Source organism: Pseudorca crassidens, chromosome 4 (assembly GCF_039906515.1).
Source record: "Pseudorca crassidens isolate mPseCra1 chromosome 4, mPseCra1.hap1, whole genome shotgun sequence".
NCBI classification, from domain to species: Eukaryota; Metazoa; Chordata; class Mammalia; order Artiodactyla; family Delphinidae; genus Pseudorca; species Pseudorca crassidens.
This window is the reverse complement of record NC_090299.1, coordinates 27,644,441-27,932,798: the sequence shown is the minus strand read 5'-3', so window position 1 is coordinate 27,932,798 and position 288,358 is coordinate 27,644,441. Positions and strand designations below refer to the sequence as shown.

The following is a 288,358-nucleotide window of genomic DNA, read 5'->3' as shown; positions in this document are numbered from 1 at the left end:
CAACAGGTTCAGAGTCAGAAATTTAAAGTGAGAACAGGTGGCACAGTTATGTTTTCTTCCCATCATTGCTCAGCTGTGTAAAAGTTGGATTTAACTAAAGTTGTTATTTTGACATGCAAATATTAAAAACAAGGGAGTCAAAGGTGTATGTGGATGGTGATTATCATGATTGACCATGGAAATTAAGCTGGTTAAAAAGAAGAGACAGGACCTCAAAGGGGGTGAGGGTCTATGGAAAGGTGATAGGACCAGTGGATTAGAAGTCCCAGTGGAATGTTAGGATTGTTGGATTTGGGAGACTCAAAAGGGACAAGATGTGTGGTAGTGGACAAAGAGTGGAATACATGAATTTGAAAGTATGGAAGAATAAATTTGGTCATAACAAAATGTAGGCTGTATGACCTTGGGAACGAATACCTAAAGTTGGGTTAAGGACAAGATCTTTGAAGAAACAATTTCAAGGAACTGAGAACCCCTCATCACTATATAGTTGAATTCTCCAAGAGTAGTGGTGGTTTGGAGAGAATAGTAAGGATCCAGGAATTAAATGCCCTGGGAGTTGGCAGTTGACAAGAACAATGAGGGACAGTGGGTGATGACATGAAATTCAAAGCTGTGGGGAGGAGGGCTGTGCAGCTTAAACAAGGAAGGAAAAAGCAAGGTCCAAAGTGGCAATAAAACACAGGAGGCTGCTTATCCAGAATTGGTGGTTCAGGGGCGCTAGTTACCTAAGCTGCCCCTTGAGAGATTTTTCAAGGTGACTGAAAAATGTAAAGCGTTATGAAATGTAATATATTGCCTTTTTTTTTTTTTCCGGCCGCGCTGCTCAGCAGGCATGTGGGATCTTAGTTCCCCAACCAGGGATCGAACCCTTGCCCCCTTCAGTGGAAGTGCAGAGTCTTAACCACTAGACCACCAGGGAAGTCCTGTATTGCCATTGTTAACATATGAAAAAGTAGTGATTATTACTGCAAACTCTTTTAACAAAATTTTTGTATAAATAACCAGGGGAATTCCCTCTCTCTGGCAAGCCCCAAAAGTAATAAATAGATTTTTTTTAAAGTCGGTGAATGGGAGTTAAGAACTTCAAGAGACAAGATATCCAGTAGAGTTTTTTCTGCAAAGGCTCGCTATTTCCTGCATAACAAAATTATCAGATAGTACCACCCCTGATAGTTTAGACCTGCAATAGTGAGGTTTCTCTCCTTTATGGTTGAACTGCTTCAAAAGTCTAAGGAGAGATTTGAGACCTCCTCCTCTATTTAAGGGGCTCGGGTAAGGGGGAGACCAAAAGAGATTTGTCCCCCATCAAGCACTCTGGACAGGATCTGGTCTTCCTTGATGTGATATTCCTCCTCCTTGTGTATCTAAAGTGAGGAACAGCGATGACCAGATGTAACTTCTCCACTCTCGCTGGGGACACAGGAACATGAGTTTCCTTTGTTCTCTTACCCGGATGTTTCAGATAGCAAGCATGCAACAATGCCTATGACATAATGCAGGAAATAAAGAGTAGAGATTATTTCCTACTGTGTTTATACTTTTATTATAAGAGAGGCCTCTGAGTTTAACTTTCTTTTTCTTAACTAGGAAGTTCTCCTAAATCAGAAGTGGATTGAAATCTAATAAATGCAGATTTTGGGTAAGTTTTCATATAAAACTTCTGAATTAAATTCTTTTTTCCTAATGATATAGCTATATGTAGTCATTGTAGAAAATATGAAAAGAAGAGGAAAATAATCAAAAAATATTACTTAGAGTCAAAAACTCAATATTTTGATGTATTTCCTTCTGATTATTTTTAAATTATTTTCTTAAATTGTGGTAAAATGCACATAAAGTTTACTTTTGTAACTATTTTTACATGTACACATTTAGTGGTATTAACTTACATTCACGTTGTTGTGCTACCATCACTCCCATCCATCCACAGAATTCTTTGCATCTTGCCAAACTGAAACGCTGTAACATTAAACAAACACTTTTCATTCTCCCCTCTACCCGCCCCCTGGCAACCGCCATTCTACTTTCTTTCTCTGAATTTGACAACTCTAGGGACCTCATGTGAGTAGAATCATGCAATATTTGTCCTTTTGTTACTGGCTTTTTTCACTTAGTACAATGTCCTCAAAGTTCATCCATGTTTTAGCAGTTGTCAGAATTTCCCTTTTAAGGCTGAATAACATTCCATTGTACGTATATACCACATTTTGCTTATCCATTTATCTGTTAATGGACACGTAGGTTGCTTCCATCTTTTTTTGGCTATTGTGAATAGTGCAGATACCTCTTCAAGCCCCTGCTTTCAATTATTTTGAGTATGTACTCGGAAGTGGAATTGCTGGATCATATGATTATTCTATTTTTAATTGTTTGAGGAACCACCATACTGTTTTCCGTAGCAGCTACACCATTTTATATTCCCACCAACAGCGTGCTAGGGTTCCAACTTCTCCACATCATGGCCAAAACTTTTTCTGTTCCTTTTTTTTTTTCATAGTAGCCATCCTCGTGGGTGTAAGGTGGTATCTCATTGTGATTTTAATTGTCATTTCCTTAATGGTTAGTAATGTTGAGCTCCTTTTCATATGCTTATTGGCCATTTGTATATCTTCTTTGGAGAACCGTTCAAGTCCTTTGACTGTTTTTTAGTTGGGATTTTTGTGTTTTTGTTGTTTGGTGGTAGGAGTTCTTTATATATTCTGGATATTAACTCCTTATCAGCTATATGATTTGCAAATATTTTCCCCATTCCATGGGTTTCCTTTTTACTCTCTTCATTATGTCCTTTGATGCACACAAGTTTTTTAATTTTGATGTAGTCCAATTTATCTAAAAGTGGGATACCTCCAACTTTTTTCTTCTTTTTAAAGATTGTTTTGATTATTTAGGGTCCCTTGAGATTTTATATGAATTTTAGGGTGGATTTTTGCTGTCTCTGGAAAAAACATCATTGGTCCTCAGTGACTTTTTAAAATATAATTGCTATCATACTGTATGAACTATTTTGTATTCTGCTTTTTCTTAACATTATATAATATAGTTATCCCATTAAAAAATAAACATTAGTTCTTTTTATTGAAACACTTCATGAACATACTGTACAGTGACTACATAAAGGAGAATATAAAATGGAAGTATAACTGAAAGATTAGAAAACATTTATGCCTCAAATTATGTGACATCTGTATACTTTTCAATACTATAATCATAAAAGTGAGAAAAATTTGATTTGAGACATATCAGAGTATTAGGATGCAATATTTATACTGTGAGTAGGAAGGAATGACAACCAATTGTATTAGTTTAAAAGACTTAAAATATATACTTATATTACTTTTGACCAAATACAACTCGAATTCATTTATTTACTCAGCAAACATTACTGAGTCTCTGTAGTTTTTGAAGCCCTGGAAACCTAGATATACATTAGATATGGTCTTCACTCTCAGGGAAAGGCAATAAATACTAAAATTTCATGAAAGTCTAGTATGTGTCATGAGCCATGTGAGATCTTAGTTCCCCGCCCAGGGATGGAACCCGCGCCCCCTGCAGTGGAAGCGTGGAGCCTTAACCACTGGACTGCCAGGGAATTCCCTCACTTTCTTTTTTAATCTTTGCATTAAACCTATGGGGAAGCAGTGTTAGCCCCATTTAGAGATGAGGAAAATAATGTTCATTTCATAAAAGCTGACCAAAACAATAAATTAATTTGGAAATTGCCTGACGGTCCAGTGGTTAGGACTCCACGCTTTCACTGCTGAGGGCCTGGGTTCAATCCCTGGTCAAGGGATAAGATCCCCCACAAGCTGCATGGTGCGGCCAAAAAAAATAAAATAATTTAACAACAAGATCCTACTATATAGCACAGGGAACTAACTATATTCAATATCCTGTGATAAACCATAATGAAAAGAATATTAAAAAAAGAATGTCCATATGTGTATAACTGAGTCACTTTGCTGTACAGCAGAGATTGGTACAACATTGTAAATCAACTGTACTACTTCAATAAAAAAAATTAAACATTAAAAAAAAAAAGCTGAGCTACCTGTTGAAGGTGACACAGAGAATGAGTGGCAGAACTAGAATACAAGCTCAGGGCTGTCTGTGTCCACAGCTCATGCCCTTTTCACTCTCCCAGGTTGCTTTTCAGCGATTATGACCTAGCACAGGAGACAGGAGTATATACAGCTAACTGTAACATGAACAAAAAACTGTGATAGCAATTAATTCTGCTAGATAAGAGTCAAGAAAGGCTTTAGGGGGATGGCATTATAATCTAAGACTCGAAAATGGAGGATTTCATTAAAGGTGGGGAGAGTAGCATTCATTCATTCATTCATTCATTCACTTATCTGTTCATAAACCTGCACTGAGCTTCTCCTGTGTGTTAGTTACACAGCTAGCTCCAGTTGTGTGCTGGAGATTCAAAAGAGAACCAGTGAGACACTGGCCACTCTCAGGAGTCACAGTCTCTGGGAAGACAGTTAAGTAACTGATGTATGACAGAGCCTCGGACCAAGCTCTGCCACAGAGTCAAAAACAAAGTGCTGGGGGATGCTATTCCAGGATACTAAGGGCAGGTGCTCAGTGGCAGAAACTATGCTGCACTGTATATAGTGCTGAGCATGGCAGGTTGGACTCTCCATGCCAAGATCAGAGGCTTGGACTTCATCCTATAGGCAACAACAAGCCAACAGACATTTTTAAGTAGAAAAGTGACACAGTTCTGTTGTTAAGAAGCTATCTGGCAGTCCGTGAAGAGTAGAATGTGGAAATGGGGGAAGAGACGGGTAGCAGGAAAACCAGTATAGAGGCTAACAGTCTGAACTGGAGAGGACCCAGTACAGGCAGCAACAGGAGAGACAGAGAGTGTGGAGACCACATTTATGAGAAGTTGGCAGACCTCCTTGACTGTAGGATGTGTAGTGAGAATAAGGTAGGAGTCAAGAGAATAGTGTGAACAGAGGATTCAGGTGATATGTATGTTCAGAACTACTGCATTATTTGAAAGTGAAAGACCTATGGAGCATTTCATAAATAGATAATACTCTTTTGAATTATCAGTATTTCTTTCATATATTTAGTCATTCTAAAATACTCTAATAGTTTAATAGATTTTTTTCTCTCAAGCAATTTAAACATGCCCTGCAGTGCTATTTACACTGTTAATTTGGTTAGCAAACTCTTTCTCCGTAGTACAAGTGTAATTTTTATTGTTGTTATATTAAAACATCATAGAGATAAAACAATGGATTTTTTTTCTATAATGAAATTCAAAAAGATTAATGGATTTTTACTGAAATGGAGTTAAAAGAAGATTATTGGTGAGGTAAATATGTCACATTTTAATGTTTCAAAATGTTTTCCATTTTCTCACATCATTACTCAGTCTTGTAATTTATTAGTATCTTTTTTGTTCTGTGGAGTGCAATATTTGTTTTCATTAAGTAAAAATATACATCTAGTTATCTCATGTGCCTGTGCTGTTATGTGCCACCAGAAGAGGGCGGCAGTGAGGCGTTAGAAAGAATAAATTTACAGGCTCTTCAATTGCTGAAAGACAGTTAAGATCATGATGTGAATGACGAAAACATTTGTTTGGACAGACAACCTAATTAACTGACTCATTTTCTGAGCCAGAGACTATGACATAAACATTGTCACAGAATTTTCAGAAAATCTGATGATGATCTTATAAAGCAATACGGTAATAAATTTGTGGAAATTTCTGTTAAGATTGGTGAGGATCGACACTAAGAGATACTCTGAAAATTTTACATCAGTTTGCAAGGAGGAGATTGGAGGGTGAATTAAAAGTAAGCATGTTGTTTCTTGTCATTTCAACAGTGTAGGCAGAGAATGTAATAGTTTATAGAGACAATAAAAGGCATTATCTTCTTTGAACATTATAGATATTCCTGAAATAAAAAGAAACATTTCGAACTTATCAAACATGCAGTAAGCAATGCATACGACAAATTGACTAAGAGAGGTTACCCAGACATATCCGGTATCTTCTTTTATAAATATTTAACAACCACAAATTTTTTTTATTGAAGTATAGTTGATTTACAATGTGTAAATGTTGTGTTCTGATGTACAGCAAAGTGATTCAGTTATACATATATATACCTTCTTTTTTTAATATATTATTTTCCATTATGGTTTATCACAGGATACTGAGTATAGTTCCCTGTGCTATACAGTAGGACCTTGTTTTCTTTTTTTTTGATTGTTCATCTTTTATTATTATATAGCTTAGTAGTGGAAGAAATGATTGTGGTCAGTACATGTATGAAAATTATGAAGGTCATGGTTTAGATAGTAGGACCTTGTTTTCTATCCATTCTATACATAATAGGTTGCATCTACTAACCCCCAAAATCCCACTCCATCCCTCCCCCTTGGCAACCACATGTCAACAACAAATATTTCTGAATACCTCTTATGTGCTAGGAATTATTCCAGGTGCTGAATATTCCAGGATATAGAACAGAACAAAACAGGCACATTCCCTGCCCAGTTGGAATGTATATTATAGTGGGGAGGATAGACTTTACACAAAGCCTCACAATTAATTCATTAGTTACAGTTGAGAGAAAAAATGGAAACCAGTCTACCACAGGGCCCTAAATAAATTAGTTTGGGCTCAACCCCCAAATTGGAAATTCAGTGAAGTTTTAAAAAGGATTCAAGAACAACTTGTCTGAAGTTCTTAATACCCATTTATATTATTTATGTCTTTCACAATACATAAAATGGATCAGGTAAAATTTACAGAGTTGTGAAAATAACATTGTAAAAGAGTATTTGGGTAGTTGATATGCAGCAATAAAACACTTTGCCCATTTGAAGTGTTGTAAAATGCCCCTTGCCTCCTTAGACTTCTGTTTTGTTTCTTTGACCTCCATTGTATGCACTTCCCTCGGTTGGCTCAGCTCTCTAAGCCAGAGCTGAGATGGTTCCCCAGCTGACTCTGATGACATCCATTAAGGTGAACCATAGCTGGGTTCTCAAAGATGCTTATGGATTCTTTTATTCATCCTTAATTGATTATCTTTCCAATTCTCCACAGCACCTGTTTCAATCCAGGATCTCTCTTTTCAAGCTGAACTCACTGCTGCCAGATTTCCATCTATTTGACTTAGGTTACCGGGTTATCCATGGTGAACTCTCAGATTTTCTCTATATCATTAGCCATTCATTTCTCCTTCCATTCTGCCTCAGAAAAACAATGTTCTACCTTGTGTCCAAGCCTACTCCTTCTATCTTCTTAAACCAACATCTTTTTACCTATTTTGTGATTTTTCTCATTATTCATAGTCCCTTTCTTTCATCTCTCTTTTTAAAAAATTTTGCCTTCTGACATCTTCTCCTTAGCCTATGCACATGTTCAAATCTAATGATTCTTATGAAATATTCATTTCCCTTGAGACTATATTCTTTTTCCTTCCCTTAACAGCAGTGCTTCTCAGAATAGTTCTGTTAAACTTCCTTGTTTAACACTCATGCATCAACTCTTCTGGTCTGTCCTCTTCTGAAACATCTATTTACAAGATCAATGAAAACATTCCAGGCACCCAATCTAGTTGCCTCTTCCTAGTTGTTATCCTGGGGCTTCCTGTAGAACTTGTTGCACAGTATCATGTCTCTACACTCTCCTGGTTCTCACATTTCCAGCTGCTGCTTCTGCAGGCCACTGTTTCACTCTTTGACTCCTGGATAGAGGCATTCTCTAGAAGTCCATGTCTTCTTCATATCCAACCTTTGCTTCCTTTAATCTCATGTAATGGCTTCAATTATTGCCCCTGTGTGGATGATTCCCAGATTCATCTCCTGTTCTAATCTCTCTCCTCAGTTTAACTAACATTTCCCACCTCTTGTAGAGAGCGCCATTTCTCTACAAGGTTTCATGGGCACTTCAAGCAGAAATGGCCTGAACTCATCATCTCTCAGTGGTGTCTGGGCACCCTGGACTACCTGCTGGTTCTTGTTATGATCTGCAAGATCCTTCTGCATCTTTGCTCTTGCTGTGTCCCCATCTCATGCCATCTGTCTGCAATGCATCTCTTCACACCGTTTCCCTCGTTTCCTATACCCTGCCTCTCGCCCATTTTTCCCACTTGTTGGTGTCTCCGTCCTTCAGTGTTTGGCTCGTGTTTGGACTTCTGAATAAACAATAACTGAACTAAATCTCCTCTCCCCCATCCTTTACCCATTCTTTGCTTAGAATTCAACTATATCTGATCACACTCAGTCTTGTATTTGAGATACACATTTGTGTTTGCTGTCTCTGTTAAACCCTGAGTCCTAAAAGTACTGGGACTATGTCTCATTCATCCTTACATCCCCTGCAGACCCTGGCACATAGCAGAAACCATGGAAATTTTGCTTAGTTTGCATTGTTGGAAGAAAAGTACCACAGATCTTAATTTTTAAGAATTGTTACTTTTGAAGAGCATGGAATTTGTAATATGCAGGCTACAAATTTGGGAGAATGTAGAAAGTATAAAAACAAATTTATAATGAATAAAGTTGACATTTTTACCTTTGTCCTATTTTAGACAGACTTTTAGGGAATTTTACTCTGCAAGAGGCTTGTTTAAGGGTGATGAAATTCTTGGAAATTAAGATTGTTTCAGGGTCTGGGATTTTATTTTACTCTCCTTAGAGTTAATAAGTTAGCCTGCTACTGTTCCATGGATGCTGGCAGAAGACATGAGACTCTTGGGTCAAAGGCAAAGGACTTTACTACTCAGAGCACAGCAAGCAGCATGAGCATCATGTTGCCATCAGTTCTTCATGTCCTCCTAGTCCAAAGGAGTGATACTGAGCGATCCAGGTAGATGTTAGTGGGTTTCTGCTGCAGCCAAGGAACATTGAGCTTGGGGAATCCACTGCTTTTATAGCAAGGCTACTCTTTGGCCCAGAGTAAGACATTACCTCATCCCTCAAGGCTGAGGCAAATACAAACCTGATAGATAGCCCAGGCAAGGAGAGATTGGTCTGGCATTCTTAACAGCCAGCAAGAACTTGCAGACATGCCCACAGCCCAGGGTGGACTGCCCCTCCCCAAATCGTGTGGTGAGAATAAGGATTGTGGTGATCCTGGCACATCAGAGGGGCTTAATACATACTTGTTGAATCAAATTAACTAATTAATGAGAAGAAGGGGAACCACTAAGGAACTGAAAAAAGGCAAAGAGTCCCCTGGTTAGGATGACCATCCCCTGAGAAAACAGTTCTAGATTTCAGATCTGATTAGGAGAGGGCTAATGAGAATAAGCTATTGTAGGCCGCCTGGTTTCATAAATAAAATTTCTAGACACCTTACCTCATGGCAAGTGAGTCTATGACTCATATACAAAATAACTGCTAAGTCCAAACAACCTAAGGCAATGTCTGTAGCTTGCTAAGTTAGTATTACAGTAACTATAGTTCTTTACATCTGCAGCCTTTTGCCATATACTGAATTTCATTGCAAGTTTTAAAGAACTTTAGACACTATACTCATTTGGGAACTTTTACCAGACATGATTTTTACTTTCTCAAAATGGTAAGTTGAACTACAAATCAAAGTAGAGTCTGCTAGTAAATCTGATCAGAATTAAACACTTCCTTAGAAATTTGCAGTTGAACAAATGACATATCTTACCCTCTCAAGATTCTCTTGAAAGAAGGGAGCTAACCTGAAATATCTCGTCAGTGTATACAAGTGAGGTACCTGAGACATTCAAGTTGGCAGTCCAGACTTCGGAGAGGAGTTTATTTTTACATTGATAATTATAATTCCTATTTCCAGAGACCACATTAGCCCTAATGCCTGAAAAACTTAGGCAACCATCACAAAAATTTTATCATTGCATATTTCACCTTTTAGCCACTCCACTCCCCATTTTTTGGGAGGCTTTCCAGTCTTCGTAAGCTATTGCTGCAGTGTCACTGTTCCCCATCTGCTGCTCTTAAAACTGGAGATTGACTGCCTCCAGGGTTTACAAATGTTTCTTCTTACCTTAGATAATTTGAACTTCTAAGCAGCCACAAGATTTTTTCAGACTTTTCAAGGAAGGCCTTGTTTTTAAGATCTGTAATTCCCCTGCACTCTCCTCTCTGCTCGCAAGGAAAGTCACCAAGGTTCCCCTTATGCAGGGTTAGAGGGCTTTTGAGTAACCCGTTCTTCATTCAGAGCCTTCCACTCAGACTCAAACTTGTGTCCCCACATAGGCCATATGTCTGGGAACCCTTCCATACCTCATGGTGAGTTTTCAGCCCTTCTGAGGTGCTTTCCTTTTCTTTTATCAAGTTATGGAAACTTTCATCATTCTTTTATCTTTTTTTTTTTTTTTTTTTGCGGTACGCGGGCCTCTCACTGTCGTGGCCTCTCCCGTTGCAGAGCACAGGCTCCGCACGCGCAGGCTCAGTGGCCATGGCTCAAGGGCCCAGCCACTCCGCGGCATGTGGGATCCTCCCGGACCAGGGCACGAACCCATGTCCCCTGCATCGGCAGGCGGACTCTCAACCACTACGCCACCGGGGAAGCCCCATTCTTTTACCTTTGAAAATCTTTGCAGTAGAGATGAGATGATCATCATTTCCTTCACCGGTCATATCCTCCTTACCAACAACCCGTTTCCACACAATTTACTTTCTTCTTCCCTGACTGCTGAGACTGTCCCATGCAACTCCCCCTCCCTCCCTACCAGAGTCATTGTTGCTGTACCTGATTGGACCAGGGGTGGATACCTGATTGGACCAGAGGTAACAAGCTGTGTGTTGTGCTAAGATTTTGTCTTTGAACTGAGGATGCTGAGACTGAGTCAGTTTCTGTTGAGGGCTTGAATCAGGAGGGCATGTAAAACCAGGGTAAGTGGATCAGATACGGATGGTCTACAGAGAGGAATAAAGCCGACCTTATCTGTTCTGTTCACCTCTGCACTCTTACCACCTAGCATGGTGCCTGACATAGTAGGCTTTCATTAAGTCTTGGTGGAATGAATGAAGCAGACTGTGGAGTGAGAGAGAGAGATTATTTTTGCCTCCAACAAATTTCCATGTCCTGATTGTAATCCCTCATGAAGACTATCTTCATTTTCTGTCCTTACGTCCATGAGATATCCTTGTGTCCACCCAATAATTCCCCCTTTATGTTAAAGCTAGTTTGGGTATGTTCTGTTCCTTGCAGCTAAATTAAACTGAAGAATCTCCAAATTCAGTCTTTAAAGTATTCTTGTCCCCAGGGAACTATGGTTTCTCACGCAAACTAGTTATTTCGGTAGCCTATCCAAAAATTACTGGATTCCAGAAGTGGGCATGCCTCCACTTTGCCCAAGTGAACCTCACCTTTGGGGACAGAAAAGAATAGAAACTCAAGTTCAACTAAAAATAAAGAAAATACCTCCCCAAATAAATCTTTTTGATCTTCTAAAAAGGCAAACTCTGAAGAAAAATATGACAGAAACTGCAAATTGAGGATCCTTTAGGAGAGAGGGTTGGACCTTAGGCATTGTTGATTGAACACAACTTTAAATTTAAAGTCAGTGGAGAGGGTCAGATATGATCAGGACACACTTGCCAACCTAAGCTCCAGGAAGAGGGAGAAGAAGAGTGGGTCACAGCTTTACCCCGGACTTCTGGAATGCTTCTGGAATACTACTGGACTAGCTTGGTGATGCAAGAGACTGCTTCGCAGTTTCTGGTTGTACTCTTGGCTGTTGTACAGCACGTTGAGGAAAAAGGTTATTCTTTCCTGCTCCCTGCCTGGGAGGACACATATTTATATGTTTACCTCAAAGGCAGGGGAGTAGTTGAAAAATACATAGGCAGTCATCGTAGGCTTGAAACACAGAAAAATGGAATCCTTGGGGGCAGTATGGTGGGTTTTTCAAGAGCATAGATTTGAAGTGAGACAGATCTCCAACTCACTAACTAGCTCTATGTCCTTGGCTAAGCTGCTTAATCTCTTAGAACCTCAGATTTCTCATCTACAAAATGAGAATAAAAGTACTTCATAAATGTGCTGTAAGTATTAAATTAGTTAATGTTTATAAGTTCTTAGGCCAATGGTACCAAGCTAAGGGCTCAGTAAATGGTAGGGATGATTAGGATTATTAGTGCTTTGTAATACGAGCATTAATGAATGTGTGTTATTTTTATGTTAACCAGAAGGGAGGTTGTATTTTTTTAAGTTAAGAAACATGACACTAAAACATGTATTTCATAGCTCCTCTTCACTGTTAACTTTTTAACGTAAATCCCTGCGTGTAGACAGATGTAAAAGAAGAGTCCAGGAAATATCTAACAAGACAGTAGTTATGCAGTAAATAGCCATCAGTTGTGCTTATCAATCAACAGCAGTATAAACTCCCCCAAAAGGAGGCACATGTGAATCCTCCCATGCAATCTTCTCAAAAGCAATTGTAAATTGTATGACCTGCAGATGGCGAACTTGGATCGGATGAGTATTAAGCAATGACTACCTAGAAAAGAAAGCAGTGGTTTTTGTTTTGTTGAATGGAGGGCTAAGTAAAGTGGATACATTAATAAAGCCTGTACAAGCCAAAAGCATCCTTTGCCGACACACTGGGTTCCTTCTTCCAAGGGGACCATTAATCTGTCTGTCAAAGTGAGTCCACCCTCAATCATATGTGCTTTGAGAGACAAGTCTGCATTTGCTTCTGGTAGAAATGTTTTGTTGAGTATTCATGCTGGTTGCTAGTCACTGATATAAAGAAAAAGAGTATCAAGTAGGGAACATCAATAGATTTCTTGTAAGTCTCTTGAGGGGTACAGAAATGTTACCTTCTCAGAATATCCATATGTAACACTATTTAATTATCTGAACCCATTGTACATGTCCAAAGAGTCCACATGTTTTGATGTGTATAAGTAATTATATCCTCCCTTGCTTGATTACGCCACTGTTGAGTATTTGTTCTGTACCCTCCCCAAGGCAATCCTTTAGGGACCAATTACCATCCTTTAGTGACATCATTTCACTGGCTGAAGGAAATTTCTAGAGTACCACACTGGGCATTCAGGACTCCTAAGGGAGCTCTGTAGTACTTTGTATAATCTATGTGCCCTACCTTCGGGAGAAACATATTTTTTTTCCTCAAAATTCTACTTTGGAGTACAGGTTTTACTATCCCAGATCACAACTACATGAGTTTGTGGGAAAATTAGTGTGACTTTCCAAAACTGCCTGTTCCTGCAGTGACCTGAGATGTTTTGTTGGTTCTTTCAGTTGTGAAAAAGCTCAGCAACTCACCCAACAGGATGGATTGATGACTTTTAGCTGCATTATAAAGCAGGGTCACTGTCCCCAAAGAGCCTCTCAGCTTGTGGGTCAGGTGAAGGGACATCTCTAGGCCTCTATAGTGCCTTTGCCTTGTCACTTATCATGAGGCTGTAATTATTGTCTACATATCAGCCTCCCCACAACTGTGTACTTCTAGAGCCCAGAAACAGTACCACGTTCATCTCTTTATCCTTAAACATTTTGTGTCTGGCACATAGTAGGTACTTACAAGAATGTTGAATGAATTAAAGAATAAATATATGTGCTTGGGTAGAACAAGCAGCCAGGAAGGAGGAAAGGTCAATTTAGGGGAAAAAAAGAGGAAGATAGTCCACCTACCGATGAGGGATTGTACCTATATCAGACAAGTATTATTCCTAAAGAATAGAAAAAGAGGAAAGAGCAGTGGATTGTGTGCAGCCTAATCCTTTTATTTTTACTAACCAAACTCTCAAGAGACTGACGTATACACCAACATCCTGGTTGACTATTGCCAGTGGAGAGCACATCTCTCCAGAGATTGCATTGTGTCCCAATTCCATGTATTTCACATCTTCATTCATTTCACAATACAGACTACTAACCACTATACGGTCACGGCATCTTCATTCATTTCAAAAGGAAGAAAGTCCCTAGCTCTCAGGATGAGGCAATTCTGGTTTTCAGGTAACTTCTAAAAGCTTCTAAAACGTTGTAGTTAGTCTAAGCCATGGTAAATAGGGAAGTTATCAGAAAATTCAGAAATTATAAGATCTTATTTAAGAGTGGATTTGGGTCTAAAGGCTCCCACTGGTGTAAGACAGAACCTAGAGGATGGGTCTGAGGAACAGTCAGAAACAGACTCTGAAAGACAGTCCAAATAAGAGGAGCCACACATCACATAAGTGTTGCCCATGGAATTGACAATGGGCATCTGACATGAAATAATAGGGATGCTCGAGGATATGAGGACCGTGCGCAGTGAAGAGGAGTGGCCCTGTTGCACCTGCACATGGTAAGCAGCCAACAAATCCTGGCTGAGTGAACAGGTCATTCTGTGGCTCAGCTGCTGCTAAGGGAAGTCATGAACTGCTTTGCTAAAGGCAGGGTTTATCTATAAATAGGAGCCAAAGTGACATGCACCGTTAAAAGTGGGTATAAACTAGTGCAGGAAAAGTTAAAGTGAAAAGCACTGATCAGAAACCATTTAGAAGAAAGGAAGGAAGCAGTGTCTGGAAACCTGAAGTGAATGAATCATTACAATGGAGTTTATAGGAATCTCTGAGCTTCTAGACAACCAGTTTAAAAGAGAAACATGCTAGATTGTACTGTTCTCATGAGTCAGTAAAGTGTGTAAATTCATCTGGAAATGCAGACTCATTCTTAGAACTTAATTCTAGAAAGAATTTATTGTGTAGACAGTTAAATAAGAAAAAGAAGAGGACATTTGATAAGTTTTGTGAAAGCTACATATATATTATTCACGGACTAAACTATAAAGATCATCACCACCGACACAGCCTAGGTAAAATGATAGGTGAAAAGAGATGGGGAAAAAACAAATAGATTACTGTATGAACATATACACTACCATGAAAGCAAGAAAATATAAATGTTGACCACAGCTCCCCTTTTTGCAACTATTATGAGGCTAGATTTATAGCTTCCTTAATGCACTCTCAGTAAGGGGAGGAAGCGTAGTATGAGAGGTTCTACTCCCACTTCTTCCCTATGATCCCTGGATCCATGTGATCTGTCCTTGGGTGAAACACACCATGTATTGGTTATTGATTTGGAGCATACACCATTTTCTCTATGCCAGTACCCCAACTTCATAAGATGTCCTCCAGCTGGCTCTGTGAGTCTTTGTAACAGACTATTGCACTTCTCTACAAGGCCAGCTCCTCCTGAGTTATGGTAAAACCAATGAATCCTGTGGGAATCCTATAGCACTCTTGGCCAGAAGTAATAGTATATGGATTACTGTGGGCTGAATAAGCTTTCAGTAAGTTCACAGAAAGTTTTGCTCATAGAAGCATAACAGGGAAGTAAAATCTATATGCATAACATATTCGAGTGAGAAAAATTGCTACCAAGTCCACAGTGAAAGAGGTTCAGTATAATCAGTCAGCAGGAGGCTAGCCACGCCACCCTGTTCCCCACACTTGGAGCTGTATGGAGGTCTCAGCATGGGTTTCTGCTGCTGGCATTTTAAGCGTTCAATTGAGGTGGTTGCTGGATCTGCCTTGGTAACAAGTTCTCGTGGTTGAGCCCATGGATAACCTCCATCTCTGTCACCACGGCCACTTTGCTTTTGAACCTACTGAGGAATAGTCATGTTTCTGGGGAGAAAGGATAGCTGACATTTGCAGTACTGAGCTTCCTGCCCATCTGATTATTGAGTCTCCTCTGTAGTGAGAGCCCTTTGCTGAGCATTCACATGAGGCACAATATTCTCACAGCGTGAACCTATTTTGAGATGTGTATACATGTACCTCTACCCTAAACCTCCTTGTCATCCAATCTTGTTCCTTCCAACTTGCTCATCATTGAAACAAACCTTTAGGCTCTATGTATAAATCTTCACTATGATGATCTTTCTTTCTAGGTAAAATATACAATTAGATGTACTTCTCAAAGTTCTGCTTATTGTGAAGATTTATCTTCCTACTTGTCCTTCATGGCCAACAGTGTGGAAAACTCTAACGCTGCATCAATTTATTTATGGCCATTGCCAGTATATTATGCATAATCATTAGTAAATCAGTCTTGAACTGTCTCGTCCCTGTCCATAAGGTAGTCCCTTATATGTGTGGGTCCAGGAAGAGGTGGCATTACAGCAAGAGTAGGGGCCACGAGAGTTGGAGCCATTTGCTCATGAAAGTTTCTTGTGCTTCTAGAACGTGGTTGAGGGTGACCTTGTATGTGCCATTTCATCTTGATGATGGAGAGTTGCTCTGCGCATCCAAATTTAACAATAGGTCCGTCAAACAGCATCTAATTTGGGAGAGACAGCACAGGTATCATTATCAGTTCATTTCCCATGACCAGATATTCAGTCTTTACAAGAACCCAACAGAAAAAAACAGAAGTTTCTTGAGGACATTAGTTATTTGTCAAAGAGGTATGGCTTTGCTGTCAGTTCTAGGGGCTGTACTATTATTGTGTTATTTGGAAATTCCATGGGCTCAATGATCTGCTACAGAATGTTGTACACATTAGATTTCCTGGGTCACAAGAGCTAAGTGGCAAGAGTGGCTTTTTCTTTAAACTGAACTGGCTGAAGAATATTCATTTGCTGTGAGCCTTCCTTAAATATAGAAGCCTCATGGCTTATTCAATAAGTAGGAAGGAGCAACACCAATGTAATATTATTTTGCCTCTCTTATACTAGAATCCCACCAAATGTGTGTGCCTCTTTCTTTGTGGAACTGGATACAAGGTGCAGCAAATTGTCTTTTAGTTTGGAGGGGATACCTCAGTGTACCCCAGATCTCTAGACTCCCAGAAACATCAGTGAATTAATAGATCTCTGAACTCTCGTGGAATTTGTCTCTTATCCTCAGTTACATGTGTGTCTTACCAAGGCGTCTTATGTATTTTCTACTTTCTAACCAAATTGTGATAACCAATCCCACCTAATGAAACAGCACAGTGAATCTAGAATCTCTGGTAAATGTACCCATGTTAATCATTTTGACCCAAGGGAGCTATGTTCTTTTCTCCTTCCTTAGTCTAGCATTTTAGAATTTATTTTCACACACATTCCCCTAGTTTCTGTTGATATCAATATAAGTCAGAAAAAAATCATGCAATTTTTTTTTGGTGTGTAAGCCCACTCCTCCAGGTGTAACTTGGTCAGACTCTTTTTCTGCTATTTAGATACCTCAGTTTTAAAAGGTAAGACATTACAGCTTCATGATTTTTTTCCTTTCCCTTTCTTCCTCTCTCGCTCTCTCTTTCTTTCTTTTTCTGGAAACCAGAATAAATTGGCTTTATTTTTATTTATTTTATTGTTTAACTTAACATACAGTAAAATTGACCTTTAGTTTGGTCTTTATTTTATAATTTTAACACATATATAGATCTGCGTAACCAACATACAGTGGGGATAGATAGGGAAGTACCCTGCATAATGGAAAGTAGGTTCACTAATAGAGTGGGTAAAATGAGATTCAGATAGATGTCTTTAAGCATTCAATAGGGGAGGACAGCAGACAGAAATTACAGTTTGAGGTATGAATTCTGATGTGTAAAACAAAAAGCTTTAACAGCAAGTTACTTAATTTCCTTGAGCCTCATTTGCCTCTTTTGTAAATAGGGATAACCAAAAATTAATGAATGAAACTTACTAGCTAAATACAATTTTTAACGTCTTTATTGAGATATAATTTACATACCATAAAAGTTACTCATTTAACAGTACAATTAAATTCTTCTTAGTAAATTTACCAAGTTATGCAAATATCACCAAAATCCAGTTTTAGAACATTTTAATCACCCAGTGTTCCCTCATGCTCATTTACATTTAATCCTTGTTCCTATCCCCAGCCCTCGTTCTACTCCATTAATCCTCTTTCTTTATCTCTTGACTTGCCTTTTCTTAAAATTTCTTATAAATGGAATCACAAAATATGTGGTCTTTTGTGTCTGGCTTCTTTTACTTAGCATGATTCTGAGGTTCGTTTATGTTGTAGCAAGTTCCTTTTTACTGCTGAATAATATTCTGTTGTATGGGTATGCTACACTTTCGTTTCATCAGCTGATGGACATTGGGGTTGTTTATTAAAAGTATAGATGATTTAAGAGAGGATGACATCTTTAAAATATGAAGGCTTTGAATCCATAAATATTATTTGGTTGGTTGTTCTTTTGTTCACCTCAGTAAAGGTTTCTTTCCTCTTATGGCTCAGATTCACCTCTTATTAAATTTACACTTGGCAGTTTATATTTTGGAGATGTGAGTGGGCAACAACTGTGTCTACTATAGTTATCTTTAGTTATCTTTTTTTTCATTTTCTTGGTCAGATATTAATAGTAGTGTTATGTCAGCCTCATAAAATGAACTGGAAATGTCTTTTACACTTTCCTGTCTTCTGTAATAATTTAAATATCCTGGAAATCACATAAATCTGAAAGATTTGGTGGAAATTGACTCTGATATCATCTGAACCTGACACCTTTCTTTTGAAAGTAAGAGAATTTTTTCACTTGTCTTAATTATAGTCTAGATTTTTTTTCAGTTTTGATAGTAAATCAGAATTATCCTAGAGGGCTTCCCTGGTGGCGCTGTGGTTGAGAGTCCGCCTGCCGGTGCAGGGGACATGGGTTCGTGCCCTGGTCCGGGAAGATCCCACATGCCACGGAGCGGATGGTCCTGTGAGCCATGGCCGCTGAGCCTGCGCGTCCGGAGCCTGTGCTCCGCAACGGGAGAGGCCACAGCAGTGAGAGGCCTGCGTACCGCAAAAAAAAAAAAAATTAGAAGTGTGGGGGAAAAGTGACGCTAAACAGACACTCAGGAAGAAATGTAAGAGAGAATAGGAAAATCACCCAGAAAGAGGTGCCTTAGCAGCTTTAAAGTGGTACAGACACAGAAGGAGGCACGCCACCTAGGAAAGGTATTTGCTAATGTCTGGATGACTGTAATAAAATCTTTCAGAGTATGTTTTACCTTGGAAATTACTGGACTATAAGAATAAGCAGAGAATTATACTAATTATAAATGAGGCTTTAGTCTGAATTTAGGTATTGCCAGGATTAAAGCAAGGGGTACAGCAAGAAAACGTACAGCAAAGTTTTCTTTGGTGTCTGGAAGTGCCAAAGTTGCCTACAGCAACGGAAATAATTGGTTGCCTGCCTCACGGCTCAGTCACCTCAGAAGAGCAGGCAAATAATTCCTGCCACTTAGTAGGTGTACGGCAAATCCAGGCCTATTTTACTCCAAGCGCTGAGTTCTTTCCATTGTTCCAAAAAGACTTTCTGGCACATGCTTGTGAAGAAAATGGCGAAATGAAATAAGGAACACTGTTGTGAATTGTATTTTAACTTGCACACACGTTCAAAAATATTTGAAATTACCTATAAAGAGACACATTCATATGTCTAGAACTACTAAGCCAATGGTAAAGAATGTGGACCAAGTAACAAAGGGTCTGGGTTAGATGGTTTGTACAAGATTATCTAAGTGAAGGACAGCATGGAACTGATCACAAAATCTGAGTTTCCTGGGAGTAAAGGCAAAAAGGGACAATATGATGAGGTTTAGATTCTCATAGTCTAATAAAAAGAAATATTTCCATTTGGTATGAAAATCAAAGTGTCTCCTGTTTTAATCATAGGAGAATTTACCATGTGGCACTTTAAGTAAAATAACATTAAGCAGTATAATGGACATCTTCAATAGCAATTTTTACCAAATAATTCTTTTCAAAATTACAATTTATAAACCATTTTTTACAATTTAATTATAATCAAATAAGAAAAACAAGATCAATTTTATTTATAGTACAATCTAAGCATTAGTAAGGGAATATCATCAGTAGAAGGATGTACTCACTTTAGTTTTTAACTAAAAAATTACATTTTCTGCAATGTTGTACAACTTTTAGTTTGTTATCTTTTGTTGAAATTGGATACTGGATTATCTATCTGCTGCATAGATAATGCTAGCTAAGTCATCTTTGTCTGCGGAGAAGTGAGCTACTACAAATTACTTCATCTAAATGTTTAATGTTATCCTATAAAAATAGGGTAAAGAAAAGAAGACCTGTGACATCACTGAGTCTCTTTCCTCTGATTATCCATGATCAGATTCCCTAGATGAAAGATGTGGTTAGCACTTGATGCTAATCAAAGGACCCAAAATACTTGGATATAGTTCATTTTAATCTTAGTTGAAAACATTGTGGATAGACACTTAGGAAAAAGTGAAATCAGCATAACATCTCCTCTTCAAGTACAATCCAGCTTTCAGAGTGGTAACGTGGATTTCGGCCTTCTCATAATTCTCCTTGATGAAAACAGAAGGATTTCACAGCACAGAAAGCAGTGGTTTATGAGTCTGGGTACAGGGGACGCACAAGAGAACTCTGTTCATCGTCTTCAAAGTGATGCAACGATGGCACGGCTGCTGCTGTGGCTACATGTAATATAGCCTGTAGCTCTTTAAAGAGGATTAGCTTTAGTGTGCTGGGAGCATTCAATGCTGGATTTCACGTAGAGTAGAATATGCTAATGAAATGTAAATATCTATGGCAAACATGGCATAATATCGAAAACCCTCAAAACTGAGCTTTGTCTCTTGCACAGTGGGAAACCAAACTTTATCATATCAGAAGAAAAACTAAAAGAGAAACAACCTTTTACTCTTCTGCCTATGCATCTGCTGCTATGAAAAGTGAATTTAAATATATACTCATATTTGAACTAAATTAAGTTGCCATGTCAGTAGAAAAACCAAAGTTCAGTCATTCAAAAACATCCTACTAGATCTGTGTCCAGAGATGAACGTGAAATAATTCATCTTTGTAGAAAAGGATATACATATAATATGAATTTTAAAAAATATTTTAACACTTTTTTAAACACTATTTTAGGATTACAGAGGGCTTGCAGAGTGGGTCTTTTCCCCATTTCACCTTAAAATTTCTTGCTTGTAGTTTTTACTTTTTGCCTGTACAATGTCTTTCTGCTCAATATTGGACAAATGCATCTTTTTCATAGTTTTCCATATAGTGTTTTTACTACTTTCATAGGAAGCCAATGTGAGATTTGATCGGTTTCTTAAAACTGCACGTATACTTAGTTAATATGAAAATTATTTTCACATATTTAGAATTTCAGACCATATCTGGCATTGGGAAGGTGAATTCATTATAAGGTGTATGCTTTGCAAACCATGTAACTCTGTGTAGCCTCCTGGAATCTATAGACGTGGTTCCCAAAGATTGAAAAGCCCCCTAAAGATTTCATCTCAATTGCTGGGAAATAAAGATCCTGCAAACACATGGAACCGGGTGCCTGTGGCTCAATTTCCAATGCGTGATCTTTCATTAGTTACTAGCATTTCCCTACACTCAACCGAGTAGCTTAGGTTCTCTTGGTTTTTGTTGATCGGTGGTGTGTGTGTGTGTGTTTTATATCTCCGTTTTGAAGGGTTTGTCTCTGTAGGCTTCGAGGGATGGTAATACATATTCATGAAAGAGCACTCTTTCCAGTCCTTGCCACCGCTGACAAAGCCTTAGCTGTTTCACACAGCAAGCTGGCTGGGATTGTGTGTGGGGCTGCATGGCCAGATTAGTGCAAACAGCAAGCCCACTCCTCTGCTTGTTAGGCCTTGCCTTCCTGACAGTTTCCCCAATTGTCGTTTGTGACAAGGCTGTCATTAGGTGATGGCTTCTTTTGGCCATTTTCAGATAAAGATAATTTCATTAACTTCCATTTTATTTGACAACAAGCTGTTTGGGAGAGAAAGGAAGTGCTTCAGTAGTTTATGGATTAGGGTTTTGTCACTTCAAAGGCATCTTTGATCTAAAAATATGTGCTGTACCAAATTCATTATGTCTTTCCTTAAAGAGCTTTTAAATTTATTGATCTTCTCCTCAATTATTCTCCTTTTACGTCCAGTAATGATGTGTGAGATGGTAGTGTTGGGAAAAGCCCAAGGAGGAGGGTGGGGAAAATGCAGCCAACTGGTCACTTCTGAGGCCATTACGAGAACGAAACAACAGGTGCTTTTGTTTAGTGTCAATTCTCTTCTGAATCTCTATGCAGACAAAGGCCCCTCTGCTGTCTGAAGATCAACATGAAGATATCATACCAATAGAATAAGAGAAAATTATGTTTGGCACTACAGCCTAATGAAGATTTTGAAAACTTCACAATTTATATAAAAATTGTGCCCACAATTGTCTTCGTCCTCACTATTGAGTCCATGAGTTTTGAAAGCCAGCAAATAAGTAATGGAGAAAGAGCAAGCACTTCTTTGTGGACCAATAATTTGGCTTCCCCTAGAAGCAATCCTACATTTTTCTGAGGCTCACCTTGCTCCAGTTTTTATAACTGGATCAGTACTAGAAGTCATACAGAGCAGAAAATAAGAGACTAAGAATACATAAGTGAAAATTTACTTTAAAAACACAGCAAGAGGAGCATGTACAGCTAGTGGCTCTCTTGTTTAGAAGGTCCACTTACCCTTTTTGCCCTCCTTTTGTTGTTGTTGTTGTTGTTGTTCTAAACAATTGCTATATGGAATTAGTGTTTTAAACAATGCCATGGACAAAGAGGTAAATAGTTTATATCCAAACTGTCACAGTTAACTGTTGTCTTCTAAAACGTCACATATAATAACCTCAATTTACAACAGCACAAGCTACTCACTTCCATTTCTACAACTAGGAAAAGGGGGTTAAAACAAATGCCTTAAATTTGGGGGGGGTCTAAGTATTTTATTAGCCTCTTGACAGACTATTTTATATTTTAGAGATATTCAGATGCTATTGATAAGTTTATTTTAGCAAATCATAATTTCAGAATCTTACACATTAAAGGAAATATGTGAAGTATGACCTTAAGTTCCTAAAAGCAATACAAATTGTTTCTTTTGAAAATCAGTTTTGTGAATTTCTAAAAACTAATAGAACATAATGCCTTTCATTTTGAAAAATTAGTTTAGAGGTTTGGGCCTCTAAACCAAGCCTAAGGAGGAGGCTGGGGAAAATGGGCCCTCAATACTCCTCTTCATAAAGTCAGGATAGAAATAGCCCTCAAATAATGTCAGAAACATTTTCCATGTGTTAGGTTATTTTATCCTTATTAAGAGGTAGATACGATTATTAGCTTGATTTTACAGATAAGGAAAGTGAGGCACGAAGAAGTTCAGTAACTTGCCCACTGTGTCATATCCAGGAAGTGGTGGAGCCAAATTTGGGTACTTTGGGTCCAAAGCCTCTGTTCTTAATGCTTGGGCCTGGGAGACACGGGACCTAAAATATCTAAATAGTCATCTCCTAATTCCTTCTGGTGCTGAACAAGTAAATGTTAGTTCTCATCTCCCCTGCCATGTCTTTAGCTCCCCAGTCCTGGTCGTTTGCTCCATGCAATCCAGGGAAATGAGACGAGAGAGTGCATGGGGAATCTTATTCTCTGCTTATGTTCATCCAGTTTTCCTTCTGCCTGCACGTTAAACACAGGGGGATTGGCATGCCAAAATCTGATAAATTCAGACAGTAGGGTTCATGGTTCATTTTGCTGTCTTTTCAAGGAATCCTGCATCACTTCATTGAAGTTCTGTGATGTAATCTCTCTTGACTGTTTTAACCAGAAACCCTTGATTTTGGCTTCCTTGTGAAATCAGTAAAAGCTGCTTTGAAGGAGGAAAGAAATAGATTTTGAGGAAGGTTTTGGGGAGAGATCTCTGTTTTGTCTTAGAGTTCACCTGCTTTGTGACACGTGAACGCACCACATAAACTGGCAGACAGCAGCACCATCAGCCTGCCTCAGAAGAGACAAAAGTAAACACCCATCTCAAAGAGATTGCGCTGAAATATGATATCAGCTGCAAGAGAAGGCCATCTCCTACGGTCAAATGAGAAAAATCATATTATCCTCACTGTGGTATACAAATAGCTTGTAAGCCACATTCTCCGTTTGAAAGATAACAATAAAGTGCTAACCTCGCTGCTTCGGGCCAGCCTGATCCCATCTCCAAACACAAACACTCTGCCTCAGTTTTGGCTGCGGGCTGTGCAGTGGCCTCCCAACCCCACCCTTTCTTTCCCCCTGTTAATTGGCTGAGACCACCAGAATTTGGAGGACACAGATGTCACTGATAGTTTTCCTAGGGAGCACATTCATGCCCATCTGTTGCAGCCTAGAAGGCTGTTCGTATATCCACAAGGCCTTCATTTAATTCTTGTCAGAAAGTAATGTAAATCCAGTTTACCTCAGAGGTCGCAGCCAAGATTTATGCCAATGAGCCCCCTGCAATTTACACACACTGTAGTTGTATAGGATGAAAAGAAAGCCTTTCATGTTGGTGCATATTAACAAGAAAGCCTGCCTTCTGAGAGGGGCTTTTTGATTGAGGTTTTTCCTGATTTTAATACAGCCGATGCCAGTTGGTATACTCAGCTTTAGAAAGAGAAAAAAATCTAATCTTTAAACTGAAGTTTCTTTTATAAGAGGTAAAAGAGAAAGAGAGAAATCCTAGCAAGTGGCACTGCCATGTCTTTAATTATCTTTATGAGACAAAACTCCCCCGAACTTGAAGATAGAGTGTGACAGGAGACCGTGTTCTGGCCTGAGTTATTGCTGCTTGAAGTTTAGAGAGAATTCAGTTGTAAGCAATTGTCTTTCCAATGTGAAAATAGTAGGAGTGACCAGCTGAATTAGTCTCTGACTTTTCAGCTGTCTCTCTCTAGTGTATTTAGAGGAAATTGTGGAATTTGATTAACTTTCTTTGGACCCGGCTGGGTAGAAATTGATTCATTAGTAAAATGGAAGCATACATACGTGATACACACATATATATTTATAGAATTATTTTATTGGAAGTCTAATAAGAGTACCTAGAAGGGCTTCTGTTAATCCTACCTTTCTGTATATTACTGCATTCTGAAATGTTCAGGACTATGTCAGTAAGCTGGAAGGCAAATGATTTGAAAAACACCCGTGGGGTCAAAATCTTCTGGAAAGTTTGAATATGCCCCTTATTCAGTATGTGACCTTAAGGCAAATTACTTAACCTCCATGACCCTCAACTTGCTTATCTCTAAAGTGGGAATAATAAAGCCTACATCATAAGGGATTATGTCTGAGGTACACAGTACCTAAAGTATAGAAAGTATTCAACCAATGAAAAATTCCCTCTCCACGCTGCCTTTTGGTGACAGCAAACTATGGATTAAAAATATTAGTTAACTTAGCTCAAATACCCTAAACATTCAGATCATCAGACTACTTCTTCATATTTAAAAAATGTTTAAAGACAGATGAAGTTGGAGATTTTCCTTCCATAGTTTGGAATTTTCATTTTGTTTAACTTTTTAATTCTGTGAAAAGTAGAAAAATAGGAGCATGTCACATAGTTTTGGTAAAAGCAGCCATGGCCTCTCTACTCATTCACAGTCATAGCCTCTGATTTCCCAAGACAGTGTTAATAGCGGGTGTGCTTCTTGTGTTTTTATAGACAGAACTCATTTACCCATGCTAATGGCTTTGAAGTATTTGATATGATTATTTTTGCACCACATTTAACTTTTTGTTTATGTTTTGCTTAAGATAATATTGAAATTCGGGTGTGATTTCGAAGCACAAACTAACAGAAAAATGCAACAGAGTACGCTAGAAATGTTATATGATGGGTGTGTAGGTAGAATGGGGCCATGATAAAAAACACAACGTGTTGTTGGTAACTCATTAGGCAGACACTCCAAATGTACATCATCACAGTCTGGGCTTAATTACAGAGTTGGATGAAGCCATAGCCTCACTTTATAGAGCCTTACTTCACATTAGGGAACTAAAGCCCAATTTTGTTGACTATCGAAAGCAGGGACTAGGCAGAATTAAAATAATTTCAGAAATGTCTTTTGCTGCTTCTCAGAGTTCATCAAAGCCATTCCTTTTTGCTTACAGTCCTCAAAACAGAGTCTTTTAAAATTTTTTATTATGAAAGGTTTCAAATATGTGCAAAAGTGGTGGGGGCAATATAAGAAATCTGATGTAGTTTGATTCAGCCTCAACATTTAACGACCTATAGCCAATCTCGCCTTATTTACATTCTCACTTTCTCCCCGCTTCCATGCCCTACATCTCAGACTTCATATAATTTCATCTGTAAATATTTCAGAGTGTTTCCTTAAAAGATATGAACTCCTATTTAACGTAACCACAGTACTATTATCTCACCTTGAAAATTAACACTGATTCCTTAATATTATTTATTGTGACTTAATATTATCAGTCAGAAAATGTCATTCTCCCCACACCGCCCCGCTTTTTAAAGGAACTTGATTACTTGGCTCTCACGTTCCAAATTAGTTGTTTTGCTTCCATGACACAATCGTTTCATGAATACTCTTTCATAATGACTTTCATTGTGGATGTATGTAGTTGGTATGTTTTGTGATATGTTGTAGTATCTTCCTAGAATGAAAATTTATCACCTAATTGAAAAATAAAAATTGAATCATTATTCTAGTCCTACCCCACCTTCACTGATTCGTTTGGATAACTGTTCTCCAAACTTATTATCTTCAAATGAAATTACATGAGAAAGGCCACTGTAGAACATGGATAAAAATGAAACTGCTCTGGGGCTAAGCTGCTGACCACTAATTCAGCTCATTCTTTCCCTGTGTGGGTTCTTGCAGGTTTTGGTATGTGAGTGCTTTTTTAATAAATGTGTACCATTTTCCCATTTTGATTTCAGGGCAGACGAATTGCTGTGCAAAGCAATGTAAAGAATAAGAAAGGATTGCATGCATAGCCAGTATGACAAAAAAAGACAGTACAGTGCTTAATTTTTAAGTTTACTACCACTGAAAAGAATGTTTCACTTAAAGTAATTAAAAAGTTTATTGTAATCAGAAAAATCCACTGTGCTCATAATGACCCCACTTCTCAGTTGGCTATATTGGGGCCTCCTGGGAGGAGATGTTATTTGTTCCCTGTCAAGATTAATCTGTAAATGCAGTCACCAGTTAGACCTCATCAGTTCTTTCCTTCCTCTTCATTGGTCCCCCTGGAAATATATTGCTGCTTGAATAAGGTCAAATTAGGATACTTTTTCCCAAGAAAAAACATAGCAGTTGTTATTTCAGTGCTTTAAAATTTGAGAATCAAGCCTGTTTTTTTAAACAGACCGTGTTATACATTTCTGTCACAGAATCAACAAACTACCAAAATAATACATACTTTTTTTCAGTGTGTGTATTGGTTTCTTCCCCCACAAAAGCCAGGACACAGAGTGGTCTCATGTAAAACCACAGTGGATTGGATATTTAATAGCTTGTGTCTAACTCCTGCAGATAATCCCAGTGAATTCCCACTGAACTTGGACAGATCACTAAACTTCTGACTCTACTTTCAAATTGGCACCATATTACTTGCTACCTTCGTCACTGTAATGTTATAAAAGTAAAATTATCAATCCAGTTCTTCTATTTCCTTTTGTCAAGGTGTAATATGAAATGCCTTTTCTTCTATAATAGTTGGAAGTATAGAATAAGTTCTCCAACTTGTCTAAATTTAAATAAACTCATCCTGTGAGTCAGAATGTTGCTTTGGAATTTTTTGTAAGTTGAATTATATACTCATTTTACTTCCCCAATAAGGTGGTCTTTGAGGGTTGGAAATGTTTATTCTGTTTCTTGGTAACCTTTAAAAGTTTGAAGTACAGTATATAATGGATACTCAATACAGGCTTAACTACCATTCAGCAGTTTGCAAATACAGTCAGTATGTATTATTTTATATTTTAAACCTCTAAGTTAGCTATTAAAGCCAAGCATTAAGGAAACAGTAGGAAACAAAACTTTTTTGCCAGTAATAGATGGTGTAGAAAGCTAGTGTGTTTCACTTGCCTTTTTTGATTTTCTCATTTTTTTAAAATTTTCTGTATCACTGTTAATTCTGTACTGGCAAATATTCCTTCATTAGCTAAAAGTAAAGAATAGAATTAACACCAAGTCTCAGATCTCTATCCTCTTTATTAAAGAAAAGAGAAAATGAGAGTTCTTCCACTTGAGGAGCTACCAAAGAAAGTGAGTGGAGTGGCTCAAAACAATCAAGTTATCCCCCAAATCAGGTGATTTAACACACTGAGAGCATTTGCTCCGTGACTGAGCGGCATTTTACTGAGTAGCACAACTTTTACAGAAAGCATAGAATCCTGAAATTCTAAAACTGTACTCATTTTCCAAGTCAGCCTGATGAAGTGAGGGCCTTGGGGTTCTCCGCAGGTACAGAGAGAACAGAGTAGGTCTGATGTTCTACTTGAGCCTTTTTGGCTAAGATGAGCCATGTTGAGGACTCTGTGTGTTTGCATGTGCGTTGGGATGCCTACCTCAAGAGGTAAATACCCTCCAAATTAAATGTGCTATCTTTCCTTTTTAGACACTTCTTCTTCCTTTACCATCTTACAGAAGTAGTAAAATTCTGCTGTAAACTCTTTGTCCTACAGAGCCCCTTGCCTCCAGGCTCTACTTGGTTGTCACCATGTTGAAGTAGTTTGGTGTGTGGATGTTTGCCCCACTGAACGATATTTTTGCCTGTGGGCCCTCAAAGTGTGTGGATATCTGAGTGGTTCTCCATCACAGTCACTTGCCACTGGAGGAAACACAAGTCCGTACTTGTTCCCAGGCCAGAAGGAGGCTCCCTGCCAAGACCCATCGGTTGCTGCTGACATGCACACGCTGTGTGAATCACACGGCCCCATGGTGGACTTTTATTATGTCTGCCCAGGAGTGTGGTCTGCCAATCCCTGGTCCAGAGGCCCACCCCCAGGCGCCTTTGACATTTCAAGTATAAAGTAAATAAAGAGCTTTGCATGTGTCTCAGAGCAAAGAAGAAGATGAGGGGCTGGGGGTGTTTCTGTCTGATCTGTAATCCAGTGGACACACTTTCCCTTAGCCACTTCAGGACTCACTTTTCTGACACTTCAGACAGCTGATTAAACCAAGTTGGCTGGGTTTAAGGGGTTTTTTTCCAAGCAAATAAAACTCACATCTTTCCTTCTGAAGATGTCTGACTGGTCATAATATTTCAATTCTCTAACAGCATGTCTATTCATTAATTGAATGTGGACCTGGAGAATTATTTAGGTGATAATCCCATTTATTACATGGCTTTATACTGGGAAAAATATCAAGAACCTGAAGACTTTGCATAGCCAAGCAATTTTCTTTCTCAAAACCATAAATGCTAATGAAGCCAACAAGGAAACCAAATCCAAAAATAAAAGGTAAACTAAGGAGAAACTGGGTGACCCTTTAAAAATAAAACTTTATTTCTTGAAAACTTTATTTATAACAGTAACTGATACCTACAAAGCACTTATTACATGCTAGGTAATGTTCTTCATATTTTACAAATTTAACTCAATTGATCCTTTTAACACTCTGGGAGATTGGTCCTATTACTACCTCTTTTTTAGAGATGAGGAAACTGAGACATGATTTGCCTAAGGCTGCTCAGCTAGCAAGTAGCAGAACTGAAATTGAAACCCAAGAACCCTGACTGCAAAGAGCAAGTGCTTCATCTGGCTGCCTATTGAAGACCATCACAGTGAAACTGCAGTTCTTCATTTCAATACCTTCATTTTTCTGCTGCAACAGTTTCAGAGCCCCCTCATCCCTTTTCTCCAATACAGACTGCTCCTTTGTGGGCTATCTCTAACTTCAAAATCTACATGGTTATTTGTAAAATAACTCTCTTGGCTGTGGGAATTATAGATAACAGATTTGAACATATTTTGTTGCAGAGTTAACCTTAATCCTCGCATTTGCTGGCCTCATCAGAAGTATATAATGCTTCATAGCCCTGGCAATTTTATATCACAGTACGCTTCATGCCATTTGCGTATACATACCACACCATCACCTGGACTTTCCTCCTATTCCGTCCCTGGAGACTTCCAGCAGCTTTGCCATTCTGACTCTGTAGGAATAAACAGAGCATTTCAGTTGCTTCATCCACCACAGCACAGACTACTCCATTTCTTCTTTTAAAGAAATTTCTCTTTTAAAAGAAACCTGTTTCGCTTCTAGCAAATTACACTTGCTGAGTTTATCTCCAGAACTCTAATGTCTATTTAAAAGGGAGCAGGTGTGTTTTGAGGACAAGTCAGAACCCTGAATTCTTACCTGATCTCTCCTTGGGGCTTGGGGCAAGTTACTTGACCTCCTTCTGCCTCTTCACCCCCTCTTCATGGCTCAAATTCTTTACCTAGAGTTTGGGTAGACAATATCTGCTTCCCAGAGGATATGCCTCAGATTGAAGGCCCTCCAAAGTTTATAAAAATCACTTTTCCAGGACATCCCTGGTGGTGCAGTGGTTAAGAATCCGCCTGCCAGTGCAGGGGACACAGCTTTAAGGCCTGGTCCAGGAAGATCCCACATGCCGGGAAGCAGCTAAGCCCGTGCACCACAACTACTGAGACTGCGCTCTAGAGCCCGCAAACAACTACATAGCCCGCGTGCCACAGCTACTGAAGCCCGCACACCTAGAGCCCGTGCTCCGCAACAAGAGAAGCCACCGCGACGAGAGGCCCACGCACCACAACGAAGAGTAGCCCCTGCTCGCAACAACTAGAGAAAGCCCGCGTGCAGCAATGAAGACCCAATGCAGTCAAAGATAAAAATAAATGAATGTATTAATTAAAAAAAAATTTTTTTCCTACTCTGCAAATGGCTCCCAGTATCATGGCAGCTCTGGATTTGGGGACATAATGGAGTCGGTATATGGGAGTGCTCTTCTCTTCTTTGAGGTGCAGAAATACAAAGAAAACTCTCCTAGCAGGACCATTTGGTAGTCATAAGCACAGGAGCCCTGAGCAGGACCAGATGGCAGGCCTGACTCACCTTGACCTGAGATGTCGCTCTTCTAGCCATGGGGGCTAGGCTAATAGTTCATCAGATGTCACCATGGCTGATGAAGTAGGTAATTGTAGCCGGGGAGTATGAGCAACAGACCCTGCAACTGTGGCCTTTTCTTTTTCCTCTTCTTTCTTCCTGAGGCCGGCAGGTAACCCGTTTGTGACCCGGAACACTCTCATTGCACTTTCCTGTGCAGTCAAGTTTGATAAACACATTCAGCTGCAGGGAACTGGAGAGGGTGAGGCACATTAGCAAGAGAGAAAGAGGGAAGAGGCAGCTTTGGCCTCCAGTCTCCCATTTTAACAAGGTGTGGCTCTCAGGCTGGAAATCTTGATATAAAAAAGCCATAGCAAAGAACTTCATTTTCACTTACAGAATTTTCTAAAATCTATTTCACTTTTGTTTTTTTTAATCACAGCACACTCCATTTTCTTTATAAATGGAGTGAAAGATAAATTGAATTTCTGGGCAATCTAGTGTTTGTTAAACTAATGGTTCAAGCTGCCTGTCTCATCAGTTACTTCAGTAGCCTATGCATACTCATGACTTCCCAACACAAGAGGAGGATCTCTTCCTTGAAGTCTCTGCTCACTTCATTCCCCAACTAGATTTCTTTCCTTATCTTCTCTTCAACTATTACAAATCCTACCCTTGAAAAGTCCCTGTGCAAGTGCCCTTACCTGCTCTGAAATCCTGTCTTTTGCTGTCTTTCAGTGGAATCACTGGCTCCATCCCTGTGGGTGGGAACTGACTTCAGACCTGTGCAATACTCCTAGACTTGAGTTTCCATTATATTATTTTTAATTTTTTCATTAAATGTCAAATAGATATCAAAAAATTGTAAAATAGGCGTAATATACACAGAACACGGTGAATACCCATAGATCAAACAACCAATTTAAGTAAAAGAACCTATCACTTTCTTTGAAATCTCATGTGTCCGTATACCTACCTCCCATCTTCTTCACTCTTCCCTCAGTAAATCCACTATTATTTTTATTTTTTAAGTCCTTGTTGAATTTGTTACAATATTGCTTCTGTTTTATGTTTTGGTTTTTTGGCTGTGAGGCATGTGGGATCTTAGCTCCCCGACCAGGGATCGAACTTGCACCCCCACCGGTATTGGAAGGCGAAGTCTCAACCACTGGACCGCCAGGGAAGTCCCCACTATTCTTAATTTTTAGTTTATCATTCCCTTTTGTTTGTAATTTTACCTTATATATTTGTATCCTATGTATGTTGTTTAGCTGTGAATGTTTATAAATTTTATGCATGTATTCATCTGTGACTTCCTTTTTTATTTCGAAGATTCATCCATGTTGTATGTAACTGTAATTCGTTCATTTGCTTATTCTATTCCAGTGTATAACTGTACTTCAGTTTTCTAATTCATTCTCCTATATTGATGGACATTCAGATTGTTTCCTTTTGTTTGTTTGCTATTACAAGCTGTCACTGTGGACAGTCTTACACATGTCCTGTTGACACAGGTCCAGGAGCTTCCCTAGAGTATATGCCTAAGAGTGACACTGGGTCATAGTGTGTGTGCATCTTTGATTTTACTGGATAATACCAAACAGTGGTGGATGGGAGTAACTAATATTGACTGTTCTTGACAACTGTTATCCAACTTACATTTTTTTTTCCAATCAAGAAGTTGTGAATGTTTTTTCATTGTGGTTTGAATATATATTTCCAAATTACTAATGAGGTTGGACACTTTTCATAAGTTGATTGGCCATTCATGTTTACTTGTGTGAAGTTTCGTTCAATTATTTTGCTCATTCTTTTTCTACTATGTGGTTAGTCCTTTTCTCATTGGTTTATAGGAATTCTTTACACATTCTGGATAGAAATTTTTTGTCAGTTACATATTTTACAAATACTTTCTCCCAGTTTGTGACTTCTCTTTTCACTTTCTTTTTTGATGACTTTTTACTAATCAGAAACTCATCTTTCCAGTTAATTAAATATATGTCTTTTCCTTTATAATTAGCATTTTTTTGCAAGTGTTTAAGAAATTCTTTCCTAACCAAAACTCATAAAGATATTCTCTTGTAGGTATTCTCTTTTAGAAAGTTGCATGGTTTTGTCTTTTTTTTTTTCTTTCATGGTTTTGTCTTTCACTTTTTGGTCTGTGACTTGTATTGATTTTATTTTATTTTTTCAAAATATTTATTTATTGGGCTTCCCTGGTGGCGCAGTGGTTGAGAGTCCGCCTGCCAATGCAGGGGACATGGGTTCGTGCCCCTGGGAGGATCCCACATGCCGCAGAGCGGCTGGGCCCGTGAGCCGTGGCTGCTGGGCCTGCGCGTCCGGAGCCTGTGCTCTGCAACGGGAGAGGCCGCAGCGGTGAGAGGCCTGCATACCGCAAAAAAAAAAAATACATATTTAGTTATTTATTTGTTTATTTTTGGCTGTGTTGGGTCTTTGTTGCTGCGTGCAGGCTTTCTCTAGTTGCGGCGAGCGGGAGCTACTCTTCATTGCGGTGCGTGGGCCTCTCAGTGCAGTGGCTTCTCTTGCTGCGGAGCACGGGCTCTAAAAATGCGGGCTTCAGTAGTTGTAGCATGGGGGCTCTAGAGCACAGGCTCAGTAGTTGTGATGCACGGGCTTAGTTGCTCCGCGGCATGTGAGATCTTCTTGGACCAGAGCTTGAACCCGTGTCCCCTGCATTGGCAGGTGGATTCTTAACCACTGCACCACCAGGGAAGTCCCTATATTGATTTTTAAAAAAACAATTAGCTCAGTGTCATATATTGAGCTCTGTAATAAATCAAGTTTTCATATGTACGTGGGTCCTTTGCTAAGCTCCTGATTTAATTTAGAAGATCCATTTGGTCTATCCTAGTGCCAGTAATTTTTGTATCATTTAATGTCATTTTGTATTAATTATTGACATCTGGTGTGACACCCCCTCTCCTCCCTTGTTATTTTTCACTAGGAGTATCTTGATTATTCTTGAACTTTGTTCTCCCACATAAATTTTAGAATCATTTTGTAAGGATGCACACAAAGACAAGCACACACAGAGCTGTTTGTTTTGCTTGGAATTGCATTAATAATTTAGATTAACTTGGTGAAATTGATGTCTTGATAATATTGAGTTTTCCATGCCACTAACATGGAGTATCTCCTCATGTATTTAGATTTTCATTAATATCTTTCAACGAAGTAAGTTTTATAATTTCTCTCTAAATGTCTTGCATATTTATTGTTAGAATTATTCTTAGGTACTTTATATATACACATATATTGTTTTTATTATAACTTACATATTTTATACCATTGTAAATGGTATATTTTTATTAAATTATATTTTCTAGCCATTTGTTGCTGATTTTAAAAATAATTTGCATAAGGTTGGATTTATTTGCCCAATCAAGTTTACCGGTAATTTGTCAATTTCATTGGTCTTTTGAATTTTATTTTCTTGATCTTCCTATTATTTGTTTTTTTATTTCATTAATTTCTGCTCTTTATTTTCTTTCCTCTACTTTCTTTTAGTTTACTTTTTCTATTCATTTCCTTAGTTTTGGTTATATAAGCTTAACTCATTAATTTTCCATAATTCTTTCTTTCTCTGTTATAAGTATTTGGGCTATAAATGTCCTTCTACATTGCACTTTGACCAAATTCCACACTTTTTGATATGTAGTGCTTATCATTCCATTTTAATATTTTCTAATTTTCATAATGAAAACTTCTTTGAACTGTGAGTTATTTAGAAGCATATTTCTTAATTTTCATTTATATAAGGGTTTTAATCTAGTCAACTTTTCATTATTGATTACCAACTTAATTGAATTTTGGCCGTACAGTGTCATCTGTATATTTTTTTTCTTAATTTTTAATTTTTTAATTTTTTTTTTTTTTTGCGGTACGCGCCTCTCACTGTTGTGGTCTCTCCCGTTGCGGAGCACAGGCTCCGGATGCGCAGGCTCAGCGGCCATGGCTCACGGGCCCAGCCGCTCCGCGGCATGTGGGATCCTCCTGAACCGGGGCACGAAGCCGTGTCCCCTGCATCGGCAGGCGGACTCTCAACCACTGCGCCACCAGGGAAGCCCTGCCTCATGCTTTTTAAACAGTTTTTTTAAGAAAAACTTGAGGAAATAAAATCTAATCTGAGACCTGAGGGGAGAGCGGATTTGTTTAAAGAAGGGGAAGGAAAGGGTGCATTATAAGTCAAGGCAGCCTGGCAAGAAGAAGCGGGTAGCTTAATGTGGAGGAAGAACTTCCAGACTTGCAGGCTCAGCGGCCATGGCAAAGGGGCCCGGCTGCTCCGCGGCATGTGGGATCTTCCCGGACCGGGGCACGAACGCAGTCCCCTGCGTTGGCAGGCGGACTCTCAACCACTGTGCCACCAGGGAAGCCCTTTTCTTAATTTTTAAATTTTATTTTATTTATTTTTTTATACAGCAGGTTCTTATTAGTCATCAGTTTTATACACATCAGTGTATACATGTCAATCCCAATCGCCCAATTCATCACACCACCACCACCACCCCCCTGCGGCTTTCCCCTCTTGGTGTCCATACGTTTGTTCTGTACATCTGTGTCTCAATTCCTGCCCTGCAAACCAGTTCATCTGTACCATTTATCTAGGTTCCACATATATGCATCAATAAACGATATTTGTTTTTCTCTTGCTGACTGACTTCACTCTGTATGACAGTCTCTAGATCCATCCACATCTCAACAAATGACCCAATTTCGTTCCTTTTTATGGCTGAGTAATATTCCATTGTATATATGTACTACATCTTCTTTATCCATTCATCTGTCGATGGGCATTTAGGTTGCTTCCATGACTGGGCTATTGTAAATAGTGCTGCAGTGAACATTGAGGTGCATGTGTCTTTCTGAATTATGGTTTTCTCTGGGTATATGCCCAGTAGTGGGATTGCTGGATCATATGGTAATTCTATTTTTAGTTTTTTAAGGAACCTCCATACTGTTGTCCATAATGGCTGTATCAATTTACATTCTCACCAGCAGTGTAAGAGGGTTCCCTTTTCTCCACACCCTCTCCAGCATTTGTTGTTTGTAGATTTTCCGATGATGCCCATTCTAACTGGTGTGAGGTGATACCTCATTGTAGTTTTGATTTGCATTTCTCTAATAATTAGTGATGTTGAGCAGCTCTTCATGTGCTTCTTGGCCATCTGTATGTCTTCTTTGGAGAAATGTCTATTTAGGTCTTCTGCCCATTTTTGGACTGGGTTCGTTTTTCTTTTGATATTGAGCTACATGAGCTGTTTATATATTTTGGAGATTAATCCTTTGTCCATTGATTCCTTTGCAAATATTTTCTCCCATTCTGAGGGTTGTCTTTTCGTCTTGTTTATGGTTTCCTTTGCTGTTCAAAAGCTTTGAAGTTTCATTAGGTCCCATTTGTTTATTTTTGTTTTTATTTCCATTACTCTAGGAGGTGGATCAAAAAAGACCTTGCTGTGATTTATATCAAACAGTGTTCTTCCTATGTTTTCCTCTAAAAGTTTTATAGTGTCTGGTCTTACATTTAGGTCTTGAATCCATTTTCAGTTTATTTTTGTGTGTGGTGTTAGGGTGTGTTCTAATTTCATTCTTTTACGTGTAGCTGTCCAGTTTTCCCAGCACCACTTATTGAAGAGACTGTCTTTTCTCCATTGTCTATCCTTGCCTCCTTTGTCATAGATTAGTTGACCATAGATGCGTGGGTTTATCTCTGGGCTTTCTATCTTGTTCCGTTGATCTGTGCTTCTGTTTTTCTGCCAGGACCATATTGTCTTGATTACTGTAGCTTTGTAGTATAGTCTGAAGTCAGGGAGTCTGATTCCTCCAGCTCGTTTTTTTCCCTGAAGACTGCTTTGGCTATTCAGGGTCTTTTGTGTCTCCATACAAATTTTAAGATTTTTTGTTCTAGTTCCGTAAAAACTGCCATTGGTAATTTGATAAGGATTGCATTGAATCTGTAGATTGCTTTGAGTAGTATAGTCATTTTGAAAATATTGATTCTTCCAATCCAGGAACATGGTATATCTCTCCATCTGTTGGTGTCATCTTTAATTTCTTTCATCAGTGTCTTATAATTTTCTGCATACTGGTCTTTAGTCTCCCTAGGTAGGTTTATTCCTAGATATTTAATTCTTTTTGTTGCAGTGGTAAATGGGAGTGTTTCCTTAATTTCTGTTTCAGATTTTTCATCATTAGTGTATAGGAATGCAGGAGATTTCTGTGCATTCATTTTGTATCCTGCAACTTTACCAAATTCATTGATTAGCTCTAGTCGTTTTCTGGTGGCATCTTTAGGATTCTCTATGTAAAGTATCATGTCGTCTACAAACAGTGACAGTTTTACTTGTTCTTTTCCAATTTGTATTCCTTTTATTTCTTTTTCTTCTCTGTTTGCCATGGCTAGGACTTCCAAAACTATGTTGAATACTGGTGGTGAGAGTGGACATCCTTGTCTTGTTCCTGATCTTAGTGGAAATGCTTTCAGTTTTTCACCATTGAGAATGTTTGCTGTGAGTTTGTCGTATATGGCCTTTATTATGTTGAGGTAGGTTCCCTCTATGCCCGCTTTCTGGAGAGTTTTTATCATAAATGGGTGTTGAATTTTGTCAAAAGCTTTTTCTGCATCTACTGAGATGGTCATATGGTTTTTATTCTTCAGTTTGTTAATATGGTGCATCACATTGATTGGTTTGTGTATATTGAAGAATCCTTTCATCCCTGGGATAAATCCCACTTGATCATGGTGTATGATCCTTTTAACGTGTTGTTGGATTCTGTTTGCTAGTATTTTGTTGAGGATTTTTGCGTCTATATTCATCAGTAATATTGGTCTGTCTTTTTTTTTTTTTTTAGTATCTTTGTCTGGTTTTGGTATCAGGGTGATGGTGGCCTCGTAGAATGAGTTTGGGAGTGTTCCTTCCTCCACAATTTTTTGGAAGAGTTTGAGAAGGATGGGTGTTAGCTCTTCTCTAAATGTTTTATAGAATTCCCCTGTGAAGCCTTCTGTTCTTGGACTTCTGTTTGTTGGAAAATTTTTAATCACAGTTTCAATTTCATTCCTTCTGATTGGTCTGTTCATATTTTCTATTTCTTCCTGGTTCAGTCTTGGCAGGTTGTGCATTTCTAAGAATTTGTCCATTTCTTCCAGGTTGTCCATTTTATTGGCATAGAGTTACTTGTAGTCTCTTAGGATGCTTTGTATTTCTGTGGTGTCTGTTGTAACTTCTTTTTCATTTTTAATTTTATTGATTTGAGTCCTTTCCCTTTTCTTCTTGATGAGTCTGGCTAATGGTTTATCAATTTTGTTTATCTTCTCAAAGAGCCAGCTTTTAGTTTTATTGATCTTTGCTATTGTTTTCTTCGTTTCTATTTCATTTATTTCTGCTCTCATCTTTATGATTTCTTTCCTTCTGCTAACTTTCAGTTTTGTTTGTTCTTCTTTCTCTAGTTCCTTTAGGTGTAAGGTTAGATTGTTTATTTGAGAATTTTCTTGTTTATTGAGGTGGGCTTGTATAGCTATAAACTTCCCTCTTAGAACGGCTTTTGCTGCATCCCATAGGTTTTGGATAGTCGTGTTTTCATTGTCATTTGTCTCTAGGTATTTTTTGATTTCCTCTTTGGTTCCTTCAGTGATCTCTTGGTTATTTAGTAATGTATTGTTTAGCCTCCATGTGTTTGTGTTTTTTACAGTTTTTTCTCTGTAATTCATTTCTAATCTCATGGTGTTGTGGTCAGAAAAGATGCTTGATATGATTTCAGTTTTCTTAAATTTACTGAGGCTTGATTTGTGACCCAAGATGTGAACTATCCTGCAGAATGTTCCATGCACACTTGAGAAGAATGTGTAATCTGCTGGTTTTGGATGGAATGTCCTATAAATATCAATTCAATCTATCTGGACTATTGTGTCATTTAAAGCTTGTGTTTCCTTATTAATTTTCTGTTTGGATGATCTGTCCACTGGTGTAAGTGAGGTGTTAAAGTCCCCCACTATTACTGTGTTACTGTCGATTTCCTCTTTTATAGCTGTTAACAGTTGCCTTATGCATTGAGGTGCTCCTATGTTGGGTGCATATATACTTATAATTGTTATATCTTCTTCTTGGATTGATCCCTTGATCATTATGTAGTGTCCTTCGTTGTCTCTTGTAACATTCTTTATTTTAAAGTCCATTTTTTCTGATATGAGTATTGCTACTTTAGCTTTCTTTTGATTTCCATTTTCATGGAATATCATTTTCTATCCCCTCATCCTCTCTGTATGTGTCCCTAGGTCTGAAGTGGGTCTCTTGTAGACAGCATATAGATGGGTCTTGTTTTTGTATCCATTCAGCAAGCCTGTGTCTTTTGGTTGGAGCATTTAATCCATTCACGTTTAAGGTAATTATCGATATGTATGTTCCTATGACCATTTTCTTAATTGTTTTGGGTTTGTTTTTTGTAGGTCCTTTTCTTCTCTTGTATTTCCCACTTAGAGAAGTTCCTTAAGCATTTGTTGTAGAGCTGGTTTGGTGGTGCTGAATTCCGTTAGCTTTTGCTTGTCTGTAAAGCTTTTGATTTCTCCATCTAATCTGAATGAAATCCTTGCTGGGTAGAGTAATCTTGGTTGTAGGTTCTTCCCTTTCATCACTTGAAGTATATCATGCCACTCCCTTCTGGCTTGTAGAGTTTCTGCTGAGAAATCAGCTGTTAACCTTCTGGGAGTTCCCTTGTATGTTATTTGTTGTTTTTCCCTTGCTGCTTTCAAGAATTTTTCTTTGTCTTTAATTTTTGCCAGTTTGATTTCTATGTTTCTCCTTGGGTTTATCCTGTATGGGACTCGCTGCGCTTCCTGCACTTGGGTGGCTGTTTCCTTTCCAACGTTAGGGAAGCTTTCGACTATAATCTCTTCAAATATTTTCTCAGGTCCTTTCTCTCTCTCTTCTCCTTCTGGGACCCCTATAATGGGAATATTATTGCGTTTAATGTTGTCCCAGAGGTCACTTAGGCTGTCTTCATTTCTTTTCATTCTTTTTTCTTTATTCTCTTCCACAGCAGTGAATTCCACCATTCTGTCTTCCAGGTCACTTATCCGTTCTTCTGCCTCAGTTATTCTGCTTTTGATTCCTTCTAGTGTAGTTTTCATTTCAGTTATTGTATTGTGCATCTCTGTTTGTTTGTTCTTTTTTTTTTTTTTTCCAGTATGTGAGCCTCTCAGTGTTGTGGCCTCTCCCATTGCAGAGCACAGGCTCCAGACGCGCAGGCTCAGGGGCCATAGCTCACGGGCCCAGCCACTCCGCGGCATGTGGGATCCTCCCGGACCGGGGCACAAACCCGTGTCCCCTGCATCGGCAGGCGGACTCTCAACCACTGCACCACCAAGGAAGCCCTGTTTGTTTGTTCTTTAATTCTTCTAGATCTTTGTTAAACATTTCTGGCATCTTCTTGATCTTTGCCTCCATTCTTTTTCCAAGGTCCTGGACATCTTCACTATCATTATTCTGAGTTCTTTTTCTGGGAGGTTGCCTATCTCCACTTCATTTAGTTGTTTTTCTGTGGTTTTATCTTGTTCCTTCATCTGGAACATAGCCCTCTGCCTTTTCATCTTGTCCATTTTTCTGTGAATGTGGGTTTTGTTCCACAGGCTGCAGGATTGTAGTTCTTCTTGCTGCTTCTGTCTGCCCTCTGGTGGATGAGGGTAATTAAGAGGCTTGTGCAAGTTTCCTGATGGGAGGGACTGGTGGTGGGTAGAGCTGACTGTTGCTCTGGTGGGCAGAGCTCAGTAAAACTTTAATCTGCTTGACTGCTGATGGGTGGGGCTGGGTTCCCTCCCTGTTGGTTGTTTGGCCTGAGGCAACCCAACCCTGGAGCCTACCCGGGCTCTTTGGTGGGGCTAATGGCGGACTCTGGGAGGGCTCACGCCAAGGAGTACTTCCCAGAACTTCTGCTGCCAGTGTCCTTGTCCCCACGGTGAGCCACAGCCACCACCCGCCTCTGCAGGAGACCCTCCAACACTAGCAGGTAGGTCTGGTTCAGTCTCCCCTGGGGTCACTGCTCCTTCCTCTGGGTCCCGATGTGCACACTACTTTGTGTGTGGACTCCAAGAGTGGAGTCTCTGTTTCCCCCAGTCCTGTCGAAGTCCTGCAATCAAATCCCACTAGCCTTCAAAGTCTGATTCTCTAGGAATTCCTCCTCCTTTTGCCGGACCCCCAGATTGGGAAGCCTGACATGGGGCTCAGAACCTTCACTGCAGTGGGTGGACTTCTGTGGTATAAGTGTTCTCCAGTCTGTGAGTCACCCACGCAGCATTTATGGGATTTGATTTTGCTGTTATTGCCCCTCTCCTACCATCTCACTGTGGCTTCTCCTTTGTCTTTGGACGTGGGGTATATTTTTTGGTGAGTTCCAGTGTCATCTTGTTGATGATTGTCCAGCAGCTAGTTGTGATCCTGGTGTTCTCACAGGAGGGATCCAGAGCTCGTCCTTCTACTCCACCATCTTGGTTCAGGGCCCTCCTCTCTTTTGTTATTTATTTCATGTAATCTGTTTGATATTAATCCTTTGAAATTTGCTGAGATTTCTTTTATGGCACAGCAGGTGTTAAATTCTTGTAAATGTTCCAGGTATGCTTCAAAATAATGTGTATTCTGCTACTGTTGAGTATGCTGTTTCATAAATATCTATTAGATCCGTTGGTCAATTCTGTTGATCAAATCAATGATATCATTTCTGACTTTCATTTGCTTAATATGTTAGCTTCTAAGAGAAGTGTGTTAAATTTTCCCACTATTATTATGTATTTGCATATTTTTCTGTATGATTCTTTCAATTTTTGTTTCATATATATTAAAGTTATGCTACTAGATATATGCAAAGTTAGCATTGCCATACCTTTCTGGTGAGCTGAACTATATCATTGTGAAGTGACCTTTTCATCGGTTCTAATGCCTTTTGCCTTAAAGTCTGTTTTATCTGATATTAATATAGCTACATCAGCTTTCTTTTAGTTAGTATTTTTCTATATCTTTTTTCATCTTACTACTTTTAACATTTCCATATTCTTATGCTTACCTAAATCCATGTAGCTATTTTTTTTGTTGTTTGTTTGTTTTTGCTTTTTTTTTTGATTTTTTGCGGTACACGGGCCTCTCACCGTTGTGGCCTCTCCCATTGCGGAGCATAGGCTCCAGATGCGCAGGCTCAGTGGCCATGGCTCACGGGCCCAGCCGCTCCGTGGCATGTGGGATCTTCCCGGACCAGGCACGAACCTGTGTCCCCTGCATCGGCAGGCGGGACTCTCAACTGCTGCGCCACCAGGGAAGCCCCATGTAGCTATTTTTTAATCTAGTCTATCATTATCATTTTACTGTAGTATTTAACCCATGTGTATTTATTGGAAGCATTAATATGTTTATGTTCCACTTTGACTGAATTCCATTTTGATATGTAGTATTTGTCATTCCATTATAATATTTTCTAATTTCCATAATAGTGACTTCTTTGACCTGTGAGTCATTTAGAAGTATATTTCTTGATTTTCTTTTTTTCTTGCCTTCTTTTAGATTGGTTTTTTCATTTTTTTTCCTTTCACTAGTTTCTAAGTTATATGTTTTATTTTAATTTTTTATGGATTATCTTAGACATTTTATCATAGTCTAAAATTAATGTCTCCACTCCTCCTGACCAACTCAAGAATCTTAGAAAACTTTAATGTCGCTCACTTTCCTCCTGACATATATGCTGTTGGTGTTTGTATGTGTATTGTTCTATTTTTTTCATCCACAAGACAGACATTGTTTCTGTAGCGTTATACAATCAATGTTTGTTTATACTTAGCCAGTAACTTACCACTTTTATTATTATTACTTCTCCTTGAATCTCAAGCCTTTCATCTGTGACCACTTTCCTTTTATCTAAAGTACATACTATAGAGGTATGTTTGGAACTGTTGATGTTTATTTTTAAATACCTTTATTTTGTATGGTTTCCCCTCCTAGCATATTAAAGCTATCTTTTCACTGTCTTCTAGTTTCCACTCTTGCTTTTAGGTAGCTATCTATAAATTCATTGTTATTTCTTTGAAGATAATCTGTCTTTTCTCTCTGGCCATTTTAAAGATCTTCTCTATGTCTTTTGTGTTACCTACTTTCACTCTGATATTTCTAGGTATGAATTTTTATTAATTTATCCTGCTTGAGTATTATGGGAATTTTGATTATTGTCTTTCTCCTGGTCTAAAAGTTGTTAGTCATTATCTCTCCAAATTTCTTCTGCTTCCTCAGCTTCTTTCCATCTAAGACTCTGAATATATGTTAGAGCTTTTCCATCAGTCCTCTGTGTTTCTTAATCTGTCTTGTATTTTCCATCCCTTTATCTTTTTCTGTTGCATTCTAGGTGATGTGTTCTGATGTATTTTTCAGTTCAAAAATTCTGTCTTTAGCCAGAGCTAATATTTTATCAAATATATCCAATGCCCTGAATTTAAAATTTTTATTATGTTTTTTGTTTGTAGAAATTGTATTTGATTCTTTTTCAATATGCTTGTCCCTTTTTATAGTTTCTTGCTCTTTACTCATACACTCAACATTACTCTTTCAGTTCTTTAAACATGTATATTTTGTAGTATATATCTGATAATTCCATTATCTATAGTCTTTTGTAGGTCTAATTTTACTATCTGTTGTTTCTGCTTTCATTCATTGTTTCTTTTTATCTTATGCATTTTGTGAGCTTTGACCAGGAGCTCATGTTTCTTGGTATTTTATAGGTGACAGTCTTTGAAACTTGGATTGAAATCAGATTCCTTTAGAGAAGATTATGTTTCATTCCACCAGTTGCCTGAGAAAACCACCAACCTGGGCTCATTTGTAAATAGTTTACTTAAAAATAATTATCAGCTAGATGGGGCTTCCCTGGTGGCACAGTGGTTAAGAATCCGGCTGCCAATGCAGGGGACACAGGTTCAAGCCCTGGTCCAGGATGATCCCACATGCTGCAGAACAACTAAGCCTGTGCACCAAAACTAATGAGCCTGCGCTGTAGAGCCCACAAGCCACAACTACTGAGCCCACGTGCCACAACTACTGAAGCCCATGTGCCTAGAACCCGTGCTCCACAACAAGAGTGGAGAAGACACCACAATGAGAAACCCGTGCACCACAACAAAGCATAGCCCCCCCTTGCTGCAACTAGAGAAAGCTCACGTGTGGCAACGAACACCGAACGCAGCCATAAATAAATAAATAAGCAAATAAAATCTATTAAAAAAATAATAATGATTATCAGACAGAGGTTTTGCAGACCTGTGCCTTCCAATTTGCAAGGGAAAAATTTTTGTTCTCCTCCTTGAAGCAGCATGTTTTGCCACAGAAAATTTTCCTGGCAGGTAGGGGAAGAAGATGAGAATATATTTTTAGCTCACCCCTACACTAAAAGTGCAACGTTTTAGGATCACAGTTTTATGCAGGGGGGAGTCTCCTCTTTTACTCCCTCCTGGGTAGGCCTTTGGTTTTATTTCCTATCCTCCCATGTTCCAAAACAGTGAAAACCAGTTTCAACTCACAGTGTTTGGCAAATACACTCAAGGCAAACGCTAGCCTCTGTGTTAACTTTCTGGGTTCCAGCTTTTACTTGATTTTTGTCTTCTGAGTAGTCCTTCCTTTTTTGCCATTTCATTGATATATTTTAGATATTTTAACACGTTTTTCCAGCATTTTTAGTTGTTTTCAGCAGGAATGTTGGTCAGAGCATATCGTCTTCTATACTGCTAGAAAGAGAAGTCTACCCTTTAGGTTTTTTGTGGCTTAGAAGTTGCCTTCTCCTTCTCCCTTTTCATGCAGTTTTAAAATGCTAACAAATGGCTGTCACCCAAACGTATCTAATCAAGCTGCACAGTTGTATTACTCTCCAGTCAGATTTCTTTTTCTCCTTTTATTTACCCATTTCGACCACCAACCAGTGCAAGAGGTAATATGGTCAGAGTTGATGTGTGGTGTTGCTCAGAAGAGGGTGAAAAGGTGGGAAAGGCTGGATTGTCATTGCTGGGGCCTGATTAGAGAAACTTATTCTTGTTGTTCTATGTGGGAGACCAGAATATATTTTCTCCTAAAAACAATGTGATACATAATTTTGAATGTAGATGAAAAAGTACTTTTAGTATAATTATTCATGTGCATATGAATTAAATGAGCTCTTTAAACTTGCTTATAAATTTAACCAACCATTAATTAAATTCCAACAAAGATAATTTAAATAGAGCATTTAGAATACAATCATGTGTGATATGCTTTGAATAGTTCATTTTTTATATATTTATGTCTTATTCCTCTAATTACATTGTAAACTTCTTGACAGTAGGAGTCATCTCTTTTACCTCTTTATGCTTCCCCACATCTTCAAGCCTAAGGATTCTCACTAGTTGGCTGGTCATTTATTACAAAGGTGGCAGCCAGTAGACCATGGAATACCTTTGGAGTTCTTTTACTTTCCCTAATTTACCCCCTAATAAGTATACTGATTGTCCAGTGAAAAAAACTTAAACACAAATGCCAAAAGAAATGGGGCTTTGAATAATCCACTGATGTGCTTCTTTCTAATGATGGCTGACTTGCCAGTTATTCTATAAATCAGCTACTCAGCTAAATTCTTAGTCATTAATAAAACTATTCATATGCCAAAATCAAACACAGAGTGTATGAACAAATAACCATTTGGCTGTGTGTGTGCATGTGTGCCTTAGAGTATATGAGTCTAACTTATTCTAGAGTTATCTGTTTGCATGTTTGTTTGCTTTTTCTGGTCTCTTTCTATTTGATTTTTAAAGAAAAAATATATGGGGGGATGTTAAAATAGAAAAAAATAATTCATAGATTATAAAAAATATTGGGAAACATCCATTTTCCAATTTAGAAATAATGTATAGCTCACAGAGCATCACAGTTCAGGGGGGCAAAAATCAATATGTGTTAAAATTGAAAATGATTCTTTTATAAATGAAGCTGACCAAAATTTTCAGCGGGACTGTTGCCTGAAGGAAAATTTCCTGGGCTCCAGCCTCTGTTATGCCTAACAATGAACCATACAAGTCTAGACAGATGGTTGGATTCCACAGTGTTTCTCATGTTACAATATTTCTTCCTATTGTCTCTCCTGAATTCTACAGGGAAAGGGGGAAATGCTATAACTTTCAAAAAGTATAAAGAATATCTTTGGTATAGTTTGGGAAGTCACAAGTAATAAACATTCATTATCTTGGAAATCTCTTCTTCCGTTTTAGACATGCTTTCTTGGTTAAAATTTGATTGCTTATGTTGAACTGTATGATTTAGCTTCCTTACTATCTTTATTGCTAGAAGTAGAAGGTGTATTTATGTCTTTTCTCGTCTATGTTCCCTGTCTCAAAGTATGCTAACATCATCTATTCAGTTCTGAGCTATGGTGAGGTAGAAATTTGGGACTCATCCTTAAGACCATACATAGCCATCCAACACCAACAGTGCATATACTCCCTAAACAGTTCTCAAATCTGTCCAATTTTCCATATCTCTGATATCATCACTCTGGTCCAAAGTCCTTGTATCTCTCACCTGGATTATTGCAATAAGTACCTAACTGATCTTCCTGCAGTCACCCTCTTCCTCCCTGCCCCCTTATATACAAACTACGTCCAAAACAGAATGATCATTCCCAAATGTAAATCTGGTTGTGTTCCTACTGCTACCAGTAGTTTTCTGTGACTCTTAGGGTAAACACAAAATTCCTTACCTGGCACACAAGGCCCTCCACAGTCCCTGCTTACCTCTCCAGCATCACTTCATGTCAGCTTTCTCCTTTTATGTCTAGTTCAGCCAACCTGACCTTCTTTCATTCCCTCTATATTTCCTTCTACGTTAGGACTGTTCCCTACCATTTTAACTTCATTAAGCCCTGTTCCTCTTTCAGAGGTTAATTCAGGCATCACATCCTCAGAGAAGCCCCCCTTGACCTGCCCTATCCTTACCCAAATGCTTAGGTCAAGTCCTGTTGTTTGCCCTCACAAAACCATGTATCTTATCTCTCTTTCACAGCACTTAGACAAAAGGAAGAGATTTATGATCCTGTGCATCAGGAATCAGGGTTTCAAGTGAGGAAACAAAAGCAAAGAAGAATATTTAGTAATCAGCCTCTAAGATTCAAGCCCATACTTCTAACCCACAGAGAAGAGTATGCATAAAAATATTACACTTAAGGGTTCTGAAAAGAGCCAGGAATTTTTCAGTAAATAAATATCAGATATTCTTTAGTCTATCTATTCTTTAGATAGACAACCTGGTCTATCTAAACTGCTGCTGAGTATGTAATTTAAGACCTGGAAACATTTTAACAATTGTTCCCAACCAATCCCCTCAAAATATAGATGAGAAAAGTGAATCTCAAAAGTGAAACTCAGAGGTCTCACAAATAGTTAATAGTAGAGAATGAAGTGGAATTAGTTGTTGAGCACTATTATGTATATTAGTTTTCCTATTTCTAGGTCTTTTCTTTACTACATACTCTCTCTGCTTAAAATATTAACAGAAACAAAGCAGTTAAAATTTATAATGGAAGACTACTGTCTACCCTAAGAGGATGATACAGCACTAATAAAACATTAAGCCTTTAGACAAAGGGGTGATGTGCTATTAAAATTATATTATAGTGCAGTTTTATTTCTTTGTGCATGAGCTCTTCATATTTTCTTTTTATACCTCTATTTCTATATGAAGTCCTATAAAAAGGATCCTGGGAAAGTGAACTCCCTTCTTGATTTAATTTAGGACTTGAAGAAAAGTGAGAGTCCTACTCACCCGTTACTCATTCCAAACAAAGTTTGTTCTTAACTTTCTCATCCACCAACTGCATTTCCCAATTTCCATACTAACCTTCCATTATAGTCACCATCTCCCTTTTTCAGGGAATGGTGGGAATGGGCTATCATTGCTACATGGCCTCTTGCTCACTCTAGTCTACTGATTAACTCTCTGACCAGCCCTTACTGTTTAGTTCTTTTCATAGAAAGGCAAGCTAATGGTCAGCTTGTACCACAAAACATTGACATAAACACTTGAGCTAAAAGGGACACTGAAAACCATTTAGTCCAACAACCCAATCCATGCAGGAATACTCTATGAAACATCTTAAGCAGAAAAGAGATTAAATTTATATTTATGTTTAAATGCTTCCAGTAACTAATTTCATGACTTCACTTAATGTAAATGCTCTTTCAAGTAACAAGACTGTTGTATGAAAACTCTGCTTGTGTTCTTCATCAATGAGTACATGATTGTCTTCATGAAACAAGTCTGTTGCATCCTAAAACTTTGCTTTGGCACTTCTACGTGTGTGTGTGTGTGTGTGTGTGTGTGTGAATGAAAACCTAAAGTACAGCGAGGATAAAATTCAGGTTAGAATGAAAATTACAGAGTTTAGATTTCACAGTTCATCCTTCGTTTTCTGTTCCTGTTAAGTCATAGAATAGATAAAAGATAGAAAAACACTTTCTTGCTATTTCAGATTCAAAACCAGCTTCTTAAAGTGAGGCCATTGTGTAGCAGAGCACATTTTCCCCAACACCAACACAATAATTCACTGGTTTAATAGTTTTAATGATTACTAAAACAGTACAATATTGTGTTTCATGGATCTGCTAGATAACAGAGGGAATAGATCATATATCTGTTGTACTTTCTTCCTTTTCAGATTCTCTTTCTTTGGTAATAAGATTCTACATGCCATACAAGAGTGTCACAACCAGACAGCAGCTCCACTGTCTATTCTGGCAAATTCAGAAAGAGAATAACTTCCTTTGTTTTGTTTACAATGTACATTCTTTAATAAAAGGAAAACAAGCAAAATGATTTGTTAAACTACTATATAGAAAATAAACAACAAGGACCTACTGTATAACACAGAGAACTTATACCCAATATTTTGTAATAACCTATAAGGGAAAAGAATTTGAACAAGAACATATATATATATGTGTGTGTGTGTGTGTATGTGTGTGTGTGTGTGTGTATGTATATGAAATTGAATCACTTTGCTGTACACCAGAAACTAACACAACATTGTAAGTCAACTATACTTCAATTAAAAAAAATTTGTTAATCAAGAGACTTTTCAGTATTTGTCAGGCATTTTTTGTACAGTCAGTGGGTTATTTTGTTCCTGAAATTACTTTGACTGCAATAGCTCATTACAGTATACTCATATTTATATAAGAAGTCCCTCAGCTGTATATGTGTTAAATGGGATATAAGTAGATCTATCCATATGATAGATCTAGGAAATTGGGTTTTCTGGGATTACATTTCTTTATTTTATTTGGCAATGTGCCTGGCAGTGAAGAGCTTTAAATTTGGCATCTGTCATTGCCTATTTTGGTCCAAATTATATGATGCTAAATACCGTAAAGAATACTGCACAGGGGAAATCAGCAGTGGGTTATGAGAGTGGTAAACTTCATATTACCATGTGCTTGTGTCTGAATATTAGAACTGTTAGCCAGATGCTTCCTGTAGACTCCCAGAGAGGCAAGAAAGTGTGGTGCCCCTGGGATCCAGAGGCACTGATATGAGGTATTCAGAAGATACATGAATCATAGGGTATATTCATTTCATTTGGCTCCATGTGATTCCACTGACTTCACTGTGGGTAACCAGATCTGCACCAGGACCCTTTCCCTTCTGCTCTCTGATGACTTCGAGGTGCTGCCCATCTAGACCAGGCCCTGCAGTAATTTCACACACTCCCCTAAGAAAGTCCTCAGGGGCTGTGATGTATTTTCATGTGCTTGCTCTATTATCCCTCCCTGCTTGAGTCTTACAGATAATTGATGACGCTTCAGTTAATCATCTTTCCCCCTCTTTTGTTCACCAGGTACCTCAGGCTTGAAGGGGCTCTTTTATTGAGAATAGATGTCTTCTCCTAGGTAATTGATCACTGTAGACCCAGGGACACTCGACTCATCATCGAGGGAGGGTAATCATCATGAATAATCAAAAAGCTGTAGCTGTGCTACTGCAAGAGTGCAAGCAAGTGCTGGACCAGCTCTTGTTGGAGGCGTCAGATGTGTTAGAGGAGGACAAGAGGGAGGACCAGCGGTGCAGAGGTGAGGTCCTGATGGGAGGTGCTGGGGGGAATGGGGAGCAGCAGGTTTGCTCTCCTTTCCCCTGTCTGAACAACACATTCTCATCTCTGCCCTATTTTTCTTCTCTTGGCAGATGACCACAGAGAGATGAGTGGATTTCTAGGGCATGAATGGGACATGGGCTGTGGGTGGACGGGCAGGGGAGGAAGCCCACTTTGTTGCAGTGAATTGCTGTCAGTTCTAATTTTAAGCTTCAGTAAACATGAGGCCACAAGAAACAGTTTAGTTCAAGAAGAACAAAGGGTCCAAGTGGGCTGGTGCACGTAAATTTCAATTATTAAAAAATTGAAGCAACTTCTGAATGGTGGCACATACTTTTTTTTCAAACTAGGCTTTTGTGCCTCATCAGTTTCCATAGACTTCTACAGTTTCCACAAATATGTCATCTCATCAGTCCCATCTCTCTTTTTTGATCATCAGTACATTTTCTCATCTTGTATTTACATGCCATTTGTAAAATAAATCCACTCATACTGATAAATGCTTATTGCATCATTATCAGAGTTTAAGAATTTGGCTTTTTTGCTCATTCATAGTTTGTGCCGTTCATAGTTTTAGATGAGTCATTGTTTGGGAAGTTTCAATCACAAAGTCTAGAAAGTTAAAGCATTTCTGATTTCTTCTTTAGCCAGTTTTGAAGAGGCAGCCTTCTTAGATTTCTTTTTAGCATTCAGATAAATTTCCCTTCATTTCTATCAGTGTGTCCCTTTTATGTGCTTTTAATATTTTTCTTTGTATTTTTAGTCATTTGCTATTCCTTACAGAAATAAGATCCCCATATAAAATGCACACTCCCCATCTCTTTTGTTGTTGTTGATTATGTAATGGGAAAAGGTTCTAGGAGAGTCTTTTTCCCACATTCTTGTATATAGGCACATATATTTTTATAAGAGAACTTTTAGGTGCCTTTAGAAGTCTAACTTTTTGTAACCTGTCATCCAGGCTCTTTTCCAGATAACATGCCCCATGTCCAGTTGTTGCACAGCCTTAGTGTTTTCTTTCTTTACTAGCCAGATACATCAGAGTCTAACTTCACTTGCTCCAGTGCTGGTCCTGGTTCTCCCCAGGGGCAGTGCGTTGTGTTCTGTTATTACTCCTGAAGTTTTTCTCTTCTCCTTTTACTACATCATGTCCTTTGTCTCTTCAGCCCAAATTCCTTTAAGCTTTGTGTTCTCCTTAGTGAAGACTCTGAGCCCTCATTCAGGAAGGATTTTCATTTTCTTTTTCTTCCCAAGTGCCACAGAATAGGAGAAATAATCAGTTTAGTTCCAGATAAGGCAAATCACGACTGCAAAATCACTCAATTAGCCATGGCCCTTCAGGTAAGCTGCTTGGGGAAGTAAGTGACCAGAGAGGCAGAGGAGGCTACTGCTCGGTCAGGGGAGGACTGCTGGGGTTGGCTGAATCCAGTAAGCCAATGGCGGAGGAACCCTGTGCTGAGCCATTGACAAACTCAGCATTCGCCCATCGCCACTGCATGTTGCGTGGTCCACCCGAGCGCCATCAGTATGGTTGGACACAGTATGAACACGGAGCCTGTCCCTCGGCAGGTGGTTTCTGAGCAGCTCTAGCTCACGGGTCGGGCTGCCACCGCCACTGATGTCATCACCCGCACGTGCTCCCAGAGAAAGGCATTAGTACAGGGTCACTTAAGGCGACAGGGCCAGCCGGTAGACTCGAACACGAACACTGTGGGTTTTATTCTTTTCCCTCTTCCTCTCAACCCCATCCTTTTTCTTCAGAAATTGTCATAGTCAGCATGGGTGACTAGTCCTAGCAACTCTAACCCACTGGGATAGAGAAGGAACTGAAATCCAAAAAGAGATATATTTTTAAAACGTACTTCAGAGGCATCTTTTATTTCAGTATTCCCCAGTGGACTATCCACGTTCTGGCACGATCTGTAAGGAAAGGGTGGTACAAGGAGGAAAAAAGGATTTGTGACAAATATATCATCATGAAGAAATTTTGAAAATACTTAAAGCTATTCATTGCCAAAATACAGTGAAATTCTGTGGATCCAGAAATCACATTTCTGTTGTCATTTAACTAATCCTTTGACTCCTGAGCTTGACACTCATGGACAGAGTATCCAAATAATTTATCAGAATTGAAGTACTTTTTAGAGTGAAAGAGCACTATTAATAAGTACACTATGATTACATAGGACTGTCCTAAGCAAACGGAACTGAATAGTCATCCTATTCATGACTATTTAGAAATATCATTTAAGAAATTTTCTCTATATGTATATTGGAAACATTTTCAGAGATTAAAATTATGTCAGTGGTGGTAAGAGGAGATTGTGACCACATAGGCTTCCAACCTTGTGGTTTTGCTTTCACTGGGGGAGTGCCATTGCACAGAGGGTGCTCAGTAGTTCTGGGTTACTGAATGGGGCAGGGGGTGGGGGGACAATGGTTTCAGTGTGATACTTGTAAGTTATCCTTAGTAGTCAGTCCAGATCGATCCTTCATTGACATAGCCCATGCATTATCCCCTCAATGCCAAGCAGTCCTTCCCCTCAGGAGACTTCCTTACATTTGCCCAGCTGGTGGCAAGGACTCAAGAAGACATCATGAACCAAGTCAGAGTTAGCTTTTCTTCCTTCTCTTCTTTTTTTTCACTCTCTTTGTCATATCTCTTTTGTCTTATTTAGCATGTCTCACGTAAACATGAGACTAATCTTTCTTTTAACCATCATGGTGTGATTTACAAAAGTGATAAGATGTGATGCCAGTTTTCAGGGAGCTGACAGTCCACAGTTCAATGAAAGGATAGATGTGGCTAGAGAACAGTGGGATGAACGCTGAAAGGAGCATGCACCTGTGGGTTTGGGAGCACTCATGAGGGACATCTCAATTCCACTGGGAGATCATGGCAGGGCTAATGAGAAGTGGCAGTGTTTGCACTGAATGCTGAATGAAGTCAGTGGGCCTGAGCTTGGTCATGAGGCAGTTGAGGGAGGGCAATGCAAACAGTGAGGACAGGATGTGCAAAAGTATTGGAGAATTTTGTGCAGAGCAATGGCCTGGTCCATCTTGTTTTTAGCAAAATGGGAATCAACAGTTTGGAAGATGAAATGGATGGGGGGAGATAGAAAACAATGATTCAGGAAAGAATTACTGATAATTAAAAGGAAGAAATCGATTTTAGGATCCACAGAATTTGATAACCAATTAGATTCAGGGAGGAAGAGAGAACAAAAAGTCTAGACCAACTTCTGGGTTTCAGACTTGGGTGAGTCAGTGAATGATAGTAGCATTCATCAAAATAGAAAACAGAGAGGGAAATACAATATTTAGAAAAAAGGTGATGAGTTCAGTTTTAGATATGTTGAGTCTGAGATGTCTGCAAGACAAGCACCTGGAGATTTATAGCTGGCAGTCATATATACAAGTCCATGATACCTTATTCACAGCCCTGGAGGGGGTCACATGTGCTGCAGAATTCAGAATTTTTTCAAATGTTAGAAAGGGAAGTATGGTGTATATACACTCCAGTAGAAGCTGGGGCAGCATCTACAGTCAAAAATTAAAATTTTCAGAACAAAATGTTGACTAATCTCACTATAACAAGATTATAAATAGCCTCTAGTCAATTCAAGTCTGGTTCAGGTGCCAAACTTAAAAAAAACCTTCTAGTTTTCAGAGCTTTTTGCATTTCCCAAGTTTGGATAGGAGATTGTTGACTTATATAATTAACTAGGTTTGATGTCTATTAAGAGATTAACTATATCTCCTCATGTAAAATAAGGCCATTTCATAATAAATTGATATGGGTTTTTTGCATTCATTGTCTATATTCAAATGTAGTCCACAGGGAAAGTCTGAGGTGAGGTGAGGTCTTAGAGGAGAAAAAAGAGGTTGTACAGATTGATTCTCTGCATTACCCAGCTGCCACAAGCCCCAAATGCCATTCCATCTCAGTCCCGTTCTCATTTTACAGGAAAAATAATATTTCCTTCGTTCCTTTCTCTGATTCTTCATGCAGAGATAGTCACTGAAGTGCTTTACTTCCTGCTAAAACCTTTTTTAATGCCTGACTACCCCAATTTACCCGTAGGGCGAAGTAGACCAGGGCCACCCCTGACAGATAGCTTTTTGCTATTATTCTTTGAGTCAGAACCACCAGGTTAGGCCAGCCAGCAAGAGGTAGGAAAAATTTTTTTGCCACTGAGGTGCTTCATCATAACATTGGTAACTCAACAGCCTTTTCTTTGACTGCAATTTCCTTACCTGAACTCTGACCTTTGCAGCTTCACTCCCCAGCGAGTTAAGAACCCTGATCCAGGAGGCAAAGGAAATGAAGTGGCCCTTCGTGCCTGAAAAGTGGCAGTACAAACAAGCTGTGGGCCCAGAGGACAAAACAAACCTGCAGGATGTGATTGGCGCCGGGTTGGAGCAGTTACTGGTAGGAAGAGCCACACCACCTGTTCCTCTGACACCCCCAAGTGAGGCATTTAGCCTCTAAGTGGTCTAATAGATTAAATTTCTTTGAAGCATAAAACAGCCCCTACCCTTATGGTCGGCTCTGCCAGATTGACTAATGTGTGTGGCGGGAAGCTTTTTAAGAGGGTTTGCTTGCCCATAAGACCTTCTGTTGGAAAGGCAAATCAAGTACAAGTGAAGAAGGGTGGTCATGTCATGCTGAAATATTTGCATGACTTAAAAATATATATATATTCTTTTCTTTTAAGTCTTTATTGAATTTGTTGCAATATTGCTTCTGTTTTTTATGTTTTGGTTTTTTGGCTGCAAGGTATGTGGGATCTTAGCTCCCCGACCAGGGATTGAATCCTCACCCCCTGCATTGGAATGCGAAGTCTTAACCACTGGACTGCCAGGGAAGTCCCTATTTGCATATTCTTGGTGGGCCAGAAGCAGTAGTTTTGATTCCACCATGCCTCATAGCATTTTTATTTTGAAATACTACTTTCTAAAAGTTGGGTAGGTTAAAAAAATAAACTCACCACTATTGCATCCATGTGACTTGCTGTCTAAGCTACTGAGGTCTGGCATGTCCCTTCCCTGAGCCCTGCCTGGAATCCTGTTCACTCCCTTATCTCCTCATGAGTCACACTGTTCAGGAAGTATCATGTCAAAGTCATTGGCATGCTTATTCCTCAACTCATTTATTGGAAACTAATCAAATGGGTACCTCTACCTCAGATAGGAGAGAGCCTCAAGAATAACACATGAACTCAGATTTGAGCTCAGATTTCAGGCTTAGGTTCTGGGGATGCTACTAGGAGTGCCATTTTCCTTTCTGATAGTGTTTTTTTTTTTCCCCCTACATTCTCTTAGATGATTATCGAAGAAGAGACTCTATTAGCTTGTATTTTTTTTCTCACATAAAATATAGACGTTTGTCTGGAGACCAGGCATTACAAGCAATGATAATATTCCCCAAATTTTATTTTATTGGTTTACATGGGAATGTGTTTTGGGGTCATCCCAAAGTAAATATATAGATATAGACATTGTTTCTACCTATTAAAACAAAAATCCAGGGAAGATCCCCTAATCTGTGTACACATAACAGCATTGTTGGAGACAATGACTCCAACAGTCATTACTGTGGTCCAGTCATTACTGTTACTGGAGGAACAGTAACTTCCCCCCAAAAAACTTTCCAGCCCTCCAAAACACAAACACCCGAGGTTAAGCAGACTCAGGACCGCAAAGGAAAGTGAATACTTGGAACGAATTCAGTGGTGAACCAGGGGTTTTAAATAAGTGTGCTTGTTGTTAGTGGAGAAGTGGAATGGAACAAAAACTGTAGTGTGTATATCACTGTAGGGTTTACAAAATGCTTGCACATGCATCATGTCATTTAATTCTCAAAGTAGCCCTCCAGTGATTATTACCATTATCAAGCCCATTTTGCAGATGAGGAAATTAAGGTGCAGGGAGATTAACTTGCCTAGGGGAACAGACCAGTGAGTGGTGGAGCTGTGACTTAGCCCCTTCCTCCGTCCTGCTCCAGTTCTCCCTCTGGAAGCCTCAAGGAATGAACTTGAGAGCACAGGTGGAAGTCCTGAAACTTGTTTACTCTAATGCAAGCTGTAGAGTAGAACTTTCTGCAATGTTGGAAATGTTCTGTATCTCTGTTGCCCAATACATTTAGCCCCTGGCCACATGTGGCTCTTGAGCACCTGAAATGTGGCTCGAATGACTGAAGAACTGAATTTTTAGTTTTATTTAATTTTTAAAATGAACTCCTGTGTAAATAGCCACATGTGGCTAGGGCTACTGTTTAACTGGATAGTGCAGCTCTAAAGCAATGGTGCTTTAAGTTAGACCTCCCAACAACAGCACTAGCATCACGCAGAAACTGAGTCAGATTCCTGGGCCCTGCGCTAGTCTTACCAAATCAAAAACTCTGGGTGTGAGAGCCTAGCAGTCAACATTAGACAAGCCCTTCAGATGATTCTGTTGCATGTTAGAGTTTAAGAATGACTGCTGCAAAAAACAGGGTGGCGATTAATTGGGCAGCTCTAAGAATCAGTCCATTAGGCTGCTTTAGCCCGTAATGTGTTTAACCTGGGAGCTCTTTGAACTCTGAGCATCATTTTCTTTAGATTACCCAGCAAGCTATAAATTAAAGGCAGACAGCCCGAACAGGAATGTGAGTGGAGAAGGGCTTGGAAAGCTCTATGTGATTCGGCCGGTGGCATATAAGAACTTTCTACGGCTTCCCCGGAAGGTAAGAGCAGGATAGCTTCACAGAGGGAGTGACCCCTGCTTTGGGGCTTAGAAAGTTCCTCTGAATTTCCAGCATAGGCTGAGAAACTGAGATGCAGCACATCACCATAACCAGGGTTTTATTCCCTTCATTCCATGCACGCTTACCAGATCCCCCTCGCCGTATTCAAAGCTGGTGGTGACGTTGGCTGAAAAACTGAAAATGGTGTTTTAAAAACTTCCAGGTCTCGCTGCATTTGGGGTTAATGTGAGTTGAGAGACAAACAGCTCATAGTAGTTAGACTATTTCAGGAATCCATTCATTATTCCTTCTACTTTCCCTCTATATATTGCACGGATGTCACAATTGGGGGGAAGTAAAGGCATAGAGAATTTAAGAAGTTTGTGCCCTGCTCACAAGATCACTCAGGCGCAGCTCTAAGAATCAGTCCATTAGGCTGCTTTAGCCCATAATGTGTTTAACCTGGGAGCTTTTTGAACTCTGAGCATCATTTTCTTTCGCTTACCCAGCAAGCTATAAATTAAGCAACCACACCTCCTAAAGACTCTCAGGATGCTTTCTCATTGTGTCAGATCCCAAGTGCACAACTGCTAAACCACTCTGTTTTGTAAATACGGAGAACTATAGCACCCTGTGAACTCGGGCTACTATTAATATCTTAGTTTGTCAAAAGTATCTCGAGGAAATTCCATGATCCATGATTTGTTTTTGTCCCGTTATCCACTGGTTTCAATATTACACTTTACTGAAGCTGGACGACCATGTTATAATATAATTGTGAGATTCTGTTCTTACATAAAAAATAGTTAAAGGCTGCTGAGTTTGTCTTTTCAGTTATCTCTTCTTACCATTTATTTTATAAATCTAAATTTCCGTGATTTTTTTTTACCTTGAAATGAATCCTTCCCATAAAAAGTTTCCCTTCCATTTTAAAAATTAGCATTACACTTGGAGTGTAAACGCTGTCTTTAAGTTAATTCCACAAATAACAGGGCAAAGTTAAGCATAGAATTGTGCTGAGCGCCTGAGTTAGTAAAATTAAGGGTCATTTCTAATGTTCCTCTCTTAGGCTTAACTTAATCAAGAAAAATCGTATGTGTTTTGTGCTCTCCTTTCTGTTCTCCACAGCCTCCCCTGTTTCCTCCCTCTCCTAAGTCCCCATCCCCCCAATCTTTTCTCCTTTGGTGTGTGGCCACAGACAGAAATTTATGGCAGGGGCCAACCTCCTTTACACTCCACACAAAGCTTGCTGACTTGAGAGAGTTTGTCTGCTCTCTCTCAGAAAAAACACCTGCAGCATGCTCCCCAAGAAACCTGGAGAGATGGGAGATTAATGTGGCTGTAATAGCTGGGCAGTGTTTTTGGTATTATGCCCTCTCCCCAGGTAGATGGGTCTTTTCTGAGATGATACCAATTATTTATTGCTGAAACATCTGTTGATAACTGCAGCTGCCCTTGCGAAACAAAGCATATCACGAGGTCACAGGCTATAGGGACCTAAAATCCTACCTCATGCTAGTTTTAGACTATTCAGCAACACCCTCAAGTCCATGGGTTACCGTCATCTTCAGTGTCTTATCGTGCCATAGAAAATACTTTGTAAACACTGCCCTGCCCTGCCCTACAAGCTTTGAAGTATTATTTCATCTTCATCGGTAATTTATATTCCAGTGCCATTGTACTGTGGGAAAAAGAGGGGGAACCTTTTTTGTTTTCCATTTAATTGTATATCGCCTGACACTTTGACCTGTATTATTAGTATTAGTCAGAAAAAGGATTTTCTCCCTCTCTTATTTAAAAATAAAATTTCAAGGGAAAGTAAGCGCTCCTTCAGCTCCTTTCACTCAAAACAATGTTTACACTCTGAGAGGGAAAGATGAAAAGCACAAGCAATTTTTTTCAACTGTCAGAGAAGGGCATTTCAGTTTTTGAAAGAGAACAGTAAGGCCCTTATAAATATCATTCAGCAAAACCTTTGATGGATTTTTCAAAAGTATTGAAGGCTTTTAGCATTAGCTTCAGTTTAGCTTGGTTTTGGGAGGACAGAGCAGAGTTCTAACTAGTAAAACTGTCCTTGCTTGTGAGATGCCAGGACGCGAAGGCACTGGCCTCAATGTGATTGCCAACTTTCGTGATTTCTTCAGTGACTTTCACACTCCTGAAAAGGACAATTTCTACACGATTAAGAGAAAATATGAAAAGAAAACTTTTGAAAGGGAGGTAAAGGGCCTGTTTAGATTTGCGTGTCAGTGGCAGTTGGGAGCAGACAGGGCTGCAGGGCCAAGAATTGTTTCATAGACCAGGGTTTTGAGCATTCCCTGCAAATTTGGGGGTCCTGATGCAGGGACTGGCCTCTTCCCAACCCTGCTTCTGTGTGGGGAGGGAACCTGGATTTAGTGTGGTACCTCTGTAAAGAGACACACCGTTTATAGGTTGGCTAACTACATACAGTACAAGGAGATGAAGCAAGCTCACAATGAGGGTATTTTTTCCATTTCCTTTTCAACTTCACAACCATGAGGATGGACAATATGATAACCGTTACTCAACAGACTTTTAGGGAAATATCTGTGCTACCTTGCAGGGATTTGAAGAGAGACCAAAAAAATAACTGTTTTCTTATGCTCATATGGTTGAAAAACATTTGTGAATGAATCCAGTTTGATAAATTTAGCTTTCAGAATATTGTTTCTAATATGTCTCTTTAGATAATCTAGGTGCCTTTAAGTTGTTGATATTTGTAATTTTGAACTACTTAAAATATTAAAGCGTCAAGAGTTAAAACATAAATAAATATGAATAAATGTAAGAATCGCTCATTACAAGACTGCAGGGAAATATTTTTAAATGTCTAGTATGGGGCTTCTCTCGTGGCGCAGTGGTTGAGAGTCCGCCTGCCGATGCAGGGGACGTGGGTTCGTGCCCCGGTCCGGGAGGATCCCACATGCCGCGGAGCGGCTGGGCCCGTGGGCCATGGCCGCTGGGCCTGCGCGTCTGGAGCCTGTGCTCCGCAACGGGAGACACCACAGCAGTGAGAGGCCCGCGTACAGCCAAAAAAAAAAAAAAAAAGTCTAGTATGAGTAACCTGGAAGCAGAGAGGTAATAAAGAAGGGCCTTTAGCAAAAGATAACTAAAGTATGAATTTATTAGAAAATGAAATATGAGGTCAAAGAAAGATACGGGTATGAGGACAAAGTAAGGGGGTGAGATGCTATCCATGGGAACAATAAAATTTCCTCCATGAATAAGCTCTGGGTTAAAAGATGTTCTTAAAACTAATTTTAAGACCATTTATTTCAGGCACCAGTTTTCATATTAATAATAGAGAACTCAGAACAGTAATAGGTGCTTTTGGGGTTATGATTTGTTCAGCAACTTATTTTCTCAAATGAGGTTTTCATCTTTAACTATGTCCTTTGGGGCTTTAATAACTGAAATCTTTTTCATCAGGATGCTAAAAGCAAAGTGAATATGAACTGTATATTTATTCATTCATTCAGGAAAACTTTATTGAGTATTAACATGTGGCAGGCATTTGATATAGAGCACTGAGAGTAATGCAAGAGAAATAGAAGACCTAATTCATGTTCCAGAAAAACTACCGGAGGGAAGAGATAGGGCAACCCTTTGTCAAAGGCCTGCTTGTTGGAATGGTTCCTCCCATTTTTTAACCACCAAATGTGTGGCGGGTAGTCAATACATATTCTTCTAATTCCTACAGACTTAGCCATATGACCTGTCCTACCAGTGAAGAGTGATTAGAAGTGACAGAAGCTTTATAAGCCATTGCATAGTTCAGCAATTGGGTGCTTTCCTTTGCCTCATGAGAAAAAGAAGGGCTGCTCCCTCAGCCTGGATCCTGGAAAGGGCAAGATACATGGAGTAGAGTCTCCGAGTTGGAGACAGACTGCACCCAATGTGAAATATGAACAAACACCAAAAACTTTGTTGTTAAAGGCACTGAAATTTGGGGGGTATCACAGTTTTACCAAGTGTTATGGGTTGATTTGTTCCCCATCAAAATACCCTGATGTCCTAACTCTCAGTGCCTCAGAATGTGACTTTATTTGAAAATACTGCCATTGCAGATGGAATCAGTTAAGATGAGGTCATAGTGGCGTAGGGTGAGCCCTTAATCCAATCTGACTGGTGTCCTTATAGGAAGACAGCCTTGTGAAAACAGAGACACAGAGAGAATGCCATGTGACGATGGAGGCAGAGGTGGAGTTATGCAGCTACAGGTCAAGGAATGCCACGGATTTCTGGCAACACTAGAAGCTAAGAGAAAGGCAAGGAACCTTAGAGAGAGCATGACCCTACTGACACTTTGATTTCAGACTTGTGGCCTCCAGAACTTTGAAACAACACATCTTTATGTTTTAAGCCACCTCGTTTGTGGTAATTTGTTATGTCACCCACAGGAAACTAGCTTATGCACATGTAGAATATAATGAAACAAGAAAGCTTTCAAATGACTTCAAGATTCTTAGCATGTGGTCCTCTGCCCCCATAGGGAGGAAGGCAAAATAAACCACAGTCCAGTCAAGAACAGAATTTGTTCCAGAGAACATTTCAACAAAAGTAGTGTCTACAAGGGAAAAAATGTAGGTTCTGGTATCTAGTATCTGTATTATTTCATCCCTAAACATGACTGGAGAAAGTAGACTGGAGAAAACATATCACTCTTCCTACTTCATGCCGTTTTGAGCTGTAATACAGCAGCCCACTAAACATCTCCATTTGGATGTCCCAGATGGCTCAAGTCCAAGAGGTCGAAACCTGAACTCCTCATCTCCCAGCTCCTTCTCCCTCTGCCAACTACGTTTTATCCTCCTCCAGTGGTCACGTACCATTAAATCGTACAATGAACCACCCAGTCACCCCGGTCAAGCCCTAGGAATCTCCTGTAACTCTTATCTCCCCCTCAACCCTCATTTCTTATTGGTTATCAAATCCTAATTTTCCTCTTAAATATCTCCCAAATGCATCTTCTTCAACCCTAGTGCAGCTGTAATAGTTCAGCCCCTATTATCTCTTTAGACCATATCCAACCCTCTCCCTATTTCTAATCATGTCCCATGTGTCATAAGGATAGTAAGGTTATACTGCAGGAAAAAACCCAAACAACTCCAAAATCTTAGGGGTTTAAAGCAATAAAGATTTGTTCCTTCCTCTTGCTACATGTCCATCTGAGGGAATGTTGGTGGGAGTTCAGCCTTATGTCACTCCCCTTCAGAGACAGCTTGATGGGATACCTATCATTTAGAATATTGCTGGTTGCCATGGCCGGGGGAAGGGGAAATTGTGACTTGCACAGTGGCTCTTAAATACTTCCATACAGAAGTGACCATTGGTCAAGATAAGCCACATAGTCACACCTCATTTCAAGGAGCCAGGGAAGCACAATTCTACCATGTGCTCAGAAGGAGGAGACCCAGAAATACATGGGCAGATAGTACCCATTATTGCCATGGCTCCCCAGCTTTTCTCCACACTGTAACCAAAGCCATCTTTCTAAAAGAGCAATCTGACATTTCTTCTTGCTTAAAATTTTTAGGGTGAGGGTGGAGGAATCTCAGTTAATTTAGAAATAATAAATAAATAACATGTATATTTTACAAAAGCATCTAATACTAATCCTGAACAATAAAATCTAAATAAATTTGAATGAACATTTTTATTAAAGTGGTGAGATTACAAGTTACTTTTATTCTTTATATTTCTTTGATTCCATAATAGACATCTCTTACCGTTATAAACAAAAATATGGAAGGGGATTGAGAAAGAGAAGAGCATCTGTTGTTCAGTTGCCCTTAAATCTAAATAGGATCAAATGTTCAAAAACCTAAGTGAGGATAGTAAAGTTATGCTGCATTGCTTCTCTAAGAGCATATAAAGTCAAACACTGAACCGCTCAGATTCTAATGGAGAAGCTAACATCATTAATTAAATGACATCGACCATGCATCTTTTCACTGATAAAGTGAAGATTCAAAATGCCGTGCTCTTGTTTCTGATTCTTTTCTGTTCCCATTTGATGGCCTGCTGTAAGCTAAGTATCATTATTCTCCTGTTAAGTTTTTGGAGATCATTTTAGCACACATGTGTGAAGACACATACACACACTTATGTAATATACACATTATTTTATATATCTACATAATTGATATTCATGAATACAAGTTATTTCTTTATCAAATGATAGAATACCAAACCTGGAGGGCAATTTAGAGGTCATCTATTTCAAGCCCATCATTGGATACATGAGCAAACTGAAACCCAGAGAGAGTAAGAAGTGGCTTGCTGTAAGTTGCACAGCCCATCAGTGGGAGCAGCAGGACCACAGCACCCAGGTTTCCTAGCCTGAGCCTGGCGTGTCCTCCGTCAGTCTACACAATTCCATCCTTCACACAGGGCTGTTGCAGTGCTGGGGCAGCCTTTCCCTGCTGTATTCCTATCATCTCTGCTGCCCTGTAACCTGCCCTCTGCCTTCTCTGTTAATGCGATTTGACTTTTTTACTCAGAGCAGAATTAATTGAGACAAATTTTATAATTTCCAGTTACCAACATTTAAAACTTTAGTTTCCTCTGCTGAACATTATAGTTCTTCTTTTGAAAAGAAGCCAGCCAAAAGGTTCAGATCCATCAAAAATGAATTTCATTTAATAAGTAAAAATCAGGCACCAAGAGAATGGAGCCTTCGGAGGATAAATACTAGCCCCAAGGCCTCTGTGTGTTCAGACTTCGGGATAGAGTATGATTAAAATCACCAAGTATTTAAAGCCTGCTCTACAACTGTGCCAAAAAACTGCCCCTTTTTATACGGTACTTTCAAGCTTCAATGGAAGATAAATGAAAATGGTGACTTGTCCTTAAAATTCAACCAGTGAAACTTTGGTTGCCACAGAATCAGGCATGCGAGTTATCCCTTTGATGAGGACTAACCCTATGGCATGGATTTCATGTCTCCTCATAATGAGGCCCAAAAGCTGAGCCAAGTCTTGGAGGAGTTCATCAAACTAAGACAAGTGGGCAGAGCAGCCCAGCTCAAAATGCAGAAAATGAACAGATTGAAGTGTTGGGCAGAAAAAAGAAAGTGATAACCTCCAGAAAATGATCAGTCCTAGGGATGTGCTTATTCAGTCCTGTCGGCAAGTAAGAATAACATCACCTCCATAACATATCTGATACTGTTTATATTAGTTGAACCACAGTGTTGTACTGTATGTCAACAAACACCAAATACAGGCAATTTCATGTGATTCGATACGATATTCTCTTCACAACATATAATATTGATAAAACCCTGCAAAATATTTAGAATTGATTATGTCCATTTTGCAGATGAGATGATTAGCTCAGAGAGCTTGAGAGATGTTCCCCATCCATACTACTAAGTGTGGTGAAGCTGGGATATGACTCCAGACCTCCCCTCTGTGCCACCCCCATCTGCCTGCCACCATCCTTTGATGATATAGAATCACCTGCCCTGCTTATTAAACCAACTTGCCTCAGAGGGCAGAAGCCAAAAATGTTTAAGCTCAACAAATTCATAGATGAGTGGAATTACTTCTTTCTTTTTTCGGATGTGTTTGTATAGAACAAAAGAAGATTTTCACTATCCCGTTGATTAATTCGTTCTGAATCTGTTGTCTTTAATTTTTTTTTTTTTTTGCTCATCAGTAAAAACTTTTGAGCAGGCACTCTGATGCACATTTATTTATTTGTTTAATAAATTATATGCATGTGCTACGCATACTATGTTATACATATTTCTTTAGGATAGAAATTTAAGAAGAACAAAACAAAGATTAAATGAATATTTTAAAATATTTTTTTAAACTGCATTACTGGCACAAGAACCTTTTTGTTTGTGTTAAAATTGTAATTGAGTATGTTTAATTACTTTTTAAATTTCGCTTAGCACTTTCTTTTGAAGATATGGCTAGTACAGTTTATTTCAGTACTTAGTTCTGACTGTAATAGCTGAAAAATTGTCTCAAAGATATGTAGATCCGAATAAGAGATAGGCTGTGATTGCTAATCCATGCTGCTCGTATTTCAATCCATCTACCAATTACGAAAAATCATTTGATAAAATTCAGCTGGCAAATTTCCACTTTCTTCAGTGTCAGTTGTGTGTTTCTGCAAGGTAATCAGAAGACATGTTTTAACAAACGATGTCAAAACTCATTCAGATTCTTCATTTGGGAGATTTTTAAACAGGTGGAAAGTTTCCCATTTGTGTGAGTGTTTTTTATATGTGATACTTTCTTTTTAGTATGAAAATCACAATGATGAAAACACTTCCAGCCTCATTATCTGAAAAATATTTTCAGAATACCTGTTGGATAACATACTATTGTCAGCTACTTGTCATCACAGAAAAGGTTGGCAAATTTGGAGCACTTGTCTGTTTCAATTAGCAATAATCGCACCTCGGATAAAATTTATTGGCTATGATACTGCCAAAGCACAAAGCTAGCACTTGTCTTTCTTTTATAGAAAGTCTTCCAAACTCTTTACATTTGACTATTCTTTAAAGCACTTTGCCTTGAGATTTTTTGCAGTCTTTCTCCCTCTCATTATGAATTAACATATCTATGATTTGTGATAATATAGCCTGTAAATCTACTTAACCAGGTATAAATAAACTGCAATACAATAAGCTGAAAACAGTCCAGTGGGTGAGTCCTCATCATCAGCCCCTCCAAGATGAGGAATTCCTTGTGTACCATCTGTGATGAATCACCATCTGACATACAGGCAAAGTAAGGAGCTGGGGTCTACCCAGTTTTTAAAATGTTAGTAAAGCTTCCTTACTTTCTCATTGGTAAACTTTGGAGGAAACTTTTGGAATTTTCTTTATATTTTGAGATCTCAGGTACTGATTCCACAGGTCTACCCTCAACCCACTCAAAATAGTTGTTATTATTTATGGAGCATCTACTAATGCAAGGCACTTTACATATATTTTTCTTTAATTTTCTCAGTAATCTCTGTGGTATTATTATCTTTATTTTATGAAGTATCTCTCTCTAGTAACTGATTTGATTTGCTTCCTCCTGAGAATAGTCTCAAACAAATTGATTTCTTTTCCATACATATGTATAATCTGTCACATTTTGAAAGTATTACCAACTCAATTCTGGAACTTTTTATATTTCTTCACCATGTAAAGACTGGAAGCAAAATATGTTTCTTTCATGGTTACTGAAAACCTTCTATCATGTTAGGCATGAATTATTCCCACTGGTATTGTATAGGAAGTTAAAAATCTCTGGGCCTCTGGAGTCATCCTCAGGTAGAGTGTTAAAGGGGCATAGGGGTTGGGCTCCTAACATTCTCTCTCAGTAACTCTCACATTTTATTACTTTGAACACAAGACTATGGCAGCTTCTCTTCACTCTTTGTGTAAGGCCAAATCTTTGCCTAATATGCTTAAAATGCACATGATTTAGACTTACTTATGACTTTAATGATTTATGGTTGAGTTCTAAATGCTGCTCAAGGGGGTGACTGAATCAAGATTACCTGGTGTCTGTGTGCTTGTGTGTCTATGTGCGTGTCTGTGTGTGCACGTGCATTAGTTGGGGAGGGAGAGGAAGAATGGGGAAAAGTATGGCTTTTTAAAAAATATATATTCCCAAGTCCTACTACCCAGAGATTCTGATTTAGTGAATAATCATTCCTTAAGTTGACACTTCCTAGTTTAGTAGTCTGAGATTTTTTAAATGAGGTTTTATTAAAGCAAAGCTAACCCTTACTGTTAAAACATTTATTTCTGCTTTGCTTATGTAAATGTGATTCTCTTGGATAATAAGATTCTAAAGTGACAGATCAGTCTGTTTCTCTAATCATGCATTGCTCCTAAAACTGCAAAAGGCACAATAAACTCTCAGTCCTTTCAGTGATAATTATTACTTTAAGAACAAGTAAAAAGCCCTAGGGACAATGAAGTTCAAACAGTTCTCTTTGTACTATATATCTGCCACTATTCTAGTATATGGTTTTGGTAACAGTGACAATGACAATCTTGATAAAATTAAGGTCATATAGGTAGAGATTAAGGAAGCTAACTTGGGAGCTAGACTGCCTGAGTTTGAATCCAAGTGCTGCCCCTTATTAGCTTTGTCATCTTGGGTACCTTACCTAAACAGTTGGTTTCCATTTTTCTACCTCTACAGTGGTAGTAATAACAGTGCCTACTTCATAGATTGTTTGGAGTATTAAGTGAGTGGATAACATAGAATGCTTAGAACAGTGCCTGGCATTCAATGAATGATAGCCCTTATTATTGTATAAGCTAACTGACAAAAGGACATGGCTTAGGACCAGGTGGGATTATTATAGTTATGAGGCAAGACAGATAGAAGCTAAGATCAAATAGCGTAGTCAAGCCTCTAACTCAATTTTGCTATCAGGACATCAAAAAATGACTGTGATATATTTTCAGAATAATCCATTAACATGTATAGGCAACCTTTCAAACAATGCAAACAACTTAACATTCCAAATAGTATGTTAGTGAATCTGACAGTTTGAACTTCTCCATAAGAGTCCCTCCCCAAATACCACCAGATACGCACTGCCACTGTTTAAAAAAAAAAAAAAAAAAAAAGGAGGGAAGTGGTGATCAATAATGAAGTTGTGGGAGGACCTAGACAGCAAGACTTAGGTTGTCATGCTAGCCACTTCCTCTGCAACTTCATTATTGATCACCTCTTCACTGAGTTAAGATAGAAGCTTCTTCTATCTCAGTGACAGCCACTGAGATAGAAGAAGCTTCAGGTCTCGGTGACTCAGTATTATGGATTGCTCCCTGCAGAGCCTTTGGGACAAAGCCTGAGACTTGTTAGCCTTAACCCTCGATGGAACACACTGGTCGTTAAAAGGGGTAATATCCACATGGGGTAGACTTAGTTCCCAGGAAACAAAGGAACACCCCACCATAAGTTACAAGGGTCTTCCAATTCCATATCAGTTAAAAAAGACTTTTACCTTTGACCTGACTTTGTACTCTTCGGGGAGGAGGGGCATGTTCCCATAAGCCCGAATGGTTGGGATATGGGAGAAGAATGCATCCTCTTCTTCATCAGATAACTCTTCCTCTCAGGACCCTTTTTTGGGGGACTTGCAGTTAATGCATTGACTCAAATTAGAATCCTAATTTGCAGTCTAAATATTAAGTTTTAATCTCCAACTCTGATACTCATCTGTGCTATAGTTTCTATAAGCCTCCCCACCCAACCCATTTAGCTGGGAATTTTCATCTTCAGAATGTTTACAGATCAGATAACACCGGGTCTGTCTTTCACTGTTGTCTTTTCAGTGAATATCAGATGCATCTAGGAGATGCTTAATAAATATTTTGTTGAATAAATGCATAAATTCCCACTAAACCATGTGCCAAGAATTATTTGCTACATTATAAAGCTTCAGGTGCAAAATTTTCCCCTATTAATGTAGTATATTGCAATGATGAGTTCCCTCTCATTTTTTTGAGATTAAGCTCATGGGCCCCAAATCTGTTAGTTCTGTCCACAGCAAAGTGTTATTTTGATTTTCATTTTTATTTTATGGTTATTTCTAGTGGAAAGGTCCTTTAAGAGAATATGGCTTTACTATGGTTTTATAGGCATTTTCATAGTTAGAAAAGAAAAAGGATCCCAATTTCTCAGGCTTCTCTAACATTTCTTTGTCACTGCACATAATCATGACATCGGTTTCACTAATAAATGTTTTCATAAAAATATGGACTTTATACCCAATGATAAAAGTCTATATTTTTAAAGCATGCTAGCTTGGAAACTAAAATCCCTCTGTATTCCTTTTGTCTGTTTTGATCTTCTTTAATTATTTGGTGTTTTACTCCCTGAAAAAAACTTTGATCTATCAATATTTTCACTTATGCCTCATATAACAAATAATCATGATCTAAAATCTGAAGTAGCACTAAGGCAGCCATGCATGCATATGTGAAAACAAATGAATCGAGGAAACAACTAGAGAGCCATGAACTAATTCATTTATTCAACAACTACTTATTGAGCCACTTTTCAAGGCACTGAGTCTACAGCAGTAAACAAAACAAAGTGCCTGGGCACTGACATTCAGTGTAAACAAAAAGCTTATATTTTGGTGGGAAAAAAGGAAATAAACAGGTAAACATTAAAGAATATACAATTTAATGTTGTAGGTTAAGTGCTATGAAGACAAATAAAGCAGAGTCAAGGAAAGGATAGCAAGTGGATATAGATACTATAATTTTAGAGAAATGCTCAGAGAAGGCTTCTTTGAAAGGGTAACTGGGGCCCAGATCTGAATGGGGGAGCCTTGCAGATAGCTGAGGGAAGAGCATTCCAGACAGAGGGAACAGTAAGTGTAAAGGCCCGAAGCACAAACTTGACTTGGAGGGTGAGCAGGGAGGCTGCAGAACAGAGAGAAATAATGAGAATGAGAGGAAATAGTGAAGTAGTCAGAGGCACAATCATATAGGGCCTTGTTGGCCAAGACAACAGATTTAAATTTTATTTTAATTGTGATGGGAAGTCGTGTTGAAGTTGAGAGCAGAGAATCAACATTATTATTTGATTTACATTTTAAAGGGATCACTTCGGTTGCTGTGTGAGAAATGTGGGGAGAAGGGGGAGAGGACTTAGGTGGCAAAGGGAGGGATTCAAGTTAGAAAGCTGTTGCTTGTATCCAAGCAAGTTTATAATAATGGCTTGAACTAAAGTGGTTGCTCTAGAGGAGGTGAAAAGGGGTCAGATCTTGTGCATGTTTTTTTTTTTTCATCTTTATTAGAGTATAATTGCTTAACAATGGTGTGTTAGTTTCTGCTTTATAACAAAGTAAATCAGTTATACATATACATATGTCTCCATATCTCTTCCCTCTTGCATCTCCCTCCCTCCCACCCTCCCTATCCCACCCCTCTACGTGGTCACAAAACACCAAGCTGATCTCCCTGTGCTATGCAGCTGCTTCCCGCTAGCTATCTGTTTTACGTTTGGTAGTGTATATATGTCCATGCCACTCTCTCACTTTGTCCCAGCTTACCCTTCCCTCTCCCCGTATCCTCAAGTCTATTCTCTAGTAAGTCTGCATCTTTATTCCCATCTTGTCCCTAGGTTCTTCTTGACCATTTTTTTTTTTTTTAGATTCCATATATATGTGTTATCATACGGTATTTGTTTTTCTCTTTCTGACTTACTTCACGCTGAATGACAGTCTCTAGGTCCATCCACCTCATTACAAATAACTCAGTTTTGTTCCTTTTTATGGCTGAGTGATATTCCATTGTATATATGTGCCACATCTTCTTTATCCATTTATCTGTTGATGGACACTTAGGTTGCTTCCATGTCCTGGCTATTGTAAATAGAGCTGCAATGAACATTTTGGTACATGAATTTTTTGAATTATGGTTTTCTCAGGGTATATACCCAGTAGTGGGATTGCTGGGTCATATGGTAGTTCTATTTTTAGTGTTTTAAGGAACCTCCATACTGTTCTCCATAGTGGCTGTATCAACTTACATTCCCACTAACAGTGCAAGAGGGATCCCTTTTCTCCACACCCTCTCCAACATTTATTGTTTGTAGATTTTTTGATCATGGCCATTCTGACTGGTGTGAGATGATAACTCATTGTAGTTTTGACTTGCATTTCTCTAATGATTAGTGATGTTGAGCATTTTCATGTTTGAGCATGTGTTTGTTGGCAATCTGTATATCTTCTTTGGAGAAATGTCTGTTTAGGTCTTCTGCCCATTTTTGGACTGGATTGTTTGTTTTTTTGATATTGAGCTACATGAGCTGCTTGTAAATTTTGGAGATTAATCCTTTGTCAGTTGCTTCATTTGCAAATATTTTCTCCCATTCTGAGGGTTGTCTTTTCATTTTCTTTATGGTTTCCTTTGCTGCACAAAAGCTTTTAAGTTTCGTTAGGTCCCATTTTTTATTTTTGTTTTTATTTCCATTTCTCTAGGAGGTGGGTCAAAAAGGATCTTGCTGTGATTTAGGTCATAGAGTGTTCTGCCTATGTTTTTCTCTAAGAGTTTGATGGTGTCTGGCCTCACATTTAGGTCTTTAATCCATTTTGAGTTTATTTTTGTGTATGGTGTTGGGGACTGTTCTAACTTCATTCTTTTACATGTACCTGTCCAGTTTTCCAAGCACCACTTACTGAAGAGGCTGTCTTTTCTCCACTGTGTATTCTTGCCTCCTTTATCGAAGATAAGGTGACTGTATGTGCATGGGTTTATCTCCGGGCTTTCTATCTTGTTCCATTGATCTATATTTCTGTTTCTGAACCAGTACCATACTGTCTTGATTACTGTACCTTTGTAGTATAGTGTGAAGTCTGGGAGCCTGATTCCTCCAGCTCCGGTTTTCTTTCTCAAGATTGCTTTAGGGCCTCCCTGGTGGCGCAGTGGTTGGGAGTCCGCCTGCTGATGCAGGGGACACGGGTTCGTGCCCCGGTCCGGGAAGATCCCACATGCCACAAAGTGGCTGGGCCCATGAGCCATGGCTGCTGAGCCTGCGCATCTGGAGCCTGTGCTCCGCAACGGGAGAGGCCACAACAGTGAGAGGCCCGCATACTGCAAAAAAAAAAAAAAAAAAAAAGATTGCTTTGGCTATTCGGGGTCTTTTGTGTTTCCATATAAATTGTGAAATTTTTTGTTCTAGTTTGTGAAAAATGCCAGTGGTAGTTTGATAGGGATTGCATTGAACCTGTAGATTGCTTTGGGTAGTAGAGTCATTTTCACAATGTTGATTCTTCCAATCTAAGAACATGGTATATCTCTCCATCTATTTATATCATCTTTAATTTCTTTCATCAGTGTCTTATAATTTTCTGCATACAGGTCTTTTGTCTGCTTAGGTAGGTTTATTCCTAGATATTTTATTCTTTTTGTTGCAATGGTAAATGGGAGTGTTTTCTTAAATTCACTTTCAGATTTTTCATCATTAGTGTATAGGAATGCAAGAGATTTCTGTGCATTAATTTTGTATCCTGCTACTTTACCAAATTCATTGATTAGCTCTAGTATTTTTCTGGTAGCATCTTTAGGATTCTCTACGTATAGTATCATGTCATCTGCAAACAGTGACAGTTTTACTTCTTCTTTTCCAATTTGTATTCCTTTTATTTCTTTTTCTTCTCTGATTGCTGTGGCTAAAACTTCCAAAACTATGTTGAATAAGAGTGGTGAGAGTGGGCAACCTTGTCTTGTTCCTGATCTTAGTGGAAATGGTTTCAGTTTTTCACCATTGAGAATGATGTTGGCTGTGGGTTAGTCATATATGGCCTTTATTGTGTTGAGCAAAGTTCCCTCTCTGCCTACTTTCTGCAGGGTTTTTATCATAAATGGGTGTTGAATTTTGTCAAAAACTTTCTCTGCATCGATTGAGATGATCATATGGTTTTTCTCCTTCTTTGTATTTAATTTTTGATAGTTTGATTAATATGTGTCTTCACTTGTTTCTCCTTGGATTTATCCTGTATGGGACTCTCTGTGCTTCCTGGACTTTATTAACTATTTCCTTTCCCATATTAGGGAAGTTTTCAACTATAATCTCTTTAAATATTTTCTCAGTCCCTTTCTTTTTCTCTTCTTCTTCTGGGACCCCTATAATTCGAATGTTGGTGTGTTTAATGTTGTCCCAAAGGTCTCTGAGACTGTCCTCAGTTCTTTTCATTCTTTTTTCTTTATTCTGCTCTGTGGTAGTTATTTCCACTATTTTATCTTCCAGGTCACTTATCTGTTCTTCTGTCTCAGTTATTCTGCTATTGATCCCTTCTAGAGAATTTTTTATTTCATTTATTGTGTTGTTCATCACTGTTTGCTCTTTAGTTCTTCTAGGTCCTTGTTAAATGTTTCTTGTATTTGCTCCATTCTATTTCCAAGATCTCAGATCATATTTACTATCATTATTCTGTCTTTTTCAGGTAGACTGCCTATTTCCTCTTCATTTGTTAGGTCTGGTGGGTTTTTGCCTTGCTCCTTCATCTGCTGTGTGTTTCTCTGTCTTCTCATTTTGCTTAACTTACTGTGTTTGGGGTATTCTTTTTGCAGGCTGCAGGTTCGTAGTTTCTGTTGTTTTTGATGTCTGTCCCCAGTGGCTAAGGTTGGTTCAGTGGGTTGTGTAGGCTTCCTGGTGGAGGGGACTAGTGCCTGTGTTCTGGTGGATGAGGCTGGATCTTGTCTCTCTGGTGGGCAGGTCCATGTCTTGTGGTGTGTTTTGGGGTGTCTGTGACCTTATTATGATTTTAGGCAGCCTCTGTGCTAATGGATGGGGTTGTGTTCCTGTCTTGCTAGTTGTTTGGCATAGGGTGTCCTGCACTGTAGCTTGCTGGTCGTTGAGTGGAGCTGGGTCTTGGCGTTGAGATGGAGATCTCTGGGAGATTTTCACCTTTTGATATTACGTGGAGCTGGGAGGTCTCTTGTGGACCACTGTCCTGAACTTGCCTCTCCCACCTCAGTGGCACAGCCCTGACGCCTGGCTGGAGCACCAAGAGCCTGTCCTCCAGACGGCTCAGAATAAAAGGGAGAAAAAAAAAGAAAGAAGAAGATAAAATAAAATAAAGTAAAATAAAAAAAATAGTTATTAAAAATAATTACTAAGAAAAAAAATTTTTAAGTAATAAAAAAAACAAAACGGACAGACAGAACCCTAGGACAAATGGTAAAAGCAAAGCTATACAGACAAAATCACACACAGAAGCAACACATACTCACAAAAAGAGAAAAAGGTAAAAAATATGTATATATCGTTGCTCCCAAAGCCCACCTCCTCAATTTGGGATGATTCATTGTCTATTCAGGTATTCCACAGATGCAGGGTACATCAAGTTGATTGTGGAGATTTAATCCGCTGCTCCTGAGGTTGCTGGGAGAGATTTCCTTTCTCTTCTTTGTTCACACAGGTCCTGGGGTTCAGCTTTGGATTTGGCCCCGCCTCTGCGTGTAGGTCGCCGGAGGGCATCTGTTCTTCGCTCAGACAGGACAGGGTTAAAGGAGCAGCTGCTTCGGGGGCTCTGGCTCATTCGGGCCGGGGGGAGGGAGGGGTATGGATGCGGGTCGAGCCTGCGGCGGCAGAGGCCAACATGACGTTGCACCAGCCTGAGGCATACCGTGCGTTCTCCCGGGGAAGTTGTTCCTGGATCCTGGGACCCTAGCAGTGGCGGGCTGCACAGGCTCCCCGGAAGGCGGGTGTGGATAGTGACCTGTGCTCGCACACAGGCTTCTTGGTGGCGGCAGCAGCAGCCTTAGCGTCTCATTCCCGTCTCTGGGGTCCGCACTGTTAGCCGTGGCTCGCGCCCATCTCTGGAGCTCCTTTAAGCAGCGCTCTGAATCCCCTCTCCTCGCGCACCAGGAAACAAAGAGGCAAGAAAAAGTCTCTTGCCTCTTCGGCAGCTCCAGACCTTTACCCGGACTCCCTCCCTGCTAGCTGTGGCGCACTAACCCCCTCAGACTGTGTTCACGCAGCCAACCCCAGTCCTCTCCCTGTGCTCCGACCGAAGCCCGAGCCTCAACTCCCAGCCCCGCCCGCCCTGGCGGGTGAGCAGACAAGCCTCTCGGCTGGTGAGTGCTGGTCGGCACCGATCCTCTGTGCTGGAATCTCCGCTTTGTCCTCCGCACCCCTGTTGCTGTGCTCTCCTCCACGGCTCAGAAGCTTTCCCCCTCCGCCACCTGCAGTCTCCGCCCGCGAAGGGGCTTCCTAGTGTGTGGAAACCTTTCCTCCTTCACAGCTCCCTCCCAGAGGTGCAGGTCCCGTCCCTACTCTTTGTCTGTTTTTTTCTTTTTTCTTTTGCCCTACCCCGGTACGTGGGGAGTTTCTTGCCTTTTGGGAGGTCTGAGGTCTTCTGCCAGCGTTCAGTAGGTGTTCTGTAGGAGTTGTTGCACATGTAGATGTATTCCTGATGTATTTGTGGGCAGGAAGGTGATCTCTGCGTCTTACTCTTCCGCCCTCTTGAAGCTCCTCCAGATCTTGTGCATGTTTTTAAAGGTAGAGCCAACAGCATTTGCTGATGGATTAGATGTAGAGTATGAGAGGAGAAGAGCCACAAACTTAGAATGAAACCTCTGAAGTTTTGTCCCTCAGCAAATGAATGGATGAGTTGTCGTTACTGAGATGGAAAATCAAGTATGGCAGAGAAAATAAAGAGTTTTGTTTTAAACATGTTAAGTTTGAGATACCTAACTGACATCCACATCGGGCTATTTATTGTCTAGGCAATTTCATACACTAGGCAGCATTGCAGGAAAGAGACTCAGGATGGTATTTAAATTTGGGATTGTCAACAGAAGTGATATTTGAGGCCATGGGACAGTCTAAGTGAATGTAGCTAGAGAAGGGAAGCCGTCTTAGGACTGAATCCTAGGGCTTTAACATTCAGAGGCTGGAAAAGAAGGATGCTCCAGCAAAGTAGAGTGAGCAGCCAATGAGGTAGGAGGAAAAGCAGGAGAGTGTGAAATGCCAGAAGTCACATGAATAAAAAAAAGAGGGGTTGATTGTCACAGCCAAATGGTTCTAGGAGTTTGAATAAGATGAGGATTAATAAATGGTCATTGGGTTTGGAGGTTGTTGGCAACCTAGAAAAGAATGGGTTCAGTGGAGTGCTGGGGATGAAAGCTATAGATTTAAGAAAGAGTGGGAGGTGAGGAAGCAAAGACTGAGTTTAGACAACTCTTGAGATTGGCTGTAAAGAGGGACAGAGAAATGGGACAGGTGCTGGAGGCAGAATGCTGTGGACTGAATATTTGTATCCTTACCTCCCAAATTCATAGGTTGAAATCCTAACCCTCAAGGTGATGGTTTTGGAGGGGGTGCTTTGGGAGATGATTAGGCCTTGAGGACAGAGCCCTCATGAATGGGATTAGTGCCCTTATAAAAGAGGTCCCAGAGAGACATGGAGAAAAGATGCCATCTGTGAACCAGGAAGCAGGCCCTCACCAGGCACGGAATCTGCTGGTTCCTTGATCTTGGACTTCCCAATCCCCAGAACTATGAGAAATAAATTTCTGTTGTTATATAAACCACTCAGTTTATGGCATTTTTGTTATGGCAGCCTGAAAGGACTAAGACAGAGATATATGGTTAAGGGAGGACTTTTTAAGATGGAAGATATTGTTATGTTTGTATGCTGATGAGAATGATCCAGTAGAGATAAGGAAATTAATGATGCAGAAGTGAAAGAAAGTATTTACAGGCATAATGTCCTAGAGTAAAGAAGGCAGGATAGAATTGAATATTTAAGTGGGGGGATTGGCCTTAAACATGCCAATAGGAAAGTAGGGAGGACACATGGGTTACAGTACAAGAGGGTTGGCAGATTTGGGTAAGAGAATAAGGAAGATGTCATCTCACTGACTGTTTCCTTAGTGAGATAAGAAGCCAGGTCATCAGCTGAGTGTGAGGAGGTTAAAGGGGCTGTGGCAGCTGGAGAGGAGAGCAGAAGTATAATAGTAGCTGGGTTGTTAGGCCATGCTAAGGGCCAGCCTCAGGTCATGGTCATAAATTTGAAGTGTTATGGTTGTGTATTTTTCTCCAGCCACATTCACTTGCTTGGGTAGAAGCTCAGATTAGGCAGAGAATTACATATAATTTGAAAATATTAAGTGACAAAAAATAATATTCATCTTCCCCTCCTGTGTTCAGAACCAACTGAAAGATAGATGCAAAAGAGCAACCTTTATTATTCTAAAACAGATAGGAGAATGTAGCTTTAGGTTTTCAGACAAGTGGGTTGGAAAATTCTTCACTTCAGACACATCTTGTTGCTGGCAGGCCCCTTCCCTTACTGTAGAACAGGAAGGAAGACTTGAAGAGAGGAAAGAGGAAGGTCTGAGCCAGGTATGCTACTCCCATCAGATAACTCACTCCACCCCCAGTAGGGAGGAGGAGTGAAGGGTGGGGTAAGAGGCTAAAGGTCAGGCTAGCTCCCGGGTTCTCAACTCTAGAATCATGGGAATCACCTGGGGATCATCGGTATCACCTGGGCATCGTTTAGAGAAACATGCCTGGGTACACTTCCAGAGATTCTGATTTAACAGGCTTGGGGTGCCATCTGGGCATCTGGATTTTTAAAAGCCTACCTAGGGGATTCTAATACGAGGCCAACATTTTTCCTTGACAATAAACATGGTCAGGATTGCCAGACAAATATGACAGAAGTTGAAAGCAGCAAAGGAGCGAAGAATGCTTATTAAAAAGTTGCTGTGTTGATGCACCATGGAATTTAAAGAGGCAAGTGAGGACATGAGGGATTGATGGCGTAGCACACACACACACAAAAAACCCCAGTAAGGGCAGCAGATAGTGTGGGTGTCCCCAAAGGGTTGCAGAATTACTGGAGTTGGGCTATCCAGGAAGGGAGCTGGGAGAATAAGAGGTAAAGATTAAAGAATCAAATGCTGGAATTGAGATTCTGATTGTGATGCCACCAAAGTAGCAAGTTCTAAAGTGACTGACCATGAGAGTGACTAAGCTTAAGTGTAGAACAAGATCCTTGGAGATAAGGAGGCCATGGCAAGAGAGACCAGTGTGCTGGGTGAGTCATCAGTGTAGATGCTGAAATCACCATGGTGGCTGTAGCAACCTGGAGTCCAGAAGAAAGGTAAGACACGCAGGTCCACAGTACCCGGGGCCGTGAGGCTCACCAGGATCCTGGGTGGGTGGCCTCTGTTTTGATACTGCTTTCTCGTTCTTTTAACAGACAGCCCAACTCCATTCACAGTAGATTTGAGAGAGGGAGGGTAAGAAAGCAGGGATAGATGATCCAAATTATTATCTTTAGGTATTGAGATTGAGAGAAAGGTTATAACTATTTCTGGAAAGTGATTGAATCTGCATGCCCCACTGGTAAAATGAAGGAAAGATTGGTGAAATGTTAACAGGCCCTGAATATAAACTGTAAGAAGGTTCAGGATTTTTCCTCTCCTCCTCCTCACGTTTCGGTGGGTGGACAAACGTGGTGCATGCTGTGCCTGGTCTTCCCTTGACCTTGAGTAGTCAGTTTGATCAGTTGACTCTTACTCAGCCTTATTGTTGATATATAACTATGCAGCCCTCAGTCACTTTTCATTTGTTTATTCGGCTAATTCCTCACCTCAGGACACTTCCCCCCTCCCTTTCCCCTGCCTTTTTCCTATCTCCCAATTTGCTATGCAGCAATAATTTCCCCTTACACTGCGCCTGCCAATTGCAATGCCAGATGGCTTCTGTTCTGAGTCCCCTCACCCAGCCCCCCTTGAGAACAGCTGCCATTGTCATTGCTGTGAACACATCGTGGCTTTGAACCCATAGCTGGGACCCAAACTTGATGCTCAGCGTTGGGAGGGGCTAGCACTAATGCCAGGAGCCATGAAAACAGCACACACTTTTCCTGCTGCTGTTCAGTAAAAGCCCTTAGAAAAGGCTCTTTCGCATTTTTTCAATCATCTGCGTATTGAAATCTCATTGTGGAGTTTAATTCCTTTACCACCTGACTCAGCTTCCTCGCCATGAAGTTCCCTTTGTGCCATAAACTCAATTAGGACCCCATATTTCCCATCCTGAAAACAGATGTGAAAAAACTGTGGTGTGTGTGTGTGCACATTTGTGAGCCTGTCTCTTTAGAGCTCCAGCATACACAGTCCCTTATCTGTATCCATATATTTTTATTTAAACGGGTTCATTCAGGAAGAAAAGCCACAATTCAGTGGCTATTGGGACAAGCTTCCTAAGTCAGCCTCTGAGGAAAGATAATAAAACAGAATTCCTTTTTTTTTTTTTTTTAAATCTTGAGTTATCCTATGTTGGTTCCATCACTAAAATTCTGTTACTGTGACACCATCTTAAAAGATTATATTTTTGAGCCCTCTGTGATGGCAGGTCAGTCGTGGGTCTAAAAACCCAGACAAAAAGAATCCTGAATCAAATACCACGTAGACCAATATGCATTTCAAAGGCACTGCCACGTAGTCAGTGGGTTAGGGTTTTTGTGTTGTTTTCTTTCTTTTTGGGGGAGTGGGGGAGGGAAAGGGACTCTCTTTCATGTTAATCTAATTGTGCATAACCCAGGCACATTTTACCATGTAGGGAAACGTTCTCTTTAGCGTCCTTCCCTACCACACACTCGGGCCTCCTTTCATTCCTCCCTTTCTGAAGTCAGAGTGCTCCCCCGGTGTACATTTGGGGGAGATTCCCAGGATGGTGATGTATTCTGCTTTGCTGCTGAGGAATTTACTATCCCCCCACTTGGCAACAAATGAAAGTGGGTATTAATTTCTCAGAGTGCTGGTGGAAACGCGAGAGAGGGGCTGCAAGAATGATACCCACCTAAATCTGTATGTAGTGCACAGCAGGCCACCGTTTCAAAAGAGGGAGAGCAAAGACAATGACAAGAAAGAAAAGATTCCCCTGAGTTGACTTCTCTGCATTTTGCGTCGTTAGGTTTTGGAGAGAGATGCGAGAGGTTCGGGCCCTGAACAGAGTCAAATTATGCAGCTGCGGGGATGCCAGGTCCTCCAGAATAGGATGCTTCGTTTAGATTTTCCACAATGCTATTGAAGTGCTTATTTTCCTCCTGAAGAGACACAAACAGATGCAAACTTCTGTAAACACTTTAGAAATGAATTCAGTGAGTTTGGCCTCTCAGCAGTGCTCAATAGCTGACAGAAAAATGTCTAATTAGTGCAAGTGGAAATAATAGGGCCACTTGGATTCCTTCCATCCTCCTCCAACTCTACTTTTCCAAGGAACTCAAAGGGCCTTTGTCTGGCAGGTCACCCTCTCTCAGGCTTTGTGCTCCAAACTATTAAGAGTAGAAGGGGGAAAAAATAGATGAGGGAATGTTCTCTGCTCAAATATATGGCGTGTTCACGCAGGATGCAGAATGGGGTGTTTGTGGCATCCTTTACAGGTGCTCGGGAGGGATTCCTCCATTGGCGACAGCCAAAAGCAACTCACACGTGCACGCTAAGAAGCCTCCCTTTCAAGAACCAGCTTTCCTTCGCCAGTTGCCATAGAGCCTGCTCATTTTCCTTTTTTTTTTTTTTTCCTCAGCTTCCAGTAACATCAGTCCTTAGACTTAGTGAAGAGAAGAAATTAAATGAGAGGTTTCACCATTTTCTGAGATAAACCTTAGAGATGTTATATGCATGATCTGTTATTTCCTTTTTACTCTGTTGAAAATTCCACTGACATTTCTTTTAGGAGCCTGTCTTTGCTTGTTGTTATTTTATCATACAGGAGAACGGGAGCACGTGAACGGAATTCTTTTTTCCTATTTTTTTTCGTAGTGTTCCTCTTCATTTATTAAGCACCCACAATGTGCCAGGCTCTGTGCTGAACATTTGACCCACATTTCCTCTAATCCTAAAACAGCACTGAAAATAGGTACTATCCACATTTCACAGATGAGGAAATTGAGACTAGGAGAGGTTTAGTAACTGACCATGGCAAGCAAATGGAGGACCTTGGACACAGTCCAGATACCTGTGGTTTCATCTCAGACATTTTTTTTATCTCTAGAAGTTGGATTTGGATCATTTTTTATATCTCCCATGTCCCTAATCCCACCTAATTTTTACCCTACCTTCTTGAACTTATAAAATACAGTTAAAACTGTCATTCGGGGTTCAGTTTCTATTGATTTCTTTTTCTTTTTAGTGTAATTTTTGACTGGATGCCAAACATTATAAATTTTACCTTATAATATGGCAGATAATTTGGGTGCCTATAGATATTCTTGAACCTTGTTCTGGAATTCAGTCAAGTTAGGAAATAGTTTGATCCATGCCATGCTTGCTTCTAAACTTTCAGAGTGGGCCAAGAGCCATCTTCCTCTGAGGTTAATTTTGTCTCACTACTGAAGCAATACCCTTCTGAATATTCTACCCCCTGCCCTGTGAATGACATGATTTCCTACTATGGCTGGTAGAAACACAAACTACATGAGGCTTGGGGATTGTTTCCTCTGCTCCTTTCAGATGGTTCTTTCCCCGGCCTTGGGTGGTGTCTTTTCGTACATGAGCTGATCAGTAGTGTTCTGCTGGAGACTCAGAGGGGACCCTCTGCAGACCTCTGGACTTCTTGCTTTGTGCAGCTCTCTCCTTCTGGTTCTCTGCTCTGTGAACCCTGGCCACCTTAGCCTCTACAGACTCCTAGAAGCTCCATCTCCTCAACTTGGGAAGACCACCTCACTAGACTTGTAGAGCGTCCTTTCAGCTCTGTGTAAGAAATACCCAGTTGGAGTAATCCCCAGCTAATCACCAAGTTATCATTTGGTCCTTTGGTACCAACTTTCACTAGAGAATTTCAAAATGCTGAAATTAAAGGCCATCTCCTGGAAGGTTTTCTTTTCTTTCTCTTTTTTTTTTTTTTGCGGTACTTGGGCCTCTCACTGTTGTGGCCTCTCCCATTGCGGAGCACGGGCTCCGGATGCACAGGCTCAGCGGCCATGGCTCAGGGGCCCAGCCGCTCCGCGGCATGTGGGATCTTCCCAGACCGGGGCACAAACCCGTGTCCCCTGCATCGGCAGGCAGACTCTCAACCACCGCGCCACTAGGGAAGCCCTCTTTCTCTTATTTTTAAACACATAACAAGAACACTCTTTTCAATTGGGATTTGTTTTTATTTGTCCCTGTTTTTTTTTTTTCTTATAATTTTTTTTTATCATAATAAGAGATACGGGTTCCTTAGAACCACTGTTTGGACTCAGTGAGTGGTGAGTTCAGCCCTAGCTACAAAGACCCAGATTCCTGTGCCCAGATTAGGCCCTACTCAAAATCACCTTCATCAGACACAGGTGGAAAGCAGACGAAAAACTGACCCTTGAGAGACTTGGGTTCCTCAAGTATTAGCTGAGGATGTAAAGAAATTGAAACTCTGTGCACTGTTGGTGGTATTGTAAAATGGTGTCAACTCTATGGAAAACAGTATGGTGGTTCCTCAAAAAATTAAAAATATAACTACCATTTAATCCAGCAATCCTATTTCTAGGTATATATCTCAAAGAATTGAAAGCATGGCCTCAAAGAGATATTTGCACACCCATGTTCATAGCAGCACTGTTCACAATAGCTAAGTGGTGGAAGCAACCCAAATGTCCATTGACAGATGAATGGGTATAGATTCATCCATACAGAAATTGGTATATACATACAATGGAATATTATTCATCATTTAAAAGGAAGGAAATTTTGTCACATGCTACAGCACAGGTGAACCTTAAGGACTTTATACTAAGTCAAGTAGGCCAGTCACAGAAAGACAAAAACTATATGATTCCACTTATATGAGTTACCTAGAATAGTCAACTTCATAGAAACAGAAAGTAAAATTGTGGTTACCAGGGGCTAGGGAGAAGGGAGAAAGGGTTGCTGTATCAAGTTTCATACATGCAAGATATAAAAGTCCTGAAGATCTAATTCACAATAATGTGACTATACCTAACACTACTGAACGCCATTCTTAAAAAAAGCTGAGATGGCAAATTTTACGTTCTGTGCTTTTTACCACAATAGAAAAGAAAGAAAAAAAGATAGAGACGAGTTCCTTCCTGCCTCACCCTGACCCTTTTGACTTTGTAACTTTGGAAAGTCAACTTCTCAGCCACGGTTTCCTTATCTTACTTAGATTTTTTAGTTACTATAGATTTAAATGAGTTCATTTGTGTGAACGTTTTTCATAAACTAGATGGTACTACGAAGATGGAAACCATTATTATCAGGGAGGAAAGTGTGGAGATTCAGCCCTAGAGAATTGACCGGCCTCTAAACATTGCATCCCTTGTAGGAACTCAGTTACCCCAAAACTGAAGTGAAGCACCTGTGAGAATAGAGAGCAGAACTAAACATGAAGCATGTACCTCAAAGAGAGGAGACTCACTCTGGCTTGCTGAGTACCCTCCACAGGGTACATAGTCATGAGCAGGGTGACAGGAATAGAGATGCTGTTTCAAAGAAAGGTTTAAGGGAGCCTGGCAGTGGCAGAAGCTGCAAGTTCTACAGATGGCAGCTGAGGTTGCAAACCAAAGGGCTATATTTATGTGTAGCTAGCATAGAAAGGACTCTTGATCAGAGACTGTCCTTACTAAACAGAGCTGGGCATACATAAAATCATCAATTTCCTATTCCATCTTTAAGTTTACATTTCATGAATGTCAAATGACTGACATGTTCTCATTTTAAAACTTGTGTTTTTCAGATTGATAGTTTATTTGACAAACCTCAACTGCAGTTTTGAGCATTTCAGTTTTAGTTAGGCTTTTTTGGTTGGGTAAAACAGAGGCTCACACAAGCAAACTCATAAAATGGAGTGTACATTGTTATGAAGATACACATGGAGCAATAAAGGAAACCTGTAGCTCTAAGAACAGCACTTGTGAAAAGGTGGCTTTGGAGTCATATTCTTGGATCTTCACTCTGGTGTCGTCTATAAATGTAGCTTAGCTACACTCTACTCTCTGCTTCTTCCCATCCTGCAACAACTGGAAAATTTTTTCTATCCTTCTTAGTTCAGATCAATAAGTTCATTTTTCAAGCCAGGCCACAGAGTCATGGGCCAAGTGTCAGGTGGGTACTCTTAGGTTAGCCTTGAGCTGGTGGTAAGATGGGGAGAGGGGATCAAAGTCAAGTAGCAAAATACATTGCTGCTTCAAAGGCAGTGGCTGTGGGCAGAGCAGTTTCCCTTAGAAAGGGTTACGGTGTGTCAGGCAGTGAATTAATGTTGGGGTAACTAACACCTCTCTTCCCCTCCTGGAGCAAACTAAGATATAAAACAAAAGAGTTAGGCAGACAAGAGATTAAATATTACCTTTAATTCTGACAAAGGCTAAATTGAAATATATAGCTTGGTATTAGAACAAGGGGGTCTGCTAGATGAACCCCAGAATTATGTTGACTTCCCCATTCAGTCACAGAAATTACTGGGCCAAGCAGAACACCCCATATAGGGTGGCTTTCTGATATAGAAGAGCAGAGAAGAATCCCTGTTTCCTTTAGACAACTCATTCCCAAAAGAAAAAAGAGAGGAGCTAAGCCATGCATGCCCAGTTTCTTCTTCCCAATTTTTCTTATCAGTGTAGTCCACCTCTCCTGGGACAGAGTGGGTAAAGGAGTAGAGAGAGGCCAGGAGTGCTACAGTACCTGAGCTCCCTTCACGTGGAAGGAAACATCAAAGGAGAGAAGAGGTATTCCCCTAACAATTGGCATCACTATCACAGTTTCAGTAGTGATCAACTAAGAACAAAAGGATAAATACAAGAGCACGTTATCACTTTTCAAACTTAAAAAACACAGCGATAGATTAAAACCCTTAAGTTAAGAAAGCATCAGTTTGATAAGAGAAGGATTATTGTGCTGATTCTCGGTAGGCAAGGTATAAATGAAAAGAAATAGGATTCTAGGAGTAAGAATAGGAGGAGTGATTCAATTGGATGATTAAAATATTGGTTTTGACCTTTAAATAAATAGAACCTGCCTCTTAGGATTGTTGTGAGGATCGAATAAATTAATACATATAAAGCTCTTAGCACTGTGCCTGGCACCTGGTTTTGCCCAATAAGTGTTAGTACTTATGTGGTGAAGAAAGCAATGCTTGTATGATAAGATTGTGGTGGGAGAATGGGCAATGCTTACAATGCCTTTCTAGGCTTCATACGTGAGCTAACATGCCCAGAAAAAACTCTGCTTGATATAGTTTAGCAAATGGAGAAAGTACTAGTGGGTGGTAAACTCATTTATGCTAACAGCTGCATGACTTTCAATGTCTTTTGTATAATACCTTAAGAGGCCAAAAGATGATTTTTTCCATAAAAGTTTGCCTCATTTATCTCTACTTCTCACTCTTTATGTTATACTTTCATTTCATGTCTGTTTTTTTCTTATTTTATTCATTAACTAAACATAATCATATTAAACAAATATAAAATATTGCCTAGAAGTCTATATTTCTTCTTTTTTTTTGGCGGTACACGGGCCTCTCACTGCCATGGCCTCTCCCGTTGCGGAGCACAGGCTCCGGACGCGCAGGCTCAGTGGCCATGGCTCACAGGCCCAGCCGCTCTGCGGCATGTGGGATCTTCCCAGACCGGGGCACGAACCCGTGTCCCCTGCATCGGCAGGCAGACTCTCAACCACTGTGCCACCAGCGCAGAAGCCCCTATATTTCTTCTTAATTAAAATAGAGGCAATAAATGAAGCAGAATATTATGAACTGACATGGAAACTTCTAGATGTTATGATGACCAAAAATATCAAGTAGCAAAAGAATATATCTAGTGTAATGCCATTTAGGAAGGGAGGGAGGGAGGAAGGAAGGAAGGAAGGGAGGGAGGGAGGGAGGAAAGAAATAAAGGAAAAGAAAGGGAGGGAGGGAGGGAGAAAGCAAGGAAAAGAGAAAAAAGAAAAGAAAAATAGAGGGAGAAAATGAGAAAGGAGAGAGAGAGAAGGCAAGGTAGGACAAAGAATCAATGTCTAAATAAACAGAAAAGGGTAGAGGAAGTTCTGGAAGGATCTCTGGGAAACCATTAACAGGAAGAATGAGAATGAAATTTGTGGAAGGGAAAAAATAAGGTAAGGTGTCAGAAAAAAACAAAGGGGCACTTTTAATTTTTACTTGCTGTTTGAATTTTTTCATAACAAGAAATATGCATTTATTACGTGTATAATATTAGAAATGTAATAGGGAAAATGGAATGAAAGAAATATTATTTTATCCCACAAATGAATTGGGCTTTTCATTATCGTTATTATTATCATTATTATTAGCTTTTTGTTCAGTAGCGTACTGTTTCCTCTCCTAGCTCTAGGTTTTGTTGTTGTTCTTGTTTTGATAATAATACCTAGAAGACTACTGGTCCCAAGACTGCCTTCTTTTCTGCCCGACTTTATTTCTTTTCATTCAGGCGTCCCTGAAAGCCTCCATCCTCGCCCGGGAGTGTGCCACCGCAGCTGCCATTGTGTTCCTGAGCGACCGGTTCCTGTACGGGCTCGACGTCTCGGGCGAACTCCTGCAGGTCGCCCAAGGGCTGCACAAGCTGCAGCCAGCAACGCCAATTGCCCCGCAGGTGGTTATTCGCCAAGCCCGAATCTCGATGCACTCAGGTAGGCTCCTTCCTGCTGGCCCTCCTCGTCCCGGAGTCGTCCCATCTGGGGCTCACCTTCCTCGGGGCTCCTTGACTTCCGCGGGGACGGCGGGCACCGGGGCCCTCGGGCCTTCTTTTGTAGCCGCCGGCGCTCCCGCCAGCCCGCCGCCTTGCCCTTCCCCCTGCCTCTAGCCAGCACAAAGGCCCTGGCATAAAGGATTTCAGAGCCAAAAGCAATAGAGAAAATTGTGAAAGGGGGTGGAAAATACTAATTGGAGCTTTTGTCGTCTAACAAATCTGTCCTGCTGCTTTCAAACAGGGGTATCTGAATTGCTATACTTCTGACCAGCAGCCTTTAAAAATCAGATTAGAATTCTACTATTTTCTCTTAGCTCTCCAGTCTCCTTTCTGTAGGGCCACTTGACTATGCTAACAATAGACCTGACAAACCCACTGAAGTAATTTGAGATATTTTTCCATCACATGGAACACCAGTACAGTACCTGATTAGGCCTTAAAGTATCTTTTTTTTTTCCTTCTGTCACTTTGAATAAAATGAAAAATGAGGCTGACATTCTAACTTAGGCTGTAATGTAGAGGGGGACTGGAGGGGAGAGGGGCCTGCTATGTGTTACAGCAAAGTTCACTTGCATAGAATTCTTGAATTATTTAAATTACTGATAACCATGAGGTTTAGAAACTTGTAGCCTGCTGTTCTCTTTTCCAAGAGTGAAAGGATAAAGGATGAAAATAGAATGCAAGTTGCCTGTCCCAGAAACAGGACTGGCTCATTTTTTAAATTGGGTTTAGCTATTGCTATTGTTTTAATAACTCTGGCCTTGAAGAAGTTAAAATATCTTTTAACTACTTCATTTCCTTTGAAAAGGAACTGTACTAACTGTAATGAATGGGACAGTTGCTGAGTACAGAGAGGGATAGAGATAAAAGGACATGAGAGACATGGGCTTGTGGAGGTTAACTTTTCACAAACCCAAGTTCATTCACTCTCAAGTTCTTGCAGCTGTACATAAATTGTACCCATATCTTATTATTTACTTTTCTAAAGTAATTGCATCAACAGAGTTGAACTTACGAAAAAATTCTTACTTCAAATGTCCATGATTTGGGACATTTTATAATGTTTGGGGTTTATCATGTTGAGGGTATGAGAAAAACCTAACCACTAATACACCTTCTGATGGCATCAGATGGAATAATGTGTGAGCAGAGCATTCTGTTAGGGGAACCGAAAGTTGAGGGCCGGGTGTGCGTGGGCAAACTAATGTTGGTTCTCATCAAATTGAACTTGGAACAGTTACTGAGGCATGTTTCATGATACACAGATTTACAGATTTGCTATAGTGTGACATGGAAATCAAGGTCAAGTGGTAAGTAGTCATGTTGATAGCTTTGCTTTACACAACCAAATAATCTTTTCACTTACTTGTTTGGTTGATTGTTCCTCTCATGCCTCTAACTAAGGTGGTATAGACTTTTTCTTCTGATGACAATTAAGCCTTGATACCATCATGAGCAGCACGCTCCTCTGCCCGCACATCACATGTCTAAGGTAAAAGTCCTAGATCTTACTCTGCAACAGTTGGGGTTGTCTTTTCCTCAAAGATACTGCCAGAAATGCCACAAGAAAACAGACACAGCCTCAGAGTTAAAGTGCTTATCTGTAAACTTCTGTCCCCAGATATCTCTTGAGGCTCTACCTACACTGGGTTCCTCAGCCAGAAAGGGGGACTTAAGGCAGGAGTGGTGTCCTGGAAAGAGAACAAGGTACAGTGAAAAGGGGTCTCAGTCCCCAGCATTTGGGAATCCTGGGATAGAGAAAGGAGAGGTGTGTACGATGTTATAAGGGGTAAGGGAAAGGGATAAAGATAACATGAAGGGACAGCACAGTCTGCCTGTTTTCCCCTTTGACCCAGCCCATCCTGGTATCCACTCAAAACCCATTCCAAAGGTCCAAGCATTCAATGTCGTGGGATTTCAGAGGCAAGAGAGGATGCCCTGGGCCTGCCCAGCGCACTCCTGCCTGAAATTAGGAGACAAAACCTTTCAAGCCACAGTTAAAAACAAAGAGTCAAACTTCCAGTTCCATCAGCGTGGAGGATTGAGCAAGTGTGGAATCTTCTCCCACTTAAATATTAAATATCGAAATATTTAATTCACGGTACATAAATATCGTGAATTAAATATTTTTTTAAGTGCCTGAAACATACAAGACATTCAAAATCAGAATAATGGACTATTGCTCCTGACACTATAGCCAAAGAGATTTACACTTGGATATAGTCCTAGGGGAAGGGATTGCCACTTTAATTCCTGTGCAGGGACAAGAGACAGGACCTTGGGCCTACGTGGAGTGAAATATTTGGATAAAGCTGGAATCCTTAAAGGTTTGCACAGCTATGAAATGGGACTGAACTGCTCTACCAGCCCACCCAGGGAGGTGATGAGGAAGCTTATTCTCTGCCCAAGCTCTGAGGTGGAGGCCAAAAAAAATCTCTGTAAAGAAATAAAAACCCCAAGTCTGTGCCAAATGTCTGTGTGGAGTCTGAATTTACCCACAAGAGAGGGAATCACCCACCAAGTAATTAAGAAGAAATTAATTCAGGACTGAAATTTCTGGGACCTAGCAGGTCAAGTACAAAATTATGCTGTAGAGAAGCATCCACACTCAAGAGGCATCTCTTAATGTCCCGACCAAAAAGGTACACAGTGTCACTTCTGCCACATCGATTGGTCACAACAGGTCACAGGGCCAGTTCAGGCTCAAGGAGAAGGAAAATAGATTCCACTTCTTGATGGAGGAATGGCAAGGTCACGTTGCAGAAGAGCATGTGGAATAGAAGATATTGTTGTGACCTCCTTTGGATCACAATCTACCACAGTCAGGTATATGTCTGTATCTGCACTTTGAAATAGGGTGGTCAGGGAAGGCCTTATGAGACAGTGAAGTGACATTTGAGCAAAGACCTGAAGGAGAAGGGAGCAAGCCTTGGAGATACCTGGAATAAATGCATTCCAGACTAAAATAAGTACAAAAGCCCTGACATGGGAACAAGCCTGGCAGATTCAAGGAGCAGTCAGGAGGCCACTGTAACCAAAGTAGAAGGAGTGAGGATGAGGGAAAGAATGCTAAGAGAAGAGGTCAAAGAAGTCCCAGGGGCCAGGTCATATGGGGCTTAGAGGCACCTGGGAGCAGAAATGGATAAAAGGATGAATGATTGAGTTTCCTCCTTACAGAAAAACAGCCATCCATAGTGTAGGCCCCTCCTACGTGGTGTTAATGAAATAAATGAAAAGTTTACAAAGAACCTCTCTACCCACCCCCTAAAAAAATTCCTTCCTGATAATTCTGTAAATAGACCTATTCACGGGCAACTCTCCTCCACTTCTGGAGGCATAGTTTTCACAAAAAGGAGACACAGCCTTTGACAAAGGTTTGCCTTTACTTCTCAAGCCTTACTCTATATGAATGGATTATTCATTCATATGAATGAATATGTGTGTGTATATGTATGTACATGTATATGAATTTAATTGCAATTTCAGATACTGTACAACTTTCCACCTTACCAGTTCCTGAAAACTTCTTTTTCACTTTTGTGTATGATGTAGTTACTGATTTTAAATTTTAAAATAGAATGTTTCCCCGTTATAATGTGTTAACCTTAGAGCATGAACAGCAGTATTTAAAGCACATGTTCAGAACTAATTATGTGCTGCTTCTTTTCAGGGAAACTTTTAAAAGCAGAGTATATCCTGAGCAGTCTGATAAGCAACAGTGGAGCAACAGGTAAGGTGCTCTCATATCTTCACAATGACCTTCACCCTCCATCCCTACCAGAGTTCCAGTTTAAAAGCAACTTAGTGGGGACTTCCCTGGTGGTCCAGTGGTTATGACTCCACGCTCCCAATGCAGTGGGCCAGGGTTCGATCCCTGGTCAGGGAACTAAGATCCCACATACTGCAACTGAGCCTGCATGCCGCAACTAGAGAAACCCGCACATCGCAACTAGAGAAGCCCGTGTGCCGCCATGAAGACCCAGCACAGCCTAAATAAGTAAATAAATATAAATAAATAAATGAAACGTAATGACCTGGTAGTTACTATACACTAGACGTTCCCAGAACTACCTAGGACTGGCTCTGCTACTGATAAATGAAATGGTCAAGCAGGTTACTTCTCTATGCTTCCATTTTCTCTATTTAAAAACAAAAACAAAACAAAAAACAACCCAACCAAGTCTTCTAATATCACCCTGCTTTATTGTAGAGTGTGTTATCTAATCAACATTCGCTGTGAAGGTAGGTAACTCCCTGGACCTCAGAAAGGGCTCAGCTACAGCTTTGAAAAGAATTGTGAATGGAAATTGAGCCTATAAGTTCAGGAGAATACACTTACAGTTTTATGTATTTAAAGGGTCTGGAAAATAAATTTTATTTTGCTACAGAGGAGCTATAATAAAAACTTACTTTGAAATAGATTTCTTTTGATATTTAATCATACATGAGAGGAAGCAAGTCCTAATAGTTGGGTAACAATTTAAGCCTCAAATACCTTGTCTGAATTTCTGGGCACTTAAGTCAACAAGTTTCCTATTACATTGAACACAATTCCTTGTCGACTTTTAAGCTCAATATGCTTGGATATAAGGTCTTGAGCTCCTTGAAACTTGTAGACATTTCCAGTGAGGAGGCAGTTTGAAATAACAGATATTGACCACATACCCCCATTTGTGACCACCATCACTAACCTACAATATGCATACTTCCCATCTTCTACACCACACACACACATGCACGCACACACGCACACACACAGATTAAAAGCTAGGGAGAAAGTAAGGAGGGTGATGTGACACAGAATAATAAGAGCATGTAATAATGAGTCTGACTTTATTTTTGATGTTTGGCAACTGGCAGCTGCTGTCAGGCCCCAGCTTCTTCCCTCTTTGCCCCACATCTGAACAGGCTGATTTTTTTAAAGCTCATTTATCAGTAAACCCTGGCCTAGCTGTGGGAACCTTTACCCCAGACCCACACCCTAATCGCAATAAAAACAAAAGCCACTCACCACTCCCTTCACTTAAGTCAAACAGACCAGCTTCGGTGCCTTCCCTGCTCTCCTCAGAAAGGCTCATTATGTGAGCCCTGAATCTTTTCATATACTCTTAGTGCCGTGTAGAGCCATCAGTTTCAACATTCAAACCAATTTTGGGTGGATGGGATGGATCCCGCCCTCCATGAGGCAACCACAAGACAGTGGGGTTGACACTGTAGTTAATTAACCTGGGGAAGCCTCGGAGGCAATAGCATTGAGGATAAGCCCTGAATTAGGAGCTAGAGGGGGCGGAATCCCTCCCTCTAGGTAGAGGGAATGGCAAGTGCAGATACCATGAAGCAGGAGATGGCTGCTATTATAAGGAACACAATGAAGCTGCATGGCAGAGCCCAGTTGGTAACGGGGAGAGGTGGAGACCAGGCAGGATTCAGTTCCTGTGAAGCCTCGTAGGTTGCAGCAAGAAGTATGGACCTTATTCTAAATACAAAGAAGAGATTGTCTCCCGAATTTATATCACATGTGTTCGTTAAGGCTTCTATGAAAATCGTTTTATCTCACCAGGCTATTTCTTTAATAATTCAAGGCCAGGGACTTCCCTGGAGGTCCAGTGTTTAAGACTCCGTGCTCCCACTGCAGGGGGCACAGTTTCGATCCCTGGTCAGGGAACTAAGATCCCACATGCTTAGCGGTGCAGCCAAAATAAATAAATAAATAAACATTAATTTTTTTTAATTTTAAAAAATAATTCAAGGCCAAAAATGCTTTTCTTTTTTTCCTCTTTATTGTAGGTACCTGGCTGTACAGAAATGAAAGCGACAAGGTCCTGGTGCAGTCGGTCTGCATACAGATCAGAGGGCAAATTCTGCAAAAGTTAGGTACAGTCATCCTCTCAAGGCTCATTTACCAAGTCTGGCTACAAGATTTTACTATGGACTTTTCTCATTGTATCTGGTTGATACAGTTCATCCCCACTTCCCTTAGTTTCCTTATGGAAAAGAGAATGACACTTAAGATGCCAGGAATATTATGAACATTAACAAAACAAAATATTTTTCTGTTGAGTTTTGTTAAAGACATTTACAGTTGTATATTATGACTGTTAACCACAGGATTCTCGGTATTATTTCTGGCATCTGGCTCTCAGCTCATTAGGACTCCGTTTGATATAGTGACACCTTATTCTAAACCCACCCTGACAGCTTACCCATTCGTTCCTGGGAAGGTATTCCTGAGTTTTACAAGCAAAGTTTATAGGACCCTAATTATACTTTAAAATGCAAACTAATGTATTTGAAATTTAACAGAGGATGGTAATTGTTATCTTGTAAATAATGGAGAAAATTATTTCTATATTAATATATCTTATATGTACACATGTAATATATAATATTTCTTACTGTTTCCCTGTGAAGGGAAAAATTATCTGTATTAAACCAACCGGAAAAACAGATTGCTGTTTTTCCAGCAGATTGCTATCTGCTGATTGCTGTCAGTCTAATCTAGTCATATATTTTCTTAACAAAATCCAATGAATCTTCTTTCTGTATTAGTTTTTAAAGGTATTTTCTGACACAAGAGCACAGATACTCGCAGATACTAGCAGTTTGTCCCATCTCCTTTTTTGCAGGGATGTGGTACGAAGCAGCAGAGTTAATATGGGCCTCAATCATAGGATATCTGACACTTCCTCAGCCAGATAAAAAGGTTGTTTGTCTAGTGCTTATTTTCTCATTTCCTGTACTTGTCTTTGAAAGATTATCTCCTTATGGCACAATTCAGTTTATCATTTATCAATTTTATTGGTCCTATTTTTATTGATTCTACACAGGCGTCGGACCAGGAACATTTGGTAACTTACTTCTAGTGTCTTGCTCGTCCTCATTCACAGCTAGACGCCTGGTATATATGTAGTATTTCTATATATATTTGTAACTATTTATGCATTTATTTCTACCAATCCATTTATTTTTATTGATAGCTATTTTATTATATATTTAGCCTTTACCTAATTCCATAGCAAAGTTGAGGTGGTCAAGTTGCTTATATGTAAAATCATTTTTCTTGAGTTGAATGGGAAAAAACTTCAATTAACTGTTTACGCAACATCTTTATTCAAGAAATTGAGAAGCAACATTTGCTTTCCTACTTGGTGTTTTCATTCTCTGTGACTCTGTGAGAATATTCTCCTTGTTAATTGAAGCTTTGGGTTATACATCTTCCCAAGCTGTGTCAGCAGCACTGCCGCCTACAGTCCTTTTAACAGCACAAGTGGAATGGGGTGTGGGGACTCTTGATTGGGCCAATTCATTATGCCTAGCAGTATGGACAAGTTAGTGTTGACAATCCAGTGAAGCCCAACTAAGAAATAGCTGAGTGTGCATTACTCCCATGTCCTCAGGATGTGATGATCTCTCAAGCCCAGTGACATCCAGTTGAGAAGTATCCGCAGTGTCATAATAACAATAGCAATAATAAGCAATGGTTTATTTAGAAGACTAATCATTGACTTTAGGCCTTGAGATGAGAGCAACAATTGACTGTGAATTCCTAATCTGTGTTTTGTTTGTGTTTCCTTACAGGGCATTTCCACATCACTAGGTATACTGGCAGATATCTTTGTTTCCATGAGCAGGAAAGATTATGAAAAGTTTAAAAACAATCCTGAAATTAACTTGGTAACTATCACTTGTCAAAACCACGGTGCAGAGTGGCATCACCTGCAAAACGGTCAACATTATTTTTGGCGCTTGGTTAGTTCTCTCTCCAGGAGTCAGGCGGCACGGTGTCCCTCCTCTTCAAGTAATGTGAGCAGTCCTGGAGACGGTTCCTATGGTGTCCTGTTTGGCTTTATTATCCCAGCACCTAGCAAGTACCTACAGAGGGTACTGGGGAAAAAAAGATGGATGAATGAATGAATGAAATCAAAGTGATAAATGCTTTGAACCCCATGATTTCCTTTCAAATTATCACAAAATTCAGTTTCTACACTTGGGCTATCTCAATGACAAAGTAAAGGGGTAATAACTTTAAGACTTTAATTACCATCTGTTCAAATCAGAGCATCAGTCACTTGCTTAGGCTCTTATCTGTGATAGTAATGATTACAAATATATGTATATTGCTTTATAATTCAGAAAGTGTGTATATATGTATATGATCCACATACACCACATCTGCCTATGAGGCAGGTAGAGCAAAATGTGTCAGTCCCATTTTTGAGAAAAATAAACTAAGGTCCAGAGAAACTAAGTGACCTCTGCAACTTGTACAATCAGTAATAAGAGAACTGGGAGCAGAAGCCAGGTCTCTAAGCAGTTTGCAGCATCGCACAGACATTGACTTCTCTCCTGCACTGCACTGAAATTGAGATTTTTAACGGTATCGTCAATTATTGCCTTTTTAAAAAATACCAGGGGGCTTCCCTGGTGGCGCAGTGGTTGAGAGTCCGCCTGCCGATGCAGGGGTCACGGGTTTGTGCCCCAGTCCGGGAAGATCCCACATGCTGCAGAGCGGCTGGGCCTGTGAGCCATGGCCGCTGAGCCTGTGCGTCTCGAGCCTGTGCTCCGCAACAGGAGAGGCTACAACAGTGAGAGGCCCGCGTACGGCAAAAAAAAAAAAAAAAAAAAAAAAAAGAATCCACCTGCCAGTGCAGGGGACATGGGTTCGAGCCCTGGTCTGGGAAGATCCCACATGCCGTGGAGCAACTAAGCCCGTGCGCCACAACTACTGAGGCTGCACTCTAGACCCCATGAGCCACAACTACTGAAGCCCATGTGCCTAGAGCCCGAGCTCCGCAACGAGAGAAGCCACTGCAGTGAGAAGCCTGCGCACCACAACGAAGAGTAGCCCCCGCTCACCGCAGCTAGAGAAAGCCTGTGCGCAGCAACGAAGACCCAATACAGCCATAAATAAATAAATAAAATAAATACGTTTATAAAAAAAAATACCAAGGCAGCAACAGTAACTGTACTCAGTACTAATTAGTGTAGCATAAGAACACATACAGCTTGCTGCTTGCAATCTGAATCTTAGCAAAATGTTGCTTTTGCTGTCAGAACAAAACACAGGAAAAGGGTTATGCCCCTTGTTCAGTGAAGTTGTCTCTGAGGACTGTTTAACATTGCAAACTGCCCTTCCGCCTTGGACCTCCTCAGCCTCTTCTCACTTTATTTTCCTTTGGAACACTTGCTGCCATCTCAAATACTATGCATTTTACTTGTTTTGTGTATTGACTGATCTCCTCCCCTTAACAGGAAATAAGCTTATTGCAGGCTCACTGTCTGCTCTCTCCTTCATGGCTAGAACAGTGCCTGGCACATGGAGGTACTCAATACATATTTCTGGAATAAATGATTCAATCTTAATTGCTGTGAAATCGTACATTAAAGGGCTCTTTGACAAGAACAATGCAGAAATCATCAGTGAATCTGACTGCAAAATGTGCAGAGTTCTGTGAACAAAGAGCTGCATGATCCTCCAAAGAAACTTGTCTGAATTACTTTGCACAGGCAGGCAGTGTGAATGTTTGCACACGTGAGGCCTTCTCTGCGCTATGAGTTGGGGATGGATGATGTATGGGTGTGGGGGAAAGGACAGTCACTGTCCTGGGGTCTTTTGACCCACTTACTCTTTCTTGGCCCTGTTCTGAAATGCTTGTGATTAGGCGCAGGGCATGCCTCAGAATCTTGAAAGAAAAGCAAAGGAATTTTATAGCCTGTCTTTTGCTAATGGATCAATAACTGTCAACAGTACACTCGGCCTCCTGTTTTCTCACAGGGCTTGCTGAAGGAGTTTGACCACCATTTGCTGTCAGCCGCTGAAGCCTGCAAGCTGGCAGCCGCCTTCAGTCCCTACACGCCTCTCTTCGTGCTCACGGCTATGGTAAACAGTACAGCCCTCACTGCTCCTCACTCCAGTGACAGATGTAACTGCTGGGAGGGAAGGGTCTAACCTTAAAATAGGCTTTGTGTATATCATTAGATAATTGTGATCAGACCTCACATATGTAAAGGTTTTATCAGTCAGAGTAGTGACATCCTGGTGGGAGCTAAGTTAATACAGCTGGAGGATTTGATGTTATCTGCTCTAGAACAATGGTTCCCAAGCATGTCAGAATCACCTAAAAGCCCTTTCCAAATACATATTCTTGGGCTCTACCCTAAATCCACTAAATGTAAATCTCTGGGGTTTGTACCCAGAAACCTTTCATTATGAAATACTGCCCGGGTGATTCAAATGCACAGAGGGGTTTGGAAGCCACTAATCTATTGTTTTGACTATTATTAAACAAATGATGTGTTTGTATATAGCAAAATTATTATGTCCACCTTCCACATATAGACTCTGTTTGCTAAAACTAACAATAGCAACAGTAACAAATTTGTCTTTGATCAAAAAGTATCAGGGCTACGGTAGGATGGTAGCTGGTAGTTTCTGTATTTTTCCATGACACATGTTTATTTTTTTATAATATTTCTAATGACTGTCCTCCAGGGATGAAAAGTTTTCCCTGATTCACCTCCAGTTTCCAATTCAGTGTCTGATTTTGTATTTGGTATTTTCCTCAGAATATACGTGGCACATGCCTGTTGTCATATAGTAGTTCTAATGACTGTCCTCCAGGAATGAAAAATTCATATCTGTGTGAAGCCAAAGAGGCGTTTGAAATTGGCCTCCTTACCAAGAAATGTGATGAACCAGTTACTGGAAAACAGGAGCTCCATAGTTTTCTCAAAGCTGCTTTCGGTCTCACCACGGTGCACCAGAGGCTCTATGGGGAGATGGAGACGGTCCACACAGCAAGTCAGCTCTGTAGTGAAGCTATGGGAAAGCTGTATACTTTCAGTACTTCCTCCAGAAGTCAGGAGAGAGAAGCTGTCTCTCAGGAAGTCATGTCTCTTATCACCAGGGTGAAGGGACAGTTACAAGTTCAAAGCTTCTCAAATTTAGATGATAAGTCTTATGTTCCAGAGGGTTTCAAGTGTGGGTTGGAGAAACCCATCTTGCATGGGCAAGTGGATTTCCAAAAAATTATTGAAACCTATTCACAGCACCACACTTCAGTGTGCGAAATATTTGAAAGCACTTGTGGAAACAACAAAAATAAACAGGAAGGTACAAAAACAGGAGTCTGTATCACTGATCTAAAAACAGAAACAAAAAACATAGATACTGTGAGTACTACTGAGGACAAACCACGTTTTGAAAAAGGCATGGTAATATCTGCCTCCCAAATGGCTAGGAATGGTTGGGAGAAACTCAGGAGGGTAGGAAGGAGAAACTTGGCCAGTTCTGATGCATTTCGAGTCTCCGTGGATGAAGATGTGGAGACTGAGGCTGAGTCAACAGACCATAGCAGTGGTGGGGGAGCTGTTTTGAACAAGTCTCTGAGCGACAGCCAGAGCTCCAGTTCTTGGAGCAAGTTATCAGGGTGTAGTTCTTCTACAAGCTGGGAGGAAGTGAATTACCATGTTGGTGATATGTCAGCCAGAAGAGAGCCTAGCAAGGAAGAGCATCATGTGGACACTCAGTGTTCCACTGCCCTGGCAGAAGAACTGGAGATCGATGGGGGGAGCAGAGCTGTACATCCACTGTCTTCAGAGCTTCATGGTCTCTCTCTCCAGGTGTCCAGGGATGACAGTTTAGAGTCTTCTCAAAGTCAACTACCCAAGCCCATGCCCTTGACAACTTTTCCTCCTCATAACACAACAGGCACTTTGTTGGCCTCAGGTGCAGGGCTGTTAAAAGGAGCTCCAGAAGGTATGTGGGAAGCCGGAAATGTGGGGTCCAGAGATACTTCTGCTCATTCCAGACCCTCATTTGGTTCTGCTTCTTGGTCTTCTGATTCTGGTTGGCCCAAGAACATGGCCACATATCCTTCGATCCAAGAAGAAGAAACCTTTGAAATAATTGATAAGTTTCCAGAAATCAACTGTGATGCCAAAGACAGTCATGAAGAAGAGAAGAGAGAAGAAATCAAAGGAGACACAGGTCCCACATTTAAAGATAGCCCCTGCTGGGTTGACGCAGAAGAAGAAACAGCAGAGAGAGCAGAAGATAGGCCCGTAGACTTCCACATAGTTGTGGACGAGCCTCTGGGCAAAAGTTCCATGATAGCATGTGGCACTTTCACTCCTCATTGGCTTGTTCAAAATCCTGACTCAGGGAAAAGTGGTGGCTCAGTCAAAGAGCAGGACATTGACCCTGATGCCTCCACGGTCGATGAGGAGAGCCAACTGCTGGGCAGCACAGATGTTCACGCCACAAGCACACATGGCTCTCACAGACCATGTGCTCTGAGGCAGCTGCGTGGTCAGGGAGCCCAGATCTCCAATTCCTCTGTAAGTGGTAACACTTCCATCCCTGTCCTCAGCGAGGACTGCACTACCACAGAGGAAGCAAATGAACCTGGAAACGTGCTAAACTGCAGCCAGAGCTCCAGCTCGTCCTTGGCATGGTGGTTGGAATCACCTGCAATTTCCAGTGGTTCTTCTGAGGGAGAAAACCCATGGTCCTTTCTGAATTCCAGTGGAAGTTCTTTTGTTTCATTGCCAGGAATGACAACACAAAAGATCCTTAAGGCTCGCACCCTGCAGCCTGATGACTTTGAAAAACTCTTGGCAGGGGTGAGGCATGATTGGCTGTTCCAGAGACTGGAGAATACAGGAGTTTTTAAGTCCAGGCAACTCCATGGAGCACATAGTAAGTACAGCCTTTCAGGAAGCATCTCTGCATGTTCGGGGCCCTCTGAAGCTCTTGTTATGTAGATCACTTAAAGCTCATGAAAGATATCGACCCCAGTTATGCTTTGTGAATATATAGAGAAATGTGTAGTTCAGGGACCTTCTTCCGTGCTATAAGGACACACAAGGCAGTAAGGGAGAATCTTACAGGACTCAGGAGCAGTCATCAGTCAGGGCTTAAACAGCTCTGGATGCCATATACACTCAGCATTTGTCTCCTCCACTGATTCTCATTACCAACCAGCTGATTTTTCCCGATTTTTCCCATTCAAATCCTAGGGAGATGGGGTTTGACCTAGTTACACATCATCCTTCTAGTGGGCAGAGATTTTCACATCTGTCCTAAGTGGTTTCTTGCCAGTCAATGGATTGATCAGGTACAATTAGCAACTGCTTCCTGCTTAAGGAACAGCGCAAGGTCTCTTCCCCTAGCAGGAAGCCTCAGCTGGGGCCACCCAGCCATCAGCATGTCCACAACAGCTTAGAAGTGGTGGAGAAGCTGGGACAAAGACAAAAGAAGGTTCTTCTCTTAGCCCAGAGGTTCACATTGTAATGCCCTCCAAGGTACTGAAGAATTATTTGAATGAGAAAAAAATATATATTGTAAAATGAATTTCAGAGGAAACAAACTACGTAGATTGCTGAGCACTGGATATTAAAGTAGTAGTTCTCAACACTGGTATCGCATGAGAATCTCCTCCCAAAAGGCTTTTTTTTTTTTTTTTTTTTTTTTAAGGCTGCTTTGGGTCTTCATTGCTGCATGCGGGCTTTCTCTAGTTGCGGCGAGCGAGGGCTACTCTTCGTTGCGGTGCACAGGCTTCTCATTGTGGTGGCTTCTCTTGTTGTGGAGCATGGGCTGTAGAGGTGCGGACTTCAGTAGTTGTCGCGGGCTTAGTTGCTCTGCAGCATGTGGGATCTTCCCAGACCATGGCTCGAACCCGTGTCCCCTGCACTGGCAGCCGGATTCTTAACCACTGCGCCACCAGGGAAGTCCTGAGAATCTCCCAAGAGGCTTTTTAGCTTTTTTAAACTTCCAGTGCCTCACCCCAGAGATTCCAGTCTAATGGGTCTGTGATGTGATCCAGGCATCCTTATTTTTTAAGAGCTCCCCAGTGACTTTGTGTAAAGCCAATGTAAAGAACTTCTGTTTCAAAATATTTCAGTGTTTTGCCTGCCACCTTGAAGTCAGACTAAAAGACAGATCAGGTTGTTGCCAAAAGAAGCAAAATTTTCTAATAATAGGGTTTCCCTGCTTACTGTGAGATTCTGCAGTTTCAAAATCACATTTCTGAGAGTTAGGTAGCTGCCTTATTGTTTTGTCTGTGTGCCAATTTATAGGTGAAAAAACACATTGGAGGAAGCAAGGCCCAAAGTTGAAAAAACTGAACAAGTTATGCATTCTCCCCTTGCTTCTTCCCTCAGTTCACTGCCCTTTCTATGTGTGTGTGCAAGCAGCTCGCCTTCCATTTCCTTCCCCAGCTTCTCTGATTGAGTCACCCAACCGCGATCACCATCTCCCCCAACCCCATCATCTCCCTTACCGATCCCAGACCTGTGGGTTTATCTCACTTTAAGTATTTTCTCTCCCGAGTCTCCTGTTCATTTACCTTTTATCACAACCTAGACACTGGAAGTCTTTGTTCACTTCACTTTAACTTGGATCCAAAATGTTGCATTTCTTCATTAGGGTTCATGTTGGTCTTCCCCCTTAAAGAGATGTTTTCTTGCTAGCATTGGTCTTCCTTTCTTTAAGGTGGAAACAACCCTTACTTTTTCCTCTTATCTTTTCCTTTTTCAATTGAGTTTGCGTCTTTGTACAATAGCTATATTTTCTCAGTAGTTCCTGGACTTTCCCAACGTAAACAAAATATGTAAGAGAAAGCTAGGGTGCACTTTCATATGCAATCTAGGATTCCTGGTGTTGCCAGGAACCTTTGGGGTAGAATTATTCAATTTATTTCTATCTGCGTGATCTGGCATAGGTAGCAGCCTCTATTATTTGAGGTCCCCAGATAATTAGAAGAAGATGCACACACATATCGCTTGTTCCAAGATGGTCTCTGGGGTTTTGCTGTTTAAAAAGCCCTTTTGGGCTTCCCTGGTGGCGCAGTGGTTGAGGGTCCACCTGCCAATGCAGGGGACACGGGTTCGTGCCCTGGTCCGGGAGGATCCCACATGCCACGGAGCAGCTGGGCCCGTGAGCCATGGCCGCTGGGCCTGCGCATCCGGAGCCTGTGCTCCGCAACGGAAGAGGCCACAACAGTGAGAGGCCTGCGTACCGCAAAAAAAAAAAAAAAAGCCCTTTTATTTTCCATTACTTTCATACAGAAGCTCTGACCTTAATATGTTTCCATCACAAACAAGAGATTTTGTGAACCAAAGGATATTCTTCACTGTAATTTCTCAAGCTTTACCTTTTTATCGTACTTCACTAACTTTTTAGTAATAGTCATAGAAGAGGATAAAGTTTGAGAAAATATATTAAAAAGTTGAATATTTCAAATGAGCTGGACTGGGACCTGTGTTACTTCAATTTTATCCATGAATTGTAAGATCTTTTTGAAAAATAAGATCAATATTCATCTTATCTTTTTTTCAAGATGCTCTTTTGTTAAAATATTCCAAGAAATCTGAACTGTGGACAGCCCAGGAAACTGTTGTGTATTTGGGGGACTACCTGAATGTGAAGAAGAAAGGCAGACAAAGGAATGCATTTTGGGTACATCATCTTCATCAAGAAGAAACTCTGGGGAGGTATTGCTTAAAAGCACCTATATCACTAATGTAAAAAGGGCCAATTTTTCCCTTCTGTTAAGTAATTGTTTATGAGACTTTGAAAGGGCTGAAAAAATGGCTAAAATGTATGTTTTCAGAATTCAGCTCCTTTTTCCTCCTCCTCATTATCATATATGGAGGACCCACATTATGTCAGCCATTGGGCTGGATGTTTTATATACATGATTTCAAACCCATTAGGGAACATTAAAGCCCATTGTGCAGATAAGAAAAATAGTGTTCCTGGCTATATGACAGGCCACAGAGTCTTAAACACTGTCACTAAAAATGGTGGCAAGAAAGGCTAAACTATGCAAGCCATATTTCTAAGTAAATGGACGAGTCTGCAAAAAAAGGCAGAAAAATCCTCTAAGGCCAGGGTTGAAGCATATCCAGGGATATAAGTGAATACTGAATCCTTAAGACACCCTCCATAGAAGTTTTGGGCAGGGGAGGGATGAGAGAGCAGCTAGTGACAGAAGTTACACATGGAAGGGGATGAGTTTAGAGACCACGGATATATATATATATATTTTTCCCCCCAGTTGGAGTATAGTTCCTTTACAATATTGTGTTAGTTTCTACTGTACAGCAAAGTGAATCAACTATACGTATACATATATCCCCTCTTTTTTGGATTTCCTTCTCATTTAGGTCACTACGGGGCACTGAGTAGAGTTCTCTGTGCTGTACAGTAGGTTCTTATTAGTTGTCTATTTTATACATAGTATCAATAGTGTATATATGTCAATCCCAATCTCCCAATTCATCCCACCGCCCCCCCTTGCTATCCATTTGTTTGTTCTCTGCATCTGTGTCTCTATTTCTGCTTTGTAAATAAGAACGTCTATACCAATATTTTTAGATTCCACATATATGCATTAATATACGATATTTGTTTTTCTCTTTCTGACTTCCTTTATTCCATATGACAGTCTCTAGGTCCATCCATAGAGACCACCGATATAAAGCAGGGACACAGGAATGGCTACATGCTCAAAAATAGGTTTTTTAAAGAAATGCCACTCCCACTGAGGCAAATAACCTGGAAAGTTTTTTGTTTGGCCTTAGTTCTTGACGACAACTTTAAGCAAAATCTCACCTGAAAATTAGTGATCACAGGTGGTACTCATTGGGTTTAAGGCCTAATTTTATACCATGTGTGTATTTTAAAGGACCTATAGGCAAGACTTTTAATGTAGACCTTGATCTTTAGCCAAATCCAAAAAATGTAAGAAATAAATAGGAAGAGAAAAAAAGAGAGAAATTGGGTGACTCTTAAATAGTAGAAATACATTTCTTGAAAAGGTTGTTGATGATAATACTAATAATAGTAAACATGTACATTTCTTACTACTTCCCAAGCCCTGTTTTAAGTCATTGATATACTAATTTAATTAATCTTCAAAAAACCCTATGAGGTAGTTACTACTGTATTAGTATCCCCATCTTACAGATGAGGGAACTGAGACACAGAGATGTTAAGAAACCTGCACCAATTCACACGTCAAAGTGGTGAAGCCAGGTGTAACGGGTATAATTGTGTCCCTCCAACCCCAGATTCAAGTTGACTTTATAACGCCAAGTACCTCAGACTGTGATCTTATTTGGAAATGGAGTCATTGCAGATGTAATTAGTTAAGATGAGTTCATACTGGAGTAGGATAGGCCCATCATCCACTATGACTGGTATCCTTATAAAAAGAGGAAATTTGGAGACAGACACACACAGGGAGAATGATGTGAAAATTGTAGTTACACTGCCACCAAGCAGGAACTATCAGAAGCCAGGAGAGAGGCCTGGAAAAGATCCTTCCCTAATGCCTTCAGAGGGAGCATGGCTCTGTTGACACCTTGATCTTAGACTTACAGACCCTAGAACTGTGAGAAAAATCAGTTTCTGTTGTTTAAGCCACCCACGTTGTGGCACTTTGTTACAGCAGTCCTAAGCAACTAATATACCAGGATACATGATAGGAGGATCTGAGATGGGAAATAAAAGAGAGAAGAAGAGACAGGGAAGATGGAGTGAAAGGGTCTAACATACATCTGACCAGAAAAAGATAACAGAGCAAATAGAAAAGAATTACTACTTTAATAGATGATTTCTGACAATTTTCCAGAACTGCCAAAATATACTAATCTTCAAATACAGGAATCACAATGAATCCCAAGTAGGATAAAAAGTGTTGTGCACATAATAGGTGATGATGGAAAACAAGTATTTGTACAGATGAAGTAATTATAAAAGGAAAGGGTAGAGGAAACCTTCAGATTGATTAGTTGACCTAATATAAGGTCATGCTGCAGGGAGTGAAAGATCTGCTTCCAGAGTCCATGCACTTTCCAGTACCCATGCTGGCTCCCTTGACTTACCAAAGAAGTCTGGTGAACTGCTACACTAAGTGGACACTTTCTCTTTAAAATCAGTATCATCTGGGGTCATTGTATTAGGATTCTCCAGAAACACAAAACCAGTAATGTATATATGTGTGTGTGTGTCTGTGTGTATATATACATATATATATATATATATATATATATATACATAAAGATTTATTTTTAGGAATTGACTCCCATAATTATGGAGGCTAGCAAGTCTCAGCATCTGTAATTGGCAAGCTGGAGATCCAGGAGAGCTGATGATATGTAGTTCCAGTCCAAAGGCCAGCAGGCTTGAGACCCAAGAGGAGATGATGTTTCAGTTCAAGTCCCAAAGCAGGAAAAGATCAGTATCCCAGCTCAGAAGCAGTCAGGCAAGAATTCTCTGTTACTTGAAAGAAGGTCAGCCTTTTGTTCCATTTGTCCCTTCAACTGGATGAGGCCCACGCACATTAGGGAGGGCAACCTACTTTACTCAGTCTATTGATTTAAATGTTAAACTCATCCAAAAACACCCTCACAGAAACACCCAGAATAATGTTTGACCAAATACTTGGGCACCCTATGGACAAATCAGGTTGACACATAGACTTAACCATCAGTCAGCTAGTATGAATTATGTTCCACTGTTCAGGTGGCTCTTACAAAATTATTTGAGTCATGAGATAAGATAACATTAACAATCTAAGGCGGAGAAAGAGTAACATCTTTCAAGCTTTTTTGCATGTCTCTCTTGACCTCTTCTTTCTTACTCTATAGTAGGATCACTTTGCATTTCTTCGTGTGGTTTTTTCCATTCACAGATATGTTGGGAAAGAATATAAGGAGCAGAAGGGGCTCTGGCACCACTTCATCGATGTGGAGAGGCAGATGACTGCACAGCACTATGTGACAGAATTTAACAAGAGACTTTATGAACAAAATATTCACACACAGATATTCTACATACCATCCTCAGTATTACTGGTAAGATTAAAGAAATCAAGAGTTTGATTAAGCAGGACTGTAAATATATATTAGGTTAGATTTCTATTGCCAACCTACCATTCATCTACCTCCACCATCATTCTGGTAAAATTCAATAAACTCAGTTACCAGCTTCCTTCATCTACTTCATCTGCTTCAACTACTTGTAAGATATGTAAGAAATATGACCCTCTGTACCCTGATGCATCATTTGGATCCTTCAAGTCACATTTGAAGATCTGTTGATCCTGGTACCTGGTCCGTCATGGTCGAGTTAGCATTTTTAGTATACTTTTCCTTTGTGTTGTCTTTGTACTTTTAGAGAGAGAGAAGGGACCCTAAAGGTCATATCTAATACAAATTATTCCCTCAACATGATGCATAAATCCTGTTTCATACTCATTGACCCCCACCCCTTGCAATCAAGTGATAACTAAGCCATAGCTTAAACACCTTCAGTAAGAAAAAAATAATTATCGTTTTTTTTACTTTAAATAATTCCAGTTGTTAGGAAATTGGCCCAGATCGGTCATCTTCTAATTTCTACCTGGATTGTAGCTCTTCCCTCTGGGACCGTTGAGACCAATCCCTCTTCACTATGATATCTGTTTAAATATGCAAAGGCACCCATCCCCACTGACATTTCTCTTCTTTGGATTAAGAATACCCTGCTTCCCCACAGGTGCTGGGTCTTAGCATATTTACACCCTAAAGAATTTTTTTTTTTACTTTGGCCAGAGATATTTTTAGACCCATATTTTATTACTTATTTAATAATAGCTATTATCTATTTTACAATTTCTTTATGTGAAGCACTATGCTGGGCATTTAACAAACAAACATTAACTCTAACCTTTGAAACAAAATAGTTCTACAGTCTACAAAATAGATCACATTGCACAAAAATGCTTGAGCTGATATTCCAACCCAGAGTCACAGTGCATGATCTAGCTACATGCCCTGGCAAGCCAGCCCCCTAGCATAGGTCACTTCATGGACTAATCTTTATTTGTACTTTTTAATAAAAGAATAATAAAAATTTTAGGTTCTATTATATGCCACATACATGTTAAGCACTTTACATGCATGGTCTCATATAATCCTTTTAATGGTCCTATAGCTATTATTACACCCACTTTACAAATAAGGAAACCAAAATCTAGAGAAGTAATAGTGCTCCTGAGTGGCAAAGCCTGGGTTCAAATTGAGATCTTCTGTCCTCAAAGACCACGGCCTTCACCATTGTTATACTGTCTCCCATTTCTACTTTTCAGATTTTAGAGGGCAAGACAATAAAAGGATGTGTCAGTGTGGAACCTTACATACTGGGAGAATTTGTAAAATTGTCAAATAACACGAAAGTGGTGAAAACAGAATACAAAGCCACAGAATATGGCTTGGCTTACGGCCACTTTTCTTATGAGTTTTCCAATCATAGAGATGTTGTGGTCGATTTACAAGGTATGTGAAACTGGGAATTATTTTTTTATTTTTAGTATTATTTATATGTAAATGTGAGGTTTTGTAACTAGTTCTACTAATCATTATTTAATAAATAGATTGTTCAGTGCATAGGCTACTATTTGGAATTAAATTAATCAATTTTGCTGTATGTAGCAAATGATGCCTAGAAAAAATGTTTAAAGCTTTCTACAAGTGTCTAAGGTGTCAAATAATCAGTGAGAAGATCTGGCTCACCTTCTCTTGGGCTTCATTCTAGAGCAAATCTGTAACAGCTTTTTTTAAAATTTCACTCAAGTGGATTTGAGTGATGTAGGTTTCTTATGACTGCATGTTGTAATGTGTCACAGTCTTTCCACACTTTCTTTCCTCTAGCTCTTTACCTTTATTACAGGTGTGATACTGGGTTTCATAACTGGAATCATTATGGAACAGAAAGCTGTGTGTACTTGAATCTAACTTCCTTTAAAATCTGCATTAACATTTAAATTTTGTTTCAGTTTGGTATTTTATTTATCAGAATTATTGGCCATTATTCTATCTTCATTTAAATGATAAATGAGTTTTATTATAATTATTTCTAGTAAAGATTCTATGACCATCCTCCAAGATCTTTTCTATCCCCCTTCCATAGCATTTATCATCACTCTGTTATATTACATATTTTACTTACTTATATTATTTATTAATCTGTCCCCCTTCACAAGAATGTTACACAAATGAGTACAGAGATTTTTTACTAACTTGTTCACTGCTGTATCTCCAGCACCCAAAACAGTGTTTTATACAGTGTGTACACTCAATAAGTATTTGTTAATGAACAGAGGAATGTATGAACTAATGAGTGAAGCATTAAAGAAACTTCTGAATCATGAAAATATTGTGATTTAATAATTATACTAAGTGCATATTATTGCTCTCTAATTCTTGGGTCTGGTATGTCATATTTGACAAATTTAATTACCCAATATTTAATTATTCTTCTTAAAGCAATAATTGGAATATGCAACGCCAAGTCCCTTAACAAATTTATTTGTCATAAACCAGAGGATGACCAGGTTTTTAAAGTGTCTTGTATATATTATACTTTTTTTTTTTGAGAAACACTTTACTGACATTTATAGAGGATTTAATTCTCAGACATATGTATTTCTCTTTTAGGTTGGGTGACTGGTAATGGAAAAGGGCTTATCTACCTCACAGATCCCCAGATTCACTCTGTTGATCAGAAAGATGTCACTACCAATTTTGGAAAGAGAGGAATTTTTTACTTCTTTAATAACCAGCATGTGGAATGTAATGAAATATGCCATCGCCTTTCTTTGACAAGACCTTCAATTGAGAAACCAAATAATTCATAGACTATCTAGAGTGATAATGACCACTTAGTGCTGCTCACCAGTGCCGGGCTCTCCCCTCCTTCCAGGGACACCAGTTATGGCACAGCCTGGTTCCTTGGGTTTAGGTGGGAACATGGGACTGGTTCCAGCCAATGATTTGTGAGAGGCATTGATAAGTATCACTTTCAGGCCCATATTAAATTGCCAGGGCAACACCAGGGCAGAGTCTCTTTCCCTCTGCACAATTACCAAGAGTACACCAGGAGATAGCTGCTCATCAGCATAAGTCCTGCAATGAGGAAATCACAGGAAAGAGCCCCACTGACCCACGATGGACAGAAAACACACATGAGAAATAAACTTTTCTGGCTTAAGCCAGAAATTTTGGAGCTTTTGTCACTGTCCATCAAGACTGATACTATTGGTGTTTTTCTTATTGATTTAGGAGTTCTTTATATATATATATTAAAGAATTCAGGCCTTTGTGATATGCGTTCCTTTTTTTTTGTTTGTCTTTTGACTTTGTATGAACCTTTTTTCCATGCAGAATTTGTTTTATACACTTGAATTCATCAGTCTTTTATTTTATGGCTTCTAGGTTATATGTCTTCCGTAGATCTTCCCTACTCTGGGTTTTGTTATTTTTAATCCTCCCACATTTTCTTCTAGTGCATTTACACTTGTGAGAGGTCTGAGGGAAGATGGTGCATTTTGATGGCCACCACAGTCTGCCCTTGCACCACACAGATCTGATGCTTCACACAGGTTTGGGGATCAGCGCCTCCATGAGCTCACCGGAAGTTTACAGAAAGATTGGTGAGCTATTCCCTTACTGCAGTTAGTCTTCGGGGCTGCAACTGGTACACACTCTCTCCCTCCTCCACTATTCATTCTAAATTTCCCTTAACTATTACCTCAGCAAATCTGAGTGCCTTACCTAGTGATGTGACTCAGGCCTACATACGTGCAGGTTCTGAATTCTAAATAGTTATTCCTTTCTCAGTTTGAGTTTACTGCACATGTCTTTTCATAATTGCAGATGGAGCAGGTGAGAACCATTCAGATCTCCTGATACGGGGAGTATAGTTGACTGACACCCCCGGCTTGCACCCCTCTCGATCTACCACTGTGTTCACAATTGAAGTCATGCTCCCCCAGTGGCTCTCAGCCAGTGACTAAGTAAAGCAAGGATGCCAGGCGCAAAATACTTCTAACGGGTGACTATGCACAAGCTCTTCCCATCAGCCTGACCAGAACCTTCTTAGCACTCTGCTGTGGTCTCTGTTGAGACTCTTCCTGCCCAGTCCTCCTCTGTCTGCCCTCTCCTTTCACAGTGCCAGACCTCCATCATGGTCTCCCCCATTGATCCTTTACAGTCATTTCTCCCAACCAATACCTTATATGTCTAATCCCTTCTTGGCATTGGCTTCTTGAAAAACCCAAACAAACAAAAGTTTATTAAAGAAGAATTTTTAATTTATCTTATTAACAAAATAAAGGAGGAAAATCATATTATAATCTCGAAGATGTAGACAAATCAGTTTATGGTTAAAAAAAGCTCTTTGCAAACTAGGCATAAAGGAAAAGGTTCTGAATCAGATAAAGGGTATTTTAACTTTTTTTTTTAAAGGAATATCATAATTAATAGTGAAGCACTTAAAGTTTTCTATTTGAGAAAGGGGATAAGCAAATTAGCTCACTATACCAACCCTATCCACCATTTGGAAAAATCAGAAAATATATATATTGTCTCTGTCCCTGGTTCCTGGCACAGAGCTCCTAAATCCCTTGGAATTTCCTGGTGATAGAAGTGTCTCTTGTTATAATGAGGTGACTCTGCACCTCAATCAATCATCAGTTAAAGTGGGACAGTAAATCAATAGTAAAATAACATTTTGGGGACAATTAGGGATTTGTAATGTGTATTGAGTGTTAGATAAAATTAATGAAGTGACGTCTTTTAAAACTACTAAAGCCAAAAAAAAGTGAAAGATCCTTGGCTTTTTCTTGATAGTCTTGAAGCAAGGAGAAGGGTACATAAGAATTCATTACACTAGTCTTTCCCCTTTTGTATATATATATATATTTTTTAAATTAATTTATTTATTTATGGCTGTGTTGGGTCTTGGTTTCTGTGCGAGGGCTTGCTCTAGTTGTGGCAAGCGGGGGCCACTCTTCATCACGGTGTGCCGTACTCTCACTGTCGCGGCTTCTCTTGTTGCGAAGCACAGGCTCCAGACACGCAGGCTCAGTAATTGTGGCTCACGGACCCAGCCGCTCCGCGGCATGTGGGATCTTCCCGGACTGGGGCACGAACCCGTGTCCCCTGCATCGGCAGGCGGACTCTCAACCACTGCGCCACCAGGGAAGCCCCTGCTTTTGTATATATTTTTAAATCTCCAAAAATGTTCTTTAAATGTAAGATCGTATAAAGGAAAAAATACCAAGAAAACTCCAAAGGACTGGATAGATAGAGATGATCAAAACCAAGATTTACATCAAACAAACTAATCAGAAATGAATATAATGAGTGTTCGACAATGTAAAATCCTGCAGAAAAATCAAGAAGAAATAGAATTATGTATTGGGTGAGAGACTGAGGACAGTGAAAAGAGATTGCTAGCAGCAAAAAGAAGCCATTAACTGACAGAGTGACTTTTTTTTTTTTTTTTCACACGGGCCTCTCACTGTTGTGGCCTCCCCCGTTGCGGAGCACAGGCTCCGGACACGCACGCTCAGCGGCCATGGCTCACGGGCCCAGCCGCTCCGCGGCATGTGGGATCTTCCCGGACCGGGGCACGAACCCGTGTTCCCTGCATCGGCAGGCGGGCTCTCAACCACTGCGTCACCAGGGAAGCCCCAGAGTGACCTTTTGGATGTTGTAGAACAGGGATCAGCAAACTGGCCCATGGGTCAAATCCTGCCGCCATCTGTTTTTGTAAAGTTTTACTGCAGCACAGTCACACTCACCCAGTTATGTATTGTCTCCGGCTGATTTTGTGTTACAGTGGCGGAGTGGAACAGTTGTGTCAGAGACTATTTGTCCTGCAAAGTCAAAAATATTTACTGTCTGGCCCTTTACCAAAAAACTTTGTCAACCCTTGTTGTAGAAGATGAAAGCGGAAAAAAAAAAGGTCGGGATGTTTACACACTTTGTTACATATGGTTTGTTGGTAACATATTACAAAGAAATATTTGATATCTCTACTAACGTAGAAGAAAAAGGGGTAATAATGGGTGAAGAAACTGGAAATTGAAGGTAATAGAGACGTTATTAGAAAGCATATGTCAGAACACATTTTTCTTTGTGAAGTGAAAAAGACAGAATACCTGCTAAGTTAGATGAGACTAGCAAAGTCAGGAATTTGAAAGGAATAAAGATTTTGAAACAATACATATCTCTGTATTTCAAAAGGCAGAAATAGAGCTACTGAGAGGAATTTGCAGAAAATTACATTTTAAAAATCTCTTTAAATTGTTATTTATTTACACCAACACCCATATATCTGGCTTAAGAAATTAAATGTCCTGATCTCTACCTCCTCCTCCCCACAAGAGGCAATCGCTGCCCAGAAACTGTTGGTTCTCATTCCCCTTAATGTTGTTACTCATTTATTTAATATGATACACTTATATTTTGTATAAAAGTAACAATATCCAGTATTAGTTTTCTGAAATACTTTTAAGCTTTGTATAAATACAGGAAAAGATCAGCTGGGTTTAAAAAGAGCCACAGACTTTCTCAAAAGTGAAAAATACAGTCACTGGTATTTATAATTTAATAGAAAGGTTAAATAGCTGACTAGGCATAGCTCAAGTAAGCATTATTAAAATGGAAGGGAAATGTGAAGAAATTAACCAAAATGCAGCAGAAAGATAAAGGGATAGAAAATATAAAAGAGAGACTAAGAGATTTGGAGGAAAGAAGGAGGTCTAACTAACATCAGTAGCTGGAGTTCTAAAAGGAGAAAAAGAGAATGAAAGAGAGGAAATCCTCTCAATCAAGTGAAGAAAATGAATCAAGGAGGGCATGATCCATTGTGTCAGATGCTGCTGATAGATAAGATGAGGGCTATGAACCACATTGTTGAAGTTAGCGATGTGGAATTCCCTGCTGACCTTGATATGGGCAGTATAGTTTCATACTGGGGTTGAAAACTTGCCTGGAAAGGTGTGTTAGTTTTCTTTTGCTGCCCAATTAATTACCACACACTTAGCAGCTCAAAGCAACACTCATTTATCATGTCACAGTCACCATGGGTCAGAAGGCTGGGCACAGCTTAGCTGGTCCTCTGCTCGGTGTCTCCCTGGGCTGTGATCAAGGTGTTGGCCAACTGTGTTCTCATCTGGAGGCTTAACAAAGGGAGAATACACTGCCAAGCTCACCGGGTTGTTGCAGAATCATCTCCTCACAGTTGCAGGGCTGAGGCCCACATTTCTTTGTAGGCTGTTGGCAGAGGGCCACGCTCACCTCCCAGTGGCCACCTGCAGCTTCCTGCCAAGGGGCCCTTTCACAGCGCCTCTCATCAGCTAAGCTTCTTCAAGACCAGCAGGAGAGCATCTCTTTCCTTTCCAGTAGGTTAAGAGGGAGTTTTATGTAACATAACCTAATTAAGAGCCTATTCTGATGGATAGAAGCCACTCACAACTTACACCCACATTCAAGGGGAGGGAGTTATACAAGGGTGTGATTCTCTGGGGTTTACCTTAGAGTGTATCCACACAAAAGGGTTTAAGAGAGAAGAGAGGAAAAGAATTGGAGGAAGAGCAAATAGAACCCTCTGTGTGTTTTGCTGTAATGGGGAACAAAGGAATGGTGTGGTAGGTAGTGGGGAAAGTGGAATCAGGAGAGATACAGATTCTTTTTTTGTAAATGGGAGAAATTACAGCATATTGATGGGAGAGTTGAAGAGATTGAAGAAATGATGATACAGGAGAAACAGAATAAAGAATTGTTGGTGCAATGCCGTTGAGTAGGTGAGAGGGATGGAATCATTATACAAATGGAGGGAATGGCTTTAGACCAAAGCACGGATAGTTTACCCATGGTAACAGGTGAGAAGGCAGAGCCCTGAGTGCAATGCACATGGGCGTGAATAGGGATGTAGGTAATAATGTGAGGAAACTCTCTGTGAGTCCTTCTCTAGCTCTTCTTGAATTCATTTCTTTCTCTGTCCCTATGACCAGAACCTTAATTGAGGTCTGTGTGATCTATGACTCCTGTTTTGCCCCACATTATCCTCCGAGACACTGGTGATCTCTCTTAAATACAAACCTTACCATGTCATTAACTTGCTTTAAATCCTACCATAAAACACTAAAAAACAAGGAGGAAAAAACAGACAAAGAGTGTAAATAGTGAATTCACAAAAAAAGGAAATACTATTTTCAGTCATCAAATCGCAAATGTGTTAAAAGGTAATAATTCTGGAAAGGTTGGAAGAAACTCTCTTATAACTGATGAAGGGAATGTAAACTATGACAGCCTTTACGGAAAGAACTTTGACAATCTATCATGTTCATTCTTGGACCCAGTAATTGTACTTCTACAAATCTCTGATGAGGAAATAATCAGAAATGTGAACAAATGTTTATATACAAGCATGTCTGTTATAACTTTACTTGTAATAGTAAAAAAAAATGTAAAAAAATAAAAAAAAATAATTTTTCAAGAGCAGGGAAATAGTTATATATTATAATTTATCCATATGCCTAATATTATTCATCCATTGAAATTGTATATTTCCAGAAATATTTAATGATATACAAACTTCAAAGTAAAGAAAAGCAATCTATAAACTAGCATTTATAGTATTGATCACAATCTCAGTATATATATGTAAATAGAAAAAATAATATATAGACAATATATGGAAATGTGTATTGTGTTTTTCCCTGGCTAGTGTATTGGTGGTAGGGAATTTTATTTTCTTCTTTATTATCTATATTTTCCAAGTTTTCTGCAATAAGCATGTATTTCTTATACCAAAAAATAGTATTTAATAAGAAATTCAAACAGTTCTCTTTTTCAGTAGAAAGTCCACATTATGGACGATCATATAGTGCTTTCTCCTTTAGCCCATTGCCACTGTCAGTCTTGTAATATACTCTCTAGGAACACTGAACTGCTTATGGTGTCAGTTTGTAGTCCACCCCGCTCCTTCCACCCCGGTACAAAGATGCTTTGTCACTTGGTGAGTGTTTTCATGCTTATACCTACAGGGACAATTACACCCTATATCTTCTCATCCTTGAAGACTTACTTCAACCAATACCACCTTCAGAAAACCCTCCCTGATACCCTTCATTCTCATTCCCTCCCTTCCCACAACCTAGGTAAGTTACCCCTCCTTTGAAGTTCCCGAATAACTATGCAACGATCACTGCACAGTTATCATGGAAGCTAATATACCCTTGTGTCGTATTACCTACACTATAGGTGAATTATAATTATCTGTTGTATTATTTATGTATTGCTTCATGACAAATTACCCCCAAATTTTAGAGGCTGAGAATAACAATTATCTACCATCTCAAAGTTACTACAGATCTTGGGGATTGGGGATTGGCTTTGCTGTGTAGTGCTGACTCAGAATCTCTCTTGAGGTTGCTGTCAAAATGTCAGTGGAACTGCAGTCATCTGAAAGCTTGACTGGGACTTAAGGTTCTGCTTCCAAGCTTTCTCATGTGACTGTTGGCAGGAGGCATCTTCCTTGATGACTGTTGGTCAGAGACCTCACTTCTTCACCCCGTGGGCCTGTCCATATGACAACATGGCAGCTGGCCTCAACCAGAGCAAAACATCTTAAGGTCAAGAGAGACAGAAGTCACAACATCTTTTATAACCTAGCTTCAGACGTGACATACCATCACTTTTATATTCTGTTAGTTGCACAGACCAACCCTGGTACCGTGTGGGAGGAGATCAAAAGGGCATGAACAGCAAGAGGCAGGGATCACTCGGAGGCCACCTCGAAGGTGACTCTGTCTATCTCACTAGCCTAAACTGAGCCTTGGGCCCCTTTGTATCCCCCATCCCACACTTGCATTTTATAGCGTCTGCTTAACAGTTGATAATTAGTTCATTTTTGTTTAAGTAAGTGAGTAAATGAATGAGACATCAGTGGTAATTCTATGTATTTTATATGCTCAGTAAGTGCTTATTAGCTAACTACCTCTTGCTACAATAAGGCAAGAGGCAATGATAATTTATGTCTTAATTATAGAAGTAAAGAATGTGTGAGCTCTCCAGCCTTCAGAAAACCGTTCTGCAATAAGGTGGGCTGTGGGTAGATAAGTGGATGGACAGAAGGATGGAGAAAGTTGGAAGGAAAGAACAGCAAAGTTCCCCTCAGCCCCACCTCTGTTTTTATAAGGAAAACTATTTTGCTTCATCGTGTTTACTTTTTTCTAACTTCTTCCCCCTATTCTTTAATTTCTCATAGCAAAATTGATATTAGGAAATTTTCAAGTAATTTTTAGAAAAATTCCATTATCATTTTTCTAAATTGAACTAAATAATTAATTTATATTATCTTTTGTGTGTAGAGTTGTGAAATGACAATATTTTAAAAGCTAAGTTTGAGGAGTTGAGTTCAACGTAAGGAGACAATTTCTGTCCCTTCGAACATCAAAAATGTCAGGCTTTTGTTACTGTCTTTCAGCACTGCTATTGTTTTGAGGATGATGCTTGTTCTGTGCAGTTTGGTTATACAGATGTCCTCTGCCTGAACAGTTCAGTAGAAACTAGGTGTAAAGTGTAAGAAGCAAGAGAGAGTGAGAGAAAAAAAAAATAAATCTCTTTATTATGGTGCATAAACCTTCAGTGTGAGGGAGCTTTGCAGCTGCACAAGGAGAAAAATGCATTCAAAACTATAATGCCAGTGTGAATAATCCTTTCTCAAATGCTGCTTGCAGACTGCTCCAGCTTTGTCAGGTGAACTTGAACCGGGCCATCAGATTGGCCCCCATTCCCATTGCACACTCTGTCTATCACCCCAGGGCATTCACCATCTTGACTGTTGTTTAAAGAGAACAAGCAATCCATCATTGAACCAGGGAGTCACTTTCTCATAGAAAAGTAAAATCAGCATGTGACACTACTCAGCCCTAGTGTTTTGCAGATTAAAATGATACATGGCGACTCACGTGTTACTAGGAAGATTAAGTCAGTTATCTTGTTCTGCTGCCCAGACAAAAGAATTCCCCTCAAGCAGTAAGGGGAGCTTTACAGAAACTGAAAAAGTTGGACTCAACTATACGGTGGTAAATCAGAGAATCTAACAAGAAGGCAGAAAAAGAATGTTACTTTACATCTAGGCACCTTCCCTGAAAAAATGGTACAAAGAAGAATCCATCACGAAAGGAGGAGCTATTAAATCTTTGTACAAGCCTCTGCTGTTTGAGATGCCAATTTTATTACCAGAGATGGGCACGCAATTTATTGTCTGACTGCCTTAGCAATTGATTTAAATATGGTGAAATAAATGAGCAGCCGCTGGCCCTGGGGCAGTTAGCTTCATGAGAGTAGGTTGCAAATCCTGCAGCTACAGTAACTAGTTATTAACACTGTTATTCCATTGTGTGATCTACACAGTAATAAAATTTTTAATGAATCTCATACAGAAATGAGTTCACAATGGAAGGCTGGGATTACAGCCTTTAGTGTAACAAGCTGAGGTAAACATTTATCATATTACAGAAAATAGTATTTTTAAATAATTGAATCTGTAACTGTTACATTTGTTTTCAAAAGTAATTTTCAAAAGGAGGAAGACCCAAGTGAGTATCAAACTGTTTAAGATTAAATAAGTGCATTAATTAAAGTTAACATGAGAAAAATTCATTTCTCTCTAATTAAATTTTTTAACTTAAAATGATATTCAAGTTTAATTTGTGTTTTGCCATTTAAGCCATACACTGAAAATGACACAGGTTAAAGAGAAGGAATTCTGTTTTCTTTTAGGTTCTCATGAATTTTAGGCAACACTGTTGTTAGAAATGTCTTCACTATGTCCATTTTGCCCATACTTTGCCAAGCCAAATTCTTCCTTAAAGTACAGACCATTTTTCTAGTCAATGGGGTTTCAAATCAAAGAATGCCCTATTTTGTTACTTTTAACTAAATTTTCAAACATTGCTTATCTATATCCATCTATATATTCTATACATGTTCTATATGAATAAATGATAGTGCTGGAATATGCAAGTTTTCTCTGCCAAGGACAGACACCAGATTTAACCCTCTTTTCCTACACAAATCACCAAAAAGGAGAGGGACTATTTAAACACTTTTGTTAGACATTTGACATGGTCTTTTCCAAATAACAGAAGGACCCACAGAGACTGGCTTTGAAGGGCCGTGTTCCCAACGTGGTTTCAATAGGGAACATTCTCTCTGGGCTGAGCACCTGGATCGTGTGCAGCGTTCCCTTGGGCTGGACAGCAGTCACTGAACCACCTGCATCGGAGAGGATGGTATATGAGGGACGGGAGCCTCTGGCCAGCTGTATCCTTCCCCAGCCTCCGGGGCATGTTAGTGCAGGAGCCAGGCCAGGCCCGACCAGCACACAGGCATCATCTGAGTGGCTGGCCTCTTTGCCCTACCATGGACATGTTAGCAAGGTCCTTCAATGGGTGTAGATAAAGGTTAAGTGCAGTGGAGCCTGGGGCCGTTGAAACATGCCTTGTGCAAAGACTCAAAGCCATAAATTGTACTGACAAAGGCAATTTAAAATATCAAAGTCCTAGGTCTTTCAGACGAGCACCAAGGAAGACGATGTGAGATGGAGCTGGACGTTAGTGAGAGCTCTGCAATTCAGCGTGACATCGACAACTACTGCAAAGAGACCCGAGCTCATCCCCTCCTGCCTGCTCTCCTCACTCCATCCCGGCAGCATGGCCCCTGCCCTGTCTGAGCTGAGCAAGGACACAGTCAACAAACAAAAAATTATTCCTAAGCATCCTGAGACAACATGATCACATATAAAGGCTAATTAAACTTGGCATCTCTAAAACTCTGCATTGCTAAGTATCAGCTTTTATTACATTTCACTCTTGGTTACCAGAGGGAAGGGGAAAAATGCAAACAATCAAAAAGAAGCCTTTTGTTTAAGATCCGTTCTACATAGGCCAGTGACACATTGTTGTTGTTCAGTGGCTAACACAGTAGCTGATGATTGGGAGACAGAAAGCTCCAAATTGCCCTGGATGTGAAGAGATGCCAGATTTTGTCAGTAACTTAAAAATTAAATTAAAAGACAGATCAAGATGAATTAAGTGCTTTGGTCATTTGGTATACGTCAACTATTTTAGTTCCTTGGTGATTTTTGAAGATGTGCCCAAAATGCCTTGCTCAGAACATTTACCAACCAGAGTGTATCTCAAATGCTAAAATGGTGAATTGAAAAAAAAGGTGAATTGAAAAAGAAAAGTCAATACTTTATAAATTTTAAAAATCAGTCCAGTCATCAAGCAAATATTGTTTTCATGAAGCATTTTATAGTTCAGTACAGCTAGCTCATGCAATTGCTAGAAGAGAGAAGAGACCCTGCCAAGTGATCTGTGTATTTATTGTAGTGTTTCTACTGGAAAGACTAAATATATATTCCACCCTGCTGACAGTCGCTTCCCTTTTGCCCCTGCAAAATAACCCTAGAGTTATTTTCTCTTTCAAACGCTAACAACGTCATGTTTCTTGTGAAAAGAACTAAGACTCAGAGAGCCAAAGGCACCTAAGTCTAAATTCAGAAGTATGACTTTTCAGGAAATACACCCACTTTTTTTTTTTTTTTTTTTTTGGAGAAAACTGTTTAAAAATCCAGACTGAATAGCTGCTTCTCAGTTGGAAAGGTCACTTTAAGTGCACTGTCCACAACATTAACTAGAAATGACCCTTGTCATCACTCTCAGCATGTGGGACAGAAGAAACAAATGAAAAGGCACACCCAAAAGATGGTTTCTAGAATAGGCCACTTGGATAATAAATGAGACGCTGTGCTCGTGGACCACATGGGCTCCTGAGGCATTGTTCCCACTGTGAGAGCATGCTGGGTGGCTTCGAGATTACAAGGCTGCAGAGAACTGCAGCATCTCCACTGGACCATCATCCCAAAGTGATGAAAACACTGTCTAAAGTTTCCCAGCTAAGAACACTCCTTCAGTAATGTATTTCAGATTGTGATGTTGTATTTTGGTGATTGTATATTCCTTCCTATGCACATTTTTAGGAGAATAAAGCAAGGAAAATGTTTTAATTATATGATGTGCACACAGTTTTTTCCCCCTGGTATTTAGCTGTTGTCGGGAAGGACTTCACTAAGCAGAATGTTCTTTGTCCTTGCTACAGTAAACAGTTAAATTATAGAGCCAGCTGGTTGCTTGCCAGGGAGGTTGGAGAGGAAAGAGCATCCTGTCTTCACTTTTCTTCCCATGTTACCAAACTGCTTCTTATAGACCCCCATCCTCATCTCCTGCACCCTCTCCTCTTCCTCCCTCCCTACCTCTCTAAAGCCAAAAACATTAAAATTAAAAATCGAGAACTTCTGGCACTGAACTGATGGGTGGGGCTACACCGATTTTCTGGTCTTTCCTCTTCTGGGAAATAACTTTTAAACATCAGCAGGTGGTGACGTCACTTCTAGTTCTACCTGCAGTCACTCTCATTTGGCCTCCTTGAAGGGAAGAGTCTGGTGAAATCACAGGTATGTGCCCGGGCTCTGCCACTTACTAGAAGAATGGTACCTAGCCTCTCAGAGCCTTAGCGTTCCCATATGTAAAATGGGTGTAAAAAGACACACCTTGTGATGTTGTGAGGATGGAGATAATGCATGTGAAGGACCTAGCTCAGTGGCTGGCACATTTTGGTGTTCAGTAAGTGATAGAAGTTTGTTATCATTATTATCTAAACTCTTTCTCCTTTGCAGTCCTGCTGAATTCATTTCCCCAGCCCCACTCTCACTAACTTTAGTGGCCAAGGCCACTTAACTGCAGGTAACCTCAGACTCTCCCCCCAGATGCAGGGGATAGTCTTGCTTTTAAGAAGTCATTTCTTTTTTTTGAAAATTTTTATTGAAGTTTGGTTGATTTATGATGTGTTAGTTTCTGGTATACAGCAAAGTGATTCCATTTATATATATATATATATATATATATATATATATATATATATATATATTCTTTTTCATATTCTTTTCCATTATGGTTTATTACAGGCTATTGAATATAGTTCCCTGTTCTGTATAGTAGGACCTTGTTGTTTATCTATTTTATGTATAGTAGTGTGTATCTGTTAATCCCAAACTCCTAATTTATCCTCCCCCCACCCTTTCCCCTTTGGTAACCATAAGTTTGTTTTCTATGTCTGTGAGTCTGTTTCCATTTTGTATATAAGTTCATTTGTACCTTCTTTTTAGATTCCACATAAAAATGATATCATATGATATTTGTCTTTCTCTTTCTGACTTATTTCACTTAGTATGATAACCTCTAGGTCCATCCATGTTGCTACAAATGGCATTATTTCATTCTTTTTTATGGCTGAGTAATATGCCATTGTATACATGTACCACATCTTCTTTATCCATTCATCTGTCAATGGACATTTAGGTTGCTTCCATGTCTTGGCTATTGTAAATAATGTTGCTATGAACATTGGGGTGCATGTATCTTTTCAAATTAGAGTTTTCTCTCGATATATGCCCAGGAGTGATATTGCTGGATCATATGGTAATTCTATTTTTAGTTTTTTAAGGAACCTCCATACTGTTCTCCATAGTGGTTGTACCAATTTACATTCCCACCAACAGTGTAGGAGGGTTCCCTTTTCTCCATACTCTCTCCAGCATTTGTTATTTGTAGACTTTTTTTAATGTTAGCCATTCTGACTGGTGTGATACTTCATTGGAGTTTTTTGGGGTTTTTTTTTTTGCGGTACACGGGCCTCTCACAGTTGTGGCCTCTTTCGTTGCGGAGCACAGGCTCCGGACGTGCAGGCTCAGCGGCCATGGCTCACGGGCCCAGCCGCTCCACGGCATGTGGGATCCTCCCAGACTGGGGCACGAACCCATGTCCCCTGCATCGGCAGGCAGACTCTCAACCACTGCACCACCAGGGAAACCCCCTTCATTGGAGTTTTGATTGCATTTCCCTAATAATTAGTGATGTTAAGCATCTTTTCATGTGCCTATTGGCCATCTGTATGTCTTCTTTGGAGAAATGTCTATTTAGGTCTTCTGCCCATTTTTTGATTGGATTATTTGGTTTTTTGTTATTGAGTTGTATGAGCTGTTTGTATATTTTGGAAATTAAGCCCTGTCGGTCACGTCGTCCTTTGCAAATATTTTGGAGAAGTCAGTTCTAATCAGGGTGTGAAGAAGTGGGAAATGCAAATAACAAAAACAGCAACAGTAATAGGTTCCATTCATGTAGTTATTTACTAATGCTTATTCATCATTATCATGTCATTTAAACTGTATCAAATTACTGTTTTTTAAGTCAAAATAGTCTAATATTGACAAGTTCATTATGGCCTAGCCTAAATAATACTCAACATGATCCTCTTGTTCTATCTCTCTTCAACCTCATCACCAGGTAGTCCCACATCCACCCAACCTCATCTGACTGCAGTTCCCCAGGTAAGCCTGCCCTCCTGCAACTGTTTCCCGAGGCTCTTACCTTTGCCTGCAATATCCTCCCCTACCTCTCCTGGGAAGCTCTTATTTGCCCTTCAAGACAACTCAAGTTTCACCTCCTCAGGGAAATCTTCTCTGACTCTTCTCCTACTTCCCTCTAGTTACACACGCACACAAACACACACTTGCACGTACACACACACACACACAGAGGCTCCATTACACCATCACCAACCTTTATGGTGGGACCTCAGCTGGGCAGTAATTGCTTGTTTATGTATCTGCCTCCCCCATTAGATTATGAGTACGTGAAAGCAGAGATTGTGAGTTCATTTTGTCAGCACCAGTGCCTAGCCTAGCACTTGGTCGTTAATAAGGCCCTGTTGAATGAGAGAATTAAATCATTAAAAATCACAAGATTAATTAAGAGTGTAGTTTTATGATTGACCCATTGTGGCATAACTCCTGGTGTAATACACTATTTAACATTATGCCACGCACATTGCACGTGTTCCATAAATGTTTGTGAACTGAATGAATGAATGATGGCAGGTGAAAATCTCTTAATTAGATCCAGAGGGTCCTCTTTATTTGTACAATCCAAACAAGAAAGGCGTTCGTTCTCAGACACTGAAAAAAACTATGCCGCCATCTTTGTCTTACAAAAGACTCATCTGAATAATAATGAGTGTGGAAAATGGATTAGCTCCTGGGTGGACAGGTTTTTTCTGTTTGTTTGTTTGTTGTTTGTTTTTGTTTTTCGGCTGGGTAAAAAAGTAAAAGAGTGATGAGTGCTCCATGGCTTAGGGAGATTTAGTCCCCTCTTATTTTCCATGATTTTAATTTTAGTGCTTATTTAATTAAGAAAATTAAACTATTTTGGGTACATTAATTAAAATTGATAAAAAATAATGGTTCCCAGGGTTGTGTTAATGTTGATTTTTATCATTATTTTATAACTCTGGAGAAATTGGTTATCATCTGTTCTTGGATTCTAGTGATAAGGCATCATTATCACCAGGAGTATTCTACTATTATGTGGCCAAAATGTGTTAGTAATCAAATTTTTAAAATGATCACTAAATGTTGCTAACCCTCATTGTATGTATTACTACATAATATGCGTCAAATAAAGTACTGAATTATTTTTAAAATAAGCAATAAAGAAGACCTAATTTATGGGTCTTGGCTCAGAAACCAAGTGTTTTAAAGTGCATTAAGAAGGCTGTTTTTCAAGTTTCATGAATTAAAGACTGTGGTTCATCCTTTAGCCAGAGCAGACAAGCATCATTGAGATTAAGGATACATCATAAAGCTAAAATCAAGCAAAACAGACTTCAGAAAAAAAAATTATCAGGGATAAAGAGGGGTTTTAACTGGGTAGTGTGAAGTCTATGGATCAAATTGGGAATCTAACGAAGTGTCTGACTCCATTTTTGATGTTTGATGATTGCCAGCTGTGAAGCCCCTCCACGGTCCCTTACCTCTCTTCCCCACATCTGGATGAGCTGACCAGAAAGCCTAGGTGCTTTTTTCTTTGGCACCAGCAGGAAGTTAAAAGCATGAAACCCCAGCCCGTGGAAAGAACTCTCACACCAGCCCTACCCTCTAAACTCCATGAAACCCTAAGCCCATTCTTTCAAGCCATTTTACACTCGTTTGGGAGGCTTCCTTGTTCTCCCCAGGAAGCCGTGTTATGTGAATAATAATCTCACACCCTTTTGGTGCATGTGTGGCATTGTCAGTTTTGACATCCAAATTTTGGATGGAGCAGGGGATCCATTGTGCATCTGCAGGCTGACCACAGTAGGGGAAAATTGATATTTTTAACAACGTGGAATCTTCTGATCCATGAGTACCATACATCTCTCCATTTATTTAAGTCTTCTTTAATGTTTCCATAAATACTTTCTAGTTTTCAGCATGCACATTTTGCCCATATTTTGTTAAATGTTCCCTAAGTAGTTTATATTCTGATTCTGTACATAGTCTTATTTTCTTGTTTCGATTTCCAATTGTTCTTTACTAGTACATAGAAATATAATTGAAGTGACATCAGCAAGATGGCAGAATAGGAGTTCTCCGCCTTCATCCCCCCACAGTACATCGACTTTTACAGTCACCCACGGATAAGAGCACCCTTGTGGGCGTCCAGGAGTCCAGCAGAGAAACCCCAGCATGCCACTGAAGCAGCAGAATCCAGGAATAGATTCATTGAAGATGATAAGAGGAGCAGTTTCACTTTGCCCACATCACTCTTCTCCTAAGGCTCGGTGCCAGGAAAGACCCCCATGGCCATGACTTCTTTCACAGGGAAGACTGAGAGCATGTGAGTGAGTGCCCAGGTTCCCCAGCTGGGCAGGATGCTACCCAAGAGACCCACTTCTTTCTCACTTCACCCAGATTACTGAGGGGATCTGCAACCTTGAGTGTTGGGAGAAGTTGAGAGTACAGCAGCCAGGGCTCGGAATTCAGCAAAGGAATACTACTAATTGCTTCATGGTTCTGCCTACTAACTGATTCACAGACTCTTGTCAGAAAGTCCCTCCACGAGAAATGATGGATGCCTCACATGCAGCCCCCCCAACGCCCCCCCACATGCACCCCCAACGCCTAACTGCCCCCCTCCTCGCGTAGCTGTCTTCTATGGACAGTGAGAACAAGTACTTGCAGATGACTAGCAAGCAAGCGCAGAAAGCCAGTCTAATTCTGCAAGATTAGATGAGGACTCACAGACTTGAGCGTTTCAGAACACTTCATCAGGGAAAACAAATGGGACACTTTCAACACCTAGCCAGGCTTTGCAGGACTGAGAGAAGGTATACACTCTTAGGAACTTCCCCAAGAAGGAACAAAAAGTGTGGAGCAGGCACACCCATAGAAAAGGTCTGGAAAAGCCTCAGAACCTCTGGCTGGGCTATCAAGTGAAAGTATCTCTCTGCTAAAGCCAGTCACTAAAGCCTAGAGGTGACTGCTTCTTCAAAAGTGAAAACAGCAATGCAAGACTTCAAGCAAGGAGCATGAAAAATCAAGGAAACATGATATCATCAAAGAAGCACAATAATTTTCTAGTAACTGACCCCAAAGAAATAGAAATCTATGAATTGCCTGACAAAGAATTCAAAATATAATAATTGTTTTAAGGACGCTCGGTGAGTACAATTCAGTGAGCACACAGATAGACCGTGTGACAAATTCAGTAAAACAATGTATGAACAAAACTGAGAGTTTCAATAGAGAGATGTAAACCACCTGAAAGAGAAATTAAGAAAGCAATCCCATTTACAATAGCATCAAAAAAAAGTAAAATACTTAGGAATAAATTTAACCAAGGAAGTAAAAGATCTATACACTGAAAACTATAAGACATTCTTGAAAGAAATTGAAAAAGAGACAAATAAATGCAAAGACACCCTATGTTCATGAATTGGAAGAATTAATATTAAAATGTCTATACTATCCAAAGCAATCTATAGATTCAATGCAATCCCCATCAGAATTCCAAAGGCTTTGTTCATAGAGATATTTAAAAATCCTAAAATTCTTACAGAACCACTAAAGGCCTCAAATACCCAAAGCAATCTTGGAAAGAAGAACAAAGCTGGAAGTATCACACTTCCTGATTTCAAACTATATTGCTTAACTATAGTAATCAAGAGTATGGTACTGACATAAAAACAAACACACAGACCAATGGAACAGAACAGAGATCCCAGAAATACAGTCAACTAATCTGATAAGGACACCAAGAACATTCAAATGGAGAAAGGATAGTCTCTTCAATAAATGGTGCTGGGGGCTTCCCTGGTGGCGCAGTGGTTGAGAGTTCTCCTGCCGATGCAGGGGACACGGGTTCGTGCCCTTATCCGGGAGGATCCCACATGCCGCGGAGCGGCTGGGCCCGTGAGCCATGGCTGCTGAGCCTGCGCATCCGGAGCCTGTGCTCCGCAACGGGAGAGGCCACAACAGTGAGAGGCCCGCGTACCGCAAAAAAAAAAAAAAAGAGAGAGCTTCTGTAGAATAACTTTCTAAAAATAGAATTTCGGGTTCAAGGGGTATCTGCTTTTTAATTTTTGAAACAACTCCTCCAAAACCACGCCACATAGGCTCCTTTCTTGTTCTACGATGTATTATCAAATGATGAAGCATTTTATTTCATTCTCCAAATAAATACATTAATTATAGTTATTAACTATAAATAATGTCATTCTAAATCAATGGTAATTATGATTATTCTAGATTTTTACTAATCTGGATTTTTCTTTGATACTTCAATAGAACTCATGTTGTTTTTTACCTTTCTCAATTATTTATTTTTTTATTGAAGTAAGTTGCTGTACAATATTATATAAGTTACAGATGTACAACATGGTGATTCACAATATTTAAAGGTTACACTCCATTTATAGCTATTATAAAATATTGGCTATATTCCCCATGTTGTACAATATATCCTTGTAACTTAATTTATACCTAATAGTTTGTACCTCTTACTCCCCTTCCCCTATATTGCCCCTCCTCCCCCTTCCCCTCCCTTCTCCCCACTGGTAACCACTAGTTTGTTCTCTGTTATTTTTGAAATAACTAAAAATCCGAAGTCTGTATAATTTTTATATTTAAAATACCATATTCATTTGTTACTGAACTTTGCCCCAAAGTCCAGCAAGCCAAATGCTGAGACGTGGAGGTTTGCATCAGACAAAAGGTTTATTCAGGAGGCAGCCAAGTGAGGACAAAGAAGAAAAAGTCTCAAGTCAGCCTCCCCCAAGGCGAGGGGCTCAGAATATTTATGGGATAAAGCTGAGGCACAGGGAGCGTGGGGAAAAGTGACTGAAGATAAGGAAAAGGTGAGGTACTTGTCCTGCCCTGTAGATGCCACAGGTGCAACTCAATAACAAGCCTCTTCGTGGAGGAAAACGGCGGTTAGCATGCTGTAAGGGTGGAGGTTTTGGCCCTCTGACATCACAGGGTCACCAGTGGACGCTCGCACATGCCCAGTTAGAGGGTCGGTCGTCTCAAACCCGCTCGAACTAGACACAGCTTACTCCAAGTTCCTGATAGAACAACTTGGGCAAACATTGTTTAGGCTACCTGACACTTGAAGGATGTGCAAATTTTTGCAAAAATAATCAAAGTGGAGATTTATCAGAGAAGGTACATTACAGTGCATTATTTATTAAATAATTTAAAGGCTGTAACTGGTGACTACCCTTGGTTTCACGTTTGGTACACGTGTATTTCCAAAGAATAACCAAATAGCAACCATTTGTTGGGACTTACTATGTGCCAACCACATTACATGTACTAGCTCATTTAACTCTATTTAGAAATAGGGAACTAAAGCCAAAATTAAGTTGACCACACAGCTAATAAATATTAGAAATGAGGTTTGAACCCAAGCTGACTGATCCCCAAGCCCAGGCATGTGATACTCAGAGGATTCAAATTTAACTTTTCTATTTTACTGTGATAGAGCAATGTGAATGGAAGCTCAAGTATATTACAACGCACACAGAAAGGTGCTACTTAAGCCCACGCTCCACAGCTACCCAGCCCGAGCACTCTGAGGCGGGAGCACCAATACCAGAGAGAAGCCGGCGCTGCAAGGAAGAGCCCACATGCTGCACCTAAGACCCAACGCAGCCAAATAAATAAATAAAAACAGGTGGGAGAGCTTTGAGATGTTTCTTAATTGAGTATGCATATAAATAGGAATTTGGGACTGATTGTTCTTTGTCTATTAAAAAAATTCCTCATTCGTCAGCGTTAGCTCCACAAATACTTGCTGAGCTCCTACTATATGGGAGGCCCTGTTACAGACGCTGGAGAATGAGAACCGGCGTGTGTGCCCGTGCGCGCACACTTCCTCCTGGAGCTTACTGTAACAAGATAACTTGGTAAGTTCTTATACCTGTTGGTGATAAGTGTGAGGAAAATAAAGATGGTTTGACCTTTCCAAAGCGATGTACACAACTGGACAAGAATAAACAAATCATACATGTATTCAATACACTGTCTCCAATTGAATTAATATCTAAAAATAAGGTATAAACTTTAAAAGGAAAAAGCCCATTTGTTGACTTGGATCTCTCAAAGTCTCAAAGGGAGTCTCAAAGTCTCTGCATCATAAGGTGAAGAGCAAACCTCCTTACTAAAAGATCCATACTTCTATTGCTTTTTATGAAGTTCAGTGACAGAGTAGTATACTTCATCCAGCCTTTGGAAAACAAGTATTGACATTAATCTAAGGTGAAGCTAGGAGAACACTAGTTCATAAGGAATGAAGTAAAAATCCAAACTGCCATGCTTGGGGCTGATTCCTTCAGCTTTCACTACCTCTCCTCTGCTCTACAACTCTCTGCTCTGAGGCCCACCCTCTCCCCTCTTCAGCAAACCAGACCATCATGTTAATAAGAGTTGATTTGTAAATAGCGTCTCCCTCACGCCATCTCCATCCCCCTTTGGCCAGGCTCCTACTTTTCTGCTCAATGGCACAGATGCGGCTTTGAGCTGACTGGGACCAGGCAGCTATTAGCAGCAAATCCAGTGAGGGAAATTAATGAAGGGGACAACTAATAAAAGACAGCTCAGGACAGCCAGACTAACTTGCTCCGAGCAGTAATTAACTTTTTTTCTTTTTCTTTTCTTTTTTTTTTTTTTTAGCTCATGAAGGTAAATATGCCATCGGCACTGGTCCAGTCTAACTCTTCTTTATTAAAAAGGAGAGAGCAGAGCTATTCATGGGGAGCTGAGACTTAATCTGTTTTCCCCCCAAGAAGAACAATTTTAAATTACTTGTGTGATGTGTTTGTAGATCCTTGATGCCCAAATCAAGATATACCTTTAAAGATGAGGGAGAAAGGAGGTAGATGAAGAAATATGTCTCTGAATAAAAAAAATAGTCATCCTCTGCTCAGAGGCAGCTTGAAAGAGAGAATCTTGTTTAAAGGTTTGCTCTTCTTCCGTACCTAAAATGATTGACTTTTTCTGTTCAATGCAAGCGCTGAATAAAAAAAAGATTGGATTCAAAGTGCACGGCAAGTCTTAGATGTCGGTGTTAAATATGAGCCTAGCTTGAGGGACGTTTCAGTTGCCTTTCTCCATCCTCCAGTTTCCATTTTTAAAGACACAGTTATAAAAGGCAACTTAAATTTTTGTGTCTTCATCTATTTTTGAAAATCAACACAGCTCTTCTTCTGAAGATATGTCTTCTGAAAATACACGTACAAACATAAAACAGTTAGGGTTTGTCCAAAAGTGTTTCTAAAAACAAACCTATAGTATTTTATAAAAACTTTGAAAATCAGAACTAGAAAAGACTTTGGAAATACCTAGTCTTATCAGGCTTATCAGGCTGAGAGACTTACTCATGTCACACAGCCAATCAGTAACAAAAAGGACCCTCACCACAAATTCAGCCTCTTGACTCAATCCAGTGCTCTGGCTTCCCCAAAATGAAAAGCCTCATCACATACTCTAAGTTAATAAGCTGATTATAGTACTTCGGCCAAATGTGTAATTTATCTTTACTGTCCCCTTACAGGCTTGGGTACAACAGGATCAAATAACATTATCACAGTGAGTTTTATCCATAGCACCCCAGGAGTCAATCTACTCTTCAAACTAACCTCCAGAACCTATGGAAGCACCTCGGTCACTTTCTGGATAGGATGTGGCAAACACATAATTACGTGCAGGGCTCTCTCAAGAATAGATGGCTTCAGATAATGGATGCCCTCCTGCAAAACTGCCTTCAGTCAATCAGTAACACTATACAAAGGAGAGTACAGCTGCATATTATTATTTCCCACAAGATAGCAGAAAGGTTATGTGTCGTGAATGACAGAACTTCATACATGCTTACTTCTACATCAGCAGTAGGGAGAAATAAAATTAAAGTTTATTACAATAGAGAAAATGAGGACAGTGACACTATATGCTTTAAAAATAAAAATAGCTTTTATTACATAAGGTATGTAAAGTAGTCAAATTCATAGGAACAGAAAGAAGAATATTGGTTTCCAGAGGTTGGAAGGGAGGAGAAATGGGAGCTGTTTTTGATGGGTGTAGAGTTACAGTTTTGCAAGATGAAAACATTCTGGAGATTGGTTGCACAACACTGCAAATATACTTAAAACTACTAAACTGTACAGTTAAAATGGTTAAGATGATTTTTAAAAATCACTCTAAGAATGGCTGTAGACTTTGAGACATAAAGCTTTCTTGCATGGCCAAAAATAAAAATAAAATTGTCTTTTATAACAGAATCTTCAAACTATTCAGAGGTGAGCCACCAAGTTTTACAGACTTTTTTTTTTTTTGCTACAAATAAGTTATATAGTCTTCAAATAAATATACTTCCATATTAATCAAAGTGGGTTTTTATGATGCAGCAACAACCTTCAAATCTTCCTGGCTTTCAACTCACAAGTTTTTTTCTCCCTCATGTAACATACACTGTGAGTTGAGGTGACTCACAAGAACCACTACTCTTTATATGATCACTCAGAAGCCCAACGAGCTTTGATATGTTGGCCTCACCCTCTCAAGAGAAGAGGAAGATAGAGACCAGAGATGGAGCCCCACCCTACTGTAAGGGGCCTAAGCATGCCCAATAGGGTTAGAACATCAGATATTCATGGAGTCTAGAACTGTCCTCCACAGTATCCAGCGGCAGCATTTTGTCCAGATGGAATGAAATGAAGTCACAGGCTTTGAATAAGAGTTCCGGAGTAGGATAAAGATAGTACCAATGAAATTCTGTTTCCTGAAACATGCAGGAATATTGCCTAGTGCATATGGGAGGCGCTATCAGGACAAGAAATAGTAATACTGAAACAGTGATACCATGATGAAGGGCAGTGGCTGACGGTTATGACTGTTAACAGATTCTGTGAGACAGTGAAGATACTGTGTGGTGTAATCATAGCTACCTTGTTTAATGTTATTTGGAGACTCCCAATCCCTTCAAATATGCTATCAAAATTCTAAAGTGTGTCATGAATACCAAAAAGTTGAGAAGCCTAACATTTATGAATACTCTCCTTTTAGTCCCTTACGGAAGATCTCGTAATATCACTTGTTTTGCTGGGGTAGGAAAGGGGAACCATTGAACTTTGGTGTCTTTTTGGTGGAAAGAGATGGAACTAGCAATTATCTGGAGAGCTATGACCAGTAGTTGCCACCATAGGGATTTGCTCCAGCCTGCTTTGTAATGTGTTATCACCATTACCATCTTATACATGTTGTTATTGAAGACATGAGTATCTGAGAAATTCAGAGTAATGTGAAGGTGAGGGAAGTACTCTGGCCAGTGCCTTCAGCAGTTCAGTTTCATCTTACATAGTTTAGAACCATTTTGCTCTGACAAAAACTCTAGGAAGTCTAGACAAGTCTCCCCAATGTAGGAGAGCAGAATGGTCTTAAGATTCCAGGACAGTTTTACTCAAGTAGAACTGAAACCCCTTTTAAATTATTTGCTCACAAAAAAAAAAAACTCAGTTTTCACTACACTCTTTCTGATTCTTCCCAGACTAAAGATGTCATATAGACCCTCCTAGGTCTACTGAAAATGATAGGAATTTCTTTTGCAAAGCCATCAAGAGCTCTATTGGCAAGGCTTGCCTGTGCAGTGCCCATGTCATGCAGATATGGTGAAATCATTTTCTTCTAATTCAAGAGAAACACTGGATTTGAACTCAAAACTTTTGAGTTGCTTTAGTGCTCCACCAGCAAAATCATGTTTTCTTCTTTGTCTGTTTCAAGCTGCTGCCATGGCAACTTTGAGTTAAGGAAGATATTAGTTCAGATAGGTTTGATTCAGAAAAAAAATTTTTTTGATCATGTTCTAGGAATGAAAGAAGTATTAATGCATTAATACAATAGTTATGTAAAGTTTATGGTTAGACTTTTCTCCGTACAGCTTCAAAGGTTTTACCTCATTTGATTTCTTTTCCAAAATTATGTGGAAAGTAAGGCAAAAAGATAAATTGATCATATCCTCACAATGAATCAATCTTCTTGTACATGTTTGCATGTAGTGTTTCAATAGATGTGAAAGGTATGAAGAAAAACCACAAAATCAAATTAAAGTTATCCCAGAATCTCTCATTTTTAAATTATTTCAATGCATAGCAAAATTTATGTTACAGAAAGAAAGCAGTGGCAAGCCTGTGGGGTTGTCCTTTGTCACACTGGCACTAGTTTGGCTTCTTTCTGCTATTCTTATACCAAAGAGGCAATAAACCCCCTTGAGAGTCATAGAGCTGCCTGTGGAGGCCTGACAGAGCATAGAAGCTTTTATGCCAAAATACAATGCACAAAGGGATCATAAACACATGTGAAAAGGAAGATGACCTCTTTGTCACAAGGAATTAGGCTTTATTGCAAGCTGCTACCCTGGAAACCAGCCCCCAGCTTTCTCTGCTTATTTTGAAGTTTCCTGTTCCCATATAACATGGACTTCAGCACTTTTACTTAATTGTTTCTAGATCAAGTAAGATAGGTGAAAGATTTTGGTTCTTTGCTTCGTTGTTTAATGTCTCCAGGTATGCCTCCAGGTCCTGGAGTGGAGAGAATCAAGGAGAAGGTGGTAATGGAATCATTAGAAGGGAAGGATGAATGATGAAAAATACTGGTGGCACAGTCTGTTCTACACTTCAACAAGATCAGAGAAGATATACACTTGTTTTTGAATCTTTGAAAGACCAGCTACAGTCCAAACAGCCTCTCTGGGAGATGTGTCCTTTGAAATAACTCTAACTTTTTGCCTCTTGATTTCTTACATCTCTGGAATTCAGTATACCCTACAGTGTCTACCAGGTAACATGACTCTACAGGGCTATTGTCAAAGTCCAAACAAAATTAAAAGTATGCTTCCATTGGGAAAAATCTTGAATCCCAAGTCCTTCTATTTCGTAAGAAGTATGACTTTTGTGAGAAACTTGATATGAAGGAAAACGATTGCTTATACAATTACAGCCTTGAAAAGTAAAAAGGAAAGATAAGTAAAAAGAGAATTTACAATGAGCTAAACAACTGTTGAAGCTCTGAGTCCAAAAGCTGGTGGGACACTTGAAGAATGCCCCGGAGTCCGGCTTGGTGAGATGGCGGGGGCTCGGAAGAGGAATGGGACCCCGGTCGCGCAGGTGCTTCGCGGATCCCCCTTCGTTCCCGCCTGCGTCTCCCCGCCCCCGCCTTCCCGGAATCCTGGGCTTAGGGCCCGAGGAGGCTGAGCGTTTCTCCCACAGGTGAGACCTACCCAGGCTGGAGCGCAGAGCTGGTGGCTGTCCGGTTGCTCAGGAAGCCCCAGCCTCATCACATAACGTTCCTAGTCAATAATCCAAGTTGGCTTTTCCCCCTTCGTGCTTGAAGGTTTGGAGAAGCTGGGTGAGAGAGAAAGCAGAGATGATAGCAGAGAACTCCCACCGCCTTCCCTCCTCCTGCGACCCCGGCACCGAGAGGAAAGAAAAAAAAAAAAGTCATTTATTGTAGTGCACACAGCATCAGGACTCTTTCCCACTCCATCTTCCGACTCCCGCCACCGTGCAGGGATATAATAGCTCCGGCCACACTGGCTTTCTCGATCCGCTTTCCGGATGACTGAATTTCTTTGCTCCTCTCTCCTGTCGGGGACCATCTGAAACTGCCCCCATCTTGCGTTCCCAGGGGCCCTCCCCACCCGCCTCGTTTCCACTCGGGGACCAAAGAGCAGCTCACTTCGGCGTCCTCCATAAGACGAACCCCACCCAGGCTGGGTAAACCAAACTGGGAAAGGAAAAACGGGTGGGGGACGAGAAGGACCGCTCCTGCAGACCTCGGCCCCGGCGGACCCCGGCGGGTGCCCACTGCGGAGCCACGTGGGGAGGCCCCAAGCGAGGCGCACGCCCGCAAGGGCTTTGGAAAAGAGACTGCCGAGAACAATGAACCCTGGAGGACAGAGGGAGGTGGAGGGGGCTGAGAGCTCTCGTCCTTCACCGCCTTCCCCCTTTGGGGACATTCCTTAGGTTTAATCATTAAAGTGGATCCTTTTTAAAAAGGAGGCAGGAGCTTAACGCAGCCGTTTCTGACAATCTGCCCCACACGCTGTCAGCGAAGTGAAAGATCTGGATCGAGCTTTGTTGCTTCGCTACCAATAGCAGACTTGGGGAGACCAAGCCTCCTATTTCTGGCCACATCAAAGCAGTGATTATGCAAATACCCATTTTTTTTTAAAGAATAAAATGGAGGGGGAATTATTTATCAAACAATGAACCCCCTGCCAGGGCGGGAAACAATAGATCAGACCAGATAGCCCTTCTAGCCCCAGGCTGGGGGAGAGGGAAGGGGGGTGCTGGAGCCCTCACGTTTTATTGGTCTAACCTAATTTCACTAATTCTCTTTTCACACATTTTTCTTTTGCGGATTCGGAGGCCAGGACTTTCACGCTCCCGAGAGCGCCCTGCGTTGGCGCGATTCAAGGGCTGCCTGCTTTATTTAATTAATACATTCAAAGCTCGCCTGGGACCCGGGAGCCTGGGGGTGGGGGAAGAGACCGTGGCCGGGCGTGAGGAGGAGGCGCTTTTAACGGGTTCCAGGTGTCGAGGCCCAGCAGTCACAACCTGCCCAAGGCTGTGCGATGCAGGGGGTGCACGCGGCGGGCGGCGGCGGCTCGCAACTCCCTGCCTCTGCCTCTGCCTCGGCCCTGCCGCAGCCTTGCGTCCAGGCGACCCGGGCCGGAGGGTGGGCGCCGCAGAAGCGGGCCCTGGGTCTAGATGCGCTCCGCGGTAACAGGACCCTCGCTCCCTCCCGGCCAAGGCCGCCCGGGGCCTTCCGAAGCCCGCGCCTCCGCAGGGCCCGCAGGGCTCTGCCCGGGAGGGAGCCTACACGGCTCCTGCCCAGGTGCTGGGGGCTCCGGGAGCCCCAGTACTCCTCTCGTCCCTACCTCGCCCGGCGGCCCACCTTTCCGCTTCTCCGTTTTCTCCTTGTTCGCCCTCAGATGGATTTGTCTTAGATCTGGTGAAGGAAAATCAGCCCTAAGTCCTGGGCACTTCAGAACAAGTAAATACAATCAATGCCCGGAGCCTGGCGGCGCCGAAGCAGAGATCCACCCGGGCCAGGACCAACCCTCGCACCTCTCCAGGCTTAGGTAAACACGCCACTGCGCCCCTGGAGCTGGAAAGATCTGGCAAATTTTGCGGTGTGGGACTGTCATCAGAACAACGTCTTCATGGCCTTGCTTGAAACGGCTCTCAGCAGAGAGCTCCAGAAATAGAATGGCTTGGCTCAGCGGCCCACGAACCTGCTTGGTGCAGACGGACCGAGCTGGTCCCAGGGCGGGAGGCGAATGGGTAAAAAGGAAGATCGACTATATTCCCTACCGCTGAAGCTTCGACCAGTAATTCTCATCTCTACAAGGGACGGGAGCGGACGACTGGGCCTCAGCCCACAGGCTGCGGAGGTTGCAGTGGGTGGCGAGGAGAACTCCCAGCGCGAAGTGAGGCAGAAAGAACATCGTTCTTGACCGCTAAAAGTGATTAGACGCCATAAAAAAATAACTGTACCTACTTAGTGTAAAATGAGGTCTGCTGTAGATAGCGGGGGGGAAAAGCCCGAGTGTAGACCACAGACGGGAGACGGAATTCCTGCCGTATATGACGTGATGCTGGTGTGTAAGAGGACCTGCAAGCTCTTGCTGAACGGGTCTCTGGTCCTGGAGAAACTGCAGAGGTGGCTGCTAGATTCAACTAGGTCGCAGGTTGAGTCATTAGGTGTATTACCCATTACTCAAAACTATGACTATTGAACCCTCCCCCCATCTGTGCCTCTCCAAATAAGCTGTTAGGGTCACCACCTGTTTATAGGATCCCCCCTCACCAGCTGAGGTTTCCTGAGTACCTGCACCTGAAGATTTACCTTCCCCAGACTTGTGTCATGAACCTGTTTCCTTGGCAAGTTTCCAAAAGAAGCCTATAATCACCATAAAAGCATCATCATCACTAAATTAACAGTTATTTGGCATTAAAACCGTGATTTTAAAAACTCTCATACTACGATTGCTTTGCTTGCTGGCTTGGCTTTTTAAACACTAGAAACATAAAGGTGAATGTACGAGAAAAATCACTTTCTCCTCATATCAGATAATCGAGTGGCTAAGAATAATACAACCTTTAAACTAGAAGGGGTTTTCCAACAAGTCTCCCTTACACCCAGAGATGAAAGCCAGACAAACCCTGGGTTGGTTCTTCCTTTTATTAAAAATGGAGTTATTGGGCTTCCCTGGTGGCGCAGTGGTTGAGAGTCCGCCTGCCGATGCACAGGACACAGGTTCATGCCCCGGTCCGGGAGGATCCCACATGCCGCGGAGCGGCTGGTCCCGTGAGCCATGGCCGCTGAGCCTGCGCGTCCGGAGCCTGTGCTCCGCAATGGGAGAGGCCACAACAGTGAGCGGCCAGCGTACGGCGAAAAAAAAAAAAAAAAAAAGGAGTTATTGAGATATTAAACACTTAATATTTTCCATATAGATGGAGAGGAAGAGCAGTGTCAGATAGACGTCTCAGGAGAGTTATCATTGCTTTATGCAGAGGAGTGGAAGATTTGGCTCAAACTAGGAGCAGATATGAAGTTCTGCGGGTTGGGGAGACAGTGAACAACCAACATTTCTTTACTGACATGATCTTTTTTTAGTTTGTGTTGTCCTGGACACCCTTCCCTAAGGGGCTTAAACCTAGAATGTGGTCAACCTTCACTTGGTCATCTTTGACCCAAGGCCAAAGGTCACTGATTTCTGCTTTGGAGATTGAGGTACAAGTTACAGAGTTATGTACCCTGGAGATTAAGAAAACATCTTTGCTGTTTCTTTGAAGAAGTTGTGTAAACTATTTTAACAAAGATTGGATTGGCTAATATGAAATCAGCTTTCAATAATGAATTTATAAATACTCAGTTATGTCACAGATGTTAGAGCTGGAAGGGGCCCTTAGAGATCACTGTCCAATCCCTTTAGTTCACAGATGATAACTGAAGCTCAAAGAAGTGAAGTGTAAGAATCAAATTTCTACATACTCCACCAAGAAATTTCAACTTCACTGTTTTTTAAAATCAAGGTTTCTGAACATTGGCACTTATCATGGCTTAATTATCATTAATTAAAATAATTATTAATTATCAAAATAAAATTATCGTAAATTTCCCCCATTTTTTTACTAATCTTGTTTGCTCCAAAATTGATTTCTTAGAAACTAAGTTTTGTCTGTATTGAGAGTTATACTTTTATATCAATGTTAGTGTCTCGAATATAATTCAGCTTCCTGTGATTGCTTAGACCTTATGTGTCAGTGAAATCTCTACACAAACATTGACAAAAAAATACAAGTACTCTACTCAATTTGATATTGGGAGAATTTCAGAAAAATGCAACTCATTCTTCTAAAAGCCACATAAGCAAGAAAAAATTGTCATACAACACACAAAAACTATGAAAATTAGATATTTTATTTATAGTTTAATCATGAGAACAATTTTCTTGTTCTTCCAAGATGTAAATACATACTAGAATAAACTCTGTAGAATATACCAAAAATACATACTTTTCTCATGAAGTTTTTCTTTATAATAAATAGAAGGAAACACGTGTGTGGCTGATCCTGGCAATGCTCCGTGTCTGCTTAGGTTTTCAGCCTGTTGATTTATTTTTAATCTCTTGAAAGAATAGGGGAGTTCCTTCTCCCCTAAAAGGTCGAGATAAATAATACATGAAGCAATCCTCCCTCCTGATTTTTCCCTTTTCCTCCACATTTCTCCTTTTGATAGAGAGTTCAGCCTAAATTTCCACGCTTGCATTCAATCATTACAAAGCCTACAAATTATACAATGACTTCTAACCTGGCCCTCTAACAAAACAACTTTTTCCCCCTTATAAATCATAAGAGACAGATGGCAAAATGGAGAAGAAAAAGGAAAGAGAAGGGCGGGACAATAGGCATTGTGACGAATCTGGGAAACAGAACAAAGTGCACATCAGAGAGGGAAAGTTTGGTTTGACAGGTGAAATTCCCACAGCCCGCAGACAGCACTGGGAATAAAGCAGATGCCAGCCATTGCAAATCTGTGGATAATATTATTACCGGTAAAATCATTCAGATGCTAAGATACATTTCTTTCTACTCGACATTAACATCTCTACATAGAAGCAAAGGTGAAGAGATCACAGGAACCAGTTGCATTCCCTCTGGGAGATTCACACGCACTGCACCGAGAGAGGGGAGGAGCGTCAGTCCGCTCTGCAAACTCTTTCGACATGCCACCTTCATTTCTTCCCAGCATCTTTTTAGCCTTACGAAGTGCCCCCCAAACTCTACCATCCTCTTTGACAATAAGCTCCATCACACCAATAAATTAGAGAGCCCGTCTGAATGAAGGAAGCCCTTCGCCAAGGAAGGCAACAAACAACCCAGGAATCATAACGGCTACACCTGCTCTGAGTAGTGAGATCGTTTCTGGGGCATGGAAGCGGGGTCAGGAGAGGGGTGGGAGGAGGGCTTGAACGGGGACAGGAAAGGGTAGCCACTAAGGCCTGGCGTGGGTAGCAGAGATGGCGGCTCTAGAAACAGTCCCTGACTATGGGCAGGTGAGGTGCGTAGCGGTGCTTGTCGGGAGGTGGCGACTGCCAATAGTCCATGTCTGAACCCGCCGGGCTGGCAGGAGATAAAGTGCAGCTGTAGGGCGAGGTGGAGTTGGAGGAGGCGGAGGAAGACGGCGCGGGGCTGTTCGTGCAGCTCCACGTCGAGGCAGGCGAAGGGCTATCTCCGCTGTTGCTCAGGGCGGCACTAGAGCCTCCGGGGCTCAGCAAGACGGCCTCGGAGAAGAGCGCCCCCGGCAGGCCGCCGCCGCCGCCCCCGCAGTGGTCAGCCAGGCGCAGCGTCTCGGTGAGCGCCCATATGTAGTTATGGGCGAAACGCAGGGTCTCGATCTTGGTGAGCTTGGCGTCCTCGGGGAACGTGGGGAGCACCTCACGCAGCGCGTCCAGCGCCGCGTTGAGGTTGTGCATGCGGTTGCGCTCGCGGTTGTTGGCCTTCAATCTACGGGTCTTCTTGATGCGCTGCACCGTCTCGGCCGTCTTGGCGCCGCGAGAAACGGCCCGCGCCCTGGAGGGGCGCCGTTTGCACTCGTGCACCAGACCCAGCAGCCGCGCTGGCCGGCAGCCCTCGGCCCCTCCCGGCGAGCCAGCCCGCGCCCCGGCCCCGGCCCCGACCCCACGCTGCCGACGCGCCCCGCCCGACGCGCCCGGCTCCTCCTCTTCCTCCTCGTCGGCGCTGGAAGATAGCGGGGTCAGAGCCGCCGAGGCGGGGGAGGCCGAGCCGAGCAGCACCAGCACGTCCTCTTCCTCCTTCAACTCCAAGGTCTCAGATTTGACGAACATCCTGGAGAAGAGAGCAGAGAAGGAGAAAGAACCAAACGAGGCGTCAGTATAGAAGCAGAGGCATGTTCTTGGTGTCACCGGGATGTACTGCTGCGCGCACCCGAGAAGAACGCCTCGGAACGGCGCCAAGGAGGAAGGTAAATTGGGGAGGAAACCCCTCCAGTGCTCCCCAAGCTCAGGAGCGCCCCTGTTGTGACCCCGTCGCCAGCCAACTGAGTCCCGAACTCTACCGGCCGCCCTGACGGCTGTGTTCCCGCCCCGGAAAGGGCTGCGACCCCCGTGACAAAGATTCAGCGCGAGCGAAGGGCGTTCGGGCGTGGTGGGACGGAGTGCGGGAAACACCCTTCCAAGTTGGAAGCCGCCGCGCGGATACTTACTTGGTTCGCTCTCTAAATGTGCCTCGGCGTCGCTATTTGGCGTGTGCTGCGATTCTCCGAGCAGTCCGGAGCGCAGTGCTGCCCCTTCTGCTGCCTTGGAAGCAGCGAGACTGGCGCTACTGCGGCGCGGCTCCGCGGGGGACCTCTCCGTCGTGCGAGTTTGCCAAGAGCCCCGGCGGCCGCGGCGACCCGCCCGGGTCTCGTGTGTTGTGCTGGTGGTGCGTGTCTGTCTGTCAGTAAGTCCCCGGCCGTGCGGCTCCTGGCACGCGACTCCCAGGCACTCCAGTTAAAGCGAAGCTGCTTGTGGTTCAGTGGCTGCGTGTCTGGCACACGACTCTCCTTAAAACCCCTTATATACCACCAAGAAAACAATCAGATCTGCCCCCGGGGCCCCCATCTCCCCCCATCCGCGGCCGCCGCCGCCTCCTCCCCCTGTGTCAGCCCCCCTTCTCCCCCGCTTTTCCCTCCCCGGCTTACTCTTTTCATTGCATTATCATCATTCATTTCTTTCTCTTTCTTCACCCACTTCCCCCCTCCCCTGGCCCTGCCATCCATCCTCCTCCTCCCATCGCCCCCGCCTCTCTTCTCCCCCTTTATCTAATCAGCATAAAATGGTTCTAAAGCTCCTGCTGGAGCTCGAGGCTGCGGTCGGAGTGCTGAAGCGGTGGCGGCTGCACCGGCTCAAGCTGCGGCTGTTGTCGCCGCCGCTGCCCATTGTGATTGGTGGCTCGCGCTCGGCTGGAGCGTGCCGCTAATTTATTAATGAATGGAGGTCGCGAGGCGCAGCTGGCCAATCAGGGCGCCCGGGACTCCGGGAGGCCTGCGAGCCACGCGCACCGGAGCCCGCTCCCTTTCAGCGGCTCATTAGGGGCCAGGGCTCCGGGGGCCGGCGGGGAGACCAAGGCGACCGCCCCCGCCCGGGTCCTTGCGGCTGCACCCCACCCCCGCCCCGACGCGCGCGCGCGCACCGCACCGGGCGTTGCCCGGCCTCCTAGCTCCCGGACGTCGGGATCCGAGGAATTAGTTAATGGAGGTCAGAATCCTGGGGAAAGCAGTTAGCCCTTTGGTGATGCCGGACGTCTCTTGGCAAAGCTTCTTAGGAGCTGTATCAAATCGTAAACTATTTAAAAACGCTTTCATTTGGTTAAAGGAGGAATGGGATATGGATGACGAGCTGTGGGCACTCGGTGGGCAAGCGTGTTTAGGTTCCAGAAGGACTGACGTGGGAGGATGAAGAGAGAGGAGATTGGAGGATTCATAGGGGCGTCTCCTGCCAGGGCAGATAGAGTAGGGGAGCAGCTGATAGGCTTTTAGGGGATGCGAGAATAAAAGCACTCACATATGAGAACGAAAAGGGACCTCCTCATTTTACGTGTGACACACTGAGGCTCCGAGCACGGATATAGGTTTTTGGTTTGCTGGGGGTGGGGGGCGTTAGGGTTAACCCCAGTTTATGGCGGGGCGGGACAGCAAAGAGGCTTCCTGGGGGGGGGGGGTAGGGGGAAGAGCGGCCGACTCGCAGCTCCCTCGAGCGAATGGGCAGCGTTGACATCTCCATGACCTCTGCTCCGCGCTGGGGGGCGTTGTAGGGACATGGGGCCCGTCCTCCCGATTCTCCCGGCTTTTCAATAGGAAAAAAAGAGCTGGAGGGCTACTGGACCTCGAAGGGAACTTGTTCTGAATTGCTCAATAGCCCTCCCTGCGTCGTCCTCCTCCTCGCGCTCACGCCCACCCTCTTGTCGAAGTGGCTGACTTCTTAGAACCAGAGCCCCCAGAAGTGTGTGCTGGGCCGAGTGTTAGACGGTGCATGAGTAGCGGGGATGGATCTGGACTCCAGTAGATTGGAGAGGAGTCCCTTTTGCAAATTTAAGTTTCAGCAAGGCACAGTTGGAATGTTAGGATTTGAAAAGTGGCCGGAGAAAAAGGATATTGTCTGTGGTCTCGGTCTCATTCGAATTGTAGGAATTGGAAACAAGTTGTATTTCAGAGAAGGGGATGCTGGAAGTGTTTTGGAGTGGTTTCAATTTGTTTAATGTTTTCTGCAGGGAGATCATGAGCCGGCCTGGAAGGCACAAAGTAAAGAAAATGAAAATTAGAATCCCATGAAAGAGACTGTTATCCGCTGCAGCTACCCAACCTCTAGACTTCCTTCTGTCCTGAATTTATTTGAAAACTGCCATGATTTTCACCTTGCTGGTTGATATTTGTGCTTTGCGTCTCCTCCACTTTAAAAACAAACTCCCTAAATTTAAAAGAATTATTTCCCCAGTTCCCTCCTCAATCCTTTTAGAACAGATTAATTTCATAAGGCAGAAATGAAGATACTAAAAATGAAAGAAATGTTCAGTGTCTCCAGAATACAGCATTTGCCTCTCTCACACTTCTTTGGGTCTCTATCTCTGTATCATGAACCTGCAGAATAAGAACTTCATAAAAGAGTTTGACCAAGCAAAAGATGTGTCAGTAGTGAAAGGTAGCAGAAGTGCTTACCATGGTTGCATGCACACGTTAGCATTATTTTATAGGTGATGATCACTGATACCAAACAAGTAAATACTCTTTACAGTCCCCCTAAAAGAAAACCCTCTAATGTCTTGGCTAGCCAAGGTAAAAAATTGAAGGGACACATGGGAGTGGATGCAGGATTTTTGTGTTAATTTTAAAAGAAACAGAGGATGAGAAAGCTAGGTTCTGAGGAGATGATCAGACTGCTAAAAACAAATACTGGAATGATGGGAGATATTATGGAGTGTCAGTCTTTAGATATCTACATCTCATGGAAGGAGTTGCCCGCAAAGAAAGACAAACCAATAGGTTAATGTAATAGAAACAAAAGAAAGTTTACTTTAGCATCATAGAAACATGCTTCTTTGCACAGGTCTTAAATTTTTGGTTAAGCTAGGAAGTACTGCGTTGATTTTATGATAAAATATATTGGGGGGAAGAATAGAATCAGAATCCAGTTAAGTGGAGGACTACAGGAAGACCTGATTAGCTTTTATAACTCCAAACAAACACTGAGATCAAGCTGGTTCTAATGGTTAGGGCTAGTGAAAAACACAATGGATTTCTTTTTCTTTTCTTAATTAATTAATTTATTTGGCTGCATCGGGTCTTAGCTGTAGCACCCGGGCTCTTTGTTGTGGTGCGAGGGCTTCTCTCGAGTTGGTGGCGCGCAGGCTCCAGAGCGCTCGGGCTTGGTTGCCCCCGCGGCATGTGGGATCCTAGTTCCCCGACCAGGGATCGAACCTGTGTCCTCCTCATTGGAAGGCGGATTCTTAACCACTGGACCACCAGGGCAGCCCCACAGTGGATTTCTTTAGTTGATTTTTAACAGTATTTGGGTATCTGATCCCCCAGTTTTTATGTTCTCTCAAGACTTTATGTTTTTATGATGCACTGAAACGGTGAATGCTTTCCTTTGTCAAAATCCAAACTTTCTCTACTGTCTATAAGAAGTTAATAGTGCATATTTAAGTGTATCCTGTGCAGATATGTAGTAACAGTAAAGTATTATTATGATGAATTGCACATTTCTGATTCTGGAAATTTCCAGGAAAGGAAATTATTTTGAAAAAGAAAAAGTATGCCAAGAAACTAATATATTGTGTACATATTCACATGACATAAATCAGTCTCTAATCTATGTAAATCGAAAGATATCAGGGAGTTTATATAACTTTATTTTTAAAATAAGGGCTTCTTTGGATATATGCAGTGGTGTGTGTTAGATCACTGTGCAAAAGTACAGGCGTTTAAAAAAAAGTCACCCTCTATATTATCATGGAATTTTAAGAATTTTGGTTGTGTGTTTCCATTGTAACCTTCAAGAGAAACATCACTCTTGATAATATTTCTGGAAATATTTCCCACCATGAAGAGTATTGTTTTTTAAAAGAACGCCAAGAACAACTAACTTGCTAGTGCAATCCAGAAATCAGCCGTTCACACTCAGTTGCAAAATTTTATATGTTCAACATTTTGCTCGGTTTTGCTGAAAGAAAGCAATTTCGATTTGTACTCAGATTTGCAAAGACGTGACCGACGCCAAATATCCTTAGCTGGACTCTTCTTACACTCTTTTAACTTAAATAAATTCAAGAGGCACTTGTGTGGTCTAAAAGATTGTCCAGATGAAAGGAGGCTGAAATGTTATGCGAAGGGGGAGGGGAGCGCGTGATTAGTGTCAGGGAGTTTGGTGACCGAGAACTGCTCCTGTCCATTGCGTGAACTGTCCTAAAGGGTCAAGCTGTTCATCTTCAGCCCCGCTTTCAGTGTGCAGTCCTACTTTAAGGGAACAAAAGCTCAAAGCAGGCAGTTATCAAGAAATGGGAGCCCAATGATTTAAACTCATCCCCAAGCCTTAAAAAGAAAGGGGGACCGAGTGTGTGTAGGGAGAGAAAAGTGACGTAAGGGGAGGGAGAAGGGGGTGGAGACCTTTAGAAAGTCTTTGTTGTTTTTAAGAAGTTTGAACTTTGAGACGACCCAAAAGCCCCAAAGTTTAGGGTAGGTGTTGCTGTGGAGCCACAGGCTACATCCCCTCCACACTTCGACCTCACAAGTGGCCAGAGAGGACAAATGATCCCCACGCCCATACTCTTGCTGTTGCAGGTGAATGGGGCGAGGGCGGCGGCAGAGAAGGGCTCCTTTCCCAGAGCGTTGCAGGAGCAAAAGTTTGCCCGCCCATCAAGCCTGTCCCCCAATTCACAGTAAACCGCCCTGCCTGCAGGGGAAGGGAGGGTCTCTGCTCTGCTAAAAGGACCGGATGACGTATCTGCCAAGGGTGGCTTTGTAGCCTAAATCCTAGTCTGCCTGGTGAGCTCTCAGAAAGGCGGAAAGAGGGAGAGAAAAAGTTAGCCAGTCCTGAAGAGCTTTAGTTCTTCGCCGCAGGCTAGAAGCACAGTTTCCAGCGCCGAGGAGGCCCGAGTGGGAAAGATCAGCTCCCCTCCCCCTACCCCAGCAGAGGACTCCTCACCCTGTCAGAGTTCATTACCGATGATGGTGAGTGCTTGGGAGCCGGAGTGAGCTCGGAATTTTTGTCAGTCCCCTTCTGGGGAGCCAAGGAAGCCAAGAGCAATAACAGTGTAAACTCACGCCCCACCTTCTTACTGGACCCCTGTGCGGATTTCTCAGTCTCATCCTCGATTTTCCCTCGGATCCTGTCGGGGAGGATTTGTCAAATCTAGTCCTGCAGAGGTCCGAGCTAGAATGCTGCGCTGTCATTTCAGCGCGCCAGCCCCTCCCCCTTCCGTGTTTGGAGAGAGGCGGGAGAATCTACAAGAGGAGAAGAGAGGCAGAGAAGATCGTAACCCCTCCCCCGGGACCCGCATTCCGAGGCCTTTGCCCTGAACCCGCATAACGTGCTTTGGTGCCTCAAGTCAAACATTCAGGAAATCCAGCTTGACGCACAGGTCGTCTTGATGGCGGCGAAATCCGCCCGGCAGGTGCCGAAAGGCTCCCTTCCTTCTGCATCGACGCTACCCTCTCCCCACCCGCTCCGGAAAGGCAGCGCCCGGCAGGCCTCTCTTCGCTCCTTACGCGACCCGCTGCCCAAGCACCCCTCTTCTTTCCCACGAAGGAAAGAAATCACTGTAGGAGATGTTGCCAATCTCCGCCAGCTTTCTGATTGTTTTCCTCAGGTAAGGGGAAAAGAACAGCCGGCGCGTGAATGGGGGGGCTGGGGGCCCACTAGGGAGAGAAGCCCCCCACCCCTCTGTGCCTGCAAAAAGGGACATTGGCCATCCAGGGGAAAGTGCAAGAAAGAGAGCACTAATCGCTGAACCAGGAGACAAACACGATTACCAGCTCCGAGCCTTGAGTCAGAAAGTCTCATAGACTTTAAGATGTTAATCCCCAGCATAATCCTTCCTTTGGCGTGTAGGAATAGTGCAGCCACAAGAGTTGTTTTGTTATTTATATTGGCGTTTAATAAAACTCAGCCAGTGGTGAATGGGCTGCCCACTCTCCAATGGTAATTAATTCCCTATTTCAGTGACCCAATTGTCCTGGGACAGAGCGGTGGGCCCGTCCCGGTGCCCCGGTCCCTCTTTGTGCGGATACACGGCCCTCGTGCTTCAACAGCTATGGAAACTCATTCTTTTGATGTCATTCAAGGAGTTTTCCTTGGGCATCTTCTAAACTTCAAGGACCCTTTTCTTTCTCCGTTTCTTGAAAAGCAGTGCGAGCTTGACCACCTCTGTAGAATTTAATGATTTGGTGAAAGAACTCTTTGGGGTTTGTGTAAGGAGTTAGAAAGAGAGAATGGAAATTTGGCAGCCTGCTCCCTTGCACGGACAGTCCCGAACCTGGAAAACACAAAACTTATTCAAAGCAATGGATAAAGATCTGAAAGCCGATTTTCCCTCTCCTCTCCCCACTAAGGAAAAACATAACCTCCCAGAACTCTCTTCTGGAAATTGTTGTTTGTTGATGATATAGATTAAAAGGGTGAGGTGGGGTAAATAAGTTCGAATCTTTAGCAGAGAAAGTTCTTAAATCTGTTCCTTTGGGAAATAAGATATCATCCTTCTACGTTAGCGCATTCATTCAATCATCTCTCCCTTTTACCTTCAAAATGTACTTAATGAGCACCCAGTGTGTGCCAAGCACTGTACCAACCCCTGGGAACAATGCCATGCACAAGACAGACACCATTCCCACCCCCATAGAGCTTACATTCAAATAAGTAGACATAAAAATGAGAAAGTTACATGCCAGAAAACCGTGTGTCAGGAGAGGGCGAGGCTACCTTTTCTCTTCACGGATCCAAAAGGATACTTCGGGACGCAAACCATTCGGGGTCAACCCGCGTAGCTGATTTATTCATTTTATCATTCCCCCCGAATATTTCTGCAAGCGCCTGCTGTGTGCCGGGCGCCGTGCGAGGCGCGGAGTAGGCACCGCGAGCGAACCGGGCAGCTGCGGCCTGCTGGTCGTTGGTCCCAACCGCGCGACAACGCAGTCGCCGGTGTTACACTCCGCGGAGCCGCCGGGGCTCCAGGCCGGGAGGGGGCGGCCGCGGCGCGTCCAGCAGTTCTCCCTGCACAAGTAGCTCTTCTATGTCTTTATACGCACTTCCAAAAAAACTTCGCAAGTCACAGAAACAATTCAGAATTCAACTAAGAAAATACAGAGTGAACCATATGGCCTGGGTGGCTCGAGTCGGCTGCATTTTACTGCAGACAAAGAAGGGATTGAGAGTTGAAGGAAAGGAGAAAAAAACCAACTTTCCGGCTGATGAAGCTGTTGTCTGGAGGCAATGATCCCAAATCTGAAGGCTTTATTCCGGCTCCGACGGAGACGTGATATGTCATATGATTAGCATCTTTCATATTTACAAGAGTGGTATGGGCTGCCAGTCTTGAGAGAAAGGCGAGAGAAAGAAGGGGGCATATGCTGAAATGGATTTAGCATTTGAAAGAGAGAAAGGAGATCGGATAAATACACTTAAACGAGGATTTCGTTTTACTCCTGTTGAGTTCTAATGGATTGTTGATTGAGATTGTAGGGGCCTGGAACCGAGGTGTCAGCAGTAATTTAAAGAAGGCATTCAGCCTTCCAGCGCCTCTTTTCTCCATTTCCCCCTCTCACCCCTCCCACCCTCCCTCATTTACGCCTTCAAGCAGTACGGGGGCGGAGAAGGCTTTTAAAATAAAACACAAAACAAGGTCTTACGCTCGGGCGATAGCCGAGGGAGCCGGAGCGCGGATGGGTTTGGAGCAGGCGCCGGTACAGCCCGCCGCGGCCCGGGATCACGCGCCCTTCCTGCCGCACCTGAGCATTTTCAGGTTTCGCCTAAGGTCCCGGGCCGCTGGGCGCGCGGCGAGGTCCTGGCGCCCTCTGGCGGGGTCCGCGGACAAGCCCCCTGCCCGGCCCGCCAGCCGCAGACACCGCGTTGGGCTGGGCGTCGCTTCGCAGTCCCTCCCGGGACCGGCTCTGGGGCCTTCCCCTGCGGCTCCGGTTTCGAACGCAGGTACGGGGCCACCTGTAACCTTCAGGCTCAAAAGCGTCAGTGGTGTGCGCTTCGGAGCCGAAATAAACTGACCTATAAGACACCTCCTCCAGTGGTTCTGATGGCTGCCAAGTTTGAGAACGAGCGGGCCTCGGTCACAAGACTTTTGTTTTGAGGAGTTAGCTATTCAGCCGCTAGAAGAGACGCCAAGACTCAATCGTTTTGGGGAAAGACTTAGACTCCAGACTGTTAAAAGGACCTCGTATGCACTTAGCGGGTATATACTATGTCAGTAGAGATCTGTGATTCTCCTCACACCCAGAGCCACTTCCAGATTCATTCTCCAGAGTGCTTGTCGCTCCCCTGGTATTTTTTATTCTCTTCCGAATTGGTGCTTAATGCTCATTTTAGCTAGATGTCATGTCTGTAAAATGTTGGGGGAGGAGTCTAAGAGGCTCAATGTGCCAGTCGCCTTGGGCCTCATCCCCTGGATCCAGACGCCCGAATTCCTATTTCCGCTCTGCTTCATCTCTTTCTTGCTTAAATTTGCTTGTCCTTAACTTTGTCAGGGAAATTGTGCTTTCCCAAGTGTCAAAGGCAACTTAAGGACGTGTTATTTTAGCACTTTACCTGTGAATCTTTTAAGCTGTCCACATTTACCAACAGTAGAGACTAACTAATAATAAATATAATACTGCCACAGTAACAAAATGTCGTGCAGACTTTAAAATCATATTTTTGATGGATATTTAATTTTTTTCAAATTTGATATAATGCTTAGTATGACACCAATATGTAGATGATTTATACCTCTGAATGATTGGAGGGAAATAGAAACACAGACATCCAGGAGAGAAAAATATTCATAGTACTTATCTTTTTGTTATTGGTAATTTAAATTTTCTTTTTTGTGTTTTCCAAGTAAATTTTGGAACATTTATAGTCAGAAATTGTTATGTAAAAAAAAAATGGCCTTCTGGAAATGCCTTTGTCTTTTTTAGTCTTCATTAAAGATTGGGAGTAAATTTCAGATCAGAGATGTCTGAAGTGGGGTGAGTTATATCATAAACCTTGCTCACAGTTAAAATTAAGGCCCCAGGAGCTGGACCATTTGTGTTGACATGGGATACTATAACTTAAAAACGAACATTTAATTATAATGGAAACGTTGTAAAGAAGAGAAACATTCAGTGCTAATTTTTTAATTTAATTTTTGTCAAATCACAATTCCTGGGATTGGACAGAGAAAGAAAAGCTCCTCAGTGCTATTATTTTCTCTTTTCTGGGTAAATCACATCTAATTTTCCCGGAGGTGTGAGATCACATCCCAGGAACTGGATGGATTTTTTTTTTTAATTATTTATTTTATTTTTGTCTGCCTTGGGTCTTCGTTGCTGCGCACTGGCTTTTCTCTAGTTGTGGTGAGCCGGGGCTACTCTTCATTGCGGTGCATGGGCTCCTCACTGCGGTGGCTTCTCTTGTTGCGGAGCACGGGCTCTAGGCGCACGGGCTTCAGTAGTTGTGGCGCACAGGCTCAGTAGTTGTGGCACACGGGCTTAGTTGCTCCGCAGCATGTGGGATCTTCCCGGACCAGGGCTCGAACCTGTGTCCCCTGCGTTGGCAGGCAGATTCTTAACCACTGCGCCACCAGGGAAGCCCGACTTCATGGATTTTTAAAGAAAGATTTTTTTACCAATGTCTTAAGGTCATATATTTCCTTATTTAATAATATTTGGTAATAGGAAATTATTTATGTCTAACCTTTCTTAAACGCGTTTCTTGACCACTCCTCAGTAGTGATTACAAACTTTCCTTCTCTGTCATTCTGTGCTTGAAAATATAGCATCTGATGCTTCTATTTTAAAAATAATCAGGATCCAGAAAATGTTTAGTTCTGAGTTTTGCTTTCCTATGCTTTTGGCTTTCTCTGTTGACAGAAGCCAACTTTACACTGAAGGAGGCTGCTGTGGGTTTCTGTTTAACTCTGCCTGTTTATAGCACGAATCACCACACTGAAACTATGTTGTATTATTGTCAGTGCATGAGGCAGCAGGACTCAGAATAAGAGAAAGGAAAGGATTTACAAGAGGATAATGGCATGCTTCTAAGCAAATTCTTTTTTCTCCAGGGTTTTTATTTTTGAGGATTTGAGAGTTCATTTTCTCTTGAAGGAAAAGAAAGAATAATCTCACAGTACAATATTGTACAGAAAAATCAATATATTTTCAGGGTAAACGTTTACTAAGAAATTCTGAAAACATAAAACAGGCTAGAATTAAAAACTAAAACTTCATGTCAATATTAACTCAAATTTGAACTCCTGTTAATGCCTTAAATAGAACATAGCTTTTCCCTTCCTTTTTAAAAATTTCCCAGCTGTGGAGAATCTAATGTGCCACTAAAAATGAGAGGAAAGTACAGTTTTATTATTTTCATGAATCTAGTGACCTCTACTCTTATACTACAAATTATTTGAGTTACACTGGATTTGAGACCAACACTATTTCTCAGAAAATGAGTCATTGGAGGTTTAAGGACTTTTTTGGGGCTTTGTGCGTTGTTCCTTAGGGTAAATTGCTGGCCACTCCCAAAGAATCACATGGTATTTTGGTTTTTTTCTCTGAATCTTCCTTTGGTCCTCAGTCTCATGAAATTGGCATCAACAATGCTTACTTTTCCCCGGAGCTGGTGCTTGGAAACAATTCCTTTATTCAGAATAAGCTAATTATGAAGTAGCGTCTTATTAAAATAGCAGCCCTTTCCTTTCTTCTTATCCCAAAAGCTCAAAGTGTTTTTCTTTTCCGCACAAAATAGGGGTGAAATAAAATATACCACACAGAATTTTAAAATAATAGATAAAAACATATGCATACAGTCCAATAAGAAGTCAGTAATACATTCCTTTGTTCCCAGCATTTGGCCGAGAAAGAACACCCTGTTGGTGATTTCAAGTCATAATTTGTGGGCAACTGGAAATTCTAACTCAATACTTAAGAAGAAATAAATCTGTATCTATAGAACACAGAGTGAATTTAATCATTGTAGGGGAGCTAAGTCAGAATTTAGGTCAACAAGACATTCATAGGAATGAGGACCATCACTTTTTTCACTTCCTCCTCTTAATTAATTAATATTGATTGGATGGTACATAGTTCATGGCTGTGCTAAGGCTGAGCAGATCAATATCAGCGCTCTTGACAAAACTGTCTTTTTTTTTTTTTTTTGGCCGCACTGCCCGGCTTGCAGGATCTTAGTTCCCTGGCAGTTAAAGCACTGAGTCTTAACCACTGGACCACCCAGGGAATTCCCAAAACTGTCTTTTACAGGAATGATTTCTTTTGCAGTTTTTCCTTCATTTAGTCTTTCTCTATACTTTTAGGTTGCAGTGAGTGGCCAAGGAGGCAGCGTTTTCTGGAGTGCTTTCTCATAGGCTTATCTGTGGCTGACACCTGATGAAAACTGAGGAAGTAGGAACTACCTCTTGTGGAGGGGAAGCAGACCTACAGTGGGCCAGGCCCTGTACCAGGTAGGAATTTTCAATATATTATTTTGCTTAGTCTTCACACAAATCCCAAGGAGAGCATTGTTGCCATTACCATCTTCACACATGAGGAAACTATTGCCCAAGGTCACGTGTTGGCTAAAGGTCAGGATCCCGACTGCTGTCTAGACCTGTCACACTGTGTACAAAGACCTGACAATTCCAGGTCTGTGCACCTTCTTTGAGTAATATGTTGATCCTTCTGTAAAGGAAAAGATTCTCTGTGTTCCCCTCAGTGTAGACCATGGCTATTGTTATGATGTTATTTAAAGATCTATAAACATAAATCTTGGTGTACATTTCTTATGTTTATATCTCTTATGAAACCATGGAAACCAACAAATTTACTAATTAAATATAAGCACAACTGTAAAAGCAATTCCATCCAAATCAATGTTAGTTTGATGTGATAGATTTTATATTTTTTCCCCTAAGGACCTCACAATACAAATTTTATACAGCCTGCCACTGTGAGGTTTCAAGTCTGGGTGCCTTTTGTATCACATCAGTATTATACGATGAGGCCCACCACTTTTCTCTTTTAGATGTATTGAGAAATCTTAGGACAGTGTTATTTGGTTGTCATTAAGTGTCTACAAATAATGTATACACAGAGGGTTTTTTAGGGAAGGGGAAATACTCGTATGATTTTTTTTTTCTTTTACTATATATATATATATTTTTATTTTTGGCTGTGTTGGGTCATCGTTGCTGCGCACGGACTTTCTCTAGTTGCGGCGAGCAGGGGCTACTCTTCGTTGTGGTGCGCGAGCTTCTCATTGTGGTGGCTTCCCTTGTTGCGAAGCACGGGCTCTAGGCATGCAGACTTCAGCAGTTGCGGCACACAGGCTCAGTAGTTGTGGCTCGCGAGCTTTAGAGTGCAGGCTCAGTAGTTGTGACTCACGGGCTTAGTTGCTCCGCAGCATGTAGGATCTTCCTGGACCAGGGCTCGAACCCGTGTCCCCTGCATTGGCAGGCAGATTCTTAACCACTGCGCCACCAGGGAAGTCCCTCTGTGTAATATTATAATGATGGCTATATGTCATTATACATTTGTCCAAACCCATAGAATTAGAATGTACAACACCAAGAGTGAACCCTAAGGTAAACTTTAGACTTTGGGTGATTATGATGTGTCAATGTAGGTTCATCCTTGGTTAAAAAAAAAAATGTACCATTCTGATGAGTGATGTTGATAATGGAGAGGCTGTGCGTGTGTGGGAGCAGAAGGTATCTGGGAAATCTCTGTACCTCCTTCTCAATTTTGCTGTAAACCTAAGTGCTCTAAAAAAATAAAGTCCTTTCAAAAAAAAAAAAGATAAATTCAAAGGAGTCTCCCAGAGTATAGAAAAAAAAGTCAAAGATTAAACAACAGTAAGGAAAAGATATTGATATTTGTCAGTCCAGGAGTCCATCATCTGACCAGTAGGAGTTTCAGAGAGGATAGAGAAAATAGAGAAGATGAAAGTATCTGAGAGGTGAAGAACTGGTGAACAGATTTAAAACAACGACAAAATTCATACAAGAGAATATGACTCAGCATTAGAAGGAATGAACTGCTGAGACATGTAATTACATGGATATACCTGAAAACATGCTGAGTAAAAGGACTTGAAAGAGTAGATACTGTATGGTTTGAATTACATGAAGTTTTAAGTCAGGTCAAACTGATCTGTGGTGACAGAGTGGATTAGTGGTTACCTTGGGTGGAGGGATGGATTGAATTAGTGGGATTTTTGCATGTTTGAAAAATCGTTCTGGTGGGAAGAGTGACTGGAGGCAGTGAGTTGAAGAGCTTATTAGGGACGTATAACTTCTGGGCCTGTGGGACCTGTGAGATCAGTTATCATAAATGTGCTGTGGCACTAATCTGCACATTAGTATACTTTTCCCTAGAGCACCAGCAGCCCAGGTGTAAGAAAATGGAAAAGGATGTTTAGACTAATCCGTGGAAAAACGTGTAGCAGAGAGGCAATGCACCAAGGCAGCTGAGAATGGTTCAAAATAATGGTGACAGGAGGAGATAAAAGGCAGCTGATAGAATAGCAAGGAGTCAGGAGATACGAGATCATGATGGGGCTGGAAAGTATGTGTAGGGGAAGTGAGGGGGAGAGGCTGTGGTCAGTGGCGTGCTGGAGTAATCTAGGGGCTGACAAATCCCAGGCAATTCTTTAAAAGTCTAGACAACATGGAATGAACTCTAAGATGCGCTGTTTAGTGAAAAAGACCAGATACAGGAAGATGTGTATAGTAGGCTACCAGGTAAAAGGGGAGACCATTTATATGTATGTACTTGCATGTTAGTGAACTATTTCTGGAAGGAAATATAAGAACCTTATAATATCAGTTGACTCTGGGGAGGAGAGCTAGGTAGCTCGGGGACACAGGAGGGAAGGAGGCTTTTCGCTCTCTTCCCTTCTTCTCCTCTTGAATATTGACCCATGTGTGTGTTATTATCTATTAAAAATATATAAATAAAATTTTAAAAACAAGGAAAAAGAAAATAGATGTGAGATAATGAATAAAAACAGAACGCAAAGTGAGGTATTCATGCTTCACATATAAAGGTATGCTTCAAATATATATATGCTTAGGCACATATGTGAACCAGTACTAGATGGTAAGAGAAACAAGCCCTATTTGATTTGTTTATTTATTTATTTATTTATTAGCCGCGTGGCATGTGTGATCTTAGTTCCCTGACGGGGATCGAACCTGTGCCCCCTGCAGTGGAAGCACAGGGTCTCAACCACTGGACCACCAGGGAAGTCCCTGATTTGTTTTAGAATATAGATGAGGGCCTCCCTGGTGGCCCAGTTGTTGAGAGTCCGCCTGCCGATGCAGGGGACACGGGTTCGTGCCCCGGTCTGGGAAGATCCCACATGCCGCGGAGCGGCTGGGCCCGTGAGCCATGGCCGCTGAGCCTGCGCGTCCAGAGCCTGTGCCCCGCAACGGGAGAGGCCACAACAGTGAGAGGCCTGTGTACCGCAAAAAAAAAAAAAAAAAGAATATAGACGAAAATGCTTAAAAAGAAGGCAATCAAAAAAGAAAAAAAAAAGCAGATCACTGGATATTCTAGATTATATTATCTAATGGCTAAACACTTAGCACCTACTATGCTGGTGCTGGTCCCAAATTATTAATGCAAAATATGATTCTGAAGAGCCATTGGCACTAAAGTTATTCATGTAGCTTCTTCACAATATATTGTCTATTTTGTTCTTGGTCCTTTATATTCAGTCAGCTTGCTTAGAGTATGCCAGCACATAAAAGCAAGTCTCGGACTTCCCTGGTGGCGCAGTGGTTAAGAATCCGCCTGCCAATGCAGGGGACGTGGGTTCAAGCCCCGGTCCAAGAAGATCCCACATGCCGCAGAGCAACTAAGCCCGTGCGCCACAACTACTGAGCCCACGTGCCACAACTACTGAAGCCCGCGCCTCGAGCCCATGCTCCGCAACAAGAGAAGCCACCGCAATGAGAAGCCTGCGCACCTCAACAAAGAGTAGCCCCCGCTCGCCGCAACTAGAGAAAGCCCGGGCGCAACAACGAAGACCCAACGCAGCCGAAAATAAATAAATTAATTAATTAAAAAAAAGAAAAGATTGACTTTGTGGCAATAATTAAAAAATAAAAAGCAAGTCTCATACAACATCTAGACTGAGCAATTACACTTTGCCTGTTGCCCTGATCCTGTACTCATGTGATGTCACCATGCGGGTTGAGAAGGTTATTATCCATTCAAAACACTAGATAAGGCCTGTGAGACCTAAAAGAAGTCACAGATGATCTGATTTTACACCCACATCCCCTCCCACACACACCATCTGTGCTGAAAGACCTAGGATCTTTTCATGCCTCAGAATTTGTCAACCATGTGTCTTCCTCACCGTGCACATCCATCCCTCGTTTACTTCTCACTGCCTTACGTGGTCCTCAAAGGTCTGGTCTCTGCCTCACAACCCAAAGCCTGAAAGCCTGACATTAACTCTAGAGATAAGGAACCTGAGGATGTAGAGGACAATGTATCTGAGCTCCCAGAGCATCATGGCCATGTTGGTTCTTGTTTCATTTAGAAGTGTACATTCCAAAAGAATGGCCAAAGAAGCCCAATTTTCTTACCTCAAGAATTCCACCAAGTTTCTCCATCAGGGAGAGCTTTAGCTTGCCCCATGTAGGGGTAGAGTGATATGTAACTAGTTCACCTATACTCCACGCCTGGGCTGAGAAATACACTGCACATGTCTTCCAGACTGAACCAGACTGCTCTCCATTTACACAGGACCAGCCACAGAGTAGATGCTCAATGAATGCACTGACTTCAATGAAACCAAAGAATCTATTCCAAGAAGCCACAGATCCATCATCATTCAGCCACTAAAATCAATGTACTGGAAGTTTTTGTTTTAAAAGAAGCAATAGGTACCTTAAAACTTTCACTTAGGAAGTCTCCTTTACTAATTTTTTTTTTTTTTTTTTTGCGGTACGCGGGCCTCTCACTGTTGTGGCCTCTCCCGTTGCGGGGCACAGGCTCCGGACGCGCAGGCTCAGCGGCCATGGCTCACGGGCCTAGGTGCTCCGCGGCATGTGGGATCTTCCTGGACCGGGGCACGAACCCGCGTCCCCTGCATCGGCAGGCGGACTCTCAACCACTGCGCCACCAGGGAAGCCCCCCTTTACTAATTTTTTAACCTGAAAGTTGACTGCTTCCTGATTTTTCACACACACACACACACACACACACACACACACACACCCCCCTTCATTTACTGTATTATCAAGATCAGATTTGCCCAATTAGAAAGTAGCGTAGTAAGGAATATCTATAATCAAGAGACGAACAAGAGTTTTTTAAAAAAATCAACCTAACTAGTGTTTCAGGATGAAAGGAACTCAGGGGCTTGCAGAGATACTTGGATTGTATTTTTCCTTTACTTTATAATCAAATCATGCTAATATAAACCAGAAACATAACTTGAATTAAACATACATTTCACTCATGACTAATTACAAAGCAGGCATTTCAAATCAGTGTTGAGCTAATGCTTTTAGAACAATTATTTAATTTTCAGCGTCCAATATCTGTCAAGTAAATCACCAATTTCCGTTTCATTCTTATTTAATATAAAAAGAATCAAATTAGTATAAAGCTATTTCACAGCTGTCTTTAAATTAAACCATAATCAAGAGCATGCAGCATTTGAGGCTTGCTTTGGCATCTCCAAATCAAACATTCTTTTTGTTCAGATATTAAAGAACAATACCAATAGTTATGTTTTGTTTTGAAGTTTTAAGCCAGGCTTCGTAATCTCAGATTTTAACTTGTGATTTTTCACAAGTAACTCAAATATTGAAATGTATGTTTCTTTTTTTTTTTTTTTTCCTTTTGCGGTACGCAGGCCTCTCACTGTTGTGGCCTCTCCCGTTGCAGAGCACAAGCTCCGGACGCGCAGGCTCAGTGGCCATGGCTCACGGGCCCAGCCACTCTGTGGCATGTGGTATCTTCCCAGACCGGGGCACGAATCCGTGTCCCCTGCATCGGCAGGCGGACTCTCAACCACTGCGCCACCAGGGAAGCCTGAAATGTATGTTTCTAAGGACAGGGGTTGGCTGCAGAGTGGAGCAGAGTATGCAACATAATTATTAATTTTTAACTGACTTTTGATAATAAGAACAGAATCACCAGCTCAGCTATTACTACATTTTTGTTAATAATCAGTTTTTCTTGCATTAAGTCTAAACAGATCTTCTAGTAGCAAATGTAGACCTTCAAGACCTTCAAAGAAAAATCAACAATCCCATTTTCTAGCAAAATTTATTTAGCAGGAAGGTATAGATTTTTCAAACAAATAAATTGTTAATATTTTGCATAATAAATTAACCAAGTTAAATTATCAGGAAATGAGCCTGTTTGGTTCGGTCAAAGACGATTTTTGGTTTTAGTGTCTTTCACTGCTTGATAAAGTGAAGTGACTTACCACGCAGGCAGTGCAGTGGAGCAGAAAAGACTCCATGGATTAGTCTGGGTTCCAGCCCTGCCTGTATCCTGCCTTGTATGGTAGATTAGATGGATCACTTCAGTTTCTCTGACTGTTGGCTTCATCATTTATAAAACGGGGAAAATACCTGTTCTCCTCCCTAGGGATCATTGTGATGTTTGTGAAAGAATCTTGGAAGAAACCTCACACACATAACCTGTGTAAAGCAAAGGCAATTGGTGAGTGGATTAAAGCCTAGAAATTTCATTGTTTCATTATGTGATGCCTAAACTAACAGACCTTTTTTATAAATAAAAATCTAGAGAACATTCTTATTTAATTCTATCACTTACTGAGCACAAGATGGGAAACATTGTTTTAATGTTATTTCTATCTGGGGACTTCCCTGGTGGTCCAGTGGTTGGGACTCTGTGCTTTCACTGCAGGGGGCACGGGTTCGATCTCTGGTTGGGGAACTAGGATCCTGCATGCCAAGCAGCGTGGCCAAAATTATATATATATTATTGCTATCTGTAGATATATGAGGGCTCTAGCTGTAAAACTGGCCTGCTACTTTGAGTATATTGTAAAATGATGAGAAATTTTAATATTTGTTGTTTATTGAATGGGATACTCCTTAAAGTTCAATTTGTGTCTATCTAACCTTGGTATTTGAGATGAAAAAGATGAAGCAGGCATTAGTCTGGATTTGGGAGATTTTTCTTTATCAAGAATTGTTATGGCCCTTTTCTTCTTGAAAATAGAAATTAAGGCCCTACTAATATTCAGGGTTCAGACAGTATGTTTTTGCTCAGAATAGATCATGAACCAAAAACAACTCTACAGTGGTCAACACCACCCAATCAGAAGAATGTTTTGATTTATTAAATTAATCTTTGAGAAAGTCAGTAGATTCCCCAGCTCCTCTTACTGAGTGAGTTTTTGAAGGAAATAAAGAAGTGAGAGCTAACTGTCCCTCACCCCATTTCTGTTGTAACAGCCTTGGGGAGAAGGAATGCATGAAGCTTGCTTGTGCTCTGATGCGTAGGAGCTAGGGCAAGAACACTGTGTAGGCTCTGACCCCTGCTTGTTCACCAGACCTGCTGCACCAGACAGTACACCCTGGGATGGTGCTCTGTGAGCCAATGCAGATAGTCTCTCTCCAGCCTAGGAAAGATGAGAACCAGAGAAAAAGACACCAACACCGTATCCACTGTAAGTCATGTCCACCCAGAGGGAAAGAAAGCCTAAACTGCGAATCTCCACCCTGGGCTGAGGGAAGCAAAAGAAGATAGACTGAGCCATTTCCATCTCTTCCCGTTTTTTCTCTCACACGACTATTACTTCTTTTTCTTTTCTAAAGTGCCTTGTGTAAAGGACTGCTTAATATGGTAAATTATGCAGGTGGGCTAGAAAAAAGAGAAAAAGTTGGCCCAGAAGCAATTCTGCAACACTAATGTTTTCTGTTAATTAGGTTTTAGAACTCTGTTAACTTTAATATACTGTAAATTATACAGATATATGCAACCCCATGTTCACTGAAGCATTACTTAAAATAACCAAGATATGGAAACAACCTAAGTGTCCATCAGTGGATGAGTGGATAAAGAAATTGTGGTATACACTCAGCCCTCTAATCCACAAGTTCTGCATCCACAAATTCAACCAAACACAGATCAAAAATATTTGAAAAAAAATTCTAGAAAGTTCCAAAAAGCAAAACTTGAATTCGCCTCACTCCGGCAACTATTTACATACATAGCATTTACATTGTACTAGGTATTATAAGTGAACTAGAGATTATCTAAAGTTTATGGGAAGTAAATCATAACTACATTGAGGCATCTCCTCACACCGATCAGAATGGCCATCATCCAAAAATCTACAAACAGTAAATTCTGGAGAGGGTGTGGAGAAAAGGAAACCCTTCTACATTGTAGGTGGGAAATTGGTACAACCACTATGGAGGTTCCTTAAAAAACTAAAAATAGAGCTACCATATGATCCTACAATGCCTTTCTCTGGGCATATACCCAGAGAAACCCGTAATTCAAAAAGATACATGCACCTCAATGTTCATAGCAGCACTATTTACAAAAGCCAGGACATGGAAGCAACCTATATGTCCATCAACAGACGAATGGCTAAAGAAGATGTGGTACATATATACAATGGAATATTACTCAGCCGTAAAAAAGAATTAAGTAATGACATTTGCAGCAACGTGGATGGACCTAGAGATTGTCATACTGAGTGAAGTAAGTCAGAAAAGGACAAATATCATATCACTTATATGTGAAATCGAAAAAAATGGTACAAATGAACTTATTTACAAAACAGAAATAGAGTCACCACAGTCTTATGGTTACCAGTGGGGAAAAGGCAGAGGGATAAATTGGGAGATTGGGATTGGCATATACACGTTACTGTATATAAAATAGACAACTAATAAGGACCTACTGTATAGCACAGGGAACTCTACTCAATACTCCATAATGACATGGGAAAAGAATCTTTAAAAGAGCTGATATATGTATATATATAACTGATTCACTTTGCTATACAGCAGAAGGTAACACAACGTTGAAATCAACTATACTCCAATAAAAATTTTAAAAAAGAATTAAACACAAATCTCTGGCAGAGGCAAGGTTATCGCATTGTAGTGTTGAATAAAATTATTTAAAAAATAAAGTATATGATAGGAGGTACGTAGGTTATATGCAGCACTACACAATTTTATAGAAGAGACTTGAGCATCCATGGATGTGTTATCCAATGGGAGTTTTGGAACCAGTCTCCCTCGGATACCAATACACGGACTGTGTATATACAATGGAATATTATTCAGCCATTAAAAAAAGGAAATCTTGCCATTTACGACAACATCAATGAACCCTGAGGACATTATGCTAACTGAAATAAGTCAGACAGAGAAAGACAAATACCATATTGTCTCTCTTATACGTGGAATCTAAAAAACAAAAACAACAAAGCAAAAAATCTCATAGAACAGAGAACAGATCAGTGTTGAGATGGGGGGGCTGGGGTGGGAGAAATGGGTGAAGGGGGTCAAAAGGTAAAAAAAAAAAATGGAATGTCAACTTATCAAAAAAAAATATTGCCATTAAGGAAAAAAATATATATACTATAAATTAGAGAAAAATTTAGGTAGGTAATGATAAGATATAGCTACCCCTTAGCAAAAGTAGAATACCATATACCATACTATCAATCTCTTAACCACCTACTATACCTATTAACATTTATACCTATTATTATGTTCTATATAAGAATATTGCTAAATGAATTGGAAGTTCTTCTAAAGATTTTGATGTGTTCCTGTTTAAAAGGTTTCAGTAGTCTCTGTCACATTAAAATAACTGTGAAGACACATAAGATAAGTATTTGACACTCATAGAAGTTGGGAGGAAGAGTCATGAGCTATAAGGATGACAGCACTGGACTGGGAACATGCCTGGTGGACTACCTGTATAATGCCATTAGAAATGGGCAGGCACGCCTACCTAAAAATAAAAAGATTCTCCGCTCTCCTTTATTAACTGTTGCCTGGATCAAAAATACAAGAAGGACACCAGCCAGGAAGTGGGGCAGCCATACTTCTAAGTATCAAAGTCTTGGAGTAGTATTAGATGAAAACCAGTAGGAATTAGACGACGAGCTGTGCAAAATCAGCCTGCCATATGGTGTAGATCTGAGATGGAAAGTCAACGGTCATCCAAATGAACAGGAAGTGAGTCCAAGGGCAATTCCCATGGTGTTTAGATAGCTCTCATAAGTATATGTAACAAAAATATATCCTCAGATATACCAAGCCTCAAAAGTTATGTCATTTATACACTCTTCTTGGAAAAAAAAATTACTTGAGACCTAGCTCCAGATGGCCAAGAATGGATTGACTCAAGAAATGAAAAATAGGGCTTCCCTGGTGACGCAGTGGTTGAGAGTCCGCCTGCCGCTGCAGGGGACACGGGTTCATGCCCCGGTCCGGGGAGATCCCACATGCCGCGGAGCGGCTGGGCCTGTGAGCCATGGCCGCTAAGCCTGCGCGTCCGGAGCCTGTGCTCTGCAACGGGAGAGGCCACAGCAGTGAGAGGCCCGCGTACCACAAAAAACAAACAAAAAAAAGAAATGAAAAATAGGGAAAGTTTGGGTAGCAAAACTCAGGAATAAAGTTTAAATATGTGCTGTCAGATTGTACAGCTCAGAGGTAAAGCGTGGCTCTGTAATACTTCCTTTAACTATTCCTTACCCAATGTAAGGAACTTGAGAATCACATCTCCCTCCCTCCCTCCCTCCCTTCCTTCCTTCCTTTGTATAGTTCATTTACAATGTTGTGTTAGTTTCAGGACAGCAAAGTGATTCAGTTATACATACATAAGTATCTATTTTTTCAGGTTCTTTTTCCTTATAGTTTATTACAAAACATTGAGTATAGTTCCCTGTGTTATACAGTAGGTCCTTGTTGGTTATCTATTTTATATATAGTAGTGTGTATATGTTAATCCCAAACTCCTAATTTGTCCCTCCTCCCCCTTTTCCCCTTTGGTAACCATAAGTTTGTTTTCTGTGTCTGTGGGTCTATTTCTGTTTTGTATATAAGTTCATTTATATCCTTTTCTTATATAGATTCCACATATAAGTGATACGATATTTGTCTTTCTTTGTCTGGTTTACTTCACTTAGGATGATAATCTTTAGGTCCATCCGTGTTGCTGCAAATGACATTATTTCATTCTCTTTTATGCCTGAGTAATACCCATTATATAAATATACCACATCTTCTTTATCCATTCCTCTGGCAATGACATTTAGGTTGTTCCCACGTCTTGGCTATTGTAAATAATGATACTATGAACATTGGGGTGCACATATCTCTTTGAATTATGGCTTTCTCTGAGTATATGTCCAGGAGTGGGATTGCAGGATCATATGGTAACTCTATTTGTTTTTTCAGGAACCTCTATAGTGTTCTCCATAGTGGTGTACCAATTTACATTCCCACCAACAGTGTAGGAGGGTTCCTTTTTCTCCACACCATCTCCAGCAATTATTATTTGTAGATTTTTTTTTTTTTTTTTTTTTTTTTTTTTGCGGTACGCGGGCCTCTCACTGTTGTGGCCTCTCCCGTTGCGGAGCACAGGCTCTGGACGCGCAGGCTCGGCGGCCATGGCTCACGGGCCCAGCCGCTCCGCGGCATGTGGGATCTTCCCGGACCGGGGCACGAACCCGTGTCCCCTGCATCGGCAGGCGGACTCTCAACCACTGCGCCACCAGGGAAGCCCTATTTGTAGATTTTTTGATGATGGCCATTCTGACCGGTGTGACGTGATACCTCGTTGTAGTTTTGAGTTGCATTTCTCTAATAATTAGCAATGTTGCACATTTTTTCATGTGCCTGTGGGCCATCTGTATGTCTTCTTTGGAGAAATGTGTATCTAGATCCTCTGCCCATTTTTTGATTGGGTTATTTGTATTTTTGATATTGAGTTGTATTCTTTTTTTTGGTATATTTTGGAGATTAATCTCTTGTCGGTCACATCATTTGCAAATATTTTCTCCCATTCTGTATGTTGTCTTTTCGTTTTATGGTTTCCTTTGCTGTGCAAAAGCTCTTAAGTTTATTACGTCCCATTTGTTTATTTTTGTTTTTATTCCCCATTACTCTAGGTCACACATCCAAAAAGACATTCCTGTGATTTATGTCAAAGAATGTTCTGCCTATGTTTTCCTCTAAGAGTTTTATAGTATCTGGTCTTACATTTAGGACTTTAATCCATTTTGAGTTTATTTTGTGTGTGGTGTTAGAGAATGTTCTAATTTCATTCTTTTACATGTAGCTGTCCAGTTTTCCCAGCACCACCTATTGAAGAGACTGTCTTTTCTTCACCGTATACTCTTTCCACCTTTGTCATAGATTAATTGACCATAGGTGTATGGATTTATTTCTGGGCTTTCTATCCTATTCCATTAATCTGTATTTCTGTTTTTGTGCAAGTACTATATTGTTTTGATGACTATGGCTTTGTAGTATAGTCTGAAGTCAGGGAGCCTGATTCCTCCAGCTCTGTTTTTGTTTCTCAAGATTGCTTTGACTATTCGGGGTCTTTTGTGTTTCCATACAAATGTAAAAATTATTTGTTCTAGTTCTGTGAAAAATGCCATTGGTAATTTGATAGGGATTGCCTTGAATCTGTAGATTGCTCTGGGTAGTATTGTCATTTTGACAACATTGATTCTTCCAGTCCAAGAACACGGTACATCTTTCCATCTGTTTGTGTCATCTTCAGTTTCTTTTATCAGCTTCTTATAGTTTTCAGAGTACAGGTCTTCTGCCTCCTTAGGTAGGTTTATTCCTAGGTATTTTATTCGTTTTGATGTGATGGTAAATGGGATTGTTTCCTTAATTTCTCTTTTCTGATCTTTCATTTTTAGTGTATAGAAATGCAACAGATTTCTGTGTATTAATTTTGTATCCTGTGACTTACTGAATTCATGGATGAGCTCTAGTAGTTTTCTGGTAGCGTCTTTAGGATTTTCTATGTGTATTATCATGTCATCTGCAAACAGTGACAGTTTTACTACTTCTTTTCCAACTTGGATTCCTTTTATTTCTTTTTCTTCTCTGATTGCCATGGCTAGGACTTCCAGAAATATGTTGAATAAAAGTCACAAGAGTGGACATCCTTGTCTTGTTCCTGGTCTTAGAGGAAATGGTTTCAGCTTTTCACCACTGAGTATGACATTAGTTGTGGGTTTGTCATATACGGCCTTTATTATGTTGAGGTAGGTTCCCTCTATGCCCACTTTCTGGAGAGTATTTATCATAAATCGGTGTTGAATTTTATCAAAAGCTTTTTCTGCATCTATTGAGATGATCTTATAGTTTTTATTCTTCAATTTGTTAATGTGGTGCATCACACTGATTGATTTGCAGATATTGAAAAGTCCTTGCTCTATACTTCCACTGCAGGGGGCACAGGTTCAATCCCTGGTCAGGGAACTAAGATCCCTCAAGCTGGGCAGCATGGCCAAAATAAATTAAAAATAAAAATAAATAAATTTTAAAAGTCCTTGCAGCCCTGGGATAAATCCCACTCAGCATGGTGCATGATTCTTTTAATGTATTGTTGAATTTGGTTTGCTAGTATTTTGTTGAGGATTTTTGCGTCTATGTTCATCAGTGATATTGGCCTATAATTTTCTTTTTTGTGATATCTTTGTCTGATTTGGTATCAGGGTGATGCTGGCCTCGTAGAATGAGTTTAGAAGTGTTCCTTCCTCTGCCATTTTTTGGAATAGTTTCAGAAGTATAGGTGTTAACTCTTCCCTAAATGTTTGGTAGAATTCGTTTGTGAAGCTGTCTGGTCCTGGATTTTCATTTGTTGGGAGTTTTTAAATCACAGATTCAATTTCAGTACTTGTAATTAGTCTGTTCATATTTTCTATTTCTTCCTGGTTAAGTCTCGGGAGATTGTACCTTTCTAAGAATCTTTCCATTTCTTTTTTTTTTTAAATTATTACTAGGTTACTTTACACTCTTTTCTTACTAAGATTTTTTTTTTTTTTTTTTTTTTGGCTGTGTTGTGTCTTTGTTGCTGCACAGGGACTTTCTCTAGTTGCGGCGAGTGGGGACTGCTCTTTGTTCTGGTGTGCAGGCTTCTCACTGCGGTGTCCTCTTCTGCTGCGGAGCATGGGCTCTAGGCCCACGAGCTTCAGTAGTTGTTGCCTGCGGGCTTCAGAGCGCAGGCTCGGTAATTGTGGTGTGTGGGCTTAGTTGCTCCATGGCATGTGGGATCCTCCCGGACTGGGGCTCGAACCCGTGTCCCCTGGATTGGCAGGCAAATTCTTAACCACTGTGCCACCAGGGAAGCCCCTGTCCATTTCTCCTACCTAGAAGAATCTTCTACCTAGAAGAATCTACCTAGAAGAATCTTCTACCTAGAAGAATCTACCTAGAAGAGCTTAATGAAAAAGAAGTGAAACGTCTTATTGCTGAAGCAAAGGAAAAATTACAAGAAAAAGGTGGCAGTGATGAAGAGGAGACAGGCGATCCTTCAGAAGATGGCATGCAGCATGTCTGTACCCAGGCCCGACTTCGGGAGCCCCTGGAGGATGGTGACCCAGAGGATGACAGGACGCTGGATGATGGTGAGCTGGCTGAGTATGACATAGATAAATATAATGAAGAAGGTGACCCAGATACTGAAACTCTTGGTGAATTTCTTTTGGGTTTTACAGTCTATGGGAGTAATGGTCAAGATCCTTATGTTACTCTGAAAGATATGGAGCAGTACGAACGTGAAGTTTTCTTGATTAAGCCCAATGACATTCTCATAGTTTGTGGTAGAGCCGAACAGGACCAATGCAATTTAGAGGTACATGTTTATAACCAATAAGAAGATTCTTTTTATGTCCACCATGATATCCTGTTGTCTGCATACCCTTTGAGTGTTGAATGGCTGAATTTTGATCCTAGCCCAGATGATTCAACTGGAAATTACATTGCTGTGGGAAACATGACCCCCGTCATTGAAGTGTGGGATTTCGATATAGTGGAACTCTTTAGAGCCAGTCTTTACACTTAGAAATAAGCTATCAAAAAAGAAGAAAAAGAAAGGAAAGATGAATTCCTCAGCAGATGGGCATACCAATGCTGTCCTTGACCTTTCTTGGAATAAGCTGATCAGAAATGTGCCGGCCAGTGCATCAGCTAACACTGTTATTCTGTGGAATACGTCCTTGGGGAAACCAGCAGCCAGCCTTGCCATACATACAGACAAGATCCAGACTCTCCAGTTTCATCCATTTGAAGCACAGACTCTGATTTCTGGATCATGTGATAAGTCAGTGGCTTTGTATGACTGCCGAAGTCCAGAGGAAAGCCATCAACTGTGGCGATTCAGTGGGCAGATTGAGAGTGACTTGGAATCACTTTTCACCTTGTCATTTTTTGGCCAGTACAAATGATGGTTTTGTATATAATTTGGATGCATGCTCAGATAAGCCAATTTTTACACTTAATGCACACAGTGATGAAATTTCTCGTCTTGATCTAAGCAGTCAAATCAAGGGCTGTCTTGTGACTGCATCAGCAGACAAGTATGTGAAGAATCTGTCCATTTTATTGGAATATAGTTTTTCGTAGTAGACTCTTATGATCCTTGGTATTTCTGTAGTGCCAGTTGTGACTTCTCCTTTTTCATTTCTGATTCGGGCCCTCTCCCTTTTTTTCTTGATGAGTTTGGCTTAAGGTTTATCCATTTTGTTTATCTTTTCAAAGAATCAGTTTTCGTTTCATTGATCTTTTCTATGGTGCTCTTCATCTCTATTTCATTTATTTCTGCTCTGATCTTTATGATTTCTTTCCTTTAACTAACTTTGGGTTTTGTTTGTTCTTCTTTCTCTAGTTGCTTTAGGTGTAAGGTTAGGTTGTTTGAGATTTTTCTTGTTTCCTGAGGTAAGCTTGTATTGCTATATACATCCCTCTTAGAACTGCTTTTAGAATTGCTGCATCCCATAGGTTTTGGATCACTGTGTTTTCATTTTCATTTACCTCTAGATATTTTTTGAGTTCTTTGATTTCTTCAATGATCCATGGGTTGTGTAGTAGCATATTGTTTAGCCTGCATGTGTTTGTTTTTTGCAGTTTTTTTCTTGTAGTTGATTTCTCATGGTGTTGTGGTCAGCAAAGATGCTTGATATGATTTCAGTTTTCTTAAATTTACTGAGGCTTGCTTTGTGGCCCAGCATGTGATCTATCCTGGAGAATGTTCCATCTGCACTTTAAAAGAATGTATATTCTGCTGCTTTTGGATGGAATGCTCTATAAATATCAATTAAGTCCATCTGGTCTAATGTGTCATTTAAGGCCTGTGTTTTCTTATTGACTTTCTGTCTCGATGATCTGTCCATTGATGAAAATGGGTTGTTAAAGTTCCCCACTATTATTGTATAAGTGTCAATTTCTCCTTTTATGTCTGTTAACATTTGCCTTATATATGGAGGTGCTCCTATGTTGAGTGCATGTTATTTGCAATTGTTATATCTTCTTGGATTGATCCCTTGATCATTATGTAGTGTCCTTCTTTGTCTCTTGTAACAGTCTTTATTTTAAAGTCTATTTTGTCTGATATGAATATTGCTACTCCAGGTGTCTTTTGATTTCTATTTGCATGGAATACCTTTTTTTATCCCCTCACTTTCAGTCTGTATGTGTGTCTCTAGATCTGAAGTGCCTCTCTTGTAGACAGCATATATACAGGTCTTATTTTTGTATCCATTCAGCCAGTCTGTGTCTTTTGGTTGGAGCATTTAATCCATTTACATTTGAGGTAATTATCGATATGTATATTCTTACTGCCATTTTGTTAATTGTTTTGGATTTGTTTTTGTAGGTCTTTTTTATTCCTTTCCTCTTTTATTCTCTTATCCTGTGATTTGATGACTATCTTTAGTATTGTGTTTGGATTCCTTTTTCTTTTGTGTGTGGTGGTATATCCATTATAGACTTTTGGTTTGTGGTCACCATGAGGTTTTGATATAGAAGTCTGTATATATATATATATATATATGATTGTTTTAAGTTGCCGGTCTCTTTTTCTTAACATTTATTTATTTATTTGGCTGTGCCAAGTCTTAGTTGGGGCACACAGCATCTTCATTGCGGCATGCAGGATCTTTAGTCGCAGCATGTGGGATCTTTAGTTGCAGCATGCGGGCTCTTAGTTGCAGCGTGTGGGATCTAGTTCCCTGACCAGGGATTGAACCTGGGCCCTCCTGCGTTGGGAGCGTGGAGTCTTAACCACTGGACCACCAGGGAAGTCCCAAATTGCTGGTCCCTTAATTTCAAATATCCTGCATTTGCACTCTTCTCCTCATGATTACTGGTTTAGATGTTATATTTGTATGTGAATGATTTCCTACCTTTACTATATGTTTGCCTTTACTAGTGACCTTTCCCAATTTGTAGTTTTCGTGTTTCTAGTTGTGGTCTTTTCTGCCTAGAGAAGTTCTTTTAGCATTTGTTATAAAACTGGTTTGGTGGTGCTGAATTCTTTTAGCTTCTGCTTATCTGTAAAGCTTTGGATTTCCCCATCAAATCTGAGAGCCTTGCTGGGTAGAGTATTCTTGGTTGTAGGTTTTTCCCTTTCATCACTTTAAATATATTGTGCCATCCCCTCTGGCCTGCAGAGTTTCTGCTGAAAAATTAGCTGATAACCTTATGGGGATTCCATTACATGTTATTTGCTGGTTTCCCTGGCTGCTTTTAATATTTTCTCTTTATCTTTAATTTTCATCAGTTTGATTACTGTGTGTCTCAGCATGTCCCTCCTTGGGTTAATCCTATATGAGACTCTCTGCACTTCCTGGACTTGGGTGACTGTTTCCTTTCTGTTGTTAGGGAAGTTTTCAGCTATTATCTCTTCAAATATTTTCTCAGGCTCTTTCTTTCACTTCTCCTTCTGGGACCCCTATAATGTGAATGTTGGTGCATTTGATGTTGTCCCAGAGGTCTCTTAAATTGTCGTCATTTCTTTTTCTTTATTCTGTTCCATGGCAGTGATTTCCACCATTCTGTCTTCCAGGTCACTTATCCATTCTTCTGCCTCATATTGCCTCATATTCTTCTGCTATTGATTCCTTCTAGTGTGTTTTTCATTGCAGTTATTGTATTCTTCAACTCTGGTTGTTCTTTATGTTTTCTAACTCTTTGTTAAAAACTTCTTGTAGCTTATCGCTCTGTGCATCCATTCTTTCCCTGAGTTCTTGGATCATCGTTATGATCACTACTCTGAACTCTTCCTCAGGTAGATAGCCTATCTCTATGTCACTTAGTTGTTCTTCTGGGGTTTTGACTTGTTCTTTTGTCTGGAACATATTCCTTTGCTATCTCATTTTGTCTACATTTATATTTGTATTTTTATATATATGGAAGGTTAGTTATGTTTCTCAACCTTGGATAAGGGGCCCTCTATGGGAGGTGTCCTATGAGTCCCAGCAGTACACTTGCCTCTTGTCACCCAAGGGCCAGGGACCAGCTGGTCCCAGGGTAGGTTATGATCTATGTCTGCTGACTTGGTTCCACAGGCTGCAGGATCTTAGGTTTTTTTTTTTTTTTTTTTTTGCAGTACGCGGGCCTCTCACTGCTGTGGCCTCTCCCGTTGCGGAGCACAGGCTCCGGACGTGCAGGCCCAGCTGCTCCGCGGCATGTGGGATCTTCCTGGACCAGGGCACGAACCCGTGTCCCCTGCATCGGCAGGCAGACTCTCAACGACTGTGCCACCAGGGAAGCCCCAGGATCTTAGTTTTCTTCCTTCTGGTGTCTGCCCCTGGTGGGTGAGGCTGGTCTAGAGGCTTGTGCAGGCTTCCTGGTGGGAGGGGCCAGTGCCTGGGCACTGGTGGGTGGAGCTGGGTCTTGGCCCTCTGGTGGGCGGGGCCATGTCTAGGGGCGTGTCAAGAGGTGGCTGTGGGCCCAGGACGTTGTTAGGCAGCCTGTCTGCTGATGGGTGGGGCTGTGTTCCTGCCCTATTGTTTGGCCTGAGGCGTCCCAGCACTGGAGTCCACAGGCTTTTGGGGTGGGCCAGGTCTTGGTCCCAAAATGGCAGTCTCCAGGACACTTCACACTGATGGATGCTCCCCAGTAGGCCCACCACTGGTGTCCTTGTCCTCACAGTGAGCCACAGCTGCCCTCCACCTTCCCAGGAGACCCTCTAAGACCAGCAGGTAGGTCTGGCCCAGGCTCCTATGAAGTCACTGCTTTTGCCCTGGGTCCTGGTGCGCATGAGACCTTGTGTGTACCCTCCCAGAGTGGAGTCTGTTTCCCCCAGTCCTGTGGAGCTCCTGCACTCTAGTGCTGCTGGCCTTCAAAGCCAAATGCTCTGGGGGCTCCTCCTCCTGATGCCAGACCCCCAGGCTGAGGAGCCTGACGAGGGGCTCAGAACTCTCCTGTGGTAGAACTTTTGTCATATAATTGTTCCCCAGTTTGGGGGTTGCTGACCTGGGGGTTATGAGATTTGATTATATCGTGTGTGTCCCTCCTACCATCTTGTTGGGTTTCTTTATGTCTTTGGATGTAGAACATCTTTTTTGGTAGGTTCCAGTCTTTTTAATTTTTTTTTTCAGTCTTTTTCATTTTTAATCTCCTCGTAAGAGAAGATGAGCTCAAGGTCCTTCTGTTCTGCCATCTTGTGTTTTGTGAAAATGTGGTTCCTTTCTTGTCCATGTAATTGACATAAGGTGGCACTCAAGTTTGCATTCTCAGTAGAGTTGGGAAGTAAACTGGTCCATTAAGGTTACTCCTTTTCTTCTGGTTGTAAGACACGCAATTCCAGGGTAGAAAAGTAACTTCCAACTAAGCAAGGCCTCTTTGGGGTAATGGCAGATTGTTAAAAGCTTCTCTCCCCTCCTGTTTCCCCAGATGGTGATGCGGAGCTCAGCTGGGGCACCCACCCAGTCTAGCCTACAGGTGGCATCTCACATGCTATCTTCAGGCCTGGGTCTCTGTCCTAGTGAATCTACTGAGGATGTGCTGGGCTCAAGGGGCTTTTGGGCCCCACCAGGGTCCCCAAGGGGCAATGAGTAATTTCTGAGGTATCTCCTATTCAGTCAGGTATTGCCTGGAACTCGAGAGTCACATCTTTCACTTACATTAAAAGAGCAAATGCTGTTGCAATCATTAACACATTGTGGACAAGGCTTGGAGAATTACAACTTTTGTTTCTTCGTTAGATTTATTTTTCTCCCAAACAAAAGAAGAGTTTCATAGAGGTAGACTGGCCATTTTTTACAGTGAAGTAATTCAAGTAAGCAATTTTCTGCATCTTTAAAATAAATATTGGGCTTCCTTGGTGGCACAGTGGTTGAGAGTCCGCCTGCTGATGCAGGGGACACGGGTTCATGCCCTGGTCCGGGAGGATCCCACATGCCGCGGAGCGGCTGGGCCCGTGGGCCGTGGCCGCTGGGCCTGCACGTCCGGAGCCTGTGCTCCACGGTGGGAGAGGCCACAGCAGTGAGAGGCCTGCGTACCGCAAAAAAAAAAAGAAAAAAAAATTTGACTCGAATCACTCATAAAAAATATGAGTTTTTAATTGGTAAAGACAAATATTTCATTGGTATTAATTATAATCAAGCCCTTGCCATTTTTCCATGTAAGATAAGTAAATATTCCTTTAATAATGGCTAAAAATCATACAACAAATGGTTTAACTTATTTACATATGGAATATAAGGATAGAAAAAAGACTGAAGCAATATGTTAGCAATTATTATCTCTGGGTAGTGAATCTCCAGGTGCTTTTTATTTTCTATTGTATACTCTTCTGTATTTTGCAGATTTTCTGTAAGGGGAATGTATTCTTTTTATAATATTTTAAAATCCATTATATACTATATATACCAATAACTACTCTGCAAATAAATGCACAGGAAAAAGACTATAGAATGAAATGAGCCAAAGGGAGTCTTTCATCCATTCATTCATTCATTCATTCATCCCACAGATACTTATTGAGCACCTACTATACCAGGGTCATGGCCAGTTTTGAGCACTGCTGTCTTCAGGAATGAACTTTTAGTTCATTTCTCTTCTTTCTTTTGTACTGCTTAAAAGTTTTATTGTGAATATGTTTTTACTTATAAAATGACAGGGCATTATAATTATTTTAAAAAGATTCAGCTAGAGCTGTAGTTCAGAAAGGAGTGTGTTGGTATAACTGTGTAGACATGTTTTAACAGATGAGCTTTTGAGATATTCACTTATTTTTGAAGTAACATTGGTATTCCCCATAAAGGCTTTTTCCTGCTCCTTGTAAAATTCATTTCTTTAGCAAACAGAAGCCATAATTTTTAGAAAAAAATTATTTTTATTAGTGAAATTATATATTACTTTCAACATCTGCCTATCTTAATATAAGTAACTATACTTTTTCTGAAGAGCAAAATTTTACATATGTTTATTTACTTTTGTTTAAATATCTTTTTTATTTCAATAATGGGTTTGGGGTAATAAAAATATACAAATGTACAGTGTAAAATGAATTTGAAATTATATAAATACAAACTATATCATGTCTTTCTGCAAATAAGATTTATCTTTAGATTTATCTTTTTCTCTCTTTTTCTTCTGTTTTTCTTCTGCTTGTTTTTCAAAATAATCTTTAAGGATATGGTTCAGCTGTGGTTCATACTGGCTTGCGTGTTGCAATCCATCTTCCCTCCCTTAGAAAGATACAAAACATGAGACAACTATACTTTACAGTAGTTTCCATATTATCATTTCACTCATCTCCCATAGTGGCAAATTCAGAGCTGTTCCTACCTGAACCACCCCAAGCACTAACCCAAAAGTCAGTTTTAATTCAAAATGCTTGAATTAAATACATTTTTATTTTACCTTCACAGTGTTGGATCACACGCCCCCATAGTCGATTTTTCCTCAGACAGGCTAAATTTCCTACAATCAACAAATGCCTCCTTCCTCTGGTCAATGCAACATTCATTCTTTTTTCTGAATCAATAAATCCTACTTGTCTGGTCCTTACGCAGGACAGAATAATGATCTCCTTTTCAGCTCCCTGAAAAGCATCTACTGTGGACACCTGCACAGCTTTCACATCAGGATGGTCGAAGTCCACAGCACTGAGTAAATGACAGAGCTGTGGAGGAAAGAAGACAAGGCTCATGTGGTGCAGAGGTCATGAAGAACCTACGCCTCTCAACCTACCCACAGCAGCTGTCATCATTTAACTAATAGTGGGTAATTTTCATTTTCTTTTTTATTACTCACAGAGATTTGGCTAATTTCTGAAATGATAAATAACTAATGATAATGTAAGTTATGAAACAAAATCAAAGTGATGATTTATCTTTTGCTAGGAAACTTATTTAGATATGCTGATTTAGAGCTGATAAACTAAATGAAACAGATGAAAAATACTAAAAATAAATAAATATAAATGAAAACTAGTTAGAAGTAACTGGCTTGTGTGTAGATTAATATCTGGTATCTATCTTTGATTTACTGATAAAATGTAATAATAATGAAAGAACATTTTGGAAAACAGATTCAATCCCATCTGTCCCAAAACACAAAGCATATACCATATTTCCTTCCCTCTAATTTGTTTATTTGCATTTTTGCCCCAACAGCTGTAAACTGAATTTAATTAAACCTTGTTAGGTTTACATTTAATTATACAGAAAAAAAGCCAGACTAGACAGAAGTCTGAATGCTGTTTTAATATAGTAACTACAGTCCCCAAAGTTTTTCTAGCACCAAACCAACACAAACCAAACTACTACAAATGTAATATAAAATATTATAATATGAAATTATATTTAATAATGATAAATATCATAATAGGTAATACAAACCTTGTACATTTGGGATTTGTATAATGTTATCACCCCAATCATAGAGCCCACTATTCCACTTGCAATCAGTGATTGGATCAGCTTGAGTGTGAAAGCAGCTTCTGCCACATTATGAAAGCTGTTATTTCTTTCAATCTGGAATAAGAAACAGAACCTAAATGACATTTCCCAGAAACACTATGGAAAGACCACGAAAAGCATGCAAACAACAACAATAAAATTAAAACAGGAAACTAAACTGTGTTGACTCTTATCAACACTAATGTCATTTACCTGTTCCAGTCCTTTAACATTATAGAAACACAGGGTTGGGAGCCATTCCAGCAAAGGGCTCCTCTCTGTTTCTGAAACACCATTCATGAGGTTTCCTTCATAAAACAGATCATTAGCAATAGCACTGATTGTAGGGTGACAACGGTACTGGGTTCTCAATAGAACTGGTTTGTGACCCTAAGAAATTTAAGTGCAGAAAAATAAAGAATTAAAACAGCATTTTTTTTCTTAGTGGAAAAAAAATCCACAATAATATTTTAAAGTTTAAAAATACTGCCATATTGTGATCTTAGTAAATTACAACCATGATAAAATGAATAAAAAGAATTTTTTGAATTTACTAAAAATATTTTTATAGTAAACTTTTTATACCAGAAAATTATAAAATATAAACAAATCTTAGACTACCTAATAAGTATGGTACCTAACATCATGCTTTCATAATCTATATGGAATTGGCCTAACACTAAATTGAAAATAAATCTTTAAAAAAATTAGAAACTGTTGTTGATAACTCATTAATATCCTCCTTAGGTACAAGCCATTTTTCATTCTGAATCTTCAAAGAAGTTTCCGATTTTCTTAATACATCATAAACCAACTCCCATCTACTTCAGGGCTTTCCTTGAGTATGTTCTTTATTTGCAAAATGTTCTGTAATATTGTTTGAACATTTTGAATAGTTACAAGGCACTCTAGTAATATGTAATAAAATGCAGGATTAGTGATCACATGGACAAAGGATCTTCTATGGGGGAGAAATATGTGAGGAAAAAAATCAATCCCCAATACTCTTTTAGGGCATAAATATGTGAAAAGACAACCCACCAAATGGAAGAAAATATTTGCAAATCATATATCTGATAAGGGATTAATATCCAAAGTATATAAAGAACTCCTACAACTCAACAACACAACAAACAACCCAATTCAAAAATAGGCAAAGGGCTTGAATAGGCATTTTTCCAAAGATAAGTGCATGAAAAGATGCTCAACATGATTAGACATTAGGGAAACCACAATGAGATACCATTTTATACCCATTAAGATAGCTGTTATTTTAAAAAATGAAAAATAACAAGTGTTGGTGAAGATGTGGAGAAATTAGAACCCTTGTACATTGCTGTTGGGAATGTAAAATGGAGCAGCAGCGATGGAAAAGAGTTTGGCAGTTTCTCAAAAGTTAAACATAGAATTACCATCAGATCCAGCAGTTGCACTTCTGGGTGTATACTCAAAACAACTGAAAGCAGAGACTTGAACAGATAATTGATACCAATTTTCCTAACAGCATTATTCACGATAGCTGAAGGGCGGAAACAACCCCAATGTCCATCAACAGACGAGTGGATAAATAAAATGTGGTGTACACATAAAACGATGGACTATTATTTAGCCTTAACAAGGAATAAAATTCTGACATATACTAAAACATGGACAAACTGTGAAAACATTATGCTCAGTAAATAAAGCCAGACACAAAAGGGAAAATATTGTATGATTCTACTTACATGAAGCAAATATAGAGACCAAAAGTAGAATAGGGGTCACCAGGGGCTCAGGGGAGAGGGGAATGAGGAATTATTGTTTAATAGGTACAAAGTTTCTGTTGGGTTGATGAAAAAGTTCTGGAAAAGGATGGGGTAATGGTTGCACTACATTGTAAATGTACTTAAAAAAAAAAAAAAGTAAAAGTACTGTTACATGCCGCCAGTATGGATAAACCTCAAAAATGTCGTGCTAAGTGAAAGAAGCCAGACACAAAAGGTCACATATTGTATGATTTCAAGCTGTATGACACGAAAATTGTAAGACCGTATGATATGAAATACAGAAAAGATAAATCCATACAGACTGAAAGCAGACTGGTGCTTGCCAGGGGCTGGAGGGAGGGAATAGAGAGTAACTGCTAAATGGGTACAGTTTTATTTTGAGGGGATGAAAATGTTTTGGAACTAGACAGAGGTAGTGGTTGCACAGCACTGTGGATGTACTAAAATGCCACTGAATTATTCATTTAAAATGGTTAATTTTTTGGGGGGGATGATTTGTAAAATTTATTGTTATGATTGCTTTCCACATTTAAATATATATTCACTTTTGAATTTTAATTTTTGCATCATTGAAAGTGAACTTCCAAAATGTATAAACCCGGGCCCCCCCAAATCTGCATCCATCCCAGTGAAAAAAAATGGAAGAATGAGCCTCCAAATGACAGCAATTATAAAATGGTTAATTTTACGTTACGTGAATGTCACCTCAACTTAAGACTATATTAATAATTTTTAAATTAAAAAAATGTGAAGTAGAGCTCTAGAACAGCTCTACAATAGGGGACATGGATAACAGAGACATATAGATTTTTTTTTATTTTACAGCAAAATCAATATACTTACTACCCACTACGAAAGTACACAGGGAAAAGATTCATTTCATTCTTAAATTATTAGGGTTCAACTTATCTTTAAGATGAGTACTTTCTAAACAATTCCAATTAAAATAATTTTAGGGCAAGGACTTGTTCTTCTAATATTTTCACTTTCTATCAACCTACACAGTGTATAATCAATAAATGATAGTTCTGTATGAATTTAGCAGTAGTACCATTAAGCAAAGTCGATCAAAAAGCGTTTGTTCCAATCCATTTTCATGAGCTGCATCAGAACCCTGAATAGTAGGAGGGAGCTGTTTGGGATCTCCAACAAGAATCAGCTTTTCACACTCAAACCTAAAAACAGAATTCTAAAAATTAATCTAAGCAATGAGAGAAACATGCATTAATATCATTTACTGCACTATTTTCTAAAATGTATTTCAAAGAATTTGAATACCATGACACGTTCTCAGAACTAACAAGGCTTAACAGTGATAATAAGTGTATTAAAAGGCTTTAAAAAGTTGTGCAGTAAAGAATCCTTGGGCTTCCCTGGTGGCACAGTGCTTGAGAGTCCGCCTGCCGATGCAGGGGACACGGGTTCGTGCCCCGGTCCGGGAGGATCCCATATGCCGCGGAGCGGCTGGGCCCGTGAGCCATGGCCCCTGAGCCTGCGCATCCGGAGCCTGTGCTCCACAGCGCAGGAGGCCACAGCGGTGAGAGGCCCGCGTACCGCAAAAAAAAAAAAAAGAATCCTTTACATAACTTTACTTTTTTCCACATAAAACCTAGTAAGTGTCCCCTGCCTCTGCCAGGACTTAGTATTTCACAGAACACACTTTGAGAAACAATGATTTTGAGAATCTATAAACTTAGAAACATTCTTAGAAGTCATCTGCCTTAAACTCTTGTTTTAGAGATGAAGCAAATTAGGCTCTCGGGTAAAATGTCTTTCTAAATAGGAATAGAATATAGTGGGAAAAAGTCCAAGTTTTGAAGAAAAACCTATATCCAAATTTTAGCTCTGTTATATTGTGTGGACACAGCAAGTTATTTAATCTCTACAGCTTCACTATTCTTATCAGTAATCTTGATATAATAATACCATGCATGGCTGTTGTAAGGACTTAATAAAGTATGTAATGTGTTTAGTAGACAGTAGGTGCTCCACAGTATTAACCCTCCACCCTCTCATGCAGGGCTTTACTTTCTCCATCCCTGGCTCCTGAGTAGGGTGACCAACTCATTCTGGTTTGCCCAGGACTGTCCCAGTTTAAACACTGAAGACCCCATGATGCCGGAACCTCCCAAGTCCCGGGCAGATCGTGACAGTTGATGCCCTACTCCCTCATCCTTATACCTGGGAAAAAAGAACTGTAAATTCACCAAAATAATTGTGTGCTTTATCTTACAGTGGTTGTTAATGTTACATCCCCATTTTTTAAGGGGAAGGAAACATACTTTTGGTTATGACGTGTGGAGATTTATTGCCATATATATTGAATCAAAATATATTAACATAAAAGTACTTGTGAAGTAAAATCTTTCTTGTGCGTTTTCAACACTTACAAACTGGAAATCAGAAGATTAAATATTTACTATAAAAAAGAAAGAAAACGAAACAACAAGGGGGACAGAACAAGGCCTAGGACTGAAGCCTACTGAGTCTGGTCTAGTACTCCTTCCACTACCTTTAGGATTCCTCAATAAGAGATGCTTTGAAAGCAGTGTTTCAGTTGGCTGAGACAGCTTAGAAGATTTCATAGTTTCCTAAATTTTAGTAGACAAATTTTCATTTTCAACTTATTTTTCTTTATCTACTTTCATAATCTAAAAAATATTTTCGTAACCTAAACACTGGAATTATATCAAGGTAAGGAACTAAAGAACATTCTTCAGTAGAGTTAGGTTCTTAAACTATGACTAAAGAGGCACCTTTAGTCTGGTTGAGAAGCCTGCAACGTTCTAGTAGAATCCTAGCACTTGAACTTTCAAGGCTTTAAGACTGTCTAAACTGTGATCCAAGTAGTGATCCAACTGCCTCAACGGTGATCTAACAAAATTTTGATACATTAACCCCTCCCTCAAATTTCCCTCTGGATTCTTTCAAAAAATCAGTTTAGCACTTGCGTTGCTAGGAATTTTCACAAAAGTCTGGGAAGAGTTTGAACTGAGGAAATGTTTCAAATAATTGTAACATCTTTGGAAAAGAACTTTTAGGTTACCTTGCAATGGGAAGGAGGGAAGCCGGTTCTGTGATTTGACTACATTCATCCAGGACAGCCACAGGAAATTTAAGATCATTCATGCATGGGAATGGGCAGGCTGCACAGGTAACTCCAACTACTCGGACCTTTATTACAGTAAGAATGTTATTCATTAACAACTATTAAACAAATTAAGAGAATACATTTACCAAAGAACTTACAGGCTAAAATCAGAAATGAGCAGGTCCTAATTTAATCACTGGCAATCAGAAATCATAGGCCACTTTACATTTTCATTATTCCCACATAAGAAATGGAAATTCCTCTAAGAGTTTTATTTATGAACAGGTGATACCAATGAGCAATAGTTTATAGTAAACCGGGCTTTCACTTAGAAAGGTATCAAAGAAACCATTAATAATTATTCTTACATATCAGTGTGCTGGATAAGGATGTAAAACGGTAAGTAGTTTACATAAATGACTTATTTGCATTAATTGAATGTAGTCAAACTAAGCCCCTCTGGATTTGGTAGGGGAGAAGGGAGGAAAGGTAAGTCTATAACTCAGATAATAAAAAGCTGGTCTGAAGGCTTCCGAGGACTTCTAGAACCCAAACTTGTTGTAGATTGATTATTATTTACAATTCCCTCCTTCCCCGTGACAGTATTACTCATCCCACCCTTTGCTGCGTGCCTCTGCAGTGTCTCCCACCAGAGAAGTAGGTGGAGTATACTTCCCTGCCCCCTGATGTCGGGCTTGGCCATATGACCTGTTATAGCAATGGAATGTTAGCTGACGTGCTGGGAACAGAAGCTTTACACGTATTTGTATGATCTTGCCTGCCCTCTTGCACTTGTGCTGTCTGTCAGGAGAGGGGCATCATGCCACACACAACTGTTCTCAGAACGAGAGGCTTGACCCACACCAAATGACCTGTAGAGTTGTTAAGTTTGTTGTCTTAAATTATTGAGATTTTGTTTGTTAAGCAACATGATTTCAGCAATAGCTGACCAAAACAGGGTCCCAAACAGGTTGACTGTCCCAAATCTCTCACAGAAAAAGTGGACCCATGTCCACATTGTCCAACAAGCCAACAACCCTCTTTTCCTCCACTCCCTTTTCTTCCCCCCAGGCTCTCCTTTCACAGGAGAAAGCTACTAAATGACTTCTTACTCTCCTCCCACCTGACACCCAGACTGGCCTGGATCAGAACCTGATGAAGGAGATGATGCTACTTGTTGCAGCCGGAGACCCTATGTGTCCAGTGTTGGTTCCCAACACCTGGGATTAAGTGTCTGAGCCTCCTAGATTCTTAGGATAGATTTCAGACAGACCCTGAAAGGATTGGTTTGGTTTCTAGGAAAGCACCAAAGATAAAAATGAACTTGGATATTTTGCCGAGTGTCAGACTTTCTCTTCCTCTGTTTCTCCTAGAAAAAAGCCAAGTTTCGTTTAACTTCCCAGGAATCTATTCCCACCTCTTCACTTTCCCCTTAAGCCTATAAAAAGATATGCATATAGGGAGAAAGAGAAAAGATGACTCTGTCATCGAGAGTTGGATGTGTTCACAAATTTGAAGAACGCTTTGCAATAAAACGTGCACTGGATAGACAGGCACACTTCAGTTGAATCTGAGCTATCACAGTCGTTTGTTTTATTTAAGGGAAATAAATAGGAATAATACTCCTATCAACAGGAATAAAAGGGATCTGAATCGTATATATAAATTAAATAAATAAACAGACAAACTGAAGCTGTTTCCCCTCACCTGCTTCAGCAAGGTTTTATTGGTCCCCAGTTTATGCTGCTCAATACTTTTCCTCACATAGACTCTTTCCACAGGAGTCAGGTCTTCCTTCATGAGTGCATGTAGTTCTTTTAATTGTTCATTTTCATTTTCTGAGCCAGCATGCAAACTTAAAAAGGAATTACATAAAAGAATACCCTTTGATTCCATTTTCACAGCATCACAAAAAAGTAAAATACAGATTTCCTAAATTAACACCAAGAAAAAGATACAGCTTTCTCTAGTCTTCTTCAGAAACCAGATTTAAGGTAAGACTTAGATAAAATTATACTTCTGTGAACATTCTGTGACTTTTGAAATTTAGCGTTCTTACCTGTAAGGTAAAACTGGCTTGGCAATCTTCCTGACACTCCCAACCCTGACAAACTTTTCAAATCCAAGACTAAGAAGCCTTTAAAAAAAACAGGGTAAAATAGATTCTGATTATTTAGAAAATGGAATCTAAAAGTTTCACATATTTACATTATTAAAATTAACTTTGCATAACAGTATATTTTATATTATGTAGTTCAATGTGAAATGGCTAACCTCAAAGTAAATATAATGTAGTTGAAAGACTTTTTTATAAAATGTGTTTCAGAGAATTTAAAACAATGTATTATCTTTTTTTTTAAAGCATGCCTTTATTTTCTTTTATTTTAACTTTATTTATTTATTTTTGGCTGCATTGGGTCTTCATTGCTGTGCACGGGCCCTCCTCAGCTGCGGCGAGCAGGGGCCACTCCTTGCCGCAGTGCGCGGGCCTCTCACTGTGGTGGCCTCGCCCATAGCGGAGCACGGGCTTTAGGCGTGTGGGCTTCAGCAGTTGTGGCACGTGGGCTCAGTAGTTATGGCTCATGGGATCCAGAGCACCAGCTCAGTAGTTGTGGCCCACGGGCCCATTTGCTCCACAGCATGTGGAATCTTCCCGGACCAGGGCTTGAAGCTGTATCCCCTGTATTGGTAGGCGGATTCCTAACCACTGCACCACCAGGGAAGCCCAAAAATATGTATCGTCTTATGTTGAGGGCTCATGAAACGTTCATAAAATATTTATGTTAGAATTTATCACAAGTAAAATTGCCCTGGGAATTCCCTGGTGGTCCTGTGATTAGGATTTGGCTCACTGCTGTGGCCCAGGTTCAATCCCTGGTCAGGGAACTAAGATCCCAAAAGCCGCACGGCCAAAAAGAAAAACAAAAACTACAAAAAAACAGGGCTTCCCTGGTGGCGCAGTGGTTGGGAGTCCGCCTGCCGATGCAGGGGACACAGGTTCGTGCCCCGGTCCGGGAAGATCCCACATGCCGCAGAGCATCTGGGCCCGTGAGCTATAACCACTGAGCCTGCGTGTCCGGAGCCTGTGCTCCGCAACAGGAGAGGCCACAACAGTGAGAGGCCCGCGTACTGCAAAAAAAAAAAAAAAAAAAAAAAAAAGCAGGACCCAAAACAATATATACTGTTGAATCCTAAGTTTGGAAAACAAAATGAGTGTGTGTATATGTATTAAAAGTCTGTAAAGAAATATAATAAAATATTCTCTGTACTGTCTTGCATATTTTCTGCCATAAGCATTAACTTATATAATTATAAAAGTTAATTTTTAAAAAGTCTACACTTACAAATAACGGATTATTTCTCCTAATCAAACTTTATCATTTGTGTGAAATTCAGATCATTAAACATTGGAATATTGGTAAAACATTACGTAATACTTTCTTTGCTTTTTTTTTTGGCCACACTGCGGCATGAAGAATCTTAGTTCCCCAACCAGGGATCAAACCCGCCCCACGCAGTGGAAGTGCCAAGTCTTAACCACTGGACCACCAAGGAAGTCCCAATTTTTAATAAAATTTACACAAAAATTTTACACCTGTAAAACAGATTGTGCTATTGCCTTCCATGAAACAGCAACAGGCTAACTTATTAGTCTGTAAGTAGGATAAAATCAAATACAAAACCTGACAATTTTGGTACAGGGATGGGATAAAGGTAAAACTAAAGGTAGATCCCTCTTATTGAACCAAAAACATAATTTAATCAAACTGTTCAGCTATTTTACTATTATTTGTTCATATAGGCAGGTGGATAAGAGAATAACCCATGACTTGGTTTTGCAATTTTAGCCTACTTCCAAGGTAACAACCCAAAGCTCCTGGGTCAGAGACAAAGGACTTTTACTTATGGCACAGGAAGCAGCATAAGCACCAACATATCTACTGTGGTTTCCCTTGGTCCCCTTGTCCTATGAGGAGACACAGAGAATCCAAATGGATGCCTGCACTGCAGTGGATTGTGTTGTAGGAAAGGAACACTGAGCTTGGGAATCCACTATTTTTATAACAAGCAGTAAGTAACCCTGCTCTTTGTCTGGGAGGGAGATACTACCTCATCAGTCAAGGTTGCTCACTGCAGACACAACCCTACGAAATGTGCTGAGTAAGAGTGGTCAGGGCCTTGCACGGTAGATTCCTCCCCCAACAATACACGTTCTGGGCTGGACTCAAATTTTTACACAAGCAACTAATAAGTTAGCCTGTTACTGTTTCATGGATGCTGATTATTGAGTCAGAGATAAAGGCCTTGCATGTCTGGCATACCCAGGAAAAATGTGCATGGACACTCAGGGCCTATGGTGATCTACCTCTCTCAACAATAACCTAAAACATTAGGTACTGAAATATACCTGTGATACGTACCCAAGAAGTACTCTGTCAACAGCTACATTAGTAGAAGAAGAAATCAAAACTTTCCATGGTCTTGCATTTCCAACGGTAAGAGCTTCACTCTTTTCAAATAGCTGCACAAAAAACAAAATCACCACTGCCAGCAAATAACTCTTTCCTGCTCCAAAAACACCTAATTATTTTGAAAGGGAAAAAAATAAAGGCAATATCATAAATAAATTTCCGAAAAGCACAAGAAATATTTCATCCATCTCCCTCTCTCCTTCATTTAAGTAATTTATTGAAAAATATTAACTGAGTGCTCACTATGTGCTTAATTAGGACAAGGGATAAATACATAGATAATTATTCAAAAGACCTCCATATTTAATGAGACCATCGTCTACTTAGGAAGATAGACAAGCAAAGAACAATGATAAAACAATATGGTAAGTAACATTGTTGGTATCAGAGAAAGAACATCTCTCTTTGCTTTGGTGGAGTTGGGAATGCTTCCTAAAAATAAAAAGAGTAACAGAACTAAATCTTCCAGGATAAGATATCCTGTTAAAGAGAGGGTCATTCTAGGCAGAGGCATGACAAAGCACACAGCTGACAAGTATTTCCATACAGCCTATAGCAAACAGGCAAGAGATGAGGCCGTCTGACAAGGTAGGCAAGGGGATAAATCACAAGAGTTCTGCTTGCTATGGCTAAAGGTTTGAATTTTATCTTAAAGACCAGGGGAAATCAACGAAGGATTTTAAGTAATGGAACTAAGTCAGATTTTTTTTTTAGAAAAACTACTTGAGGGAAAATATGAAGAAGGGTAAAACTAAAGGTAGGTCAATTAGAAAGCTGTGTGAGGTGATCATAACAATAATACATGCCAACTTTACTAAGTGCCTCCCATGTGCCAGACACCACTCTAAGCCCTTTATTTATGTTAACTCATTTAATCCTCCAAACCTATGAGACAGATGCTATTATCAAACCCCATTTTACAGGGTAGTCTCACCAACTAGGCTATATGGAGGCATGATGAAGGCTTGGATTGAGGAGGTGCAAATGAGCTGGCGAGGAGAGAATCAATATGAAAAGTGGGTACAAACAAGAAGGGACATCTCAGTGACTGATGTGACGAGGGGAGAGAAACAGAGAGATGGAGGGGTGTTAAGAAAAAGTCACTTAATCTAGGGAGAAAAATAATCTAGGATGACTCCCAAGTGTCTAGCTTGGTCAACAGAGTGGATGTGAAGCAAATCCTCAAAATAGGACGAAAAGTAGGATCAGCTTCAGGGAAAAGGTCTGTGAGAGGAAATGAGTTAAAGAGGGAACAGATTCCAGATAAAAGTAGTAGCTCTGAAGAGGAGAAAGTAAAGCTCCTTCACTGAGACAGAACCAGAAGAGTAAGAATAGGTCCATACTTAGGTAAGTTGGAAAAGGAAGGCAGGACATTGAAACGAGTTTCTATTATGACCTCCATTTCCTATTTTAGAAACAAAATCAATTTCAGAGAGAGAGAGTGGGGCAGGGGCAAGGATGGTATTATGGGAAGGATGAAGGTTTGGAATAGCTACTATGAAGGATGAAGGGTGAGCTGACTAGGAATTAATAGAGAGCAACACGTAGATGTCTAGATCAAATCTGGATACTTTGATAATGAGAGTATAATGCTACCCATTCATCAGATATGCTGCCTATTCTCCCTTTTAGGGTGGTCAGTTCTGCTCTCATCTAATAGTTTACTAAAATGGGTCCAGATTTGAAAAATGTAGAGTTATTCTGGAATCTTGTCTGACTAGGAAATTACAAGCGAGCAGATTGAGTTACAAAAGCTTATATGACAATGTATTTACTAGAACCGTTTTCTTTTCTTGCTTCTTACCATGTATGATCGTGATAGGGAGGGTATGAATTCCCGGTTCCTTCACTTCTTCACCACTTTCATGTGATGCCATCATTTGAGCTATCTGAATTAGAGCTGTAGCTTGATCCGTGTTTAACTTGTGTGCCTGAATTAACTCACTAGCTAACTGCAATGTTGCTCCTATACTGAGTAGTTCAAATTTTGTGCTGATATTCGAGAAGGCTGGTGGGATAAATTTTCTCTTATTGACTCTCTTGTTGCTCATTGTAGTTGATGAAGACCTAAGCAAATGAAAATTTTTTTAAATGAGAGGCTTTTGAAATAGGTGAGTAGACCTAGTCATAACTTAGCCTTCACTTTATAAGCATCACAGCTAACATTTTTTTGGAGACACAAATAAACATATACCCCAATTTGGAGGAGGGTGGAAGAGAATTAACATTTGTTGAAAACCTACTATGTGCTGGCATTATACTAAGCATTTTACATGTTACTTGGTGCAATCTTCACAACAGTACTAAGTAGTTAATTATCCCAAATAGAGATACAGAAATATTAACATTTTTCCCCCAAAGCACACAGCTAATAAGTCATATACTGACTTAAAGCCCATGTTCTATTAAACAAAACCGACTTAGGTAATTAATATAGTCTCCGTTTAAGGTAAAACTGCAATAAACTGGTTTTATTTCTATTAAGACTGAATTCCTGGGCTTTGCTGGTGGCGCAGTGGTTAAGAATCCACCTGCCAATGCAGAGGACAAGGGTTCGAGCCCTGGTCTGGGAAGATCCCACATGCCGCGGAGCAACTAAGCCCGTGCGCCACAACTACTGAGCCTGCGCGCTAGAGCCCGCGAGCCACAACCACTGAAGCCCGCATGCCTAGAGCCCGTGCTCTGCAACAAGAGAAGCCACTGTGATGAGATGCCCACACACTGCAACAAAGAGTAGCCCCCGCTCACGCAACTAGAGAAAGCCCACGCACAGCAATGAAGACCCAAAGCAGCCAAAAATAAAATAAATAAATAAATTTTTAAAAAAATGCATTCCTTTCAAAGTAGATAAATGACATAATGGATAAGGATATTTATTTTTCTTACCTAGGACTTTATTATGGTGAAAAAAAATGAAATACCACAAGTTAGATCATAATATTACAAATTAGAAACTAGACTTTTTCTATCATTTTAGTGAATTCAATATAATGTCGCTCCCAATTTTTAAAAAAGGGGCATGGTGCTTGAGAAATTAAAAATGAGATATAGGTTATGTCAAGAATAAAATTAGTATCGATATATATATCCTGGATTCAAGCTGTAAAATGTTACATAATTTTAAATGTTTTAAATGTTAAATAATTTGTAGCATGAAAGTACAGATAAATAAATAAATAAAAACACTCAAAAGACCCTTAGGAAATTATTCCTTGACAAAGGAAAAAGATTTGCAGTAACCCTTACTAGACTCTACCACAATAAATAAACAAACAGATAGATGAATGGGTGGAAATGATGTGTATTCCCCTTTCTCTTTTGAACCACTGACAGAACAGTAACCTCATAATCACTGAAAGAAAATTAACACTTTGTTGGCAAAAATTTATGTAATGTACTTTTATTACATTTTCATATTTACAATTAGTCATCATTTTTTAATACCAATGACCCAAAGGTAAATAATGACTTACATTGTTAACAGGTACTGTGTTAGAGGTAGAGTAGCTGGATTAAAGTTGTCCTGAATATTTTTCAAAGTGGTCAGCTCTGTGCTAGCATTACAAACCAATAATGCATGGACCACTGCTGTAGACAGAATGCAGAAAATTAACATTAATGTAAATGAAATGAACCATTAAAAAAAAATCTATTAAATGTACACATAACTCAGAGTTCAGCTACTGAATTAATCACACAACATAAAATAAACGCTTAAGTACATGCAGAGGTCCTTTTATCCATTAAACTACTATACTACCTGCTCATTCATACTTTATAAATTGCATAACTTAACATCAAATTTGGACTTCCATATGTCAGTTAATGAATAAGAATAACTGTTTTGAGTTAGGGTGTGGTGACACTGCTTAACAGCCAGTTCGATTTAATCAGCATACATTGTACAGTAGTGTTTATGGAATTTGTTAACATTTTCTTGCATTTCTTCCTCAATTATTTTATAGGAATATATGGAAAGCAGAAAATTAGAATGCTTTTATTGGTGAGGAAACAACTGCAACAAATATGAAAATATGCATTCAAAAAATGACAAATGTTCACTTAATTAGGCTCTTATTGAACTCAAGCTGGTTGACTAGGTTTATTCAGTTCTAAAAGAAAAAAAATCAAGTTAAAAATGTCTATGAAATATTTGAAATGGGTCGTTAAATGCTGTGTCTTAATTAGATATGGACCAAATTCGACCATCAGAAATTACTCCAGAGATCAAAATGTATAGAGAAGTATACAGATTCATAGAACTGGACAGGGATTCAGCTTACTAAAGCTTCCTTTATTAAAAGAAAAGTAAGGCTCATAGCCTACTGTCTTATTGAGAATTTCTCAAGGCAGATGATAAAATAGCCTCAAATGAAAATCATACCCTCCTGCTCAACTGCTCACGAAATCTCTTGCAAAATCTACAAGACCTTCTCAATGTAAAAATAAATGATTTGTTTACTAAATGTATACTACTAGAATAATAAACCAAGAGGATTAAATAAATGAAGAACTGGAACTTGATATAAGAAATTATTTAAGGAAATTCTTATTTATATGTTTAATATTTATATTTTTAGAAATCGGGTATATACCATGTAAAATTCAACTTTAACAAAATACTTAAGTGAGGGGTCAAGATTTTATTATATTGTTAGCCCTCTAGGACTTGAGCTGCAGAAATATTTAGATATTCAACTTTCATACACATTTCAAGAATACTGTACACAATAATAGGAAGTAGAGGTGGATGCTTTTTGTTGGCTTTAATCAATCCCACACAAAGTTAGCATTCTTGCTCACAGTGCATCACATGTCTTTCATTCTTTTTTAATACAAATTAATATGGGCATAATAATACTTACTGTTACTGGGCCAATTCGAAGGGAAATAACCTTTCAAAGGTAGTAGCTCTACCTCATTGATAGATGATGGACCAAAGAAAGTACTACATGCAATAAAAGTATCCAATTCAAAGTCCAGGGTTTTTGAAACCACCCAAAGATCATCTGAAAAGACAAACACTTTTAAAGGATTCAGAACTATGCTCCATCCAAAGCTACCTTGGATTTCTTTAATGCTTAGTCCTACATTATTTCTCAAAAAAACAAACTTGGTTATTATCACCAACAAGATTCCACCCAGAGACCCAAACACATAACATTTCATTCCCATGTTTTTAACTCAATTAGTTTAATGTTTTTAAAGTTACTTTATAATTTAAAAAAAAAACTGTAAATAAAGCAAAGATAACATCTAACTCATTTTTCTCTTACAGCTACATTTGATTTTCCCAAGGTAGAATATTAGTCTAAAAAGATGCTCCACCATGTAAAGGTTTCTATGCTCAAATAAAGTTGGCAATCCATGGATAGAATACAAGTTCTCTTAACAGACTTCCACTTAACATATGTTCCAGATTAATTAACGTTCTCCTTTCTTCTCCATAGTACACTGAGCACTCATAGCTAGTAGGCTGCTTTCCAGAATATCTATGCACTATTTCTACCATCAGTGGAGTTTACAAAGAGTCAACTGCATTTGTTCTAAAACTTATTTATACTAGTTGTATTTGCTATTATAATTATATAACTTAATCACATTATTATTTGACCCATTATGAGTATGAAGGAAAAAACTTGTTGTTTAAAGAAAACTACATTCCGGCCTTCCCTGGTGGCACAGTGGTTAAGAATCCACCTGCCAATGCAGGGGACACAGGTTCAAGCCCTGGTCCAGGAAGATCCCATATGCTGCGGAGCAACTTAAGCCTGTCTGCCACAACTACTGAGCCCATGCACCTAGAGCCTGTGCTCCGCAACAAGACAAGCCACCGCAGTGAGAAGCCCGTGCACTGCAACTAAGACCCAATGCAGCCATAAATAAATAAATGTATTTTTTTAAAAATGTAGGTAGCTATAAGGTACTAGATTTAGCTTTGCTTTGTTGATTCAAAGTTTCTTATATCATTTAAAATAACTAATCAAATAACAAAAGCAAGCTAGGTTAGGATCAATGACAAGTGTAGGTCATGAAACCAAAGATAAAAATTAACCCAACTTAGGGACTTCCCTGGTGGTGTGGTGGTTAAGAATCTGTCTGCCAAGGCAGGGGACAAGGGTTCGAGCCCCGGTTCAGGAAGATCCCACATGCTGCAGAGCAACTAAGCCCGAGCACCACAACTACTGGAGCCTGCGCACCTAGAGCCCGTGCTCCGCAACAAGAGAAGCCACCGCAATGAGAAGCCTGCGCACTGCAATGAAGACTAGCCCCTGCTCACTGCAACTAGAGAAAGCCTGTGCGCAGCAACAAAGACCAAACGCAGCCAGAAAAAGAAAAAAATTTTTAAGGATTTTATTTCCAAATATACAAAATTTGGGGTCCAAGGTTGTCATATTGTGCAGCAATGACAGAAGTATCACTAAACTCATTACATTTTCAGCTTATTTTTTATATTAGGTTCAGGATACAGTTCATTCAGTACACTTATGATGCCAAGAGCTTGGTGTGACTCTTTAACCAAAATTAAACAGTTTTTGGTAGCCTATAATAAAGCTTTTAAAAAAACTAAAATTTAAAATATGCTTTTTAGGGGTGGGGGGAATAAAATAAAATATGCTTTTTAGAAATGGTCTAATTTATTATACAATAATTCACAATATGTACTATGAAACTGTACTCTTAAAAATCTCTTTAATATAAAGAATTTACAGGGCTGTATGTAACTGAGATACAAGGCTAGACGCAGCCACAACATAATCAGATCAACTTACCTTTGCTGTAAGTCGAAGAACTTTCCTTCCGACTCAGCTTAAGATAAAGTTTGCTCTTAGGTTCATTATAAAATTCAGGATCTACAGTAGTAAACTTCTTTAGTTTACCATACTGTTTTCTTTGAAAATCAAACCCTTTTCTGCAAAATGAGTAAAAGACAAAAGTGAATTTGAATATTAAGGTATGATTTTTTTTTTGAGATATAACTGACATACAACATTATATTAGTTTCAGGTGTACAACATAATGATTTGATATATGTATATACTGTGAAATTATCAGCATAAGTCTGGTTAACATCCATTGCCACACAAAGTTTTTTTCTTGTGAAGAAAATGGATGAAGTTTTTATTTTTAAATAAATTGAATTTTTTAAAAAAGCACTGAACTCATTGCGTGTATAAAATTTTTTTCAAATAAAAATTTTTTCTTGTAATGAGCTCTTACTCTCTCACCAATTTTCAAATATACAGTAAAGTAATATTACCTATAGTCACTATGCTATACATTACATCTGCAGGACTTATTTATTTTATAACTGGAAGTTTGAAGGTACAAATTTTTTTAAAAAATCTTTAAAATACAGTATGAAGAGGGAAGAACCAGGGATGTGTATGTTTATATACTTTCATACATATATACACAATAAAAATACATTGTGTCAAAGGAAGAAAATAGCAAGCCTCACAGAAACATCATTAGTTTTAAAAGAGATTGAGATAGGAATAGTATCTAAAAGACAGGGTACTTCAGTTTCTATAACTGTAAAAATGGAATAATAAATTATCATATTACCATTTCTTATAAATTATGATGATTAAATGAAATAATACATGCAAAGTGCTTAGAAGAGTGCCTGGCATGTACAAACTCCCAATAAATGCTGTTATTATCAAATTACCATGCAAATGTTCATTATATTTACTTTTTGGGTAATCCAACTTTTGTAAGACATGTTTCCAAAAAGTAGCATTCTATCATCCTATAAACTATGTAGTTCAGGCTTGTGAATGACCAATATGTATTATCCTGTGCTGATAAAAATTATTTTTGTGACTTGTTTGATAGGGTTTCCCTTAGAATTATGATTATATGTAAAAATGCTTAGAAAAATGGCATTCCTGCCAGTAATCCTGATATTGCTGACACTGCTCAATGTTTAGAGGGGGCCAAAAATAGCTTTAGGGAATTATTGCCATTTTATAGTCATAAAAAATGAGGTACTCTATCTTTTAGACATTCTTCCTATCTCAGTCTCTTTGAAAACTGATCATAATTCTGTGAGGTTACTATTTTCTGATATAATTAGAGGCAATTACTTGGCACCATAAAACATACCTCACCAAAAGCTGGCATTCCTCATAGAGGGGTATCTTTTGACTTCTTAAGTACAAGCCAATACTTTTTATATCATTTAAAACCATGCTAGGTAGAGATTTTTCCTGTGTTAAATATCCTGGGGTCACTTCTTCAAGCCACTTGAAAAATTTACATCGGTCAGCTCTGGGTCCATCGCAGGTATAAAAGAGACGACCCTAAGGGGAAAAAGATATTGAAACTTTAGTGAGAAAAATAATGTTTTTATTTATTTATTTATTTATTACTGTTTCTGTACTATGTTTGTCAAGACTTTTATAGACTGCTTGGCATTAATGTACTCCAATAAATTAGCCGCTATACAACTTAATCTTTTTATTAATTTAAATAATAAATTAAAACTTAAAACCACCTACTTTTCATTTTTTACTTTTTATCAAAAATTACACTATTCTGAAAACTCAATCTTATTTGAAAAATAATATTTATTGATCTCTGACTTAACATGTTCACTATAGAAAACCTGAAAGCTGCCCCAAAACAACTATAGGGAACATCTCGTGCATTTCTTTTTTTTTTTTTTAACATCTACTCTTTTTTTTTTTTTTAATTTATTTATTTTTGGCTGCATTGGGTCTCTGTCACTGTGCGTGGACTCTTTCCATCTGTGGTGAGTGGGGGCTACTCTTCGCTGCAGTGTGCGGGCCCCTCATTGCGGTGGCCTCTCTTGTTGCGGAGCACCGGCTCTAGGCGCCCGGGCTTCAGGAGTTGTGCCTCGCGGGCTCTGGAGCGCAGACTCAGCAGTTGTGGCGCACAGGCCTAGCTGCTCCGCAGCATGTGGGAATCCTCCCGGACCAGGGCTCGAACCCGCGTCCCCTGCATTGGCAGGCAGACTCCCAACCACTGCGCCACCAGAGAAGCCTCTCGTGCATTTCTTTCCAGACTTTCTTCTCACTCACGTAAGTGCAAGCATGCACACACACACACAAGGATACACACATGTATATTGTTTTAATAAAACTCAGATAACAACACATTTTCTAGTCTATAACCTAACTCTTATACCCAACAACATACTATGAGCATGACAACCATGTCATCAAATAATCTTAAAAAGAAAAAAAAAACACTTTTAGTGGCTCTATAATATTTTATTCTATGGTTATAATATTTTTATGAATTCTTGCTTTTGAAAACTAAATTTAAAACCAAATTTACATACTCAACTAATGATGAAGTGGAATATGCAAGCAATGGAGGAAAGTTGTATTATTATGAGTGAAAGCACAGTCTTACGAGTACAAACCATCGGTCAATATTACAAACATTTTACTAACTTAACTTCTTCCATAATAATGTTATCAGCAGTATAAATTAAATCAATATGCTTTTCTATTCTCCTGGCCTTATCAGTTACGTTACTCATACTAGGGATCACATAGTAGACCAGCTTTAACCTTTACTTCCTTCAGGCTCATCTCTGCATTCTCTAAGCCCTCAGGTTGGGACATATTCCCTTCTCAGTGCTCTCACTGTAATTTGGGCATATCCCTCCTACTTTATCAATTACAGTATTATATAAAATTTCCTTTTATATATCTCTCTCCATCCACTACTGTGCAACAAGTTCCTAAGCAACTTGAAGGTTGATTTTAACTCATATTTTTGTATCGTCCAATGCAAATCATCTTTCAGGAAAAATGTATTGGGAGTTTACTATATGTTAGTTACTAATGTCTCAAGCAGAAGGCTCCCAGTCAAGACTTACTCTTTAAGCTTGTTGTAAAGCAATAGGTACCTAAGCCTTTTATGAGACTTACTTGTCTCATGAAAGGAGGGGAAGAGAGAACAATACCTTATTTGGACCTTCCTTTTTAACCATGACAAGTTTTGCAGGCTGACGATGATGGCAGGATGGCACATTATTTTCTACATTTTTCAGTTTGTCTCTGTTTGATGATGTGTAAAATGATATGTCAACTTTTGAAAGAGCTCTGTGCAACCTTTGTGCCAACCCAAACAGCAATATATTTAAATGTTCTACAAAAAAATTTTTCAAGATAATTTTAAAAAATACATAGGTACAGATGAAAATTAAATACAAAATAATTTCACATTTGTATCAGATATGTATTAGCTAAATTTGAAAATAGCCTTTTGACAGAGTAAACTATAACCTAATACTAACATCCATTTTTTAAAAGTCCAGTTTTACTCTTGAACAAAACAAACTTATGCACCATACTTAAAATTTCCTACTTAATTTAACAAAACCATCTGTAACACTTCCAGTTAAAAAATTTTTTTAAACTACACCTTGAAAAAGATAATGCTGTCATTTCCCACTCAAAACTCAATTTTGAGCTGAAATTAAAATACAACTTGCTGTCAAAAACTGGATTAAATATATAGAAAATAACAAATCTCAAGTAGACAATTTAATGTAAAAATTCATAAAAGATACACTTTCTTATAGCTAAACTATTTACATTAAGTAGCAATCAATCATAATAAAATAAAAAGATAACAGTCATACCTATGAGACAAGATGTAAAAATCTGCTTATAATGAGCAGGAGACTGAAAAACAGCTGGTATGTGAATTTGCCTTTGGGGAAGATATGCAGATTTTATTTTCTGCCCATTTGGGAAGCATAGCTCGGAGTCATTTATCTCCTGAAATGGAATAATTCAAATTATTATAACAACTCCAGAAAAATACTGTTTACTAATAAGCAAATTCCATAGATATGTTAAAGGAAATAAACAAATTTTTCTTTTGATTTCCAGAATCCATGAAAACCATTTTCTAATTTTTAATGAGAAACTAAGTATAGCAAGAAAGGCTATGCCATGGCACTTTTAATGATAAATAAGACTAACTTTTCTTGTCTGCCCCTTAATAAGTTTTTAAATATTTTTGCTAGGAAAAATTTAACTGATGTGAGTGAATCATTATGTATCTCTATTTCTGGTTACAACTATAGTAAGAATTGTTCGTAACCAATGTATAATAAGATGTATCTTTACCCTAATAATGATCTGATCAGCAAAACTGAGCTGAGAGTGAAAAATGAATACAATCATGGTAACAGTAGTAGTGGAAGTGATGGTAGAAACAGAGCTATAATTTATTAAGTATCTATTATGTGCCAGATACTGCACCAGACACTTTCAAATATATAATTTCATTTAACGTTCACAAACTCTAGGAAAGATAAGTCAAAGAAAATGTGAGTGTAGCAAGAGTTTTGGAAAACTCTAAAAAAAAAACCAAAAAAACAAAGCCATTGGCTCCGAGACTAAAATCATTGCACCTACATGATTTTGGTAATTCTTTTGTTGAAATTCAGATAACAACTACTGGAAAAAAGATGCAAAACACTGGTACATTTCCTCACCTGAAAATCTGTTACACTGCAGTTGTAGCAGGCATACTCTCTTAACACATTTTGAATTTCCTCAGTCTTAGAAGTCTGCTTTAAATTCAAAGAAAACGCTTTCTTTCTGGAAACCAAATCTTGACTGCTAAAATCCTGCTGCTGTTGCTGAAGCATGTGTTTCATGATTTGCAAACGCACAGAGTCTACAGAACTTTCATTCACAGCACCACTCTGTCCTTCACCCGTGTCACTAAAATGCATCCCAGAAATAGCCTCAGCAAAGAAGCCATCTGTTACTTTCTGATCAACTGTGTTTGGAGTAGTCAAGTTGCACTGGAGTATGTTTTGATATTTCAGCCACTTGCTTTGAGTAGATATATTATCAAAAAGTGAAACGTCCCTCGGAGTCACTTCCTTAGATTCTTTAGAGATAGAAGTTTCGCTCTGGTCCTCTGACCCAAAGCTAAAAGAAGGAACTTCTGACTCTTCACAAAAGTTGAATATGGGAGAACCAGAAGACTCTTGCCTGTCACAGTCGATCACATATGAACAAGAATCTACATCAGGTGGCCCACTGGCAGGTGGCAAAGTAATAAGTGGAACTCGGGTTCCACTTTCTAATGAAAGTCTTTGAAGGTTCTTATCCTCCAGAGAACTCGATTTTTTCATTACTAAAGAAAAAAAAAGCTAGTTAAATAAAAATGTATTACGGACATCACCCAATCTCTAGAAAACAGTGGGTATCCATACAAAAAAGCAAAAAGTACCAACATGCCTTGTACCAAAACAAACAAAAATATCACATTTCCTTTAAAAAACTTTAATGGTTTTAGTCTCCAAAAAATAAAGAAACTTTTCCAAGGTTAATAAACTTGAAATCCTTCTCTTTTTCTTTTCCCTCTTAGCTAAGAATTTCCACTCACCACCGCCCCACCAATTACTACATTATATTTACATAACACTGAAGTTTTCAAAGTATTTTACGGCCGAGAAGGGATCCATCATTCTCATTTTATAGATAAGATTGCCAACAAGGCCTAGAGGTAACATGACTACCAATTGGCAGAGTTAAGACAAGAACCCAGAACTAGTTTTTTGTTCTCAACTTTATATTCTCCAGAGACTGAAGTTCAAGGTTTACTTATCGATGCGTTGCAACTTCCTTTATGTATTTATTACATTCACAGACTAATATGTTGACCTTCAGGGTAAAGAAGACTTTTAGCTTTATTTTGATATATTGTTATGTGATAAGAGTTCAACTCTGGTAAACTCATGTTATGGCAGATTTTGGCTGAGTTTTATAATTCCTTCTGTCAGCATTGTTAGTAACTGATATATTCCTGAAAATGTAAAAAGCAGTAATATTTGTTGAATAAATAATGAATAATACTGCATGGGAACTATATAAGCTTAAAGTTTTTCTCTGAAATGCTATGGTTGCCTATTTTATAATAATGTACCTTCTTGATAGAGTTTCTATTTTGTTGGGAATAAACTCTGGAGGTCACTTGGGAAGGTAAGTAGAACAGCAGGTGAGTCAATGATATTTTTTTATAAACTGTTACCTTGTAATTTTAACAAGCTGATCAAGCAACACTGACAGAAAAGTTAAAACCTCATTAAATAGTAAAAGATTCGTGGTATAACTGTGTAAATCATCTACAGGCCATTGTCACCTCACTTGTTTTAGATACCCACAGCTCCCATACTGACTCTTTCCTACCTTGTTTCCTCTATCAACCACACACCTACTAAACCTTCTTCAACCCAGCTACCCGGACACATTAGTTTTTATTTTTATATCATCCACCCAGGACCAAAAAATTATCTACAACTTCACCCCTCACCCAACATAACTTCAGAATCAAGGGAAGATACATGGATGAGATTACAAGAAAAGAGAGAGAAAAAGAAAAGTTAGCGAAAGGGATCCTACAGAATGTATTATACTTATCAAGAAGCAGGAAATTACTCACAGGGAAGAGTCAGAATGTATGAAAACACAGAGGCCTGAGAATGCAATTGAGGTAGCAGCAACTGAAGAGTTCCCTGATATTGCCAGGATCCCAAAGCAAAAGAGGGGAACTAAGAGGTTATGCTAAGGTCAACCATGACCAGACATTCACAATGAATCCTTTCCCTGAGAGGGGAAGGGGCTATAGAGGGGCGGGGCTCTGGAGTTACAGCTGTGAGAAGTGTTGGCAATGGTAGAAGACACTTTTAGAGGTCTGTGATGAGAAGATGAGAGAAGAAATAAGAAGGAACTAGAAAGCTGGAAGTATTGTATTTGAAAATAAGAGCCATCTCCAATAGAAAAAGTCAAAAGGGAGAGAGGGTGTAGGAAGGTTTGAGGGCGTAAGACATTGAATCTGGTTTCAAGATTATTTTTAGTTTAGTAACAATCTCTCAAATAAAAAACTTCACTTTACATGGACAGACAGATTAGAGCCATATGGTAGCAACTGTCTAAGTTGAGAAAGTGAAAATCACCAGGTAAAGTTCTTGCTTTCAGGGACTCCTCAGAGAATTCCAGTATGAAGTCTTCATCTCTTGAGTTCAAAGGTAAAGTAGAAACAGGGCTTAATGTGGAGATCTTTTGTTCTGGTGATGTCACCTATCCAGAAAGAAGAGACAAAACTACAGATCAAAATCTTTTCCCCTATAGTTTGAATGAATTCTAATAACTATTGTAAAAATAATGCTTTCAAGCACATTGTGTAGAGCTATAGTGGGGCAAAGCTTCCTCCAAAAGGGGCAGGACAGAATAAACTCACTAAAATAAACAAGAATAATAGAAAGTGAAATACAGAACATAAAACCTGTTGGATTTACTTGAAATGGGTCAGATTCTGATTTGGATTGATCTGGGTTACGGGGATTTGGTTGTGAAGATCAGTTTCCAGTCTAAGGGTCTCAGGCTTAATCAGATCTTATGTTTGGAGCTGTGAAGGTAAAACTTCCTGAAAACCCAAGGACAGCTTTCTCTTAGGTCCTCAGGTCTAGGAGGACTTTTTTGATATATTCCACATCTGAACAGTCATATTATTCTCTATGTTATTCTCCTTAGAACAGTATTTAATTTTGTTGCTGCTTCCAGAAATTAATCACCCTAAAAATCTAATACTAATTGAACAGACAAAACTGGGGCTTGGGCCTCACAGGCAGCTGGAATTAGGGCTTCCACTGCTGTCACTAACTCCGTCTCTTTCTCTGAAAGTCTGCTTCTCTCTCTTTCCCTGTAGACCAGATTCCTCCACATGGCAGGAAGCACAGCCCACTGAAAACTTCCTAAACTTTCCACCATTAACCACTGTAGCAGACGCTGCTGCTGTCCTGGCCATGTCTCCTTGGCCCATCTATGAGGTCATCTACAGTTGGGGAATTGCTCCCCTACCTGTCCCAGGCTTCCTACCTCTAGCATCTGCATCATTCTGCCTGAGGACAGCGGCTGGGGGAGCGCGCTGGGACAGCAGGTAGGGCAGACCAGAAGTGCCAGGTGGTTAATATGCCCAGGAGTAATCTTCAGCCAAAGAGGGGTGGGAATTGGTGCATAAATACCTTACTTTCCTCATTCTTTGGGAGGACAATTCTGAGTTTTGTTTTATAGGTCTCTTAGAGGGTTCCCAGCTGGACTCAACACCTTTTATTATTGCTTTCTTCCTTTCCCTGTCCCCCAGTGTGACTGTATTTGGAGACAGGGCCTTTAAGAGGTAATAAAGGCTAAATGAGGTCATGAGAGTGGTGCCCTAATCTGACAGAATTAGCGTCCTTATAACAAGAGAGTTCTCACTCGCTGTGCTCTCTCTTGCTCTCTCTCTCTCTCCATGTGCACATACCAAGGAAGGACATGTGAGGACATAGTGAGAGGGCATAGTGAAAAGTAGCCATCTGTAAGCCAGGAATAGAGTTCTCACCAGAAACTTGATCTTGAACTTCTACCTTCCAGAACTGTTACAAAATAAATTTCTGTTGTTTAAGCCACTTATCCTGTGGTATTTTGTTACAGCAACCCTAGCCAACTAATAGAGTCCTGCATCTTACTCCACTCAGTAAAGCCCACCTCAGTCCACGCTGTTAAGTCAAAATAGCCAGGAGTCTTTCTCCTGCCCTTCCTTCATCCTACTCTCTACATCCAATCCAGCAACATCCATGCTTCTAACTCAAAAATTTATCTTAAATCTATTTATCAACTGCTCTACACTTTCACTGCCACAATCTCTATTTCAAGTCACTATCGTCTACGGCTCCTCTTGACTGGTTCCCTGGCTTCCACCACAGTGCCCATCCCATGCATCTTCCACCCAGCAGCCAGCAAGATCTCTTAAAAATGTAAATGTAATGGGTGTTCTGCTGAAAACCCTTCAGTGATTTCCCCGGGGAACACAGAGCAATATCAAAGTTCTTAACCTGACCTGCAAGGCTTTGTATGTCTGGTCCTGCTCCCTTTCCCAATTTCATTTAATTACCACTTTCCCTGTCACTTTCCACAATCCAGCTACTTTGATCTCCTTTCACATTCTTGAACCCACCCAACTCTTTTCAATCGCCCGGTATTTACACTTGCTGTTTCTGTACATGGTATGTTCTTCCCCCTACTGCTGCCACAGCTGGAGAAGGCTTCCTAATCATCTATAAAGTAGATTCCCCTATAATTTCGGAGTATCTTCACAACTTTTCTGTATAGCAATTATCTCAGTTTGTTTGTTCTCTGGAGTAACATCTCTCTCCCCTGCTGGCCTTTAAAATCAGAGATCATTCCTGTTTTGTCCAACATTCTATATCCAAGTCTTACAAGTTCCTGACCTATAGAAGACATTCAGTAAACACTGCTGAATTCCTATTTATTCATAAATTTTATATTTCACAGTAAAATTTCATTGCTCATTTCACACATGTTCCACACATTTCCAATTAAGATCATGCCTAGGCACTTCATTGCATATCATTTGTTACTACTCTTGGGACTCTTTTTCTGGTATATTTTCTACTTGGTTTAAGAAAGCTATTAACTTTTCAAGTTTATCTTATCTTCAGCTCCTTTACAAAATTATTTTTAAACCTCTCTTTTTTTTTTTTCTTTTTTTTTGGGGGGTACGCGGGCCTCTCACTGTTGTGACCTCTCCCGCTGCGGAGCTCTGGACGCGCAGGCTCAGCGGCCATGGCTCATGGGCCCAGCCGCTTCGCGGCACATGGAATCCTCCCGGACCAGGGCACGAACCCATGTCCCCTGAATCAGCAGGCGGACTCTCAACCACTGCGCCACCAGGGAAGCCCTCATTTTTAATTGATTCATCTAATTCTATTTTTTCCTTTCTAATTATGTATGCCTCGCATTTCATGTCACATTGCAAAAAATAAAACATCTGAATAACAAAGAAGATAGCAGTAATCCACATTTTGTTATTTATTCTAACAAAAATTATTCTGTGCTGTTTCATTACTAAAATAATCATGGTTGGTTGTTCATAAACTTTCTTGATCATGTTAAAAAAATCATCTAGTCTTAAGAATTTTATCATTTTAGTTTTTAGTAGAGTCATTTCTTATAAGATCACAAAAATTTTTTACTCACAACTGTTAAAACTTTGTTTAGGGAATTCCCTGGTGGGCCAATGGTTAGGACTCAGCACTTTCACTGGTGGGGTCTGGGTTCAATCCCTGGTCAGGGAACGAAGATCCCATGAGCCGCAGGGTGCAGGCCACAAAACCAACAAAAAAACCTTTGTTTACATTATACCTTATTTGCTTCCCACGAAGTCCTCTCTGTTGATTTAAAATTATAATCCAAATAATTATATAAATGTCCTGAATCTTTAGGAGGGAAATCTAAAATTGCTGTGGGGGGAAAAAAAAGCATGGATCTTTACATAGTTTGTTCAATGTCAAATAACTTCTTAATGTTACATTTTATTTATAATTTACTTACAATCAGTTTCAACTGAGTCCTTATTAGACTCAGCTGTCACTTGAAAATTCTCTTCAATATTAAAGCTAGTACCTCCTTTTGGAAAGTTTTCTTCATCTGGGAACTAGAAAATAGAGATCTACTTATCAGTTCAGAAAAAATGTGTGTGCATATCCATATCTTTACCTATCTCTCTCTACACATATAGTTTATAGTTATAACTTGAGACACAGACAAACAGAAAGAAATATGTTATAAAGCCAGTTCCATTCCGGAAAAGCAGGGTACATTATATTTCATCAATTCTTATGACTCAAGTTTCTTACATCTTAACAACTTTGAAATAGGGATGCACCTCAAAAATGACATTTTTACATCTCTAACAGCACAGGCAACATCTGTGACATAGTTGTCTTTGCCTGTGCAAGTGCAACTATATGCAAAGTAGTAATACTATTCAAATAATGATGACTTAAATATGACTTTGTGCATTGTTAACATTAGACATATTAAGCAATTCTGCTGTTTAAATGCCTTCAGAAAGATCACACTAGGATTTAGCATTGAAAAAAATGTACTGTGGGGACTTCCCTGGTGACACAGTGGTTAGGAATCCACCTGCTAACGCAGGGGACATGGGTTTGAGCCCTGGTCTGGGAAGATCACACATGCCGTGGAGCAACTAAGCCTGTGCGTCACAACTACTGAGCCTGCGCTCTAGAGCTCACGAGCCACAACTGTTGAAGCCCACGAGCCACAACTACAGAGCCCGTGTGCCACAACTACTGAAGCCCGGCGCCTAGAGCCCATGCTCTGCAAAGAGAAGCCACAACGAGAAGCCTGGGCATCGCAATGAAGAGTAGCCCCCACTGACCGCAACTAGAGAAAGCCCACGTGCAGCAAGGGAGACCCAATAAAGCCAAAAATAAAGATTAATAAAGAGCAGAAACTAACACAACATTGTAAAACAACTATACTCCAATTAGAAACAAAAAAAGGTATTCATGGATAGCTTCTATCTGTCAGGCACAGAGTGAGGCACTGGAAATACAACAAACAAGCAGCCACTGACGGTGCCTTCACAAAAGCTGATACTTTTGGTGGGAGAAAATTAAGGATGAAGCGAAATTTGTGGCCCTGAACCAAGATGGCGGAGTAGAAGGACGTGTTCTCACTCCCTCTTGTGAGAACACCAGAATCACAACTAGCTGCTGGACAATCATCGACAGGAAGAGACGGGAACTCACCAAAAAAGATACCCCACATCCAAAGACAAAGGATATGCCACAATGAGATGGTAGGAGGGGCGCAATCACAGTAAAATCAAATCCCGTAACTGCTGGGTGGGTGACTCACAGACTGGAGAACACTTATACCACAGAAGTCCACCCACTGCAGTGAAGGTTCTGAGCCCCATGTCAGGCTTCCCAACCTGGGGGTCTGGCAACAGGAGGAGGAATTCCTAGAGAATCAGACTTTGAAGGCTAGTGGGATTTGATTGCAGGACTTCGACAGGACTGGGGGAAACAGAGACTCCACTCTTGGAGGGCACATACAAAGTAGTGTGTACATCGGGACCCAGGGGAAGGAGCAGTGACCCCAGAGGAGACTGAACCAGACCTACCTGCTAGTGTTGGAGGGTCTCCTGCAGAGGCGGGTGGTGGCTGTGGCTCACCGTGGGGACAAGGACACTGGCAGCAGAAGTTCTGGGAAGTACTCCTTGGCGTGAGCCCTCCCAGAGTCAGCCATTAGCCCCACCAAAGAGCCCGGGTAGGCTCCAGGGTTGGGTTGCCTCAGTCCAAACAACCAACAGGGATGGAACCCAGCCCCACCCATCAGCAGTCAAGCAGATTAAAGTTTTACTGAGCTCTGCCCACCAGAGCAACAGTCAGCTCTACCCACCACCAGTGCCTCCCATCAGGAAACTTGCACAAATCTCTTAGTTACCCTCATCCACCAGAGGGCAGACAGCAGAAGCAAGAAGAACTACAATCCTGCAGCCTGTGGAACAAAACCCACATTCACAGAAAGACAGACAAGATGAAAAGGCAGAGGGCTATGTACCAGATAAATGAATAAGATAAAACCCCAGAAAAACAACTAAATGAAGTGGAGACAGGCAACCTTCCAGAAAAAGAATTCAGAAAAATGATAGGGAAGATGATCCAGGACCTCGGACAAAGAATGGAGGCTAAGATCAAGAAGATGCAAGAAATGTTTAACAAAGACCTAGAAGAATTAAAGAACAAACAAACAGAGATGCACAATACAATAACTGAAATGAAAACTACACTAGAAGGAATCAATAACAGAATAACTCAGGCAGAAGAATGGATAAGTGAACTGGAAGACAGAATGCTGGAATTCACTTCTGCGGAACAGAATAAAAAAAGAATGAAAAGAAATGATGACAGCCTAAGACACCTCTGGGACAACATTAAACAAAACAACATTCGCATTATATAGGTCCTAGAAGAAGAAGAGAGAGAGAAAGGACCCGAGAAAATATTTGAAGAGATTATAGTCGAAAACTCCCCTCACATGCGAAAGGAAATAGCCACCCAAGCCCAGGAAGCGCAGCGAGTCCAATACAGGATAAACCCAAGGAGAAACACGCCGAGACACATAGTAATCAAATTGGCAAAAATTAAAGACAAAGAAAAATTCTTGAAAGCAGCAAGGGAAAAACAACAAATAACATACAAGGGAACTCCCAGAAGGTTAACAGCTGATTTCTCAGCAGAAACTCTACAAGCCAGAAGGGAGTGGCATGATATACTTAAAGTGATGAAAGGGAAGAACATACAACCAAGATTACTCTACCCGGCAAGGATCTCATTCAGATTCGATGGAGAAATCAAAAGCTTTACAGACAAGCAAAGCTAAGAGAATTCAGCACCACCAAACCAGCTCTACAACAAATGCTAAAGGAAGTTCTCTAAGTGGGAAACACAAGAGAAGAAAAGGGCCTACAAAAACAAATCCAAAACAATTAAGAAAATGGTCATAGGAACATACATATCGATAATTACCTTAAACGTGAATGGATTAAGTGCTCCAACCAAAAGACACAGGCTTGCTGAATGGATACAAAAACAAGACCCATCTATATGTTGTCTACAACAGACCCACTTCAGACCTAGGGACACATTCAGACTGAAAGTGAGGGGATGGAAAAAGATATTCCATGCAAATGGGAACCAAAAGAAATCTGGAGTAGCAATACTCATATCACATAAAATAGATATTAAAATAAAGAATGTTATGAGACAAGGAAGGACACTACACAATGATCATGGGATCAATCCAAGAAAAAGATATAACAATTATAAATATATATGCACCCAACAGAGGAGCACCTCAATATATAAGGCAACTGTTAACAGCTCTAAAAGAGGAAATCGACAGTAACACAATAATAGTGGTGTACTTTAACACCTCACTTACATGGACAGATCATCCAAACAGAAAATTAATAAGGAAACACAAGCTTTAAATGACACAATAGTCCAGATAGATTGAATTGATATTTATAGGACATTCCAACCAGAATCAGCAGATTACACTTTCTTCTCAGGTGTGCACGGAACATTCTCCAGGATAGATCACATCTTGGGTCATAAATCAAGCCTCAGTAAAATTAAGAAAATTGAAATCATATCAAGCTTCTTTTTTGACCCCAACACTTTGACATTAGAAATGAATAACAGGGAAAAAAACGTAAAAGACACAAACACATGGAGGCTAAACAATACATTACTAAATAATCAAGAGATCACTGAAGAAATAAAAGAGGAAATCAAAAAATACCTAGAGACAAATGACAATGAAAACACGATGATCCAAAACCTATGGGAGGAAGCAAAAGCAGTTCTAAGAGGGAAGTTTATAGCTATACAAGCCTACCTCAAGAAACAAGAAAAATCGCAAGTAAACAATCTAACCTTACACCTAAAGGAACTAGAGAAAGAAGAACAAACAAAACCCAAAGTTAGCAGAAGGAAAAAAATCATAAAGATGAGAGCAGAAATAAATGAAATAGAAACAAAAAAAACAAAAGTAAAGATCAATAAAACTAAAAGCTGGTTCTTTGAGAAAATAAACAAAATTGATAAACCATTAGCCAGACTCATCAAGAAAAAGAGGGAGAGGACTCAAATCAATAAAATTAGAAAGGAAAAAGGAGAAGTTACAACAGACGCCGCAGAAATGCAAAGCATCCGAAGAGACTACTACAAGCAACTCTATGCCAATAAAATGGACAACCTGGAAGAAATGGACAAATTCTTAGAAAGGTATAAGTTTCAAAGACTGAACCAGGAAGAAATAGAAAATATGAACAGACCAATCACAAGGAATGAAATTGAAACTGTGATTAAAAATCTTCCAACAAACCAAAGTCCAAGACCAGATGGCTTCACAGGTAAATTCTATCAAACATTTAGAGAAGAGCTAACATCCATCCTTCTCAAACTCTTCCAAAAATTGCAGAGGAAGGAACACTCCCAAACTCATTCTATGAGGCCACCATCACCCTGATACCAAAACCAGACAAAGATACTACAAATAAAGAAAATTACAGACCAATATCACTGATGAATATAGATGCAAAAATCCTCAACAAAGTACTAGCAAACAGAATCCTACAGCACATTAAAAGCATCATACACCATGATTAAGTGGGATTTATCCCAGGGATATGAGGATTGTTCAATAGATGGAAATCAATCAATGTGATATACCATATTAACAAACTGAAGAATAAAAACCATTATGACCATCTCAATAGATGCAGAAAAAGCTTTTGACAAAATTCAACACCATTTATGATAAAAATTCTCCAGAAAGTGGGCATAGAGGGAACCTACCTCAACATAATAAAGGTCATATATGACAAACCCATAGCAAACATCATTCTCAATGGTGAAAAACTGAAAGCATTTCCTCTACGATCAGTAAAAAGACAAGGATGTCCACTCTCACCACCAGTATTCAACATAGTTTTGCAAGTCCTAGCCACGGCAATCACAGAAGAAAAAGAAATAAAAGGAATACAAATTGGAAAAGAAGAAGTAAAACTGTCACTGTTTCCAGATGACATGATACTATACATAGAGAATCCTAAAGATGCCACAAGAAAACTACTAGAGCTAATCAATGATTCTGGTAAAGTTGCAGGATACAAAATGAATGCACAGAAATCTCTTGCATTCCTATACACTAATGATGAAAAATCTGAAAGAGAAATTAAGGAAACACTCCCATTTACCATTGCAACAAAAATAATAAAATACCTATGAATAAACCTACCTAGGGAGACAAAAGACCTGTATGCAGAAAACTGTAAGACACTGATGTAAGAAATTAAAGATGATACCAACAGATGGAGAGAAATACCATGTTCTTGGATTGGAAGAATCAATATTGTGAAAATGACTATACTACCCAAAGCAATCTACAGATTCAATGCAATCCCTATCAAATTACCAATGGCATTTTTTACAGAGCTAGAACAAAAAATCTTAAAATTTGTATGGAGACACAAAAGACTCCAAAGAGCCAAAGCAGTCTTGAAGGAAAAAAACAGAGCTGGAGGAATCAGACTCCCTGACTTCAGACTATACTACAAAGCTACAGTAACCAAGACAATATGGTACTGGCACAAAAACAGAAACATAGATCAATGGAACAAGATAGAAAGCCCAGAGATAAACCCACACACCTATGGTCAACTAATCTATCACAAAGGAGGCAAGGATATACAATGGAGAAAAGACAGTCTCTTCAGTAAGTGGTGCTGGGAAAACTGGACAGCAACATGTAAAAGAATGAAATTAGAACACTCCCTAACACCATACACAAAAATAAACTCAAAATGGATTCTAGACCTAAATGTAAGACCGGGCCCTATAAAACTTAGAGGAAAACATAGGAAGAACACTCTTTGACATAAATTACAGCAGGATCTTTTTTGATCCACCTCCTAGAGTAATGGAAATAAAAACAAAAATAAACAAATGGGACCTAATGAAACTTCAGAGCTTTTGCACAGCAAAGGAAACCATAAACAAGATGAAAAGACAACCCTCAGAATGGGAGAAAATATTTGAAAACGAATCAACAGACAAAGGATTAATATCCAAAATATATAAACAGCTCAGGCAGCTCAATATTAAAAAAACAAACAACCCAATCTAAAAATGGGCATAAGACCTAAATAGACATTTCTCCAAAGAAGACATACAGATGGCCACGAAGCACATGAAAAGCTGCTCAACATCACTAATTATTAGAGAAATGCAAATCAAAACTACAAAGAGGTTATCACCTCACACCAGTTAGAATGGGCATCATCAGAAAATCTACAAAGAACAAATGCTGGAGAGGGTGTGGAGTAGAGGGAACCCTCTTGCACTGTTGGTGGGAATGAAAATTGATACAGCCACTATGGAGAACAGTATGGAAGTTCCTTAAAAAACTAAAAATAGAATTACCATATGATCCAGCAATCCCACTACTGGGCTTATATCCAGAGAAAAATCATAGTTTAAAAAGACACATGCACCCCAATGTTCATTGCAGCACTATTTACAATAGCCAGGACATGGAAGCAACCTAAATGCCCATCGACAGATGAATGGATAAAGAAGATGTGGTACATATATGCAATGGAATATTACTGAGCCATAAAAAGGAATGAAATTGGATCATTTGTTGAGACGTGGATGGATCTAGAGACTGTCATACAGAGTGAAGTAAGTCAGAAAGAGAAAAACAAATATTGTATATTAACGCATATACGTGGAACCTAGAAAAATGGTACAGATGAACTGGTTTGCAGGGCAGAAGTTGAGACACAGATGTAGAGAACAAACGTATGGACACCAAGAGGGGAATGCCATTGGGGGGCTGGGGTGGGATGAATTGGGCGATTGGGATTGACATGTACACACTGATGTGTATAAAACTGATGACTAATAAGAACCTGCTGTATAAAAAAATAAAATTAAATTAAAAAATTTAAAAAGGTTAATAAAAAGTATTGTGTTCACAGAAAGACAAGAAAACAAAACAGTACGATCTACAATAAAACACTATGCTCAAATAAATACAAAAGAATATTCCACTAAATATAACATTAAAAATCCAAGCGAAGGGCTTCCCTGGTGGTGCAGTGGTTAGGAGTCCGCCTGCCGATGCAGGGGACACGGGTTCGTGCCCTGGTCCGGGAAGATCCCACATGCTGTAGAGTGGCTGGGCCCGTGAGCCATGGCCGCTGAGCCTGCACGTCCACAGCCTGTGCTCCGCAACGGAAGAGGCCACAACAGTGAGAGGCCCGCATACCGCAAAAAAAAAAAAAAAAATCAATTATAGGTGAATTACAGATCAAAATGTGAAAGGCAAAATAATAAAGCTTCTACAAGATAACATGAGAGTATCTTTATGACCTTAGGGTAGAGAAAGACTTCTAAAATAAGACAAAAAAGCAATAATCAGAAAGGAAACAACAGATAAATTGTATTGTATTGAAAATTATAAACTTCCATTCATCAAAGGCATCATTAAGAATGAAAGATAAGTCAGAGTCAGGGAAGATAAGCACGCGAATTAAAAACTGAGGAAGGGGGCTTCCCTGGTGGCGCAGTGGTTGAGAGTCTGCCTACCAATGCAGGGGACACGGGTTCGAGCCCTGGTCTGGGAAGATCCCACGTGCCACGGAGCAACTGGGCCCGTGAGCCACAAATACTGAGCTCTGTGCGTCTGGAGCCTGTGCTCCGCAGCAAGAGAGGCCGCGACAGTGAGAGGCCCGCGCACCGCGATGAAGAGTGGCCCCCGCTTGCCACAACTAGAGAAAGCCCTCGCACAGAAACGAAGACCCAACACAGCCAAAAGTAAATAAGTGAATAAATAAATTAAAAAAAAAAAAAAAACTGAGGAAGAAAGCTTAACAAACACTTCATGAGAGAGGATTACAGAGAAGGCTAATAATATACAAAAAGGTCCTAACCTCATTATTAGGCAGGAAAATGCAAATTAAAACCACAATGAAATAACACTACATACCCACCAGAATAGCTAAAATTCAAAACAAAAAACTGTCAGCACCAAGTGTTAATGAAGATGTAGAGTGATGGGGACTCTCATACATTCCTGATAGAAAATATAAACTCTAATAACCATTTTGGAAAGCAGTTTGGCATTATCTACTAAAAGTAAAGACATGCGTATCTAGTGACTCAATAATCACACTTCTAGGTAGTGTAAATAACAGAAGCATGTCATGTGTATACACATTCAGGATAGTACATGATTATTCACAGCAGTATTATCTGTGATAACCTCCAAAGGCAAACGACCTAAACAACTGAAGAATGTATTGGGGTGTATTTACACAATGGAATCCTACACCAGCAACGAAAATGAATAAACTACAGCGACAAGCAACAACATGGATGAATTTCAAAACTGCAATGTTGAACAAAAGAAGGCAGACACACACACAAAACACTGTGTATTACTCTATTTAAAGTTTTAAAAGCAAAACTAATATATGGTATTATAAGTCAAAATGGTGGTTATCTTTGGGGAGAATGGAAGGGGTAGTGATTGAAAGGGGGCAGAAGGGGTACTTCTGAGATGCTGGTAATGCTCTATTTCTTAAGGGTGGAGGTTACATGGGTGTGTTCACTTTGTGGTAATTATTGGGCTGAGCACTTACAGTCTGTGCACTTATTTTGTATGTGCATTATGCTTTAATAAAAAAGGGAAAAGTTTAAAAAAGTCTCTTTAACAGTTACTGTTTCAAATATATGCATACATCCTTTCTCCATAACCTTTTCTATTTGGGTAGCAATGAGAGGTACTTGGTGTCCTACTTAGTGGGGAGAGGGGTGGATATTAGAAGGAAAAAAAATCTGCTAGCTGTTAAATATATTTTCTATATGTAATCTGCCTATCCGTTCTTGTCATAAATTTCTACTATTGTCTGAAGTGAAAAGTAATCCTTTAAATTCCTGATCCTAAAAAGGCAGTAAATCTTTCAAATATTTTTGTCTTATTTAGTTTGATTTAAGATATGATATTTCTTGTCAATTTACTAAACTTTTTTTTAACTTACAACTGTACAAAGATTTAAATATACTCTCTTTACAAAATTTAGTATTGACATAAAGAAAATGATTTGGCAAGATGCAGCTATAAAAATATTTTTAAGGGCTTCCCTGGTGGTGCAGTGGTTAAGAATCCACCTGCCAGTGCAGGGGACACAGGTTCGAGCCCTGGTCCGGGAAGATCCCACATGCCACGGAGCAACTAAGCCCGTGTGCCACAACTACTGAGCCTGTGCTCTACAGCCCGTGAGTCACAGCTACTGAGCCCACGTGCCACAACTACTGAAACCCGCGTGCCTAGAGCTCATGCTCCGCAACAAGGGAAGCCACCACAATGAGAAGCCCACGCACTGCAACGAACAGTAGCCCCCACTCGCTGCAACTAGAGAAAGCCCATGCGTAGCAACTGAAGACCCAATGCAGCCAAAAATAAATAAATTAAATAAACTAAATATATATATATATATACTTTTTTTTTTTTTACCTGAAAGAAGTCAATCTGCATACAAGTGCTAGGCAACTCTGGTGTCAAAAAACAACTGTTTGTCGTGCAGTTTTCATACACAATGCTATCTGGAAACTGACTGCATTCAAGCTGTGAGCTGTGTCCTCTCACTATCACAGCACTAGCAGCTGATCCTTTCACTTGATGCCCTTGAAATTCAACAGGCTATAGTAAATTATTAAAAATGAGTATTACATAAGTATACATATTTACAATACACACATACAAAGAAAATAATGCATAATTCGGCTTTCTATTGAATATTAGTTAATGTAAATAATTACTAAGAGACTAATACTGAAAACCAGGAAATATTCCTATTATCCTAAAATATGTTAAGGGTAGACTAATTTAAAGTGCAGTGATTGGGGCTTCTCTGGTGGCACAGTGATTAAGAATCCGCCTGCCAATGCAGAGGACATGGGTTTCAGTCCTGGTCCGGGAAAATCCCACATGCCGCGGAGCAACTAAGCCCATGTGCCACAACTACTGAGCCTGTGCGCTAAAGCCCACAAGCCACAACTACTGAGCCTGCATGCCACAACTACAGAAGCCCACGCACCTAGAGCCCATGCTCTGCAATAAGAGAAGCCACTGCAATGAGAAGCCAGAGCACCACAGCGAAGAGCAGCCCCTGCTAGTGGCAACTAGAAGAAAGCCCGCGCACAGCAACACAGTCAAAGATAAATAAATAAAAATAAATAAAACATTAAAAAATAAAGTGCAGTGATTTAACTGCATTCAAGGTCAACATTAATAAGTATGATTTTTTTTTTGTTTTTTTACAAACACAAGGAGTGTAATGATAATGGGTTGATTAAGCCAGAAAGACACAGGTGCTCCTTCCTCTATGCTTCCACTATACATTACACAACATTTTTGGTTTTTTATTTTTGTTTTGGCCACACTGCATGGCTTGTGGAGTCTTAGTTCCCTTACCAGGGATCAAACCCGGGCCCTTCGCAGTGAAAGCGTGGAGTCCTAACCACTGGACTGCCAGGGAATTCCCCACAACTTTCCATTGTAGACATCACATTACACTACAATGAAGTTTCTTCTTATCTGTATACTAACTGTACTGCAAGCTCCTTGAGGGCAAAGACGCTTCTGCTTCATCAGGATATCACCTGCATTTAATACCATGCTTGGAATACAGGAGGCAATCAATAAACACATGATAATAGGAAGGGAAGAGAGAAGGAACAGAGGAAGCATTTTCCTTTAAGGGTTTTGTAAACTATCAGAATATTAGCAAGAGGGATGCTGGGTTCCCAGCTTCCCAGATGATCTGATCCTATAGCTCTGAGAACAAAGGCCTAAGAGTACCAAGACAGACGTGTACCTCAGAGGGGTGCTTTCACCCCCTCAGAGACTTGGTCTGCTTTCAGACTTCAGATGGCTTTCTCTGCTGCCCCATTGAGGGTTCTAGGATTTTTACTCTGTGCAGGGTGACAAAGCCTACCCAGAATGTGGAAAAATAAGAGTATGTAGAGTCAAAGGAATGTACATAAAGAATGAATTTATTTCTAACTGATAAATTAACAGAATGACAAAAATACATAATCTGAAAATTCTCTTATTTAAAAATGAGGATTCTAAATCACACATTTGAAAGGAACTAAATTGCCTCTGAAACAAGAGTTTTGTTGAAAACATTATTTTGAATTTTAAAACATAACATATATCAATAAAAAAAAGTCTAAACCTTTAAAGACTGTATATTTCTGCTTTGTTTCATGTGGAATACAAATTCTCTACAAACAGGTGCTTTGCTTTCTTTGATGCTATGTAGATCCTTTCCAGAGATCTGTTGAGTTTTAAGAATAGAATCACTATTTACAAAACCCAACCATTTATATGCTGTTGTCTCTATCAATTTTTGCTGTGGAGTGGGTAGCATTACTCAGAGCTTGGGTTATATATACTTCTATCCCTTCAGCCTGAAGTAAAAGTGGTGGAGTAAACTATAATGAATTAAAAGTTATAAACATCTTCACTTTGTTCTACACAGAACATTCATTAACTGTACTTTACATATCTTTGTGCCCAATCCCTAGGATATCCTATGCATACATAACGCATTATTAGTTCATTAGTAACAGAGAGAGGGCTCAAGACCAAAAAAAGGGGTAGGAGTCATTAGTGTCTCTTGTTCTTAAAACCAGGTTAATTCATTTTGCTCACTAATCTTCTGCTTATGAAAACTCTGACAGTTGTGTAAAAAAAACAGCAGGAAAACACTGTGGCTTAGAAAATCAATTCTTCACAAATTTTACCTTGGGGTCACAGGTTTCTCTCTCCATTTGTTTAGGAATAACAGCTAGAAAAGCAGTCTCTTCTTCACTGCCCAAGGAAAAGAACTAGGATAAAATATCAATAAGTATGTTAGCTAAAATAGTTTTGTAGGTGTTTATGAGTTTGATGGGAAAATATTCCTCAAACTTAAAGTTAAGTCTGCCCTTTCAAAATGATGATACTTGTCATCTCCATCTTGCTTCTCTATATACATACATACAATAAGCAACCCCCGGCAAAGGAGTGCTCTAGCAGAGAAAGTACTATACTAGTTAATTTAAAAACTCAGCATATTAGAAAATTGGAATTCTAAACTTTTAATTGAATTCTTTTTTAACATTGCTGGGTATGTTATAAATCCCATACTAATATTTATGTTAATGCAGATTATTTAATTCAAAAATTAGTGTAAAATTGAAGAAGTGTAATAGTTTATTTAAAGAGAGAATCATCTTCTAGCCACCATAAAACACAAGATACAGACAACAGCAACTAGTCATTTTTAGTTCATCAAGTAACTATATAAAATAGCCATAATTTCTAATATGAACTACAGACTCAGAAAATGAACTCAACTGTAGAAGTAATTTCTTTATGTTTAACAAATATGGAGAAAAAATATGCCACTAAAAGAGGTAAAATAGTGTATTTATTCAAATAATAGTCACTTTCCTTTTATAACAATATACATAAGCACAACTGCCAATCAGGTAGCTCTTAAAAACATTCAACTCATATTTTAGAACTAGCATTTTTGAATATAGTGAGTTTAAAAAATTAGTTAGCATATTGTATCTTCTAGCTCCTTTGCTTTGTGTGACTAATCACACTTACAGCAATAAGGTGAAGGTGGCATTAAATATTAAGCGCACCCTAATTTTAAGTTTTGAAAGTTCCTTCTATCACTAGGTGTGTATGAAGAGTTTGATTCAGAGAGTTGTAGCAAGAAAGCTATTATAAAAACACAAATGTACTTTGATATTAATGCTAAAAAGATTTAAATTTTTTTTTTGCAAAAGATTCTAAGACCTTTTTCATTATTTTGAGATTATAAAATATTTTGCTTTAAAAATATATGACATTTATTTAAAATATATATATATATATATATATATATATATATATATATATATATATGACATTTATTTAAATGGCAACTCATCCTGGAGGGAAAAACAGTGATAGTGTTAATTTGCAATTTATACTTTGTGATAATTATACTTGAAAAAGTTGAAAACGTTTTTTTCTGTTTTTCTGTTTTGTTTTTTTTTGCGGTATGCAGGCCTCTCACCGTTGTGGCCTCTCCCACTGCGGAGCAGAGGCTCCAGACGCACAGGCTCAGTGGCCATGGCTCATGGGCCCAGCCGCTCCACGGCATGTGGGATCCTCCCAGACCAGGGCATGAACCGGTGTCCCCTGCATCAGCAGGCAGACTCTCAACCACTGCGCCACCAGGGAAGCCCTAAACCGTATTTTTTTCAAGTGAAAAAAACCCAGTAAGAATGTGATCATTTGTAAGCAGCTGCTGACTGTTCATTATTTTATACTTGATCTTGTAATATAAGGGTGAAAAATGATTGAGTCACCACAATGGATTTTGTTTTATTTTGTACTGTTCTAGGCAACAGAGCCTGCAGATGCAGTTGTAATTGTCAATGACAATTCTTGGATTAGGTAATGCTTGCAAGTTTGAAAAATTAGCTTTATGATAAAATATTTGTTATTTACCCAAATTCTACTGACTACACAGGACACTTATACAAGACAGTAGGCTCATCTAAATGAGTATAAAAGGGTAACTAATTACAAATAAATTTGAAAACTGGCAATATAGAATACAAACGTATAATTACATGCCATACCTATATATACGAATACAATTTCTGGCTATGTTACATTTTAAAAGTTAACTCACCTGCAAAGACTGAAGTGATTTACTTGGTTCAACTTCATTTTCTTTCATCATCTTAGGAATAGAACATTAATATAAGATAAGCCAAAAGGTAATAGTAACTTAGAAATAAAATATAGATTTTTTTAGATGTAAGAAATATAAGGTCACCATTACTAATAATCAAAGAAATAAAAACTAAGTGTTGATTAAATACTATTTCACTTAGGAAGAATTTTAAAAGATCTCAGTACTGGTAAATATGAAATGAAACAAATATTCATATTGTAAAACATTAAGATATTTTGATTTGACTTATATCAACAATCTAAGAAAGTTGTTCTTGGCCTCTCAAATTATCAGTTCCATTTCTAAGAATCAAATCTAAGGAAATAACTAAACGTAAACAATAATTTATGTGCAAAAACATCTACTAAAGTTTTATTTACAAAAGCAAAATGCTGGAAATGATCTAAATGTCCAAAATAGGGAACTGTTTGTCCAAAGCAAAGGATATCCACGAGATGGAATGATAAGTAACCTTTAAAAGGTATGTGTAAGTGTTCTTAATAATGTGAGAAAATACAATATGATATTAAGGAGAAAGGATATAAAACTATTTGTACCTATCAATCTAACCATATTTTTTAAATTAGGCCAAAAATGCTGGAAATGTTAATAGTAATTATCTCCAGGTGGTATGGTAAGTTTTATTTTTTCTTTACCTTTTTCTGTATTTAAAAAAAAAGGAGGAAAAAATTGATATTATTAAAAAAACAGTAACATGGAAAATAGAATATGATACAAACTGGGGGTAAATGAAACAAGGAAAGAACTGTCTCTTCAAAAGTGCTAAAAGCATCTTCACTGAGAAACACTAACCTAGATAACTTATTGTAAAATTTCATTTCATCCTAATTAGTACTATTACTTTTTATATTATTTCCATGGTTCCCAAACTGGTATAACAAGGTACTTTGGGGTGCCACAGTGAACTCAACAGAGGCTCCACAAGATATTTTAAATTTGAGGGAAACACAGTGTCATTAGACATCTGTCAGAAACGGAACAAACTGCAAACTCAAGGTAGTTCAGTTTCAACATCAGATTTCACGTCATTTCTGTCAGTGACATCATATCTTTGTGAAGCTGGGTTTTAGGAAATGGCTATGATAAAAATCAATTGCCATACAAAAATCAATGTGGACCCAGAAACTGAATCTATTCCAAGCTTTGAGAAGTTGCACAGTGCCCAACAAGTGCATGCATTCCATTAGTAACTGTGTTTATTTAAAAATAAAATGCTTATCATAACCATTTCACAATATATGCATATATCAAATCATTATGTTGTACATCTTAAACTAATACAATGTTATATGGTCAATTATATCTCAATAACACTGGAAAAAAAGGACAAAATGCTTAACAAATTACTAAGTTTTTAATACTACTAACTAAATAAAAGGAACTGCTAGGTTTCTTTTGGCCAAGCAATGCAATAAAAAAAATCACTAAGATACAGGAGAGGTCATGAACCAACATAGCTTCAGACTCCTGTATTTCTATAGTATCATTACAAATTATAGAACATTCTATATCAAAATAATAAATATACTGACAGAAAAATATGTACCTGTTGAGGATCCTGGTTCAGATGAGAAGACTTTGGTATAGCTTGTGAAACTACTGCAGTCAATGGTTTCCTAGCTAGAATGGACAAAATCCAATTATCTTATTCATCATAAATATAGTAGTGCTCTAAAATTTTTAAAAACTTATATCTAAAACTGAGTGAAACAAGGAATATAACAATTATTTCCAAAATACAGTATGCCAGGCACTGGGGAAACAGCAGTGAACAAAACAAACAAGATCCCTTGAAAAGAAAGGGACACAGAAGATAAATAAATTCAGATTGTGATACAAAAGGGTTTCATAACACAGGGTGAAATGAGAGAGAGTAACGCTAGCAGGATGACCTGAAGAGATCTCTCACAGGAAGTAACATTTATGCTGAAACCTGAAGACAAGAAAAAACTAGCTATGCAGGGGTAAAGGTGTTCAGGGGAAAGGCAGAACAAGTGTAAAGACTCTGAGACAGAAAAAGCTGGCAAGCCTACAGAATGGAAAGGAGGATGGGGGGAACTCAGCGTTCTGAGAAAGGTCTGAGAAAATATTTGGAGATTAGTCGAAAACTTCCCTAACATGGGAAAGGAAATAGTCAATCAAGTCCAGGAAGCAGAGAGTACCACCCACAGGACACACCCAAAGAGAAACACACCGAGACACATATTAATGAAACTATCAAAAATTAAATACAAAGAAAAAATATTAAAAGCAGCAAGGGAAAAGCAACAAATAACATACAGGGAATCCCCATAAGATTAACAGCTGATCTTTCAGCAGAAACTCTGCAAGCCAGAAGGGAGTAGCAGGACATATTTAAAGTGATGAAAGGGAAAAACCTACAACCAAGATTATTCTACCCAGCAAGGATCTCTTTCAGATTTGATGGAGAAATTAAAACCTTTACAAATAAGCAAAAGTTATTAGAATTCAGCACCACCAAACCAGCTTTACAACAAATGCTAAAGGAACTTCTCTAGGCAGGAAATACAAGAGAGGGAAAAGATCTACAAAAACAAACCCAAAACAATTAAGAAAATGGTAATAGGAACATATATATCAATAATTACCTTAAATGTAAATGAATTAAATGCTCCAACCAAAAGACACAGATTGGCTGAATGGATACAAAAACAAGACCCGTATATATGCTGTCTACAAGAGACCCACTTCAGACCTAGGGACACATACAGACTGAAAGTGAGGGGATGGAAAAAGATATTCCATGCAAATGGGAATCAAAAGAAAGCTGGAGTAGCAATACTCATATCCGATAAAATAGACTTTAAAATAAAGAATGTTACAAGAGACAAGGAAGGACACTACACAATGATCAAGAGATCAATCCAAGAAGATATAACAATTGTAAATATGTATGCACCCAACACAGGAGCACCTCGATACACAAGGCAAATGCTAACAGCCATAAAAGGGGAAATCGACTGTGACACAATAATAGTAGGGGACTTTCACACCTCACTTTCACGAATGGACAAATCATCCAAAATGAAAATAAATAAGGAAACACAAGCTTTAAATGACACATTAAACAAGATGGACGTAATTGATATTTATAGGACATTCCATCCAAAAACAACAGAATACACTTTCTTATCAAGTGCTCATGGAACATTCTCCAGGACAGACCATATTCTGGGTCACAAATCAAGCCTTACTAAATTTAAGAAAACTGAAATCATATTAAGTATCTTTCCCAACCACATCGCTATGAGACTAGATATCAATTACAGGAAAAAAAAAACTGTAAAAAATACAAACACATGGAGGCTAAACAATACAGTACTAAATAACCAAGAGATCACTGAAGAAATCAAAGAGGAAATCAGAAAATACCTAGAAACAAATGACAATGAAAACACAAAAACCCAAAAGCTATGGTATGCAGCAAAAGCAGTTCTAAGGGGGAAGTTTATAGCAATACAATCCTACCTCAAGAAACAAGAAAATACTCAAATAAACAACCTAACCTTATACTTAACGCAATTAGAGAAAGAACAAAAAAACCCCAAAGTTAGCAGAAGGAAAGAAATCATAAAGATCAGATCAGAAACAGATGAAAAAGAAATGAAGGAAACGTCAAAGATCAATGAAACTAAAAGCTTGTTCTTTGAGAAGATAAACAAAATTGATAAACCATTAGCCAGACTCATCACGAAAAAATGTGAGAAGACTCAAATCAACAGAATTGGAAATGAAAAAGGAGAAGTAACTGACACTGCAGAAATACAAAGGATTGTGAGAGATTACTACAAGCAACTATGTGCCAAAAAAACGGAAAACCTGGAAGAAATGGACAAATTCTTAGAAGAGCACAACCTTCTGAGACTGAACCAGGAAGAAACTGAAAATATAAATAGACCAATCACAAGCACTGAAATTGAAATTGTGATTAAAAATCTTCCAACAGGGGGCTTCTGTGGTGGCGCAGTGGTTGAGAGTCCGCCTGCCGATGCAGAGGACGCGAGTTCGTGCCCCGGTCCGGAAGGATCCCACATGCCGTGGAGCAGCTGGGCCCATGAGCCATGGCCGCTGAGCCTGCGCATCTGGAGCCTATGCTCCACAACGGGAGAAGCCACAACAGTGAGATGCCGGCGTACCACAAAAAATAAATAAATAAAAATCTTCCAACAAACAAAAGCCCAGGACCAGATGGCTTCACAGGCAAATTCTATCAAACATTTAGAGAAGAGCTAACACCCATCCTTCTCAAACTCTTCCAAAATATAGCAGAGGGAGGAACACTCTCAAACTCATTCTACTATGCCACCATCACCCTGATACCAAAACCAGACAAAAATGTCACAAAAATAGAAAACTACAGGCCAATATCTCTGATGAACACAGATGCAAAAATCCTCAACAAAAAATTAGCAAACAGAATCCAACAGCACATTAAATGGATCGTACACCATGATCAAATGGGGTTTATCCCAGAAATGCAAGGATTCTTCAATATATGCAAATCAATCAACGTGATACACCATATTAACAAATGAAGGAAAAAAACCATATGATCATCTCAATAGATGCAGAAAAAGCTTTTGACAAAATTCAACACCCATTTATGATAAAAACTCTCCAGAAACTAGGCACAGAGGGAACCTACCTCAACATAATAAAGGCCATATATGACAAACCCACAGCCAACATCATTCTCAATGGTGAATAACTGAAACCATTTCCTCTAAGATCAGTAACAAGAAAAGGTTGCCCACTCTCACCATTATTATTCAACATAGTTTTGGAAGTTTTAGCCAAAGCAATCAGATAAGAAAAATAAAAGGAATCCAGTTCAGAAAAGAAGAAGTAAAACTGCCACTGTTGCAGATGACATGATACTATACATAGAGAATCCTAAAGATACTTCCAGAAAAGTACTAGAGCTAATCAATGAATTTGGTAAAGTAGCAGGATACAAAATTAGGGCACAGAAATCTTTCTCATTCCTATACACTAATTATGAAAAATCTGAAAGAGAATTTAAGGAAACACTCCCATTTACCACTGCAACAAAAAGAATAAAATACCTAGGATAAACCTACTCAAGGAGACAAAAGACCTGTATCCAGAAAACTATGACACTGATGTAAGAAATTAAAGATGAAACCAACAGATGGAGAGATATACCATGTTCTTATATTGGAAGAATCAACATTGTGAAAATGATTATACTACCCAAAGCAATCTACAGTTTCAATGCAATCCCTATCAAACTACCAATGGCATTTTTTACAGAACTAGAACAAAAATTTTCACAATTTGTAGGGAAACACAAAAGACCCCGAATAGCCAAAGCAATCTTAAGAAAAGCAGAGCTGGAGGAATCAGGCTCCCAGACTTCAGACTATACTACAAAGCTACAGTAATCAAGGCAGTATGGTACTGACACAAAACAGAAACAGTGATCAATGGAACAGGATAGAAAGCCCACAGATAAACCCACACACATATGGTCACCTTATCTTTGATAAAGGAGGCAAGAGTATACGATAGAGGAAAGACTGCCTCTTCAATAAGTGGTGCTGGGAAAACTGGACAGCTACATGTAAAAGAATGAAATTAGAACACTCCCTAACACCATACACAAAAATAAACTCAAAATGGATTAAAGACCTAAATGTAAGGCCAGACCCTATAAAACTCTTAGAGGAAAATGTAGGCAGGACACTCTATGACATAAAACATAACAAGGGGGGCTTCCCTCGTGGCGCAGTGGTTGAGAGTCCGCCTGCCAATGCAGGGGACACGGGTTCGTGCCCCAGTCCAGGAGGATCCCACATGCTGTGGAGCGGCTGGGCTCACGAGCCATGGCCGCTGAGACCGCGCCTCCGGAGCCTGTGCTCCGCAACGGGAGGGGCCGCAACGGTGAGAGGCCTGCGTACCACAAAGAAAACAAAAAAACATAACAGGATCCTTTTTGACCCACCTCCTACAGAAATGGAAATAAATACAAAAATAAACAAATGGGACCTAATGAAACTTCAAAGCTTTTGCTCAGCAAAGGAAAAAATAAAGAAGACGAAGACAACCCTCAGAATGGGAGAAAATATTTGCAAATGAAGCAACTGACAACGGATTAATCTCCAAAATTTACAAGCAGCTCATACAGCTCAATATCAGAAACACAAACAATCCAATCCAGGGCTTCCCTGGTGGCGCAGTGGTTGAGAGTCCACCACTGATGCAGGGCATACGGGTTCGTGCCATGGTCCAGGAAGATTCCACATGCCGCGGAGCGGCTGGGCCCATGAGCCATGGCCGCTAAGCCTGCGCATCCAGAGCCTGTGCTCCGCAACGGGAGAGGCCACAGCAGTGAGAGGCCCACGTACCACAAAAAAACAAACAAACAAACAAACAAAAATACTACAGTGAGGTTACACCTCACACCAGTCAGAATGGCCATCATCAAAAAACCTACAAATGATAAATGCTGGAGAGGTTGCGGAGAAAAAGGAACCCTCTTGCACTGTTGGTGGGAATGTAAATTCATATAGCCACTAAGGAGAACAGTATGGAGTTTCCTTAAAAAACTAAAAATAGAACTACCATACGACCCAGCAATCCCACTACTGGGCATATATCCTAAGAAAACCGTAATTCAAAAAGAGTCATGTACCACAATATACATTGCAGCACTATTTACAACAGCCTGGACATGGAAGCAACCTAAGTGTCCATCAACAGATGAATGGATAAAGAAGATGTGGCACATATATACAATGGAATATTACTCAGCCATAAAAGGAAGCAAAATTGAGTTATTTGTAGTGAGGTGGATGGACCTAGAGTTGGTCATACAGAGTGAAGTAACTCAGAAAGGGAAAAACAAATACAGTATGCTAACGCATATATATAGAATCTAGAAAAAAAAATGGTTCTGATGAACCTAGGGGCAGGACAGAAATAAAGATGCAGATGTAGAGAATGGACTTGAGGACATGGGGAGGGGGCAGGGTAAGCTGGGACAAAGTGAGAGAGTAACAATGACATATATACACTACCAAATGTAAAATAGATAGCTAGTGGGAAGCAGCTGCATAGCACAGGGAGATCAGCTCGGTGCTGTGCTACACCCTAGAGGGGTGGGATAAGGAGGGTGGGAGGGAGACGCAAGAGGGAAGGGATATGGGGATATACATATGCATATAGCTGATTCACTCTGTTATACAGCAAAAGCTAACACAACACTATAAAGCAATTATACTCCAATAAAGATGTTAAAGGAAAAAAGGAAAAAAAAAGAAAGAAAGGAAAGTGCATAAAGGAAAAAAAAAAGGAGGACAGGGTGGCTAGGCCAAACCACCTTATCAGGTATCTGTTTAAATTGGGATTTTTCCCTTAAAAGAAATTCAATAATCTCAGTTTCTTGTAAAGTCACCAATAAGACTATAATTTTAGTGATAACTACCGTTTAAAAAAATAGCCATGGGGCTTCCCTGGTGGTGCAGTTGATAAGAATCTGCCTGCCAATGCAGGGGACACGGGTTCAAGCCCTGGTCCAGGAAGATCCCACACGCCATGGAGCAACTAAGCCCGTGTGCCAAAACTACTGAGCCTGCACTCTAGAACCTGTGAGCCACAACTACTGAGCCCGCGTGCTGCAACTACTAAAGCCCGCGCGCCTAGAGCCCGTGCTCTGCAACAGGAGAAGCCACCACAATGAGAAGCCCATGCACTGCAACGAACAGTAGCCCCCGCTCGCCACAACTAGAGAAAAGGCCGCGCACAGCAACGAAGACCCAACGCAGCCAAAAAATAATTAATTAATTTAAAAAATTCAATAACTTAAAAAAAAAGCCATATCCAGTGCAAACTTCACTTTTTGCCAATTGTTACTTTTGGTTTCATTATTTTCCTGTAAACATTCAGACTATACCAAATGAAACAAAAATAAGTGGATTTTGGAACTTGAGGTTATTTATAAAAGGAATTTTAAAAAGGCACTGGATGAAAATTATTTTTCCCTTTACTGCCTTCACTTAAGAATAAAATTCTAAATTAACATTTCTAAAATATATCCAGCCATCTCACGAAAACTTGAAGATAATGGAGAAAATGTTTTTTAACACTTTCACACATTCTAAAATGGTGGTAAAACAGATTCTTTTCTAATTCTGTATTAAAATCCATGAAGTCATTTGCTATATTCCAATAAAAATAATTCCAATTCTCAAATTGTCTCAAGAAAACCAACTTAATCATTTTTAGAGAAATATATTTATGTCAGAAAATACAGTCAATCCTCATTATTCACAGATTCCGCCTACTTGCTAAAATTTATTTGTAACCCCCAAATCAATACTGTGTTTCTGAGGTCATCTGCAGACATGCAGAGCTACAAAAAGTGAGTTGCTTGACATGCACATTCCCAGCTGAGGTAGAACAAGGCGACATTCTGCCTTCTAATTCCAGCCCTCATGCTACAAACAAGTGTCCTTCTTGTGATCTATTTAGTACATTTTTCATATTTGGGGGCTTTTTATTGGTGACTTTGCTATTTAAAATGTTCCCTAAGCATAGTGCTGCCTAGTGTTCCTAAGTGCAAGAAGGCTCTGACGTCCCTTATGTAGGAAACACGTGGTAAGTTTCATTCAGGCATGAGTTAGTTACAGTGCTATTGGTCATAAGTTCAGTGTTAATCGATCACCAATATATATTAAATAAGGAATCTTTAAATGAAAACACACATAAAACAAGGTTTTGTACTGATCAGTTGATGAAAATGTTCTGACCAGAGGTTTGAAGGAACCTAACCCTGCATTTCTCCAAAAAGCAATGGCCTATTTTTCACTAATCCACTGTTTGGTAACTTTATAGAACACAACCACCACAAATAATGAGAATCAACTGTAATCCTCTTTTCCAACTTGATGAGAAAAAAGAATAAATTTCCCAAAACTAAATTCTGTAATTTCTAAACCTTCATATTAGGAATTTATATCCTTATATGACATTGCATAACTACATCTACCCATATTTATTTTTCAATAGGTTTCTTCTTATTTTTAATTTTTTAGAAAATAAACCGTAGGGACTTCCCTGGTGGCACAATGGTTAAGAATCCGCCTGCCAATGCAGGGGACACAGGTTCCAGCCCCAGTCCGGGAAGATCCCACATGCCGCGGAGCAACTAAGCCCATGCGTCACAACTACTGAGCCTGCGCTCTAGAGCCCGTGATCCACAACTACCGAGCCTGCATGCCACAACTGCTGAAGCCTGCATGCCTAGAACCCGTACTCCGCAACAGAAGAAACCACAATGAGAAACCCGCGCACCACAACGAAGAGTAGCCCCCCACTTGCCACAGTTAGAGAAAGCCCACAAGCAGCAACGAAGACCTGATGCAGCCAAAAATAAATAAATAAACTTATTTTTTAAAAAAAGAAAATAAACTGTAATAATAGTCATCATATTTAACTACATTTGAAAGAAACATTTTACTAGGTACAATAATTTATTCCTATTTTTCTCAGGGATTCCTTGAGATATTCAAAGAAGAGTTCAATTTTAACTTTTGAGTACACTGTTCATTCACATTCATGTGTACATAATATTTATGTCCTATAATATTATTTTTCTTAAAAAAAATGCTATTGGCAACGTTCCACAAGCCAAGTCAAAAGACCAATCAATGACATACTGAAAGAAAATATCTGCAACATAGATAAAGGGCTGCTATTTCTAATACATAAAGAGCTCTTCCAAGTAAAAGAGAATAAAAGACCAACAACCATCAAAAGACTGGACAAAAGAGTAGAGCAGACTATTCATGAAAAAAGACATACAAATGATGCTTAAACATATGAAAAGCTCAATTTCACTTGTAGTGAAAGAAATACAAATTTAAAATACACTCTCATTTCTCATCTATTAGATTGGTAAAAATTCAAAAGCTTGGCAAAATACTCTACTGGCAATGCTATGGAGAAACAGGCACTCTCATACATTATTGGTGGGAATGAGAAATGGTATGATTCCTTCAAGAGAATTTTGAAGTATCTAACAAAGACACAACTTTACCCAACAACCTTACTGCTAGGAATTTGCCCTGAAGACATACCTGCAGTAACATGCAAAAAGTCCATACAGTTATATAGATACAGATATATAAAGTTACTTATTGTCACATTATTTGCAATAGCAAAATACTGGAGACTGGTTGCAAAAATGATGGTTCATCCACACAGTAAAATATTATATAGCTATAAACAAATAAAATGAGGATGAGTCCTATGAAGTGATAGGTAGTGATTTCCAGGATATATTATTAAGTGAAAAGAATCAAGGTGCTAAAGAATACAGAGCACAGTATCTTATGTTGAATAAAGGGAAACAAGAATTTATACCGGGAGGTGTCTATTTTTGCAAAAAAGTAAAAAATAAAAACCAGACCACAAGTACGATATATTGGTTACCTACAGCAGGTAGGAATAGGATGGAAGGCATAAGGAAGGAATCTGAGTATATGTCTTTATACAGTTTTGATTTTTGTACTCAGTTAATATTCTACATAGTCAGAAAAAAAAATTTTTTAAAGAATAAATCAACTATATCCTCATACGAAATATAGACGATGAACTTAACTATATATCAAATGATAACATAATCACGGTAAAGAAAAAAAAGTACCCAATAACTTTGGAACATAATACTCCAACTCTATACTCTCAGGATATACTCTAAACACAAACAAAGAAACAAAACACAACCAGTTTAAAAAAAAATGGAAACAAAGAAAAACTCCAAGGAATTTGTAAGCTTTACAAATTTTTTTGCCAGTAGTGATATTGGTTTAACAATTTGAAAACCATTTGGTGCACACCATAGAATTGAGGAAGTAAATATACTGATGCTGCTGGGCACCAGGACCCTTTCCACTCTGAGAATAAAGAAACACAATTATGGAATGAAGGGAAGAAAGGAAGAACCCTGTGGTTTAGAACTGGAGTTAGAGATATCAATATGAGCTCATGACGTTTTTCTTAAAAAAGTATCTCCTAGCACATGACCAAAAATGTATAACGACAGGAATGGATTATAACACACACACACATATTTGCTTATATGTGCCTATATATGCTTATATACACATAACATATTTTTGAAAGAATACTCTGGAAGAAGACTGCTAATTCTGAGTGGACTGAAGGGCTGTGGTAGGAAGGAGACTTACTTTTCACTATATCATCCTCTATTACAGTTGATTTTATCAAGTACATGTATTACCTATTTAAATACCATGTAATTCTTAATGTAGCCTCCAGAGCAAATATCTCCTCATCCTTTGAACTATAAAGAGAACAATCCAAAACAGACATGACATTCTAACCTTCAGGATTGCTATCTGGCTCATCGGTCTGCCGAGTTCCTTGTTGTTTAAAAGCGGTATTCCTCTTTTTCAATACTTCCAAGCCTTCCAAAGCCGTACTGTGTTCAGACAATGATTTTAATAGGGAAATGCTATTTACTAATCTGGAAAGTTCTGAAGAATGTCTAGGATTATTCCAGTATTGTTTGCTTTCTCCAGCAGTTTCTATATCAATATGGTCCTGGGGTAAACTTCTAGTCCTTCCCAAGTCTTCAGATTCAGGAACATGTGATTCTGTGTCTTTGGAAATAGGATGTTTTTTTCCCAAAGGGTAAAACAAAGAATTGGAAACTTGGGTATGTGATTTATCAAGTGCAATACATTCTTCAGAGTGAATCTGACTGGCATTTAATAGCTGGATACTGTTGTCACTGCTAGAGGTTAATGGTAAAACCTGTTTGGAATTTTTGTCCAAGTCACTTCCCATAATAAAAGGCCGAGGCTGAGCCTGTTCTGAAAATAGGTTTTTTTCAGGATTCTGATGAGTGGCTATGTTTAAAAAATGAGGAATATGTAAATTCGTGTTTATACTTTCAGATTTATTTGGGAATGAAGCACTAATAGATTTATTACTGCCTTCATTATTTTCTGCATATACATCATCAGTCCACTCTAAGGATGAGTCAAAATTGCTTAATGTGTCACTCCACTCCTCCTCTATTTCTTTTCCAGTGTTTCCAGCTTTCCAAGGTCCTCTGTCAAAACCTACACACGTTTTATCACAAAACTGTGATGGCAGAATCTCTTTCATGGGAAATGTCTCTGATAGTTTGTCCCCAGTAGACGTTAAGAGAGGCAAGTGTTCACTGCCAACTTCTTTACAGCTTATATTCTCACATCTTGAATTGCCGTCATTAACCAAAGTTTCTTTCACCCAACCCTCTGAATCCTGGGAAATTCTGTTGCTTTCCTCTGATTCCTCCTCAGTGTCACTGGTTTCAAAATTCTTTAGATTAAATGTGACCTCCACAAGTGGCTGTGTTACATTACTCATAGGTTCATGAATATTATTAAGGAGTTCATTATTAGTACTACTTTTAGAAAATATGTCCGTATTATCATCAGAGATCCCAGAATTGTTACTTAGTGAAGATTCAATTTGTAGATGTTTATACTCCTTTTCTGGTGTTCCACGTATATCTATCTCCTGAGCTTTTTTTCTAATGAGAATTGACCCTTTTATGCCCATCTGGTCATTTTGATTAAGAGGTCTTTTATTATTTTTTTGAATGTCAGATTCTGATAAAAAGCCATCATTTTCTGCGTTACTACAGGTAACTGGTAAGCTGCTGCTATCACAGAATGAAGGAATTTCTAATTTTCCTTCTTGATCCCAGGTCTGATCATTATCATCTACTGGCTTGTCTTCGTTATAGTTTTTTCCATTTTCAGCACCTGTTTCAAAGAACTGTATCCTTTTTTGCACCAAAAGGTCTTTCAAGTTTAAATTACCAACTTGGGCCTTGGGTTTTTTTTCTATATCATTTCCATCTACCGTAGAGGAATGTATAGGCGAACTCTGTGAGGATAAATACATGGCCCACCGGCTTTTATTTCTCATGGTATTTTCTGATTGATGCTGGTAGTGTAAACTTTCTGTGCTCTTCACCTCAGCATACTCTTCTTGTTCAATTAAGCACTTTGGTTTAGTAGGAATTTTTAAACTTCCTTGTGGTTGCATCTGAGGGAAATGTCCTGTAATCTCAGAATTTAGTTCCTTAGACATACTAGTTGATTTGGACTTCAGAAGAGCTAATATTTGGGCTTTGCTTCTAATATTTTGTGAAACTCCTAAACAGTGAGATACCAAACTATCTCTTTTCATGGGCTCATTGGTCAGTAAAGAATCTGAATGCTTATTTACAAAACTGACAGGAGAGTAAAAATAATTTTCTTCACATAGCATTTCTGGGTTAACCTTGAAGGACGAAGTAGAGACAAGTGAAGAAAAAGGTATGCCATTTCTCTCTCTGTTCTTGTAAGTGACAATGTTCTCAGGGTCTGTTGGTATATTATTTATATCTTTCTTGCCAAATGTAGAAAACAAAGGAGGTGTGCTGTAGAATGGAGGAAGAAAAATAGGACCAGGCTTCTTAGCTTCAAATGAAACAGCCGATTCATTATTTTCTGTAATAACCATTTTCTTTGGCACTTGACGCGGTCCTTGAAAACCCTAAAAATATTAAACAATTATTAGCTGTTCTATATCCTATAAAGAAAATGTAAAATGAACTGACTAAAAAAAAAAAAAGAAAAAGGAATGTGGATGTTTTACAAGGTAATAATTAAGATATAAAGTTTGCTAAGCTAAAATACAAACACTCATTTGTATTAAGATTAATGTTTACTTCCTTCCTACCTAAGCATATACTATGAAGCACTGTTTTAATCATACAGTACAATAGCTTCACAATTCACTACTTCTTAAAACAATTTTATAAATATATATTGATTTATTATTTTCAACAGAGAAACTTACAGCAAACTTCCTTTTTAAACCAGCAGGCTGACACCCAAGGGACCGGCCAGAAGATATAAACCTCTTTGAATTCAATGCTGGTGCTTCTTTAACAACATCCTGTTTGACAGCTGTGCTTCCAGTAACTTTAACCTCCTCAACTGTGATTAAGTATCGATCACTTTCTAAATCATCTCCAGGTTTCACCTAAATTTTAAAGAATTAACATCAAGATCATATACATCTAATTATTTGATTACCTATGTGTTCCAATAAGCTTCTAGCACAAGCAAAGACACAATGGATATTCAATAAATAGTTGTTGAATGAATGAATCAGTAACTAAATTATTGATTACTATGCACTAGTTAACTATCAACAAGAACAAAAAAAAGTAATACAACAAAAAAAAATCACTAATTTGTTTATTCAACAATATATATTAGGGGGACTTCCCCGGTGGTGCGGTGGTTAAGAATCTGCCTGGCCATGCTGCGGACACGGGTTCAAGCCCTGGTCCGGGAAGATCCCATATGCCGCAGAGCAACTAAGCCCGTGCGCCACAACTACTGAGCCGGCACTCTAGAGCCCGTGAGCCACAACTACTGAAGCCCTCATGCCTAGAGCCCATGCTCTGCAACAAGAGAAGCCACCTCAACGAGAAGCTCGTGCACCGCAACAAAGAGTAGCCCCCGTTCACCGCAACTAGAGAAAGCCCGTGAGCAGCAACAAAGACCCAACACAGCGAAAAATAAATAAATAAATTTATACTAAAAAAAATACATATTAGGAACCTATGTGAGAACTTTTGTTACATGCCGAGGATACAAAGACAAGCAAGGAAAAGATGCCTCCTCTCAATTCACCTAGAATTCATAAATCTAAATGTAATTTTTAAATTAGAGCTATTAGGGACTTCCCTGGTGGTGCAGTGGTTAAGAATCTGCCTGCCAATGCAGGGAACACGGATTTGAGCCCTGGTCCGGGAAGATCCCACATGCCGCAGAGCAAGTAAGCCCATGTGCCACAACTACTGAGCCTGCGCTCTAGAGCCCATGAGCCACAACTACTGACCCTGCGCACCTAGAGCCTGTGCTTCGCAACAAGAGAAGCCACTGCAATGAGAAGCCCGCGCACCGCAATGAAGAGTAGCCCCCACTCGCCACAATTAGAAAAAGCCTGTGCGCAGCAACAAAGACCCAATGCAGCTAAAAAAAATTAATTAAAAAACAATTAAAGTTATTAATCAGTTATATATATATCTTTATAAATTAATGTGAATTACATACATACTCATAATTATCACAAATTATTAATTGTTAGTTCTTAATCATATTCCCAAGAGAGAATTTTTAATCACTTTAATTAACAAATACAGCACTTGCGACCACTTCTGACTGCAGCATAAACACAAGATTATCAACCTAGTTGATAATATACAAAATCTGTGTATTATCACAGATAATGTGCTCAATCTTTACTCATGAAATAATTTTAAATGAAATAATAACAACTGTCATTACCATCACTAAGTATCTACTAAAACAGTGCTTCTCCAAGACCCTCTTTTGGTAAGTATAAAAATTCCACAACCACTACTGTCATAAAATTTAAAAACAGGTTAAGTACCATGGCCAAAATCAACACAGTGATAATAAGAATATGTATGCATTTTAGTACTTTGAAAATCACTGTACTAAACTGCTAAGCACTTTGCCTAAGCTATTTCTAACTTTCCCACCAACTGAGTAGGCTGTCTCCGGTCTACATTTGACAGCCGAGAAGCTGAACACAGAGAGGTTAGGTTAGCTAGGAAGTATGTGAAAGTGGGAAATAAACCAAGAACAAACAAATTCTAATATCCTTAATCTTTACACTAAAATATTCCCTTCCATTTTCCAACAGAGGAAAACATGGAATAAATATTTGAGAAAATATTTTAAATAGGAATAATTTCACAAAATATATCCCACTGTAGGTCTCTGCTTATCAAAACCACATAATAGATTTAGAGTCACTTTCTGGGTTCAAATCTCAGCCTTACCACTTTAACTCTATAAGCATGGGCAAGTTATTTAAACTTTCAGCACTATACTCCTAATCTATAAAAATCACAGGGTCCGGGCTTCCCTGGTGGTGCAGTGGTTGAGAGTCAGCCCGCTGATGCAGGGGACACGGGTTCATGCCCCGGTTCGGGAAGATCCCACATGCCGCGGAGCAGCTGGGCCTGTGAGCCATGGCCACTGAGCCTGCGCGTCTGAAGCCTGTGCTCCGCAACGGGAGAGGCCACAACAGTGAGAGGCCTGCGTACCGCAAAAAAAAAAAAAAAAAAATCACAGGGTTGTATAAAGGTTAAATGAAAAAATACCTAAAAGCTTTTAGCAGAGTCTGGCTAATAATAAATGTTCAATAAATATTAGCTATAATTACTAGTATTAGTACCATTACTATACTATTTAACAATATTCACAAAGGAATTAAGATTTAACAATAACTTAAAAATAAGATAAATTAAAATACCTCAAGGCACTTAAGAAATAAACTCTCCAAACATTCTCCTTTGTCATCGTATAGAATTGCCTATATTAAAACAAAAAAAGTGTTAAAAATGTTAAAAAGGGACACAACACAATTCCACTTTTCTTAAACATCTTCAAAGCAAATCAAAAATTGTTATATAAGTAAATCATGTACTGAAAGGATTACCCACTTTGTAAACTTGGATTAGAAAGTGCATCTATCTCAAATGTTTTCTAAGCATCCATTCAGTGTGTGCAAAAGAGCAAAGGCATACACATAAATTCAACAACTTATTCCCTACCAGGAGAATCTTGGAATGGAATCAGGGAGAAGACAGAATTGGAATGAGTTACAGGAGGCAAAACAGGAAACACGATCAGTAAAGAGATTATTGTAATGGTGTGATATGAAGGATCAAGGAGATAATTAGAGTTTGAAATAAGTCATTAGCACTGGGATAAGACAATTGTATAAGAGGCATAAAGAGTAAAACTTATCGAACATGCAGGATATGGGAGAAAAAGGAAACCAAGGTGATTGTCATTTTCTGGCTTTCTCCTCGTGTCTCTCTAGCTCTCTAGCCATTTTTCATAGCGGCTTCTCTACTAGCCCCTTAAACATTGCTGTTTCCATCACTTTGGATAATAGTTAGCAGTTCCTTAAAAGATTGAACACAGAGTTACCACATGATCCAGCAATTTCAGTCCTAAGTACGATATACGTACAGAGAAATGAAAACATGTTTTCAGAAAAAGTTGCATACAAATGTTCAGAGCAGCATTGTTCATAATACCAAAAAGTAGGTACAACTCAAAAAAGTTCATCAATTGATGAATGGATAAACAAAGTGGGATATATCCATAAAGTAGAATATTATTCAGCAATAAAAAGGAATAAAGTATTGGTACATGCTTCAACATGGATGAACCTTGAAAACATGCTAAATGAAAGAAGTCATTCGCAAAAGACCACTTATTGTATCATTCCATTCATGTGAATAGTCCAGGATACACAAATGTGTCGAGACAGTAAGTAGATTAGGACTGAGTAGTGCCTTTATGGTATTTCTTCCTGGGGGTGACAAAAATATTCTAAAATTAGACTGCAGTAATAGTTGCAAAACTCTGTGAATATATTGAGTTGTATACTTTAAATGGGTGTAATGAAAAATGTGTGAATTATATCTCAATAAAGCAATTAAAAATTTTGGTATTTCTAAGGTCTCCTACCTTTTCTTCTCTACTCTTTACATTCTATTCTCCATCCCTGAGCATATTATGCACAAAATTCATGTCACACTTCTGCTCAAATGTCTCCACAGCTCCCAAAGAATAAGACAAAAGTCCCTACATTAGCCAATAAGGCCTACATAGTCCCCTTTATCTTCATTCTTACCCTTGCTCACTCTACTTGTTGTTTGCCTAACTCACTAGACATACATCTTCATTTAGTTTATTGGTCTGTCTCCTCCATGTTATTTCCACAAAGCCAGGGATTTAACTGTTTTGTTACCTGCTGCATCTGCTAGAACAGTGTGTAACTCCTAACAGGCGCTCAAAAAGTATTTGTTAAATAAATGAATGACGAATCCACTCCAGGAGCTTCAAATATCATCTAAATGCCAAGTACTCCCAATCTGCATCAGTAGCCCAAAACTGTTTCCTGAGTTCCAGGTCCCTATCGCCAATTACTTGAGTGTTTTGATGACACTGAAAATTTGGTATGTTCAAAATGAAACTGTAAATCTTCATTGTTCCCCCGAAACTTCCTTTTCTTTTTCAGATATCCTATCTCACTCAATACCATAATCATAATACAGAAACCTGAAGTCATTCTGGATTCTCTTCACCTTCCATATCCAAGACCTTAAGATTCTATAATATTTTCACAATTTCTCTCTAATCATCCTTTCTCTCCATTGTCAGTGCTAAGGCCTCCTTAGTCAGACCCCCATCACTTTTCATCTACATTATTTTATAGCCTCTTTATTAAACTGTCTTCCGAAATCCAATCTTTCATCCTACATAACTTAAAAGGTATGTTAGACATTGCTGCCAGAGTGATCTTTCTAAAATAGAGACATGATTATGTCATTCTTCTACTCCTAATTCTTCACTGGCTCCTCAAGCTGAGCACACAAAGTCCTTCATGATATGGCTCCTGCCTACCTCTTTAGCTGTGTATTCTACAGTTTGCCTACATGGGACCTTCATTCCAGCCAGAGTCAATTGTTTATAATTCCCCAGAAATATTTCACACTGTTCCACACCTCAACACCGTTACAGCAATGACACAATCTTCAATCTTCAGCTCCCCTCCTTCCGACCTATCAATTTTGTTTACAAAACAAAACAAATACTCAAAAAAATACTCTTCATCTGGAAAGACTTCTCTGAACCAGAGTCCAATTTTGATGTCTCTCATTTGTAATCTCATAGACCCTTAAGCATATCTCTGTATATACTCTAATCCTTAGGCACTTAGATAAAATTCCCTTGAAGACAAAAACTATAACAGTTACTATTTATTGCATGCTTAAAATGTGCCAGGTACTTCGTTAAGAGGTTTGTTATCTTATTTAATCCTCAAGAAAACTTTATGAAGTATCATTTTCCCCATTTTACAAAGAAGAGACTATACGCCTTGAGGGACTAAATAACTTGCCAAGATTACACATCTAGTAAGTGAAGAGCAGGATTCAGGCTAATGTCTATTTGACATTAACTGCTCTTCTACACTGCTTCCATACGTCTTATTTGAATTTTCCCACTGCCCAGCAGCAATATATGTTTACTGAATGATTACTCAGTTAATGGAAGATGAATAACCCTGACAGTAAGGATCTGAATACATAGAGAAAAGGCATTACTATCAAGAAAAATACTGTAAACAATAGTTTACAGTTTACAGTTTGGATTTGGGAACAAGGGTTAGGATATGAGATTATTAATTTTCCTGGATCATAGAAAAACTCTCTGGGACTAACTTGTACTTATCTTGCTTTCCTGTAACCTATCAGTGTGAGGTATATAATGGACACTCAATAAATATAAGCTATAGTTGAAGATAAAGTTGGATAATACCACTAGCATAACCTTAATACTTATGATTTTGTGCCAAAAGAAGACATGAAAGACAGGCAGAATCCAATCATATGTCTTTTTAACATAACACAAACTATAAGATTTTAAAGACTTGGCCTTAACTGAATAGGAAGACCACCCAAAAAAAAACCCCAGAGTTTTACAGAACAGCATTGGACAGTGAATGGATTAGTTTAAAAGTATCTAGCCTGTTTGACTTAAGTTGACTAAATAATAAGCTAGGACTCAACTAAAAGTTAAACTAAACTAGGTTTATAAACTGAATAGGATCTGTAAGCTGAAATTGAAGGCTTAAGGCAAAACTAATTTTTCTTTTACTTTTCTGGTTTTTTGTTGTTTCTTTTTTTTTGTTTTTAAAGAACAGTACTCATTTCCTTCCCTACCATCTCTTTTATTTTATTTTCTTTGGCCACGCCGCACAGCTTGCGGGATCTTAATTCCCCAACCAGGGATTGAACCTGAGTGAAAGCGCAGAGTCCTAACCACTAGACCACCAGGGAACTCCTACTTTTCTGTTTTAATAAATCAAATGTTAATTTAAAAAATGATAAGTAGTCTTTCTACATTAAAAATGTTCTCTTAGTGATAATTTCAGAGTGATAGATATGTAGAATAAGGACAGAATATGGAGATCTTTAACTGCTGGCTTCATTCAGGAGGCCACAATCTTGTCAATGTGTCCTATATGTTATCAACTCATCTATAATAAAGTTCTTCTTTTAAATTAGTAATATTAAAAGAAACAATAGAATGGTTAGGGCATGGGCTCTGGAGCCAAAAAATCTAAATTAATAAACGACTCCTCCACTTTCTAGCTGTGAGATCTATGGGCTTCATCTCTCTGAGCCTTAGCTTCATCATCAATAAAATAAAGATAAAAATAGTACGTAACTAATACGGGACTTATAAAGACTAAGTAAGTTGATACATTTAAAGCATTATGCCTGGTACACAGTAAGCACTTGATAAGTTTTTTTTAAAGAAATCAAAACAGGGTGATGGGCCAAATGGGTGAAGGGGGTCAAAAGATACAAATATCCACTACAAAATAAATAAGTCATGGGGATATAATGTACAATATGGTGACTATAGTTAGTAACACTGTATTGTATATTTGAAAGTTGCTGAGAGTAAATCTTAAAAGCCCTCATCACAAGGAAAAGAAAAGAAAAAGAATTTTTCTAACTATGGATGGTGATGGATGGTAAGTAGACTTATTATGATCATTCTGCAATGTATATAAATATCAAATCATTAAGTTGTACACCTGAAACTTAAATGTCAAAACTATACCTCAATAAAATAAATGACTACAGCAGATTGCTCTGTGGCTGGGCCTCATCCCATCCGTGGAGGGCCTATATAGAACACAACAGCCAAGTAAGAGAAAACTCCTCCTGCCTGACTGTCTTTGAGCTGAGACATCAGTTTTTTCCTACCTTCTGACTCATAATGAAATACTGGCTCTTCCTGCGTCTCAAGCCTGTTGGCATAAACACTAAAACCACATTATTAGTTCTCCTGGGTCTCCAGCTTGCCAACTACAGATGGTGGGACTCGTCAGCCTCCATGATTACATAAGCCAATTCCTTACAATAAATCTCTGTCTTCTCCATAGAGGGAGTAACAAAGAGAGAGAGACAGAGATAATTTATATATCTTTATATATAAGAGCATGTAATCCTGAGTCCTGACTAAAAATTTTAAGTATGGGAAGAGAATGAGCCCACAGAAAATACTCAGAAGTGGGCAGTAAGCAACATCAGGAGAGCATGGTGTCACAGAAGTCAAATGAAGAAGTGTTGTGAAGAATGGAAGAGACAAGGGTGTTAAATAAGGTCACGAGAACTGATAAGAGGAGAACATGAAAATTTGACAGATGGAGATAATCAGGGTGGGAAACCCAAGGAAGGATCACCATATCTAGCAGGGTTGACGATTATCCTAGTAAATAATTTTCTCAAGACTGATAGGATCATATAATAAAATAACAGATTCAAAGAAAATCCAAAAATAGAAGAATTCTATACATAATTTCAGAAATTGGCAGCTTTTCTAAAATGGTATGTCAACTCTGTGTGTACCATTACACTGTGAGCATTATTATGTTAGAAATATATATATTTTTGTTTGTTTGTTTTTTGTTTTTTTCTTTTTTGCGGTACGCGGGCCTCTCACTGTTGTGGCCTCTCCCGTTGCGGAGCACAGGCTCCGGACGCGTAGGCTCAGCGGCCATGGTTCACAGGCCCAGCCACTCCGCGGGATGTGGGATCTTCCCAGACCGGGGCACGAACCCGTGTCCCCTGCATCGGCAGGCGGACTCTCAACCACTGCGCCACCAGGGAAGCCCTAGAAATATATTTTAATAGTAGTTTTTTCTGTATAGTTAAACTCTTATTACCTGCAAAGAAAAAGAGTGTGCCAGGACTTCCCTGGTGGCACAGTGGTTAAGAATCTGCCCGCCAATGCAGGGGACATGGGTTCAAGCCCTGATCCAGGAAGATCCCACATGGCACAGAGCAACTAAGACTGTGTGCCACAACTACTGAGTCTGCACATTCTAGAGCCCGTGAGCCACAACTACTGAGCCCACGTACCACAACTACTGAAGCCCGTGTGCCTAGAGCCCATGCTCCACAACAAGAGAAGCCACTGCAGTAAGAAGCCCACACACTGCAGTGAAGAGTAGCTCCCCGCTCAATGCAATTAGAGAAAGCCCACACACAGCAACAAAGACCCAACGCAGCCATAAATAAATAAATAAATTTAAAAAAACAAAAGAAAAAAGTGTGCTAAAATTCCTGAAAAGTTTCATAGAAAATCTAATTTTAAAAAAATCTGAAGAAATTAAATAGTTTTTTTTTTTTTTTTTGCGGTACGCAGGCCTCTCACTGTTGTGGCCTCTCCCGCTGCGGAGCACAGGCTCCGGACGCGCAGGCTCAGCGGACATGGCCCACGGGCCCAGCCGCTCCATGGCATGTAGGATCCTCCCGGACCGGGGCACGAACCCGCATCCCCTGCATCGGCAGGCAGACCCTCAACCACTGCGCCACCAGGGAAGCCCAATTAAATAGTATTAACTGAACTTTTATAATGCACAAATGAATCACTGTGGTATGGGAATCATTTGACAACTTCTGTTTTCATATCACATCAGCTTATGGACATATCTAAGATTTTATCATCTCCAGAGTTTTCTTAATATTCAATCAAAAGGCAAGAACCCAACTCTTAGACTCCATAGTCAACTGCTATGCACTTACTTTGTTTCCTAAGTGAGTGATCTTCAGAATTCCATCTTGCCACACTTTTGACTTCTTCATCTTTTGATGAGTATATAGTACCTTATTTCCAAAAGTACAAAGGAAAGAAATGGTTTCTATTTACAAGTATTAAATGTATATATTTTTATACCCTTCCTACCTACAAAAAATATTGAAGACATCTTTTATCAAAATAAAAGCACAGATATCATAACAATAACAACAAACACCAACAACAAAAAATACCTGGTAGCAAAAGGCAAGGGAGGGGAGAAAGGAGAGGTAAAACCTAAGGAAGAAACTGAAAAGTTAACTGAGCAACAAAAACTATTTTGAGCTTCCTAGTCATCTGTGGGATGGAAAAAATTGTACAGTTCTCAAAGTCCAGGAGTACAGAGACTCCTGGAGGTGTCCCCCTCAAGACTTTTTCAGGGGTCTGTGAAGTCAGAACTATTTTCATGATGTTGCATGTATCTCAATCTCACTCCTTTGATCATGTACTTAGTAGAAGCTCCCAAGGTTATGTATATGCAATATTGCAAGATTCAATTTCCGAATGAACGCAGAAGCAGATCTGAGAATCTAGCGGCTTCTATTAAGTCAAATATTAAAGGGATTTGCAAAAAATGCACAGCATTGCTACTCTTTACAATACGTTTCTGTTGTTATTGGACCATAAACTTTTCATTAAAAATGTAATCTATGTTAAATGTAATGGGCTTATTATTTTTAATGAATTAATAAACATTTTTAAAATTTCCATTATAATTTCTAATATGAAAGACAGCACTAGATATAAGGCCCATAATCAAAAATTCTTTGGGGTCCTCAATAATTTTTAAGAGTATAAAAGGGTCCTGAGACCAAACAGGTTAAGAACCACTAATCTAGAAGAGTCATGCCAGTCCTTCAAGAGAAAGAAATTATTTCCTGGTCCCAAACTTCCAAAGAATTTGTTCCAAAGGACTTTGTATAACCAATGTGTAGGGTTGCCAGACACAATATAGGGCAATATTTGGGACATACATACTTAATACTAAAAAATTATTCACTGTTTATCTGAAATTCAATTTCAACTGAGTGCCCTTCTTTTAGGTTTGGGTTTTTGGGTTTTTTTAATTTATTTTAGGTTTTTTTGCTAAATCTGGCAAGACATTTGTGAAACATGGAAAGAAGGAAGAAAAAAGGAAATAGTGAAAACTGGTAAGACTTACAATAAATTCTTGGCTTTCCATTGTTTCTTCTGAAATTATATAGTCAGGTCCAGAAAATAATCAGTGGTCATTCAACAATTTATATCACCTAAAATGAAAAATGACAAAGAATATTCAACCCTGATGAACAGAGTATCAAATACAATTTTTCCCCCACAAACTCTTGACCAGAGAGAGGCATCTAAGCGTCCTGAGACTATGTAACTATCAAGGCAAACACAGGTATAGGGAATTCCCTGACGCTCCACTGGTTAGGACTCCACGCTTTCACTGACAAGGGCCCGGGTTCAATCCCTGGTCAGGGAACTAAGATCCCACAAGCCATGCAGCATGGCCAAGAAAAAAAAAAAAAAAAACCCACAGGTGTAATCAAATTATCTGCCACTGAGGACACGATAGAATAGTGACACTACACTGTGGAAAAAGAATTTGCCAAGTAAAGACAAAACCAAGTAAAATATATAAAATAATTAGTAGGCTGCAAACATTTTTCCAGCTGCCATAATATGTATCAGAAAATATGATTCTTCCCTTCCCCCCAACCTTGATTCTTTACAGAAAAAGTTTCAATTTTTAAAACTTTCTGAGTTGCTACGATCACCACAAGATGGCCCTCTTGCATTTCAAATTTTTCATTTTACATTTTAAAGTCAATATAACACAGTATTTAAGACCAAATATACATTATAATACCTCTCCAAGGAAAAACCTTTCCAATATCATTGCAGTGAGTACTGTAGTTATCCTACGCTATTGGATAAAATTATTACTGCGGACAAATTTGGAAATCTAAAATCAGAGGGTGAATTGAAGAAGTAAGTAGAGATGCCAAAGAAAATTATCATTATTATTTTTTTTTTTGCGGTACGCGGGCCTCTCACTGTTGTGGCCTCTCCCATTGCAGAGCACAGGCTCCGGACGCGCAGGCTCAGCGGCCATGGCTCATGGGCCCAGCCGCTCCGCGTTATGTGGGATCTTCCCGGACCGCGGCACGAACCTGTGTCCCCTGCATCGGCAGGCGGACTCTCAACCACTGCGCCACCAGGGAAACCCCAGGAAAGTTATTTTTAACCACTGCCTTAGGTCCCTGGGCCAACAGCATTAGCATCACATGGGAACCAGTTAGAAATTCAAATTCTTGGGTCTTGACCTATTAAATTATAAAGTCTGGGGTTGGGGCTGGATGGCCTGTAATTTAACAAGCCCTGCAGGTGATAGTGATACATGCTCAAATTTGAAACCCAGACGGATTTAATAAAGCTATAATTTGCAATTCTGGATTAAATTCATCCTATATACATATAATATATATAAAAACAGGCCACCTACATATTATTTATAAATCACATATATTTGTACTTACTGCGTGCCAGACATTGTGCCAGGCCGAGATACTAAATTGAACAAAATACTATTCCTAGTCTCAAGGAATTTTTAGTATAGCAGGGTAATAAACGGTAATTACAATAAAATGTAGCAGGAATAAGCACAGGAGGGGCACCCAACTCGGTCTAGGGCATGAAACAAGGTTCCCTGAAAGACATATCTAAGCTGTAAACTGAAATAATCATTAACCAAGGAAAAATGCCAGGGAAGGTATTTCCAAATAGGAATCAACATGTCCAAAAGCCTGTGGAAGACACAGCAAGGCATAATCAAGGAACTCTAGTACAATCAAGTGTAAGACAGTGAGTTGTGAGAGATAACACTGAAAAAGTGAGCAATAACAGGATTCAAGGGGCCTTCTGTTTTATGCTAAGTTGCCTGGACTTTCTATAAAGACAGTAGGAGGCCAAGGCAGGATTTTAAGAATAAGATTACATAACGTGACTTGGGTTTTACAAAGATTGCTCTGGCTGCCAAATGGAGAAAGGGTGTGGCAAGGGGTACGCAAATGAGATGTGAATACTTGCCCCACAACACAGTGCACAGGACAGGACCCAGACCTACAGAGGCACTGCGTTTCAGAAACATAACTCCCATATCCGATATCCCTCCCCTGCAGCCCACGGGATTGCTAGATGTCCAATGAATGCCAAGAAGATAACAGAGAGGTCCAGAGAAATACATCATTCACTGCTGCTTTTATAGCAACTTGCTTCTAGCCACTGAATGGGTTAGACATCCTATATATGTAGGTAAGACTACATGGTGTCAAAACAATGCCTGGCATGTGGCAGTTGTTAACATTAAGCCCCTTTAATAACAGCTATTATTTACTCAGTGCAATTATATGCTAGACACTGTTTAAATGTTCACACCTTATGGTATAGATACTATTTTTCATATTCATTTTACAAAAAAGGAAACTGAAGTGCATAATAGGTATGTAATCTGCCTAAGATCATGAAGTAAATAAATGGCAGATTCAGAATTCAAAATTAAGTAGTCTAAATTCTGGTGCTCATATTCACAAAAACTACATTATGTGACTATTTGTTGAACACCTACTGCATCAGGCAGGAATGGGACTAGATACTTTACATATAATATTTATCATCTCATAATCCTGAAAAGTAATTACTACCATCACAATTTACATATTAGAAATCCAGTATTTACTAATTTAGGATTGCTTATATGCTATTTACAAATTGCAAAATAAAATTTCCCATTGTTTTCCTAAATTAGAAATATTACTTGTTTAAAATTTAAAAGGAACTGAGGAGGTCCAAACTCATATATGTGGTAAGTTAGTTTATAGGACTAGACATCGAAAAAAAAAAGACTAACTGGCTCTTAAAATATTTAGAAGAAGCCCTAATTCCCACATTCAAAGGTGAGTCAACACCTCTTTCTTACCATTAAACAGGAAAAACGTTTTTAGCGAAAAGCATCATATATTTCAGTGAGGTGCAAAGATAAAAAGCTTTCTGAAAGTATTCATCTATCCATATCTCTAAAACAATTCAAGTGTTGACCCACCTCTAGTGGGTGAAAGCTTAATGTGCAAATGAGTTTTTGGCATGGAGACCCTAGATGTTCTGTGATACTTAAGTACAGAAATATATACATATCTTCACACATACATTATTGTGCTGCGTTATAGATTTATGTATAAAATTCTGTGTTATCACTAAAATGAGATGTTTTCTGTTAAGTACGACGAGATGTTTTTGGTCCTTTTGTTTTGGAACAAGCAGGATCTTTCGAATCCCTAAATGATTCACAGATTTAAGAGTCACGAACCCGATAGCTTATTAAGAAAGCATCCAGTCCAGATAACCAAAAGAAGCTCCCATTTCATTTGCCAAAGTTTAATTACCATGATCCTGTGTAACCAAATGACAGTGGAGAATTGACCCTTTGTCAGTCCCAAAAACAAAGAGCAAAACCATCTCTGGTTCTCACACGTATGTGGGAACTGCAAAGCAAGGGCTGGGAAAGGCGGTGAAGAGGAGACACCAGTTCTTAAAAGTTGTCCGAGAACCCTGTGATCCAATCCTGGTTCCACAGGGCTTCCTTACCGGTCCGCTTCTGGCGGAGCAAATTCCTTCGTCCAGTCGCGCCAAAATCAGTGACACCACCTCTCGCTCAAAACTCCAGCCTAATCCTCCTTACTCCCCGGAAACCCCGTGAAACAGCTCACTTCACCCATCTATTGCACAAAACCCATTTTCGAACGTCTCCCGCGAAAACCCGTGACGTCATCCGCTCGCGACCACACCAGATCAAGCTCCAATATTTAGCCCGCCCACCACCGCCCCGGCGAGAACCGCCGTTTTCAAACCGCCAATCAAATTCTTCATCGTCTGCGAGCCTCCTCAGCGGCCGCCTTCTCCGATGCCCCGCCCCGCACGCTGAGGCAGCCCACGCCTGTGACGTAAACGACAGACGCACAGTCGCTGGGCCTGTCTTTTCCGAGGCGTACGGAAGAACGGTGTCGCTCCTCCTATGACGCGAAAACAACTACGACTTTAAGGATCGGGAGACGCGAAGGACTGAAGGACGCAGTCTCTGGCCCTGTATTTTGGGAATTGGACGGAGTAAGTTCTAAGTGGACTATAGGGTCGCCCAGGTTAGGTGAGGTCTGAATTTCTCTCAGTCCTTTTTTATGCAGCCCATTCTATCATCTGTCCTCACCCCGCCCCCTCCCATCAACCATCAGTTTGCTCGTCGTAGTGCTCTGTGCGCACGCGCAAAAGTCCTCCGGCAGCCCTTGTAGTTCCCAATTTTCAGTGATTGGGGGCGCGTGTTGTCCGGTGTTGGAAGGTTCGGGGCCGTCCAGCGTTTGGCGGCGTCCGTGCGGAAGCACGGGTACCGAGAGAGGCAGTAGTCAAAAGTGAAATTGCTTTACTTCACAGGTTCGAGTTTTGCTGGCTAAAAGAATCCGAATGTGAGGACTTGTATTTTAAAATTAAGTCATTTTCTTTCTCAGAACTTTAGTCCTTGTCATTCAGAGAGCTGAAAATCCAGTTATGGAAGGAACAAATAATAAGCGTTAAATAGTGTACCGAGTACGTTAATAGACTTGCTTAAGAGAAAACAGATGAGAAGGCAGTTGATTACGGGAGACGTGGTAGTGGAAGGCTAGAAAGAGTAAGATACCATTTAACCTGGGCCTTGAAAATTGTATAGAAGTTTATAAGGCAAGGAAGACGAGAAGACTCATTTAAAGCGAAGGCCCAAGAGACAAGAAAGTTTTTGGGTACTGCTGAATAGTCAGCTGTGACTAGAACAGTGGTTCTTAACCTTTTGGGCACACCATTTCCTTTTAAAACATGATTTTAAAGCTGTGGATGAGCCTCCCAGGAAAATGCATGTACATGTGAAAACATTTTGCTACAACTTTTTCTAAGAAAAATTGTGGAAGACGTTGAAATGGCCCATTATATATATATATATATACATTCACACACACATATATGTGGTGTCTTGTCTAGCTCACTGTTCAAGGTTATCTCTGCCTTTCATCGTCATTGAGCTATTTTACAATTGTGTAAGTTGTAGAAAACAATAATGGAAATCAGTCTTGCAATTATTGCCTTGATTAGTATTGCAATCTATTTTAACAAATTCATTTCAACATTCCTGATTGCTTGTACTTGTGCATGTCTAATTTTTGAGTTCTCCTTTGAAAAGGAGTTTTTGAGTAATTCCTTTTAACCAGGAGTTAAAAACTCCTGGTTTTTAACACTTGGCTAGTTCCCTGGTTAATTGCTTAAATAAAATCTTTGACATGTGATCATTTTATATATGTAGAAGAGTCATGATTTCACCTTTTCTTTAAAATTTATCTTTTGAAAATTTCATGGGATTCACAAGAATTCTTGAAATCCCTCGCAAATTCCATGGGCTTCAGATTAAGGATTTCTGAGTCAGAACATAGAGCACATGGTAACAGGTTGCAAGAAGGTCTACTAAGAGGTAGGCAGTGTGGGAGTCAAGCATACCTGAGCTTACTTACCCAGCTAGCTTTAGGCAAGTCACTTAATCTTTGAGCCTTTGTAAAAAGAAGTTAAAAGAACCTAGAGGGATTATGAGGATTTAGAACAACGTATGTAAAGTAACTGACATTGTTACACGGTAACTTTTATTTGTTTAAAACCCATGAAACCAGTTCATTCATTTAACAATTTTTTAAAACCACAGATTATGTTACTAGAAGGTGCTGAGGAGTTTCTAATGTTGGAAGTTTTAATGTCAGAGTCAGAAAATTAGATGTGTGTTTTAGACAAGTTACACAGCTTCTGTGAAGGATGGATGACTTCTAGAACAATTTCTAAACTAGTTCCATACTGTTGTGACAGTAGTTGTGGAAAACAGTGGATGGAGATAAGAGCCATTCCAAAGGTTGCATTGATAGTACTTAATAACAGATTGGTAAATGATAAAATGATAATAAATAATAATGCTTACATATTATTGAGTGTGTGCTATATAGCAGCAATGGGAAATGGTTTATTTATTTTGATTAATTCTTACAACTCTATTATGCAGGTATAATTTTTATTCACATTTTATAGACCATAGAAAGATGAGGTAACTTGCTCAAAATTCATACAGCTAGTAAATAGCTTGCTTGGTTAACTAAGTGGAATATGTCATCCTTAAATAAAATGAGGATGGTGAGAAGAACAGTCATGGGTAAGAAAGATAATAAGTTTGATTTGGAATATATGGAATGACAACACACATATTTGTTATCATAGGACATTGAGAAAGTAAACTATGAAGATCAAAATTGTAACAAAAATACTGCCATGTAACTTCCTGATCTTCTGCAACCATTGTGTAGGGAAGCTAACTTGTACCATAGCTTGTTATTTCCTGTTTAATTCATGTCTTCCCCTAAAGTGAAGGTATATTTGATTATCTATAGAATATATTTTTAAGATTAAAATTTGCAGATGAGTGTTATTCACACTAGGCAAGATTTTCTGAACTTAATTCTCCAAGCCACAAAAAATTCTTTAGGAGAAGGAAAGAAGGAGAGTATCTGGGCTGAGATATGAGAATGATGGGAAAAGTCTGATTTCTGGGAGAATTGTGACTTTCTGTGTTTATGCAGTTCTGTCCGCTATTTCCTTAGATGGTGGCTTTGACGATGCAAAGAAGTGGAGAGCTGGTAGTCTGCCCTCTATAATTTGTAGTTTTTTAAGAAGGAAAGTTAGCGTGGACCCTGCTGTAGTGACAGTCATACCCTACATTTGACCCCCTAACAAAATAACTTGAAATGCTTAACACTTTACAGTTTATTAGATCCTTTTAGATATATTATTTAGCTATTCAACAAATGCTGAGGTTGTGATCAAACTGAAGTCTCTACCTTCATAGTGTTTTATTCTTGTGAGGCAGACAGGCAATAGAATTATAATTCCAGTTAGGGATAAGAGGATACAAGTGTAGAAAGTGGTGACTAAGGGGGCGGGTAGGGTTAAGGTTGGCTGGGAGGGGATATTTTAGATTGGGTGAAAGAGAAAGCCTCTTTGAGAAAGTGACATTTGCAGAGACCTGAATGAACAAGGAAGTAATCCCTGCAGGTGTGGCAGGGAAGCTAGAGAGCAACAGGAGCCTTGAGATGGGAATGGCCTTAGCTTGTTTAAAAAGGAACAAAAAGATGGTATGTTGTGGTTGGAATGAGCACCCTGGAAGAAGTTGCAAGTGATGAAGTTAGAGCGAGATCCCCAGGCCAGATGGAATAGGGCCTGTAGGCCACAGTAAGGATTTTGGATTCTATTCGGAGTGTGATAAGAAACGTGTGGAGGATTTTGTTCAAGAGATTGACATTTTATGTACATATTTAAATGATTATTCCAGCTGCTATCTGGAAAATTGATGATAATGGAAGAAGAGTAGAAGCAAGCAAATGTTAGGATGTGTTTGCAGAAGTTCAGGCAAGACACCGTGATAGCTTGGAACAGGTGGTTGTGATGGAAGAAATGAGAAAGATTCATATTCAGTATGTATTTCGAAAAGGTAGAGCTAACAGAAATGCTAATGAATTGGCTATGGGGTGTGAGGAAAGAAGAATTAAGAATTTCAGTGTTTTTGCCCTCTCAGCAATTTTGTCACTGGTGTTTTCTGAGGTGGGGAAAACTAGGCAAAAAATAGGTTTGTTAAAATTAGAGAGTTCAATTTCTGCCAATTTAAGCTTGAGATACGCAAGAAATAAACAAGTGAAGAGGTCAAATGGACAGTTCCATGTTGGAATGGGGAGCTAATGGGAAAAGTCAGGGAAAAGATAGATTTGTGAAACATCAGCATAGAGCCAAGGAGCTTCAAGCCAGACACCCTCTGAAAGGAGGTCTGTGTAGATAAGAAGGGGGCCCAGGACTGAATGCAATCCTAGGCAGCATGTAAAAGTAGAGCGGAGTAGGAGGGTCCGGAAAAGGAAATTGAGAAGAATGCTCCTGGAAGCTAAAGGAAGAAAACGTTTTCAGTGAGGGAGTTACCGACTGCGGATGCTGCTGAGAGGTCCGGTAGACAGCGGAGATAATTGTTTTCAGTTTCATTAGAAAGGTGGAAAGGAAAGCCTGACAGGATGGGTTGGAGTGGGAGTGCGAGGTGAGGACTGTGGTTATGCAGCACTGAATGACACCTGATTGTCTTTCTAATGATTAATTCTGACATATTCCTCCTTTTTTTTTTTTTTTGCGTTACGAGGGCCTCTCACTGTTGTGGCCTCTCCCGTTGCGGAGCACAGGCTCCGGACGCTCAGGCTCAGCGGCCCTGGCTCACAGGCCCAGCCGCTCCACAGCATGTGGGATCCTCCCGGACCAGGGCACGAACCTGTGTCCCCTGCATCGGCAGGCGGACTCTCAACCACTGCGCCACCAGGGAAGCCCCATATTCCTCCATTTTATGAGTTATGCTAGCATCATCTAAATTAATACTTCATTACTTGTATATTTAAAAACTTGGTGCTTAGCCAATCAGCGGAAGCCTATTTTAAAAATACCAGAATACTCTTCTATTGACTTTGGCATATTTAGTTGGAGATTGAAGTGAAATGCATTAATGGCTTTGTACCCTCTTACCGGATGTCACTTTGAAACACTATTTCTGGTACTGTCTGCAACATCACTGCTGCAGTGACAGATTCTAGCTGACAGTCAGACTCAGGAGACACAAATAGGCTTTAATCTAATACTGTGTTTACTGAGCTTTAAAGGATACAAGGCAGAAGATACAGTGGAGACAGAATCTTCATCTCATCTGGAGTCCTAGCCCCAGCATTTACTCAAATCCACTGCTTCCCCTGCCCCCAGCCCTGCCATCTACAGTAGACAAGTATGGCTTCCACAGATAAAGGCAAACGGTGTTTTGGGTCACCTTGATATGTAAAAGCTTTAGCCCTTTTGCCCACCAATCTACTGTGTCATTCTGGTCACAGCCTTAAGGACTGCATACCAGCTAATAGCAGCGCCCAACCCAGTGCGACAGAGGAGACAGATGACTCTCCCCATTTGTCTTAATGCTCCTGTTTCCAAAAAACCATGTTATGGGAGACCGAGATTATTCTTAGGCAAGGCTGCATCACCCCAGGCCTCATGTTAAGCCTTTGCTCATCTACTCATTTTTGTGTGCATACCTTTAGTGATTCAACTAAGATGACACAATTCATTCAACAAATTTTTGAATGAGTACTGTGTACCAGGGACTGGGGATTCACCAGTAAGCAAAAGAGACAAAAATCTGATTTCATCAATCTTACATTCTAGGAAGGATAAAGAATAAACAAATGTATAGTAATAGGGTTATGGGAGATCTCACTGAGGTGACATTTGAACAAGACTTAAGCAAGTGAGGAAGCAAGCCATGTTATCTAGGGGATAATTTTAGAAAGAATAGCAAGATTCAAAAATCCCTCAGTTCAGTTTGCCAGCTGAGTTGTAGCTACAGCTAGAAAAGCAGCATGGCTGGAGCGGAGGGAGCAAAGAAGCATGCACAGTGACTTGAGGAATGAGGGGGTTGAAAGTTGCTGACCAAGAAATAAACACTGGGACAGGAAGGTCACCTGAAAAAGAGATGGTGGATTCTGTGACTTATTAGTTGAATTCTGCTTCTAGTAAACAAATTAACATTTTTAAAAATCAAGAATCAATTTTTATTTCATTAGAAGTTGTATTTTAAAATGCAAATAACTTTTTTGAGGTTTTTCAAAATGTTTCAGTTCCTAATGATATACTTTGAGATATAAATGTAGACATAAATTATACTAGGATAATCTGGTTCTGCAGTTTAAGACATAAAATCCTGAAGCTGTGCTCCATAACATAGGAGGTAAATTATTTTTAAAGTAAAAACAAGGCCAAATGAGAAGTGAATGAGAAAGAACTAAAAAAAAAAAACCACTCAAGAAGACCAATGAAAGTTTCCTCAGCTGATGGTGAAAAATGAAGTGTTCCCCTGAAGTTTGTTCTCTGGCAGTCAAATTTGAGTCCATTTCCCTTCAGTCAAAGGCTAAACTAAATATTTTTTCCGTATTACTAATTACTTGTACTGAGTTGATATTTACCTTTTCCCAGTTGACAGGAATGGAAACTGGAAGTGGAAATCAAGAAAAAGCACTGGAAGAGGAAAGCACTGAAAAGAAAAAAGAAGTAGAAAAAAAGAAAAGGTCTCGGGTAAAACAGGTGCTTGCAGATATTGCAAAGCAGGTGGACTTCTGGTTTGGAGATGCAAATCTTCACAAGGATAGATTTCTTCGAGAGCAGATAGAAAAATCTAGAGATGGATGTAAGTTTGCTTCAGTGTATAATTGAACTAGTTTTAAGAGGTGTATCTACTTCTAAGATAGTGTATGTAATTCTATAATGTAGTGTATATATAGCATCAACTCCACTACGCTTGTGTAATGTGTATAATTTTACGAGAACTATTGTAGGCCACTTTTTATATAGCCTTTATATTTTTACAGTTAAAGACTCACTAGGCCTCTAGCAACTTCAAAGCAGATGAACATTTACCACGCATGTTTATTTGAGAATGCATAGAGGTATGTGCAGGATTCAGACAGAAAGGCATTTTACCTAGTCTACATTTCAAAACACCTTTGACTAGTTTTGAAGGGAAGTTGTATCAATTTTCTGTTATGAATGTATAACTGTGACCAGTAAGGCTGTGTCTAACTTAAGGGGCAGATTTAATTCATCCCAAGTACCATTTTATCCTGCTGGTTTATATTTTTAATGTTTTCTTTTTCTTTTTCTTTTTAATGTTTATATTTTTAATGTTTTCTTTTTAATTATATTTATTCACTTTAACTTGTTTTCATTAGATGTTGATATATCACTTCTCGTGTCATTCAACAAAATGAAAAAATTGACCACTGATGGAAAGTTAATAGCCAGAGCACTGAAAAATTCAGCTGTTGTAGAGGTAAGAATTGTTACAACTTATTATGTCACATTATATTGTATTAGTGTATTAACCTTATTTACTGTTTTAAAGCTGGATTTAGAAGGCACCAGAATCAGGAGAAAAAAGCCTCTGGGTGAAAGACCAAAGGATGAGGATGAGCGGACTGTGTATGTGGTGAGCCATTTTTCTGGAAAAGCTCAGAAGTGTTGTCCCCAAAAAAACAACAGAAACATTTTAATATTCAGTTAAGTAAAACTTTATTTTAAGATTTAACATTTTATTTAATATTGCTTCTAATTTATCATAGGAATTACTTCCCAAAAATGTTAATCACAGCTGGATTGAAAGAGTATTTGGGAAATGTGGCAATGTTGTTTATATAAGTATACCACATTATAAGTCTACTGGAGATCCAAAGGGATTTGCCTTTGTGGAATTTGAGACAAAAGAACAAGCAGCAAAAGCTATTGAGGTAGGTCCAGAACCTAAAACAAAGGAAAAGAAAATAACCAACTGTTTTAAATAGTAACAAAATTTTATTTCATTTCAGTTTCTTAATAACCCACCAGAGGAAGCACCAAGAAAACCTGGTGTATTTCCCAAGACAGTGAAAAACAAGCCCATTCCTGCCCTTAGAGTAGCTGGTGAGTTATTAAATATTTTTAAAGTAGATGTAGTTGAAGTAAAATAATAAATAATAAAAAGATAAAATTGTTACAGAAGAAAAGAAAAAGAAAAAGAAGAAGAAAGGCCGAATGAAGAAAGAAGACAGTATCCAGACCAAAGAGTCACATATGGACCCAAGCAAGGAAAGCGTCTGTAAAAAAAGATCGAGGACCACATCTGAGGGCTCTGAAGTAGAGGTTACTGAAGCCCAAAAGCCACCCACAAAGAAGAAGAAAAAACGAGAAAGAACTGAAGTATCCAGCTTACCTTTAGGCAAAACAGGGAAGAGAAAGAGAAGTAGCTCTGAAGATGCAGATTACCTAACTCCCAAATCAAAACTTAAAAAAGTGGCTCAGAAAGACATTAAAAAAGCTTCAGAAGTTTGTAAAGAAAACAAAGGTATTTCTAACTTTAAGCTTACGATTAGATAAATAAGGTTCTTTTTTTCTTAACTCACGACTTTATTTTTTAATTTAGAATTAGAAGTCTCTACTGAAGAGGAAAAAGACACTGGAGATATAAAAGATGGATCCCTCTTGAAAGCAAAAAGAAAGCATAAGAAAAAACATAAAGAGAGGCATAAAATGGGAGAAGAGGTTATACCATTACGAGTACTATCAAAGTAAGTCAGCGGTACAAATTATATTGTTGGCATTTGACACACTCCATCACCATTGCTAAAGTGCAATTCCAATTTGTATTGAACAGAGTTGCATATTAGCAACAGTAATGGCCTGAAGCCATGATCTGCAGACAAGTTGCTTTAACACGATTGGGGTTTAAAAAGGAACCACCACACTAAAACATGGAAGCACTTATTTTTTATCAAGTCACAGCAAGTGCCTCCATGTTAAAGTAGAGGGTGTTCCTTAATAGATTTAGAAGCACAGCTTTAATGTATCATAGACCGGCCATTCAGTTAAGTACTCCTGAAGTTTTCTTGAAGTTAAAATGAAAAAGGAAGACTTACCATCACTAAAACATGGAAGCACTTACTTTTTTAGTTTCAAAGCAAGTACATCCACGTTTAAGTGGTGGGAAGCCCAGTCTTGGGAAGAAAAATAAAAATCATGAATGTCCTTTGACCTGTAAAGGAAATTTAGAAAATAATCTGGGATCAGAACAAACGCGTCAGTTTGGACCTGTCCGACAAAGATATATGAAGTTAAATTAAGTAAAATTTCATTGTAAGGATTATATATTTTTATCCTTTATTCAAAATTTAACAAGCAATGCTGTATTTTCATTATTTTATTTTCAGAGCTTCACTAGTAGCCAGTTTCAACAGTTTAATCCTATAAAAATAGATCTGAATCCTTGAAAGTGTCGGTTTGGGGACACCTCCACTGAAACATGGAAGCACTTACTTTTGTTTTACACAGCAGGTACCCCCATGTTAAAGCAAAGGGGATCCCCTTGGCTTCTGTAAATTAGAAAGGTTGCCATCTCGAATCCGGAGGCATAATTTGGATTCACTTCTACTAAAACATGGAAGCACTTACTATTTTAAAAGTCACAGAAAGTACTTCCATGTTAAAGTTAAAGGGAGTCCATCTACTCAAGGGGTGAGAGATAAGTAGAAGAAAGCAAATGGCATACCTTTTAGAAGAGAGTTTTTCTTAACCTTCCTGGATTACTTTCCAAAGAATCCAGTTTTCCTCTTGGAGGGTTAAAAGGCAAGGACTTTGGGTACTTCTATTTATACTATTCTTAACTCCTGAATTCCTTTTGCCTTTTTATCTCAGAGAATCATTACAAGAGCCCTTTGTTATTCTAATGTATCAGCTCTCAGGGAATGTATGGTCCTGGGTGGGTCTGGATACTTTTTTTTTTTTTTGAAGTATACAGATGTCAATGTTAACAGCTAAAACCATTACCACAGATATTCTCCTCTTTAAAAAAAAAAAAAAAAAATCCCCTATCTGCTTGTTTGATGGCATAGATTAGGGTAACAATGAGTACTCCTGCAGAGCCAGGCGAGGCATTGTGTTTCTATCTGGAGGAGCTCTAGCTGTTTGAAGAAACATCTTACACGTTAAATGTATGTAAATAAATAAATTGCTTCCATGGGGTGTTTTTTTCTTCTTAGAAATTCCTTTTGACTCAAGTAAATACTAAGGAATGTTGTCTCTCAAATTGGAAGCAGTTTAACAAATCTTTAAATTTTAATTTCTCATTTTTTCCCCAAAGTTGACTGACTTTTCTAGTAAATGTTACTAGTTAATTAATTCAATACTTTTAGTTTCATCAATTCAGATATTTGAAACATACTCAAGAATTGAATCATCAAATATAAAACATTTAATCTGAATGTTGGGGCAAAGGGAACTCCCCTTTGTTTGTTTGCCAGATGGACTTAGAACTCAGGAAATAATTTGAGTGTAAGTGTTTAAAGAAAGAAAGGTTGGGAGGAGGAGTGATTGTAAGTCACTGAATGTCTGTATTAGATACTTACTTTTTATTTAATGATCTATTGTCACTATTTTAAAACTACAGTGTTTTTTCATTATAGGACCCAATGGCTGGATTTGAAAAAAGAGTATTTAGCACTGCAAAAAGCTAGCATGGCTTCTTTAAAAAAAACAATATCCCAAATAAAATTAGAGTCAGAAATGGAAACAAACCATGGAGCACCTACTAAGTCCGAAATGAAAAATGAAAAAAGTAAGCATCACTGTGATAGTTTTTGTATCATTATATTGTACTTACACTAAATGTACTTTCTGAGTTATTATATGATAAACTTTAGTTTTAAAAACTTGATTATACAATGCTTGTTATTAGAAAAATTACTGATTTGTCAAGTTGTCCTGACGTGATTTATTCTTAACATAAGAATATTTGAAGGGTTCATTTTAAACAATCTTTTTTAATCATATAAGTTTTCTCTACAGTTTTCATTATTAATCAAATTTAGTAATGAGTGCCTAGTTTGAGTTGAGCAGGTTTATAGAAACAAAGATGATAATTTCTCACCTGACATGTTACTCCTTGGTATTAACCACAAGCAGGAACAAATTAAAACAAGATTTTTGTGAAATCTTCAATATTAGCATATACTTTAAATTCCTGTAAGTTGAAAATATAAATTTCACATTTGAATTGTAATTTATATACAATATTCTTATATATTATCCTATGCCTGTTTATTTCTTCACTTAGTAAAGCACTTTGTTACTTGGTTCATTGTAAAGGAGCTTTTTTTTTAATTAAGATTTTACAGGTGCTCTTCTAATGGTAAAAGTTTGCATTTACAATAATAAAGGTTTTTGTATTTTACTTCATGCTGATCTGCAATAAATAGTATAACTTACAACATGATGACTTTATGAGTAAATTTAATTATTTAAATCAGGCTGAGAAATCATTATTGTTATTCTAAAGTGGGCCTCCTAAGGGTTAAATTATTAAGTGTAAGAGATTTATTTCTGGTCTTCTTCTTTTCAAACAGCAGACAGTGAAGAGGGTGGTCCCCAGGAGAAGGTTAATGCAGCAGGACCACAGTTTGTGAGTGGTGTGATTGTGAAGATCATTAGCGCTGAGCCTTTACCTGGCAGGAAACAAGTCAGGGTAATGCTTTTGTATCCCCAGGATAGTTGTTTCTCTTTCCTCTAAAAAACTCCCCCATGTGAAGGTGTTTTGAATGTGGAAAATGAAGCAAATCAAATTAGAATTTGTTCTCTTGTGATAAACTGATTACTGGTTTTGATTCCATAATAACCCTTAAGTTTGACTTGAAGCAAATTCTAAAGACTGAAATTCCTCACTGGATCAAATTTACAGTGAATATAGTTTAATCCATTTATAGGAAAAAAACAATTTGTACTTATTTTTATTGGTGCCCTTAATGGTGGTTGTATAGTTGGATAAGGAAACCGTACTATAGTTATTATAACTAATAGGGTAGATAAAGTAAAATGTTTTCCAGTATTCATTTTTTAGGGGACTTCCTCTGTTTTCAGAAAAACCTAGAGAAACTAGATTTTAGGAAAGTTTCTTAGGAAAACTTTTTTAAATATTTAATCAACATTAGAGTTGGTTTGAAATAATTTTTAAAATAAAATTGTAATTATCTGCCGTTGTCTGGTTTGGAGCAAACTAGAGAATTTGTAATTTGTTTTCATTAGAGCTCTTAGCTTTCAATAGATTCCTAAAAGATTTTGTGACTTAAAACAAGTCAGAACGATTTCGGAATAAAAGGGATAATATGCATATTTTTCACTTACCATGGGCTTAGTTTATTTTTGTCTGTTAATGAATCCTCTTGGGAATAGAAATTTTTTTTCCTGAAAGGCACGGGTTTTTTTGGAGAAAAGAGCCTTTAAATTTTTTATTTTTAAAAATTTTTGGTATTTTTAATCCATGCTGATTATTTTAAAAATTTGAAACAATTACAGAAAAGTGTGAACTATTTTCCAAAGCTCCAAAACTTTTACATGCATATGCAAATAAATCTTTATTTCTACACAATTTACACTTTAAATTGCTATTCATATGGTACTAGTCTTCTTTTTTCATTTTATAAAGTTATCTTTTACAGCATTTTGTACCAGCACAGCAATATTCCTTTCTTATTCACATATTCCTTTGAGTGGGAGTACCATATTTTATTTACTTTTAAACCTTGTCACCCATTTAGGTAAGACGCTTTCTTTTTAAACTATATAACATGTTCTGTAACGTAGCAAATATATTTAAAATTCTTATACTGACATCAGCACCATGTAGTATATTGTTTTGCTTTTGCATAGACTCTTAGCAGTCACATTTTTTGACTCGCATAACCATTAAGGTTGCTCATTGTAACCATCTGTAAGCACTCTTCATCTGAAACCCTATCCCCTAAAATCCTGTAGCTGTCACTAACACAAAATTTAGATTCTCATTACAGTATTAAACCTGGTCAATCCCAAATTGGTATTACCAGCTTGCATTTCAAGTTTGGTCACAGTATAGACTTTCAAATAAGAAGGATAAAAAATTGAGGATGTAAACGCTGCTGTGGTTAGTCAGATTGAAAAATATTTAACAGAAAAATTACACAAAGTTTGTTATTTGGAATGACTGACATAGGTTTAATTATATTTATCAAATAGCTTTTATTATCTAAATGGTAATTATGTCAATTATAGATTCTTCATTTATGATCACCAAAATCGTAAAATAACTGCATTAACCAAGTTAGTAATTACTTACATTTTGCTGGAACAAAAACTGAGCTACGATTGTTACTGCTGTCTGTGACTTGCCCATGTGATTACCAGGTTAATTTGTCATTCTAAGAAGGGTTTTAAATCCGGAGATTAGCCTGACATTATAATGGATATTTAGTAAATATCTTTTGAATTGTAGTAATCTAATCTGTCTGATAAATCAATTATAAAACTCTAACTACTACCAATGAACACATTAAAATTTCATCACTTCATACCATAGTTTCTTGCTTTGTGTCTAAATTTAATACTGAATAGATAGAGAAATGGGAAGAATTAGCAGGTATATTTCTCTCCAGTTCTCTTAATTTTTTTTTCATTGAATTAGCATACATTTATTAAGAGCCTATTTTGTGATAGGCAGTGTTTTAAGTGTTGGTATGAATTAAGATATAGTCCCTGGCTTGTACATAAGCACAGGTTTTTACTACTTTATAAACTTTTCTTATGAAAAAATATTTCCAGGTATTGCTCAGTTCTTTTTGTAATTCATACTTTAAAAATCCAATGTCTAAAAGTAATCTAGGGAATTCTCTGGCAGTTCACTAGTTAGGACTCCGCGCTCTCACTGCTGAGGGCCCGGGTTCAATCCCTAGTCGGGGAACTAAGATCCCACAAGCTGCATGGCGGGGCCAAAGAAAATAATAAATGTTTTTAAATAAATAAATAAAAGTAATCTAAATTAGTTGTGCCTTGAAATTTTGGGTTAAAACTAAAGGAGGTGAGGTGGGTAAGGCTTTTTTCCCCCAGTTGGGAACCTTCAGTTATTTCTTTAGCTTTATGAATGGAAGTTGATGAATTAAGAATTAGTGTAACATTCCTGCATAATTGCATTGCGTACACTCTAGAACCTGCTGTGAAAAAAAAAAAAGACTAGGAATGCAGGAATCTTGTTAATTTGCCCTCACAGCAGGCCCTATAGGTAAAACTTTTCCTTGCTGTGTGACTCAACTTGTTTAGAAGAGGTTGCTTAGGTGTTTTTATCAGAGAATAAAAGCTCTTGAGCTATCTGTATTCCCATAGACTACTTGGGAACTACTTTGTATGTTCCTTGAAATGTTTTTCACAAGTGGTTATAAAAAGGTTACATATATTTTAAGTCATAAGTGTTTTGGTACAGGTAAGTGCAAACCCACCTTCCTTCATCCCTTTTCGATTTTGTTTGTTTTTAATTTTACTCTTTAACTACACCCAGACTTGGAAACCTTCTTCTGAATTTGGAGTTGTATTTGTACATTCCGCTCTACAAATCTCTTTTCCTTATGCAATATTCCCATGCCAGTTAAGATTTTAAGGATGCTGTTGAAGGAAGGAAAGTTATTATTAGAGTTGATGTTAAATTGGTTCTCAGCTTTGTCCAAGTCACTTTTTAAGAGCATTCGTTTTGGGGGCTTTTTTTCTTTCTCGTTTTCTGTTTTTTTTGTGGTTTTTTTTTTGGTTTTTGGCCGCACTGTGTGGCTTATGGGATCTTAGCTCTCCGACCAGGGATTGAACCTGGGCCCTCAGCAGAGAGAGCACAGAGTCCTAACCACCGGACCTCCAGGAAATTCCCCATTTGTATATATTTAGAAGAAATGTTTGATATAGGATAGTTTCTCCTCATTTTAAATGACATATGGCTCAATTTTATAATAGATTCTAGTACAGCCATTGGAATAATTTAAAAATTATATTGAAACATTTTTATTATTTACTTTAAGCCTTTCTAAACTCTAACGCAGGATACCTTGGCAGTAATCTCAGAAGTTGTTTATGTTGATTTGCTGGAAGGAGATACAGAATGCCATGCTAGATTTAAAACTCCTGACGATGCTCAAGCGGTAATAAATGCATATACGGAAATTAAAAAGAAACACTGCTGGAAACTAGAGATTCTTTCTGGTAAAACTTTATAGAACATTCTTTTTCAACAATTCTTATTGTGGGGTGATTGTTCTATAATTTCTGAGTTTGGCTAATGAAACTACGTTGTTGGGTTTTTTTGGTACTATAATATGCATAAAGTAGCATTAATAAAATGAGACTATTCCGGTTCGGTTGTTGACAATATAAAGCCTTGAATATGTTTCTTCATCTGTATCCTTATGATCAGCATTTTCTTGGGGTTTTTTGTTCTGTTTTTTTTTAAGGTGACCATGAACAGAGGTATTGGCAGAAGATTTTGGTAGATAGGCAGGCCAAACTTAATCAGCCTCGTGAAAAGAAAAGAGGCACTGAGAAGGTAATCAATGCATTTTTTTTTTTATTTCTCTAGATTTTGAAATATACGAAATTAGAATTATTTTCCACACAAGGGTATATAAGTTTATCTTTTTTAAAAAAGAAAATAGTGATGTAATTTAAATTTCTGGCTGCTTTCATTTATGGCTTTGTGGTGAATGATTATTTAAAGATTGTCTTAATGGTAAAAAACTCAATGTATTTAGATTGTACTTTTTAAAAATATGAGCCTCCACAGATAAGATTGAGAGACTATGCATAACATTCCCTGTAGCAACGGTAAGCTTTATTCCTTTTTCTCTAGGCTAGCTGACAAGTGAAAGAAACAAACTTAAATAAGTACATTAAATAATTTAAAACAAGCCTCTCTTTCAATAATTTTATTTTAAATGACACTAAATTTATCAGATATTTATTGTTGCTAGTAAGCTGTCTAGTTTATTCTTTTAAAACATTATTATACATGTAAAGGTTAGAACATCTTAAAGTGCTTAGAATAAAATAGGGCACATAATAACTGTGCCCTATTATGTGCACATAATAATAGTAATATTACTAGTATAAATTTTTTAATGTATATTGTAAAAATCGGTAAAATACGGAACGATGTACGTACATCCTTTTATGATTGATTAGCACTTGAAAGGTCATACTTCCTATGTTCTAGGTTTGTTGCTTTAGGGTCCTATTTATAAAATTCTTTGTTGTTTATTTTTTAATTGGAAAATTAAGTTTTTTCATCAGCGTTAGATAGCCTAGGATTCATTGGAATTTAAGATGATTTAGGAGGAGGTTTTCTACTGGTCTTTGTTAATTCTGTGAATGTGGACTAAATTTGCTGAGATGGGGAGGCCTCCCTTCTTAAGGACTCTTTCAGGTCCATAAGGTGTTAATTTCAAAGCCTGCTTGAGAGTATTTAAATGTTAATAAAATCATTAATCCAGAACTGACAACTGAAATGAAATCATTTTGTTAAATAATGCTTATCCTTCTAATTGGTGTGAAATTTCATTTAAATTGTATATATTTTTAAAACTAGAAATCAGAAAGTTTATTTTTCAGAAAGATTCCATCTCCACAAATTAAATTTGAGACAAGGAAATAAACACTGACTTAGGGAATTTTATAAATTGGGTTGGAAAGCAGTGAGTAGTTCTATCATTGGGAGAGTTCTCATTTACCTCTTACACCATCAGGTTTATCATACACATGATTTGTGTGATAAACCTCTGAAAGTATAGACTCCTAGCTAAAGCTATGGATATAACTAGTTTGCTCATTTCATGAAATGAAAAAAAGGTACCACACAGAGAAGCTTCTCAGAGGAGAGGGGGTTAGACCGTAATTTAGTTTACTTCTTTCTTAATTCATTTAATTAATATTTTTGGTGCCAGTTTGTGTTAGCCACTGTTCTAAGAACTGAGTATATAGCTGTGAGTAACAAAGTCCCCTTCTTTGTTGAGGCTTAGAGGTAATATATTAATAAGTCAGATGATGACATGTGCTGTACAGAAAACTCAAAAGTATAATGGGATACATGAGATGAGATTGTCTGGGAAGTTCTATCTGCAAAGGTGACAGTAGAGGAGACCTTAGGGAAGTGAGCAAGCAAGTCAGGAAAATTTAGATGCACACGGCTTCCCTGGTGGCGCAGTGGTTGAGAGTCCGCCTGCCGATGCAGGGGACACGGGTTCGTGCCCTGGTCCGGGAAGATCCCACATGCCGCGGAGCAGCTAGGCCCATGAGCCATGGCCGCTGAGCCTGCGCGTCCGGAGCCTGTGCTCTGCAACGGGAGAGGCCACAACAGTGAGAGGCCCATGTACGGCAAAAAAAAAAAAAAAAAAATGTAGATGCACAGCTTTCCAGTCGGAGGCAACAGAAAGTGCAGAGGCCTTGGGACTTCCTTGGTGGTCCAGTGGTAAAGAATCTGCCTTCCAATGCAGGGTACAAGGGTTTGATCCCTGGTCGGAGAACTAAGATCGCACATGCCATGGGGCAACTAAGCCGGTGTGCCACAACTACTGAGCCCGCCGCCTCAACTAGAGGGCCCGAGTACCACAGACTACAGAGCCCATGCGCTGTGGAACCTGCATGCCACAACTAGAGAGAAAAAAACCCGCAAGCCACAACTAGAGAGAAGCCCGCGTGCCGCAACTAAGAACTGACACAGCCAAAAATATAAATAAATAAAAATATTTTTAAAAAAAAGAAGAAAGTGCAGAGGTCTTGAAAGGAGATTGTGAGACTAGCTGGAGTACTGGAAGCAAGCATGTTAGTAATGGAAGTTAAGTATTTTAGAAAAAATTAGCAGCCAAAAGTATAGCATAAATACCTCACTGACATGCCAGCCTACCGTTTCCACAGTAACATTATACTTGGTCCATAATTGAGTGGAAAAAAAGCACTAAAAAAAATCCTGGTTCTTATTTTCACATTGTGGAGGAGAAGGCTACTGGGGAAACTTTCCTGAGCTCTGGTCAGTTTACACAGAATTAAAAGACAAAAGAATTGGTAGAAATATTTTATTTTCTATGTATGATATTTTTACCCATAAAAATCAAGTACAGATAAGTTAAATTAAGACCTCTGACAAAAGATCAGTAAGATGAAGGAAAGATCTGCCAAAAGGGGTCTGATTCATTCTACCCAGACCAAATCTTTGTAGTGTACCCTATCGCTTTGAGCACGTTGGTAAAATTAGATAACAGGTACTGGAGACACAGTAAGGCTTTTGTCATTTCTCTTTAGTTTTTAAAACATATTTGAATTTTTTAATGTTTTTTTTTGAATTTTTTAATGTTTTTATCAAAATGTTCTTTCCTTTACAAAGTACTGATAGGTTAGATATTAAGCAGGTATAGGTGGAATTCATAAAATCTGTGAAGAGCATATCGGTGTGACAGTTTTAAACACTTACATTTTGACTCACTTCACTGATTAAAAGGCTTTTAGTTTAATCTGAAAGTGATTTCCTGCCAGTGGCCACTTATCACCAGTTTAAATAAACTATTTTAATGAATACTCATTAGAATCTGTGTTTTCAAGAGAATAAAATTTTCATTTCCTCCAAAGCTAAGTAAGATACCTTAAGTTTTTTTATCAAGAAAACTTCTGGAATGTAAAGATATTTTAAATGTTCTTCTGCATTCCACATAATTTCATTTGCCTTCTTTAAAATTTTCAAGTATTTATGTAAGAGTGTAATTAATAAGTACTCTTAATAGCAGTTTCTTATTTGGAATATTTTTTAAATTTGTAAGCAAACCTTTGTGTAGCACTCAGCCCAAAATATGCTGTCTCATTCAAATAATATATGAATTTTCAAGCACAATATAATTATTAAAGACCACACATCATTTAAGAAGTGTCTTGATAATTAATACTCAAGCCCAAAGGACTATAAAACAACAAATGTTGGTCCTTAAGCCTCCTAAAATGTCAAAAAAATTACGAGCATGGAATGTTTTTTTTTTTTGTAATTTTATATTGTAGCATAATTGATTAACAATGTTGTGTTACTTTCAGGTGTAGAGCAAAGTGATTCAGTTATACATATACATGTATCTATTCTTTTTTCAAATTCTTTTCCCATTTCGTTTATTACAGAATATTGAGGAGTGTTCCCTGTGCTGTATAGTAGGTCCTTGTTGGTGGAATGGTTATTTTTAATTGAAAATTTTTTTAGTAATCTGGAACTAAAATGAGAGGATCTTAGGTAATTCAAAGGTTTAGTATCTATTTAATAAGCCATAATCTAGACACTTCTCTCTGTAACTGATTTGATGTAAGCTTAATTATCTCATTTGTTTTCTTCTTCCCCTTTTTAAGAAGTTTTATTCAAGCTAATAGTTATGAGATTTTTCTAGTCATAATTATCTTTCTCTTTTTACGTATCCAGTACATTCTAATTTCTGATTTCTTTCTCTGTAGTTAATCACCAAAGCCGAAAAGATCAGACTCGAAAAGACTCAACAAGCAAGTAAACACATTAGATTTTCTGAATATGATTGAAAAAAACATTTTGGTTCACCTCTTAAGATTTCACTGGATGCTAGAGCTATTCTTAGGGAATTCTTTTTTTTTTTTTTACGGTAGTAATGTGTAATGAATGTTTTTCTAAAACCTACATTTAATTAAAAGAAATAGTTTTGTTCCTTAATTTGTAAACAAGATGTTTGTCCAGAGACAATTACACTGTATACCACAGTTTTTTCATTAAACATTGTATTTGTTGAAATTATCTGATATAAATTAACCTCAAAGTGATTTAGAAAATAAATGTGTTTTGAACATTATATTTTTTTCCAAACATTATCATTAATTTTGCTGTTTTGTATTACAAAAAAATAACATTTTTGCAAAAATAATAGTACTACATAAATAGTTTAGGAAACAATGTTTAACAGAGAACTCTCACTGTAGTTATTATTTTGTAGCTTGCTTTTTCCATTTGAAACATCTTAAATACTTTTTCATGTTGATTTATGCAGAGACGTATATGTTGATATTTCATTCTGCTTATTGCACTTTGCCTATCTGAGCTTCCACTGAACAGACCATATGAACTGTTTCCAATTAAAATGTTAAGTGAGTTTGTTTTCATAAATGAAGCTAATAAACATTTTATTTTGGTTATAAAATGTACCAGATGCTGTGAACACAGAAAAAAAAAAATCTAGGAATCAGCCTTAGGCATAACCGAAGTCTGTCATTTTATTCGGGAAAATCACAGAATGGTATGTTGAAGGCCTTCCCAGAACTGAACCTGAAGGGCATGTATGTGACTGGCATGTTAATCTCTCACCAGGTATCAGGAAAGTACTCTGGACAGCCCTGGGGTTCATTTTCTTGGGTTATAAACCCATTTTTAGTTCCATCAGCGTTGTCCAGCAGTGAAGGACTAATTTGGCTGTCCCTTCTATGCATTGTGGGAAGCAAAGGATCAAGAATCTATTCACTCCTGTGGGCCAGAAATTTGAGGAAATTGGCTGCATCACTGGTTGGGGTGGCAACAGCTTATCAGTACCAAAAATAGGTATGCTGGGGCTTCCCTGGTGGCGCAGTGGTTAAGAATCTGCCTGCCAATGCAGGGGACACGGGTTCAAGCCCTGGTCCGGGAAGATCCCACATGCCGTGGAGCAACTAAGCCCATGCGCCACAACTACTGAGTCTGTGCTCTAGAGCCCGCAAGCCACAACTACTGAGCCCTCGCACCACAACTGCTGAAGCCTGCGTGCCTGGAGCCTGTGCTCTGCAACAAGAGAAGCCACGACAATGAGAAGCCCACGCATTGCAACGAAGAGTAGCCCCTGTTCGCCGCAACTAGAGAAACCCCGCACGCAGCAACAAAGACCCAACACAGCCAGAAGTAAAGACAAACAAATAAATTTATTAAAAAAAAAAAAAAGGTATACTGTCAGGTTGCCACTGACTCACTAGTTTTTCTCTCCCCATGAAGGAAAGCTAGCATACACACTCGTGAAGGAAAAGAATGATCAATTAATAGTTGCTAAACCCTTTTGTGAGGATTGTGAGTAAATAATGCTCCAGTTGATCTAGAATAATCAAAAGTAGGTGTATGTCTCAAGAATTGAGTTAATCTCAAGGAAGACTGTCATAAGGTGACTTCGAAGAGGTTATCAGATAAAATTTCAAAACTTCTCCTCTTGGCAGTCTTTAAAACAAGAGAAGCAATCATTCAACAAATATCTGTGTTTAGACACTCTTGCCCTCGTGGTGCTTATGTTTCAGCAGTAGATAGAGAAAATAAACAAAAATAAGTAAAAATCACACAGTTGGTTAGATAAGTCCTAGGGACAAAGGGAAAAAGGTGGAGAAGGAGAAAACCCTATTCATTCATTCTTCCATTTATTCTTTTTTTTTTTTTTTTTTTTTTTTGCAGTACGCGGGCTTCTCACTGCTGTGGCCTCTCCCGTCGCGGAGCACAGGCTCCGGACGCGCAGGCTCAGCGGCCATGGCTCACGGGCCCAGCCACTCCGCAGCACGTGGGATCCTCCCGGACCGGGCACGAACCCGCGTCCCCTGCATCGGCAGGCGGACTCCCAACCACTGTGCCACCAGGGAAGCCCTCATTTATTCTATAATTCACTTAATTAAAGGAATACTTATTTAGCCCCTGCTATATATCAGACACTGACACTATAGACATTAGAGATACAAAGAAGAGGTAAGGAAGGTCCCCTGCCCTTGAGGAATTTACAGCCTTGGGGAAGACAGGCAAGTCAACATAAAGTTGGGATACAATATAAGTGACAGGACAAGTTACTCCAGATATGGGATGGGTTCCTGAAAGCAAAGTCATAATTCTGCATGACCTTTCAAGGTCTCTAACCTTCGATCCTTTGGGTAAGTGTATTCCCTTCATTATCCAACACTTAGTACCTAGTAATTGCTTAGTAAGTATTTGTTTAATTGAATGTGTGCTTCAGGATGTTCCCCGAGATCAGATGCTGATTTAGTTGCATAAAGGATATTTTCTCTTTCAAGTTGCTGATTCTCAGTACTCATGTTCCTTTTTTTTTTTTTAAGTGCCTACTACATACCTGTCTTTGTGCATGTCAGTGGGGTTTCCTTCCTTAACTGTGATGCTAATTTTATTTAAGCACCTTGCAGTAGTAGCTCAGTACCACTGTCACAAAGAAAACCTCCATGGTCATTGTCTTTTATTAACCTGTTTACTGTGTTACTTCAGTGAAGTAGGTGCCACTATTATCACCACTTCAAAACTGAAACTGAAGCACTTGCCCAAGGTCAAAATAGCTAGCCAGTCTAGGATTTAAACTGTTTCTCCTACTGTAAAGACCACATATTTAAATGATTAGAACACCTCCTTTTCTCCCGACCTCTTCCCACTTCCTTTCTTATTTCCTTCTTTTCAATCAATGCTTTGCCTCTCGTAGTAGAGATGTACTGCAATTTCTTGTAGTTATCTGCTTTATTTTACTACTAAAAGCAATGCTGTGTGTCCTCCACATTTGTTGACGTGTGTGTGTGTCTGCAGTATAGATTTCTGGAATAGGAATTGCCAGGGCAGAAATATATTTTACATTGCATGACTGAAATAGTCCAAAAACGCTGTACAAATTTTCACTGCCAGAAACAGTTAACTACGTTCTTGTAAATATTTTCTCCCATTCAATCTCTTGCCTTTCAACTTGGTTTACGGAACATTTATTTTACAGATATTTTATATTTTTACAGAGTGATATCTTTTTTTTTTTTTTTTTGTCTACACCACATGATTTGTGGGATGTTAGTTCCCCTACCAGGGAACCGAGGCCCGTGGCAGTGAAAGCACCGAGTCTTAACCACTGGACCGACAGGGAATTCCCAGCGCCATATCATTTAATCTGCTGTTAATAGAACATGATTTCCCAGGCTGAAGCCTGTGAATCCTGTCTTTACCTCATTTTTAGATTTTTGATATCCAGAAGATAGAGACATAAGCAGAGATCTTTCTTGAGTTAGCATGAGTGAGTCCATTCTCTGCAGCCAGTACAACCTTAATTAAAAGGAATATCATTCTTTAAAAAATAAATCACACTTTTTTTTAGTCTAGGTTCATGAGTTTTTAGGCGGTAGTAATTTCTCAAGAACTCAGTAGACTTCCTTGATTCCAGAGAATTCCACATGCTAATAACCACATCCTTGGTCTTTTTAAAGACATATTTCTGTGCTATCTTGCTTCCTTACCTCTCTCTGGATTTAAGAGAGCTGCTGTGACCAAGTTATACTATTCATCTAAAATTTTTTTCCCAAAATTTCCATCTTTTTTTTTAACCATTTTTTTAAATTGAAGTATAATTTACAATGTTGTGTTAGTTTCAGGTGTACAGCAAAGTGATTTATATGTACATACATATATATGCTTTTTCACATTCTTTTCCATTATAGGTTATTACAAGATATTGAATATAGTTCCCTGTGCTATACAGTAGGTCCCTGTTGGTTTTAAATCACACGTTTTTGAAAATGCCTTAGGAAGTTTATAATACAGGAAAGCAATTGGAATGAAAGACTAGAAAGGAGTCACACTAGGAAAGAGTCGACACTATCTCTTGTACTTAGTCCCCACTTGTCTGTTGACCTTCTTAATGATACCACACAAACAAGGCTGCCTTTTTCATATTGAGGCACAAGTCATGCACTGATGGCAGCATTTGCGTAGGTTACAATGTGAACCTATGTTCTTGGATTTGATGTTCTTGTGCAGTGCACAATCTGCCCACCATACGTGGCAGCCCAGTGCACAAGGATGTTCAGCTTTTTGTATTTTGTATTTGAGAATATTCTTCCACTACTGAAGGAAACAACAAAAAACTAACATTCTTATAAATCATCACAAGTAGTCCAGGTCTGGGGTGATCCAAACCTAGAGGCATGATTTGTAATATAGACCAAATCATCATCTAAGTAGAGACTTCAGGGACAGGAATTAAAATAGGGATCTCTAAAGGTAGTCCATCGCCCTGAGATTTTGAACTACTATAGGACAATATTAGTTTTTCATTATTATTCTTTCTGTAGCAAATACTTAGAGCTATAATCATAACTATATTCCAAGGGTATGGAATATAATTTATGTTTCTGGAAGGTTTTAGATTTGTTTTGTCTTGAGTAAACAAGGCTTGGTCTTAAGAAAAGTGTTGTGTTTTTAATCCTACAAACCAATGAGGAAAGATTAAACTTAATAGAAAAATGGATGAGGATAAGGAAGTATAAATGGCCAATAAACATAATGAACAGACCCATGAACTCACTAGTAATCAAGAAAATGAAAAGGAAAATAAAATGAGGCTCCCTGCCTTTTATGGGTCGATTAGATTGACAAAATAAAAAAGATTAGGGCTTCCCTGGTGGCGCAGTGGTTAAGAACCCGCCTGTCAATGCAGGGGACATGGGTTCGAGCCGTAGTCCAGGAAGATCCCACATGCTGCGGAGCAACTAAGCCGGGGAGCCACAACTACTGAGCTGTGTGCCGCAACTAACAAAGCTCACGCTCCTAGAGCCCGTGCTCTGCAACAAGAGAAACCACCGCATTGAGAAACCCGTGCACTGCAACTAGAGAAAGCCTGTGGGTAGCAACGAAGACCCAATGCAACCAAAAATAAATAAATAAATAAAATTTTTACAAAAAGAAAGATTAGTATTAGTATTATCCTGTATGATCAGGGATAGGGGTAAAGGGGTAATATTATATACTGTATTGTGAATTGATAGAACTTTACCACCATGCAACTGGAATCCACGGTAGTATTTAGAATAATAGCTTATACCAATGAACAGTTATTTGAAAGAATCAACTGACAATATCAGCATCCTTATATCCCTACAATAGGCTTAGCTGATGCCAGGAAAAAAAAAAAGGCTTTTTTGTGCCTTGAGTCCATTTGATAAGCCTCTTGCTCTGTTATCTTTTAACTAGAATAGATCTGAATTTGTATTTCCAAGAGTCTTTAGTGGCATGAGTAAATAAAAATTGTTGCGATTTAAGGAGTTTATTTTCCTGTACTTAAAGAACATTTATTTCATGGAATTACTTATAAAGTAACCTTTCAAACAAACCCCTGCCAAATCCTTATTTTAATATAAAGTGAAGTATACAAAAATAGGGTGGCTATTTAAAAATTAATCTTCATATCTCGTGGGTTAACTAGTGAATTCATTATTCAATTGATAAATTACATTCTGAACCAATGAGTATGGAAAATAATAATGTACATCTTTACCTAAAATATTACAAAACCATTATTTCTGTTGCAATAGAAATCAGCCCACAAACGAAGGTGTGCAAGAAATATAACTTTATTTCAAGCCCCACATCCCACAAATATTCTTTTTTTTTTTTTTTTGCGGTACGCGGGCCTCTCACTGTTGTGGCCTCTCCAACTGCGGAGCACAGGCTCCGGACATGCAGGCTCAGCGGCCATGGCTCACGGGCCTAGCCACTCCGCGGCACGTGGGATCCTCCCGGACCGGGACACGAACCTGTGTCCCCTGCATCATCAGGTGGACTCTTAACCACTGCGCCACCAGGGAAGCCCTATTCTTTTTTTTTTTTTAATAGATCTTTATTGGAGTACAATTGCTTCAAAATACTGTGTTAGTTTCTGTTGTACACCAAAGTGAATCAACCATATGCATACATATGTCCCCATATCCCCTCCTTCTTGAGCCTCCCTCCCACCCTCCCTGTCCCACCCCTCTAGGTCATCGCAAAGCACAGAGCTGATCTCCCTGTGCCATGCTGCTGCTTCCCACTAGCTAACTGTTTTACATTCGGTAGTGTATATGGTCGATGCTACTCTCACTTCGCCCCAGCTTCCCCCTCCCACCCTGTGTCCTCAAGTCCATTCTCTATGTCTACATCTTTATTCCTGCCCTGCAACTAGGTTCATCAGTTCCTTTTTTTTTTTTGGATTCCATGTATGTGTGTTACAATATGGTATTTGTTTTTCTCTTTCTGACTTATTTGCAAATGAAACAACAAAGTATTAATCTCCAAAATATATAAACAGCTCATGGAGTTCAATATCAGAAAAACAACCAATCCAATTAAAAAATGGGTAGAAAATCTAAATAGACATTTCACCGAGGAAGACATACGGATGGTCAAGAGGCACATGAAAAGATGCTCAACATCACTAATTATTAGAGAAATGCAAATCAAGACTACAATGAAGTATCATCTCACACCAGTCAGAATGGCTATTATCAAAAAATCTAGAAACAATAAATGCTGGAAAGAGCGTAGTGAAAAGGGAACACTCCTGCACTGTTGGTGGGAATGTAAATTGATACACCCACAAATGTTCTTAATCTCAGTCAATTTAGGGTTCTCTCCCTTTCACTTAGTGTTGAGTCAAAATTCTCAAGGCTATGCAATATGAAGTTTGAGGGGACCATTTATCTCCAGAAATATATCTGAGAAGGCCACTGTTCCATTTATGAAGTTACAAATCTTGAATTCACTCCAGCTGCAAAGGTATTCTTGTATACTTGGCTCAATAGTTTTCATGGTACTTCTGGGCCACGCATAGGACACAAGAATAACTCCAGAGCTTTTGTGCTGTGCTGGAACTTGCCTGGCTCATGAAATAAATACTCAGTGATTGTTGATTTTCTTCACCTGTCAATCAGAGTAAGACTAGGTCAATACGGGGCCCAGCAACATATTTACAGAATAAGTGTGCAAGAATGAGTGAGAAAGAAATTGTATTATTTACAGGTTTTTTTGGTTGCAAGAAACAGAAAATAATTCCATTAGATTAAGCAAAGGAAAAAAAGTATTGTCAGAATACAAGGGAGGCACATGAACTCTGTGGAAGAGATAGATGAATAATAAAGCCTCAAGAAGTGGAGGACCCCGGGCAGCTCTGGACCTCTTGACAATAGGAGTTTTTAGAGAGCCTACTTCAACTGTTCACTTGACTCAGTAGCAGTGCTCTCCAGGCTTGTAACTCTCAATTCCAAATTTCCAATTCCCAGAAGACAGACTCTGACAGACCAAGCCCGGGTCAGGTGCATTCTTAGATCAATCAGTTGTGGCCAGAGGAGTAGATTTTCTGAATAGTCACACTAGGATTGATTACAGGTTTGGAAGTATTTCTTAGAGAGGGCAAAGGTTGTTAGTTGAATATTTACCTAACTAATTCTATTATAGTAGTAAATTTGAGAGAACAGCATATGTAAAAATAATAAATTTGGAACTTGTCTGGCATGTTTGGGACACAGCAAAGAATCTAAGCAGCTGAAAACATTGATAAAAAGAAAGTAGGAAAAGATAAAGAATGGGATAAGTTGATAAGGATCAGTCTATAGAAATTTTTTGAATGGCAGACTCAGGGGTATGACCTGTAGGCAACTGAAGATTCTAAACACGGGAAAGATATCATGAAATATCAGTCTAATAAAACCAACATCAATATGTAACTCTTTGAAGTGATGAAGGAAAAAACAGATATCAGTGAAACTAAATTAGAAAGCCACTAGCATATCTCCGTCATGAAGAAGTGGAGTTCAGTGAAAATGGAAAGGGTATTATTGAGGAAGAGCTGACAATCATTGGTGAATGATCAGATATAAATGTTGATGGAAGTTGAAGAGCCAAAGCCTGAGATTTTAGGCTGGATGGCGGAACACAGCAGTTGATTTAAAAAAAAAAAAAAAAAAAGGTTAAGATGAGAGTTGATTTTTCAAGAGGCAGACCAGTGAGGTGGAGGTGTGATTGTTAGCTTTTTAGTATGTGCTAATTTGGATAGAATTCTAAGTGGAAATATACTACAATTTGTTGGACAAATAGGAACCATGATTAGATAATAGCAAGAGGCCAAATACAGGGACTTGGGTTTCTCCCACATAGCTATGCTACTGAGGCTGTGATGCTAGAGCAGTATTTTGGAAAAGAGGGTATAAGGTCACATGTCAATCATTTATTTGTAATTATTATATATTTAGTCATTTAAATATGCAAAAGCACAGAGCTAAAACTTAAAAGTAACCTAAGTAATTGCTGTGCTGCAAAAAGCACCAGTGTTTAAGTCTTATAAATAGCAATTACAGTAACAACTCTCTTTTCAACTTCTTATTGAAGTGTAACATGTATACTGAAAACTGTATGTTAAAGCTTAGTAAAGATCAATGAAATTTTACAAAAGGACTACACTTGGGTAAGCAGAGCACCCAAATCGAGAAACAGATAAGCACCCTAGAAAAACCCCTGCTTCCAGTCACTCCGACTCCCTTCACCAAGGGAGGACTCAGCATAGATTAGTTTCAGCTGATTTTGTGCTTGATCCAAACAGAATCAGACATTTAGATGTTCTTTTTAGGTCACTGGTTTGCTCATTCCAGGATTGTTTCTAAAAGAAAAATCCTAAGTCATCAAAAAGAGACTGGTTGTTTTCATTATGGTACAATTTATACAATTGAATGCTCTGTAGCAGGTAAGATTGAAGTGGAGAAAAGATGTTTACAAACCAATAATATTATATGATCCCATCTGGGTAAACATATTAAAGAGAATATATCTCCTTTAGAAAAGCATGTATCATATATGTACTATTATATGCATTAAACACATTTTAGAGTAATACACAGGAAATTTGATAATAGTGATACCTTTGGTGAAGAAGAACTGAAGTAATGACAAAGACTTTTTAATTTTTATGTCTTTCTGTCCTGTTTCCATATTCTAATAAACATGCATTACTTGTATTTAATTTTAAAAATATGAATAGAAAGTTGAAGAATCCTCTGAATACAGTCCTTACATTTAATATGAGAACCCTTCTTGCCATCTGTGCACTAAGACATTGGCCCTTGAACTTAAATTGTAGTATTGGAAAGTGTCTGAAAATTCTAGGAGGAAATGGTGACCCACTTAAAATTGTTTATTTAAGCTGTTAAAATTGTTGGTTTAAACTTTGAATCAGGCCATTTTCACAGTCATCATTTTCAAACGCCTAGAATAAAATCAGACTGATAATTAGTATGCATATCTATTACCCAGGAAATCCAAACAGTTTTAAAAGAAAGTAATGGGGAAAAACAAAAAGAAAGAATGTTTGGAAGCTTTAGTTGCTATTACTAAGGAAACCAACTTTATTTGCCCTTTCTCTAGATTTAAAAAAAAAAAGAAAAGCAAAAATGTTTGATAAAGGGTAAAGGAAGGAAGGCTGAATATAGGAATGAAAATATATTTATTTTTAAATTATCTCAAGTACTGAAAATAACTTTAAATTTTTTATTAAAAAGTTCTTCCCCTGTTATTATAATTCAAATACATAAATAACACAAATTCTGAGGAAAAATATTAGAAAATATATATGGAAAGAAGAAAAGGAAGTCATCAGAATTCTATACATATTATTACACTGTTTCATAACTTCCTATGTTTACTGAGTAGTATACTGTAAAGATTTTTCTGTCAATAAATATTACTTTCAGGTCAGGTTTTTTAATCTGAAAAACAGAGATAGTAATATTATCTACCATCTAGCACATACATGGCATATGGTAAGCATTCATCAAATCTCTTACAAATAGCATCCTTATTTTTAATAGCTATCTGGTGTGCCATTATGTCATCTGCCATAATTTATTAATCAATCCATCATTACTTGACATTTAGTTTTCTATTTTTTGATTATTATAAGTTTTTGTGTATGCTTAGGATAAATTCCTGGAAGTGTTGATGGCAGGTAGCTTGTAGAGTACAGAGGAGGTTGGGCCATGCAGTCCTAAGTAAGGGCCTGCTAAATATTTCTAAAAGCCTTTTTTGCCCCTCCTGCAAAGTTAATATGGTTTGTGCCATGCATGTCAAGGATCTACTTCGCTACTGTGACCATGACTGACTAGACCAGAGCCAAAGGCACACGTGTGTGCTGACCTGATGGAATCCAGTCCCTCCAGTCGGTGTACCACTGGACGCAGCATCATCCTCTCTCTTGGGTGATAGGTCGCTGCAGAGCAAGCTGAGCTCCTGGGTGGTTCTCCAACAGGACTGCTTTCATCACAGGCTTGACTGGAATGCCTGATGAGTTGACATATGTGTCATATTCTAAAGTAATCTGGGCATGTCTCTCTCCTACCACTTTAAAGAATCTAACTTTCCATCTTGAAAATGAAATAAGAGAAACTGGAAGAAAGGAACACCTAATTAGAAATTTCTAAGACACTATACATTTTTCTTAGCTCTGAGTATGCCTGTCCTGTTTCTGAGCACCGGCTGAACTGTTGCTCACTATCAATGCCAGCATGGATACTCAGACATGCTCTTTCTTCCCAGTTGTGTGTTCAGTGTTTTAGTAATCTGATTAAAAACACTGCTTTTCTAAGAATAAGTTGTCTGCAAGTTTCTGATCACATTATGCTATTCACGTGCATTCCCCACTGATCCTAAGATCAGCCCTCAGGACTGTTTTCTGCTTCTATGGACATATTTTGATTTGGTTGGATCTAGCATTAGTCTCAGTTTTAATATATCATATATCAAGATTTCTTAGATTATTTTTAAAGAAGAAAAGCTGACGTCAATCATTGTCAATGAATAAATAGATTTACCAGCTTACCAAAGGACCATATTCTCTATTACACATTTATCCTCTCTAACCAGAAACTATACAGCTTGGTTCAAGGCAGCCTGGAAGTCAGTACCCTGTGTAAATTTGATTATGAGTATGTATGGGAGGGGCTTAATTTATGTATAGTAAATTTAATTCTATATATATACATACATATATATACATATTTATTTCTGATTATAAAATAAATATATTTAAGTGAAAAAACAAGTTCAAGACCAGAATAAGCCCACTCATGTAAGACAGTTATGCACATACATTCAGATGTGAAATTTGTATATGCGTATAAAAATAGGACACATATAAACCAAACTATTAACACTGGTTATGTATGCAGTATGGGATGGGTATGGATTTTCACCTTTTACATTATACATTTCTGTATTAATTAACAATAAAAGAATACTCACAGCTGCTTACTGTGCCAGGCACTGTTACAAGCACATGCATTTATTCACTCATAACAATCCTATGAGATAGATACATTTTACCTTTGAGGAAACTGAGGCTCAGAGAAATTAAGAAACTTGTCCAAGGCTGCACAGCTAGTAAATGGCAGAGCTGGGATTTCAAACCAGATCTCTTCAGTGCCTAGATCTGTGCCTGCTGCATAGGAAGCAACAAGAAAGATATGTTGGTCATCTCAATACATGCAGGAAAAGAATTTACCAAAATTCAACATCCTTTCACTATAAAACTTTCAATAAATTAGGTACAGAAGAATGTATATCAACATAATAAAGGAGAAACACCACTAATAATCAAATTTATCCTAGGGAAAAATATCCCCCACGAATATGCCTCAGTGGAAAAACTTGTTCTTTAAGCTCAACAGGGAATTCCTTGGCTGGCCAGTGGTTAGGACTCAGCACTTTCCACTGAAGGGGGCACGGGTTTGATCCCTGGTTGGGGAACTAAGATCCCACGTGCAACGTGGTGTGACCAAAAGCAAACAAAACAAAATGAAACAACACAAAACAAAAGAAACTCAACAGAGCCAATTTTCTACCACTATTAGAAGCAGTCCTTGTTCCTTCAGGTGGACACCAGTGAGCATGAGGGTCATGTCATATGACAAATGAATATTTATTTATTTATTCAATTTTCTTAAATTTACCGAGGCTTGATTTGTGACCCAAGATGTGATCTATCCTGGAGAATGTTCTGTGCGCACTTGAGAAGAAAGTATAATCTGCTGTTTTTGGATGGAATGTCCTATAAATATCAATTCAATCTATCTGGTCTTTTGTGTCATGCAAAGCTTCTGTTTCCTTATTAATTTTCTGTTTGGATGATCTGTCCATTGGTGTAACTGAGGTGTTAAAGTACCCCACTATTATTGTGTTACTGTCAATTTCCTCTTTTATAGCTGTTAGCAGTTGCCTTATGTATTGAGTTGCTCCTATGTTGGGAGCATATATATTTATAATTGTTATATCTTCTTCTTGGATTGATCCCTTGATCATTATGTAGTGTCCTTCCTTGTCTCTTGTAACATTCTTTATTTTAAAGTCTATTTTATCTGATATGAGTATTGCTACTCCAGATTTCTTTTGATTTCCATTTGCTTGGAATATCTTTTTCCATCCCCTCTCTTTCAGTCTGTATGTGTCCCTAGATTTGAAGTGGGTCTGTTGTAGACAGCATATATATGGTCTTGTTTTTGTATCCATTCAGCGAGCCTGTGTCTTTTTGTTGGAGCACTTAATCTATTCACGTTTAAGGTAATTATCGATATGTATGTTCCTATGACCATTTTCTTAATTGTTTTGGGTTTGTTTTTGTAGGTCCTTTTTTTCTCTTTTGTTTCCCACTTAGAGAAGTTCCTTTAGCATTTGTTGTAGAGCTGGTTTCGTGGTGCTGAATTCCCTTAGCTTTTGCTTGTCTGTAAAGCTTTTGATTTCTCCGTGGAATCTGAATCAGATCCTTGCCCGGTAGAATAATCTTGGTTGTACGTTCTTCTCTTTCATCATTTTAAATATATCATGCCACTCCCTTCTGGCTTGTAGAGTTTCTGCTGAGAAATCAGCTGTTAACCTTATGGGAGTTCTCTTGTATGTTATTTGTCATTTTTCCCTTGCTGCTTTCAATAATATTTCTCTGTCTTTAATTTTTGCCAATTTGATTACTATGTGTCTCGGCGTGTTTCTCCTTGGGTTTATTCTGCCTGGGACTCTCTGCACTTCCTGTACTTGGGTGGCTATTTCCTTTCCCATGTTAGGGAAGTTTTCGACTACAATCTCTTCAAATATTTTCTTGGGTCCTTTCTCTCTCTCTTCTCCTTCTGGGACCCCTATAATGCGAATGTTGTTGCATTTAATGTTGTCCCAGAGGTCTCTTAGGCTGTCTTCATTTCTTTTCATTCTTTCTTCTTTATTCTGTTCTGCAGCAGTGAATTCCACCATTCTGTCTTCCAGGTCACTTATCCGTTCTTCTGCCTCAGTTATTCTGCTATTGATTCCTTCTAGTATAGTTTTCATTTCAGTTATTGTATTGTTCGTCTCTGTTTGTTTGTTCTTTAATTCTTCTAGGTCTTTGTTAAACATTTCTTGCATCTTCTCGATCTTTGCCTCCATTCTTTATCCGAGGTCCTGGATCATCTTCACTATCATTATTCTGAATTCTTTTTCTGGAAGGTTGCCTATCTCCATTTCATTTAGTTGTTTTTTGGAGGTTTTATCTTGTTCCTTCATCTGATACATAGACCTCTGCCTTTTCATTCTTGTCTATCTTTCTGTGAATGTGGGTTTTGTTCCACAGGCTGCAGGATTGTAGTTCTTGCTTCTGCTGTCTGCCCTCTCAACAAATGAATCTTTTAATGCTAAGTGTAGCTTCATGCCCACACTCAGAGAGGAATGTGAGGAAAAAACAATGTCAAGGAACAGGATCCCCTGGTGGCACAGTGGTTAAGAATCCACCTGCCAATGCAGGGGACACGGGTTCGAGCCCTGGTCCAGGAAGATCCCACATGCTGCAGAGCAACTAAGCCCATGTGCCACAACTACTGAGCCTGCACTCTAGACTCCATGAGCCACAACTACTGATCCCATGCACCACAACTACTGAAACCCATGCACCTAGAGTCTGTGCTCCGTAACAAGAGAAACCACCGCAATGAGAAGCCCGCACACCGCAGTAGAGTAGCCCCCACTCCCCACAACTAGAGAAAGCCCACACGCAGCAACGAGGAACTAACTGAGCCAGAAATAAAATAAGTAAATTTATTTTAAAAAACTCAGGGAAGAGCATATTCCCATTTCCCAATTAAGGATACTTTTCCATACTAATTACATCGTTGTCATACTCTCAATCCTCTCCCTCTCCTTCCTCTTCTTCACTCTCTCCCTCATTTTCTCCCTATCTTCTTTCTGAGTGTGTATGGTTTGCTATTTAAGGTCAATGTTCATATTTTCTGACTCCACCATAGTTGATGGGCCCATAGAACCACAAGAGGAACTGAAATAGTGGGAACATAGAAGAAAATACAAGAATGATGTGCATCTGCTGGTGAGGAAACTACCCAGTGATTTTCTTTGGTTTATATCAAGTAGGAAATCCTTACACTTTTTTTCTCACCATCCCAATGACTTACTCTCCCAAAATGCAAAACTCATTTCTCTATACTTTTGGCCAAAAGTTAGTGTTGACCCTTAACACATGTTGAATGAAATCTACAGGTTCTGCTTTTCAATACTTTGCTCTCCCTAGCTCTTAGAGTCCTAGACAGGTTTGGAAAAGTTTCTCTTTGACATCATCACTTCCAGGCTATCAAGTCTTGGCAAAATTCCTACACTGATTTGTTATTCATCAAATCTGCTCTTGATTTAAATTCTCCACAGTATCCTTGAGTTATGTGGACCCCAGAGTGAACAATTAGAGCTCAATTATAGATGACTTCTTATGCATGTAGAATATCAAAATTAAAAAGAACAGTAAAACTCAGGATTAGTACTAGACAGTATAGCATCACATTTTCCCTTTTATTTAATATCTTTGACATATTTAAAAATATCAAGATTTTTTAAGAGCTATTTTCAGCCTTGTTACTGCTCCAGTTAAAGATGGTGAAATTCAAGTCTAGATGCAGTTGCCTTAAATGAAGCTGACATTGTATGCAAACGATATAGCAAGCAGAGACTTCACTGGTTTGACCAAGGTTAAGTGGTACAGCCTTTACAGCTCAAGGCAAGTGGAGGTTCAGAAATGTAGTTCAGAAATACAGTGTTAGAAAAAAAAAAAAAAAAAGAAATACAGTGTTAGGATTGGTTCAAAAAACCTGAACTCCTTTTGCATGCTAGAAATTTGGTGTATTAGAAGTTATTTTTTTCCAGCACAAATGTACATTAGAATTATTGTACATTGTTTGATGCTTGGGTTGGGGGGAATAGGGCAGGGAATTGTTAAAGCAGATTAAGTATACAAACAGGAGAAAGACATAATAGTGCAAATAATTATTATGTGTCTTATTCACAACAATTCTTGCTTTAAATGGCTTATATTGCCAACAATATAAACCCATGGATTTTACTTCTATATCAGTATTCATTTTGGATGTGAACCTTTTTAAATTGTTTTTATCACATCACTACCTCATTGTAAATCTATCAGAATTCTCTGTTTACTGGTTACCGTATCTCTGATTTTAGCATTCTGGGCTCACTGTCAACTCTCCAACCTCAACTTTTGTTATTCCCTAACATGACCTTCTTCTTGTGCCAAGTTAATTGGCAGATAGCACCCAGCATGTGACTTGCTAGTTCCTCTCTTTTGGACCTCGGAAAGGCCATTCTTTAAATCTGGAATGGCTTTCCCACTCTCTGCCAATCATATCCATCACTTCCTCTCAGTGCTGATTCAAAACTTAACTTTCTTCTGGAAGCCTTCCCATTCTGATCACTTCTTTACTGCGTGTTCTCTAATCACTTAAGTACTGTGGTGCTTCTCACTTATTTCCTTAAATTACTTCACTGACTGTTGTCTCTACAGAACAGGGACTGATTCTTTGTTTCTCTGTTACTGGAGTTGAATTTAGCACTCAATGCTGTTTTCTGCAGGAGATTCAAATGCTATTGCCACTGTTTGTCGTAAAAATCAAAATTAGTTATTTTCTATTTTTAAGGCAATGAAAAGGAAACACACAGAAAGACTGTAAAGCATAACAATAAAAAGCATATTGGCTAAACTGATACATGGAAGTGTGTACATAAAACAAGTGAAAAAGAAGCGGTAGCCTCAAATCCTTAATAGATAAACATGAAGCAGAAATAAAAAAATTAAAATCATATTGCAAAACTAGTATATATACACTGATTTCAACTCAGGTAAAATATTGTGTGTACGTCATACAATGTAAATGGTGTTAGAGATTAATATTTTCTGTAAATTTGTTTTTTTTTAATTGAGGTATAGTTGACTTATAATATTTTTTTAGTTTCAGATATACAACATAGTCAATATTTGTATAGACTATACTCCATTTAAAGTCACTGTAAACTAATGCCCATATTTCCCTGTGCTGTACAATATGTCCTTGTTACTTATTTATTATACATAGAAGTTTGTATCTCTTTGTAAATTTCCTTGAGTATAACAAAACCCAAAACATGAGAGATGAGTGATGGAAGTTGATAAGTTCTTCTTCTTTGATATATGTGAATATATTCCTCCTTTCCCAACTTTCCTTTTGTCCACAAGCCCACAAGAATTGATGAAGAGCCTATTCTGGGCAGGGCATTAGAGGCTGTGGTCTATCACCAGGTGATGATCCTAATGTTCATTAAGGTTGCAGAACTACTGCACCAGGGCTTGAGATTCACTAGTTCAATGGTTCTCAAACGTTACTGTGCAGCAGAATCCTTGGGGGGCTGGGTAAGCTTGCTGCACTCTACCCGCAGGGTTTCTGATTCAGTAAGTCTGGGGTGGGACTGACACTGCATCTTGAACAAGTTCCCAGGTGATGCTGATGCAGCTGGTCCAGGGACCACACTTTAGGACCACTGTTCTCGAGATTATCTCATGATTATACATGGAAGTGTATTACTATCCCATACAATACATTTTTGAATATCATTTGGCTTCTTCTACTTGCTTAAACCCCACATCGTATTCCCTTGTGAGGTAACCTATTGTCTGCTTCCAACATAACCCCTCTTCATTTATACTTAATTTTTCTTCCCCAAACCCTCTAAGTAAAAAAGACTACCATCCTCTAAATAGTGTTTCTTTCCATCACTGCTTCCTAACTTACCTATGCCAAGAAAGAAAGAGCTATAATTAAAAGTTTTCCAGAGCAAGTTTTGGATGACTCTGATTTAGTTGGCATCCAAGCTGATGTTTAATCCTGGAGTTGTGAGACCCTGCACAGGGCCAAAGAAGTGTTTGGTTTCACTACACCTCTGGCCCCAAACTGCATATCATTGAAATGTAGTCTCTACTGACCTCATTCTTAATTTTGAAACGGTTTGAAAAAGTAGTAGGGGACTTAAGACCTTTCTTACATTGTTCTAATCTGAAAGAGTTATTGAAAATTGACTTCACAAAGACTAGAAGAGGCCCTGGGTACTGGTTTGAGAGTGTGCGTGCTATCAGAAGTGAGAAGAATGCTGTCACCACATGACAAATGTTCTTGCAGCTGCTGGGAAGGCATACATGGCTTCCAATATGATACAGAGTATTTTTGTCTGGAGTCACGTAGCCCCTGCCTTTAAATATCCAGTTTGCGCTTGGAAAAGATGGTCCAAATACCAGATCTTTTAAATTTCTAATTATTATATGAAAATAGAGAATTGCAAATCTTAGTTTCTTAAACTTTCCTATCTCAAGGTTGAAACCAGGAATAACATAATGTGTTCCTTGTTGATAGGATCTAATTTTGGCAGAACTTAGTCTTTCTTTCTTTTTTTAACACCTTTATTGGAGTATAATTGCTTTACAATGGTGTGTTAGTTTCTCCTTTATAACAAAGTGAATCAGTTATACATATACATATGTTCCCATATCTCTTCCCTCTTGCGTCTCCCTCCCTCCCACCCTCCCCATCCCACCCCTCCAGGCGGTCACAAAGCACCGAGCCTATATCCCTGTGCTATGCGGCTGCTTCCCACTAGCTATCTACCTTACGTTTGGTAGTGTATATATGTCCATGCCTCTTTCCCGCTTCGTCACAGCTTACCCTCCCCCCCCCCCATGTCCTCAAGTCCATTCTCTAGTAGGTCTGTGTCTTTATTCCTGTCTTACCCCTAGGTTCTTCATGACACTTTTTCTTTCCTTAAATTCCATATATATGTGTTAGCATATGGTATTTGTCTTTCTCTTTCTGACTCACTTCACTCTGTATGACCAATTCTAGGTCCATCCACCTCACTACAAATAACTCAATTTTGCTTCCTTTTATGGCTGAGTAATATCCCATTGTATATATGTGCCACATCTTCTTTATCCATTCATCCAATGATGGACATTCAGGTTGTTTCCATTGCCGGGCTACTGTAAATAGAGCAGCAATGAACATTTTGGTACATGACACTTTTTGAACTATGGTTTTCTCAGGGTATATGCCCAGTAGTGGGATTGCTGGGTCATATGGTAGTTCTATTTGTAGTTTTTTAAGGAACGTCCATACTGTTCTCCACAATGGCTGTATCAATTTACATTCCCACCAACAGTGCAGGAGGGTTCCCTTTTCTCCACACCCTCTCCAGCATTTATTGTTTCTAGATTTTTTGATGATGGCCATTCTGACTGGTGTGAGATGATATCTCATTGTAGTTTTGATTTGCATTTCTCTAATGATTAATGATGTTGAGCATTCTTTCATGTGTGTGTTGGCAGTCTGTATATCTTCTTTGGAGAAATGTCTATTTAGGTCTTCTGCCCATTTTTGGATTGGGTTGTTTGTTTTTTTTATTGAGCTGCATGAGCTGCTTAAAAATTTTGGAGATTAATCCTTTGTCAGTTGCTTCATTTGCAAATATTTTCTCCCATTCTGAGTGTTGTCTTTTGGTCTTGGTTATGGTTTCCTTTGCTGTGCAAAAGCTTTGAAGTTTCATTAGGTCCCATTTGTTTATTTTTGTTTTTATTTCCATTTCTCTAGGAGGTGGGTCAAAAAGGATCTTGCTGTGATTTAGGTCATAGAGTGTTCTGCCTATGTTTTCCTCTAAGAGTTTGATAGTTTCTGGCCTTACATTTAGGTTCTTTAATCCATTTTGAGCTTATTTTTGTGTATGGTGTTAGGGAGTGATCTAACCTCATACTTTTACATGTACCTGTCCAGTTTTCCCAGCACCACTTATTGAAGAGGCCGTCCTTTCTCCACTGTACATTCCTGCCTCCTTTATCAAAGATAAGGTGACCATATGTGCGTGGGTTCATCTCTGGGCTTTCTATCCTATTCCATTGATCTATCTTTCTGTTTTTGTGCAAGTACAATACTGTCTTGATTACTGTAGCTTTGTAGTATAGTCTGAAGTCAGGGAGCCTGATTCCTCCAGGTCCGTTTTTCGTTCTCAAGATTGCTTTGGCTATTCGGGGTCTTTTGTGTTTCCATACAAATTGTGAGATTTTTTTGTTCTAGTTCTGTGAAAAATGCCAGTGGTAGTTTGATAGGGATTGCATTGAATCTGTAGATTGCTTTGGATAGTAGAGTCATTTTCACAATATTGATTCTTCCAATCCAAGAACATGGTATATCTCTCCATCTATTTGTATCATCTTTAATTTCTTTCATCAGTGTTTTATAATTTTCTGCATACAGGTCTTTTGTCACCTTAGGTAGGTTTTTTCATAGATATTTTATTCTTTTTGTTGCAATGGTAAATGGGAATGTTTTCTTAATTTCAATTTCAGATTTTTCATCATTAGTGTATAAGAAAGCCACAGATTTCTGTGCATTAATTTTGTATCCTGCTACTTTACCAAATTCATTGATTAGCTCTAGTAGTTTTCTGGTAGCATCTTTAGGATTCTCTATGTATAGTACCATGTCATCTGCAAACAGTGACAGCTTTACTTCTTCTCTTCCGATTTGGATCCCTTTTATTTCCTTTTCTTCTCTGATTGCTGTGGCTACAACTTCCAAAACTATGTTGAATAAGAGTGGTGAGAGTGGGCAACCTTGTCTTTTTCCTGATCTTAGTGGAAATGCTTTCAGTTTTTCACCATTGAGTATGATGTTGGCTGTGGGTTTGTCATATATGGCCTTTATTATGTTGAGGAAAGTTCCCTCTATGCCTACTTTCTGCAGGGTTTTTATCATAAATGGGTGTTGAATTTTGTCAAAAGCTTTCTCTGCATCTATTGAGATGATCATATGGTTTTTCTCCTTCAATTTGTTAATACGGTGTATCACATTGATTGACTTGCATATATTGAAGAATCCTTGCATTTCTGGAATAAACCCCATTTGATCATGGTGTATGATCCATTTAATGTGCTGTTGGATTCTGTTTGCTAGTATTTTGTTGAGGATTTTTCCATCTATATTCATCAGTGATATTGGCCTGTAGTTTTCTTTCTTTGTGACATCCTTGTCTGGTTTTGGTGTCAGGGTGATGGTGGCCTTGTAGAATGAGTTTGGTAGTGTTCCTCTCTCTGCTATATTTTGGAAGAGTTTGAGAAGGATAGGTGTTAGCTCTTCTCTAAATGTTTGATAGAATTCGCCTGTGAAGCCATCTGGTCCTGGGCTTTTTTTGTTGGAAGATTTTTTTTTTTTTTTGGAAGATTTTTAATCACAGTTTCAATTTCAGTGCTTGTGATTGGTCTGTTCATCTTTTCTGTTTCTTCCTGATTCAGTCTTGGCAGGTTGTGCATTTCTAAGAATTTGTCCATTTCTTCCAGGTTGTCCATTTTATTGGCATAGAGTTGCTTGTAGTAATCTCTCATGATCTTTTGTATTTCTGCAGTGTCAGTTGTTACTTCTCCTTTTTCATTTCTAATTCTATTGATCTGAGTCTTCTCCCTTGTTTTCTTGATGAGTCTGGCTAATGGTTTATCAATTTTGTTTATCTTCTCAAAGAACCAGCTTTTAATTTTATTGATCTTTGCTATCGTTTCCTTCATTTCTTTTTCATTTATTTCTGATCTGATTTTTATGATTTCTTTCCTTCTGCTAACTTTGGATTTTTTTTTTTTCTTCTTTCTCTAATTGCTTTAGGTGCAAGGTTAGGTTGTTTATTCCAGATGTTTTCTGTTTCTTAAGGTAGGATTGTATTGCTATAAACTTCCCTCTTAGAATTGCTTTTGCTGCATCCCATAGATTTTGGGTCTTCGTGTCTCCATTGTCATTTGTTTCTAGGTATTTTTTGATTTCCTCTTTGATTTCTTCAGTGATCACTTTGTTATTAAGTAGTGTATTGTTTAGCCTCCATGTGTTTGTATTTTTTACAGATCTTTTTCCTGTAATTGATATCTAGTCTCATAGCGTTGTGGTCGGAAAAGATACTTGATACAATTTCAAATTTCTTAAATTTTCCAAGGCTTGATTTGTGACCCAAGATATGATCTATCCTGGAGAATGTTCCATGAGCACTTGAGAAAAATGTGTATTCTGTTGTTTTTGGATGGAATGTCCTATAAATATCAATTAAGTCCATCTTGTTTAATGTATTATTTAAAGCTTGTGTTTCCTTATTTATTTTTATTTTGGCTGATCTGTCCATTGGTGAAAGTGAGGTGTTAAAGTCCCCTACTATGGATGTGTTACTGTCGATTTCCCCTTTTATGGCTGTTAGTATTTGCCTTATGTATTGAGGTGCTCCTATGTTGGGTGCATAAATATTTACAATTGTTATATCTTCTTCTTGGATCGATCCCTTTATCATTATGTAGTATCCTTCTTTGTCTCTTGTAATAATCTTTATTTTAAAGTCTATTTTCTCTGATATGAGAATTGCTACTCCAGCTTTCTTTTGCTTTCCATTTGCATGAAATATCTTTTTCCATCCCCTTACTTTCAGTCTGTATGTGTCTCTAGGTCTGAAGTGGGTCTCTTGTAGACAGCAAACATATGGGTCTTGTTTTTGTATCCATTCAGCCAATCTGTGTCTTTTGGTGGGAACATTTAGTCCATTTACATTTAAGGTAATTATCGGTATGTGTGTTCCTATTTGCATTTCCTTAATTGTTTTGGGTTCGTTATTGTAGGTCTTTTCCTTCTGTTGTGTTTCTTGCCTAGAGAAGTTTCTTTAGCATTTGTTGTAAAGCTGGTTTGGTGATGCTGAACTCTCTCAGCTTTTGCTTGTCTGTAAAGGTTTTAATTTCTCCATCAAATCTGAATGAGATCCTTGCTGGGTAGAGTAATCTTGGTTGCAGGTTTTTCTCCTTCATCACTTTAAATATGTCCTGCCAGTCCCTTCTGGCTTGCAGAATTTCTGCTGAAAGATCAGCTGTTAACCTTATGGGGTTTCCCTTGTGTGTTATTTGTTGTTTTTCCCTTGCTGCTTTTAATATGTTTTCTTTGTATTTAATTTTTGACAGTTTGATTAATATGTGTCTTGGCATGTTTCTCCTTGGATTTATCCTGTATGGGACTCTCTGTGTTTCCTGGACTTGATTAACTATTTCCTTTGCCATATTAGGGAAGTTTTCAACTATAATCTCTTCAAATATTTTCTCAGTCCCTTTCTTTTTCTCTTCTTCTTCTGGAACCCCTATAATTTGAATGTTGGTGTGTTTGATGTTGTCCCAGAGGTCTCTGAGACTGTCCTCAGTTCTTTTCATTCTTTTTTCTTTATTCTGCTCTGTGGTAGTTATTTCCACTATTTTATCTTCCAGGTCACTTATCTGTTCTTCTGCCTCAGTTATTCTGCTATTGATCCCATCTAGAGTATTTTTAATTTCATTTATTGCGGTGTCCATCGTTGTTTGTTTCATCTTTAGTTCTTCTAGGTCCTTGTTAAATGTTTCTTGCATTTTGTCTATTCTATTTCCAAGATTTTGGATCATCTTTACTATCATTATTCTGAATTCTTTTTCAGGTAGACTGCCTATTTCCTCTTCATTTGTTAGGTCTGGTGGGTTTTTATCTTGCTCCTTCATCTGCTGTGTGTTTTTGTCTTCTCGTTTTGCTTATCTTACTGTGTTTGTGGTCTTCTTTTTGCAGGCTGCAGGTTCGTAGTTCCCGTTGTTTTTGGTGTCTGTCCCCAGTGGCTAAGGTTGGTTCAGTGGGTTGTGTAGGCTTCCTGGTGGAGGGGACTAGTGCCTGTGTTCTGGTGGATGAGGCTGGATCTTGTCTTTCTGGTGGGCAGGTCCACATCTGGTGGTGTGTTTTGGGGTGTCTGTGGACTTATTTTGATTTTAGGCAGCCTCTCTGCTAATGGGTTGGGTTGTGTTCCTGTCTTGCTAGTTGTTTGGCATAGGATGTCCAGCACTGTAGCTTGCTGGTAGTTGAGTGAAGCTGGGTGCTGGTTTTGAGATGGAGGTCTCTGGGAGATTTTTGCCATTTGATATTACGTGGAGCTGGGAGGTCTCTTGTGGACCAGTGTCCTGAAGTTGGCTCTCCCACCTCAGAGGCACAGCACTGACTCCTAGCTGCAGCTCCAAGAGCCTTTCATCCACACAGCCAGGTACGTGGGGGGTTTCTTGCCTTTTGGGAGGTCTGAGGTCTTCTGCCAGCGTTCAGTAGGTGTTCTGTAGGAGTTGTTCCACGTTAGATGTATTTCTAGTGTATCGTTCTTTAGGAATTCTCGGGTATTTTTTTCTTTGTTTTCTTTCTTGGTATTTTTTTCCTTACTTAGTTGCAATGAAATTTCCAGGAATGAAGCAATAGGCAGGTGAATGGTCTCCAGTTCAAAACCAGGCGTTTGTCAAGCTCTTGCTAGTTCTTGTTTTCCTGGTTTCCCTGGAGGGAGAACCAGGAGGTGGTGCCGGGCTCCGTCCCTACTGCTTCCCCGTGCAGACCAGTGCCTAGTCTTTATTTCTTACAGTACAAGGTGGCTATATTTAGTTAAGTCATTCCCTTCTGGGCCCTTGAAGTAAATTTTTTTTTTCCTCTACTGCTCTTAGAGGAAAAGGAGAGATCTATTAACATGAATGAGAAATGGCCACAAAAGAGTTTTAATACAGTGGAATTTCTGAGATGAGGTTTGGGTTTTCTTCAATTGCCTGGATTAATGCAATATTGTTTCTGGCCCACCAAAAAGGCTTGGCTTTCTGCAAAATGATCAGGTAGATGAGTTTATTTTCAGACCTCCAAGACTGTCCTGTTCCATGCCCTTTACCTCCATGTGTGTCCCATCTGATTCTCATGCTTCCTCTCATGATTGTACTTTTAGAAAATATTTTCTTAGGTAATCCATTTCAAATGGCAAGGTATATGACTTATTCACTTATTCTTTCAGCAAATATTTATTGTGTAGCTATTAATGGCTAAGCATCAGCAATAAAATATATATCTGCCCTTGTTGAGCTTATGCTCTGGAGAGAGCATAAGTGGACAGAGATAGCAATCAATATATAAATGCATATGTGCTATTTTGGATTTTGACACATCTATGGAGAAAAATAAAGCCAGGAAGGGTTGGTCTCATTGTGAAGATGATATCTGAGCAAAGAACCTGAAGGATGTCAGATAGGGGGAGTCTAGGTTTTAAGTCCAGGAATATCAAATGCAAAGTCGCTGAGGTGGGAGTGTGCCTTGGATATTGAGGTACAAAAAGAAGGCCAGCAGAGCAGCTGTGGAGTAGGTAGGAGTGGTAGAATATGAGGGTAAGCATGGAGCTGGAGATCAGATGATGTAGGGCCTTGGGGGGGTGGTCACTATAAAAAATTTTTATTTTGATTCTAAAGGAGATGAGAAGCCACTGGAGGGTTTTGAGGAGAATGATGTGATCTAAAACATCTTAGAGTACTGTGCCTTCCAAGACTACAAAACTGTAGAGATAAAGTAAAAATAGGGAATTCCCTGGTGGCTCAGTGGTTAGGAATCTGCGCTTCCACTGAGGGGGCCCAGGTTGGATCCCTGGTCAGGGAAGTAAGATTCCCATATGCCACGCAACATGGCCAAAAAAAAAAAAGTAAAGATAATATGTAATATTATATATATATATATATTATATGGTAATAGAAATAGCCATCATGTATTGAACAATTAATAAATATGTGCTGGCACTGTGCTAGGCATTTTACAGGGAGATTCTGAAATGGAATTTCAGGGGTAGGAAGATATTTTTGGGCAAGGGATATCTTCTTTCTGAAATCACCTCGTTTTCTCTCTTCCCCTATCTATAGACAGGACCAACAAGGTAGTACCCTGAACTTTGTTAGCGATGTGAGAATGAAGGTCTTCTTTTAGTGACAAGAGGTAAAATAAGAAATAAAGAGAAAAGTATCAAATTACATTGTTCCAGAAATATTATTCTTAGTATGAACCCATCATTAGATGGGGCCCATCATTGCTAACTCATCATAAAAGTATGCTGACCAACTCTTAGCATTTCATATTCTCTCTCCTGTTGGATCCTACGTTCTTTCTAGGATGAGGCAGGACCATTATTTCTCTCGTCTTCCTTTTCTAAATTCTCTGCCTGAACCAGATTTATGTTGAGAGTCCCTGAAGTTGATGGCTAATGCAAAGTCCTGTGTGTCTCTGCCGTCAATTCAGTAGTGCAGGCTCTATGGCAACACAGCAGAAAATTCCTGGATCTGTGTCCCACTGGCCACTCTTAAATTCTCACCCCCTTTCTTTTCTTTGACATGGAGCCAAGTAGACTTCATAACCTGGGGTATGTACATGTGAGTGGCAGTGCTGGGCACCATTTTGTGACATTGAAGGGCCAAGGAGATTTCTCTCTCCCTTGCAAAACTTCTCAAATGTCTATGCTGGCAAAGAATTAAACTCATGTATATACGTGCTCATCTATTTAATTCAATTGCAACGAATACACATGAGACACCATTCTAGCTGTGCTAAGAAATAAAGGTTTAAAAAAACTATCTGCCTGGCACTCTATTGGTCTTTTTGAATATATTATTTCATTTAGCACTTAAATTTGCAGTTGGGTACTATTAGCTTCAATTCGTCTAAACAAAGTGAACTTTAGAGAATTAAAAATTGCTTAATGAAGTTCCCACAATTAATAAGTGGCAAAGTCAGGAGTAAGATTTCAAGTTTATCTGACATCAAAGCCCACGTTTTACCAGCACCAATGATAACATTTTGTAAAATAGCATATAAATATCAAGCATACAGTCCATATATAGTTTCATTATTTCGTGGAACATTAAACATAAGTAAACTCTTTAAATTGTGTATCCCTATGGCAAGACAGATCTCTTTGATCTTTTTTTTTTTTTTTTTTTGTGGTACGCGGGCCTCTCACTGTTTTGGCCTCTCCGGTTGCAGAGCACAGGCTCCAGACGCACAGGCTCAGCGGCCATGGCTCACGGGCCCAGCCGCTCTGTGGCATGTGGGATCTTCCCGGACTGGGGCATGAACCGGTGTCCCCTGCATCAGCAGGCGTACTCTCAACCACTGCGCCACCAGGGAAGCCCCTCTTTGATCTTTTATTGAGGTGAGAATGTTGCCCAAGCCCAAGGAGGTTGCCTAAAGCAATGCTGATCATTAGGAACCCTAAGGGATCACTCAGTACCAGCCTAAATGTCATGGGCATTTGCATTATGCAGTTAGAACAGGAAAGTGGGAGTTTAGGCTTACCATGTCTTAATGTGTGTCTCCTCAAGGGCAGGATGGAGGAGGAGGGTTAAGGGCAGGCACTGGTGTCCGGCAGGAAGCCAGGTGCAAAATGAGAAGCAACAGCAGCTGAGGATCCAGGGCCTCTGAAACCCATCCTTCCTCTTTGACCTTGACTTATTTTTTCCACTTTCTTTTATATCCAGCATCAACCTTCTCTCACTTTGTGTTTTCCGTTCCCTGAAATGAATAGGTGAGGCTTCCTAAATCCCTCTGAGAAAAACATTACAACAATATGAAACTTCAGCTCAAGGAGGCAGCTTTTATTCCTCCAAGATGAAAAAGTAGGTTATTCTCCATTGTTGATGATAAATAACACAGACAAGTGCAGGTGAAGTGCAAGTGGTATATATACATACATTAAAAAAAAAAAGATGTAGTACGGTATATGCCAGGAGTTAATGTTATTGCTTGGAATACATCTCTTGGATTTCTTTTTCCTTTTTTTTCCTTGTATATTTTATGATGCTCTTTAGTAAACAGGTATTGCTTCTTTAATAAAGGAGATGAAAATTACATTTCATTTTAAAATATGCATATATGATGACTTACCAATATATTTAAAAGTGGAAAACAATATATAAATTGGAAAGGCTATATAAGGACAGATGTAGCACCAAGATAGAATTAAAGAAACTAAAAATAATAGGTGAAGAGTTAAGGAAAATCTGTAGAGGGTCTAGCATGGAGACGTCTATAAGCCTACTTTTGGGAAAATTTGTTCAGTGGACCCTAATGGTGTGCTAAGGAAGGGCTAAAACCACCACTTAGCTTGACGGGTCAACCTGATTAAACTCTGATGGTTGGGTTAACAATAGTCAGAGATAGATCGTACTAATATCCAAGTAAATTCCACAGAACATTACAGTCATTAAGAAAGTATGTTGGGGCTTCCCTGGTGGCGCAGTGGTTGAGAGTCCGCCTGCCGATGCAGGGGACACGAGTTCGTGCCCTGGTCCGGGAGGATCCCACATGCCGCGGAGTGGCTGGGCCCGTGAGCCATGGCCGCTGAGCCTGTGCGTCCGGAGCCTGTGCTCCGCAACGGGAGAGGCCACAACAGTGAGAGGCCCGTTTACCGCAAAATAAATAAATAAATAAATAAATAAAAAAGTATGTTGCGATGGGAATTCCCTGGTGGTCCAGTGGTTAGGACTCGGTGCTTTCACTGCTGGGGCCCAGGTTCAATCTCTAGTCAGG

General features: G+C 39.3%; 4 protein-coding genes, 1 long non-coding RNA gene and 1 pseudogene across 39 annotated transcripts in view; 4 read left to right on the top strand and 2 right to left on the bottom strand.

Moving 5' to 3' along the window:
* The window catches only part of ALPK1 (alpha kinase 1), a 163,105-nt gene extending 35,914 nt beyond the window's left edge, over positions 1 to 127,191 (top strand). For 3 of the 25 annotated variants that reach the window (XM_067735291.1, XM_067735292.1, XM_067735290.1), the window contains exons 2-15: positions 1,591 to 1,642; positions 54,276 to 54,430; positions 85,628 to 85,826; positions 87,151 to 87,195; positions 89,556 to 89,615; positions 91,673 to 91,759; positions 92,512 to 92,588; positions 93,464 to 93,559; positions 95,661 to 95,765; positions 96,452 to 98,585; positions 101,227 to 101,380; positions 104,587 to 104,749; positions 106,024 to 106,210; positions 107,372 to 108,038. In XM_067735291.1, coding sequence (XP_067591392.1) covers positions 1,630 to 1,642; positions 54,276 to 54,430; positions 85,628 to 85,826; positions 87,151 to 87,195; positions 89,556 to 89,615; positions 91,673 to 91,759; positions 92,512 to 92,588; positions 93,464 to 93,559; positions 95,661 to 95,765; positions 96,452 to 98,585; positions 101,227 to 101,380; positions 104,587 to 104,749; positions 106,024 to 106,210; positions 107,372 to 107,571 — 3,675 coding nt within the window. In that variant the 5' untranslated portion in view covers positions 1,591 to 1,629 and the 3' untranslated portion in view covers positions 107,572 to 108,038. Of the gene's footprint in view, positions 1 to 1,590; positions 1,643 to 49,746; positions 49,979 to 54,275; positions 54,431 to 56,600; positions 56,726 to 85,627; positions 85,827 to 85,876; positions 89,616 to 91,672; positions 91,760 to 92,511; positions 92,589 to 93,463; positions 93,560 to 95,660; positions 95,766 to 96,451; positions 98,586 to 101,226; positions 101,381 to 104,586; positions 104,750 to 106,023; positions 106,211 to 107,371; positions 108,039 to 108,219; positions 108,367 to 121,140; positions 121,185 to 123,210; positions 123,707 to 126,654 lie in introns of those variants that run through there. The other 22 variants (XM_067735284.1, XM_067735283.1, XM_067735287.1 and 19 more) reach the window with 20 other exon arrangements.
* Positions 127,192 to 136,634: 9,443 nt separating this feature from the next.
* On the bottom strand, positions 136,635 to 139,345 carry NEUROG2 (neurogenin 2). The gene is made up of 2 exons (XM_067735279.1): positions 138,957 to 139,345; positions 136,635 to 138,580 (listed from the first exon to the last, which is right to left on the bottom strand). Exon 2 carries the CDS (start codon positions 138,577 to 138,579, stop codon positions 137,761 to 137,763), a length of 819 nt encoding a protein of 272 aa, XP_067591380.1. The 5' UTR covers position 138,580; positions 138,957 to 139,345; the 3' UTR covers positions 136,635 to 137,760.
* LOC137223477 (uncharacterized) lies at positions 138,459 to 176,993 on the top strand. Of its 5 annotated transcripts, none has more exons than XR_010942887.1 (5): positions 138,459 to 138,716; positions 150,287 to 150,433; positions 156,588 to 156,662; positions 171,847 to 172,197; positions 176,665 to 176,993. It is a non-coding gene; the product is annotated as an uncharacterized lncRNA (long non-coding RNA). The 5 variants fall into 5 exon arrangements; XR_010942890.1 differs by adding an exon at positions 168,576 to 168,779 and having other exon boundaries at positions 172,016 to 176,993; XR_010942888.1 differs by having other exon boundaries at positions 172,016 to 176,993.
* Positions 159,863 to 165,483, top strand: LOC137224120 (periodic tryptophan protein 1 homolog pseudogene; annotated as a pseudogene).
* Positions 171,233 to 241,138, bottom strand: ZGRF1 (zinc finger GRF-type containing 1). 5 transcript variants are annotated; one of them, XM_067735274.1, is made up of 30 exons: positions 240,935 to 241,138; positions 237,468 to 237,555; positions 236,254 to 236,334; positions 229,887 to 229,946; positions 227,388 to 227,573; positions 224,870 to 227,081; positions 215,026 to 215,099; positions 213,414 to 213,464; positions 211,480 to 211,563; positions 209,183 to 209,368; positions 199,610 to 199,712; positions 199,421 to 199,518; positions 196,147 to 196,297; positions 193,699 to 194,351; positions 192,835 to 192,973; positions 192,154 to 192,338; positions 190,320 to 190,516; positions 188,981 to 189,120; positions 187,073 to 187,216; positions 185,681 to 185,795; positions 184,012 to 184,274; positions 182,157 to 182,316; positions 179,795 to 179,872; positions 179,443 to 179,590; positions 177,691 to 177,818; positions 175,696 to 175,819; positions 173,092 to 173,268; positions 172,819 to 172,953; positions 171,839 to 172,100; positions 171,233 to 171,663 (listed from the first exon to the last, which is right to left on the bottom strand). In XM_067735274.1, exons 2-30 carry the CDS (start codon positions 237,486 to 237,488, stop codon positions 171,506 to 171,508), a joined length of 6,513 nt encoding a protein of 2,170 aa, XP_067591375.1. In that variant the 5' UTR covers positions 237,489 to 237,555; positions 240,935 to 241,138; the 3' UTR covers positions 171,233 to 171,505. The 5 variants fall into 5 exon arrangements, with proteins under 5 accessions (XP_067591375.1, XP_067591372.1, XP_067591371.1 ...); XM_067735271.1 differs by lacking the exon at positions 209,183 to 209,368 and having other exon boundaries at positions 171,235 to 171,663; positions 185,681 to 185,792; positions 196,174 to 196,297; XM_067735270.1 differs by lacking the exon at positions 209,183 to 209,368 and having other exon boundaries at positions 171,237 to 171,663; positions 196,174 to 196,297.
* A 155-nt stretch (positions 241,139 to 241,293) lies between these two features.
* Positions 241,294 to 260,667, top strand: LARP7 (La ribonucleoprotein 7, transcriptional regulator). Of its 3 annotated transcripts, none has more exons than XM_067735278.1 (13): positions 241,294 to 241,453; positions 247,439 to 247,649; positions 248,191 to 248,291; positions 248,364 to 248,447; positions 248,581 to 248,745; positions 248,824 to 248,917; positions 248,997 to 249,338; positions 249,417 to 249,561; positions 251,452 to 251,603; positions 252,391 to 252,509; positions 255,874 to 256,033; positions 256,282 to 256,373; positions 260,303 to 260,667. In XM_067735278.1, the coding sequence occupies exons 2-13, from the start codon at positions 247,448 to 247,450 to the stop codon at positions 260,381 to 260,383; spliced, it is 1,737 nt and encodes a 578-aa protein (XP_067591379.1). In that variant the 5' UTR covers positions 241,294 to 241,453; positions 247,439 to 247,447; the 3' UTR covers positions 260,384 to 260,667. The 3 variants fall into 3 exon arrangements, with proteins under 3 accessions (XP_067591379.1, XP_067591378.1, XP_067591377.1); XM_067735277.1 differs by having other exon boundaries at positions 248,994 to 249,338; XM_067735276.1 differs by having other exon boundaries at positions 248,191 to 248,447; positions 248,994 to 249,338.
* The last annotated feature ends 27,691 nt before the right edge of the window (positions 260,668 to 288,358 follow it).

What these genes read in the sequence shown, in the direction of transcription:
- ZGRF1 (XM_067735274.1), bottom strand. Translation starts at nt 237,488, where the DNA reads ATGGAAAGCCAAGAATTTATT. An exon ending in TTCTTCGACTTACAGCAAAG is followed by an intron (nt 187,217 to 188,980) that starts GTAAGTTGATCT and finishes TTGTCTTTTCAG; the next exon opens with ATGATCTTTGGGTGGTTTCA. An exon ending in ATAAAACCTTGCTGAAGCAG is followed by an intron (nt 177,819 to 179,442) that starts GTGAGGGGAAAC and finishes ACTGTAATAAAG; the next exon opens with GTCCGAGTAGTTGGAGTTAC.
- NEUROG2 (XM_067735279.1), bottom strand. Translation starts at nt 138,579, where the DNA reads ATGTTCGTCAAATCTGAGACCTTGGAGTTGAAGGAGGAAGAGGACGTG.
- LARP7 (XM_067735276.1), top strand. Translation starts at nt 247,448, where the DNA reads ATGGAAACTGGAAGTGGAAATCAAGAAAAAGCACTGGAAGAGGAAAGC. An exon ending in CCATTACGAGTACTATCAAA is followed by an intron (nt 249,562 to 251,451) that starts GTAAGTCAGCGG and finishes TTTTCATTATAG; the next exon opens with GACCCAATGGCTGGATTTGA. An exon ending in GAAACTAGAGATTCTTTCTG is followed by an intron (nt 256,034 to 256,281) that starts GTAAAACTTTAT and finishes TTTTTTTTTAAG; the next exon opens with GTGACCATGAACAGAGGTAT.